The 267,767-nt window shown below is 38.8% G+C and overlaps 2 protein-coding genes and 1 long non-coding RNA gene across 8 annotated transcripts in view; 1 reads left to right on the top strand and 2 right to left on the bottom strand.

The window, feature by feature from the left end:
- Window positions 1–30,397: 30,397 nt before the first annotated feature.
- Window positions 30,398–246,857, top strand: ATP8B4 (ATPase phospholipid transporting 8B4 (putative)). 6 transcript variants are annotated; one of them, XM_045528900.1, is made up of 29 exons: window positions 30,398–30,537; window positions 39,113–39,204; window positions 43,551–43,616; window positions 62,026–62,084; window positions 86,193–86,306; window positions 88,994–89,092; window positions 97,893–97,954; window positions 123,855–123,927; window positions 133,033–133,103; window positions 137,161–137,243; window positions 145,563–145,721; window positions 152,023–152,111; window positions 154,669–154,865; window positions 161,585–161,793; window positions 164,878–164,921; window positions 178,696–178,861; window positions 181,278–181,466; window positions 187,807–187,922; window positions 190,950–191,114; window positions 192,086–192,197; window positions 193,989–194,094; window positions 202,088–202,235; window positions 205,021–205,204; window positions 205,766–205,989; window positions 223,162–223,245; window positions 226,065–226,310; window positions 239,029–239,167; window positions 242,906–243,036; window positions 244,677–246,857. In XM_045528900.1, exons 3-29 carry the CDS (start codon window positions 43,589–43,591, stop codon window positions 244,956–244,958), a joined length of 3,579 nt encoding a protein of 1,192 aa, XP_045384856.1. In that variant the 5' UTR covers window positions 30,398–30,537; window positions 39,113–39,204; window positions 43,551–43,588; the 3' UTR covers window positions 244,959–246,857. The 6 variants fall into 6 exon arrangements, with proteins under 6 accessions (XP_045384856.1, XP_045384881.1, XP_045384867.1 ...); XM_045528925.1 differs by having other exon boundaries at window positions 244,080–244,770; XM_045528909.1 differs by lacking the exon at window positions 30,398–30,537 and adding an exon at window positions 30,949–31,068.
- Window positions 172,635–173,916, bottom strand: LOC123622530 (NAD-dependent protein deacylase sirtuin-5, mitochondrial-like). The gene has a single exon (XM_045528961.1). The coding sequence runs from the start codon at window positions 173,872–173,874 to the stop codon at window positions 172,936–172,938; it is 939 nt and encodes a 312-aa protein (XP_045384917.1). The 5' UTR covers window positions 173,875–173,916; the 3' UTR covers window positions 172,635–172,935.
- A 12,534-nt stretch (window positions 246,858–259,391) lies between the features above and the next one.
- Window positions 259,392–267,767, bottom strand: part of LOC123622494 — a 21,067-nt gene continuing 12,691 nt past the window's right edge. Inside the window, exons 2-3 of the long non-coding RNA XR_006729517.1 lie at window positions 260,210–260,285; window positions 259,392–259,544 (exon numbers count right to left, since the gene is read on the bottom strand). This is a non-coding gene — a long non-coding RNA (uncharacterized LOC123622494). The remainder of the gene's footprint in view (window positions 259,545–260,209; window positions 260,286–267,767) is intronic.

Below are 267,767 nucleotides of genomic sequence, written 5' to 3'. Positions count from 1 at the left end.
GTTCAATGTTGAAAGTTCGCTAGTACTGTGGGCACAATTCAGCACAAATTTACTAAGTGGCTCTATCAGAGACTAGTACAGCACAGAACAAATTAAGCAAATGTTACTGGCATTTCTTAAAAGCCATTTTTTTCTAGAGGAAGTGTGATCCTTTCTTTTAATTTCCCTTAGTGCTCCTTTTGTGCAAAGTGAACACTCAGTACTTGCTGCTGAAGAGGGTCAGGATCTAAGCAAAGCAGCGTTTTACTTTCTTTCATGCTCTTCTGTCCTGTGCTCATCTGTCTTCGTATTCTTAAAACCACAAATAATGAAGGCTCACTCCTTCCAGACACTCTCTGCCAGGGGCTTCCCTGCATTATATTTTGGGGGCCTCAGTTCTATAAAGGTGGCACTTTCATGCTCATTTACAGACAAGAAAGGGAAGCTTAGGCGAATTGAGAAAGCTATTAATAGTAAGTCATGAATTTACTTTTGGTTTTAGAACTGGTGTCTGGTCCCAGGGACCCAACTCTTAGCTTATTCTTAGGAGCTCTCTTAGCAACCATGTTATGCTGCCCTCCTGTTCTCTAAGTTTCTGTACATGTCTTTTTTTCTTCGCAATTTAAAACACTCATACCATCCCTTTTATTAGCCCCCTCTTTTTGTCCCTGGCCATGCAACCCTTTCTCTTTTCCTGACTTTCTCATTGCTTATCCAACTCCTACTAGTGACTGCTTGCATCATTTCCCTGGGGATGAGTTGGGGGCCTTTGTCATCCCTAAGGAGAAGGCAGCAGTGTTAACCAAAGTAGGAGGTACAACAGAAACCATTCTGGGTATCTTCTTTCATGTTGAAGCTCAGAGCCAGCCCTTCCTTTTCCATCCTAGTGCCACCCTCATCCATTGATGGCTAGTCACTTCAGTGTAGCCTCCTAGACTCCTCTACTTTTTCCCCCTTAAAGAGCTACTCTCTACCCAGAGTGTGAGGTTCCCACAAAGCCCCACTTTTGTCTCTCTTATTCCGAGGATCACTTTAACCTTGTGTATCAACAATCTTTCAGTTGCAAATAAAAAAAGACCATTTTGTGAAAAATTTCAGGGCATTTTTAAAAAGCAGGGTTTGGGGAGAGGACAGGGGAGAAGAAACAAATTTGGGGAAGAAAAAATTAGCAAATGTCTATAATATAACCCTTGGAACTCTTTGTCCTAATGATTCCAGCTTTGAGTTTGGATCCACCTTTTGTTCTACCTCCAGGTTAATAGTTCTCTTAGTCTGTTTAGGCTGCTATAACAAAATACCATGAACTGGGTAGCTTATAAACAACAAAAATTTATTTCTCACAGTTCTGGAGGCTGGGAAGTCCAAGATCAAGGTGCTGGCAGACATGATGTCTAGTGAAGGCCTACTTTCTCATAGATGGTACCCTCACTCTGTATAAAGGGCAAATGACCTCCCTGGGGCCTATTCTATAAAGGCACTAATCCCATTGATGAGGGCTCTGCCCCATGATCTAATCACCTCCCCAAAGCCCACCACTTTTTAATACTATCACCTTGGGGGTTAGGATTTCCACATGAATTTTGGGAGGATATGAACATTCAAACCATAGGAATAGTCTAGCTGGAAATATTGCCATCCTGTATATCTCCACTGCTCAATTATCTTTAGTGACTCCCCTTTGCTTCTCATCCTCTTCCACCCATGGCACCTATGGATAATTATTATATTTGTACAGCATACTCAAATATACCTGGCCTAGAGCTAACCAGATGCCCTGGCTCCTGCCTGGCTCCCTTGGAGGGTGATCAGTAGCTTAGCACATTGCCTGCCCATTCTTGGCACATCTGTTGGAAAGCTCTCTGGTCTAGAAAATAAAATTCAAACTTCTGAATCTGACTCAAACTCTCAGTCACTCAATTAACAAATATTTATTGAGTTTCTATTATTAGCAGAACATCATCAAGCACTAAATATTTAAAAGTGGACCCAAACATAACACTTTGTGTATGTTGTCTGGTCTACACACTCCTAAAAATGCCCTGCACATTCCTCTTTCTATAGGCTTGTCCTTGCCACTTTCCACCCCTGAACTTTCTGCCCCTCTGAATCTCAACTCTCCTTTAAGGCAATGGTTCTTGGATTCCTGGATTTCTCAGTCTAGTAGTATTTCAAAACAAAGTTAGGGACTCAAGAAAGGTACCAACTTTTTAATTTTTCAAGTAAAAACAACCCCCACAACTGTATATTTTCATTATTATTTTAAAAAAGAATGACATTTTTGGCACTTAAAAAAAGTACACCTGAATTGTACAGTTTAAAATGGTTAAAGTGCTTATTTTTTTGTTATGTATATTTTACCATAATTTTAAAAACCCAAAAGAATAGCCCTTTTCAAGAAAGGATGAAGACAATGCTATACCAGCATATAAAAAAGATGGAAATTAGACTATTTTTGAATGCAGATGTGAGGGGCGGGAAGGGGATGGGTGTATATCTACATAATGAGTGCGATGCGCACTGTCTAGGGAATGGACACGCTTGAAGCTCTGGCTCAGGGGGTGGGGGGGCCATGGGCAATATACATAACCTAAACTTTTGTACCCCCATAATATGCTGAAATAAAAAAAATAAATAAAAGGAAACATTTACCCTCAAAAAAAAATTCAAGGCTATTTGGAGATTTTGTCTTTCTTATATAATCCAGCAAGTCCTAGCTAAAATATAAACATTGAAAATTTAACACTAAACTCATTTGAAACTGAAAAAGGTTATTTTAAAACCAAACTGCTTTATCCAAAATTTTGGTCCACAGCTTTTATTAGACTATCTATTGGGGCAAATAAAATTTAGCCATGTGAATAGGCCTCATTTTTTTTTAAAATATAATTTGGACCCAACTGTTTTTAATAAACTAGTGAGTTTATATTACAATCTCATGACTAAAATTCTAAATGAGAGCTTTAAGATCTGTGTGTGTGTGTATGTGTGTCTGTGTGTGTGTGTTGGTGTATCTATGCATATGAACATGCATTATTTTGTATGTTGTGTCTACATGGTAATTTGGCATAGTTGGTTAGAAACTCCTTAAGAAATTCTGTTCAAAATGGCTTAGATAAATGAGTCATATAAAATATATACAAATTAACCCAAATGCCTTTTAGTTCATGTGACTTAAGTAAATCTGTAATAAATAATCTGGTTTAAAGATTGTTGGTAAAATAAAAATAGAAATGTCTTCAAGATTGTAAATATACATTTTTGCTTGGGTTACTGGTCATACAGTTTTATATTTGTCTTTGCTAGATTTTTTTTTTTTTTTTTTTGAGACAGAGTCTCGCTTTGTTGCCCGGGCTAGAGTGAGTGCCATAGCATCAGCCTAGCTCACAGCAACCTCAAACTCCTGGGCTTAAGCGATCCTATTGCCTCAGCCTCCCAAGTAGCTGGGACTACAGGCATGTGCCACCATGCCCAGCTAATTTTTTTCTATATAGATTTTTAGCTGTTCAAATCATTTCTTTCTATTTTTGGTAGAGACGGGGTCTCACTCTTGCTCAGGCTGGTTTTTTTTTTTTTTTTTTTTAATATAGAGATAGGGTCTCCCTCTGTCACCCAGGCTGAAACTCTGGGCTCAAGTGATTGTTCTGCCCCAGCTTCCCGAGGAGCTGGGATTACAGATGTGAGCCATTGTACCCAGCTAATTTTAAAATTTTTTATAGAGACAGGGTCTTGCTTTTTTGCCCAGGCTTATCTCAATATCCTGGGCTCAAGTGATCCTCCCATCTTGGCCTCACCAAGTGCTGGGATTACAGGCATGAGCCATCTTTGCTAGACGTTATAAGGTGTTAGGGTTTGATACAAACGTTATAAAACTTTAAACCCAGCCTAAAACAATGATCTTTGTGCAATTCTTTGATAAATAAGACTAATTGAATATTGTTGGTTTAATGAAAACAACTGTGTATTCTGAGTTATTGGCAAAATGCCCATATATTTAACTTTAAGGTTCTTACTTAGGTGAACACCTGATATTCACAGGCTATAACAAAGAAATAATTTGAAATTATGATGAGCTTTGTCTAATAGCTCAGTTTTTATATTTAGGTTTATTAAATGTATTTAGGTTTATTAATATACATTAAAAATTATGTTATGGAAAACATGTTTCTGAAAATTATAAATTGTTCTCATCTATGAAATACTGATATGTAATATGAAGTTCAAAATTGATTAATAAAAATTAAGGTTACTGAGAGTTAAAATTCTAATTAATATATATAATTCTGGCCAGGCACAATGGCTCAGGCCTGTAATCCTAGCACTCTGGGAGGCCGAGGTGGGAGGATTGCTCAAGGCCAGGAGTTCAAGACCAGCCTGAGCAAGAGCCAGACCCCATCTCTACTAAAAATAGAAAGAAATGACCTTTACAGCTAAAAATATACATAGAAAAAAATTAGCCGGGCATGGTGGCACATGCCTGTAGTCCCAGCTACTCGGGAGGCTGAGGCAGTAGGATTGCTTAAGGCCAGGAGTTTGAGGTTGCTGTGAGCTAGGCTGACACCACGGCACTCTAGCCTGGGCAACAGAGTGAGACTCTGTCTCAAAAAAAAAAAAAAAAAAAAAAAAAAAAAAAATATATATATATATATATACACACACACCTATATATATAAAATTCTGTATACAGTGTACCAAAAATGGACTTTTAATGAAAAAATCTATAAGAAAGATCTAAAAATATGTTTTTTTAGTGAGAAAAAAGAATAATTTTATCTAACTTAAATGTTATTTAAAGGTTGTTTCAAAATATGGATTTAGGAACGAAATAAAAACAAGGTAGAGACTGGGTGCAGTGGCTCACATCTGTAATCTCAGCACTTTGGGAGGCTGAGGCAAGAGGATTGCTTCAGGAGTTTGAGACCAGCCTGGGCAACATGGGAAGAACGAATCTCTCTTAAAAAAAAAACAAACTAGCTAGGTGTGGTGGCATGCACGTATAGTCCTATAGTCCTAGCTACTTATGAGGCTATAGCGAGAGGATCACTTAAGCCCAGGAGTTTGAGGCTACAGTGAGCTATGATCATGCCAATGTATTCCAGCCTGAGTCACAGAGCAAGGCTCTCTCTAAGTGAATGAATGAATGAATGAATACATAAAACAAGATAGATAAGAACCAGTAAACAGGAAGAGAGAGTACCCTTTCATCAGGTTTAACTTCTGGATTATCTAAATGGGCTTTCCATAAGGAGAAGCAATCACACTGCAGGAGGTTTTCTTTATTTTTTTGTAACTGACCTAATAAAATAAAAATGTACTTTTTATCAAGATAATTTCCTGTGTTGTCTTTATTAGGTTTTTGATTACTTAGGAAAAGTGAGCTTTGAAAAGGTTAAGGTTTTTTAAATCCACATAACTTTCTATATATTTTTTTGAAGTCTTTTGATTATTATTCTGGTGAAATGAATGACTATTATTTCACAGTGACCTGTGATGCTATTTTGATAAAATGTTTTAAACGTTGTGACATCTTTGGCAAGCTTCCCGGGATCAAATTCTAAATTATATCTTTTTGACTTAGAATTAACTTTGGGATTTTCTGTTGGACCCCTGGACAGCCTCAAAGAATGTATTTCTCATTTTGCACAGATACTAAATAATTAGGCTTAACTGGCAAATTATATGGAAAACATTGTCAAATGAAGTGATGCTAGATCTTTTTTCAGTTACATTTATGGATATATTATGATATCAGTGTTCCAAAATTGTGTAAAAATCTTAGAAATATGTCATCAGTTATAATTCTGGATATTATGTTGTATGCCACAAAAATAACTAAATGTCCTTGTCAATTGCTGATTATTATGAACTTCCATCAGATTTTTAATAATGGCTATTCTAATTTTTTGTCATCCACGGTTATTTTTTTGAATTCTTTTCTAAAAGTATTTGCAGTCAGATTCATGGAAAAGATTTTTCTAATAACTTTTCTAATAACTAGGCTAAATAAATTTTTTTCAAAACTCTAATGAAGAAACTGATGGGTTTATGAAACTGCTAATCAAGATCAAGCAGAACAAAAACTAATTAGGTGAGATTAAATAACTGAAGAAGATAATGTTTTTATGACTTTTACTTAATATTATTTGTTCTTTATGTAAATATTTTGTTTTCCAGATTTAAGGAAATTTTCTCTTTTAAGCTATCTAAAATTTACAAGAATTTTGTTAGATATGCTTTTGTGTACAAAGATGGAAGCATTTGCTTTTTCTTCCTACTTGATTCCTCCAAAAATCAGAAACTATTCATGAGTTTTCTTAAGGCGATATGGTTATTTGCATAAGTCTAATAAAAATCTGCTCTTTCTTTATAGCAGGATACAATTGGAAACATTGGTTATGTTACCACAGCTTTGACTGAAATATCATATTTGAGTATGTGCATAGAGTGCCTGGCTTTAAGGGTTCCTAGCTTTTAGTGAGTGGAGAAAAGTTGTCACTTTTTGCCTAGCCCAGGAATCTTAAGACTATAGGTAAAAATCTAAGATCTGCCTTGGTTTGGCTTCCCAGCCTCAAGAAGTTTTTAAATCTGAGATTCCTACGTGATGAATTCACAGTGAAAAAGCTATGTTTCTAAAGAAAAGCTATAATACACCTGTCATTAGATTGTAGCTCTGTGCATTATTTTCAAGTTCTTGTTATCTGCCCATACTACAAACTAGACTGAATTCTTCTAGATTCCTCCAACCCAACTTTCTTCTATGGAATTACTAAAAATGGGATATGCTCTATTTCTGAAGTCCTATAAGCTGAAACTGGATAAATTTTAAGGAAAAGTCTTACACCTGATGTATGTGCCACACAAAAATTAAACTCAATCACCCAACATTATAACCAGAGACATGCGAGCTGCAAACCAGGATGAGAAGTTGACGTTTCCATGCTGTAGACATTGGAACAATACTCCATGTCATTATGAGACTCTTGCCCCTCTTGTTGTCTACCTTTTTCACTGGACAGACAGTGGTCATTTGATTTATTAAATTGGTTGCCTTTAAACCTAGGTCTTCATCTCAAAACCATTATGCAAACCGGGATTATCATATTACTATTAATTTTACTTTATTTTCCCATTTTAAACTTTGTATTTATTACTTGTTAAATTTTTCCAGAGGTACAACTCTTAACAGAATAATACTGGCCCAGAACTTTGAGATGATAGCAAACACTTATGAAACAGACAAAATTAAATTTAATAATGGACTCCAGGTAGACTTAGCCTGAGAGCCCTCCCTTCAAACCTCCCTTGTTGCTCAAGTGTGGATAAAAGTTTTGACACTGACTCCTAGCTGCCTATCACTCCCTCCAACATGGGACCAGACTAGTAACTGAGGCACATCAAAACCTAACGACAAGATGATTGATCAGTGATGCATTCGGAGAAAGATCTTGATTAAAAAGGGGTGATGCGTAAGTTTTCTGAATCGAAATAGAGTCACTTGTGTTAAAAAAAAAAACAACAAACAACCACAGAGGAGGGGCAAGATGGCGGACGAGAAAAGCCGCCAGCCAGAGTCTCTCTTCAAGAAAGACAGATTTTAGAAGAAAGTAAAAAAAAATAAAGAGGCAGAGAAACACAGATCAGATGAGGGTTGGAAGGAAGGGTGCTTGAAAATACAGGAGACTCCCCGGGAAGAAGTTGCAGAGAACTGGAAGGAGAAAGGCCCCCGAGGGGCTTGGAGACCAGCGACAAGGGTAGGTGAAGCGGTTAAATTTCCCCTCCGTTGCATCTCAGACTGCTGGGGGGCTCCTGAGCGCTTGGAGAGACCTGCCCACACCAGCCCAGAGACGGCCGCTGCCAGTGAGCGGTGAGTCTCTGGTGGCCAGGGCACTGGGCTTCCAGCTCCCTCAGGGCACCTCCCGGCCCGCAGACCCCAGCAGATGGGCAGGCGCCATATTGCCTATTCTCCCCTCCCCTTCCCTACAGGCGGCTGCTGAGAGACAATTTAGCCACCCCCTAGAGGCATCTGTAGGGAATGGGACCTTTCCTTTTGGGGCCCTACAGTGGACTGAGGGATACTCAGACTGGGAGCTCCCTACCTGCCAGCCCTCCCAGGTGCCGCTTGCCTGGTGACTCCAGGAGAGCGGGGCAAATCCCGAGGCTGAGAGACATGGATCCAGCTTGGGCACCCTGCGGGTGACTTGAGACCGGCACTCCCTGGCAGGGTCAGGGATTTATCTCCAGGGCCCAGGGTACAGGCCTACAGACCAGACCCCTTACACCCAGGTCTCGAATGCATTGCCCCAGGGCACAGAACAGATATTGGTGAAGGAGCCTACTGAGGTGTGTGTGCCTTCAGGGGCAGAACAGCGTGCTTGAGGAGCAGCCCTCCTCCCATGAGAGGGCTGTGCGCCCAGCTCAGGGTGTGATCCTGGGCAGGGACCCTCCCAGCCAGCATCACAGCTGGAGGAGATCCACTGGCTTGAGGTCCTGCCTGTTGGCAGAGACAAGAGAAAGAAATCAAGGGCATCCAAATGGGGGCAGAAGAGGTCAAACTATCGCTCTTTGCTGATGATATGATCTTATGTCTAGAAAACCCCAAAGATTCTGCCATAAGACTACTGGAATCGATAAACAAATTCAGCAAAGTTTCAGGTTACAAAATCAATATACAGAAATCAGTAGCATTCCTATACGCCAATAACAATCAAACTGAGAACCAAATCAAAGACTGCATAACCTTCACAATAGCAACAAAGAAAGTAAGGTACCTAGGAATATATTTAACTAAGGAGGTAAAAGACCTCTGCAGGGAGCACTGTGAAACACTGAGGAAGGAAATAGCAGAGGATGTAAACAGGTGAAAAACCATACCATGCTCATGGGTCAGCCGAATCAACATTGTTAAAATGTGTGTGCTACCCAAAGTGATATACAGATTCAATGCAATCCCTATTAAAATGCCAACATCATTTTTCACAGATCTAGAAAAAATAATTCTACACTTTGTATGGAACCAGAGAAGACCCTGTATAGCAAAAGCAACCTTAAGCAAAAAGAACAAATTGAGAGGCATAAATTTACCAGACTTCAAGCTATACTACAAGGCTATAGTAACTAAAAAAGCATGGTATTGGCACAAGAACACAGACATAGACCAATGGAACAGAACTGAGAACCCAGATATAAAACCATCCTCATATAGCCATTTAATCTTTGACAAAGCAGACAAAAACATACACTGGGGAAAAGAATCCTTATTCAATAAATGGTGCTGTGAAAACTGGATAGCCACATGTAGAAGACTGAAACAGGATCCACACCTTTCACCTCTCACAAAAATCAACTCACAGTGGATAAGAGACTTAAACCTAAGGCATGAAACTATAAGAATTCTAGAAGAAAATGTGGGAAAAACTCTTCTAGACATTGGCCTAGGGAAGAATTTATGAAGAAGACCCCAAAGGCGATCACAGCAACAACAAAAATAAATAAATGGGACCTGATCAAATTAGAAAGCTCTACATAGCCAAGGAAACTATCATGAGAGCAAACAGACAAACTACAGAATGGGAGAAAATACTCTCATGTTACACATCCAGTAAAGGGCTGATAACTAGAATCCATATAGAACTCAGGAAAATCAGCAAGAAAAAAATCAACCCTATCAGAAAGTGGACAAAGGATATGAACAGAAAGTTTTCAAAAGAAGATAGACTAATGACCAATAAACATAGGAAAAAATGCTCAACATCTCTAATCATCAGGGAAATGCAAATCAAAACCACAATGAAATATCACTTATCTCCAGTGAGAATGGACTTTATCAAAAAGTCCCAAAACAATAAATGTTGGCGTGGATGTGGAGAGATAGGAACACTCAGACACTGCTGGTGGGACTGCAACCTAGTACAACCTCTATGGAAAGTAATATGGAGATATCACAAAGAGATACAAGTAGAACTATCATTTGATCCAGCAATCCCATTACTGGGCATCTACCCAAAAGAACAAAAGACATTCTATAAAAAAGACATCTGCACTAGAATGTTTATAGCAGCACAATTCACAATTGCAAAGATGTGGAAACAACCCGTCCATCAATACATGAGTGGATTAATAAAATGTAGTGTGAACACACACCATGGAGTTGTACTCAGCCACAAAAAACAATGGTGATATAGCACCTCTTATATTATCCTGGATAGAGCTGGAACCCATTCTACTAACTGAAGTATTCCAAGAATGGAAAAACAAGCACCTCATGTACTCACCATCAAATTGATATTAACTGATCAACACTTAAGTGCATATATAGTAATAACATTCGTCAGGTGTCGGGCAGATGGGAGAGGGGAGGAGGGGATGGGTATATACACACCTAATGGGTACAGTGCGCACTGTCTGGGGAATGGACACCCTTGAAGCTCTGACTTGGTTGGGGCAAGGGCAATATACATAATCTAAACATTTGTACCCCCATAATATGTTGAAATAAAAACAAAATTAAAAGAAAGTAGGGGAAAAGGTACTAAAATATAAAGCTTTTTCCTTCCTCAAAACAAAACAAAATAAACCAACCCTAACAGGCCTGGGTGTGCTGGCTCATGCCTGTAATCCCAGCAGTTTGGGAGGCCAAGGTGGGAGGATCACTTGAGGCCAGGAATTTGAGACCAGCCTGGGCAACAGAGTGAGATACTGTCTCAATACAAGAGCAAAAAAAACAAAACCAAAAAACTCTAATAAATATAGCTGGGGAAGGCCATGAAGAGAAAGTTTCTTAGGTATAAATGCCTGATAACAAAAACTATCACAAAAGACTCTACAATAATCAAAACCTTGCACAAAAGTCATCAAAATCTTACATAAAAACAATAATACATGGACATCTGCTCAGCAACTGCCTGTCGAAGCCCGAGGTGGTGTATGAATATGAATTTTCCTCTCAGGAGTGCTTTAGCTGTATCCCACAGATTTTGATAACTTGTGTCCCCTTTATCATTTACTTTGAAGAATCTTTTGATTTCCATCTTAATTTCCTCCTTGATCCAACTACTGTTCCGCAGCAGGTTGTTTAGTTTCCATGACTTTGTGTAGAGATGAGTGTTTCTGTTGGAGTTGATTTTTAATTTTATTCCACTGTGGTCTGAGAAGATGCATAGTATAATTTCCATTTTTTAAATATTTGTTGAGACATGTTTTGTGGCCTAGGATGTGATCAATCTTAGAGAACATTCCATGAGCTGATAAGAAAAACATACATTCAGTCGTTTTTGGGTAGAATGTTCTGTAAATGTCTGTTAGGCCCATTTGTACTATAGTTCTGTTTAAGTACATTGTTTCTTTGTTTATTTTGTTCGAAGGATCTGTCCTGTTCTGTCAGGGGAGTGTTGAAATCCCTGGCTATTATGGTGCTGCAGCTTATCATTTTGTTTAGGTCAAGTAGGATTTGCTTTATGAATCTGGGCACACCTGTGTTAGGTGCATAAACATTTAGAATTGTTATGTCTTCTTGTTGAATCATTACCTTTACCATTATATAGTGACCATCTTTGTCTTTACTTTTGTTGATTTGAAGCCTATATTGTCGGATATGAGAACTGCTACACCAGTGGTGGTTTTCTATTTCCTTTATTCATTTCTTTGTCTTTTTTTCTCTTTTTAAGGATGAGTATGGACTCATGAATTTTTAAAAAATTCAATGTGTTATAATTCTTTTGTGTTACTGATCTTAGCTGGCTCCTGTATCCTTCTGCTGGTCCTCATCAGCTTTTGATCACGTTCTTATGTTCTGAAACAAAAGGTGTTTCAGGAATACCTTGTACTTCCCTGAGCCAGCCCTGGAAGCAGTACATTCTCCATGGGATCCTGCTTTTGTCTGTTTGATGATGGTGTTTAGATTTGGAGACCAGGTCACAGCTGTGCTCCTTGTACAGCAAAGTTATTGTTTCTAGGCTCTTTCAATGGACAAACCTAGGAAATAATACTTTTTAAGACCATGAATTTGTACTTAGACCTCTAATTCTCTAATCCAACACCATTTTCTTCTTCTTCCTTTATTCCTTATCTTAACAAACAAAGAAAGAAACAAACAAAAAACACAATAAAATCTCCCTTAGTGGGAAAAGTGGTTTCTAGCAACATCAACATATTTATTTATTTGGCGTTGTAAAATACACACAAAGTAGTTTCAGAATTACTACATCAATATCACTAACACCAACAAACTTACTTCACCAGGTAAAAGCCAAGGTTTTCTTGCAGCTATTATTTTTAGAATATCGCTTGAGGGTGGACTGTTGGAGTTTCACATTCAGAAATTACTTGGAATAATTGGAATAATTATTTTTCTTGTTCTGAGTAGTTATGTTGTTGATGTGACATGTACTTAGGCTGACCTGTTTCTGTTCAATTTAGAGTACCCCCGACACCTGTGGATTTAACTTTATATTTTGAAAAGGTAAATACTTACATGGTTCAAAAATAAAAGCCATATACATATATAATCAGAATAGCTATCCTTTTTCCTTTCTTTTCCACTTATTTCTATCCTTTCCCTTTAAGTAACCAATCCCCCTAGTTTCTGGTTTATCTTTTCTGTATTTCTTTTTGCAAAAATAAGCACATATGCATATATTTTCTTATTTTGCCTTCTTTTTTGTTTTAAAGGCAATTTGTAGAATTTGGGCTTTTATTCTGGGAGAGATAAAAAACTACCAAACATGTATCACTAGAATATATAGTGGTAGAATTTCTGGGTAATAGGGTATACATATCTTCAATGTCACTAATGAATACCAAATGATTTTCAAATAAAACCATATCAATATACACTCCCACCAGCAGTACATAAAAAATACTCATAGCTCCACAACTTCACCAAGACTTGACATTATCAGTTTTAAAAAATTTTGCCAGTTGGGAAGATTTAAAATGATATCTCATTGAGGTTATAGTTTTTATTTCCATGATGATTGAGATTAAGCTCTTATTCATTTTTTTCCTGTAAAATTATTTTACCTCAACTCTTCATATCCATTGACATAAGTGCTTTTTACCAAAACTAGAGCCATCTTTTGAATCACATTATATTTTCTTCTAAGTTAAGATATAGTTTTTAAAAAAATCTGTGCATGACGCTTTCACTGAAAATTGTATCCCAAGGCTCAAGTAACTTTTGGAATTTTTAAAATTCACCATATAATCACTTTTAGCATTTATAAGACTTTAAAATTGAGGAATAATTTACATGCAGTGAAATTCTGAGACCCTTAAGTGTAGAGTACTTTCATTTTTGGTCGTTTTGCCTTCTGTTTTACAAAAGGTAGCATACCATATATAATTTTTTATTTTTCAACTTTATTTAAATTTATACAAGAATATCTTAATTTTAATTTTCTCTTACATGTATTCTGCCAAATCAGTTTTGTCTGAATAGAAACATCATCGTCTTCTTGGGCACAAAGGCCCAAATTTCAAAGAAGTTTCCAATTACTGACCAAACATTTTCTGTTCTTGGCGCACCTGAACGCACCTATGATAGAAAGGGAGGAAAAAGAAAAGGTGTGGTGAGTGTGGTGATGAAGGGGGTGGGGGACTTAGCCTTGAGAGCGCATTTAGTCGCATTTAGTGAAATTTCCACTAGATGGCAGCAACACTCCAGCAATAAGGTTCCTAAGCTTTCCAGGGATGGGATCAACCCCATACTTGAAATGATGAGCTATGGAGCATGTTTAGGATAGTCGCCCACACAATGCAGAAAACTTTTTATTTATTTATTTATTTTATTATTATTTTTTTTTGAGACAGCGTCTCACTTTGTTGCCCGGGCTAGAGTGAGTGCCGTGGCGTCAGCCTAGCTCACAGCAACCTCAAACTCCTGGGCTTAAGCGATCCTACTGCCTCAGCCTCCCGAGTAGCTGGGACTACAGGCATGCGCCACCATGCCCGGCTAATTTTTGCTATATATATATTTTAGTTGGCCAGATAATTTCTTTCTGTTTTTTTAGTAGAGACGGGGTCTCGCTCTTGCTCAGGCTGGTCTCGAACTCCTGAGCTTGAGCAATCCACCCGCCTCGGCCTCCCAGAGTGCTAGGATTACAGGCGTGAGCCACTGCGCCCGGCCTACCATGCAGAAAACTTTTAAATGGATTCACACTTCAGATAATACCAACTGAACTTTTCAAATTTAATTCCAAATCCTGTTCATGCCTCAGCAATCTAATATTATACTGGGAAAAAAAGAGACGCTAATTCTGAATCAGCCTATGATTGATCTCTGATCTGATGGTCTCTCAAATCAGACAAGACGTTTAAACAGCAAATATTAAAAATAACTTTAGGATTCAATAAAATGTATTTTTGCACCCAATGTTAATTAAAATTTCTTTATGAAAAGTATTTTACCTCTTTATTTTTAGTTCAATTTTGTTTGATCCTGATTTTAAGAATAATTAACAAAAAAAGTAAATAAAAAAATAAGCAAAGCTAAAAAGTAAACTAAATATCAAGATTCATTCTAACTCATATTAGGATCTGGTAGCTATATGCAGGAATTACGGCTGTAACACAATACCCCTAATTAACCCAACAGATCTTGCAGAAAGTATTAAGTACTATTTAATATCCGTCACTGCCTTTCATGGCTCTTCTAGGCTAAAGGAACCAAGTGTCTCCCACAATATTCACTAGTGTAATATATGGAACCAACTATTTCCATAAGTGCAGAGGCGAAGAGTGATCTGATCAGCTGGGACTGGTCAGAGAGGGCTTCCAGGAGTAGGTGAGCTTTTAACAAAGGTGCTGAAGGAAATTGTAGATATGAGTGGGTGGTTGGGGAAAGGCACTGTGGATAGGAGGAAAGATATTTAGATAATTGGAAATCAAGCCATCTTATATTAAGCCATTCTGCTATGATGAAATGAAGGAAAATATGACTTAACTGTGAATGAAAAAGTCTGTTATGTTCACTGGAATTATTTCAGAATATCTTTCACTTCTCTTCCCCTCCTTTGCATCTCTATGGCTAACATCATACTGTAGGCTTTCCACACTTGGAGTCCGACTCAAGATACCAAACTGGCATCCCTGCTTCTATTCTTTCTTCCTCTGATCGGTCTCCCACACGGTTGCTAGGATTGTCTTCCTAATGAACAACCTGAACAAGTGTGTTTTACAAAAGGGTCTGAACTGGCTCACCCTGCTAAGGATCAGCTTGCAGACACCATAAGAAGAGTCTATTGACTGGACGCTGGTCTCAAGAAGCCCTTCCAGTTCTAGCATTTTATGATCACTACATGTCATTCTTTCACTGAGATAGCAAGTGTGGCTCCCATTTATCTACAGGTGAAGTTGGTGTTTCCTTTTCAGACGTGCGAGGTGGTCTATGTTTTATTTTATCCTGCATATAATTTTGCTTTATGTGTGAATTTTAAAACTATTTCATGTACATAAATATGAATAAATCATGTTTCCAAGTAGCCTCTGTATTCCTCTGGAGAGGCTGTATTTTAAATGCTCTTATTGAGACTTTATTGGAGTTTAGGACAGGTACCTTATAGTAGGTGACTCCACATAACTTTCTTTACATTGACAGCTCATATCATGGTATTTATTTTCTCCATGCTCTCTCAGGTCTTAAATATAGAGGCACTTTGAGGGCCTATTTGCTTGGACTCTCTCTAGCTCTCCGCACTCAGGACTGGAGCTCCATTGGTAGTAGGAGGATCCAGACACAGAGGAGCGAGGACTGGCAGACAGACAGCACTTGTGAAGGGATGGGGGCCGCACCTGGGGGAAGATCCAGCTGCTGGAAGTGGGGAGAGTGCAGCTAGTGGGAGCTGGGAATCAGCATGATCCAGAGGCCTGAGGACATCCGGGGATTGACATCTGTCCTGGAGGTGGAGGAATTGTCCAGTAAGAGCAGAGTCAAACCCCAGTCTTCAAGGAGTGTGCTCCAGGCAGAGACTGGTGCAAGAAGCTGGGTGTGGACAGAATGTTTCTAGAACTGGGGTACAAAACTTATTGAGCACCAATGATATGCTAGGCATTGTGCTAGACCGTGGGAATAAAGCCATAAATGAGACAGACATAGTCTCTTTTGTCAGGGAGTTTAAAGTCTTAAGGAGAAGACAGACATCATTAATAAAAAAATTACAAGTAATTAAATCGTTATAAGCATATGAAGGACAAGTACAGGATGCTGCAGAAATGTATGCCCTTTGAGACTAAATTTCTGTAAGACTTACAAGTACAGGGTCAGAAAAGGACCAGACTGGTCTCAAGATCTTGTAGGTGAGGGCCAAGTGGAACAGCCTGTGGGCAGAGGAGGCGGGAGGTGCCTAGAACCATGGAACCAAACAGAATCGCTTATGGGATCATCTCTCCCAGCTGGTGGTGTTACCTTCTCTACCAGGTGACACCCATTCTGCTTATCCAGTTTTAATTTCTATCTGCACACCAAGCAGAAAACATCCTGCTGTGCTCTCAAACTCATGAAAAAAATGTGATTTTTTAACGAAAATACTTTCTTTAGAACATAGTGGTTAATGAAGTTACTTCCCTTAATATATATATTCTAGGATAATCAGTGAATTTTCTCAAGCTAACATTTGAAGTTTTGTAGGAAGATCATTATCAGTAAGAACTACCTAATACCTGAACTATCAGTCTGATGTATCAAAGTCATTCCAAGTAGTATTTACTCATCTCTCAAACAGATGCATTTAATTACCTGACTTATTCACGCAGTTTCCTCCATATCAGGAGTTGAGTCCTGTCCATGTCTACTTTGGCTTTGAAATAAAAAAAAGTATTTACAATGCACACAGTCTTCTCGGAGGATGGAGGCAGAGGAGGTGGTGGTTGTTCGAGTATAAAAGAGCAATAAAGGGAGATAAAGGTTAAAAGTGACAGAAAAGTAAGAAAAGTGTTTTCATTTAATTATTTTTTTCTAATTTCTAGTTTGAAATCAGGATATTTACAGTTGGTGAAATTCAGTTGACTTTACAGGGTATGCTTTTCAGCTAATAGTTCATCCCTGACATTGTATCTTTAACTCCAGTACCAGCCACCAGGTGGCAAGTGATGTCTGTTAGGGTATCAAGGTGTGGCAGTGGCGCCTTGAGGGTGTCCAGGTGTGGCTACCCAACGACTGAGCAGATGGTTTGTTGAGATATATAGGGACCTGCAACGCTCTGTCCCTCGCTCACCATGCACACACACATTTGCCACATCTCAGATCGTTTCTTTAGTGCATATTCCCAGAAAGGGAAGGATTGAGTCCCAAGGTGTATACATGTAATAGGTGTTTGGTACATTACCAGGCTGCCCTCCGGAAAGGCTGTGCCAATCTACCTTTTCACTGCCAGAGTATGAGAGGGATTTCCCAGTGTGGCTTACAGATTGTAGAAGGATGAAAATGCAATGGAATCTCTCAGCCAGCGGCTAGCGAGAAACTGCGATGAGCATTACGGCGGGCAGGTTGTGCTTCATCAAAATGTTGATAGTTAAATTGGTAAGTGGGAATTTTGGTAAAAGAGTAGTTGAGCAGAGAACCTTGGAATCTTGTCACTAGGTGTGGTACGGTGGAAAGGCCATTAAAGTAGCAGCCAGGAGGCCTGCATTCTGGAATTTAATAAAGGTTGGATTCCTTCCACTCCCCTCTCTATCATGTCATCTCTGAGATGATGCCTTTCCCGGCTCCAACACTGTAGGCATCTCTAAGCGTCATGAGTGTCACTTCGGGAGGGAAGCATCGTGAGCGCTCTTAAGGAGGGGGAGATCTCAGAGGCCTTGTGGTGAAGCGTGACACACAATGAGGCTATTGCTGTACCCTGGTTGGTTGTTATCTTTTCCCAGCAATAAGCATTGTTGCCCTCAGAGACAGTGATTCCGATCTTATCCTGAGAGCATATTCACTTTGAGAGGCTTCCAATAACTGAAGCAAAATGCGTCTGGTTGTTAGTCAAGATGTTTAAATGTCACTCAGTGATTGATCACGTGTGAGTCATGATGACGCACACGATGTTCAGCATGCAAGGGACACAGAGGCTCTCCTTGGCCAGGACGGTGCAGAAAGACGTATGCATAACCAGTCATCCTGCTTTATGAGTCCTCCCAGGAAGTGCTGGCTAACAGGGAATCTAGGCATCTCCTCCGAAAATGTTGCTTTTCTAGAAGAATTTGTTCATTGATTGATAAGAGCCAGGCATCTTGGGCAGCTGCATTTGGGCAGCCAATTGGCTGGCACATAATGGGTCTTTATTGGATGAATGGAACATAAAGAGAAGTAAATGAGAAAGTATTTGTGGGAAGAGAGACATTAAGTCAATGCTAACAAGTTTCTTGATTCTGTGACTGTAATATGTTTGAGAAGCCTCTTATGCAGTGTAAGAGGCATAGTAGGGCATCAATATATCTTATAAGTGCTCTGGTGAAGTATGAACAAAAGCTTTGGGGATACAGAATTCAGAACCCTAATAAGATAATTTTTATTGGTGTTTCAGGGGTTAATCTCTGAGCTGGAAAGAAGAACTTTTATTTCTCCTGTCCAATGTTTTAATCATAATAATAAAATGATATTCATGGAGTGCTTCCATGCACAAGGCACCTATTATTTTATCTGATGCGCACAACTTGATGAGGTAGTTACCATTATCATCACCCCCATTTTACAGATGGGTAGCTGAGACACACAGGGTAACTGTGTGATGGTATTCAGCTACCAGTGGCAGAGCCGGCTTCACACACAGGCAAGTCTGACTCCAGAGCCCCACTCTCACCATCAAGCAGTGTGGCCTCTTAAGACACACAAGGTCTGTTCTGTGTTTTCAGTGCCACATCACAAAGGATAAGTCCCCTGAATGGGACATCTGGTCACTTTCAAAAAAAGAGAGAAGGGAGGAAGTGAACTCCTTTCTACTTACCAATTAAGCACCTCTCATTTAGCAGAGGAAACAATTAGGATACAATATCTTGATCACAGAAAAATCAAACAGCCCTTCCAAACCAACATTTAAGCCACATGTGCTCCAGCCTGGCCTTATGACTGTATGGGAGGTGAACTGACTGACTGGCTTTTAAATTTTCCTCCTGGAAGTTTTGACATTTTATAGATGCACAGAATGCATTTGGGAAGTGCCCATAATTTGAAGTTTCTGCACCACACTCCTCCCTTTAGTCCTTTGCCATGATAAACATGCCCAGATAGCAAGTTCACAGGACAGTGTGAGCTTTGAAGTCTTTGAAAAATCCGAAAATTATATGACGATGTTGTATATGTAATCACTGGTGAGAGCAAGCTAACATCTCCCCAAGCACCAGACACACGGCCCCTATAAATCCTGGGCTAAGAGCAGAGAGGGGTGGTCCTGTTTACTTGAACTTCAGGATGTAACGGGCATGGTTAGCGTCACAGTAATCGACACCATCAGGAGAGCCAAACGGAATTGCTGCTACTTGCGCACATTTAAATGTCATGCTTATATCAGTAGTTCAGAACGGGAAAGTATCCACACTCAAGGTTGTATTAGAAACAGCTTCACCTTTCATTGAAATGTAGATGAGAGAGTTATTAAATATCTGGGGACTGTGCAGTTTAATGTTGAGGAGATACGGTTTATCGGTGAGACGTTAGCACTCTTTCAGCACAGAAGTCGGCTCCATCTGCGTTCCCTTAACTGGACAGAAAGTTTCCCTGTTGGTTCCTGGAGGAGCCTAGGACATTTCTCTTCGTGGTGCTCTGCTCCAATAGCATCGGTATTCGGTTACCATTTTATGTATGTCAGGTTTCAATTTTGATGACCTGTGAAAATACGTGCAGGAAGTAGACTCCAATTTCTTGCTTAGGAGAAAGTGTCTGCTTATTGTGTTGCCAGGTATAGTTCTGTATGGAATTCTTGCACTTCAATGTTCAATGAGTTTGCTTCCCGCACTTACTTTAAATCTTAAAGAATGTCTGGGAGCATAGCTATGTGTGCACTGAAAAGGTTACCAACCTTGATGGACAGATGTGACATGTCAAATGCTCTGGGGGTAGCTCAAGCAGTTCCCACAAACCACAGTGATAATGATTCATGGAAACAGGGTTAAAATGACAGGTTCTCTGAAGTATGACACCACTGAGTGACGCTGGAGTGGTTAAAGATTGAGAGCAATATGGAAAAACTACTCAGAATATCGAGTGAGGTAAAGTCCAAATGATGAAATCTAGAGAATGTCCTTGATGAACTTACCAGTTGAGAATTTGTCACCCAAAATATTTAATGTAGGTGAAACTGAGCAAGTTTAGAAATGAATGATGTGTCCCACGGACATCTTAAAAGGAGAAAAGAGATAGCTTTCAGATTTTAACTAGCCAAGGACTTAAGGATTGGGGACATAAAACCTTTTACATTTCCCTCTAAGGTTAGACTTTGAGATTCTGTGTTAAGTCTCAGCTGCTCTAGACAACCCACCTGAACAGTCAGGAAACCTGAAGGAACTTGTTAATACTGTTCGGGTTTTGTTTTACTGCTGTGAGAGTGAAAATAACTTTACCCTCACATCTGATGAGTCATAGAGTGACTGTTGGGCTTGACAGTTTCTCCACTTCTGCTTTATGCTGAGCTAGCTGAGCACGGATACACAGAGCTCAAATAGACGAACCAGAAATTTTTCTACTTTCTCTCTCCCCACTTTTGTCAGTCACCAACATTCCCCTAGGCATTATGACAAGGAATAATATGACATCATGTTTGACTTTTTCTCCTCTTTCTTCCCTTCCTGTTGCCAAAGGTTGATTCTGTCTTTGGAATACTTTTTTTTTTTTTTTTTTGAGATGGTTTCATTCTGTCATTCTGTCACCCAGCTAGAGTGCAGTGGCATGATCACAGCTCACTGCAACCTCAAACTCCTGGGCTCAAATGATCCTCCTGCCTCAGCCTCCCAAATAGCTGGGACTACTCCTGAGTAGCTAACTTTTAAATTTTTTATAGAGATGGAGTCTCTCTATGTCACCCAGGCTGGTCTCGAACTCCTGGCCTCAAGTGATCCTCTTGCCTCAGCCTCCCAAAGTGCTTGATTTACAGGTGTGAGCCACTGTGCCTGGCCTGGACTACTTCTTGAATCTATACTTTGTTCTCCATTCCCATTGACACTGCCTTAATTTAGGCTGCTATTGTCACTTACCTAGGTAATTGTAAGGGCCATAATGTAAGGGCTTAACGTGTTTTTCTTCCTTATATCCCATCATCTCCTGCACCCTCTATTTGCCAGATAGACTGAGGCACAGTATTTGATGTTCCTTGCAAATATTCCTTGTTTTCTGACTTCTCTGTCTTTGCTCCTGCTGTTCCCTCTACCCGGATGGCCTTCACTCCCTGGTGCTGTGTACAAAAATCACATCCGTCCTTCAAGGCCCAGCTCTGGAAATGCTTTCTGTTCCCCAGAGTCTGCTCTGATCTTGACCCTCTTCTCTTCTCACTCGTCTTCCTTTTCCATTGCAATTTTCTTTCTGCCTTTATAAGGGCACTTTTCATTGCACAGTTTGTTGTAATTATTTGTTGTGTTTTCTTTCAAATTTAACCTTTTTATTTTTTATTTATTTTCATTTTTGACAGTCTATCCTTCTTGCATTTTTATTTTTCTCCCACAGCTTTATTGAGATATAACTGACAAATACACATTGTATATATTTGAGGTATACAATGTGATGATTTGATATATGTATACATTATGAAGCGATTACCACAATCAAGCTAATTAACACATTCATCACCTCACATAGTTAACATTTGTTCTTTTTTTGTGGTGAGAACACTTAAGGTCTATTGTCTTAGCAAATTACAAGTATACAATACAGTATTATTAACAATAGTCACCATGCTATATGCTAGATCCCCAGAACTTATTCATCTTATAGCTGAAAGTTTGTAAACTTTGACCAGCATCTCCCATTTCTCCCGACCCCAGTCCCTGGGAACCACCATTCTACTCTCTGCCTCTTTGAGTCTGACGTTTTAGATTCCACATATAAGTGAGATCATACAGTATTTGCTTTTCTGTGTCTGGCTCATTTCACATAGCATAATGTTGTCCGGGTTCTTTTTTATGGCCAAATAGTAATAGTATTCCATTGTATATGTAAAACTTCAACTTTTTAAAGTAAGAATCCCCATCTAATTAATTCTCACATCTCTAACACAAGCTTAGGATGGCTGTTCCTGTACTTTTCATTATGCAAGTCATGAAACTAGATACTAATTATTTAGTAGTAATACAGCCTATGTCTAAATATTGCCAATAAGTTATCTATTTTCAAGTCAGTCTCCTGGATACTAAACCACAGGTCAATTGCTGAATGACTGTTACAGTGTGAGGGCTATAATTAGGCACGGAACCAATGGCTTTTAGCATTACTTTTAAAAATAACCGAAAAGAGAAATAAATCTAATGAAAGTTTGACCTCATATAAACATAATCAGGTAAGATTCCAGAACAATACCTTTTTGTTTCTAATGTTGAGCAAGGATATGAGAAGGCGCAAGAGCATTAGCTGCATGATTTTACAACTTCTATTTTTTTTTAAGTACTACTAATTGTATAATAATGTTAATTATAAATACAAGTACTGTTAGTATTATTCCTAATAACATTACAAAGAGTTTGAGGAAGAGACTCTTGAAGTATACCAATGCTTAGCTATTGGTTTTAAAAATTTGATTGTACATGCATTATGTATCAACAAAAATTAAAAAAATTTGATTCTAAGATATTGAAATACTACTCCCATTTTTTAACCTAATTGTGATAAGCTAGAGTTTATATTTCTAGCACATAAGTGAAGAGTCAGACAAATCTGGTCTCTTGGGGATGAATAAATTCACACCAGCTCCTATATGGATTGAAAGGAGACATCATTATAGAGAAGCAGAGATAGTGGATTGATTAGGCACGTGGATTCTAGAACCAGTCTGCCAGCATTAAAATTCTACTTCTGCCATTTTCTAGCTTTGGAACTTTGTGAAAGTTCTTAAACATCTCTGTTTCTCCAATTTCTTATCTGTAAAAGAATTTACCTTATAGGATTATTGTAAAATGAAATGAGTTACTATATGTAAAGCATTTAGAACATAGTAAGTACTGCATAGCTATTAGACCTTCTTACCTGGCATTATTAATATAAGGAGGGTCGCTTAGACATTGTAGTCTGAGACTCTCACTTTCTAGATGAAGAAACTGAGACCCAAGAAGGTCGAGTGACTTGTATAAGATCAACCCAGTTGCTCATCAGAGCCTGGGTAATCTTATCACAGGGATCCTGGGCTCTTAAATTCTGTGCTAGGTCCACTGCTACAAGTGGGACATTGAATTGCCACCTTCAGGTATTAGAGGCCCAGACAAGGGGACAGGTGTGAGATTATAGCAAGAGGGGTGCCAATGGGGAAGTGCAGTGTATCATGGGAGCCTAAAGGAGCTCCAGATTTCTTAAGATCCTCTGAAGAAGGTTCCTAGAGGAAGTGATAATGCAGTTCAGACCTGAAAGATGTGGAAGATTTAGGCAGGTAAACAAGGCAGGGTGTAGACCTCTAGTTTTCTTTATAGCAAATGAAAATCTCCCTAGACTGTACCTTGTAATTGGCTGTTAATTAAAACTCTCTTTTGCATTTGTACTGCATTTAATAGTGTGCCCCCAAATTCATGTCTACCTAGAACCTCAGAATGTGGGCTTATTTGGAAATAGAGTCTATGCAGATGTTAAGATGATGTTATACTGGATTGGGGTGTGCCTGAAATCCAATGACTAGTGTCCTTATAAGACAGCCATATAAAGACACAGAGGTTCACACAGGGAGAATGGCATGTGTTGACAGAGGCAGAGAGTGGAGGGTGCATCTACAAGCTGAGGAACGCCAAGATTGTCGCCAACTACCCGAAGCTGGAAGAAAGGCATACAACAGAACCTCCAGAAGAAATCAACTTTGCCGACACCTTGATTTTGGACTTCTAGCCTCCAGAACTTTGAAAGAATAAATTTCCATTGTTTTAAGAAACCCAGTCTGTGGTGCTTTGCTACGGAAACCCTAGGAATCTAATACAGCGTACTTGGCATGAATTTTACTTCCCAAGATAATGAGAAGAAGATAGACGGCATTTGGTGGTGGCCATGAATGTAATGGGGGTCAGAACTTACTCACACTATTACTTACATGCCTTAAAAAGTGTGGCTACTTAACTTTTTGCAAAGGATCTGTTGTTTTTCACTAACCTACACACCTCAAAGGGTAAGTGGGGAAAAACAATTCCCAACAAATCTTAAACTGGCCAATGTACTGATCACACAGTCTTTTCCAGTTCAAATAAGCTATTTTTGATTGTTTAATCTTTTTTTAGGACTTTTGAGTGTCCCTCTCCTCCCCCTGCTACTTTCCAGGATGGCATCACAGGGGACTTATATGACTCTGTGACAGTGGAGGGAGGTGCAAGCCTTTGATAAGTGCTGGGCCCTCTGGATTCTTTATGCACGAGCAGATCTCATGGTCTTGACCCAGGCCTTGCCCTCCATCAGCTGCGAGGAGGCAGGAGCGCAGCCTCAAGCAACTGGAGCCATGTTTCTCCTCCAGTGCTCCACGCTGCTCCCAATCTTGCTGGATTTCATGCTCTGGTAGACAAGGGCACCCTTTAGAGCTGAAGAGATCAGGCCATTCGTTGAAATTTTCCAGGTGCCTCCACATATTTCTGGAGATTTGTATAGGCACTTCCCTCTTGAAGCTTAGGCGTGAAGCTAGGAAAAACCAGAATTCTTGTGTCTGCCTCCATGGTTCCCCTTCTCTCTCTGGTCTCTGCCATGACTTGACTCCACGTCTCCTCCTTCTTTTCTGGGGTGGTATTCACTCCCCTGTCCCTTGACAGACTGGATACAAGGTGAGACACTGGCTTACCAAAAGGGGAAGATCCGAAAGTAGCACCTTCCTCACCCAAGGATGCACAGGAAGCAGCTCCATCATCCACTCATCCACTGTAGGCCCCGGGCCTTGACGTGAGATGGCTCAGCATTAACGGGGGGTGTGTGTAGGACCGGAGTGATACACACCTTGCCATTGTTCATCTGGAGTTCATATTTCCCCAAAGACAGCCTTGAACAGGATCTGTTCCTCTCCACTAGATATGGGATACTCTAGAAGGCAGCATGACCCTGGAGCCACCTTGGACTGCTTTGCCTCCCCACTGCCATCCTACACCTTCACTTCCTCCCCTGGTGCAGTCTTCTAGTTCCATAGGATCAATTTCCTTACAACCAACAATCCAGCACAAGGCACAGCAACTTATCCAAGAAAGAATGCATCTGGGTTGCTTTCCACAGAGGTGGTGTGCACAAGCAGCGTTTGAGAGCTCCAGGACTTACATTCCTGCCCAACCCTTGCCTGGTCTCTGATCTACTAGGATCTAGTAATTACCTTTACTGATGTCCCAAGGTGATGACAAGCTCACTTCTGCCCTCCGCAGAATGGTCCTGAATGCTATGGGAAGTGCGTTTGTGACTCTCTCCAGCCATTTGGAATGGAAGCCCAAGTGAGAGTAGAGGGTGGCTGTTTTCTGAGGTTGGATGGAGTGTAGCTGAGGAGGGGGCATAAAGACTACCAGTGACATTTTTTCTCTTGGTCTGTTAGCTTGTAGAACTGTAATAGCAAGATCCTCCCTACTTGCCTACTCATCCTTTGGAATTTGCCTTCATATGTTTTCCTGAGGTTTCCCCCAGTACCACCATACTCACACAGAAAGGCATCCTCTCTTCTCCTATTTGGACAGGGGGCACTTTTATTAGAGTTCCTGCCACACTGTATCACAGTTTGTTGACAACTCATTTCCCTTCCACTAGAAAGGTTCTTGTTAGGGCAGAGACCAGGTCTTGATTACCTTTATCTCGGGATCCCCAATGCCTTGGAGAGGGGTTGATACAGAATTGAGGCTTAGAAATGGTAAAGAATGGGTGAAGCATCCTAGAGTTAGGTCATGATTAGGAGCCTGAACTTTTTTGATCTTGGACCTACAATTCTAAGTCAAGGGCTAGGGAGTTTTCTCACCTATTGACTTGTGGGATGGCTAAATGGGTAAAGAATGAAGAGCAGAGCTTCTTTAAAGCCTTGTGGCCTTGCTGATGATAGCCTGCTAGGGAGAAAATGGGGCTGGAGTGAGTGAGTGTTAAAAGACCCCAGGTGTCTGGCTGCTCCTGTATTTTGAAGGTTCTGAGATGACAAGGACCATCAGAGACCTGAAACTGATATAGATTAGGTCCCCATTCTTCCACTTCTCCTTTCTGGTAATGCCCCTGTTGCTGGAAGGACTTTTTACAATGTCAATCTATAAAAAAGTGGAGGCCCAAAGTCTCTTCTGGGCACTTATTATGTGCAAAGAAGACGCTGTTCTTCCCCGATAGCAAGAGATAAGTTATTTTAGGGAGTGTTTCTCTCACTGATGCCAATAGTCTATTCCAGGATCCAGTTTTGGCTCCGGAGCATTTGTCATTTGGAAATGAATTGTTAGAATGACTTTTACAACTAGGGATGCCAATTGTCTGGCTTGGGGTTAGCCTGTCTGGTTTAAAGCTGGGTCATCTAGTTCTGGAACACATGGTTCAGAATGCATTTGAAAGGGCAAATTAAATGCAAGTCACCTGGTTTTGGTGAGTGGGCTTGCACAACAACAAACTGTGTAGGTTCTATTTTTCTGCTTGTGTCTGAGTGTCTGCCCTGAAGGTGATAGTCAGGAGAGTCCTTGAGAGAAAGTGCAGATTGCTCTCAGGAAAATGTTTTCAGAGGTGAATTTTAGCACCCAGGAATTTGGGTATTTTTTTTTTAAATCATACCAGCTTAATTTTAATGTAGTGGTAGATTTATATTATTTTTAGTTTACTTTTAATTCCTGAAATTTTATTAGTAGAGTAGAAAACTCTTCTATTCCTAAATCTGGGAATAGAAATTAATGGCTTAACTTCTAAAGAAATGTTTCCTCTTGCACTCTTCTTATTCTTGTTTTGTTCTTTTTGTGAGTTAGGTGAGTAATAACTAAAACTCAACTATGAGTCCTTTCATAGAAGATGGAAAATCTCACATAGGAAGTGCTACCACCAGTAATGGGTCAGTAGTTTATGTTGGCCAATCTGAGGAAATCCATTAATACTCTCTTTCACAAAAGGTTAACCCAACAACAGGAAATTGATGGGGAAATTGTGGGGGCAGGAGTTGAGGTACCTTCTTTTGGTGAATGCCAGACCAACACACCATGGGAAGTGCTAGATAATAAATGAAACTACAAGAGGTTAGAAAACTATATTTTCTTTTTAAATATTAAACACCATGAGGGCATATGTGATTTCAAAGATTTGGTAGACCTGTTTCTGAATGGGAGGCCAGTGGGTTTCAATCACTAAAGAGAAGAGGGTGTCGTGGGCCAGGGACATTATTGAGGATGTTGACCTTTGTTAGACACTGACTGTATGACAGGTGCTGGGTTATGTGCTATTCATTTTTGTCCTATCACTGCATATGCAATTTGCACACAAACTCATACTTTTATCCATTTTTGATTTATTTAATGACTATCTCATTTAATTTTCACAAACTACTTGAGAAGACAGTTTTAAATTTCTCAATTTCACAACCAGGAAGTTAAGGCTTAAGGCAGTTTTGTAGTTCATACAGTGTTGCATGATTGACACTGAAGCAATTTCATTCTTTAGTGCATAGTACCGTGTAGACTTCAGGGCTCCTTCCAAAGAGATGTTGTTTCAGTATGTTCAAGTTGGCTTCTACGTGCCTTGGAGCAGGTGGATTGTTCAAGAATGTGTTTATAGAATCAGTAAATACTTTGTTCTGGTTTTCCTTCATTATTTATTACATATATCCAAATATATGTAGTTTTAGGCCAGAGCTACTTCTCTGTCCCTTAGTCTGACACCAAGGACTTGATTTGACACTTCAATCAGCTCAGTCTTCCTTTGTTGGCATTTAATGCAAGCAAGCAAGCAAACAGAACAAAGCCTAAAACTATTGTAATGACTAAATTCCAGGGAATGAGTTAAATCTTAGTTAATCCATTTCATTGTGATTAAATTGAGTTGACACACAGTGACTAAATCTGCTGCTATCCCATTCTCAGGGCAGAGCCTTTAGTACAGAAGCCCCCCATCTGCATGCCTCACTCCTCCCAGCAGATGGCAAGTGTCTTGAGAGCAGGAATCACATTTTGTTCATCTTTCTATGTCCCTCCAAGTGCCTAGCAGAGGACCTGCATTTGTTGAATGAAAATACGTTTGTTAAATCTGTTTCTTCCAACTGTAGATTTTAAACTTAAGGGTCAGGGCATTCCACTTGCTACCGGTGGTTAATCTGTTTACCTAAAACTGTAGTTCACAGGCTTCCTTAGCTGTCTTGGCAGTAGGACATAAAGGACATTTGTAAAAGGTAAGATTTTAAAGCAAAATAAAGCCTTTTAAAAACACAGACCTTCTAGTGTTCTGACAATGTGCATGCTGCCTAATGAGGATTAAAGATTAAGCCCTGCTCAGATACCTTTGCGTAATGGGAATAAAAGTATTTTTCTTGTACCCTAAGTCAGGAATGTAAACTACGTTTCCTGATTAGCAAGGCCTTGAAGTCTGGCAAATGGTTTTCTTCTACAGGATGGACATCCTTCCCTGCTCCCTGTCTTTCTACTCCTTACAAGGTAAAAGTAGAACTTTTTAAAAAAAATTGATATAAATATATGTAACCTAACATTTACCATTTTAACTATTTTTAAGTGTACGGTTCAGTGGCTTGAGTACATTCACAATGCTGTGAAACCATCACCACTATCCATCTCCAGAACCCTTTCTTTACCCCGGTCTGAAACTCTGTACCCATTTAACAATAGCTTCCCATTCCTCCCTGCCCCCAGCCCCTTCACCAGGGGCTCCTCCTTCTGTCTCTATGAATTTGCCCATTCTTTTTGCTGAGATTTCCCATCATCATTCATTCAATAAATATTTATTGCATGTCTAGTACAGATACTGGGAATACAACAGTAAACAATAGTCCCTATTCTCAAGGAGCTTGTATTTTAGTAGGAGGAAACAGACAACAAGCAGCAAGCTCATTTAAACTATTTTTACCAATTGAGATTATCCTATGCATAATTCTTCTGCAACTTGCTCTTTTCACTTAGCAATACATCTTGGACATCTTTCTACATCAGTCTGAAAAAGCACATCTCTTTTCTTTATAAATAGCTAATGTTTATTGAGTATCTATTATGCTCCAGGCACTGTTTTAGTTGCAACAATCCCATAAGGTAAGTACTGTAATTATCACCCTTTTACAGACAAGATACTGAGGTCTAGAGAGGTTTAGGAACTCACCCAGGGTCTCTGGCCAGTCACTGATAGAGCCAGATCTGAACACAGATGATCTGATTCTTCACTTCAATCCTATCTGCTCTTGATGGCAGCATAGTATTCCTTTGTATGAATGTACCTTATTTAGGCAGTTCCCTCTATTTTAGCCATTTTTAGTTTTCGTTTTGCATTCACAGACAATGCTATAGTGAACAAATTTACAGATCTGTTTGCAGATGTGTGTGATTATCTGTAAGGTAAATTCCTAAGAAATGGAAACATATACATTTCTATATTTCATAGGTACTACTGTGTTTATTAACAGTTTCCTTTAAAAAATATTTTACCAGTTTATACTCCTACTCAAAGTGTAGGAGAAGGTGTTGATTTCCTTATATGTTCTACGATGGAGGCAATTACCAAACATATTTGCCCATACGATAGGTTTAAAAATGATATAGTCTATACTTTTTTCATTTAAAAATGTATTTTATTTTAAATATTTTAAAGATATGATTGCTTCTTCCTTTAAGCTGTTCATGATCCTATTTATTATGTAAGAAAGCAAGCCATCATTCTTGTTTCCTGTAGTTTCTTGTTACTGTGGAACTTTGGTAGGAAAAGGCTCTCATTTCTGTCTATCTGGCTGTCTGTGAAAACCTGAGGGCCCAGTGTCAGGATGTTCCAGGAGAGCAGAGCTGACAATGCTTGGAAGATCATCTTCCTCTGGTTATAGAGACATGATTAAAACATATTTGATTTCAGTATTTAACTGGCAAATCTTATACAACTTCTGGAGAATCTCTACATGCTTTTAGGCATATTGAAAAAAAAGCCATATTCTTCCCTTTAAAAATAGACACAAATCTAAATATTTTGTTTGCATCTAATCCTGCCTTGAAAACCAAAGCCCTCTTAAAGTGATTCCAAACTGAAAAATTTAAATCCATTTCCTGTGTGCATCTGTTCTTCAGTATCTTTAGGGTTAATGTTTGCTTCCTCTGTGTTGAAATTAAGGATGTTGGGAAAGAAGTGTCATCGCCTTGCACATTAAATGTTGTTTGAGTGTGCTTAGCTTTCATCCATAAGAGAGCTGAACTCCCCTTGTGATGATTAAAAAAAACCCCATTGCTAATTCTTTCATCTCTTCGAAAATAGGTGGGAACTCCAAAGATGTTTGCTTATCTCAGTAGAGGGCTGGCAAAAGTTTGGTGAGTAGACCTGGCCGCTGGTGTCCCCTTCCGTTGTTCACTTGCATCCTTCTGAATTGATTTTCACAGAAGAAGCCAGCCTCCAGAAGTCAGCCCCTTGGGAGCTTCCTTTTGTTTCTCCAAGATTAACCAGTTCTGCCCTGGCAGCAGTAGCCAGCAACTAGAGAACAAGAGGCTCTTCAGGGCTTTTGCATTTTTCCAAAGCGTGTTTTTCTCCCTCAATTCCTCCCAGGTAGTGAAGCTGTTTTCTTGTAATAGGTTCCTATTTTTCTGATGAGATGCTGATTCTGATCACTATCTAGCAGCTTCCGGTAGTGGTAAGTGGTCAAAAGTGTTTTTCCTTTCTGGGAATTGAGCTCAGGTTTTCAAGAATGCCCCCTAGAGATCCAGTTTGTTTTCTGTGTAATTACTAGAGCTTTCAGAATAGCCTTGCTTTTCTCACTGTAATGATCATGGAATGGTCACCTGTTTGATCTTCCTGCACTGCTGGGAAGTCTCTGTTTTGGAGGAGAGGGTTAGGTCCGGGTTGAGGTGAGTAGGCAGGGAACGTTGAATGGTTAGTGAGATCAAATGGAGATTTAGCTCTGGGCTGGTTGGGACTTTCTGTTTCTTTTTTCCAGATTCCTGTTTTGTTTTGCTGTTTTCATCTAGGTGGCTATGTTTTAGCAAATATTCTTTATTATTTTCCTCTTGCTAAAAAATAAATTTGGGGGAAGTTAGTTGGGAATGGGAGATACAACATTTTCTTTTTTTTTGGTTTGAAATTCAACTTTTTATTCTGTTAGCATACCTATTAAATGACCAATGGGAGCAGGATAAATGTCCATTTCTTCTTGGTTTGTGGGTCTTTGTCACTTCCTTTGATAGTAGTTGGTTTTATTTTTTTCAGGGGGTTTGTATCTAGTGCACCTATTTAAGACACTATTTGTTCTATGACCGACTCCTGCTTTAGACACAAGCAGTTTGGACTGAGCTACCTCTGTGAGGCTTGAGGGTTATATTTTCAGTGCTGAGATTTGTCTGAACAGAAAAATTTATCCCTCTCACTGTTTTGTTGATAGGCACGACAGTGTCTCAGGTCCCTGGTTAACAATTAATTGTTTTGAAGAAAAAGGAAACTGGTGAGAAACATTAATTGGGGGCAGAAGGCTTATTAGAAAAGAGATGAGAAAATATAAGTTTTTGTATGCGATTACCAACACCTGTGCCCGCGAAGCATTCCCTTTTGCTTAGGTGTTGCTCCACGCTGGCCTTTACTACAAAATGTAAACTCAGTGTGATTTCTTTTTTATTTTTGTTTGTAAGATTTATTAAAAATTTTTTAAATTGATACATAATAATTATACATATTTATGGGGTACAGGTGATATTTTGATACATGCATACAATGTGTTAATGATCAAATCACAGTACTTGGAATATCTATTACCTCAAACACTTATCTTTTCTTTCTGCTGCGAATATTCCAAATCTTCTCTTCCAGCTATTTGGAAATATACAATCAATTATTGTTGACTATAGTCACACTACTGTGCTATTGAACACTGCAACTTATTCCTTCTATCTAACTGTATTTTTGTACCCATTCACCAACCTTTCTTTATCCCCGCTTCCCAACCTCTGGAAACCACCATTCCACTCTCTATCTTCATGAAATCAACTTTTCTAGGTTCCACATATGAGTGAGAATATGTGATATTTGTTTTTCTGTGCCTGGCTTAATTTCACTTAATATCCTCCAGTTCCATCCATTTGGCTGCGAATTTCATTCTTTTTTATGGCTGAATAATATTCTGTTGTGTACATATACCACACTTCAAAAATTAATTCATCCATTGATGGATACTTATGGAAGTTGCTTCCATATCTTGGCTGTTGTGAATAGTGCTGAAATAAACATGGGAGTGCAGATATTTCTTTGATACACTGATTTCCTTTCTTTTGGATATATACCCAGCAGTGGGATTGCTGGGTCATGTGGTAGATCTGTTTTTAGTTTTAGAGGAACCTCAGAATGAGAATGATTTTTTTTAAATCTATATTTGTCTTGTGCCTTTATGTTGTCTCATCATGTATGAATTTTTAAAAATAAAGGACCAAGTGATTTTTTTTTTTGTGCCCCTGGAGGATTATTTTGGGCACAGGAAGATTTTATTTTATTTATATGCGGCAAATTGGAAATTTTCATTGAGTAGAAAAAGACTTAACCTAACCATTTAAAAGTAAATTGGAAATTGTAGCTCTCCTTGAAATAAAACTTCTTAATGTATATCATCTAGATGCTTGTGTAGCATGGATGAAAACTAGAAGCTAGTATTTGTTTTCAGGATTTCTCATGACAAGATATCAAAGAAAATAGTAACCTTTAAGAAATTTCTAATTAAATATTAGATATCATTGACCATTGTGTTTTTGGAAACATGCTCCTTCCTTCCTTTGGGGCTGCCTTTCTTTCCTTGCTCTTTTTATTTACTCAACTAAAGTTCCTTGAGTATCTACCCTGTGCCAGGCACTGTGCTAGGTGCCTGGAGGAAGAAGGCACGGTGGGAGGGCCACAGTATTTCATTTCAATAGATCCTTGTCTGGCCTTTCTTTTGAGGTTGAGCGTCCCCTAGGGCTCTGTCCTTGTTCATTTATTGACTCATCCTCACCCTGTGTGTTCTTCTCACCTCTGTTCATTTTTGTTCTTCCTGGGTGAGATCATTCATTCCCCATGGCTTCAGTGCTTCCTTATACATTGATGATTCCGAGTCTACAAATCTGTCTTTTCTCTTTAGCGCTGAAGATATTTTCAATGATCAAGAGGCATTTCAAGCCCAAAATGTCTAAAGTGAATTTATTATTCTCAGCTCCCAAATCCTGCTCCTTCCCCTCCACCTTCTCCCCCTCTCCCTTCACTGTTGTATTTGTCATCTTAGTTAACGGCACCTCTATTCCCTCAGTGTCCCCAGGAAAAAAACCTAGAAGTCACCCCAGATTCCTCCTGTCCTGCACAGCAACACATGCAACGTTTATAGACACTGTCGATTTGATTGTGGAATTGTTTCTAGAATTCAGCTCCACTTGCCAGTTGTCACTGCATTCCCATCTCTTTCCATGCAAGGACACGCCGTAAGAGCAACCTCCCTAAAGTCTTGGACAGCATGGACTGGCATAGAGAGACATAAGGGTGCAAGGACAATGGACGAGGGGTTGGATTCTAATCATGCCATTCTACTTAGACAGCTCTCTGGCTCCCCGTGACCACAGCAAGGCTCTGTGTCACCTCATCTCTACAATGAGGATAATGGTAGTCCCTGCTCGTAGAGTTTCAGTGAGGATTAAATGAGCTGCTAATGCACAGCAAGTGCTTGGCGCAAGGCCAGGTACCCAGCGAATGGCAGTGATAATGAGGACAATGATGAAGAAGCTGCTGTCTTCCAGAATCTGGTGCTTACCGGCTTTGCCAGCCCCCCCCCATCACTCCACACGCCCTGGTGACCAGGTTGTCCCTATGATTGGGTTGCCATGACTGTCACCGCTCCTAAATCTTCCCTTCCCCTTCACAGCACTTGGTCTTTCTCATGCTGTTCCTTTGGCCTGTCCTTACCTTGTTTGATTTAGCAAATTCTTCTCTTCCTTTCAAAAGGACTCAACTCAAGAATCACCATCTATGAGGCCTTACTGACTCTGCAAAGCTGGTTTAGTGACTCCCTTCCCTCTGCCTCCGTAGTTTTCCATCCCTCCTTCTACCATAGCCCTGCACTCGCCATTCTAATGATCTTTCACGTGCCGGCCAGGTCTCATCTTCCCCAGACCGTGGGCTTTTGAAGGACAGAGAGCGCATCTCTGCCTCCCTTGTGCCCAGCCCAGGGTAGACGACAAGTAGGCACCCGAGAAGTGTTTGATGATTGCATGTCTGTAGAGGGAGGAGATGGCTCTCAAATTTGGTAGGAGATTTTCTATAATACACGTGGAGAGTTAAAACGTACCTTTTAAGAAAAGTAAAAATAACAATAGCTTTCCTTTTCTGAGTACTGACTTTGTAGCAGGAGGTATCATGCTAATTTCTTTACAGGTTGGCTGGATTTAGTTTTCCTGCTGATCCTCAGTTGCTCTGATTGTCCATGTTGACAGATGAGAAAACTGGGGCTTAGCAGAGAGGGGAACTTGCATGCGGTCAGAGGGTTAATAGGACCAAAGCTGGGCCAACTGACTCCGGCGCTCGTGGAGGAACAGGGAAGTGAGAAGGGGAAGGAGGATGACTATACTAAAGCAGGGAGGCACATCTGAAGGAGAAAGGGCAGGATGAGGAGAAGGAGGGGAAAACGCAAGAGCAGGCGAGGAAAGGAAGAGAAAGGAAAGAGAAAAGGAAAGTAGGAAAGCAAGGCAGAAAATGCACTGGGGACAAACAGAAGGAGGAAGGGAAACTGCCGGCTGGGTAATGGCTGTGTGGCTAACAGAATACAAACACACTTCAGTGTTGTTGTGATGACTCACAACAAATTACCCTGATATATGTTATACAGGAAATACAATTTATTGTTGAGGCATGGTAATTAGATATGCCTGTAATTGCTTAGCAATTTATAAGTTTGTTTGTGTTACTCATCACATTTACACACACACACATACACACACACACATGCACACGCACACGCATACACAGATTGGCTTGAATTTTTTTCACCACTTCTTTTGTACAATATCCACAGTCTGTAAGCACCATGGCTGTTGGCATCTGTCCTTTTTTTTTTTTTTTTTTTTTGAGACAGAGTCTTGCTCTGTTGCCTGGGCTAGAGTGAGTGCCGTGGCGTCAGCCTAGCTCACAGCAACCTCAAACTCCTGGGCTTAAGCTATCCTACTGCCTCAGCCTCCCAAGTAGCTGGGACTACAGGCATGCACCACCATGCCCGGCTACTTTATTTTTTCTATATTTATTTTTAGTTGGCCATATAATTTCTTTCTATTTTTAGTAGAGACGGGGTCTCGCTGTTGCTCAGGCTGGTCTTGAACTCCTGACCTCGAGCGATCCACCCGCCTCGGCCTCCCAGAGTGCTAGGATTACAGGCGTGAGCCACCGCGCCCGGCCTATCCTTTTTTTTTTTTTTTTGAGACAGAGTCTCACTTTGTTGCCCGGGCTAGAGTGAGTGCCGTGGCGTCGGCCTAGCTCACAGCAACCTCAAACTCCTGGGCTCAAGCGATCCTCCTGCCTCAGCCTCCCGAGTAGCTGGGACTACAGGCATGCGCCACCATGCCCAGCTAACTTTATATATATATAGTTTTTAGTTGTCCATATAATTTCTTTCTATTTTTAGTATAGATGGGGTCTTGCTCTTGCTCAGGCTGGTCTTGAACTCCTGAGCTCAAACAATCCACCCACCTTGGCCTCCCAGAGTGCTAGGATTACAGGCGTGAGCCACCGCGCCCGGCCTGGCATCTGTCCTTGCCACCAAATATGATTACGACACCGTTTGCAGCTCCCACCGTCACCCTCACCCTCAGAGCTGCACACATGCAGGACAGAGGCCGGGACTCATTCCTGTCCCCTCACTGGTCTCATCTCCCATGGCTGAGATTTCTCTGCTCCTCCAGGATCACCTTCCCTGGGGTCTTAGAGCTGATTTCTCTTCCCTCGTCCCACCTGCTTCTCAGGGGGCTGGCACGGGGCCTGCAGGTAAGATTCATGGGCTGGTAGGCAGGGTTGCCTGTGGATGTGACGGCAAGGTCGCCCCTACGTGGGCCCAGGGCTGGGAGGACTCGCGGAGGCATTGCTCTCCAGCCACTGGGGACCTAGGGCCAGTGAGGGCAAAGGGCCAGGACTAGGACCAGGGAAGATCGGGGTGGCCAGAGGAGGGAGGGGTTCGTTCCTTCCCCCTGTCCTCGCTTTTCGCATCTTCAGGCCCTGCTCCTGCTCAAGCAGGGGCCTTTCCAAAGCTCCCCTCAGCCCACACTGGGGCTGCCCTTCCTTTCAGGCAGCCCCCTTCCTCTCCATTCTTGGCTGGGTTAGTCCCTAGGGAGACGGTGTGTTGGGCGGGGAAGCAAGTGCCTTGGTGAGAAACGCAAAGAAACAGTCAGGAAACAGGGAGACTGAAAGGGGAGGAAAGGAGAGAGAGTAGGAGGAGAAAAGAGCAGATTGGGGAGGAGGAAAGGGGGCAGGGGGACCACACTCTATGACATGAACCGTCCATGCGTGTGTACTTAACCTCATGCAGCTGCAGCTCGGAGGAAGCCATCATTGTCTCCATTTTACAGATTCAGAGATTAGATCTCAGGAAGGATAAGTGACTTGCTCAAAGTCACACCAGATAGAAAGCAACTGAGATGGGACTTGAATCTTGTTATCCTAAAAGTCTCTCCTGTACAGTACGCTTCCTCCAAAGAGGAAGAGAAAGCAGAGTCAGAGGAAGAGGAAACCAAGTAGACCAGAGCAGAGAATGGAGGCCGGGCACCATGGCTCATGCCTGTGACCCTAGCACTCTGGGAGGCTGAGGCAGGAGGATTGCTGGAGCTCAGCAGTCTGAGGTTGCAGTGAGCTATGATGATGCTGCCTCACTCTACCTGGGGTGATAAGCGTAAGACCCTGTCTCAAAACAAACAAACAAACAAAAAAACCAAAACAAAACACGAAAAATGGAGCATAGAGGGAGAGGAGGACAGGAGGTCCACGTAAGGGGTAGGTCTGGGTTGGGCACGTTGGAGCTGTATTGGGCCCTTTGTCCCTTGGCCTATCTTGTCCCTGAGAACTCGAGAGCACCTACTGCTCAAAGGAAGCAGAGGACCTCCTGGTCAGGTGGGAACACATCACTCCCTCCCAAGACTGAGACGGGAGACAGGCAGGGAGGGGCTGGCCTGGGCAGGGCTCTGGGCCATGGGAGGGCTGCCGAGGATGTTTTCTGGGCTTCCCTCCTGGCCTCGACAGCTCCTGTCTCTTCCTCAACTGCCCTGGTCCCTTCCTTTCCCCTTTCTTTTCCAATCTCCTCCGATTCCTTCACCTTTCTGTCACTCCGCCTTGGATTTTCAGTCTTTCTCTTTGCGCTGGCTCTGCCCCCTCAGTTTACCCCATGCCCCCATCTCCCCATCCCAAGCACATCTGCTGTTTAAGTCTCCTTACCCATTCACACTTACCTCCTTTCTTTGACTGCAGAATGTCTTTAAAGGAGTTACACTCCCTGTCCTCATTTCTTCCTAACACTTATGCGGAGACTTTGACAAAGAGAGTTCCAAGGGTCGCCTCTCAGACAGCTAACACCTAATGCACACCTTCATCGTGTGCCCTGTCCCCACAGCCCACCCAGGTACTCTGAGGCTTGCAGAGTGTATTTGCCCCAGGTTCTGTAATGAATTAGTAGGAAAAGTAGGAATCCAAGATCAGGCTGTGTGACACCAAGGAACAAGCTTCCAACCACCGTGTCCTGCTGCCCTGGAGCAGCTCCCCCAGCTGTCCCCTTGGAGGCCTCGTGGTGTTTATTGTGGCCAGAGGGGGCCATTTGTCTTGTAGACTTTGGATCATAACTCAACAGCACACCAAAACCAGATCTCTCTTTCTGGAGAAGATTAATAGTAGCTCAGGAAACTGATGGTATAAAATAAGAATGACGATTGATTAATACAAAGTGTGTAATATTAACCATCAGGAGGACCAGAATGTTCACTTCAGCATGACTGGTAGAGTCTCTCCCTGAAGGCGGGCTTCTATGTGAAAGCAAATTATCCCCAGCAGGTTGCTTGGCGAGCATAGAATCGGAGCAAGGGGAATTAGCTGTAATGACTGGACTGTTGAGTGACCTCAAATCGCCTAAGCGAATCTCCATTTTAATCCTTTGCTTAAAGTGTTGTCACCTGCACCCAGGTGTACCCATGTTCACTAAGAAGAGAGAACTCCTTGCAGAATCATAACATGGACAGGGCACCTTCTTCCTCACACAGCTGCTTACGTAGCACTTCCAACTGGGATGTCTTGCTACCACGTCAATCTCAAGGTGTCTAAAACCAACCTTTTATTTTCCCTCTACCAACTGGAGTTTTCTTTTAACTTTGCCATTTCTTTCATTAGGAGAATTATTTTCTGTGACCAAGATTCAACACCTAAAGTTGAAATGTAAAAAATATAATTCTTCATGGAAGTATACTTTTCAATCTTTTTTTGAAAAATATAAACACAAAACAAGCAGAATAATTTTCAGTCTTTTAAAAAAAAAGTACTGATTGCATTTTTAAATGAATTAATATATGTATAGCTCTTAGCCATTCTGTTTTACTTCTCTCTCTTCCCATACCTCTTTCTTTAAAAAAAAAGAAAAAACAAACAAACCACTAGGACTTTGATCTGAGGAAACTACTGTTTTAATTGATCTCTTGCATAAGAAGCAGCCAAGGGTAAGGTAAGACCCATCTAGCAGCTTGCCTTTTTCCATTTCCTCTTCTTTGGGGCGATTTTGGGAAGGGGGAATGTATTCATGTCAGTATTGCTGGCTGCAATACTTGCAAAGGGTTAAATTAAATTTCAGAATCCTAAGTTCCTACTTCTTCAGCTGAACTTGACTTTAGCAAACCTTTTTCTGCTCACCTGATTTTGTTTATTCTATTTCCTTAGATCTTCATTGATTCAAAAGTTCAACAAAAGATGACTTTTTCTTCATTCCGACAGCCTTTACAAGTGGAGCAAGTGGCAGCAGGGGTATTTGGGTGAGTTGATAAACGTGCAAGAATGAGAGGACTAAATTTTAACTTGCTCAGAGTTAAACTAGAATCTGCTAGATTAGTATGAATCCTCCATAACATATGCCTGTATTGCCATTGCTACTAAAAACAGATTGGATTGGAGTAAACATGGGCTTGAATGTCACTTCTGACTTTTTTGTTGTTACTTTTTTTTTTGAGACAGAGTCTCGCTCTGTTGCCCAGGTTAGAGTGCTGTGGCATCAGCCTAGCTCACAGTAACCTCAAAGTCCTGGGCTCAAGCAATCCTCCTGCCTCAGCCTCCCGAGTAGCTGGGACTACAGGCATGTGCCACCATGCCCAGCTAATTTTTTTTCTATATATATTTTTAGTAGTCCAGATAATTTCTTTCTATTTTTTTTTTTTTTTTTCGAGACAGAGTCTCGCTTTGTTGCCCAGGCTAGAGTGAGTGCCGTGGCGTCAGCCTAGCTCACAGCAACCTCAAACTCCTGGGCTTCAGCGATCCTACTGCCTCAGCCTCCCGGGTAACTGGGACTACAGGCATGTGCCACCATGCCCGGCTAATTTTTTCTATATGTATTTTAGTTGGCCAGATAATTTCTTTCTATTTTTCTAGTAGAGATGAGGTCTCGCTCTTGCTCAGGCTGGTCTCGAACTCCTGACCTCGAGCAATCCTCCTGCCTCGGCCTCCCAGAGTGCTAGGATTACAGGTGTGAGCCACCGTGCCCAGCTCGTTGTTACTTTATGTTTTAGAAAATAAAAGCACTTATGTAAGATCATTAATAAAAAACAACTTCTGGAAATCTTACAGAAATATTGTTTAATTCATATAACAGTGGTTATATTATCACTCTGGTTAATTATGAAGGTCAGAATGTTTCCTATAAAAGCGAACATGACTAACGTTAAAAAATAGATTTATTCAGTCTTTTCAACATAAAAGGTTTCAAAGACACTTTGAAAGATGGTATTAGAGAAATTAAAAGCAATGACATACCAATATGGTTTAAAAGTAATTTTAGGAGGGATATGGTATTGCTTTATGTTTGATTGTCTAGGAACTTTTAAAATAAGAAGCGCTAGCAGGAAGATCTAAGATAAGATAGAGGCGTTTCTCTTCTCTCTAAAGAGAAACATAGATATTTTCTCTTTAGTTACCTTTATATTACACAAATATATTTAGGTCCATCTTTTGTACTGGTTATCTGTTAGTACCAAGCCCTCAAACCAATCTAGCCAAGCAGTAAAGAGAAAGAAAGGACAAGCTGGCTAGAGGCCTCTTTACTAACTTTCTGAGATGAATTTCTGTCTGCATTCTCGTTGCCCCTGTCAGGGTGTAGAGTCCCTTTTTGTCACCTTGCTTAAAGAATTGTTCTTTTCCTCTGCTCCAGGGACTCTGAGCACAAGAAAACAGAACATGTTGACTTAGTCCCCAGGGGGAGTTTTCAAGCCTTAACAAGTTGGCTTAGAACTTGCTGATGAGCCTTTACCCTCTGGCCAGATGGGGCCACCAGATACAGATGTCGTTATCACAGCAATCATCATTCTCCTTCCTGCTGCCAATTTGTATCTGTTGTTATGATTATTGTGTGAAACAAAACCAATTTTGGTTTTTTATTTATTTATTTTTTGTTTGTGACAATTTTGTGAAACAAAGAAACAACAAAGAAAGTCCTTCATGGATGAAAACTCACTTTTGTCTATGTTATTTTTCACAGGAAGGCCTTACCTTCAAAAATCCTTTTTTTTTTTTTTTTTTTGTGAGTCAGGGTTTCACTCTGTCACCCTGGTTAGAGTGCAATGTGCAATGGCATCATCATAGCTCACTGTGACCTCAAACTCCCGGGTTCAAGCGATCCTCCTGCTTCAGCCTCCCAAGTAGCTGAGACTACAGGCATGCGCCAACACACTTGGCTAATTTTTCTGTTTTTTGTAGAGATGGGGTCTTGCTTTATTGCTCAGGCTGGTCTCAAACTCCTGCCCTCAAGCAATCCTCCCACCTTGGCCTCCCGAAGTGCTAGGGTTACAGGCGTGAGCCACCACACCTAGCCCAAAAATCCCTTTTGTGCATCTTCCTTTATAGCCATAGCGCCTCTTCACTGTCCTCCTCCCCCAGGGTTTGCTCATTTCCCCTTCTTTATTCAGCTCTTCAATTTGCCTGTGACACCCTTCTATTGCTAACTAAATTTGGCTTATCCTTCGTTGTTCTTCCTAGGCTGGAAATAGGGGTCCATAGGAGGATGGGGATCAGCAAGAAAAAGGGAACAGCCCCAAAACCTGCAGCCCCCTCCCACCCAGCTGGGGAAGGCAGATCTAAGACATTTTGGCACTTGGGGCTGGGATCAACATTCTGGGAAGAGAAAATTGCTAAAAGGGAAGTGCCTTTTTGCATCTGGAAGCCCTAGCTCTGTTTCTCATAGAAATTGAGGACATTATCCATTCATCATCTTTCATTCAGCAAATGTTTATTGAGCACTATGTGCCAGGCATGCTTTAGATACCGGAGGTACAGCCACGGACCCCTTCCCAAATGGAGTTTGTGGACTGATGGGGAAACAGCCAATATAATAGGAAAACGCATTCTAGAGTGATAGGGACTCTGAAACGGGCAGTGCCACGTTCTCTGGGAGCACATAAAGGGCTATCTCTGATGTGGGGGGTCAGGGAAGGCCTCCTAGAGGAAGTGATGTGGGAGTTGATACTGGACAGAGGAGCAAGAGTTAGTCTGGCGAAGTGGGTGGAGATGGGGTTAGATGGTTACAGGCAGAGGGAAGAGAATATGTGAAGGCCCCTAAACAGAAAAGAGTCGAGCTGAATGTTTCTGGAGTGCAGGCATGGGGGGCGGGGTACAAGGAGACATGGGGGCAGTGAGGGAAAGTAATGAGGAATCAGGCTGGGAAGATGAGCAGGGGCCAGTTTGCAGCAGGCCCTAGGAATCATGTTAGAATTTGGTCTTTTTTTCTAAGGCTAATGGGAGGTGTTTGCAGGGTTTTTAGCAGGGCCATAACATGATGCCATTTTCCTTTTATAAAGATGACTGTGGCTTCAGTGTGGATGCTGGGCTATAGGCCGCCAAGGCTGGAGCCAGGGAGACCTGTTAGGAGGAAGGCAGGGAAAAGCAATCAACAGAGACAACTACTGCTGGGGTGAGGGAGTTGTGAGCAGGGGGTAGGAGGCATGGTCTCAGACAGCCTTGGTGGCAGCTGGCAGGTGTTCAGGGAGGAACAGGGGAGTTACTGGTGAGTTATATTTGAGGACCTATTCCTGCTTGCTTGCATTCATAAGTTTTAGTAACCCAGCCCCTAGAAGGCACTGGGTCCTATAAAGTGTCAGTGGCACTATTTGTCCGGCACAGCCCAGGGGGCACAACAGGAAGAAATACTGATGGCTTCAGGCTCTCTAGACTCTGAGGGATTTGTAGTGGGGCAGTGGACACGGATGCACTTCCTCTGCAACCTCTTTTCTTTTAGTAACTGCTAAGCCATAAGCATTGCTCTTCCCCTTCTCTGGTCTCCCTCCACATGACTGACCAACTTCTTCTTTATGTAGGTTTGCTGCATCCTGCCACACCACTTTGCTGAGCAGGAAGCAAACAAGTCATTTCTCTTTCTATTAATAACTGAAAGAGCCCGCATTCAGCGCCTCTGCCTACCCTGCCATGGGTTTGCAAAGGTGCCTGAGTTCATTCCCGTGGTCTGTTGGGTTCTGAATGTTTGAAGTCATTTCTTTGCCCCTTTATTTATTCATTCTAAATCTTTCTAATAGAGTTTACCATATGAAGGCAATTAGATGACATATAGGAACAAATGAAATATAATAATGACATTATTCTGGATTTTTTTGTGACTACCTGGAAAAGACCACACACATGAGAATAAATTGAGCAACACTTTTGGATTGCATTTTGTTTCTCTAGAGCTTAGCCAATAATTTCCTCTTACATGTAGTTCCCAAAATTCAGCAGTGGTTCTCAGCTCTGGCTGTGTGAAGGAGTTACCTAAGGCACTTGAATAAAAGGCAGATGCTGAGCCTTACCCTTGGGGTATTCTGATTCACAGGGTTTGGGATATATTAGAAAATTTGGCTCAATCTTAATGCCACATTGAATGGCACACTTGTGTTTACCTGGAGTTATCCCATATAACCTTCATAATACAAATAGATTATTTTTGTATAGAATTATTATCTGGTTGGATTTAAACCTGATAAATTGAATCTGTTGTTCCTTATTGTGTCAGTTACTTCCTAGTCATCTAGATTTATCTGGGAACAAAGTTAAAGGGTGTAAATTTATGGTTATTGAGCATTTTTCAAATACTAATGTTGTGTACTTCTCCTGTTTTCTTATGTAGGCCAGCTGTTGAGACCTGGTGAAAGATCAGGTGCAATAATGTTCTGCAGTAAAAAGAAATCACTTGGTAAGTATTGAGTTCTTCAGGTGACACAAAGTGATATTTTTAAAATATTATTTTTATTTTTTTATGGAGGTTTAATTTACACACAAAAAACACATAGGTCTAAGTGTTCAGTTCAATGAGCTTTGACGATTAAATACAACTGTATAACTACCAAGCGTGTGTAAAACAAGATATAAAACATTTATTTCTACCACCCCGGAAATTGTATCCCTTTTCACTCATTCTTCCTACACCTCTACAATCACCTTCTGATTTCTGTCAGATCAGTTTGACTTAGTTTTGAAATGCATATAAATGAAATCATACAGTATGTATTCTTTTGTCTTGCTGCTTTTGTTCAGGATAAGGTTTTTGACACATACCTGTATGTATGGTCGCATGTGTCAATAGTTCTTCATTTTTGATTTCAAAGCAGTGTTCCATTGTGTGAATGTGCCCACATTTAAAACAGTTCATACAGTTCAACATAATTTTGGTCATGACAGCAGGAAACACTTTTTTTTTGGTTGAGTAATCTGTCTACTGAATAGTATAAATGATCTTGCAGTTTTTATATAGCATAGTATATAGTATCCTGATCATAGAGTATTGATCCTTTCTTTTGTCTCTAGTTAATCAGTGACAGATTATTATGTAGCTTTTCCTTCAGTGGACATGTATCCAACTTATTACTATTTTTTAAAAAAATTTTTGATCAATAGACTCTTTAGAAACTAAAGGCTGGATTAGAGTTTATCTAATGTCTTGTTCCTGCTTCTAATAATGTCCCTGACAGGCGGTTAACCTACTTTTATAGGTAATTATTTCACGATGCAGTCATTTCCCTTGTTGGACATTTATTCATTGCAACATTCAGTCTCATAATGAGCTGAACCCTGCAATGTAGTTCCCACCCACAGGCCATTAGTTATGTTCTCTGGGGCAATACATTCATATTCCCAATGCCAATCAGGTGTCTAGAATTATTGTCATAATTTTTTTCTTTTTCAAGTGAAATAATTTATGTATATTAAATCACATGTATAATCTTAATAGTATAAATGTAAGATTAGGCTGGGCGCGGTGGCTCACGGCTGTAATCCTAGCACTCTGGGAGGCCGAGGCAGGAGGATTGCTCGAGGTCAGGAGTTCGAGACCAGCCTGAGCAAGAGTGAGACCCCGTCTCTACTAAAAATAGAAAGAAATGATTTGGACAGCTAAAAATATATATAGAAAAAATTAGGCAGGCATGGTGGCGCATGCCTGTAGTCCCAGCTACTCGGAAGGCTGAGGCAGAAGGATTGCTTGAGCCCAGGAGTTGGAGGTTGCTGTGAGCTAGGCTGACACCACGGCACTCTAGCCCGCGCAACAGAGCAAGACTCTGTCTCAAAACAAAACAAAGCAAAACAAAAAAACCCATAAGATTAACCAGCTTTAACATGGACAAGTTTCCAAAAGGACCTAGTGATGCATGGTTTCAATATGTTAAGAACATGATCCAAGATCCATGTCTCACTCTCTTAAAAGTATTTTATATGTGTATGTGAATGTATATATGTAAAAGTAGAAAAATTTTAATAGATAAATATAAGAAAGCAGGCTGGGTGTACTGGCTCACTCCTATAATCCTAGCACTTTGGAAGACTGAGGAGGGAGGATTGCTTGAGATCAGGAGTTTGCAAACAGCCTGAGCAAGAATGAGACCCCATCTCTACCAGAAATAGAAAAAATCAGCCAGGCATGGTGGCACATGCCTGTAGTCCCAGTTACTCAGGAGGCTGAGGCAGCAGGATCACTTGAGCTCAGGAGTGAGCTATGATGATGCCACTGCACTGTATCCCAGACAACAGAGTGAGATGCTGTCTCAAAAAACAAACAAACAAACAAACAAAAAAACAGAAGTCACTGTAATTGTGCAATCCAGAGTTAACCATTTAAGGCTGCTGTGTTGCACAATTTTAGAGGGCTCCAATTACAGTGACCTCTATTAACACATTTGTGTATCTTAATCCAAATATATATTCTCACATGAAATTATGCTGCATATTATCTTGAAACCTCCTCTTTAAACTTAATGTCATAATCATAGATAAATTTTGTCTTTAAACATTTCTCGATAACATTATTATTTACATTTTTGCCCAATTTTTATTTTGAAAATGTTGAACTTTACAGAAAAATTCAAAGAATGATACAATGATTAACCATATACTCTTTACCTTAATTCTATAATTATTACCTTTTGCCACATTTATTTCTTCTCTCTGTTTCTCTCTTTCTCTACACAAATGTATGTGTGCATGTGCACTCACACACATTTGTTTTTGTCATTGTTAAACTATCTGAAAGTTAAGTTGTAGTAGACATCATGGTGCTTATCTGCAAGTACTTCAGCACGCATATCCTAAGAACAGGACGTTCTCCTATTACACAGAACCACAACATCATCCCCACATCCAAGAAATGTAACATTGATAAAAACATACATTCCATTTTTTAATTTCCCTAATTGTCCCCCAAAACATCTCATCTCTTAGAACTGGTTTTAATTTTTGGTATAGTACCCAATCAATGTTCACACATTGAGTTTGGCTTTTAATCCCTTTATTTTCTTTTAAATTTAGAATGGTTTTTCATTATTTTGAATTTTGAAAAAGTTTAGTCCAGTCATTTTGTAGAATATTCTAGAACAGTTTAATTAATTCCTCCTGAATAAACTTGGATTAAACCTTTTTGGCACAAATACTATGTAGATAGTATTTGTTTTTTAATGGACAATGAATTAATTAACTGACAGTTTTTTAATGAGGAATGCAACTTGTTTATCTTCCTTGCACAGAATTTCATTTTACAGACAAATAGTCATTGCTAGGTAAGGAGGCTAAAAGTTTTGGCCACATAGCTGTGTCTGTACCTGCTCCCTGGCACTGTCTGGCAGAGAAAGCTGGCGGCACTCATTTCTTCTTGGACTTGTTACGATGGCCACACGACTTCAGAGGCTGGCATTTATGTCACCACCATTTGCATCATCATGATTGGAATTGATGCATCTTTAGATTACGTCAGTTCCTGTAGATCTGGTAATGGTCTGGAGAGCTTTTTTTAACCTAAGATATTCATGCATTTGTTCAGTCAGTCAACAAACATTTCGGAGCCCCTACAACATGCTAGAGCTAGATAGTGCCAAACTTGACATCACGTAGCTTTTTACATCTCAATGACATATATGTATTCTCACACAATTTTTAAGTTTATGGTAGCAATGATAACTTAAAAGCAGTTTAATATATGTCATTTCAAATGGTACGTTTGCCAGAGGAACACAGGCTAGAGTCCTCCTACTCAGCCTGGGGTTATCAGAGGGAAAAACCAAGCAGAGGTGACATTTTACTTCAATGAGATAGTTCATGTCTGCAACATGTAATAAAGGTGCACTTACATTTGTATAAACTTTCACAATATCATCAGGAAGCTTAGGCTATTGATGATGTGTATGAAAATATGACAAGCCAGTCGTGAGTGTTGTGGGAAAATAATAATTTTCTCCCAGATATGCTTTATGCTTTATTATGTCCAGATAAGTCTCACATTCTTCAGGGTGTGAAAAATTCCAGCCCATTGACTCAAATACTTAAAACATTATGATTACAGTCTGTTTTCTGTTTGTTCTTTGTAATTCGTCCTTTCTGTATAGCTTGTGTGGGAGGCCCAGAGACAAATAGTTTTAAAGCGTATATGGTCTTTTCCACAAAGCTGTCAGGAAGAACATATTCATGTGTAAAATACCTAATTCAGATCTCATTTGTTTGGTAATATGGAAAGAAAAAGAAGTAGATAATGACAGGCCTTTTATAAATTAAAGCTTTTATAAAGCTTTAACTAAAGCTGTTCTTGATTCTAAAATTGGGGTGGGGTGGGGTGGGGGATGTCATGGAGCCAGCAGGCATTACTCCTCAAGGGAAACCCTTAGTATGTTTATGGGATGTGGGGTGGGAATAACCAGACCAGGGCTGTATATGTCTCCCGTGGGCCCTAGGCATTTTTACCTTTGCGGACCCCTTTCCTCCATAAAAAAATATTAAAAATTGTATTTTACGACTGTGTCTGTATAAAGACAAATATAAGCCAGACAGGATTAATTATTATGTATCCATTATTATATTAATTTTTCTTCTGATTTTAAAATTAATGAAAATTAAAACATTTTCGCGAGCCTTTAAAAGTGTCACGGACCCTAGGCACTCTGCCTGCTATGCCTCATGGACAAGTCAGCTCTGAATTGGACACGTTTAGGAGCTAAGCGGCCTTTCAGAGAGCACTGCTGTGTGCTCTGGGGAGGAGAGAGACAGCTCTTAGTTCCTTATGCTCATTTTTGTGAACCTACGGGTAGAAAGCAGTCAAGGATGCTTATAGTGATAGTAGTGCTTTCAAGTTATTATTGCTCCTATAAGTTTAAAAATTGTGTAACAATACAGAACTGTGTGGTACTCATGTATTTTCATTGCAAACTAACATCTTCAGTTTTTTCTTGTCTAGTTTATACATACTAGGTGTATAAGATTGATTCTGGGTGGCTGTGATGCCACATGGTTCATCTAGATTAACAGCATAAGAATTTACTGGGTTTGACCAGAATGGGTGCCATGGGCGTACAAGACTCTGTTAATTTTCTGTAATTTTCCTCTGTGGACACAGTTGTGGTGTGACAGAAACAACACGAGTCAGATGTGGTAGGAGTGAACCTCCATTTACGAGGCTTCGGCACCCAAATTCTCTGAGCCTCACTTTTCTCACTTATAAAATGAGCTTAATGCTACCTCCGAAGGTTACTGTGAGGATGAACATAAAGTGAAATAAAATATGTGAAGTACTTTGTAAATTATAATAGCACTATATAAATGTACTTCATAGATATATGGTGCAGTCATTGATTTCTAGGTTTTTCTCCTAAAATTCTAGGTTTCGCAAAAGTGATTTTGTCCAGTTTTGTGGCTGACATGAGTATTATATACCCCGGTGGGGTTCCTATGTACTGAGGTAGCTTGCATGGGGGGCTGATTTCTGAGAGGACATTCTGTACGCTCTGGGACTATGAATTTCATAAGGGCCATTTATTTGTGGTGACTCTCCATACATAAATAGTTGACCAGTGTTGGTAGAAACAAAAGTGGTCAGTTGCTTTGGTTGAAGAAGATTATATACTGCTTCTCAGGCATTTTATAGTGACTTCTCTTAAAATAAATGTTTCATGATCTCTGTTTAACAAACTAACAGGCAGTAATAGGACCCAGGGATCATGGAGCCTCAATGCCAATAGTATTTTGGATTTTATTGTTTTTGGTCTCCAATGGAGGAATAAAGTCCATATTTTTGTTTTTCTGTATAATTATTTAATGCCACTAACATTGTTGTGAGTGTGTATCGATATTATTTAGCAGGCACTGTGTTTGTCCTTTGGTTGAGGGTTGGTGATAAAAAAAAAGACGAGTAAGACATGGAACCTACTCTTTCTTATAGGTGCCATACCAATGCATATAAAAGGACATGTATGTGTATTAATGTGTATGTTTCAAGAGTGTTATTTCTCCTTGAGTTTATCCCAAATGAAGCAACAACAATAAATCCAAAAGCTTTCTCAAGTAGTTTTGTAGTTATACTTGTGAAGGAATTAGTTTTTGTTTGAACTTGCTTTTTGTCTACTATAGTAATTTGTTTTTAAAATTGGATCGTGTTTTTTAAAAAATCATCTATTTTCTTGGTTTACTTGCACAAAGCCATTGAAAGGAAGTACCAAATGATACAGGCCAGTCAGTGACATACGTAAGACACTGCTATTGTCACAAAAGCCCTCTCAAGACTTTAGAGTTTTATTCTCATCTACATTTTAATAACTTACTGGTGTCCAGAGGGGAAAGAGCACAGGAAATTTTTTTGGTTCCACTCAAGATGAGGGAGAAACACCACCTAATTTTTTCCATTTCACTATATTAAAATTTTGTGCAAGAAGATGATAGAAATTATTCTAGAAATTCTGAATCTTTGCTGTTTGTCATAAATATTTCAGGGCATAAGCCTTCGATTCATAGATTCATTAGCTTTTATGATTGGGAGGGAAGGAGGAGGCAGCATTGGAGTTCTTAGTCCTAGGCGTGCTGTAGAATTTATCCTGTGTTTAAGTCACTTTGGAATAGAAGTCTTTTTCTCACTATATATTTTAAAATTTGCCTCCACAGTTATTGTGTAGACTTATAAATAGAAAGTGCAGAGGAGCAATGTCTTCTGGCTTTCAAATTTGTGTGCTGCTCTAACTTTATCCATACAGAGCAATCTGGGGTTTTATTACTCAGGATGTGGGCTAGGTTAGGCTGCTGTAACAAACCACCAGTCACAGAGCACTTCCTAGGAGAAGCCCCAGGAATGTTCCTCAGCGCCATCCTTTCTCATCTCTCTGTGGAATTGGGGGATAGTGGCTATTCTCTCCTCAAATGCTCTTCTTTCTTGGTTTCCATGGCTCTCATGAAGATTCGTCTTGCTTCTCAGCCTGCTATGCCTCTGTCTCCTTTACTGGACCCCAGTGGTGAAATTTTCCCCTGGTTCAGCTTTCTACATTTTTTTCTCCATATACTTTGTTCCTCAGAGAGCAAGAACTCCTCCTTCAGCTCGGCTTCTGTTCACCTCTGTGGAGAGGACTCTTAAATCTGTGGTGTCCATTGTGAAATCTTTCTTAAACATTATACCTTATTTTCAACTGCTGCTGCCTTTGATCTAATGCTTCCATTAATATAGCTTTAGGTGACATGGAATGGTAAAACTTGAGAATTAGAAGAATCTTCCAAGTCAGCTTGTCCAGCTTTATTTCCAACTTGACAATCTATTTCTATAGTGTTGCTGAATATTTTCCTTGAAAATTTTCTCTGACAGGTAGTTCAGGCATCTAATTTAAGATATGCCTCGTTCTCTGTTTTGAAAGTAAATTGGACTACATATTGACTAGAATTTCAAATCCTAATAAAGTTTACTTTCTGTTCTGGCTTTTGGCATAAGATGGAATAATTATTCTGCCTTCTGCATTAAAGATCATCAAATGTTTGAAGACCTTTCTCCTATTGGCATGTCCTCTTTCTCTCTCTCACTCATGTTCTCTCTACTTGCCAATCTCTCTCTGTTTCTGACTTTTTGGTTAGATACATGAAAGTTTTCTCTAATATATGATATGGTTCATAGTTTTCAGACTCTCAATATTGTACTTACAATATGAGTTCCACAAGGAAAGGGCTGCTGTCTTTCTCATTTTTGACCCTGAAACATGTAGCATGGTTTTTGTCACATTGTTCCAGAACCTGAGATGTTTGGATGAACACATCTTGGTCACAAAACTTTTGATGCCCTTGGCTTTTCCAGTGGTCTTTGTGTTGCTTACGACTGAACCCAATACTTACGATGTAGTCTGACTTGCCTGGAATAGAGTGGTACCAGATTTTGCTGATCAAGAATTCTGTTTCCATTGAGATTATATTAGTAGCTTTTGGGAATCCATGTGCACTTGTGGCCATTGAGCTTGTAGTAAAGGTTAAAAAACCATGAAAGGTTCTTGAGTCAGGTGTTGTATTTCTGTATTTGTAAAGTTGTTGTAGAGCCATTGAATTAGTTAGGATTCTCTAGAAAGACAGAACCAATGGAAGACATATATATATAGTAAGGATTTGCCTCATGTGATTATTATGCTGGACACCCAGGAGAGCCAATGGTGTAGTTCTGGTCCCAATGCCAGCAGGCTTGAGACCCAGGAAGAGCTGATGTTTTAGAGTCTGAAGGGAGGAACAAACTGATATCCCAGCTCAAAGGCAAGAGGAGTTCTCTCTTACTCAGCTTCTTTGTTCTGTTCAGGCCTTTAACTGATTGGATGAGTCCTACCTACAGTAGGGAGGGCAATTTGCTTTACTCAGTCTACCAGGTAAATATTAATCTCATCCAGAAAGACCCTTGCAGACACACCAGAATAATGTTTGACCAAATATCTGGGCAACCTGTAGCCCAGTCAAATTGACACAAACTTCACTATCACAGTCATATTTTAGTTTATCAAGATATTTTTGAAAAAAAAAAAAAAAAAAAAAAGATATTTTTGAATTTGTCTATTTCTCCTTTTAGTTTTGTCAGTTTCTTTCTTTATATATTTTGAGAGTATTTTATTGGATGCATATAAATTTAGAGTTGTATATTTCTGGAAAATTTTTTTTGTTTAGGAGTTGATGAATACTAAATTTTCCATATATAATTTCACATGTCTGATGATTGGAAGAATTCTTCACAGGCTAACTTATGGCTCTGTATTTCAAACCTCCTGTCTCCTCCACAATTCACACACTTCTGGTACCAGATGCTGGAATGTGCTCATGTTGCCATACGACCTTGGGCCCTGCACCTTTGTGTTGTAATACAACACTGGGTGGGTCTGTATGGCAGTAGGAGTATTTCTGAGAACCAGTCCTACTCTGGGGTGACAACCAACAACTTAACTCTGTAGAGAGAAGTAACTGTGAACCACATAAACACACTCCACTGAACATGAATCCATGTATTTCCAATGACTGCTTCTCTGGGCGCCAGTGCCATCTGATGTGAGGCAAAGTGTGATGGAGGGAAAGTTAGAGTGGAGGGGACAATGGTCTTAGCCCCCCATGGCTGAAATATTTTACTTTTACAAATTAAAAAATGACTATGCAGACACATTTCTAGTGCTGCTCCTTGGGATGGAATGTGCAAGCGAGGTGAGCTGAACTGCATTAGCTTCGTGGTAAGTCAGCATCTGGTGGTGATGTGAGGCCAGGAGGTAATGGGGTGGGTATAGAAAGATCAAGCAGGGCCCTGAAGTCCTTGGTGACAACTGGCTTCTCTCTCTTGAGATGAAGAACTAGTGGATGGTTTTGAGCAGAAGAGAGAGATAATACTTGCGGTGGGCAGAATACTGCCCGTCCCCCAAAGATGTCCATGTCCTAGTCCTCAGAGCCTGTGAATACACTACCTTACATGCTAAAAGGAATCTTGCATGTGTGATTGAGTGAGGGATCTTAGGATGGCAAGAATATCCTGGGTTACGCAGGTGGGCCCAAGGTAATCGCAAGGATCCTTATAAGAGGGAGGCAGGAGGGTCAGAGTCAGAGAAGGATTTGTGATGATGAAAGCAGAGGTCAGAGTGGTGTGGGCCATGAGCCAAGGAATGTGGGTAGCTTCTAGAAGCTGGAAAAGGCAAGGAACAGATTCGCCCCTAGAGCTTCTAGAAGGAACTCAGCCCTGCTGATTCATTAATTTTAGACCCCTAAAACCCATTTTCAGACTTCTGACTTTCAGAACTGTAATTATATTGTTTTAAGCCGCTAAAATTCGTGGTAATTTGTTGTAGAAATGGACAGAATTCTGAAAGGAGCATTCTGGCCGTTCTTTTGAGAATAGACTGTGGGGGTCCTGGGGTGGAGGCAGTGAGACCAGAGGGGAGGCTTTGCAGTGGCCTGGAGGAGAGGTGATGGTGGCTTGGACCAGGGTGAGGGCCGAGGAGGGGTGAGGAGTGGCAGATTCTGAATATACACCACCTCAAATAGGTAAATGAAACGAGGCTCCAATTTTTTCTTTTGGTCTTTTCACACTTAGACTGGTACCTACTAGAAGGAAGAGCTGGGATGGGACCGTGGGGGCTGTCCTCTTTCAGTGTCCATGGTTTCCCCATCCCAGGCAGCAGACTGCCTCTACCAAATTCCTTTTCATTAAATGACTGCAGCTTAGCTTGGGGAAGCTGCCTGGCAGAACAACCTACCACACTCCATAACTTGAATACAGATATGTAAATTCCCTTTAGAGGTGCCTGGGACAGGCAGGGATGCTTTCTGACCACCCATCTGGACTTGCCTTTCCTTTTCTCTGCTTTTTGTGGCAGTCTGGGTCTCTCTGCTGCTACCTTGCTGTGCAGGTATTTGTGGGCATGTCCACCCTTGGAAGATGATCACTGTCTTGTCTTTGTTTTTCCTTCACTGCCTAGAATGGAGCCTGGCTCAAAGAAGCTCAATAAATATTTCTGGAATAAATCGCTTTCTCTTTGCTCCAGCAGATTTTATTTGCCACATGGATTCATGGAGCTGAGATACAGAAACCAATATGTGCTAAAGAAACTCAATTTATAGCCTCATGCATCTTAAAATGACAAATAAGATTTGAAACACAGCTTCCTGTGTGATCCCTGAGGTACCACACAGAGAAGTGAACTCCTCAGATTTCCTTCTCACGTGTCTTTCTTTTATGCCTGAGGCTCTTTCCTCTTGTTTTGTGACAGGTGGCTTGCTTTCCCTTGGGTGGCCACAATATGTCTCACGGTGGAAAATTAAATGCCTTCCAGCTTCTAGGCTGTTGTGATCCTTGAGGCAGATACTCATTTTTTTTTCTTCTTTTTGAGTGGGGATGCTGTCAAGAGGAGAAAATGGGTACTTTCCATCTTTAAGAGAAAGCATTCTGATCTTGGCCCAGTCCATAAAAATGCAATTTTTTTATTTTTTTGCTGTAGATACTCAAATTATAAAAGAATGTAGATACAAAAGAACAGATTCTAACTGGCACATATAAGAAAAGTTTCAAAGAAAGCAGTCAGTTTTGAGCAGGAGTTTGGGAGAGTACTCTGAGCACAGACTGCCCAAAGTCTCCAAGAAGGCAGACAAGTCCTACAGGACGGCTCCACAGTGAAGCAGAGACCAACCCTGGAAGAGACAGAGTCACTGGGCCGCAGGGTTGATTGGGATGGAGTGTGTGATTTGAAGGACATTCCAGACTACTACATTTGATGAGAGAGGCCTCGTCCCCCTCTCCTTGGCTTTTAGACCCAGGCACAGAGCAATTGCAGTTTCCAGTCATTTCTGTGCAGTACCACCACCATTTCCCTATGCCCAGAATCTCTTCCCTTCTTTTACAAGGGAGGCTGTTTGGTGTTTGAATTGACTGTACTGCCTAATCTTGCTAGGCCTTTGTTTCCACATCTGTAAAGTGGGGCTAATAACAGCATGTACCCAATGGGACTGTTCTGAGGATTAAGGAAATAATGCGTGTGCAATACTTCACGAAATATCTAGCTTTTACGGGTGCTCAGTAACTGTTAGCTGTTATTATGATCATTTTTATTATCACAGTAAGTCTTAAATTTCAGTTGTAAATCTACACTTACAGAAAGCTACATACCAAGGGCTTACATAGAGATTTTTACTAATTTTTACTTGTGCTTTGTATAATCCAGTTCACATATGCTAGAAGAGGAATGAGTTGGTAAAGATTTTATATTTCTTGGTGAAGCTATAGTGAGCCATGGGAGGAATAAAGCTCCCAATAAATCAAATTTTCCAACTATCTGGACCTGATGAGCAAATTGGCTCAGCCAAGAAGAAAACAAACTGAAGGCCCTTTAGTATTTGTTTGAATCCCCTAACTCTCTTTCCAAGCCATTTTTTTTGTGAGGGCAAGCATTAAAAAAATTATGGGAAGATTTAAAAATTTTGCCTCTATTCTCTTCAGTTTTCTGCTTAAATGTCAATAAGTCCCAGAAGCCACAGATCACCATTGGGTTTCAATAGGAAACCCCGATTTGGGACACATATTTTTCAATTGTATCAGAATGTGTTCTTGGAGTCAAGTCAGGAAATCTTGGAGGCTGGGGAACTCTTTTCTTTAAAGTTCTCCCCACTCATTGTTCTTTCCTCATGTCTTTAATGAATTGCTTTGGCTTCCAACCACACAGACCAGATTGTGAAGAATGAAAGAAAATTAAGAAAGGAAAAAGCTTAAGTTATTGATTTAGCTTGAGGGAATTTTTCTGAGATTTCTGACCCAGCTCAAAAAACCCAACAACAATCCCAAACCCCAAATGACACTCCATGTTTGAAGGAATCCTTCAGCTTTTGGATCAGTACCAGCCTTGCTCAGGAAATATCAGTCTATGCCATCGGGGTTTAGGGACCCCAAATTCTCCATGGTATTTCATCATTTCATGATTTCAGGGCTCTAAAGCCAAGTGCCTGAAGGCTGTTTTCTAAAAACTACACTTGGTGAAGGATAAAATGCCCTGGACTGAATTGGAGAAAGACAGTTGTGTTTATTAATTTGGGACTCATACTTGCTGTGATCACTCATGGGTACGGTGGAAGCCTCCTGACTCTTCTCCTTACACTCGGTCTTATTAGCAGAGCTCCTGCATTCGCTGTCTAGTCTTAAATACTAAGGTGTTATGAATTGTTCACAGACAAGCTGATTAAAAAAAGAGACATAAGTGACCTATTTTCTCTTGCCTATTGAAAGTGGAAAGATAGATAATGTTTAATTTATTACATTATGATGGAGAAGAGCCCAGATTAGGAGTTGGGTGTTGCCTTCAAGGACCTGGAGTAGAATCAATGGGTGTTTGCCAATTTCCTCTGAAAATATTCAGAAAATTACTTCAAGATCCTTTGGGGAAATAATATAAGCAACTTTAAGATTGACTGTCTTACCCTGAGTGATTTATTTTTTTCACCTGTTTGCTATTTTTTAGTTTTTATAAAAAAAAGAGTTTTCTGGTATTTTTCTGTTTACAAAGCACTTTCCATACATTTCCTCATTTAATGATTATAATACAAAGTGACATTATTTTACTGAGAAGTCAAAGGCCAGGTGAGGTTATGAGTTAAAATGTTCTCATACAAATAGTTATGAAAGGATCTAGGATCTCATTGCCTCATGATCCAGCCCTATTTTTCTTATATGAGGGTTCTTTCATCAAACTCTCATTTTTATGGGCCCTAAAAATCTCTCTCCAATAGGGGAATAACCTCTTAATTGCAGTTAAAAATTTCCAGCAGGGTAGTATTATGTCCTTCCCATCTTTTAAACTTGTGTTTTAGTGATCCAATACACTTTTGGAAGTTCTGGATATATCTCCTCTTTCCAAATGGAAAGACAAGCATAAGCGGATAATAGTTTTTTTTTTTTTTTTTTAAATCTTAAACCAGAAGTGACTCTAACAAGCCATCAGCCCTATCAGATAATTATTTTGGGGGGAGGTAGGGAGCTAAAGGTTAATTATCCTGAAACTGGGTTATTCATTTTGGCAAATTTTCCCTAATATTTAATTGATTTCTAAATGACCACTTCCTAAAATAAATGAGATATCTTTATTTAGTTATCTTGGGGAATGTAACTGGAAGACATGACTCAAAGATAAGCATTCTGTGAGTGCTTCATTGATATTCTATTTGGTTGAAGAAGACATCAAATTATATTGGCTTTTATGATTTTAGAGGAGTGTAGGCTATTTCTATCATCCTATATAGAATTGGACTTTAAAGGCTTAACTGCCTACTTTTCTATATTCTGGAGCAGATTCCAAACAAGCGTCTAAGATAACCCTGCCTCTGCTGATGGCTAGTCTCTTGGATCACTGGAATGATGAAGGATGTCATCCTTCCCATCTAAGCACATGTCTTTGTTAGGCTCCTTACCTGTCACAAAATGATGCCAACAGCATTACCAACTTGACCTTCTTTTTTCTATGAGTCTTCTACTCAGCCAGCAACACAGTATAGCAGCTCTCCAGGTAATTTCCAGGAAGTTCAATCTCATGGTCATGTAGTATTTAGCACAAGTGCAGTTAAGAGAAATAATAATTAGAATGATTGCTTGAAGGACATATAGCTTATTTATTCACTTGAATATCCTAAAATACATTCCTGGATTTAATTGGATCAGCAGAGAATGAGTACAGACACTATCATTGGCCCATCTGAATTGTGCTTTGGGATGATATCCCTAGGCTTGTTACAAAACACAGCTCTGAAAAACTGATTTTATGTTCTTTATATTAAACAGTGACTTCTACATGAGGATTTCTTGGAGAAATTAATGTCTGAGCAAGAACTAGTAATAGTTGTACATTTTCTGAGACATTAGTTTATTATTACCTAACAGATTTTGTGAAATAAATGGCAACAGACAGGCATCCCCTTTTTCTGTAGAATTTGTGGCCCATGTGAAGCAGGTGTGTGGGACATTATGCCATGCATTTTTATTATCCATCTTGACTCCAGTTGATCATCACCCTTGCATCTACATTTTCTTCTATTCTACTTTTAAAATTTGGACTATTAGTTTTCCTGTTGTACATTCTAGAATAGTTGTTTTAGAGATGGTTGTGTATGTAAACACTCTTGCATGTCTGAAAATGTTTGTATTTCTCCATCACATTTGATTGATTATTTGGCTGGGTATAGAATTCTACATTTAAAAACATTTCTCCTTAAAACTGAAAAGCTTCACTCCATTGTCTTCTAGCATCCTTTTTGCTGATGAGAAATTTCATGTTGATCTGATTCTTGTGTTTTGGGATAACCATTGTTTTTCCTTCTGGAAATTTTTAGAATTTTCTGCTTGTTCTTGGGGCTCAAAATTTTATGAAGATATGTCGGTCCATTTTCATTCATTCTGATTGGCATTTGGTGGCCCTTTCACAATGAAGACTTATGTCTTACTCCAGTGCAGGGAAATTTCCTTCCATTTATTTGATTATTTTCTCCTATCCATTGTTTATGTTCCCTTCTCCTAAGTTTTCTTTTCAGGTTTTCTTCCTCTTTGTCATTTTGATATATATTTTAAGAGATTTGTTCAATCTTATCTTCCATCCTGTCCATCCTACTCTACAGTATGTCCATTAAATATTTTTAATTTCTAGGAACTCTTTCTTCTTCTCTGCTTTCTTTGCTCATATCAGCTTGTTTGTGTTTCATGGATGCCATGTTTTCTTAAATATCTTTGAGGTACTAATTAGAATTAAAAAGAAAACTCAACCCCTTTTCCCTACCTGTCTTCAGGATTATATCTTCCCCTTGGATCCCTCTTTTTTGTGCTGTTGGTTTTCCTCAGAATATCTTTATCTATGAACGACTAGATAGATTGGTGCAGTTGTGAAGGTCTTTTTCCTTGCAATGCCTCTCTTTCAAACAGAAGGGCTAGTAGGTAATCTGCCGACAGAGAGGCTTTTCTGTGAGTTAGTCCTGCAGTCTGGCGAATCCCACAACCACTTTAGGAAGACAGGCTTTACTAGGAGTAGAGTCTGCTATAGCTGCTGTGGAGGGTAAGAGCTGCTTCTATCTTAGAAGCACCAAACACCCACCTTTGGTTTTCTCCTCTTGCATGTTGGCTACTCTCTTTAGTGGGCAAAGGAGGGAAAGTGGGAGGGCCCAACTGGCTCAGTTATTATTTGATTACTCTGATGATACTCTATAAGTAAGGTGATCATATAACTAATCATCCAAACTGAGACACTTTTGAGAGTGAAAAGGGACCCCAGTAACTATTTTTCCAAGATAATAGGCATAAACTGGGACTGTCACCCTGTCTGTAAACATAGTCTCAGTCTTGTGTTTACTGACTCTGACTTTGGAGCTGCTCTGGGGCTCCACTGGGAAGATCTCTCTTCTAAGTCTTTTGGCTGGGGTTCTTCATATCTTTTTTTCCCTGTCATAATGATCCCATCTGCTTTCTATTTTATTTTCTAGGCTTTCTTCAAAATTTATAAACCTCTGCTAGCCACTATTGTTTTCCAGCACTGTTATGTTTTTATTCTTTAAAAAAAACATATTTTCTGTAATTTCAGTTAGACATGAGAAGGAAGGGAGGTAAAAGGCATACTTAGTTTGCCATCTTAAATGGGTACCCCTTTTAACTCTTTCCCTCCACTTTAAACATGCTGGCTTACTGTAGTTTAGACATCCTTATGTATCACTTTACTCTTTTTTGGAACTGGACAAACTCAGTGATAATTGTGCAGGAGTGAGCTTATACCGGTAGATCATAAGCCCCTTGGTGACTACATTCCTTTCATTCTCACATCTGGAAGTGTCCCAGGATGCTTATGAAATAGCAGGCATTAGGTCATGGAACCTCTGAGCCATTCTCAGTTGGAGTCGTTAAGGGGGATTTGTTTTTAGCTTCCTCTTTTTGCAGGATGTGACTTATTGTCAAGAGGGGTTTATATCCTCTCATGCGCTATGGTAGCACATGGAAAAAACTTAATCCCCACAAAGATAATTCAGGCCTAGCATAGTCAGGTTAAAGGTATAAAACTGTAGAGATTTAGAGCCAAAGTCAAAATTTTGCAGAGCTTAATTGAAGGGATGTAAAATCTGCTAGAATTAATCCATGAAGACTCAATTCAGAAAGGTGATAATTATTGCAGAAGCAAAGATTGTGGCTTAATAACAAGGATTTAGAAGCAAAAGGAGGACTTCCTGGCTCTAATCAGGTCTTGTGATGCAAAAGCAATTTGGACACCCAGAGAAGGATCCAAATTGACCTACCATAGAAATTACTTGGCTGCTTTGAGAAAGGGTTAGACCCAATCCTCATGCAGACTGTGGGCATGATGGTTCCTACGTGGTTCATCGAGTCAAGATTCTGGTGTTTGGAGTTGGTAAAATTAGGTACAGAGCTATAGAATTCTGCTCTCGGACGTGCCTCATTAAAGTGTGCAATTTAAAAAGTATCACCCTCTGAATGTATGTGATTTATGCTAAAGCCAATTAATATACAAATTAGCATATCTGATTTTGATTCACTGCTAAAGTTAATCTATAAATTAGATGCAGCAGGTTAACCTTTTGCCGTGCAGAAATATCCACCCCCCAATAATATTCACTATTTTCTTGCCAGCAGTTTTACTATTCCTGGGTAAGGAAAGGCTATATAAATTATTTCACTTTTTAAGCTTTTAAGTTCTCTTACCCTCCTAAGTACCATTTTGGGCTTTGGTATTTCTGCTCTTTGTTGGAAAATCAGCAAGAAAGAGAGGATGGTACTTTTTATAGCTAGTATTTGAAATGTTTCTTTCAGGTGGGTGGTTGGTTGAGAGGTTGCTTCCTGGTGGATTCTGGATTTCAGAGTTATACACATTAGGAGCAAGCCCACTCAAGTGTCATCAGCTGTTGACATTAGTCCAGTATTGTTCTTATCAGCAATTAGCTGAGCCAGACTGGAAAACAGGAGCAATCACAGGGAACTGACTTTGTTAGATAGGGAAGAAGGCAGCCACATAGGTGGATACCAAATAGACAAAACACTCTCAAATAGCAGAAACCCAACTATAACCAAAGACAGGGTGTCATTTGTCAGGAGCACTCCCTAGAGGTGACTTTCAGACTTGGGAGTTGATGGGGGCTATGTAGACATTTTGAATCCTCCTGGACTTTTGGGAAAAATTAGTTCGTACAATTCATGGTACCTGGCATAAGTAGGGACAGGTGCTAAAATACATTCCTTCTTTTCTTCTCTCCCTCTTCATCTCCCTCATCTTCCTCATCTCCTTTCTACTGCCAGCTCTTCTTCTCTTCACTTTCCTCTTGTTCTTCTCTTCTCCATCCCTAACATATGCCTCCAAATTACTTTCCACCATCCAGTCTCCTTTCTCTCTGTGGTTGTAGGTGCCTTCTGTAGGCTCAGACTCTTATCCCAGTCCCTACACCTTTACCACCTGTCACCCAGTTGCAGAACTGTGGGATTAAGGGAATCCTAGGTGAGGTGGCCATATCACTTTCCTTGATGTCCAGCATGCATATCTGGTGGCTACTTTGCTGACTTTCTTACCATAGATTTCATTATTCCATTATAAACCTTTGGTCAACTCCAGTAGGAACTCTCCAGTAAACATGGGAGCAAGAACTTGTTACCCTTACTACAAGCATGCTCTGCTGATATTTCTGGGGCACTGTCTTTTCTTACTCTCTGCAAATTTTTATTTTGGCACTGTCATAATCTTTGGTTTTTTTGTCCTTTTATATTGCTATTTGCACTGGTGTTTGCATTTGCTTTCAGAAGAGATTTTATTCTTTGGTCACTTCCAGCTAAAAGCAGATCTCAGTCTCCTGATCATGTGGCATTCCTCTAGATATGCCTGGGTTGCTTATAAATGTCACCTTTTGCTCTATGATCATAAGGTCAGTGACCTCACTGGCTACTTCTGTGTGGTTTTATTTGTCTATGTTGTATTTTGTGACTTTGTAGCAAAAGAAAAAAACATTCCTTCCCAGGGTGCATGTGACTTTCAGTGGCTCTTTCTTCTTTAGGAACTACTGGAAGTTAAGAGAAAGCGTCTTTGCTGAGCTGAAGGGACATAGAAATTGGAGACACATAATGTTTTGCTTTATGGTTGGCATCAGAAAGACAATGAAAAATATTTCAGCTTTCCATTTTGGAACTTTCCAACACTTGTTCCAACATTTAGGCTGGAAAATGCAAATGCCCTTCAAATTTGAAAGGAAAGAATTCTTGCAACCTTGACAGCCATCGAAGTAACCTAAGTGATGTTATTTTAATGAGTTATATGTTTCTGTGGGCCTGAAATTTAATTTTATACCTGATTTCTCCTTCTGTTTAGAAGTGGAACGGAGAGTGAAGGCCAATGACCGAGAATATAATGAAAAGTTCCAGTACGCGGTGAGTAAAACACACATGGCATATACATGCTGGGGTAGGTTTTACCTTAAGGACAGTGGGATTTGTGTCTTCTAAACTTTATGCCCTCTCTAAAAACTTTCTTTTTTGGCCCATTTTAATAGCAAGGGGCCATACATTTCCATAAATACAGATCTTAGTAACATTTACACACTTATTTCTCTCCTGCACTGCGTGGTTGGTATGCTTATAGGGACAGGGAGATGATAAAATATCTTCTTTCTGAAGAATTGATGCTTAGTTCATTTTGATGCCCATTGGGGTAGTAGAACACACAGGAATAACATGAAAATTGTCCTTTTTGGTCATACTTGGTGATGGAAGTAGTGATAGTAGCCAATGATCAATGAATGGCATTTGGGGATTTTCTCTAAGCAACTCAGGCTGAATGTGGAAAAGTATATGTAAGAGAAACTTCCCAGGTCCTGAATGATTCTGTTCAGGTGAGAATGATTAGTTTAAGTGTGTGGGTTTTAAGCTTGTACTGAACTTTTTTTTTAAATGAGAGTTTTCTTCGTTTACATAATAAATATTTATTATGTGTCTACTAAATGACTAGCACCGTTCTAGGAACTTGGGATACATCAGTGAATAACTTTGCTAATCATATCATGGGCCCTCATAAAGATCTGATCCTTTATGACTCAACCTAAGTTACTGCATGGAATCTTTTCTACGCACTAAGATAAATAACTTGTAGCATTGCTTCTGTAGGTGACTTGTGGCCTATAAGACCTGTTAAATGATTAAGTGTACCAGCACATTTAATGAAAGAAAATTTCAATTCAAAGAGGGGTTTGATGGCCATTGAAGCATAGAAATATGAGAGTCATGGGGGCAAATTTGGCAATGTCCATTAAGCAGTGGCCAGAGCAGAGAGAGTTTGGTCAATGGAGTTTTTTGTTCCTGGTCTCTCCCATATATGGAGATGGATGCATTGGGCTACTGTTGCTTGATACTATTAATATTCAGCAGAAGTAGCTAACAACTCCTTTTTTCTCATGCTGTGCTCGCCGTGCAAACTTGGGTTATAATTTAATTTTCAACGTAGGCTTCCCTACAGGGATTCAGTATCCTATCTCCATGACAGATTTCTCATTGTAAAACAATACATTGGCACTCTGACTGTAGACTTGTAAGCTTGGTTAAAGTAAGTCTGCTCTTGACAGAAGGAGTCTCTCTCAGGAGGCTGATAAACATGCTTCTTAGCCTGGGAGAGGGAGGGACTATAATTCCCCAAGGTGATAAATGCCACTCTGGGTGGCCTCCTGACATATGGCCCCTCTGCTCAACACCAGACTTGGCCTAACCTTTGCATCCATTCCAAAGGCAGTCCTTTAACTGTAGAGGATGACCCTTGAAAGCCTTGACCATTAAATCCCAAATCAGAGGACGAGATACGTGTATGTTTTAAGACCTTAGGGAAGAAATCCCAGTAATAACTAATCTGCTATGGGATAATTATGCACAAGCACTTGGCTACTTTTACTGTTTTCCAGTGTATAACAAGTATAACAAGTATTTTCATTCTGTAAATAGCAGCTCTGTAAGGAAAGCCTTATTTTTTGTGCGTTTTTAAAGATGGTACAGTCTTTTCTATTTACAGTTATTTTTACTTAATTTATGAGATATTTCAAACTTACAGAGAAGTATGGGGAGTATTATGACACCATTGACTCACCAGCCGGATTGAAGAGATGTTAGCGATTTGCCATGATTGCTTCAGATCTCTCTTTCTTTTAAAAATAAAAATATGGTAGTGATGCAGAGATGGTTTTCTCTTGAACTTTCACGATATTGAGCAAAAGCACACACATATGTGGCTGTGGCTGTTTTATGTTGGCTTCTTGAATAGGGGCAAGGCAGTAAGTAGAACAGTATCCTTTGGCCACAGTAGATCGAACAAGGCAGGTCTGTCTGTGAATTAAAACATACAAAGAAATAAAATAAATCCATTATGGACTGGCAAAACCAAGAATGATAACAAAAGTTGACAAAGGAAAGCTACAGAGCAGAGGAGGGCACAGTTATCCCAAATGTCATGAGCACTGTTGTGGCTCGGAGGCATGAGCAAGTTAGGCTCCGAGAAGGATCTTGGGGCCCTCACCAGACCTGGCTGTGTTGTCTTGATTTGGGAACTCCCAACAGGATGACTGGCCATTCAGTGAGCTGTGGGGCCTCTCTCAGCCTTAGTCTGTTCAGGTACAAGTTGGGGATAATCAAAGTACCTACTTCATAGAGTTGTTGTAAGGAGTAAAGTAGAATAACATGCAGTGACCCTATGAACTAGTCTATGCAGAGCTGGGATATGAACCTATGGCTATCTAATTTTAACCTTTTTTTAAACCACTTCCTAAATGGAATATCCTTTTAAGAAAGGCAGCAGCCTGGGACCTTTTCTCAGTCTTGTCCAGCTTTAAAGAATATCACCCCAAAAGGAAATGGATTTGGAGGGACCCCAAGAGATCCCAGGGAGAATGTTCATAATAACTGAAGAAGTAATGTTTCCACCAACAGCCTGGAAACAAAATGGGAATAAATTGAAACTAATAAAAAGATGTAAGGACAAATGGTGAAGTACCATCAAATGTAGTAGAATGGGTATTTTGGAATAAGATGAACAATAGTTTGAATCCTTCCTTTTTCTTTTATTGCTACCTTATGATCTCAATCTATTTATTTCTCTGAGCATAAGTTATTTCACCTATGAAATGGGGGGGAATTTTCCTCATAGGGTTATTTAGTAAAGTCTTAAATTTAATAACTTACATAAAATATTTGATAATGGTAAGACTAGCTAAATTTATTAGATGCTTATTATGTACCAGGCCCTGTGCTAAGCCTTTTCTATAGATTTTTCTCTTAATCCTAACATAGCTATGAGCAAGTACTTACAATATATTTTAGATTCCCTATGAAGAAGTGGATGAAGTAAGGTATCGGTAATAGTAATGTTAAAAAGATACTGAGAAATTAGCTAGACTTGTGTTTGCTGCAGATGTTATGCCAAGAAATGAACAAATTTGTGATACTGAAGGTGTGGAAGTTGCTGACAAATTATGCAGATGATGCAACAGCAGGGAAAGCAATGCACCTAAAACAAGAGAACTAACAATGAAATGATTGTGGGAGTAGACGGTCCCTTCTCAGATAAGCCATATCATAATGATAATAATTCAGTGAGAAAATTATTGATTACCTACCCTGTGCAAAGCATTCGATGAATTTGGGAAATTTTCCCACAATTTCAGCTTAGATATTGACCAGACACATGGTTAACGGTGATAACAATAATAAAGATAGTGACAATAATGGTAGCTTAACACATGTATTGTTTACCCTATAAAAGGCATGATTCTAAGCACTTTACTGCATTAAACTTATTTAATCTTACAGCAATTCCATGAAGTACTTTTATTATCTCACTTTTATGCATAAAAACATTGAGGGATAGAGATTTCACCTAAGTGACTTACTCAAGGCCACACAGCTGGATAATGGCTCCCATTCATGTAGCTGTGAATCCAGCTGTGTACCAGGTGCTTGGCACATACTTCAATCTTCCACAAAACCCACTGAGATGAAGGAGATGGGGCTCTATTTAGTAACTTGTCTAAGTCACACAACTAAAGGGTGGCCAAGCTGGAATTCTAATTCATATTGGTCATATTCGAAAGACTTTTTCCATGATAGCATGTTGCTCTTTTGACCAATCTTGGCAAACAAACAAACAAACAAACAAACCTCAATCTCATCCCCTTCCCTCATATACCCGCTGGTAAAGTTTTTATACTCTAAAGACAAAGGTAGATAAAGGAGACATAAAATTTTAACCATGTGGGGCTAAGAATAACCTTAAATCTTCCCCTTAGCTTTTGTAGATGAGAACTGGAGAGACAAAGATACACAAAACTCAGATAAATGGTGCATTTTCTATAAACATTAAGCCTGCCAAGCAAACTTTTCTCTTTGGGGCTGAAGGAAGATGCTTTAATACCTAGAGAACCTTCATTTTTCAGCAAACCCTAAAGCTGCAAAGGACATCAGAGGACATAGCACAGGCTTAAAAATGATCCAAAGCACTTTTGAGAGATAAAGGGCTTAGAACATAAACAAAAGACACAGTTAATGGTTCTAAGTAAAATTAATTGGTAAATTAGACATGCTATTGTGGGAACTGGAAAGTGGGAAACATAAAATTACATGAGGGATTTAGATTGCCAAGACGTGGAAAATAAAGTGGGACTGGAGAGTGAAGAGAGAGTGAACCAAGTGCTAGAATTATTATTCGCATTAGAAGGAAGTTCAAAGTTTTCTTGGTTAATAATAGGAATGAATAATAGAAGTAATGAAAATAGTTGTATTAAAATATGTTAATGTTCAAAATGTTAGAAAAATTGTGAGAGTGAGCCAGACAGCCAGACTCATCATCCCTAGTTCAAAGTCAATGGTAGAAGTAGAGACAACAGTTGTAGTTGTATTAAAACTTGTGGATGTCAAATGTCATAAAAAGCATTAGCTTAATTGTAGGTATTTTCTGACTTCGTTTAAAAATATACAATGATGGAAAACATTGGTTCCCAGTGGTTCCTGTTCTCTCTTTCTTTCACATAGGCCTAGGCACGGTCTTCATTCAATTTTCTTGAATTTCAGAAGGGAGATGAACTCATTTAAGTGTTGACAAAATTATCCTGCCTCAAACTCAGAAACTTCAGGAAAGCTGAACATTTAATAAATTTTATCTGAATGTATTTCAGGTGCAAAGGTAGATGAGAAGTTTCTAAAGAATTTTTTTTCCTGAGCTGAATTATTGATCCTTTTCAGGAAGTACACAGGCTTACATAAGTTGGTGAAGATTTAATCAGAGAGTTTTGCATGTTTATAAAGAAGGCCTTCCATCCAAAAATTATGATTCTAACACTATAATTGATTCCTAGAATCTTAAAATGCCTTGTTGTATTATGGTTATTGGATGGGATCTGTTGTTCCTCTCATGATCTTTGTCATTGGTAGAACAATGCCCATTTGGGTTTTCCAAAGTGTTCCTGCCGTGCAACAAGCCCGGCAGACAGTGCTACAGCACCGCTGCTAAGACTTCCTTCAACATAAACCCCTTTCATTTCCCTCACACCCATTTAAACAGGGCTTCGTATGTTTCCACAGTCACTTCTTTTTTCTTTTAACTCAGAATCTAAGTGGTTAAGAGTGGACTAGAAGAATATGGTCCACCATCATTCTGAGTGTGTGAGCTTAGACGGTCACTGGACCTCTTTACGCCTACATTGTAATGATGTGTCTGTGTTTCTCTGAAAAAAGAGTGGCCTCACAGTAAAATTCCATGTGCCTGTGTGTGTGGGCAAATAGATTATTCATTGTTCCCTTTTTATAGAAATAAAAATGATTTTCAAAATTCAATATTCACAAGGTACCTGTTCTGTACCCAACAACACGTATGTTTGTTGCCTTATTTACTTTCCAAAAAGGATTTGAGGCAATGTACAAAAAGCATATAAAGCTCAAAGGGATAAAAATACATGAGGAAAATGGTATGGACAAGGAATTTTTAGGGGGGTTCCAAAGTGCATGCTGGAAGGACCTGTCTGCTTAGACTAGCAGTGTGTTGAGTGTGACTGGGGTTATTAAGAAAGGGGGTCAAATTCTGCCTTCCAACTTCAAGGAGCATGTATAGTTTACTCAGGAAGAGAAGCCCGCTAGAATGAACCTCATAACAGCTAATAATGAAAAAGTGATGGAAAATTCTAATTGTGTGATGTGGCCTGTAAATGTTAGGGAAAGGAGAGCACAATGTGAGTGAAAACGTTTGAGGAAGTTTTGCCTAGGAAATGATTCCAGCTTTCTTTGCTTATTTGTACCACCAGTGTTAGCAAGCAGAGGCATGAGCAAAAGCCTGTAATTGGACCTAATTTGAGGTGAGGGTGTGTCATGGGAAATTGTAGCTCAGGTAGGTGAGACCAGACTGTTTATGAGAATTTAAATAGGAGGTAACAGGCTGTCAGGAGCTGGGGAGTCACAAAGTGAAAAGGGACTTTATTTGCCTTGCAGATTAAGTAGGCCACATACCCATACATTTCTATTAAACAGGGGACAATGAATGGAAATGCCCAGGTTTATATGGTACAGAACTTGGGTGTGGTGAGAGCTGTAGATTTAGGAATAGCTGTTGGAAAGAGATACTCCAAGCTGGTAGAAAAATGGAACTTATTAAGGAGTGATGGCTGAGATGGGAGGTGTGGGAGTGGGAAGTCACAGTTAGAGAGTGGGAGGGAAGGAGCTTAAGAAGGAGCAGAGTGGTGAGGATTGGGAACAAAGAACAGTGGGGTGGAAGTCTTGGAGAGTAGAGCCTCTCAGGAGAGATGAAGTGGTTAACCAGATCTAATGGTAGGTGCCCTTGAGCTTATGGACTAAGGAAATGCATCTTTAATCAGAAGGAAGTAACTGGAGGACATCAAGAAAGCTTTCTTAATTTTTTAAAAAAGTTGAGGTTTGGAAGTCAGAGGCCAGAAAAAAAAAAAACCTGTAAAAAAAGGGAAAAGTAGGCTCTACGCCTATTCAATTAAGAATTTGCAATAAAAAGGAGAGAAACAGTATAAAAGCTTTTAGGCTCACTGAAATTTGGAAGAGAATTTTTGAATCAGCCTTCTCACAGATTTTGGCTTTTGAGGTACGTACATAAAATCCATGGAAAGGTAAAATCCTAAATATTTTCTTGGGGAGACTCATGGGATGTCAACATGTTGGGACACATCCCAGTCCTGCTTTAATCCTCAGACTGACAGGGAAATTGGATTTCTCTTTCCTTTCTTCTCGAGCAGCAGAGTGACACTGCCAGTATGCCACGGAGCCTCACCAATAGGCCTGATAAGCAGAGCAATTTGTGCACCAGCCGAAGAGTACAGATGATGACAGGCAGTGTGACAAGTTGGAATTAGTCATGGAAAGCGGCAGTCACTTGCATTTGTTATGTGTTCCTGGTTGTTAGCTGTTGCTTTTTTGTATTGGGGCATCCCCATAGTAACAATGGCTTTTTAGCAAACATTGAAAATGACTTCTGTTTTGTGTGCTCTTATTATCTGTGTGTATTATTCTAAGTTCAATATGACAGAGGTTTTTATTTTTTCTTTGTAAATAATTTACTTGTAGGAGAAAAGATATTTATTGGACATCTCTCAAATTCGTTTTCTGGATTCAAGAGTATAAAAGCATAAATATTTTATCTTTTTGACATTTGATTTGTTTAAATAGTGTTATTCCTTGGCTGAGCATTTATCTGATTTCTTGTTTCCTTAATTTGGCTTGACTGTTTTAATCTTTTTTTTTTTTTTTTAGGCTCTGCATTCCTATTCCTAAATCTTCTAAAATAGCACATTAAAGTAATTAAAGAATCGGGTTAAACTCTAACACTCTAAGGTGTCTGTCTGTTATTTACCTTTTCTAGGTTGGAGATAATTTCAGCGTTCTCCTAAACTAATTCCCATTCCATCTGCTTTGTGAAGTAAATTTTAAGTAAAACCACACGGATTTGGCTTATGTATTTATTTTTAATGTTATTTTCTTCATTGAAATGGCACAAAACTGAAAAGCATTCAAGCAATACGTAATTAGAAGAGTGAAATTAAATAATCTTTGACAGTAGAATTTTGGAGCTCTATCATAGATTGGCTATAGTGGAATAAATTTAAGGTACGACTGAGAAGTGAAAACATGGAGTAGGAAGAAAAGTAAATACCTTGTTAAGGGAGAAGTACAAATGCAGTTTCCTTTGTTGGCAAATAGTGTATGAAAGCAATCCATAAATCAACTATGTGTATGAAATTGGGCAAAGTCAGTAACAATTGAGAGGTTAACAGAAAAACCACTAACCCCAACGGTCTCAAAGTGGTTTCTAATCTTGTTTTGTAATTTTCTTTACTGGACCAAATAGTCTAGTTCTGTGAATCATATTGCCAAAAGATGGTAACTATCATATTTTACGTTTTGTAGTTGAAAGCTTGATCAAATCACTCACATAAAAATGTAGTCTCAAATTCATGTCCAATATTGTGAAACCAGTGCTCAGATTACTGTTGCATTTTATATCTGACTCTCTATGTGGTTTCTTTTTTTTTTTGACAAATAAAAATTGTATATATTTATAGTATACAATATGATGTTTTGAAATATGTGTACATTGCAGAATGTGTACATTAATCAAGTTAATTAACATATGCATTACCTCACATACATATCATTTTTTTGTGTTGAGAACACTTAAAATCTACTCTTATAGCAATTATCAAGAGTACATGATGCAGGTTTGTTACAAAAGTAAGCTACTTAGGTTTTAAAGTTAAACTTAAGACACCTTAAAAATGATCCTAGGAGTTGGTTAGGAGCTGTATATGTGTATATAAATGTATGTGTGTTGCGTGAATGTGCATGTGTGGGTAAAATTGTTGTAAGGATGTATACGGCTTGATAAGAGTGTTCTGGCTTGAATAGCGAGAGACTGTTCTTTGAGGAGTTAAGCAGAGGACAGCAATCAGACTTACACGTGTAGATTGGTGATTTCAATCTCTAGCTGCTGATACTCTTGACTTGACGTCTCTAGTAATCCTGGTCTGTGTTTTATGTGTGTTCTTGGTTGTCAATCTTGCTGTGAATCAAGCCCACATCCTTACATGTGGCCGTTCAGGCACCATCTATTAATAGAGATGTTGTAGATGGTGACATTCTGCACCAGTTGTCTAAAAGTTCAGGAAAGAAAGGTTCTTTTATACCAAAGGGAAAACCTGACTTTGCTGGTACTGTAAGGAAATTAGCTTAAGTTCATTGTGGAATCTCCGTATGGAATTATCCTTTAAAGCTTTCCCATCCAAGTCTGTATACAGAATTCTAAGCAACTACATATCCTATCTGTGCTTATATCCCTCTAGAGGAGGGGAACTCACTACCTCCCCAAACAACATTTTCTGTATTTGGATAGTTTTGGTCATTAGACGATTTTTCCATCAATTGAGCCAAATTGATATTCCCTTGCTTTATTATCTATTGGTTTTAGCTTTTCTTTGGAGGCCAAAGCAGAGCAAACATGTCTCCTGTTTCACGTGACAGCCCTTCTGATATTTGTATTTAAAATATCAAACATGAATTCATTGAGTAGGCTAATCTCCAGTATAATCACCTGCTGTTCACTTTCTTTTCAAAGAACTTTAGCTTTTCCATGGCCTCTTAAAGTGGGTTCTCCAAAGTCAAACACAATAGTCTAGAAGCTATTTGACTATCTTGAAGTAGAGAAAGAATTATGAATGCAGTCTAAGATTGCATTATCTTTTCAGTGATTGTTGATGTCTATTAATCTAATATTAATTCCATTTTTATTGTTAGTGACAAGGACTGTGTCACATTTATTTCTGTACCTTGCTTGTCATAGGGCTTGGCACATAACAGGCACTTTGTCATTAAATTCTCCCTTTCATTATTGTATCATATGTGGACTTACTGAACATCTTCATCGATGTTTAAACCAATGGGCCAGTTAAATCAGAAGCTCTGGGGGTAGAATCAGGCATTTTTTTAAAAGCTCCCCTGGTGATTCTAATGGGTGGCCAGGATTAAGAATCACTGGTCTAAGTAATAAAAATATTGAACACAACATTGCTAAGGACATAGCCATGTGCCTTATCAGTAGAGACCTCCCTATAGGTTGCTGTTGGGCCATTAATAATTACATCTTGTTTACTTAACTAGTTCGAATTTCTGTAATGAACTGTTCTTGCCACCAGCCTGATTTTTCTTTAATTATATTGGATTATTGCTTTTTGTCTTAATAGCAGAAAGGCTTTTAAAAAAATCTTTTATAGTGCTGGTTTAGATGACTTATATGTGCATGGAAGCAGAAGGATGGAACGAATAATTGAACTTTGAAGATTCCTTTCCAAGTCATGTTTCTATGATACTTGCAAACCACTTAGTCCCATGTTCAATATTTTAAAGACTCTAGTAGACCAAATACCACAAAAATGCCATTGTACGAAGCAGGACATTTTTGAGGTTAGAAGCACAAATGGGCTGAACTTCTTTATAATGTTTTGCAGAGAGAGCATTGTTCAGACTTTTCTAGGTGAGAAAACAAGATAAAGGATTATTTGATTTTTTTCTTCTCTCCCTTGCACTCTGATATGAGAAAATGGATAAACTGCGTGTTGTGCTAAATAATGTGAAAAATCCATATTTATGCTAGTGCCTATCTTCCTTTGGCAAAAGTACTTCTCTAGGTTATGTACTGAAAATTGTTGCATTTGTTGTGAATTATGAACAATTATAGTAGCTCATGTTATTTTCTTATAAATGGAATTGCTTTCTCCCCATGTATTATTTTGTATTTTTTTCAGTTGGGCTTATCAGCCATGTATTGAGTAATTATTGAGTGTTTATCACTTTGTTAAGTTCTCTAGACACTTAAAAAAGTATAAGATGAGGCCTAGTCCCTTTAGAAGTTTGCCATCCCCTTGGGATTTTGAGATTATTTCATGTACATAAATGATATAACAGCATAAGGTATGATAAAATTAAGTATGAAAGTATTGTTAGTTTTAGAATTAACATTTTCACTATATCTGGGTAAGGAAGACAATTTTCCAGGAAGAGATACATGTATTTCTTTTCTTAAATTTGTTCATATTGGTAATAAATATGTTTTAAAAATATGAAAGAATAGTAAAATACCACATTCTATTTTTTTTTTTTTTTTGAGACAGAGTCTCACTCTGTTGCCCAGGCTAGAGTGAGTGCCGTGGCGTCAGCCTAGCTCACAGCAACCTCAAACTCCTGGGCTTAAGCGATCCTCCTGCCTCAGCCTCCCGAGTAGCTGGGACTACAGGCATGCGCCACCATGCCCGGCTAATTTTTTCTATATATATTTTTAGCTGTCCATATAACTTCTATTTTTAGTATAGATGGGGTCTTGCTCTTGCTCAGGCTGGTCTCGAACTCCTGAGCTCAGACAATCCGCCCGCCTCGGCCTCCCAGGGTGCTAGGATTACAGGCGTGAGCCACCGCGCCCGGCCACATTCTATTTATATAATGTAAAAAACGGTCTGATTTGGTTTGAAAACCTGTCAATTGTGCTTTGAATCCCTGTCTGGATTTAAGGAACCATCTGGCTACTCAAAAAGCCAAGTGCCAGTAACCTTTAAGCCAATCTAAACCTAACCTGGCTTAAGAAAATGATGAGCTCATTCAAAAGTACTTCTGGGATATTCTGGAATTGAATGTTTTAAGTATGGAAGGCAGTTAAATCTTTTTTGTTTGTTTAATTCAAATGTGAATTAGACATATGATTATTAAAAACAAATATCTAAGATATTTTGACATTAGGGATAGTTCTGAATTTATGTTTTATCAACAAAGAGTTATAAATAAACTCTTGTTCAGGGTCTATATGCTTTTGCCTCTGCAAATGATGCCTGTGCATTTTGGCCATGTACATGTTTTTTTAAACAAGAATCCCTTCTGTCCCCTCTTCCTTCTCCTCAGCCTGCCACACTCTCCCTTGCTTCCATATACCTATGGAATTTCCTCTATGGTCCTTTTGTGTGAACGAAAATAAAATCTTAAGCCCCCTAGCCGACTGAATGGATTCCCTCTTGGCCAACGGGACAGTCCCCCCTATGCCCCCAAAAAACCTTAAAGCTGAGTTGCCAGCCATGAGGAGAAGGGAGGTCAGACACTCCTAGTTATGCCCTGTCCCTTTTGGCATTATTCTTTGTAATAATAAGATAAGATAATTAACAAGACTAAGGCCACATAAGACAAAGGTTAAACAACACCTGCAGGTCATCAATTTACTTAACAGATCACACTTGAGTCTCAGTATATGTCCAGTGGCTTATTTCTGATGAACAGACGTCCTTATCTTAAACCATTCTAAGCAGCAGACAAAGCTTCATTTCTTAACCAATTACAAATCAAAGTATCTTTAAACTCACCTATAACCTGTAATCCCCTGCTTCAAGATGTCCTGCCTTTTGGGGCCAAACCAATGTATGCCTTTCATGTATTGATTTATGGTTTTATATGTAATTCCTGTCTTCCTAAAATGTATAAAACCAAACTGTGATCTGACCACAGTGAGATCACTGGCTGAAGGCTTCTTGGGTGTGGCTTTCTGGGCGATAGTCATAGATATTTGGCTCAGAATAAACCTCTTTAAATTATTTTACAGTGTTGGGTTCTTTTCCACTGACATTTGTTTTCCAACTTAATGCTTGATCTGATCTTTTTATTTGCCAGAGCTTAAATTGAAAATGCATGAAAAAAGTGTCTGATTTTTCAATGTTTTTTCTTTTTATCCAATACATTTTTCTTAGAAGATTGAAAAATCTATTCAGCTGGGTCAAAAGGGCACATTGTGTTTATATTCTAAGTCCTAGAGTGAGGCATTTCAGTGGCCCACCTATGGCATTGATTCAACTCCACGGTCTAATGGGGGAAATCAAGTACCTCTCAAGGTGCATAATCTAGAGTACATGGATGGAGCTCTTATGGATTTGTACTAATTTAACTTAATGATTTACATAGGATTCTGAAAAAAATTGCATGCAGCCTTTCCTATAGCACAGCAGTTTGTGACTATCAAAACTCTTAGAGGTTATTTAATACTCTGCTTCTTGAAGTGTGGTTCACAGGCCTCAGACCGGCATTATTGGCTTCACCTGGAGCTTGTTAGAGTTGTAGACTCTGAGGCCCCACCACAAAACTGCAGGTGTATTACTGCATTTTGACAGAACCCCCAAATGATTCATATGTATGTATGAGTTTCTGAAGCACTGGACTGATTGCCGTCTTTTTTTTTTTGAGACAGAGTGTCACTCTGTTGCCCGGGTTTGAGTGCCGTGGCGTCACCTTAGCTCACAGCAACCTCAGACTCCTGGGCTCAAGCCTCTCAAGTAGCTGGGACTACAGGCATGTGCCACCATGCTCAGATAATTTTTTCCATATATTTTTAGTTGTCCAGCTAATTTCTTTCTATTTTTTTTTTTTTTTAGTAGAGACAGGGTCTCGCTCTTGCTCAGGCTGGTCTCGAATACCTGAGCTCAAATGATACACCTGCCTCGGCCTCCCAGAGTGCTAGGATTATAGGCTTGAGCCACCGTGCCCGGCCCGACCATCTTTATTTTAGTTAGTAGTGCCCTAAAGATTTTGGCAAAAGCAAAGTGGTAGGAAGGGAAAACAGCATTTAATTACCAAGCACAGTGCTATAGACTTTACATGCAGTATCTTACAACTCTGCATGGTACATGTCATTATGCAAATTTACATGGCGAAACTAAGAATTGGAAGGATTAAGAGACTTTTCCAAGGTTACTTATTTGGTAAAATGTGGAGTCATCTTTGAGATTCAGGACTCCAAGCCTTCATGGTTTCCTAATATCAATTATCTCCTGGGACAATTGGTACTCACTCAAGTATTATTTAATTGGATTGCTGTTACACTGGGTTGAACATGACAGATTTTTTTTTGGGTGGGGGGGAATGTCTTCAAGAAGGTCTTGAAGCTCTCCTGAAACAAGGTTTGCAAGGAGGGTCTTCTTAATCTATACAGCTTAAATTTAAGGCTTGAGGATCTTTCTTGCTACATCTGTAACTTTCTTCATTTTGGCATGTCTGCCTTCCCTCCTTCCCTCCTTCCCAGTGGGGGCTCTTCTTCAGTGCTGGAATCAGAAAATTTACTAGAATGGCAAAGGATGCTGTGGGCCATGGCTTTGGCTTGGCCCATGCAGGTGCCTTCAGCCTTCCTGGTTTTCACTGTCCTTACTGAGGGCACATGCGAATCATTTTATAGTCTTAGAAGCCAGCATTGTGAAAATACCTAAAACGGGCTTGACATTTCTGTAGTTATAAATGTAAACATTAACAATTTGGTGAAGACCAGTTTCTAAAAAAGTCCTCCTCCACCTCTTCAAGTCCCTTGTCTCATTTATAGCACCACGTGGTTACCCTCAGTGGCAGGGACACAGAACACAGGCTTCTAATCCGATGAAACGCCTCCTGATTCTGTTCCTCCGCACCCACCGACTTCTCTGGCTTCTTTCTCGTAAAAACTAACATACTTGCATAAGGGTCTGGGTGAACTTTGTTTTCTAACCCTTCCTGGAGATGAAGTGAATTAGGAGGAAGAACGTGGAAGAGAAATAGGAAGGAAGTGGGGTGAGATGGCTGAGAAGGTTCAGGAACTGCCCCTAATTCATTTATTCATTCATTCATTCAGGAAACAGGAGAAAAGACCTGGTCTGCTTTGTTTCCAAGCAGCTTTGTACATTCACTGTTATTCCTAGCTGGCCTCCCTAGTGATGCTCTGCTGGATCATTAACTATTTTTTTTTTTACTTATTTATTATTATTATTTTTTTTTTGAGACAGAGTCTCACTCTGTTGCCCAGGCTAGAGTACGGTGGCATCAGACTAGCTCACAGCAACCTCAAACTCCTGGTCTCAAGCAATCCCTCTGCCTCAGCCTCCCAAGTAGCTGGGACTACAGGCATGCACCACCATGCCTGGCTAATTTTTTTTCTATACATATTTTTAGTTGTCCAGCTAATTTCTTTCTATTTTTTTTTTTTAGTAGAGATGGGGGTCTTGCTCTTGCTCAGGCTGGTCTCAAACTCCTGAGCTCAAACGATCCACCCACCTCGGCCTCCCAGAATGCTAGGATTACAGGCGTGAGCCACCGCGCCCAGCCTGGATCATTAACTACTAAATAAATAAGTCCCCGTTGTTACTTGCCCTGGAGTCTGGTAGTTAGAATTGCTCCTGTGAGAAGCAGCTCAGTTGCAAATCAGTTCAGCGACTTAGAGCATCTGTCCTGGTGAGTTTTGATGGGAGACTCACTGTGTGTTTTTTCTGCTTGTGGTGTGGCATCTCTTGTTCTGCTCAGCACTCACTCAGGCTTCTTATTGAATCTCTTTGTCAGCTTCTAAAAAAGACAACTGCCTGTTTTTGTACATTTTAGTAGGGAACTCTATTGTCAGTCTCCAAAGCAAATTTAGGGTAGTCTTTATTTAACTCAGACCATCTCAAGCATGACCTCCAAATTTGGCAAAAAATTTACCAAACCCTTTGTACATTATATGATTACAAAAAAATATAGATCGATATTTTAGTTTATTTATGAATTATTATTATTGTTATTGTGTTTTAATGATAGACAATGCTTTTAGAATCTTCTTCTCCCCAACCCCAGCCTCACCCTATGTAGAGACTTTTCCTTCCCTGTTTCCCAATTAGTCCTCTATTCTCTCTCTCTCAACACCTCTACTCCCAAATAAAAGCCACTCAACAAAGAGAAAACACAAAGCCAGGTGTTGTGGGTTTATCTGAACTTTAGATTTATCACCCAACCTTCCTTTGAAGGGGCTGGAGACCAGGAAAGGCGAGGACTGTTGCAGGAGAACGTCTCCCTGAGCGGGTTGGGGGGGTCCCAGTTGCTCCAGCATTCTGCAGGTGTGGGGCCTCAGAGTTGTGTGCTCTTCCCATCTGATTCCCAGGGGTTCAAGAGAAAATTGCATAGCTGCCCCGAGGGGGTGTTATTTATGCAGAACTCTACTGTAAAAGGTAGAGTCCTAGGAAGGATTAGACTATTTGTAATGTGTTATTATAACCCCTTGGCCCTTTGGGAAATTCTTTATGGGTGCCTTTCCTCGTTAACTGGACTTTGTTATCGTCGTAAACACTGAGGTTCTGCCTGAAATTTGGCCTAGTTCCCAGACTGCACAGCAGCGTGAACATGGTCTAATTTTTAGTCCTAATAAACAAAGCAGCTCATCTGCTCTAAGTTGTCCAAAGACGCCCTTGTAGTTGAGGAAATGTACTCGAGCAAGCCGGCCCCCACATCAACTCAAAGAAATGCCCACTCTGCTCATACAAGGTTTCTAAAGCCCAGACTGAGATGGGCCAGTGGGCCAAAGCGGAGGGCAAACCAGCTCTGGCAAAGCAGAAATCGGAGGCAAACAAATCATTAGGGACACCCATGAAAGTCCCACTTTGCTTTCTTTTCTTTTCTCCTTTGTATGCCTTCCTCTCATCTCTCTGGAGAAGGAATATACTAGGTCTCTCCTCCTCTTGCTATATAATTTTAAGGGTATTTTTGGTCCTTTTTCAAGTTAACATTTTGTTTGGAGCTATCTGAAATGTATGTGTCTAAACACCCTGGAGAAAAAAAAAATTAGCGTGATTAAATTAATCTCAGAGGGAAATTTAATTTGCTCCCCTGGTAATTGTCCAAAATTAGTTCTTTGTAGATAAATTACCATTCATAGGCCATTTACTAGCTCTAGAACAGTCTTTCAAACACTGGAACACTAAATTAAAGCCCGAGGGTGGAAAAGAGAACAAAGTTTGTGACACTGTCAGGCTGATTTGGTTTGAGGGGAGACAGAAGCCCAAAAGCTTTCCTGGCCCGTGTCGTGTCTGTTTCTGAGGTCTAGGTGGGAAATGAGCTCCTGAGACAAGCCCAGCAGTGCTCCCCCTAGATCGAAAGGGCTGGAAGTTACTGCTCTCGCTGATTGAATTAATGCAAATCCTCCCTGTGCTTCAGTTTAGACAGGTTCTGTTCCTCACCAGGGCGAAGGATGTCCCATGAGGGTCAGTGAGCCCGTTAATCAAGAGGCAGCCTAGAGACTCCTAGTTTCTGACTCATTTCCCAGGAAACAAAGACCATCTGGGAGAACACAGGATTCTGTGAGACATTGCTTTTATAGGCAACCCTCACAACTGCTGTAAACCTCAGTTTCCTCGTCTGTGAAATGGGGATGAAATCGTAACAGCTCATTGGATTTTTTGAGGACTGCCTGAGATGATGTATGTAAGTGCTCAGTGTGGTCCTTGGCATACGTAAGGAGACGATACCTGTTAGCTGGTGTCATTGTATGACACAGAGAAGCCATGATATAGAAAGTCAGTCTCCATTCTGTGCCCAAGGTTTGGTGACACATAGGTTATATGCCTTTCCTTTGACCATAACAATGTTCAGTCTGCAGTCTTCAAAGTTTTTGAGCGTGTTCTCTGCTTATAAAAAAAAAAAGTAGGCCGGGTGCAGTGGCTCACGCCTGTAATCATAGCACTCTGGGAGGCCAAAGCGGGAGGGCTGCTCGAGGTCAGGAGTTCGAGACCAGCCTGAGCAAGAGTGAGACCTGTTTCTACTAAAAATAGAAAGAAATTATCTGTACAACTAAAAATATATATAGAAAAAAAATTAGCCGGGCATGGTGGCACATGCCTGTAGTCCCAGCTACTCAGGAGGCTGAGACAGAAGGATCACTTAAGCCCAGGAGTCTGAGGTTGCTGTGAGCTAGGCTGATGCCACGGCACTCTAGCCTGGGCAACAGAGCGAGACTCTGTCTCAAAAAAAAAAAAAAAATGTAAATCAATGTATGTATATATACATACATACATATACATATATACAGATTGTCTTTTTTACTTATTTTTTTCCCATCAGATTGTCTTTATTATAGATATATGTATATACATATGTTCTGTCTTTACTATAGTTAATATATATTATATAATATATTAATATTTATGTATATATAATGTATGTATTATACTATATAATCTATGCATACATTTATTGTATATGTATTATATTATCTTTACCATAGAGAGATAGATACACATATGTACATATGTTGTCTATAGTAACCTTAACTTTAAAAATTTTATAATAGTTAAAATATACATAGAAGTTCTCATTTTTTTTTCTGATAGCCCAGAGGATTCTTTTGGGCACTCCTGGGGAGTAGGCACCCCTGGGGGACATGTACCTCCACCGATTTCATCGGGGGCGGGAGATGATCTTGATGGTGCGTTAAGCTGGAAAGTCCAGCAAGAAGGCTTCCGAAGGGAGACTTGGCAGGCAAGTTGCTCCTGCTCTACTCTGTTGTTCACTGTTTTCTTCATAGCATCGATCACTTTCTTAAATTGTGTCATTGTCTGACAGCTTATTTTTTACTTCTTCCTGCTTCCCTCCCCATAACTAAAAGGCAGACTTGCCCTATGAGAGTGGGGACTTGGTTCATGTGCATCTGTAGCCCTGGATCAATAACACAGTACCTGACACACAGGAGGCCTGTGACAAAGATCAGTTGAGTGAATGGATGAATTTGGGAGAGATGTGCCCTCTGCTCTTTCCCTCCCAATAAATGTTTTTTGCTTATGGCTAGGAACCCAAGCTCAGGAGAAAGCTAAGATGGTGCTGGTGCTGGTGGTGATGAGGAGGAGGATTGTGGTCAACATTTGTTGCCAGCTTTCTGTAAAGCCCCTTCTGTGGTTGACCTTTTCTCAGCAGCGTTCATGGTCCATTCCTCCCACCCCGACTGCCGTGGACTCTGCAGTAGGCAACATTCGACTAGTACCGAGGAGCTGCGGTTCTGCCCGGTACCAGTGAGGCAGCAGATGTCCAATCTCCAGGCCCATTTCCCCCACACATGCATTTTTTGGGATCTTTGCATAAACATGGGTGTTTCACATATTTCCTGAGTGGTGCAAATGCCTTTTGGCCACTTCCTCTTTTATGCAAATGGTTTGTGGACACAGTCTCTCTCATTTTTCTTTTTGGTTTTTATTTTGTAATTTAGAGATAATCTTTCCCTGAATAATTAAGATTATTTCTCTCTCTGGAATCTAGATTCATAACAATACTATATTTTCCCCCTTTTGTGGCAAGAAAAGCTAGGTATTCCCCCTCAAGCTCCTGAAAGTTACTTTTCATAGTTGTCATGACATTACAATGTTTCATCAAATGTGAGAAGATCTTGTGATAGTGCTGAAATTACTTATTGCAAAAGCTCGTGGGGTTTGGCCTGTGGAATTCATAGATGTAGGCGGTGTCCTTGGACAACCACTGAGCTCACTCAGGTTAAGGCAAACGTAGAAAAACAAGTAAGTTATAAAAACGTTAACTAATCTTGTGTATATTACTAATGTTCTTACCTGGTGTTTGGTTGGGAGTAAAAGAAAAAACAACTCTAACTGAATTAGACAATAAAATAAATGAATAAATCATATAACAGAAAAGTTCAGAAATAGGGCTTGCTTCAGGAGAGGCTTGGTCTAGTTTCTCTCTCTGCATTTCTCGGCCCTGCATCTTCAGCGTAGACTTTATTCTAAGCAGCCTCCCCCCTCATGGCCCCAAGATGAATTCAGAGTTTGGTTATGTGCCAATCTCTGAACTCAAAATTGTGATTAGGAGGATGGGCCATGCAGTTGGCTTAAATTAATCTGGGCCTGACCCTGGAGTTATGGATGGGAGTTGAATTCATCCAGATCTCAGGACTAAGAAATTTGGAGCATTGTCAGCTCAGGCAGAGAGGAAAATAGTCAAATGTTTATTACACCTGGCATTAACAGGACTGGATTTAGAGCCCCGAGGTTGGTTTTGATATTTTTTGTAGCTGACGTGTCTCACACACTCAGAATATTGGTTAGTTTCCATTTCTGGTTGTGGTAGCCATTAGTCATGTCCATTAGCATGTCTAGCTTTCTATCTTTTGAACACATGCTGACTCTTTTGGCCAATGGGTTGTGAGCATTTGGATTGAAGCATTAACATATGGGTGTGAGACTCTCCGGAGCTTTTTCTTTCCCTCTGGTACTGCACCTGGAAGCATTTGAGAGGGTGGCTGGTCCATCATGAATAACTGTGATGAGCAGATTCATGTTGGATGAGTAGCATGAGCAAGAAATAAACCCTTACTGTGTTAAGCCATGAAGATTTTGGAGTTGTTACTGTGGCATAGCGAGTTTATCCTACCTAGTACATTGTATTTATTAATCCACTTGGATTATTTGGGTGTTGCTCACAAAAATCCTGTATTTGTATAATTCTTTCAACTTAGCAAAAATGCTTTTATACCTATGTTCTTATCTCAATGATAGCCTTATAACTATATGAAATATATTATTAGCTCCATTTTGCCAGTGGAAGAATTGAGACAAACTCCTCAAATGCTCTGTTTGCTAATTCAGCAATGTTTGTTATTTTCCATTTGTTTTGTTTTCTTTAGCAATAGGCTTACATTGTGCATATGAGAATCTCATTATAAAAAAGAATACTTGCCATTTTATTAATATTTTATTTGATAGCCCATCTCTGAAGAATTCATCAATTTTACTTTATTCTTTCCCCACTAGCAAGTAGTCAAATACTGTTAAGGTAAAGGACCTTGGCTACTGCTGCTCATGTTGGAAGCTACAGTAAGGGAGTGGTTATCTCTACTGCTTGTCTGCATTGAGCTTTGTCAGGAGCCAAGAGAATCTTTCTTGAGGGCAACTGAAAGGGAATAAAAGGCAGTAGATAACCAGGGCTCTGGCCAAGGGGCTTTACTGGCAAGGAAGAGGTAGATATACTGAGTTTCCTTTGGTAAGAAAGGGGCAGCAGGCTTAGAATGAAGAGTGGAGGAGAAAGCAAGGGTTGATTACCCTGAAAGCAGTCAAGACATCTGCTTTGCAGTGAATTGGGGCAGCACAGTGGTGAAGATAGGCTCTGGAGCAGAGTGCTTGGATGCAAATCCCGTTCTTTCACTACTTACAAGCTGGGGAACCTGTGTATGTTACATAATCTCTTTGAACCTTGGATTTCCCTTCTACAGAATGAGAAAATAGCACCTATTTCATAACAATGTTGTGAAGATAAAATGAGCTATAAAATGTAAGTCCCTTAGAACAGTACGCATAGTAAGAGCTTGGTAAATGTCTATTATTGTTAATCTTCTTTGTCATTCCTTCTGCCACCACCATGGTCCAAACTGCCCATCGTCTCTCACCTGGACTAATTCACAGGTTTCCTCATTGCTCTTTTCACATCTATTCTATGTCTTCTCCAATTTTTTCTCTACCTACCTGGGGTAATCTTTTAAAATAAAAATCTCATCTAGTTACTTTTTTTTGCTTAAAATCTTTTAATAATTCCCCGATCACTTAAAAGACTAAGATCCTTAGTATGTATTCCAAGGAACTTTCCCCTCTTGCCCATTCATACTGACTCTGTAGTCTAGCCTCACAGTCCCTCTTCTAGATTGCCAAGTGTTCCATCTCCTGCTTACCTCAGGGTATTTGTATTAGAATATTTAGAGGAGCAGTGCTTTGTCTTCATCCCGTTGTTGCCTTCTAGGTGGAAGACTCTCTACTGGCATGACATTTCTCTTCACCCCTTTACTCACTCTGCCCCATGGGCAATGGAGCCATTTATTGATGGGTCAGCCTTGGAGGAATAATGGGCCTCAGTTCAGCTTTGCCCTTCTCCTTCTTGGAAGTGAGTTTCCCACAGGGAAAAGGTGGTTTCTCATGCTCCTCTAGGGGCAGGCTCTCTCCCACTACATGCGCAGTCTGCCCTGGGCTGGCATTGCCTATGCCTATGTGCTTAAGCCTACCTCATCATGGGGTCAATTAACCAGCCCACCTGGCTAACAAACTAACGCCATGGCTTCCAGCCTGGCTTCTGTCAATACCAGAAATGCTAAATGGATTCTCCAGGTGATACTTCTTCCTCTCCCACCTCCCCAGTTGTCATTGTCCTCACTCTCCTCCACCTTCTCCTCTTCCTCTCCTTCTGGGTGGGGATGCTTTTAGTGGTCTATGGTGGAAACATAGATCTGACAGGTTAGTGATGAAGATCTTCTGTGCTGTATTATGGAATGAGTTTAATAAAATTTGACTCTATGCCACAGCCTGGTTCAATGAAATGACTAAACATTAACGTGCCTGATTTAAGTTCTTACCAATACTCACATTCTTGGACAGGGCGGTGGAAATGGAAACATGTTTTCCTTTTGATTGAAAAACAAAGGAAAATAGATGGCTCCAGAGATTTTCCAGGAGGGGGAGCCCTTGTTCCTTGTTCCCAGTCAAAGCTGCTAGGATTTGCATCATCTGTGACTAAGTTACAACAGAGCCAGTAGAACAAACACAATCGTTGCTATATGTCAAGCTAAGCAAACAGAAAATTGTCATAGTTTCTGTTTGGCATTATCACTTTATCCCACAAAATTGGCTCTTTACCTATATGGAATTCAGTTTTGTAGGGGAATTTCTTTATAATTCCTGCCATGGTTTTGACTGTTACAGATGTTGTATCCATCATTTTAGCAAGATGCCAATTTAACCTCTATTTTAGTTTTAACTTAGAAGGAAAATAAAACACAGAATTAGGAATATGAGATCCTTTTCGTTAGCTGTTTTTTATCCCTAGTTTTCTTCTTCCCTATTATTTTCTCCAAGTCCCTTATTTAGAAAAACATGTGATTGACAGTACCCACAGCCTGCCTTCCCAGCCTGACTCTTGAGTAGTTAATACACTGTAAAACAGTTATCATCAGCTTACAGAACAGTTTTCAGCACATTCCTGTGCATCAGACCAACTAAGCTGGAAACTCTTCTCTTGACACCTCTTCTTACTTTCCCACAACTTGCAACACACAGCTGGACACGTTGATTCCTGGTAAATGTTAAAAATGGTCGTTTAGCAGATAACTGTATTTTCTTTAAATGGGTAGCAGTGATTACTAGAAGCCAGTGTAGGATCACATAAAACAAGTCACACCAAACTAATCTCATTTAAAAATATTATTCTGGGCATGTTGATTCTGAATTTCAGCAAGACCTGTAACCCCAAATTTCTCATGTTATCTTTGTGGATAATATAGAGTTAAGCTTCAGGGGAATATAGTTAGATAGATTTATAAATGTTTAAATAAAACATATTTAGTATGTTTTATGTAATACCTGAAAAGAGTGTTAACATTATAGAGAGATCTTGAGTACACTGCTATAGCTCTATTGTTTTAATTAAAAATTATTTTTGTCTTTAGCCCTGTTCTTTTTAATATATTTGTTTACAGCTTTGAAAGAATTATGTAAATGGCATGTGTCTAAAATTTTCTGATGACACAAAGCTGGGAGGAGTATTTAATACTTTAGATAGTATATTCAATATTAAAAAATGTTCTTTTTTCATTAGGCTGGTATAATAGAAATATATGAAAGATCTTGTACATCAATACTAAAAAAATAAAGTGTAAATATTTAGGAAGGGAAACCTGACTTAATAGTGATTTGTGTAAAAATGATCTAAGGATTTTAGTTGATCAAAACCCAATATGAATACATAGTGAGATATAATTCCCAAAATGCTAATGAAATCTTCATGCATGTCAATACAGTAGTTCAGAACACAAAACATTCAAGTCTGTACTGTACATGGACTGGTTGAGACAGATCTGCAATTTGTGTTTGGTTCTGGGCACCGTGTTTTAAGAGAGATGCAGAGAAGTTGGGATGGATTCAGGAGAGGCTGGCCAGGAAGAAATGTCTACAAAATGAGTCACGAAGAATGGCTGAGGGGTTTGGGAATGTCTGTATCAGAGTAGAGAAGACTTAGGGGAATCCTATGAGTGGTCCTCAAATATTTGAAGGTTATCAACATGGGAAGGCCTCAGACTTGGTCTCTGTGAGCCCAGGCATGGAACTTGGCATATGGCAAGAAGTTACAGGGAGGCAAATTTGGGTTTGTCATAATAAAGACCTTTCCAGCAATTCCCATTCTGAAATGGGGACAGGCAGCCTTCTCAGGCAGTTTCCCATCATAGGAAACCTTCAAAGACAGGGCTAGGAGCTCCTTGTCAGAGATATCTAAAGGTGTCATGCTTTGGGAAGGTGGACCAGGTGATCTCTGAACTTCTAGCCTTGCAGGTTCCAGCAAGAATCCAGTGCCTGCATACAGTAGGTACTCAAGCAATGTCTGCCTAATGAACAGATGCATTAGTGTCAAAAATTTCAGGGGTGGACTTCTGCACTTGATTTTTTTTTAGTCATGGGTGATTTTATGGCACTGACCAATAATTTTACCTGGTATCAGGACCATGTCATCTTGGGAAAAATGAAGACCTTTGGCCCACAGAGAGCTTAAATTTCCTAGATAACCAGCTTATCTCTTTTGCTCTGGCACAACTCATGCTCAGCCTTGTACGTTTAAGAGCTATTTCTGATAATGAGCAATGCCTTGCCCCACACTAAAGTGATGCTATTTCTTTTTCAGGATAATCGTATCCACACATCCAAGTACAACATTCTCACCTTCTTGCCAATTAATTTATTTGAACAGTTCCAAAGAGTGGCAAATGCCTATTTCTTTTTCCTTCTGATTTTACAGGTAACGTTTAGGTTGTATTTCTTCTTTATGTGTGTGTTAAAAGTATTCATATAATTTGAAAAAGTAAGTTAATTTACTTAGCTAAATGTTCATGATTAGGTAAAACCATCCTTATCAGATTTTTAATGTTATTATTGCTGTTTCTCTTCACAAATGTGGGAGGACTAGGAATGGGTAAAACCTAGTACATTCATCATTTTTAACACTGAGGTCATTTTAGAATGCAGCCTTGCACTTTATTTGAACCAAACCAGAGCCTAATAATTACTGTTCAGAGCCCACTCCTTTCTTTATCTCTCTCTCACGTCAACAGTGTGGGAACGGCCAGAGTCGAGGCCGAGTCTTAGCTGACTAAGACTGAGTAGGTTGTGGAACTTAATTTGGCAATTTCCATTTTCGTCTAAGAGCAATGGCACATTTTATGTATATATAAAACACATGATGTATGCTTTGTGTTATTTCACTGTAGGGTGACTATTTTTACAGTTTTGAGTGGCAAAGTGGTAGTTAATAACCTTTCTTTTTTCCTTCATCTGACTAAAATTTGGGCTTAAATGAAATTTCAGCTTTTATGGATGTTTTGGGAAGGAAAAAGGCATAAATCAAGGAAGACACATACATACTATACGGTCACATAAACAGTTCATGTTAGCCAGTTAGTATGTATTTTAGAGCAATTTAACCAGGCAAACTGGTAGGTTCAGAATGTGCTCGACTCTGTTAAATATAGGAGGTAACATGATGGATTAGTTATGTGCAGTCTCGATTAATAGCTTTGAGTGCTACTTTTCATTTAGTTGAATATTTATTTGTATTAAAAATCTTTTGATTGTAAGTGGCAGAAATGTAATTAGTTTAGACAAAAGGTGAATATATTCAGGGGTATATATTGTTTCAAGTATGCCCAGGTTCATGAGCAATAACAATTTCATCAGGATGTGGCTTCACTTTCTCTGTTTTCTTCCTAAGTGTGGCCTTACTCTTAGGTAGGCTCTCTCTATGTGGCGGTCCTGACAGCTTTAGCCGTTTCTCTTGCTAGCTCCAACTCAACTCCAATGAGAGACACAGAGAGAGAGACAGAGGAGAGAGAGAGAATGAATATGAATGAATTACTTTTTCTGTTGTTCCAGCAAAAGTCTTAGAATTAGCTCTGATTTGAGCTGTATCTTCATTCTTAAACCAATCACTGCGGCTCAAGAATTTGATGCAATAATTGGCTTGACCAAGATCGTATGCCAAAACCTGGAGCCAAGATGGAATTACATGGACTGAAAGTAGAGGGGTAGGTTAGTTTCCCAAGATGTAGGGGTATAGTTGAGGAGAACTGCTGAGCAGGGAAAACAAAAACAAAAATGAAACAATGAATGAATACTTTACTGTTTATTGAAGAAACCTTAGAATCCAAGATTTTTTTCTTTTTTATTCCCCCACAAAATTGCTTTTGGTTTCTGCAAGTAACCTTCACACCATTCCAGATTTTTGAGTTCATTTCTGATTTATGGCCAAAGGCTCTTGTTCATATAATTTTATAACCAGAAGGGACTTATGGGAGGGTTTAGTCCAACCCCCTTTCTTTCACTGATGAAAAATTAGATTCAGAGAGGTTAGGTGATGTGGAAAGCTTTCAACAAGAGTTAATGGTAAACTAGGACTAGAATCCAACTTTTCTGCCACCCAGCCCAATGTTTTTGCGGCTACATTAGAGGCTTTGAGTTTTTTTTTTAATCTGTGGAAGCTATTATATAAAATCAGTTTAGCTTAGAGTCGTTTTGATGGGACCTGATCTTTATCCATGGATCATCTGCACCCCACCCTTCCTGCCTGATGGCCCTGAAGCAGCTGCTCAGAAATAGAAAGCGGAGATTCAGCTGAATTTTTGGATGAAGTTCTTTTGGTCAATATCAAATAAAAATCTTTTGCTATTTGTTTGTTTTGCTCCAAACTGAACTCCATTTGAAAACTACCTGCCTGAGACAGTTATGTCAATTGTCATGATGTCTCTCTTAGGTGGGTGGCTTTGCAGGTATAGGCACAAGGGGATAGGCTTTGCAGTCAAAGAAAGCTATGTTCAAATTTTAGCACTGTATGTTCTTGGCGCGGTTGCCTGTTCTCTAAGATACTTCTTTCTGGGTTACCATTCATAATGTAGTATTCTGCGTTGTGAACCGGGAGTGCTATTTACATGCAATATGAACCCTACGGGATTGTGCCAAACAGTACTGGTACAGAATCAGACTCAATGAGCTTTTCTGAGGATCAAATGATGTAATAAATGGAAAGTACCTGGCACAGTGTTTGGTGCAAGTTTGATGCTCAAAGAATCTCTCTGAAATTGGTGAGAACGGGAGGTGATAAAATTGTTAAAAGTTGAGATAAGCAGCTGAGAAAGATGGGTGACATTTAACATCGTGGAAAGATCATAATCTGTGAAAGATTTCAAGGAACTTCTCAACTTGATATAAATTTATGGTTTGGTCAGGTAGTTTGAAAAGTGGTTCAGTGATACTTCTATGTGTCTTATAAACAAATGCAAACACTTAAATTGTGGAAAGTCATTCTACATTTGTACAAATAACTGAATATAACCCCATTAATTTCTGCCAAGTCTTATAAAATTAAATGACAAAATTTGAAAGATATATTTTCTGACTTCAAAAGTGCTAAACTATTTGAAATATTTGTTTCAGCTAATTCCAGAAATCTCCTCCTTGACCTGGTTTACCACCATTGTGCCTTTGGTCCTGGTGATAACTATGACAGCTGTCAAAGATGCCACAGATGACTTTGTGAGTATTTGTTCTTGAGCATTCTTGGGGTCTCAATATCAGTTCTGGCTTCTCAGAAACAGAAAATGGAAATCCATTTGAAATTTTGGATGAAGTTCTTTTGGGCAATACCATATTAACTCTTTTGTTGTTTGTTTGATGAATAATATAGGTGTAATAGGACTAGAGCCTATTTAAAAGCAAGAGGACTTCAATAACTAGATTTACTCTCTCATTTTATAGATGAGGAAACTAAAGTCCATAAAGAGATGGCAATTTACTAATGATCATAAAAAAAATTCATGAATGACCAGAATTAGAATATAATCCACATTTACCCAGGGAGGTATTATTTATCTGTTATCATATGTCTTTGTCTAAGTGTTGGGAATTGGCAATTATTAGGCACACATATTCTGCTCATTCTACCAGAGTTACAAAATCAGATAGCTTCAAAAGTCAGGGAACTAATGTAAATAAGTGAGATATAAGACAATAGAGAGTTTTGAAGTCTGCATAATCCATGGTAGGTCATTCCCATTCAAAGATTTAAAACATACTTTCTGGAAAACATTCTAAATCTAGACAAATTATATTCTCACCCTGGGTAATTGCATGTGCCCCAGCCTCACTGTCTATATGTCAGTGACTTAACCTGTTCACGTTCCTATTCCAGGCCTCTCTTCTGAGCTCATAACCATATTCTATATTGTCTATTTTTAACCTATTTGTGTTAAAGTGGGTTTCTTGTACACAGCATATATATATTTTTAAAAATATGTGGGTAATATTTTTAAAATTTATACTTGATACATAATAATTATACATATATATGGGGTACAGTGTTACGTATCAATGCATGTATACATTGTATAATGAACAAATTAGGGTAATTACCATATCCATCACTTTAAACATTTATCATTTCTTTGTAGTGATAACATCCAAAATCTTCTTTTTCAGCTATCTTGAAATATGCACTACATTATTATTTGCTATAGTCACCCTACTGTATAATAGAATACCAGGCCTTATTCTTCCTGTCCAACTGTAACTTTGTACTTGTTGACCAACCTCTCCCATTCCCACCCCCTCAACACTCCCCGGCATCTGGTAACCACCATTCTACTATCTACTTTTGTGAAATCAACTTTTTAGATTCAATATATGAACGAGATCATACAGTGTTTATCTCTGTATGCCTGGCTTATTTCACTTAACTAAATGTCCTTCAGGTTCATCCATGTTGATGCACATGACAAAATTTCATTCTGTTTAATGGCTGAATAATATTCTATTGTGTGTGTGTGTGTGTGTGTGTGTGTGTGTGTGTGTGTGTATATATATATATATATATATATATATATATATATACACTGCTTTTTCTTTATCCATTCATCTGTAGATAGGCATTTAGGGTGATCTGAAAATATCTGCCTTTTAATTGTAGCATTTAACCCATTTATGTTTAATTAGATTATCATTATGATTAGGTTTAAATCTATCATCTTGTTGTTGCTTTATATATGCCCTATCAGTTTTTGTTCTAATTTTTTGCCTACCTTCAGATTAATTGAATATTTTTTGATTCCATTTTTTCTTTATCATTTACTGTTCATTAAAATAGACAGTTTGTTTCATGGTTGTTTTAGACTTATCATAATCTACCTGGAGCAGTCTGGCTTTAGAGCACTGGCTCTTATTTATGACACCCTTCTTTGCTAACCTATGTGGGGGCAACAAAAATGAAACATAGAAAGAAACTAAATTTTTTTTTAAAAGCTGAAGATCTAATAGGGGAGATGGGACATGCACATGAATAACAATAATGAGGTAAAAATGTTATAAAAGTCATAAAAAAGTGCCTTCATTTATTGTGGGAGGAAGATACCCTTCAATGGCTGGGTTGGAAGTAAAGGTGGAATGTGTGAAAGAGACTTAGGGAAGGCTGTGTGGAGAAAGTGGAAACTCAGCCCTGTTACGAGTGGTGAGTATGGGAAAGAGAGATGGGAAGATTTGTCCGTATCAAATTGGTTCTTGTGATGTGACCTCATAGTTTTATGTATAATTTTTTGATAGATCAGCAGTTTGATGTATCATTATAAAACTGCATACACACATATGTTTGTCATCATATATCATGTTTTATAGGATATAGAGGTCATAACTCTCTTCACTCTTAATGAAATGCCTAACCTATTTTATGGTGCACAGTGTGACTATAACTTTTGAGGCTGGATTTTTTTAAAATTTCAAAACAATCTCAGGGTACAAGTGTTTTTTGTTACATGGATGGATTGTATCATGCTCAAGTCAGGGCTTTCAGTGTACCTGTCACCAGACTAGTGTACATTGTATCCTCAAAATAGATTTTTATCCTTCACCTTTCCCCACACTCCCGCTTCTTAGTTTTTCAATGTCTATTGTACCACTTTATGACCAGATGTATCCCTCGTTTAGCTCCCACTTATAAATGAGAGCATATGGTATTAATTTTTCCATTTCTAGATATTTTACTTAAGATACTTGTCTCCAGTTCCATCCAAGTTGCTGCAAAAGAGATTATTTCATTCTTTTTGATGGCTGAGTAGTACACCATGGTATCCATATATACCACATTTTCTTTATCCACCCATCAGTGGATGGGTATTTAGGTTGATATCTTTGCAGTTGTGAATTGTGCTGCAATAAACATTTGGGTTTTTATAAAATTACTTCTTTTCATTTGGTAGAAATCCAGTATTAGGATTGCTGGATCAAATGGTGGGTCTACCTTTAGTTGTTTGAGTTTACATTCCCACCAACATGTATAAATATTCCATTTTCACCACATCCATGTCCACATCTATTGTTTTTTGACTTTTTAACAATGGCCATTTTGACATGGGTAAGGTGATATTTCATTGTGGTTTTAATTTGCATTTCTTTGATAATTAGTGATGTTCTGCATTTATTCATGTTTTTTTGCCATTTGTCTATTTTCTTTTGAAAAACATCTGTTCATATCTTTTGCCTACTTTTTGATGGGATTGTTTTTTTCTTGCTGATTTGTTCCAGTTTTTTGTAGATTCTGGATATTAGCCCTTTGTCACATGTATAATTTGTGAATACTTTCTCCTATTCTATAGATTGTCTATTTACTCTGTTGATTATTTCCTTTGCTGTGCAGAAACTTTTAAATTTAAGTATCTCATTTATTTATTTTGTTGTTGCTATATTTGCTTTTGGGATCTTAGTCATAAATTCTTTGCCTAGGCCAGTGTCCAGAAGAATTTTTCCTATGTTTTCTCCTAGAATTTTTATGGTTTCAGGTCTTATGTGTAAGTCTTTAATCCATCTTGAGTTAATTTTTACATATGGTGAGAGAAAGGGATTCAGTTTCATTCTTCTGCATGTGGCTATCCAGTTTTCACAGCAGCTTTCACAGCACAACACCTTTCTCCAGTGTATGTTTTTGTCTCCTTTGTTGAAAATCAGTTGGTCATAGCTTCATGGCTTTATTTCTGGGTTCTCTATTCTGTTCCATTGGTCTGTGTATCTACTTTCATACCAGTACCATGCTGTTTTGGTTACTATTGCCTTGTAGTATAATTTAAAGTTATGAGGAATATTGGTCTGTAGTTTTTTTTTTTTTTTTTTTTTTTATCGTGTCCTTTCCTGGCTTTGGTATCAGGGTGATACTGGGTTCATAGAATGAGTTAGAGAGGATTCTCTCCTTCTGGATGTTATGGAACAGTTTCAGTAGGATAGATGCCAGTTCTTTTTTGTAGGTCTGGTAGAATTTGGCTGTGAATCTATCTGGTCTGGGGCTTTTATTTTTGGGAGAATTTTTTATTATTTTTTCAATCTTGCTACTCATTATCGATCTGTTCAGGGTTTTTGTTTATTCCTGTTTGAAGCTTGGGAGGTTATGTGTTTCCAAGAACTCATCCATTCCTCTAGATTTTCTACTTTATGTATATAGAGGTTTTCATCATAGTCACGAATGATATTTTATATATTTGTGGTATTAGTTGTGATTATCTCCTTTTTTATTTCTGTTTGAGCTTATTTAAATCCTTTCTTTTCTATTTCTCGTTAATCTAGCTAGTGGTCTATCGATTTTATTTATCTTTTCAAAGAACCAAATTTTGTTTTGTTGATCCTTTGTATTATTTTTTTTTTGTTTCCATTTCATTTAGTTCTGCTCTGAGCTTTATTACTTCTTTTTTCTGCTAGCTTTCAGTTTGGTTTATTCTTCTTTTTCTAGCTCCTTGAGATGTAACCTTAGGTTATTAATTCGTAATCTTGCTATCTTTTTGATGTAGACATTAAAGCTACGAACTTCCTTCTTAGCACTGCTTTTTCTGTATCCCAGAGATTTTGGTAGCTTATGTCATCTTTGTCATTCAATTTGAAAAATCTTTTGATTTCCATTTTAATTTTGTCATTGACTCAAGGATCACTCAGCAGCAGGTTGTTTAATTTCCATGTATTTTTGTAGTTTTGAGAGTTCCTCTTAAAATTGATTTTTAATTTTATTCCACTGTAGTCTGAGAAGATACATGGTATGATATTATTTTCTGAATTTGCTGAGACTTGTTTTGTGGCCTAACATATGATCTATCTTGGACAACATCCCATGTACTGGTGAAAATAATGTTTATTCTGCAGTTTTTGGATAGAATGTTCTATGACTGTCTGTTAGGTCCATTTGTTCTAGAGTCCTGATTAAGTCCAGTGTTTCATTTTTGATTTTCTACCTTGATCATCTGTCTAATTCTGTCAGTGGGTTGTTGAAGTCCTTGGCTATTAGGATGTTGTTTATTTCTTTGCTTAGATCTAGTACAATTTGTTTTATGAATCTGGGAGCTCCTGTGTTAGGTGTAAATATATATGGGATTGTTATATCTTCTTGATGGTCATTATATAATGACCATCTTTGTCTTTTTTTTTTGTTGCCCGGGCTAGAGTGCTGTGGCATCATCTTAGCTCACAGCAACCTCAATCAAACTCCTGGACTCGAGCAATCCTCCTGCCTCAGCCTCCCAAGTAGCTGGGACTACAGGCATGCGCCACCATGCCTGGCTAATTTTTTCTATATGTATTTTTAGCTGTCCATATAATTTCTTTCTATTTTTAGTAGAGACAGGGTCTCACTCTTGCTCAGGCTGGTCTTGAATTCCTGACCTCGAGCTATCCTCTCGCCTTGGCCTCCCAGAGTGCTAGGATTACAGGCGTGAGCCACTGTGCCTGGCCCATCTTTGTCTTTTTATACCATTGTTGATTTAAAATCTTTTTTATCTCTTATGACAATAGCTACTTTGCTCACTTTTGGTTTCCATTTGTGTATAATATTTTTTCCATCCTTTTGCTTTGAGTCTATGAAAATCTTTTTGAGTTAAATGGGTTTCTTGAGACAGCATATATTTGGGTTTTTTTTTTAAAAAAATGCATTCAATCAATCTGTATCTTTTAAGTGGAGCATTAAGATTGTTTTCACTTTGGTAGCCTTCTGTTGCTTCTCTGTTGATTCCCAATGCTTTCTTTTAGATGACTAATCTGAAGGTGAACACCCACTCCCCAGTTTCGATCCTCTCTGTGAGAGCAGCTTATACAGGCTGCTTCTAGTCTGCCATCCTGGCCCCCTCTCTCCAAGGCTGGATTTTTAACAAACACATAGGACCCATTTATGTGGATGAATAATATCACATTAAAGTGGTGAGCTTGGGATATTACTGTACTCCACCCATTCCTGTGAAGTTACCATTGCTCAAGGTACTTTGGGAGCTCCTCTTACAGAATTGTCTTTATGGTCCGTGTACAAGATACTAAAGAAAGCCAGTCTCATGACTTCATGTTCACCCAGCTTTGGAAACAAATGCTATTTCTCATCCCATTCAAAAACTTTATTAGCCAGACCTGTTTTCTGCTCTTGTATATTTCCAAACATAAGACGTCCTATTATGTCTTTTCAAAGGATATGGATCTCCATTCTCAAAGGTTAGAGGACATTCCAAAGAATGGGTTATGAGCTCCAAAGGTAATTCTAGGAAAGGAAATTTTAGCAATCATTTGAACAATGGCATCTTTGGAGTAAATGTGTGGTTTTTCTATGTTATTGGATCTTTCAGGGACATTGAACTCATTTAGATGCATGAGTTCCTTTATTTTGGCCTTAAGGGATTTATTCATTATAGTCACATTTCACAGAAGAGTAAAATGGTAGAGTAGAAAGAACATGAGCTTTGGAGAAAGACCCCCTACCCTACCATGTACTAGCAGTGTGACATGAGGCAAACCACTTAATTTCTTCGAAACTTGGCTTTTCTGTATAACATGGCCAATGATGTCAGCACTGTTGGGAGGACAGAATGAGATGATATGTGTAAAGCTCCAGGCACAGAGCCTGGCCCACAGTGCATACACAATGAATGCTAGCTCTCTGCTCCTTTCCTGTCCTGGGGCAGTTCCCCTCTAAGACTGCATATTTATTTCCAGAGTAGAAATTGTCAAGAAGAGTCATCTTGGGCCTGATACTAACATTTCTAGTCCTTTTAGACTCCATTTGCTCCAATAACCAGACCCCTTGGCAAAGTCTGAGCAGAAATGGAGATAGTCCCATCTTGAGGCCCAGAGAGTGAGCTGCTCAGCTTTCAGGGGATGAGTTCATTGGTATTTTTCCATGATGCTCAGCTAGAAAATTTAGGGGACTATTTTCAGGTTAGATACAAATGTGACTAAACACAAAGTCTCCTTTTGATTCTATTAATACTACAGTTAATGCTTGAATATGCTTTTATTTTTGTGATGATATGTGCCAGTTTAATAACTGCACATCTTGATCAGTTAGGGTCTTGGCAGGAAATAGATGTCACACTGAAATGGGGAAGATTGGAGAGTTTGATAATGACGATACCATTTAGAGAGGATGTGGGCAGGGAAAATCACCTACGTTAGCAACACGGATGGCAATACTACTTCTAGGCCTGAAGAAACAAAGGAAGGAAGCAGTTATCAGACCTGGGACCACAGTTGAGGGCTGTTTTCAGGAGCTGGGGCTATCTGTAGAGGAAGCAGCTATTGCTAACGCAGCTCGAAGAAAGCCAGGGAATAAATATCCTCCTTTCACTCCCTCTGGCCCTCAGTCTTCTGCCAGTACCACCTATTGGCCAAACCCAACCAGAAGCCAGAGGGCAAGGACCATGCGGGCCAGCTTCCCATGGCACAGGGCAGAGTGGAGAGGGAGAGGGTGTAGATATGAAGGAACAAACAGAGAACATTCGGCAACCCTACCAAATCCTGCACTCAGATAAAATAATGTTTCCATTTCTGTTGTTCTACCGGTAGGAAGAAGTATGCATGTTAGTAGGTAAGCTGACTTAATTTACTCCTCTACCAACATTATAAACTATTTTCATGTTAACAAAGGCTAAATAGCATTGTTTTCTTATTTTGACTGGCAACATCCATTAATTTTCACCTGCCATTCTGAGTAATTATATGTACTAGGCATAACATAATAGAAAGATTGGGATGGGTTTGGGAAGGATGTAGAAAAGAGAAGGGCTGGTTGAGGCATTATATATATTGTGATGTTGACACAAAATTTTGAATTTAAAAAAAGAAAAAGAACTGATGATGATTAAAGTCTATAAAATTGAAGTTTCATGTCTCCTGATACTACTCTCTATTCATCTATGCATTAGGCTAATTTGGTGAAACAACTTTGTCTCTCTTATAGCCTATTAATATTGGTATTATTGTATTATTGTACTATTGTCTCTGTATTACCTGTGTCTCTATTTTAGCCTATTGCTCTCTGATCTTGACAATTCACACAGCAAGACTTACCTGAATGGTTGCTAATTTATGAGTCTTGTAGAGTGTTCATAATATTTGGATTCTTCCAAGCATCAGATGTTTGCATTACTGGAGTATACAATAAGTAATAAGATCACTTTGGCATAAAACACAAATCCATACCAAATGTGGTTCAGGATGGCATTCTGATTTTTGTTTAAATGCTCAATATTTCATAAGAACATTGTTAACAATTAGAACTTCTGGAGAATACAAATACATGCTGTTACAAGTAACTTCTTGACCTCAAAGAAATCCATAAAACAGAATGAATGATGTTCTAATGAAGTATTGAGCACATATGTGAGAGAAATGGAAGCCCCCTTTCCTTGTTTTTTTTTTTTTTTTTTCCTGAGACAGAGTCTTGCTCTATTGCCCAGGCTAGAATGCCGTGGTGTCAGCCTAGCTCACAGCAACCTCAAACTCCTAGGCTCAAGCAATCCTTCTGCCTCAGCCTCCCGAGTAGCTGGGACTACAGGCATGCACCACCATGCCTGGCTAATTTTTTCTATATATTTGTTTAGTTGTCCAGCTAATTTCTTTCTATTTTTAGTAGAGGCAGGGTCTTGCTCTTGCTCAGGCTGGTCTCGAACTCCTGACCTCGAACGATCCTCCCACCTCGGCCTCCCAAAGTGCTAGGATTACAGGCGTGAGCTACCACGCCTGGCCCCCATTCCTTATTAAAGACATCAATATTAATGTATGGTTTTCTGTGGGACTATGTGGTACAGATCATAATATCTTCTTAGAAGCAACTAAACATGTATGGGGATTGGAAGAGCATGCTGCTAGACTTGTTCCATTGGTGATACTCAGAATGAGGTTTAGTGAGAAGAGTCTTGATTTAGATTTAGAATACAGTATCTTTGACCAATGACAATATTGACCAACAGATGAACTCAAAGTATTTCCAGTGTTCTTATTTGGGCTGTCAAAGTATGATTTAATATATTTTCTCACAAACACTTTGATTTTTCAGTTTCGTCACAAGAGTGATAATCAAGTGAATAATCGGCAGTCTGAAGTGCTCATCGATGGCAAGTAAGAGATACATTCTTTGGGTTATTCTTAAGATTTCTGGGACATAATAACAGGTCTTTATAATTAGTGGCTTTCTCTTTTAATTTGATGTATGTTTTCCTTTCCTCTTTAATTTTTTAAAAATTAAAGTGTAATTTCATTTTATCTTCATAGCTCTTTTTTTTTTTAATATTTAGCAGTTGTTTGTGCTACCCACTAAACTTCTACTTCAAGTTCCTTTGGAGTGTCTTTCAGGGAACACAGGCATATATTTGTCACTTTTCATTTCTACATCAAATGCTGTTTAGAGTCAGCACACATGCGGTGTTTTGTATGTGGTAAATATTTCATGAGTGTTTGAATTATTTAATTTGGTAATTTCTGGGGAAGACTGCTAGAGAGACTTCTGACACATTGCTGTATCAAGTGATAGTGATAAGAATTTTGTATTCAGTGGATAGCTGAATGTACCATAATACAAATTTTTCATTGGTTTTATATTCATCCATCAATAAAGAAATATTTGTGGGAACAGTACTAGAATAAAAAATGCTTTAAATACATGCATTCACACACCAAGAACAGCAAAAACACCTCCAGAAAACAGCAGAAGTAAATTTCAAGACTTCTTCCTGTTGTTTCTTATTCTCTTTCTCTCTGTCCCTTTTTCTGCTAATGATAATATGTGGCAAAATAAATTTGTAACAATGTACTTCAGTCTGGCAGTCAATATATCAGCTAGTGATTTTGAATCATTTTGATATACTTAAGAATGTAATTTTTAAAGAGAAAACCGTAAAATGAATTAATCATGTGTGAAGGAAAATGCTAAAGATACCAAAAGGGGTTAGGCAGCCTAGACAATGAATGGTAGATTCCTTTGTGTGTTCCTGGCAGAAGGTCTTGGACTTGGGGTGTTCGTGCTAGGGCAGGAGCCATGGCTTGTCCTGGAGCGGGTGAGGCATAGTCAGCTTTGAGGGAGATCCCAGAGGGGAATGGGGTGGGATAACATACCAATCGGGAAACTTGGGCCCATGTAAATGATCCCTGTGTGACTGGGCAATTAATTTTCCTTCTGGGCTTCAGGTGCCCCTTCTGTGTGCAGAAGCAAGGAAGATGGGCAGCTACATTCAGATTCAACACATATTTATTGATCAACTACCATGTGTGGGCCCCAGTGCTCCCCTATTTAACTCTCATAAAATCCCAAGGTGTGGGTAATAGTGCCCTCTGTTTGTCTTAAAGAAATTAACAGTTATGTGCCTGTCATTTTTTTTATTGTGGCAAAAAAACGTATAACAAAATTTACCTTCTTAACCATTTTTGCATGTCCAGTACAGTATTAGCATATGCATATTGTTGTGTGACAGATCTTTTTCTCTTGCAAAACCGAAACTCTGTACCCATTGAACAACTCCCCTCTTCCCTGCCTCTGGCAGCCACCATTTTACTTTCTGTTTCTAAGAGTTTGACTGCTTTAGATACCTCATATAAGTGAATCAAGCAGTATTTATTTTTTTTGTGACTGAGTGCCCCCATTTTAAAAATGAGGAGCCGGGCGAGGTGGCTCACGCCTGTAATCCTAGCCCTCTGGGAGGCTGAGGCGAGTGGATCGCTCGAGGTCAGGAGTTCGAGACCAGCCTGAGCGAGACCCCATCTCTACTAAAAATAGAAATAAAAATTATCTGGACAACTAAAAATATATAGAGAAAAAATTAGCCGGGCATGGTGGCGCATGCCTGTAGTCCCAGCCACTCAGGAGGCTGAGGCAGTAGGATTGCTTAAGCCCAGGAGTTTGAGGTTGCTGTGAGCTAGGCTGACGTCATGGCACTCACTCTAGCCTGGGCAACAAAGTGAAACTCTGTCTCAAAATAAAATAAAATAAATAAAAAAATAAAAATGAGGAGATGAAGGCCCAGAAAGGGATGACTCCCCAGGGTTCCATGGCAAGTAAAAGCCTACGTTAGAGTTCTTCTGTCCACTCATGATGCAATGTGTAAGTGTGGGCTTGGTGTTCTGATCATGTCTTCACTATTTTTTGTTTGAAGTGCTTTGTGTAGATTTATATAAATATAAACATTGTATATATATATAGTTTATATGTAATATACATAGGTAGATAAACATATATGTCTATACTTTCAGTGCCTGGAGCATTATTCGTCTATGTTCTTAGCATTGTGAAAGCTGTATTGCTGAATATTGTAAACCTAAGCCACAAAATTATTATTGAAATAAAACCCTTCCCTTCGGCTGGGTGCGGTGGCTCACGCCTGTAATCCTAGCACTCTGGGAGGTGGAGGCGGGTGGATCGTTTGAGCTCAGGAGTTTGAGACCAGCTCTGAGCAAGAGTGAGACCCCGTCTTTACTAAAAAAGAAAAAAAAAAAAGGAAAGAAATTAGATGGATAACTAAAAATATACATAGAAAAAATTAGTCGGGCATGGAGGCACATGCCTGTAGTCCCAGCCACTGGGGAGGCTGAGGCAGGTGGATTGCTTGAGCCAAGGAGTTTGAGGTTGCTATGAGCTAGGCTGACGCCACGACCCTCTAGCCTAGGCAACAGAGTGAGACACTTTGTCTCAAAAATAAATAAATAAATAAATAAAAATAAAACTCTTCCTTTTCAACTATACTCTTTTGATTTTCTTATTCTATTCTTTTCAAATCAGGATGAATCTTCTGCATCTGCAAACAGTCATAATATGTGAAAGTGCTTAAGAAATGGGTGTTGTATTTAGTCTTTGATAAAATCTTTTGATGACTTTTGTTTTAAAGCTAAGCAGGGGTGGCATGATTCCATATTGTAGGGATTAACATGACTACTGTATTGTGCACATTCTCAGCCTTAGGCTACAAAATACTGTTTGCTGACTAAGTCTGTTAACACATTACATACTTAAATGTTTTGTAAGAGAACATTTCCTCAAGTCATGCTAACTATCCTTGGCCACTAATGGAGCAACTGGGCAGGTGAGGACAAGTGAGAGGGACTCTGAAAGTTTCTGCAGAGGTCACTCAATCATACGCTCTTCAACTTGGGCATCACATTAGAATCACTTGGGGGAGTTAAAAAAAACAACGATGTTCCACCCACATCCCAGAGCAATTAAATGAGTGTGTCTTGAAGGTGAGGGCCTGATGTTTCTTGACATTTCCAAGATGAGTCTAAAGTGCAGGCAGTGTTGAGAACCTCTAACTGAAGCCCTCTCTTTACCCACATCTATCTCTCTATGCTTATATCTCTCTAATTTTAAAAGATACCCAAGAAAAAGAACTTCATTTATTATATTTTAAAATGGCAAGCATAGTTTTTCATGTAATAACTATCCTTGTAACGGAATAATTCTGTAATGCAATTTACATTTTTTTGTAGTAGGGCTCATATTTTTTAGTCAAACACTTGGCCAATCAAGAATTACTTTGCCGTGTTTTCTTTCCTTCAGAAATTCAAGTTTTGTTTTTTCCCATTTCATCTTTTATTTCTTTCCTAATTGCATGTATTGTTCTCAATGCAGAATCATTTGCTGACTCACATATGTATACAACTTCCAATTTTTGTTGTTTTATCCCATCAAAATTTCTAGTGATGTGGATTTTCAAGGTGAAAAGGAATGTAGAGACCCTCTGCTACCTAATTAGGTAGCCGCTAGCCACGTGTGGCTCCCGAGTGCCTGAAATGTGCCTGGTCCAAGTTGAGATGCGTTATAAGTGTAAAGTATACACCAGATTTTGAAAACTTTAGTACTGAAAAAAAGAATGTAAGGTATCTTATTCATGATTTTTTATATTGATTCCATTTTGAAATTACAATATTTTGTATACATTAAATTAAATAGAATATATTATTAAAACCAAGGTTACCTTTTTTTAAAGACTTTTTTTGAATGTGGCTACTGGAAAATTTAAAATTACATATTTGTGGCTGGCATTCTATTTCTTTTTCTTTCTTTCTTTCTTTGTTAGAGACAGGGTCTCACTATGTTGCCCAGGCTGGCTTCAAGTGATCCTCCCACCTCAGCCTCCTGAGTAGCTGGGATTACAGGTGCATGCCACCATGCCTGGCTTATTTCTATTGGACAACACTGCTGTCTATAATATCTTTAGTTACAGGTGAGACAACTGAGCAGAGAGGAAAATGAACTCTGTACTATGAGCCTGGCCTCCCGATGATCAGCCCAGGTTTCTCTGTTCATTATTCCAAGCTGCTAGCATCTGTGGTTTGCATCACTATTAACATGTGGAGTCAGCAGCACTTTTTCTTAATGTTTTTACTTCTCTAACATCTTTTTATTTTCTTTCTTTCTTTCTTTTTTTTTTTTTTGAGGCAGAGTCTTGCTCTGTCACCCTGGGTAGAGTGCAGTGGCATCATCATAGCTCACTGCAACCTCAAACTCCTGGGCTCAAGCGATCCTCCTGCCTCAGCCTCCTGAGTACCTGGAACTACAGGCACACGCCACAATGCCTGGCTAATGTTTCTATTTTTAGTAGAGATGGGGTCTTGCTCTTGTTCAGGTTGGTTTCGAGCTCCTGAGCTCAAGCAATCCTCCTGCCTTGGCCTCCCAGAGTGCTAGGATTACAGGTGTGAGCTACTGCGCCTGGCACCTCTGACATCTTCTGAACTTAAACTTTTGCATTAGACCAATCTGAAATCAGATGCTCCAGTGGAGTTACCCTTCTTCATTCAGTCAGGATGTTTCCCTGACTCCTCTGGATTTCAAAGGGCACTTGACCGTCAGCTTTTTGTGCAGCACATTCCACTTTATACTTTCTCAAGCGTTGGTAAATTGCCTAAATCTCCCACACTCTCACAGACCTGTTCCCATCAACCTCATTCATTTTTCTTTTGAAAACCATGTGTATTATGAGGAGCAGTAGGGGCTTTCTTTTAATACTGCAGAGTATTGTCTCTGCACCATTCAAGTCCAGTATTCCTAGATGCTACACAATTATGTGAACAAATATACTATTTCAATAGGAGTAACTTTTCTCTTTGTTTAATTGAGTTTTCCAGTTTGACTGAGTGATGACTCCCATTGGATATTAGGATTTAAAATTTTGTGTCATTTTTTCTGTAGTATATTTTTTCTATTGTAAAAGCAGCATATATTCGTTAAGAGAAATTTGGAAAATAAGAAAAAGTAGAAGGAGAAAATAACATCCATTCTTCCACTATCCAAAAGCAATTATTGTTACTATTTTTTTGTATTTTCCATGTCTTTTTTTATATGCCAAGATTTCTTATAATCATGTATATTTTTAACCTCTTACTTTACATCATATTCCATTTCCATCTTTATACACATAATTTTTCAAGGCTGCATAGCATTCCCTTGAGTGCGTGTCTCATAATTCATGTAACCATTTCACTATTGTTTGATGTTTAATCTGTTTGCAATTTTAAAATATAATTTCTTGATCTTTCTAAATTGATAGTTATCCTTTTCCATGACTGTTTTTTGTGACATTTATAAACTCACCTAGGATGATTACATAAACCCATTATTTCCTATATTAAGTAACTACAGCTTGAAGCATTATTGCTCAGTCTACTGACAACAATCTTCATCAGAGCATCCAGGACTCAAGTGTGAGCAGGGCCAGGTTGGGTGTATTGACCGAACCCTGGGAGCTTTAGTTCCATCAAATATGCGGGTTTCCTCAGGGGGTGACTGGCAGAACACTACCACCAAGTTTATCTTTTCTTAATCATAGTACAAGATGAAAAAACCCTCCAAAATGTTCTGCTTCAAAAAATATATTAGTGACACATGTAACTAATACCCAAACATCAATAATAAACACCTTACCCAGAAAGGGAGTAGGGTGGGGTTTATATGTGGCATTGCCTTCTGCTGGATTTTTTCCAAAATGTCTGTTTTGGGTAAGAGTGAATTCTTCTTCTTCTTAAATACATTCCTTTTCTATTTGAGCACCTGCAATAAAAAATACCAAAATTCGGTGAACTTAGTGTGTCTACTGCTGACACACATTTAGTATGGCTGTGTGCATCTTATGCATCTTGTAAGTGGGTGAGTTCTGTTGAGCACACAGGAAAACTGATGTAGCCTTTATTGAGTTATCTTGTCTCAGCTGTGGGCTTGCAATTGGAGTGGAGACTTCTGTGGTTAAACACAAGACAGAGGACCAACTGCCTGGGTCTTTTATCTCCAGCCCACCCAGATTACTTAGAGATTATGATGGTACCATTGGGTCTAGGAGACAGCTGTTTAGGGTCTAAGAGACCTACATATTTGAAAGGAAAATTTGAGAAAAAAAATCTTGATTCTTTTTTTAAAACAATATTATTAATAACAAAACAAACTTTTATAGGTGTGAGTAATAAATGATGCCCACAACAGTGAGTTGAAGAGCAAGCTAACAAGAGTAGTGTCAGTGCTTTTTGAACTCAGTGAAAGTGGTTTAAAAATTAATTTTTAACTCACAGTGAAATTGTTTCAAAAATGGTTTTGTCTTCAATAAATTAATTTCAGCTTCTTAAGTCTTGGATTTGTCATTTCTTGGGCAGTTTTTCTTTGTCAGCTTTGCAGGTATAAGGGTCCATTTGCCAATGTACTGATTTCTGTATGTGAGCCATGACGTTGTTATAGTTTTCATAAATGATTTTCCATTGTAATCAATTACTATATCGTGTGGATACAATTTTTAAAGGGTTGAATTTCTAAATGATGACTATTTTCCCAAATGAAGTGCATCCTGAAATAACAGGAAATTATAACACTTTCAAAACCCTGCACATGGGGTATTCAGTGGCATCTCCTAATTTCTTTTTAAAGTTTATGTAACCCAGATATTAGGAGTTCCCTTTTCTCCACTTAAAGCACCTTCAAAAAGCCCTCTCACATAAAAGCCTTAGAGAGCCAGGCAGACTTGACTGCAGAGTTTGTGGGAGAGATCACCGAGGAGGTTTATTTCCCACATACCCCTTAGCAAGGAAGGTGAAATCCCATTTAACATCTTTTTTCACCAGACTTCTCCTCCTCTGTTGCTGGCCTTTTAAATCTCTCCTTCCCCCATTCAGTTCTCAGTGTAGTTGGCTTCAATCTTCTCTCTCTCAATATCTGGGGCCCCTCAAGTTTATCTCTTCTTTATTACTCAAAGTAGTGTGATTCTTCTTCAGCTCTGAACTCAAGCCCATTGCAGCTAATCACCTGCACAGCCAAACAGCAGGCTCTTCTGTACCCGGGACCCACTCATCTTAGCTGACATGGAAGTGAAAAATACACCAAGTTCTACGTAACATTTAAGCCTCCATTCTCGCTTTTGTTAAAAAAAAAAAAAAAAGGTTTATGCATCCTTTCTTAGCTGTTATAGGGAAGAGATCCAGAATTTCTTCTGGAAAAAAACCAAACTCAAACCTAAACCGTAAAACTTTGGAGATGTTAGAACATTGACGTTAAAAATGTAAAGTCTTCTTAGGATCTTAAAGTCTGAAAACTATCAAAGTATTATAGTGAATGAATTTGGTTTTGATCACTGCTCAAAGATTGTCTATACCAAACCAAACCAATGTTTTAACAGCTTTTTTTGATTAACTACTTATCCCATGTCAACTTTTCCTCAGGACCATTTTGCTTTAGAATCCCTGAGGTAATCTCGATGGGTTAATTTCTTCCATGCATTTTAAATTGATACGGGATCTGTTTGTTGTGGGTAGAAAATCAAGAAAACTTGAAAGAGTATAAACAAAATATAGAAATCACTCTCGACTTCACTACCTGGATCAGAATAAACTATAGTTGATTTGTGGATGCATTTTATGGCTCCCTTCTTCTCCATTTTTGCCTTTTCCTCTTCTTTTTCTCTCTACTTCGCTACACAATATTCATTTTAAAAATAATTGAGATTTTACTATATCGTACTGTCCGGGTTGAATGGTGCAAAGATATGTCCACAGGAACCTGTGAATGTGACCTTATTTGGAAAAAGAGTCTTTGCAGATGTAATGAAGTTGGAGCTCTTGAGATAAGATCATCCTGGATCAGGGTGGGCCCTAGACCCAACCACAGGTGTCTTTTAAGAGAATAGAAGAGAAGAGGAGACACAGAAGAGATGGTGACTGTGCAGATGGCAGCAGAAATTGCAGTTACATAGCCCCAGACCAGAGAACGCTTCAGGCTACCAGAAGCTGGGAGAGAGGCATGGAACGGATTCTCCCTTAGAGTCTCCAGAGCTATCACAGCCTTGCTGACACCTTGATTTTGAACTTCTCGTCTCTAAAACTGCAAGAGAATAAAGTTCTGCTGTTTTAAGCCACACAGTTTGTGGTAATGTTATAGCAGCCCTAGGAAAGTATACTCACTTGTTTTTAGTTTTTGCTTGAGAGGCTCTATGTTTGTTTGTTCTTTCACTCAGTAGACATTTATTAAATGCCTACTATGTGTCTGGCAGAATGCTATATGCTGGGGATACAGAGTTAAATCAGATACAATTTCTTCCTCTAATGTAATACAATTGTACATACATGGTACATAACAGATTTATTTCTAGACTTGCCATGATACTCTCACATTTTGTTGTTTTTACTCCCAGGTAAGGCACATGAGCAAAATGATGAATTTTACCAGGAATGTGTAGCTTGCAAAAGTTCTTGTCAGTACATAGGTGTAGATAGAACAATGCCAGGTCGTGGAAAGCTTTGGTAGGATTTGGAGCCTGGCTCGCAGTGGGGCTCTGAAGCTGTCACCCAGGGGGATGTTGAGCCACCTTTAAACTTGAGAATCTTCTCAAAAACTGAGATTATTTCTTTATTCTATGTTAGGAAATATTCTAATTCTCTCTCCTTATTGATCTTTGGCAAGGATTAGATGTTCCACACTAGAAGGAAAAAGAAAAGATAGAGTCAGATAGCATAGAAAGTAAGAGAAATGATCTCTAGATTAGATTTAAAGACTAAATCTTGGGAAGTTTTGGGGCTGTGAAAAATTATATTGTCAGCAACACATGGAAAGAAGACTTTGGCAGTAGCATTGTGGAAGAGTTACTGGAGATGAGGAAGAAAGAGAACGTATAATTGAGAGTGATGCTGAACATTGTAGAAGGAAGGGAATGTGCTCTACTGATGTAGAAAGAGTAGATTTTAAAGATGTGCAGAAAGTTGATAGTATTTTCTAATAGAGAATGCAGTATGTCCTCACTTAACATCGCTGTATAGCAGGTCCTCGAATAACGTTGCTTCGTTCAAAGTCATTTCATTATAACAGTATGAGAAAAATGGGGAACACGTAGACAAATAAAAAGACTATTATTTTATAGTGATAGGTGCCAGGACAAAAGGAACCTTGTGGTTCTCCAAGTGCACACACATGGGAAGACCCTAACACAAGTTTTGGGAGGCTGGTGGCAGGGATATCATCGTCTCAGAATAACTCTTGAAAGAATTGTCCCCAGCAAAGATCAGCCATGGAAGAGCTAATTGAATGGTGGGATGAGTGGGCAGGGCAAGCAGCGGAGAACCAGGGAGGAGGCCAGGCCACAGAGGATGACGAGGCCCTCACAGGCTTATTGCAGAGGAAGGCCAAGAACATGCTGGATGAAAAGTATGGACAGATGAACTAGCATAAATCCATCCTCTCCCATCCCTCTCCCATCTCTCCAACTATGTGCTCTGGTGAGATGTGGTCGGCCAGAGTGCTGTCTTCATATGCAGACTGCTCCCTATAAACTGTTGGCAACGCAGCATTGGGAACCTCTGTTGTCTTTCAGTCCCACGAGGCAGGAGGGTGTTGGGGCAAGCCCACTAGCCTGGTTTCAGCAGGCTGGGGTCTGGTCCTGGCTCTGTCACTAATTGGCTATGTGAGTGAGGACCAAGGACCTCAGCTTTGTCTTCTATAAAACAAAGGGGTTGGTTACCAGCCATTTTCAAACCTTACTTTTTCCAATCGGCAGAACCCCTTAGGAATGAAATCTCACGTGGAAACCCAGTATGTAGAACAGATACACTATTGTTGCTCAAGATGAAATTGGGGTAGGGGACCCAGAGCAGATGTCCTCAGCTGCCCTCTCTCGCATCGTGGTAGCCTCTGAGGGGCCTCCACGAACATCACTGGACTGAATAGTGCTTTCTCCAAATGAGGTGTAAGACTGCCTGGATCTGAACCACCCCAGGTACAGATTTATGAGCTCTTTCCCAGACCTCCTGAACCAAAATTTCTGGGTCTGTGACCTAGGACTATTTTTAATAAGCACCTCATGAGATCCTCATGTACATCGAAGTTTGAGTGCCATTGGGCCAGATGTTTCAAGGTTCCTTCTTGGCCCTTAAATACTGTGACTTTGTAATCCTCTTCAGCTTTGGCATGATGGTGAGGAGCCAGAAAAGGGAAATCTGTGACTCTACAGGGCAGAAAGATTCAACAGAAAATGGCGGGTTGGAAGTGGAAGGGAGGATATGATGGTAATAGCAATAGAGGTGATAGTGGGAGAGGAGAGTCGCGTATAAGACAGCAAGTTATAAACGGATTAGGGAAAGAAGAGCAGCTTTACCATAAGATCTTCCAACAGTGAAGACGTTGTATTCCAGATGGAAGAAATTATAGCAGAAGGCGTCAGGACACAATTCAGAGCATGAGGCTGCCAGAGTCAACACCTCGACCAGAGATTTCCCCAACTCCTGCACTCATCTTTATCCTGGCACTGTATCACAGCACGTAGAGTCATAATCATCTTCTTGCCTTTCATTTATTTGTTAATATTTATTTAGTACTTACTGTGTGCCAGGCACCTGGTTAGGTTCTGGGAATGCAGGTGAACCCAGATAGACACGTTCCCTACAATCGTGGAGCTTAATGTCTGGTGGAGGAGGTAGATTTAATAGTCATGCTAAGCAGTGTTTAATTACAAATCAAGGCAAGTGCCACTGAGGGCAAGAATACGGGTCTTAGGAAAGGTTTCTTTCTGTGTGTGTGTGCAAGTAGGTAGGATTGGCAGAGGCGAGGTGAGGTGAGACGAGGCCGCTTAGGAAGGAGTTCTTTGGGGAAGCAGTATATTTGAGCAGAGAACTTAATGATGACTAGGAGTTAACTGGGCAAAGGTGGTGGTGGAACGATGGGATGGGAAGGAGAATTCCAGATAGAGGGAACAGCATGTGCAAAGGCCCTGTGGAGGGAGAGCAGGAGGATGGTGATTATGAGGGACTGAGTAGCAGAAGCCCACAGAATAAGGCTGAGAGAAGAGCAGGGGGAGACAGGGCTGGAAAAGCCATCAGAGGCCAGACCCTGCAGGGCCTTGAAGTCCACATTAGGAGTATGGGTCTTTTTCCTAAGAACAGAGAGAATATACAGAAGGATTTGTTTTTGGGAAATCTCATGCCTGTTGCATGGGGAGAAGCCAAGGCACAGGGCCCAGGGGAGATGTGGGAGAGGGTGGTTGCCCTATTGCTCTACTTGTCTGTCTGTTCTTATTACTGCACTTGAGGCTGAGACAATCTCTGTATTCCTGTCACCAGCTGAATAGTGTCCAGCACACAGCTGATACTCAACGATTATATTATGGGTGATGAGCAAAATGCATTTAAGTGAATTAAATAAATCATTTGGAGGCAAAAGCAGGATATCTTTTCGGTTCCCTCCCTTCTTCCCTGCAGCTAATGTAGGGCAAAGGGAGTTGTCCCCATATTTCGTGCTCTATGCACATTTCTGTCTGCTGTCATTGCCACTTGAGAAGGTGGAGTCCTTGGATACCAAACTCAGCTTTAATCCTAGTGTTCTGTGTTTTTGGGAGTCTCTTTGGCACTGCTGGACCTTAACGTGCATGGGACAGTGTCTGACATTTAAAGAAAGGGAAAGGATTAAGTCCATCTGGGCTTCATTTCTGAATTAGCAGAGCTCAAGATAGGACTTGAGGCGATGCTTACTGTTTCACTCGCAGCTGTCCCCGGGTTGCAGCACGGTGGACAAACAGAAATGTGGGAACCTGGGCAGCCCTAGACACTTGCGGGGAGAAGCGGAGATGGGCTTGCTGGGGTCTGCGGCAGACGCTTCCGTCACAGCAGCCCTGGCTGACGAGTCCCGTTTGCCCAGCTGGCCTCATCTGGTTACCTTGCCTCTTTCCCAGCATTTGTGTTCTGACATGCTTTCCGCTTTACACTGCTAAATTTAAGGCTTCATTTTCAAATCAAATGCTCATCTGGCTGGCTGCCTGAGAAATCACATGTGGAGTGCTGGGAGTCCAAGGCAGGGGACGGTGCCCTTGCTTCTGGAGAGCAGGTCTGGAAACCATATGAACTGTAAATAGTTTTAAAACGTACCAAAAAAAAAATTAAAGCTTTCTGCCAAAAGGGGAGAGCCGAGGTTTTTTTCTTTCTAGACTCAGTTATTAAGTATCTGTTGGAAATTACCGACCTCTATCATACAGTCTGTTTACTCTGTCAGCCCAGGTTGGACCAATCGGACTTAACCCTCCTGAGAACTCAGCTCTGCAAACACTTGCTTTATTAGAAAATGCTTTTGGGTCATAGTACCACATGGTACTATGTGGTAGGTACATTATTTTAATGGAAATTTGCCTTCTTTTACTTAATACTTCCTTTGGAAACTCGAGTAATACAAATAGGTTAATAGTTTTTTAAAATAATAGAACCTAATTCTCCAGAAAGAGCAAGACAAATAAAACATGAGAAAAGGGACATGGCTGCCTTTATTCGCAGCCAATTGGGTACCTAATGCACATAATATCATTGCCCTCAGCATATGATCTTTTGTCTTGGTTGGGCTTTCTCGTTTTCACCTGATTCTTCATTATAAAAAGTAGTTTCGAAAGACATTTTTTTTTTTTGCCTTTGTTCTCAATTTTTGTGGGTGCTGAGGCCCAGAGATGCTGTCATACTTTCCATCCTGAGACTACTGGGGATACCCTTTCATACTGTTTTGGTGAATATCTTCAGATTCTTCTTCTTTTTTCTTTCTCTGTATTCTAACTTTTGTTTTCTCTGTATGTCTTTTCTCACTCTTGTAAGAATGAACAAGAAAGAACACGGGAATTGAGATACAAAGAACGATAGGAAAACAATATTCAACAGGGACTTTATTAAATAGAGAACATTTTAGAATATTTGATGTCTAAAATGTAGGGATGAGAGTTTATGCAAACAAATATGCAAAGACCGTAGCATAAATGCTTATGCTCATAACTGGCATGCAGATCTGTTGATGTTCACTTTCAAATCTGGCACCGATAATGTCAAACTAATATAAATTCTACCCAAATGTACTTAATTATGGCCATCATCCCTGGCATGAAATCTCCTGCTTAACCAAGTTGAACATAGAGTTTTCAGGAGTGTCTCTGATGAGTAGGAAAGAAATTCAGAAGAGAGAAGATTGCTCATACACATATTGAGACATATTTTTACAGTCTATAAATTAGACCATAAGGTCTTGAAACCCCTTGATAGCTAGAAAGCAAAGAGGGCTTGGAGGAGTGCGAGGAGGCCAGCCTGTCATTGCTATGAAGCAGAAAAACTTCATCCCAGAGCTGGGTGGAGCACACAATGTAAAGTGTTTTCCAGAAAGCAATTAAAAGGGGAAATTTCTGGCAGAAAGTTTTCATCTTACTAATAGAGAAAATCAGGGTCTACTCCAGGCAAAAAAATCATCACATAGATATATCCAGGGAGTATAAAAAAAGCCTAGAGACTTTAGGATTTGAGTAATGCCAGAGATAAGTGAAGGGATTGCATTACAAGGTCTTTATCATCCCTCTTATCTCTAAAATATGAGAAATGGAACTACCATTTGATATGCTAAGCCTGGGCCTAAGGCTTTCCCACTGTTCCAGGGACTTTTAGAGCTGTGGTCAATGGGACCTGGGGCAGCAGCTGTGTGAGGACCATCACCAGAAGCCAGGTTTACCTAGGCCTGCCAGGTCTGGGGACAGTGAATTTCTTTGGGCGCTGTTGTTCATGTCCCAGGTTGGGCCAGGAGAGAGTGCAGAAGTTCCTGCTTACATTCCAATCTTGTTGGCTTGGGTTGGAAAAGCCGATAGGGCTCAGTAACAGACCCTGTCTTGTTGGGGCCTTGAATTATTGTCCCTGAACTATTAATATTAAGACCAGACATATCATAGTTGTTCTGAACCTCAGGAATCTTTAGGTCTTAGCTCCCCAAATATTGCATACCTTCTATGCACACACAATGATTAGTTGCTGGTTTCATGACTCACATTTTGTGGGAGAGAGACAAACAACTGGATAGTTTCAATGTAATGTGTGTGGTGATGGAGGTTTTCATGGGCTTCCGTGGAAGCACTGAGGAGGGGGTACTTAGCCCAGTGTGGGAGTCACAGGAGGCTCCCTGGAAGAGGTGAGTCTTTAAAACCAATCAGCTAAAAATATAAAAAAACCTAGAATGGTAAAAATGTCAACTTTTTAGAGAAAAGTATTATCCCTTGTTGTATTAGTTTGGTTTTTTTTTGTACATATACATATGTGCAGAAAAGCCCACGCAACACAGGCAGCCCCCGGGTTACAGATGACCCAACTTAGGGCATTCGATACTTAGGAAAAGCTCCCAAGGCTCCCTATAAGAGTAATTTATTTACATAATTAAATTAATAACGAGTTTCTTCCGTGCATGTAAACAAACCTGCATGGTGAGCGGGTCGTTGGCGCAGCATCTCTACACAAGCGGCTGGTCTCATTGTTTATACGGTCGCCTACGCACAGCATCACTTTCATCTTAACTCTTTTAGTTGATTCCGTGAGTCTGTGTTTACCCTTGTGACCATGCCTTCAAAGCCAAAGTCCACTGCCAGCCCAGGGAGAGCCTGCAGCAAAGACAAAGGTGATTACAGTAGAAATGAAAGCAGAAATAATTAAGTGTTCGGGGAAAGGGTAGATGCCGGCATTCATTGGGAAAGCATTAGGCTTCAGGCGCGCTCGACCATCAGAGCAATTACAAAGGATAAAGTGAGAATAATGGAACATGTGAGGCAGTGCTCCAATGAAAGCGTCAATTATTACTAAGCAGCATAGTGGATTAATTATTGAAATGAAAAGGTTATTACTGATTTGGTGAGAAGATTAAAATAAGCATAACATTCCTATTAGCCTAGTGTTGAGGCAACATTAGGTGTTAACCTTTAATATTCTTTTTTGAAATTTCTCCCATCTCCTATCTAAAGCTTTTGCATGAGTTTGTTTTTATGTTCTGTTTGTTTGAATTAAAAGAAAGAGCATAATAGTTTCTATAGCATTATTACAGTACAGGGGTTTTATTATTATTATAATTACAGTATTACACTGTATTATTATGACCACATGTGAGCCATTATAGTATTGTTATTATTATTATTACCATACATGCACTGTTCATCAGGGGTCCGTGTTACATACAAATCTGACCTAAGGACATTCTCAGGAATGTATCTCATCTGTCGTCTCAGTAACACCTATATATACAATTTGTATTCCACTTTTTTCTTTTATTCTCTGAACTGTTATTCTTTGCCCTGCAATGGTTCATCCTGTCCCTACCCTCTTTCCATACTTTGTGTTATCTCTCTTATACTTTCTTAGAGCCTTCCCAGCAGGTGTAGCCATGTGAAACTATTACATCAGCTCTAGAGCTAAAAATGCTAAGCACGGAGTATGACTGACCACATAAATAGCTACTCCATTCAAATAATCATTCAACAAATATGTATTGAGCCCCTAATATGTGCCACACACTGTCTTACATGCTAAGAATACAGAAATGAGCAAGCCAGACAAATTCCTGCCCTAAGGAACCAAACTTCTAGTGGGGAAGACAGACAATAAACAAAATATAAATAAATAATGTGATTTCAGATTATTGGCAGTGCAAAAAATAAAATAAAATAGGGTAATAGGATAGAGAGTGATGGGATGGGAGGGGGGCAGATGATTTTAAATAGGGTGGCCAGTTCTAGAAGGCCCAATGAAGAGGTGAGATTTGAGTTGAGAGGGAGCTAGCCATGCCAAGATCTTGGTAAATGAAACAACAAGTATAAAAGCCCCAAAGTGGAAATGAGCTTGACAGCAAGATGTCTACTGTGGCTAGAGAACTGTAATGAAGGGGAGTTCTGAAGGGCTGGCGAGAGCCAATTCTTGTAGGTAGTGGTGGAGAATTCGGATCTTATGTAAAATGTAATGAGAACCCATCAGAGGATTTTAAGTAGGAACATGATATGAATGACAAAAAGATGTTTCTGGGTGCTGTGTAGGTAGCAGATGGCAGAGAGGGGCAAGAGCAGGATGAGGATGACAAATTTTGTTTCCTACTGTTGTCCAGGTGAGATGATGATGCCATGGACTTGAGTGGTAGCAGGGATGGACACACAGAAAAGTAGGGTCCCTATCTATCTATCTATCTATCTATCTATCTATCTATCTATCTATCTATCTATCATCTATCTATCTATATCATTATCATCATCTGTCATCGATTTTCAAACACACACACACAAATAGAACAGTACAATGAACACTTACTTGTGTATTATCGAGCTGTAGGTAATATACCATCAACTTCCTGCTATTTTTGTATCCATCCTCATTTTTTTATTTTCTGGGGTATTTTAAAAGCAAATCCTGTATGTCATATCATGGTATCAGTTAATACTTTAGTATTTCTCTCAAACATATATTTAGCCATAACCATTACTACATCCAACAAAGCAGCAGTACTTCCTTAATATTATCTAATACCCACAGACTGAGATGTATTTTGGAGGCAGTCAGTAGGAGTGCTGTTGTATTGGCTGCATGAGAAGAGAGGAATCAGGAGTCCATAGTTCTAACCTGAGGCTCCAAGATGAAGAAAGCCAGGAAGAACATGTTGTGGTGGTCGTGGTTGTTTTCTGTTTGGGCTGGGAAACTGGAGTTCTATTAAGATATTAGTCTTTCTGTAGAGGTGTAGAATTTGCAGTTGAAGCTTAGGGGAAAGATCTGGGCCAAAGATATAAATCTGAAAGTCATCTGGCCACCTAGGGTCAGAGTCTAGACCCTACATAGTGACAGGAGGAGCTCTGGGCCACTCCAAGGTTTGAAGATGGGAAGAAGAGAAAGGGCTGGCTAAGGGTTTGAGGAGGAGTGGCTAATGGAGTAGGAGCAAAACCACATGGACGAGGTGTTCTGGATTTAAAGCAAAGAAAGCATTTGAAGAAAGAGGGAGTGGCAACTGATGAATAAAGTGAAGGCTGAGAACTGATCATTGATTTTAGTGCCATGAAGGATGAAAAGAGGTTGTTGTTAGAGGGTGGGAGACGAAATCCTGATTGGAGAAAGTGTGGGCAGTCAAGAGGTGGAGACAGTGAGTATAGAGAGTTCTTTTGAAGCCTTGAAATAAAAATCAGAAAGTACCATCCTTATAATGTATTATTTCATAATAAAAAGTCACAATACTTTAGATGTATGTGATATTTTACATTTTACAAGATGCTTTCAAATTTATCTCATCTGAAACTCACAAATGTCATGATAAATAGGTACTAAAATGTCAGGTGAGTTTATGCCATTTTAAAGACCTCAGTCTTACTAATAAAGAGATGTTCTGAGGGGCTGACAAGAGCCAGTTCTTGTAGGTCATAGTGAGGTTTCAATGTTTTGGTCAATTTCTTGCCCAAAGTCATATGGCTGACATTTTCTAATTCTATAACATGTACTTTTTCTACTATGTTACATTATTTCCTTCATAAATAAGAGGCCAATATTCTCTTCTTTAAGAGTGTAAGGATTTTACCTCTTACCCCCTCATACCCTCCCCCCTTCTTGGATTCTAATGATCTTTATATCTCTTTGTGCCCATGTGTGCCCATTATTTAGCTCCCAATTATTAGAGAGTACATGTGGTGTTTGTTTTTCCATGCCTGAGATACTTCACTTAGGATCACAGTCTCCAGTTACATCCACATTGCTGCAAAAGACATTATATTTAGTTCCTTTCTATGACTGAGTAGCACTTCATCGTATATATATACCCAGCAAACACTATTCTGATAATGGGCACACTAAAAGCCCCAACCCTAACATTATACAACATATCTACATAACAAAAACATTTATACCTCCTTGATATTTTGATATTTAAAAAATGTAAGGATTATTAAAAGTTTAATTCCAACTTCTGGTTCATTTTGAACCGAATTTTGTTTCTGCAAGTATCAAGATTATTCCTACAATGTCATTCTCAAAGGATAGAGTCTTGCTATGAAATTTTCTGTTTTTTGTATAAACAATCCAAAAAAAAAAAAACCCAATCTATTACAATCTCCTCATTTGTGAATGAGGAGAACTTTGTTTCTCCTCATAATTAGGGTGCTGAGGGTATACAACTGATGGTCCAATGTAAGAAAATATTCTGGTAATCGTGAGCAGTAAGATTTATCCTGTCCTGAGAGAAATGTGAATGACATAATGGCTGAAGCCTCAGAAAGTGGAGAGACTTCACTCTGATCATAAGTAAATCCTGATTGAAATCTCTTGGTGTGGTGTTAAGTTATGATTCTGAGAAGACAAGCCTAGAGGGACCAGAGTAATACAGTCCAGGCGTATAGTTTTCTGATGAGCTCACCGTATATGGGGAGAAATCTTGGATTATCTTGAGAAATGAATGTTAATATATCCTTTATTAGACAATCTCTCTGGTCTATCAGTTTTCTCACTGGGCTTTTGATGACAGCTATATGGCAAACAATCTAATGCTGAGGTCATTCTCTTGAAGTACAGGTATTCTTCATTATTAACTGGAAGAATATTCTTGTGCTCCAGGTATCAGAAGACAAAGATGATTTAGTTGTGGTTACTTAAGAGTCAGATTTATATTTTCCCACTAGTCTCTAGGTTTTTTGATAACCACAGTCTGTTTCAAATTCTACTTATAGGCCAAGAGCGGTCTTTAACTCATTAATGAAGGGTGATAGGAGCCACATGCCAGTGAGTAATCCACCGAGTAAGGCTTCTACCTACATGCTATCCTGTTTCTGAGGAACTTAGGATGATAAACATTACAACGTACTTTAAAGTGACATTTTAAAATTTTCTTAAAAAAGTGTTTAGGACTTAATATTACTGCAAATCTAGTAAGCAAACTCATGATCTTCCAGCAACATCCTTATATATATGCTGCAAAATCAGAAATGATATTTCCAGAACATTAGGTTCTCTGACCAGAGAAAACTAAATCACACCACTGAGAGACAAGTTTGCTTTGTCTATGTCGATATAGCTTATATTATTACTTGACGTGTTAAACAACTAATATTTTTTCTAGTTTAACAGACATTTGGTTCTCTCTTAACCTGGCCCTATATAGGAAAATTGACTGAGACTTCCACTAGAGGCAATGGAAAAATATAATATAGGCCTTTTATCCTGGAACTAAGATAGCCAGGTTTTCTTCCCCATTGGAAATTATCTTCTTTTGGGTGAGTTTTTTTTTTCTTCAAAAAGTGGAGGTTATTTACTATTGAGCTTGGTAAGATTAAGTTCTCTGATTTCTCAGAATAAGGGGTGGCCAACTTAGATGAAGAGAATGGTTGATCTACTCAGGCCAGAAAGATTGTACATCTTTTTCACATCAAAATATGTTCTTCATGTATGGAATATTTCAGGAACAGTGATTTTTCCTATAGACATTGTTCTTAGAATATTTGGATAATCAGTGGTTATCTCTAGAATATTTTTAATAGACAGGTACTAGAAATATATCTCCCAACTTTATGTACTAACTGTTGGTAAAGGGGGTGAATTGAGTGACCCAAGATTTTATAGATTTTTTTCCCCCCACAAAGTTTTAAAATTGGATGGGGGAAGCACAAAGATTCATGGCAAGCTGCTCATATTGACGTTATAGAATTGAAATTGAAACTATGGAAAGGTAAAATAGTGTAGAATTAAGAAGGAATATTGTAATTACTTGAACATGTCAATAGTGAAATTGGGAAGTGGGCTCTCAGCATAGAAGATGCTCTGCTTTGCCTCCCATACCCTGCTTCCCAGGCCTGCAGAACCTATTTTCCCAGCTACGTGGAGTGCTGCCCACATATAATCCTCCATCGTCAGCCCTCTCTGGGAATTGCCCTTGGCTGAGGAGAGCGTTTTGCTCAAGCTCACCCATCCTTCATGGGGTCATCCTATACCCAATGACTAAATGATGCCAGGGTATAAAGGCCTGGCCCCCTTGATACAATTCTGAAGACCTGTTCCAACCCCATGGCTGCCCCTGAGTTTGACTGAGGACTTTGTTGTGATGGCATCAACAGCTCAACACCTTCCTCTGCCCAACTGTGCTGCCTTCTCTCCCTCATGGTGTTAATCCCTAGAGAATTTGCCAATCAACTTCTTACACACAAATCTCCCTCTGAATTTGCTACCTAGGAATCCAACCTAGACCTAAATCGCTCTGTTTTCTCCATGGTTTGTCTAAGGTATTTCCTTTGACATTCATATGTGAAAGCAGATGTGATAATCTTTCTTGGAAATCACTTTCTTCTGAAGTCCTTGCATAATCTATTAGCCATTTATTAATGGAATCCTATTCAGAATTTATAGAAGATAGAATCTTAGGAGACTTATTTGGGGAAGTGTTTCAGTTTAGGGAAATGATGAAAGAGAATATATTTCTGCACAATATTTAGCAGGCTTATTGTTCAGGGAAAACTTAATAAGTGAATTGATCATTTTGTTTTCAAAATAGGAAGGTGAAAATGTATATTTCTGCATTCAAATAATGCACAATAGAATTTATATAAATTAAGCAGGACATCTATAAGATTGATTACCTTTTCTCAGCAATTGTTAAACTAAGTTATGCATGCTGTAGGACTACATCTTTCATAATTCCCTCTTCTTCTCACCCTCCCCCTGGCAAAATTGACGAGAGAGCATCTTCAGCAGCTGACCATGGGCCTCCCTGTGTGATTTTGCTTCAGCATAAGAGTTTTGCTAACAAGGGGGGAGAAAAAGGAGGGAAACATCTGCATTCTTCTCAATACATAGACTCCAAAGATATAAGCATTATGTTCACTCTCAATGTAATGAGATTCTGTTCACCAGAGTCTGTTGTTAGGGGATTAGGGCCAAGCTGTTATGTTTTATTCTAGTGTGGCTCTGACAGTCCTGGGGTTGAGAGGAACCAGAAACTGCTGCTGTCCATTGAGCATTTGTGTCAGGGGACCATGACTGCAAGCTGTCTTTGCATCAGCTGGTTTTAAGCACTAAAAGTGTGCGCTACTGCCATGATTGAATCCCTTTAGCTCCTTAGGGCCCATTCTCTTTCTAAATAGGCAAAATGTTATTACTGTAGAAAATAAAGCAAAAAAGAACAATACATATAGATTTATTAAGAGCATGGACTTGTAGCCAGAGAGACTTGGGTTCCAGCTCTCTGCCACTTACAGGTAACCTTGGCAAAGTTTAGTTTTCTTCTATTTCTTCTATTCTTCTCCCAGTTTGGCCTTTAAGATACCAATATATGTGGTGCCAAAATCCAAACAGTACAAAAGAGTATACAATAGAAATGAAGTCTCTCTTCCATCCCAGTTCCCTTTTTATTTTCTTTCTCTAGTGGCAAACACTGAACAGTTTCTTGTGTGTCTTTCAAGAAATTTTCTGTGCATGTAAAAACATATATATGTAGGTGTATCCTTGTTTTAAGACACTGAATCTTACTATGCATATACAGTGTTCTGCACATGTTTCTTTTAAATGTAATGATATAACTTAGAGCACATTTCATATAAGCACATATAGACCTGTCTTATTCTTTTAAGTGACTGCACTGTATTCCATTGAGTAGATGAACCCTGATTGAATAAGTGCTCCATGGTACCTCTATGTAATTCTTATTGATGATATTTTAGTGATTTCAAATTGATTTCCATTGCAAATAATTATGCAGTAAACATCCTTGTAAATTCATATTTGAGAATCTATATGATCACTTCTTTAAAGTAGAATATCTGTTTCAAAGTGTGTGGGCATTTAAATTTTTCACAGATATTGCAAAATAGGTCAAATGTGTCTATTTCTCTGAAGCTCAGTGTCCTATCCTGTAAAATGAGAGTAGAAACAATGCCAATTGTTGTGAGGATTAAATGAGATAAGATACATAAAGTGTTGCCAGATGTAGTAAATTAAAATATAAGACTCTGGTTAAATTCAAATTTCAGATAAACAATGATAATATTTTAGCAGTATTTCTCAAATATTGTATAGGACATACTAAAAAATGATTTGTTGTTTATCTGAAATTCAAATCTAACTGAGTGTCATTTGTTTTTGTTTGGCAGCCCCATGCGTGAAGGGATCAGTGCAGTCCCTGGAATGCAGTGAGCACTAAATACATTTTGGCTGCTATGATTCTTATTAGACATTCAGGAAAATGCTATCATTCAGCAAATGTTTTTAGAAGTAATGATTTTGTATTTTTTAATTTACTTATCATTCATCCAATAAATGTTTATGGAATGCCTACTATGAACTAGGCATTATTCTAAGTCCTAAAGATACAGTGGTGAACAAAACAACGTCCAAATGAACAGGGAATACTTTTGTTAAAGGACTGAGGTGTGCTTGAGACCAAAGAGAAAACCAAGCTCTGTGTAAGTAGATTGATTAGTTAATTAGGGGAGGTAAATGCTATTGACCTTTATCATCTTCTCTCTCTCGTACCCCTATACCACTTCTGTAGATTGTGAGCAAATCCCCTTTTCAGGAATCCAAGTTGCTGATGAGAGATCAGGAGCAGTAGAGCATGGAAAGGATGGCAGGAGCCTTGAAGGGCCTATTGAAGGTCCTCCCTTCTGTCCCTTCAGCTTTCGCAATGCACTTATCTTGCACAAGGCCAACACTTGATTGCTAGTCTCTGAAACCAATATTTAGTGACATAGAGAATGGTAGGTGCTACCTCACTCTCAGACTTGCATTTTCTCAAGGAGGTTTTCAGCCACGCCTAGCAGCTCTTTGTATGCTATGCCTCACTAGGAAGAAGCAGGTTCAGACCACTCTATCAAAAATCATTGGGCGCAGTTGGCTATTTCTCATCTCCTTTTCTTAGAACTCAGATTTTCTGACATTCTGAGAGTAGATATATAGTAGTGGGTGTATTTTGAAAAACTCTTTCGTTAAAGTAATTTTAGTTGCCATTCTGTAGCAGATAAACTCCATATGTTTTATAGTGCCTTTAGAATTTAAATCTTACGAATCTTTTTCCTGAATCTTGGCTTATTTAGCAATTGGCTTGTGAGTTTACTAAGATAAAGGCCATCTTATTATCTATTTTTGAAAAACCTGGTTCAAGGAAGCATAAACTAGATTATGTCCATTTCGAAAAACTCTGATGATGTTGAAAATTGAGCCATGTTTTAAAATCTTGGTATTTCTCGATTCAGTACAATTAGATGAATTAACTCATTTTCAGAACATTCATATACTGTAATTCATCTTACAAGAGAAAGAGGGCTTTCCCTGCCAAAGGTAAAAAGCCAAGTTTGAAGATGCTGAGTCTGTGGAGCTGAGTGTCATCTTCACAGCTCACAGGGCCATCCTGTATCCCCCTGGTAGAGCTATGATGCGAGATTGCTTCCAACATGAGCCCTGAGAACAGCTGCATCACACATGGTGAGCCAGGGAGTGTCTGTTTTCATTGTTTTCAGGGTAATGACGAAACCCGATCACTACATAAGCTAAAATATTAGAAGGCTAGAAATATTTTGAACATGAGCTTTAAAGTAAATCTTTCTGTCTGCCCCTCCAGTCCTGCTGGGATGTCTTTGATGTTGTGTTGTTGTCAGTGTTGGTGGTAAGGGGGTAGGGTGAGAAAAATGGTTGGATTCAAGATATAGATGATTTAAATACATTTGCAGGTTTTTATCAGTTTATGCTTGTTCACTAAGTTCGGATACTTCTGTAGCTATGAGTGTTCATTAAATGTATAACCGAGTTCCTAGTTAAGTGCAGTTGTATATATCTGGTAAAACAATAGGAAATAACGTTAGAAAGACTCCTTGGATTGTATTATACGTATTGGTTATTCTACAGGTATATACTCAAATGTGGTGTTAACCAAGACATCTCACACAGCCTGTGTTTTACCAATATCTCCAGGTCTTTCTGAAAAAACTCTAATTACATTTGTAGAATGTTACTTTCTCCTCTCTAAAATAATCTGTTTTGTACTTCTTTCTCTTACTTTTCATTCAGTTTCTGATAACATTGTTAAATCCTAAGATGACTTTCTATCATAACCTTACTTTGTAAGGGTTATGTTCTCTTCTTGTTGGGGTGCTGTCCACAAATCTGACAGGTGTGTCCTCCTGTCCATTGTGTAGATTATTGATGAAGCAGTCGGTGGTGCTAGGCTTCGGGTCAACATTCAGGGAACACTGCTTCCTGTTCCTTGTATGGTCCTTCCTAGAGCTTATAGTGTACAGGCAGGAAGAAGAAGAGTTTGGAAATGAAACTTAGTATCATCTTGACTTTTTGCTAAAGAAGATCATACTGTCAACAGAAACTTCAGAGCCATTCAGTAGCAGTGTGATTTCCATAAATGAAGCCATGATATCTTTTTCCATCCATTCACGTCTATTTTTGCTAAGATCCCGTTTGCTGAGAAATGTCCAAATGAGGTATCCCCAGAAATAAACCAGCACATAATCCATACCTGTAAAAATAAATAAAATGAGATTTAGAAGGCTTCCTAGGTTCTCCCATTGTCGTCAAACTAGATAAAGTGCAGAAAAGTATGGCATTGGAAAAATGGTTGAATTCTGGCTAGAGATGAAAATGCTGCAATTGAAAATTTTCCAGAACAACATGTACTTGGATCCGTATTAAAGAAAAATTCTTTGAGTGTTTAAGCCAAATGATCCAGCAGAGTTGATAGTGTGAGGCATATTTCACAGTTGTATAAATATTTAAAACTGTTTTCCAGCCTATAAAACAAGTAAATTAGATTATTTTTAAAAAACTGCACAATGAAATCAAGCTGCCCACCTGAACTTTTTGGGGAAACCTGCTTTACTCATCCCAGCCTTTTCTCTTGTAAAAGAATCTCTCAGAAGGAAGTGTGATGAAGGCTTCCAACTAGGAAAGCAAAGCTGGTTTACATTTCAGGGAATTTCAGAGGGGATGATTAGTATCACGGTATACTGCCACAGGTGGTCTGTTTCCAGAGGCCTGTCTGGTTTTGGGCAGCCCTGACTAACTTGTCACCAAGGGCCAGATCCAATGGACACAATAGCTATTCATCATGAACCCCTTTGAACTTGGTTAAGGGTGGTCTTGGGGCTCCATTATGTACAGGAGCTTCACAGAAAGCAGCAGCATGTTGGCTGAGTTGCGCTCTATTCTGAGCTCCTGGTACTATCCTGTTAGAATGCCACCAAACCTGTCCTTCCTTCTCAGCACTGGTTTGTAGGTGGTCTTTCTCATTCTTTTATCACCCATGTTGTTCTTGTCCTTTCCAAAATTTAAATTTTTTTTCTCTTACGTTTTAACTATTTCCCTGGACCACTTTCCCTTGCAAATATCTCATCCTTCACTTTTTGCCTCCAGTTAAAGACAGTGATGTTTCTGTATTTATTAATAAAGAGTTTGAAAAGAGTGACTGAATTGATTGAGATTTCCTAGCTGCTGTATAAAGCTGGCACCATGGGGTGGTGGAAAAAGCACTTCTCCAAGAGTTAGGCATCTTGAGTTCAGCCCAGGGGTACCACTAACTCACTGGGTATCCTTGGGCAAATCATTTAACCTCTCTGGGCCTTTGTTCCCACATTGCTCAGGTAAGGAACTTTGTTATGTAAGGCCCCTTCGAATTTAGCATCCTAGGAAAGTCCTACCTGTTTCCTCTATTATATAATGCCACATTGTGAATACATTCCCTTGACTATGCTTTTGATCCTTTTCCTTTCTTGAAAAAAATTAATCTTGTTTTTGTTCTTAGGCTGCAGAATGAAAAATGGATGAATGTCAAAGTGGGAGACATCATTAAATTAGAAAATAACCAATTTGTTGCTGTGAGTATTCAATATTGTTTAAAGAATTTATCTCAGGTTAAAATAGCGTACATGGAAGTATTTATATTTGCAAATTTAGTAAATCTGTACTAATCCAGAGTAATTAAGAAGAGAATACCAGTATGTATTAGTAAAAAGTCTCAATTATAAAATGTTTTAAAAGACATTGATTTATTACGTCAATAACTTGGTAACTCAGATAAGGCCGAGTGATTATCACCTTGTCTATTTCCTTAGGGATCTTTTAAATTAACAGGTACAAAAGATTTTAAATTAGGATGTTAATCATTTTATGTAAGTGAGTTTTTAAAGTGCTTCTGAGAACTTTAAAACACTTTGTTCTTACATATTTTGTGATTAGTACTATTAGTATTATTAATTTGTAGTTTGTTCTTACATATTTTGTGATTAGTACTTTTAATATCATGATTAGTATTGTTAATTTGCAGTATCTTTGAAGAAAACATAGGCTAGAGAAAGAGAAAAGGTGTGCTCCTTCCTGAATAATCACAAAGTGTTTATTGATTGTACTGAATTAATAACATGTTAATTAATGAGGTCTTACTTTGTATCAAATGCACTATAATTTATATTCTCAAGTTGCTTATATTACAATTTCCTTAATAAAATTCAAGGGATCAGTCCAATCACTAAAATATTTGCAACTCTCTCTAGTTCAAATTAAATTTAGGGTGATGAAAACTATCTAGATCAGAGATTAAAATTTCAAATTATTACAGTGTTTATGTCAAATATATATTAGATTATTTATGAACATTTTTGTGTGGAGTGCAATTTTGCATATAAAGTTGTATGCATCATTAAATTTGAGACATTTTACCATAAGAGAAAAATATGGCCCCAAGATCTATTTACAAGAACAACAACCCAGTTAAGACTCCTAAACATTCACTTTCGGAAAGTCTTCTTTCATTTAATGCCCCATCTGTGTATACTGAATTCTCTGGAACAGCCCATGCTAAGAAGACTACTCAGTGGACAGTCCATTCACAAAAGAGTTTACACTTCAAGTAGAGCAGTGCATATTTCTCTGGCAACCTGAATGCTTTGGAAACTAGCTGGGAACCAAAAATAAGCAAAAGGTGTTAGGGTAGCAAAAACAGATGTCTTGACGTCTACTCTAGCTTGGGCTCCTTATATGTAGGACAGTTTGCCAAGTTCTCGCAATCTATTTACATTTTTTTGACACAATTTAAATTAGCTTTTCTGGCTTACTTTTCAGCTCATTAAAGACTAGGATCAATACCCTAGAAGGGGGTGTCTGTTAGACCATGCCCTGTAGGTGGAATCAAGGCAGATACAGTGTAAGAGCACTGCATAGGGAGCTGGGTGAGAACTGAGTCATTCCTTCAGTGACAGTAAACACTTTATCTTCTTTGCCTTTGTGTCCCCATGTGTCAAGTCAAGGTGCTAGATTACTATAGGATCTAAAAGATCCCTTCCATGCTGTGATTCTTGGTCTAAGCTGACCTGGACTACAAGATTCTTGAAGACAAAGTGCATATTGATTTGCCTGGTCTTTAGTACCTAGTGCCATGTTGTATCACAGGGGGCATTCAGTAAATGTTGATGGGATAAATAGATGTCAATCTTTTATAAGAAAGAAGATAGAAAACAATGAAAAGTGGATATAAATTTTCAAAATTCAAGGTGTTTTGGATCAACGGGGTACCCGTAACCAGATATGTATGTCTTGATTAAGTAAAGTTCACATATATTCAGGATTCTTTGTTTAAATAAAAAAGGCCCCATATAACTCATTTGAGTTCTAGTTCCAATTAAAATTATTACAATTAAAGAGTTAAAGTGCTCCTAAGTGGATAACCTTAACATTTTTTTTTTTAAAGCTGATGTGTGCATTCAAAGTTTTGGGGGAACTACTTTAGCCAAATGGTGCTAGCTTATAGAGGAATTGGCATAAACTGAAATATGCCACACATTTATCATTTTATTTGGAACTGAATAGTCTAGGGGCAATGCTAGGTATATTTCTACTTCAGATATTCCATAAAAACAAAGTGCCTTGTGAGTCCTATGGATAGCTTCTAACAAGGGTGAATATCAGACTGGACTCACTTGTTTATTAACACTATAGTGTGTTCATTTATCAAATTCTTAGGGGTGAGTCCAGAAAAAGCAGGAGTCAAATCCATGTCTCAAATCTTATAACTCTATGACACCTCATGGCCAGCATATCTGTGCTCCAACTTGTCCTCTAGCCTTGATATTCTAATTTGTATTTCCCTTGGTCTTTCTTTCTAATTTATTAATGGTTATATTTTCTATTATATTAATAGTATGTATGCTTGCTTGCTATTGCAAAAGCCTCTGTGAAATGAGACACAAAAAGCAAGTACAAGTGTAAGTATCAGGTAGAAGGAAACCAGTTCCATGAGTGTATCATTAGCATTGGTTTAAAAATGAATCACACATTTACATGAGTTCCCCTGAAGTCAGTGATCCGGGTGTCCCAGTGCTGTCCAACTTTTTGCAATGAAGAAAATATTCTATATTTGTGCTGTCCAATGTGACAGCCAGTCATCCCTTGTGGCAGCTGAGCACTTGAAATGTGGCTAGTGCAACTGAGGAACTGAATTTTGAATTTTAATTAATTTAGATTTAAATAGCTACATGTGACTTGTGCCTACTGTAGTAGATAGCACAGATGTGGCCTTTTATTGTGGTTACATGATGGGGTGAGAATGCTTATTTTCTTGTCTTCTCTAGTTCCTGCTCCTTCCATTTTTATTCAGAGGGAAAGCATCAAAATAACACTCTAAATGTCTCTCACCCCCTTGCTTGTTCCTCTCTCCTAGGAGTGGTGTCTCTGATTGGTGGGTTTGGGGGCAGGTAGTGCCTCCTTCCTTCCTGTTCCCTTTGGGCTCTGTGTGCAGAGAATACATTCTGCTCTGCTGTTCCATGTCTCCAATTTTACAGGAGCCAAGTCCCATGTGGGGGCTGGGGCCGTTTAGAGTTTCCAGTGTCTATGGCTCCATGAGTCTGTCTAACAGGGGTGAAGTATAAGCAAGCCCACTTGGCCTTCAGACCTAAAGCCTGGTCTTTATCAATAAAAATATCCATTGTTCTCTGACTCCTACAACTATAGTTCTGTTGGTTTAATCTTTGGATAAGTAAGGATGGGAGTTCTCTGAATCCCCAAACTGCAGTGCCTCTTGATTAGGTAATTTTGTTCAAAGTTTTTCCAGGTCTAGCTACTCAGCACCTACAGAACCATTTTCAAGAACAAGCAAATGTTTTTATATGTGAACTGTTGTAGTCATTTAGGAGTATTAATAAACCTCCCCATTCTCTGGTATCAGCCGGCAGGGGCTGTCAGAAAGCTTCTATTTGAGGAGCAACATTTAAGGGTCTCTGAAAGAGACCCACTTAGGAGTTATTACCCTGAAGTAGATTTTTGGGAAACTGAGTCATTGAGATAATGATAATAATAACTAGCATTCATTGACTACGTGCCACATAGCAGACAATATTATAAGCATTTTGTATGAATTAACTCATTTAATCCTCACATTAGCCCAATGAGGGCAGGTCATGCACTACCGTACCGTTTTACAGATGAGAAAACAGAAGCACAGTGTTATTAAATAGCTTGCCAGTGGGAGATTCAGGAGTTAAATTCATGCAATCTGGCTCCAGAGCCCCCACTCCTGACCACCACCACCTGCTCTTCCTGACTCTGTTAGAACAGTCACCCTCATGGCCTTGAGGCTGGGCTTCCAGAGTTAGAGGATGTAGGCTTGGATGCTGGAAGTCAAGTGATCAGAGAATGTTGCAACAATTGAGATGCATAACTTCTAGCCATTCAAACTTAGTATTTGCAACTTGGTTTATGTCAGTTTATCAGTAAATTTTAAGCAAGGAAAGGAACTTGCCTGAGATTGCCGATTCACTGGCATATTCAGAAGTTACTTGTGTTTTCCACGTAAGGAACCTCCATTGCTCTGGATTTTTTTTTTTTTTTTTTTAACTCAAGAACAGTTTTGGGCTGAATTTTCAGAGCTCCTAGTTTTATTTTGTGACTGGAAAAAAAGGCAGAGTATAATTCCAATATCACAATGAGATTGACTTGCATTAGAAGAACCAAGTAAACTCCTGTTAGAAAAACACACTGCAGAGTTCTTGATACCACCAGAGCCTGGACCTTGGAATCCAATGTGCCTTTCTCCTTCACTCAGCAGCAGTGCTCTTGTTTTGTTTTGCTTTTCTTAGCTAGTGGTAGAAATAAAAACCTTACTGGACATGAGCATATTTGAACATTATTACAATTTAGCTGTTTAGCTTGTTTGAAAAAATTCTCCCTTTCCCTTCCACAAAAAAGCATTCATCTTTCAGGTTTTTGATACAGTAACATTTTTCTTTTAAAACTAAAGCATTCTTGTGGTGTAGGAATCAAAAATTTCACCTCTCAGAACTGATAGGGCCAGAAAGATTAACTTGACCTAAACTTTAGGCCTAACCAGGGGTGGGCTTTCACACTCTCTTGACCTATCAGAGCACCTCATCTACTCCTTTTCAGTGCCTAATTCTTGGACGTGCTTCCAGAAAGGCCATTTTTGTGGTTTAATTGCTGTCCTTGTTATTTTAAGTTTTATAGCTTCAAGTCAGAGTTACTTGTTTCAACCTAATTGCTATAAATAAAGTCTCTCTCTCCCCCATTCTCTCTCCTTATATATCTGGTATATATCTACTGTTGTATATGTCAGTAGAAAGTTGGGAATTTCTAGAGAAAGATTTTTAGAAAATATTTGTCTAAGCTGTATTGAACAAAAAGTTTGTTGCTAAAGTGTAGAGGAATAACACTATTTTTGACATTAAAAAAAGTAAATGGCCAATGTTTATAAGCAATTACCAATTTGTGGAGGTGAAATTTGCAGGCAAGGATTTTTTTTTCCATCTGTCTGTGAATAAGTTCTATGATATCCATTATTATTCTCCTCCCTCCTCCTCTTCATCACCATCTCCTTCTTATTTTCAAATTGATTTAATTAGCAAAACCAAAACCAATGATATATCTTGTACATATTAGTAGATAATCAACATGCATTTGTTGGATCTGAAATGCAAATTTTAAATAAAAATCTTGCCTATAACCTTATAAACTTTCATTTTTAGGATTTTATTCTGATTTTGACTCAATTCATGAGCCATTTTGCATTTTCATTCTTATTTTTGAACTGAAAAAAAAAGAAAAGATAGTATTGTTGATAATAAAGAAGAACTTTATATGTTAGAATGGCTTAAAAGATAAAAGAGATCCAAGTGTCCAAGTTTATTTTTCCGTCAGATTATGGAGCGACCATTATGGAGCGACCATTTCAATATGCTTTCACCATTGTAGTTTTGGTTTTTGCACACCAGCAAATAAAGCAAAACAAAACAAAACAAAGCAAAACACTTTCTGTTTTTCATAGTTGTATTGCAGTGATCCGTGGGCCTCCACAAGAAACAGCATACATTTTGGATTAGAATTTCTAAATTCTAGTTCCAGCTATGCAGCATGTCCATGAGTCTGATGTTAAATCTCTTAGAGTCTTGGGTTCCTCAATTCGATGTGATGACACTCTCGCCGTGACTTTGGAAAACCCACGGACTTCACATAAGTGAATTTAGTTCATCTGGCGAGTGTGGAGGAGTCTACTCCTCCCTTACTGCTGGGTGGGACATGACCTCTCCAGGTTCTTCATTTGTACAGTGGGAACAGTGTTACTTCTCACAGCCTTGTTGAGAGAATAAAATGACACAGTTATGAGAGAATGTTTTGTAAACCCTTAAAGATTGTATAGCTTTAAGGTGTTATCATCACTGGAGGTTTTGCTTTAATTTTTTAACAAACATAAATTATGCCTAATAAACATATAAGGACAACATCTTTGGCTCTGAGGACTCGAAGATGTTTAGTGGATTCTTTACATGCTTCCTCTGATGGGAATCTTTGCTTCAAGTCTCCATAAAGCGGCTGCTTGGGCTTCCTGTTGTCTATGTAGAAGCTGGGGAAGGAGTGTTGTGCTGGAAAACACTGCTTCCCTCGTGGGAGACATAGCTGAGCCCCTCCTGGCAGAGCAAGGGGAAACGGCACCAAGCTTTGATGGAAGAAAGTAAAAATAGGGGTCTGTGGAAGGTAGTTCTGGTTGGAATGAACGGCTGTTTGCCTGGCCCACCTGTGAATTCAGACAGTCACACTTTCCTATTCCTCTTCTTTACTTCTGCTAGTACCTCTGCCTGGGGGATCTGCTTTTCACTGCATCTAGAATCTTCTATGATGCCCTTCCTCAGCTACCAATCCAATGTTCTCTCTCTCTCATTTGCACTGCTTTCATAGCCTTTTGTTAATAAGACCCTTATCATAGTCTGCCTTTACTAAATTACAAAATCTTTGAAGCAAAGGGGTTTTTACTCATTTTAGTATCCCCTGTAGTTTATTCCTCAGACTTTCTGTGTTCAAATCCTGGCTCCCCTACTGACTAACTGTGTGTCCTCGAGCAAGTTATTGAAACTCTCTGGGCCTTACTTTGTTCATCTGTAAAATGGGGACAACAACAGGACCAACACTACAGGATTTCTGTGCGAGCTAAATAAAATATCGCATGTAAAGCTCTTAGGACAGTGCTGGACACACAGTAAGCCCTCACTAAATATCAGCTACTGGTAACATTAACACAGACAGCTGGAACACAAGTTTCTGGATCAACTAGGAATTGGGTTCCCTGAGATTTGCCAGAGGTGGCAGCTTAAGGAGGCCTGATCTGAGGCTTGCAGAGTCATGGGGCTGGTGGCCGTAAGATCCATATGTTGTTCCACTACTGGCCCAGCACCTCTGGCAACAGTGTGGTGAGGAGCTTAGCAGGGTTGTCCCTGCAGCTGTCTTGCCCTTTACTTTTCAGAATTGTTACTGAGTGCACCACAAAAGAGAAGGACTGCTACATGACAACGAGTACTGTGACCTCTTACTCCGCTGGTCCTGCTGGTCCCGTCCCTTCACATTCCCTCCTCAATGACAATGAATTAAACAACCTCGCAGGGAGAAGTTAGCAAAAGGGAACAGCAAGGCGCAGCAGTGGGGCAGGGAGAAGGGAGAGTGGGTGAGAGGAGGGCAGGACAGAGATAAGGGAGTGGGAAAACAGGAGGCAGTTTCAGAGGACATCAAAGAAAAAGGTGGCAATGGAGGAGACAGGAGGAGGTGAGAAAGGCCGAAGGTAGGAACGTAGGAGTCCCAGGGCCCCGGGCAGTACCAGGAGCAGGAGCAGTTAGACCAGAACCCTCTGGGGTCAGCCTGTGGGAAGTTGGGTCACTGCTCAGGAGAGCATCCAGCCACCAGGTGGCGGTGGTGGCTCAGTGGCCTGCTCTGAGCCGGCGTGGACAAGGACTCCTTCCCTTGTTTACCGCAGTGTAAGTGTCAACACAGCTGAGCACAGTATTAGACAGCATTAAATATCCGATCCTTCTTACTATGCAGTTTCCAAGAAGAGCAACCCTAGGTACAGATAGGTAGGTGTCTTCCTCTATATGCCATAACTATTTTTAATCGCAGAGATTAGGGTTAGGAAATTCTGGATTTTATTTAAAATGAGCTTTTTAAGCTCAGGGGAAAAGAAACGTAGGCCTAAAGAGCTTTAAAGCTCCATTGCTGTGGTGCCTTATGCCTTTATGCATTGGAATTTAAATGTGGGAAACGAGATCAAGGTGAATTTTCAAAAGCTTTTTTCCCTTCAAAATCAAGAGGAACAATTTCTGGCTGTCTAGTGGCACACACTTTTGACACGTTCTTTCTATGGGTTTGCTCTGTTCCCAGAGGGACAAGTCAGGAAATTTCTGCCTTGACAAGCTTCTGTTTTCATTTAGCATTGCTGAAGAGCCTTGATAACGCAAACCTGTTTATTCCTTTAGGGGCTGTCAGTGAGTTTTCTTCCTGCTTGGTTTTATCCCAATTTAGACAAAACTACACACACACACACATACACACACACACACACACACACTCACACACAGCCTGTTTTTGAGTTGGAAATTTAAAAGCTTGAGACAATGAAGTAAGTGAATTTATTCTAAATTTAACTTCTAGAGCTTGAGAACAAAGCAATTCTAACATTTTGAAAAAACAGGGTAAGAAAATTTCAGATTTGGAATGCCAATTGTTCATTCAGACATAGCTAGAGCATTGTTAGGCTAATGTCTCAAAATAAATTGCTAAAATTTAATTCTTTTTAAACATTCAAATCCTTCAGAAGGATTTAATAACAACACTTATTTTAAAATGAAATTTGAAATAAAATGGATAAACAGTTTCCCAAAATAGAAAGCTACCAGAATTCTAAAGCTGAATTGTGATAGGTGATTTCCAAAGCTCAACTGAGCAGCAGAATAGAACTATTTATCTCTGAAAAAAACTAAACTGTTCAACTTCTGAATTGTTTCCACTGTCTTTTACGACTTTTTTGGGTCTGTCTTGCTGTCTTGTTTAGCCCTGACTTTATGTTATTTCTCCCCTTTCTTATTCCCTACCATCTTTTTCTTTTTTCCTATTTATCTGTTTTATTTTGTTTTTCTTTCAATCTTTCTCTCTTTCTTTTACTTCCTTGCCTCTCTGATTATTTTTTCTATTTTGGTTTCAATTTCCTCCTACTTCCCTTCTGTCTTTTCCCCATGTCCTTTCCCTGCTGCCTGCTCTTAACTGATCATTCTAGGTAATTATAGTGGGTGCATATAAATGTTTCCAATTATTTATTGGGGAAAGTTTTATATTTTCCATTAGTAATTACCCAGGCAAGAAAACAGAATTTATATATTTCTCTCAAAAAATTAAATCAAGTGACTAGTTATTTATATGGTATTTTCTTTCCTTGCTTATGTCATGGTGGCCCTCGGGGAATATAAAGTAGGGACAGGCAAGGAGAGGGAGGGTTTTGTTCAAGGCATGTGACATGGAGGCAGAACAAGATATCACTTCTTTTACTTTGTGTCTAAGGTTCTGCTGGCTCATTAGTAGAGGACAGGTGATATAGCATAGAAGACTTTGAACCAACCTTCCCTTCTCAAGTATTCTTTTGTCATGATTTTTTAAAATAGGCTGATTTGCTTCTCCTATCAAGTAGTGAGCCACATGGTCTCTGTTATATTGAAACTGCTGAGCTTGATGGGTAAGTTATTAACATTAGAATAATTAATCAGGTTGGTTTATAATTTATTTAAAAGTAATATCTTTAGAAATAGGACTTAAACCTTATTTGTTATTTTCTTTGGACATACAGGAGTCTAAATGGCAAAATGCATTGTTAATTACTTTGCAATAATTTTGAAAACTGTCTTTTCTCTTACATTTATTTTAAAAACCTGTCTTTTCTCTTGAATTTATTTTTATTTCAGAAACAATAAGCTAAATATGTGTATGTGAATAATTTTACAGCGGGACTCCAGTGAGATTCCTTAGAAGTTTTTTTTTTCTTGTTAGTTGTAATTTCAAGTGATGTTTTTAAGGAAAATGAGAGAGCTGGAGATCAAGATTCCCTTAAGGAAGGACTGATGTTACTTTAAAAGGCAACATTTTGAAATTGTGTTAGATGAAGACATAGAGACAGAAGAGAGAAACAGAATACGATGCAGTTTTAACATTGATATTAATTTAGAACTTAGTTATATACCATATAACAGTTCTGTTTCAGAGGATTTAATTTGTCTGGCATAAAAACCTTCGCCAAATGCTTATATTTTAAAGAAATGATATATGTATGTCCTATAGATGGACTTTTTCATTTAATCTTCGTGTAGGTACTATCTAAGCCCTATTGTACAGACAATGAAACCAAGGCTTGGAAAGGCTAGGTAGTTTGCCCCAGACATCTAAAGGTGAAGCCATGACTCAGACCTGCAGTCTGACGCCAGAGCCCAGGCTTTTAACCTGTGCCCCCTAATCATTGGTATTTTGAGCTATTCAAATAGAGGTAAGCCTGTGAGATCCTACCCCTGGTTTGAGCAGAATGGTTTCAGACACAGCTAAAACAATATTGAGAGGAAAATTTATAGCAATAAAAGCATACACTAGATGAGAGAAAAAGTTGCAAATCAATAATCTAATCTTCCTTCTTAAGAACCTAGAAAATAGCAAAATAAACCCAAAGCAAGCAGATATAAGGAGGTGATAAAGGGTTAAAGTCAGTAAACTTGAAAACACAGAAAAACAATGAAGCAATGAAGAAAAGCAACAACACAGAGCTAGTTCTTTGAAAACATCAATGCAGCTGACAAACTTCTAGGAAGACTGACAAAGAAAAAAAGAGAGAAAACACAAATTAGCAACATCATGAAAGAACCAGGGGAATTCACTATAGATCCTGAAGACATCAGAAGCATAATAAATATATACTACAAAGAACTCTACATGTATAAATTTGACAACTTAGGTGAAATGGACTGCTTTCTCAAAAAACACAAACTACACACTCAATATGAAATAGATAATTTGAATAACCCTATAACTATTAAGAAAACTGAATTCAGATGTAAAACATAAAACTATAAAACTTTTAGAAAAAAGCATAGGAGAAAATCTTTGAGATCTGGGGATAGTCAAAGAGTTTTTAGACTTGATACAAAAACCATGATCTCTTAAAAAGAAAACTTGATAAACTGGACTTCATTAAAAATTTTCATTCTATAAAAGACTCTGTTAAGAGGATGCAAAGATAAGCTACAGACTGGGAGAAAATATTTACAAACCATCTATCTGAGAAAGGACTTGTGTCTTGAATATATTTTAAAAGCTCTCAAAATTCAGGAGAAAACCAAACAACCCAATTAGAAAATGACATAAACAGATATTTCACCAAAGAGGATATACAGATGACAAATAAGCACATGAAAAGATGTTCAACATTATTAGCCATTAGGAAAATTAAAATTAAAACCACAATTCAGACCTATCAGAATAGCTAAAATAAAAAATAATAACAACTCCAAATGCTGGCAAGGATGTAGAGAAACAGGATAATTCATACATTGCTGGTGGGAATATAAAATGCTACAGTTATTTTGGAAAACAGTTTGGAAGTTTCTTAAAGACTAAAACTAGACATGCAACTACAGTACAACTCAACAACTTCTCTCCTGGGCATTTATTTCTAAGAAATGAAGAATTATGTTTACACAAAAACCTGTACATGAATATTATGGCAGCTTTATTCATAACACCCCCAAATTGAAAAAAACCTAGATAGCCTTCAATAAGTGAATGGTTAAATTAACTGTGTGTGGTACATCCATATCTACTACTTAGCAATAAAAAGGAATGAACTATTGATACACGAACTACTTAGATGAATCTTTAGAGAATTATACTGAGTAGCCAATCCCAAAGGTCATATACTATATGATTCATTTATAAAACACCTTGAAAAGGCAAAATTATAGAAATGGAGAACAGATTATTGGTTGCCAGATGTTAAAATGGGGTGGGGGAGGCAGAGAAGTGGGTGTGGCTACAAAGGGCAACCTGAGGTGTCCTTGTGGTGATGGAAATGTCCTGTATCTTGACTGTGTCAATGTCAATGTCCTGGTTGTGATACTGAATTACAGTTTTGCAAGATTTTACCATTAGGAGAAACTGAGTAAAGAGTGCACAGGATCTTTCTGTATTGTTTCTTTTGCTGAAAATCACTTGGAAGTTTATCAAGATACTCAGGCAGATTCAGGAAGAATGTGGTATGACACTGAAGGCATTAATCAGGAGTCTTAAAATATTTTTTAAAGTATCAGTGAGGCCTATGTGACTATTCATCCCCTTTTAGTTTTCACATTTGAAGGTGGAAGTGAGACATTGGAGAGAATCCTGAGGAAGTAATCAAAATGATGCCGAACTTTGGTGAATGACATGATGTAGAGGAGCATTAAGAACTCAGACCATCTGACCTAGCTTGTGGACTGACCATTTCAATTATTTGGACAATTACTTTTAACGGGATGGACATATTGGTCCTTCAGCCTCTGCACCATTTATCTTAGTCTTGTCCATTAAGCCCAGCTCAATTTCTGCGTCGTCTATGAAGTGCTTCTTGACCATCTCAATCCCTACTCATCTCTGCCTCCTAGGAATTGGCAGATTTTGATTGACATTACTTTTAAACAAGCTAACTTCAATGATACATCCAACTTAGTGTTTCCTGGAGAAAGCTGTTTTACCAATGGGTATTCCTTCAATTGGATTCCTATTTTCCTACACCATTGTGAAACTCATTTATAGACAGTGGGATTGAATGCTCTCTAAGCTACTTGCTTCTTGGCTCTCTAAACTCAGTTATTTAATGGGCTGGCATGTAATTCCACACAGTGATATTTGATTTTTTACTTACCACTTGTCTCCCTCAAGAGGACAATAATCCTCTTGGGCAGCATTGAGTATCCTGGGTGACTATGGTATGTACTCAATCGATATTTATTGACTGAATGGACCCAATACTAAACATTTCCACAAAAGATAGAACTCTGACGGATGATCTTAGGTACAGTAGAAGAGAATTAGGTTGACCTCAGTGAGAAAACTGGGATGGAAAGCCCTTAAACACAAAACATGAGTGAAGGCCATAGAATGTTCAATGCTGGCCTTTTTTTGGATACCAGAGAGCCATCTATCCAATGGATGTGTGGTCCTACCTATGAGAAGTTGACCAGCTCACTTTGGCCTGCTGAGCTTGTCTGGTTGTCTATTCTAGACTTATGCGTTTCTTGGATTGATTTTCTAAGAAAAAGAAAGCTGTATTCCTTTTCCCATTTCAATTTCAGCTACTGTGAAATTAGCTGTGACCATGTCTTGCAAATAAAACCACGTAGATAGTAGACTCTGGAGTGATATTGGCCTTTATTTGGCAACTGTGTTCCTATTCCTGATGTGTTTTGTAACTCATGCGTGATGTCTGGGTAGGTTCGAATGAAATCATATTTATTATGTCCTCTGTTCTTTCAAACTGCAAAACAGATTACTGTGTTGTTATGCAGATGTGCTGTGGGTAGAATGCCAACTCGTAGGAGCCTGAGAAGCCCCACCCCTTTTGCCAGACAGTGTGAGAAGTGTGACTGACATTCAAAGGAGGGTTTCTTGGATCTCCTGAATTGGGTTTTGCATATGCTGTACCCACCCGATTGCTTTGGTAAAATGCTGCTAGGCTGGTCCATATGAAAATTCATGTCATGTCATTAATTTCCCAGGGAAACGAACCTTAAAGTCCGCCATGCACTATCAGTTACCTCAGAACTTGGAGCAGACATTAGCAGACTTGCAAGGTTTGATGGTAAGTGTTTTAAACAGACAAACAAACAAACAAACAAACAAACAAAAAAATCTCAAAACCAAAAAGTGATGTAACAAACTAATTATCTGAGATCCAATTTGTGTTTCTTTTTATTTGGTGGAAGGACATAAAATTCTCCAGGCATCAAAGCCTGTAATCTCTTCTCACGCTAAAGAGTAAAAATATTTACCAAGAGGAGGATGGCTTTATCAGTTCGTCATTCATTTCATCCTGGTTTCCTCTTCTCTAGATCTCATTCCCTTCAGTCCCATAATGCCCTCTACTTGCCTGACCTTGATCTCCCTGGACCCCTACGCAGACTTGCTGAGGTGGACTATAGGCCACACTTTTATTTCTAGCTCTAAGTCTAACCACCCAACCATTTTCTGGCTTCCTAACAAAGACCAAATACTAGACTGCAAACTTCATGAAGACAGTCATCCTGCCTCATGTATTTCTGTACCTCACATAGTGCCTGGCTGGCATAATGTCTTGAGGATAGTAGGTGTTCAGGAAGAATGTTCTGATTTATTAATCAGTTGGTCACCTGGTGCCCTTTATTTTAGACCATGGTTTTATCATCTCCATTTTCACACCATTCGACCCAGTCCCCTGCTGCTCAGCATGGTTTCCCTTGCCTGTTCTTTTCTAGCTATGTCTTGTTCTTTTCTGTTAAAGTTATACTTCTTAAGTATTCACAGAATGACCTCTAGATATTGTCCATTCTAGTGATATATGCATTGTATGATTAAGAGACCACAGACAAACACAATCTTTCAGAAGTCAAAGGGAAGTAAAGTTCCTCCACTGTACATCTTAGAGCTTATATTGCCTGTGCTTTGTGTTTGCTTGTAAACTCTGTCTGGATTCTGTTAATATTTTAATCTCAAATGAGTGTTGTTGTAACAAATGTTTACAGAAAAAGAATATTCTTCCAAATTGAGATTTAAGTGAGGGGAATAGCCAGGAAACTGAATGGTCTAAGAAATATTTTGATTAGCATAAAACAAATTACACGTTTTCTACTAAGTAAATTTTTCAATGAAATTTTACTGTTATGTGAATCCAAGAAAAGTAAATTGTGTTCATGAATCAAAATACTTGCTTAAAATACCTCATTGAATATTTATGGACTCCTAAAAGGGCAATCTAAATATAATTTACTATTACTCATTTCTTTCCTAGCAGAATTGTAATCTTATACCTCTGTCAATCTATGAGGAGGTAGAAATTCATGATTTTTAGTGTTCTTAACCACCAGAAAGCAGAAAATGATTGTTATAGTTATTTAGTTCCCTGTTTTTCATAGATGTCGGCCCAGATGGCCTATGCTATAATGCAACAAACAACCCTGAAATCTTAGTGGCATAAACACAGTAAAGGTTTCTTTATTTATTTTTATTTAGTTTTTGCTCATGTCATATTCTGATGTGGGTTGAGTGGTCTTCTCCATCTTGTAGCCATGGTACCCAGACTGAGATTTGCACAGATAGAACAGGATAAAGGTGAGATGAAAGAGACACACTGGCTTTTGACTGCTTCTTCCTCTCATATTTCATTGGCTAGCATGAGTCACCTGGCCCTGGCCTAACTGCAAAGGAGGCTGGAAAATAGAAAATATGAGTGTTGAGCTCTAAGTGTCTCTACCACTCCCTCCAAGAATTGTGACTATGTAAGTCAATGACAGGATGCATACTTATTATACTAGATGTGACCTGAATTTGCTTCACACAGAATAGGCAACTCACCAAATCCCCAAAGTATAACTGTTTTCCCAAATAAGGGCAACACAGACGTCTCTTTCCTATTATGTATACTTAAACTGTGGTCACTTTTCAGAAAACATGTAATGCCAAATTCATGAGGCTGGTACACTTCTGGGCTAAAAGCCAGGTTTCTGCCAAATTTATTTTCTCATTCTTAAATCTCGGGTTGCATTGTAATCTACCTTAAAGCTCAAGGCAACATGGAGTTTTATGGGTTTATCCTTATTAAAATGTGATTTCCTGTTTCCAAGAAAGCATCTGAAGAATGAATAGATGGATTATGGGGAAATAAATTAGATACAATCTACAAATTAGATTTCCCCTGTTAGCAAAATTTGAAGACCCACAGGGTGACGCAAGATGTGGTATAGAAAAGTCTTTGAAAGAGTCAGGACAATTAACAGACTCTAAATCCTTCCCACAATTGCGCTTGCTTTCCTGTAGCCTTCAATTGTTTCTCCCTCCACTTCTTTCCAAGCTGTAGTTTACACATTTCAATTTCAATCTCTCTGCCTCTCACACACACATTCACACATCATACACTATCCACACGTAGTTCTCTGACTGCCCTGTTTCACCATTCTCCTCTTGCCTTTCTTCCCTTTGTGCACGCTTTCTTACTGTTCTTTCCCCATCTGCTTCTTCCACTCTTTATGTTGGTTCTCTCCACCTTCAGTGTCTCTTTTTCTGTCATTCTTTATTTTTTCTGTTTTCATCACTCTCTCCACATTAATTAGTGTAAGTCTATAATAAACAGACTCCCAAGCACCTCCTCAGGACAAGATGCAAAATGAAGCATGTAGAATTATAAAAATTTTCTAGATGTATTATCAAGGTACTTTTGATCCTTTTTTTCCTACCCCCTGTTTATTGTCTTCTTTATTCACCTTTGTCCTAATGAAGTATCAATAGATTTCAGGTTTTCCTCTGGAGACTAGAAAAAGACTTCCTTGAGTCATGGGAATCAAAACCAGATATTTTGATTAAATCCTTTAGTTTAAATTGATGTATGGTATCAGCTTTGTGCACATTTGAAAATGCCCTGCCTAGCTTTGGAAAGGTGTAATAGATGAGACAGATATGTGAGGCACACCCTTTCCATACTCTATCTGTGCTAAGTGTATCTTTTAGCCTTTGACTTCTGGGCAACTGTGGGTATGGCATTATTTTTGCTGCTAGTTACTCTGTGGTTTTTCTTTTGAGACTTGCCAAACTACTTTATCTAGCACCAAGCTTCAGTTTTCTGTTCTTGTATCACAAGTTCACATCTTCCAAGTGTCTAAAGACCCGATTTTCCCACTCCTATCCCTAAAGAAGTCCCCACTGGGGACTCCAAATTGGGAACATGTAGGGTCAAAACTGAGATGGTTTGGACATCAGATGTCTCTTGTAAGTCACTTCGCCTCTCTACTTTTGCATCTATACCCAAGGACAGTGTTTTACTGGTGGCCTCCTTAGGCATTGCATAAGTTTATCTCTTTCATTCATTCATGCACTCACCCATTCATTCATTCAGAAAATGTATATTTAACACAATGCCAAAAGATTTGCTACTCCTGGGAATACAGTGGTCAGTAAGTCATACCCAGGCATTGCATTCATAGAACATATATACCAGGGAGAAAAAAACACTTGAACTAGGGCTTATCTCCAAAGGAGCCTTCAAGAAGGTAAAGGTCCTAAAATTCTTAGGCCCTAAACATGATGTTTATACCTGGCACTGTGCTAATTAATTGCACACATCATCTTATTAAATCCTTACAGATCTTGAAGGAAGAGATTATTGTTAGTGCCAATTTATCAATAAGGAATCTGAGACCCAGATAAATTGAATAACTTTCCCAATGTCATATGGCTACTAAGTGGAGGAGTCAGAATATGAACACTGGATTGCTAGCAAACCTATTCTACAAAGGACAAAAAACTCCAGGTTCTAAACTATAAGCAGAAAAACTGGATTGGAGAGTTAGAGAAATTTAGCACAACAGCTTAGCTCCTGGTCAGGGTAAGAAATAAATTTTAAAAATATTTTAAACCTAAAGGTGCAAAACTAATTACCAGAGATCAAGTCCACTCAGGATTAGGATGATGTCATCATATTTTTAAAAAGTAGCAAAGTTCTCAGTGATTTTCAATGTCAGGATCCCTGATAAGAATTTATAGGAGAGTTGGCCAAACATAGAGACACATACATATAAGAGAGTTGGGTTTAGGTAGGTAAATCCATTTATTTGAAAAGTTCTCATATAAATATTTTTATACATTTCAAACTCAGAAAAAATGATATGTAATCTGTTGAATTTTATAAGAAAAGATATATAACTTGATCTAATATTTTAACAAATATAAAAGTAAATTGTGCCTTGATTTTCATGTTAAAGTCTTATGGGAATTGAAAAGCTTTTACAAATAAGTAACTGGAAATATTTGTCAATTATTATTATATAAACTAGACATTCTTATGCCTTGGGGAAAGCCCCGGATGTAAATTGTCCAAATGCGTTTAAGAAGCTTTTGCATATTGTTACTGACTGGACTGAGATCTGTTTTTTGCAATTCATGACAAGTTTACATATTTTGTATGACTGTTAATACTGAATTCTTAACCAGGGAAAGGTTGACTCTTTATTCAGGAATCCTTGTGTATTTTGTGGTTCTTTCTAAAGAATAGCATGTGTGTAATTAAAATACAGAAAAAATAAGCTTTTCTTTTTGGTTAAAAAACAAAAAACAACTTGCTTAGCATCTTGTGACTTTTTTTTTAACTTACCAGATAGCTTTCCCATTCCCCTGGACAGGAGCACAGCTCAACAGCACAGCTAACGCATGAGACACGGATTCCATGTAGACATGTGAAGCATAATTTCCCTCCTCACTGCCGTGCTGACATGGCCATTATGGTGGTAATGAGGGGTGGCTGAGGCTTGATGGTTGAAGAATAATGAGGTTTTAGAAAATAGGAAGGTGATACTCTTCTTTCTAAGAAAAAAATAAATATTCGTCACAATCATCAGGAAAACAGTACTGGGCAATCTCCTACATTCCAAGAAGCTCTTGGCTAGAGAAATTCTTGAACAGCAATAGTGATGTCTTATTCAATGGATAATTTGGTCTTGTGGAAGAGTTGAAGGGCATATAATTAAGAAATATTGCTAATAATAATACACATAAAGAAATGAAGTCAACTTCTCTGGAAAATCATAGGAAACTGGGCACTGAGTTCCATTTTTATGATAAACTATGTATTTCCACTTTGACATAAATACTTTAGTTTGAGAAGTCTATCAAGTTGGTAATTAGACAACAATTCAGTTCACTAAATTTAGAATGCTGAGAAAGGTCAAGAATAAGATCTTGTAGCTTTTGTTCAGTATGGGCCTAGGGTATTTATTTCTGTGTGATTGTAATATGGATGAATTGCTATCCACTTTCATGTCTTTTTTCTTTAGAGGGGCAAACACATGTGACCAGCTAGTTTGATTGTATTTATACTCTGTTGTTGACATGATTTTTTTTCCTAGTTGCGCTATTTCTCATTAAAGATGACTTTGTGCTCTAAACATGTATTCAGTAAATGACTGTGTGAGAAATAGTGCTATTTTCCCTAAACCGTCTCCTCATCAGTTGTCAAACCAACTGTTTACTGCCTCTTTCTCTTCTCTAATACAACCAGCAACAGGAGGAAGAGAGTTTTGCCCTAGTCCTTATTATGCCTTATGGCTAGGATCTATTTTTGATTGCATCCATTGTCCTTTAATGCCCCCACCCTTTGTCAGTGTTCTCAAATCTATGTGCCTCCCATTAGACGACTTAGGCCAATGTAAGCCCCTCACTGTGGCTTGGCTGTTTGGTCTTCTAACCCCCTTTATCATTACTATCATAGAAATATACCCACTTTTCCCCCTTCATCTTAGATCTGCTCTAATACCCATCTCACTCCTAACCTCTCTCTTGAAACCATGTGAAATGTTTTTGTGTCCATCTGTTCAACAAATCTTTATTAAGATTCTATTATGTAGATAGTATAACTGGTTATGAGAATACAGAGGTGAATACAGTACTCCCTTCAAAGGAAACTGTTCACCCTTTTTGGAAAAAGGTAGAAAAGAAATTCGGAAGCTCGTGTTTTACGCTAACAAGGCTAAGAAAGGGAAGCTGAGCATATCTGATGATTTAAAAAATGTAGTTTGGCTTTGTTCCTGCCATTTTGTTTTGACTGGGTCCTGTATTTAGTGCTTACATCACTGGGACCACACTATTTGAGAAAGGCTGAATTGGAGCTTGGCCTCCAAGAACCCAGCAGAACCCCTTGGCCTTGCTGCCTGTTCCTGTCTAGAACCACACCCTTGGTATGAGGCCAGAAGTGGATAAGCCTTGGGGCCAGGGAGGAGGGAGCCAACATGTTCAAGGCTGTATTTGCCTCCATGTCAGTCTTTGCTTGCGACAATAAAAATGATCAAATGAGCCTGTTTTTTATATTTCTATTGGCAGGGATTGTGTATCATGTTGTTTTTGCCCAAAGCACATTTTTTTTTTTCTTTAAGTGGCCAAGTTTGAAGCCTGAGAAATTGAGGCTTGAGTCAAGAAACTGGAATAAACTTTAAAGGTTGCTGTAAACCTGTTATTCTAATGTAGGTTTTGCTGGTGATACCCAACTCAAAAGTTCCACAATTCAGGTACAAAATTATTGGTCAAGAAGAAAAGATACTGAATGCTGGGAATTTACAAAAAGTCTCCTCATCCACATTGCAGTTGTCTAAACAACTTGAGCCAGTTTAAATCAGTTTTAATTTACTTTTTAGTATCAGTGATAGGCAGTAATGGAGCTAACCAGAATTCAGCCACTTCCCTTAGTAAGGTTATTTGTCTTATCCAAATCCTCCTGTCAGTACTCTCTAATTTAGCAGTGGATGTCTGGGAAGCTGCCAGTGAGTGCCCAAGTGGGGAATCTTTAGGCAGTACTTTTGTTATACTGGGGAAAGGCAGATGGACGTTGGAAAAGCAGTCCTGCATTCCTTTCAGGATTTTGTTTTTTCTTTTTTAGTGGAAGATTTGTTAAAGTTAGTAATCTGGTTGGTCTGGAGTGATGAGCCTGCCTGCTATTCCCTATGTCTAAGAGGTTTAATTTTTTTAATCATTCTTTTTTTTTTTTTTTTAGAGGCAGGGTCTCAATATGTTGCCCAGGCTGGTCTCAAACTCCTGGTCTCAAACAATCCTCCCACCTTGACATCCTGAAATGCTGGGATTACAGGCATGAGCGATGTGCCTGGCCCTATATCTAAGAGTTTGAAATGGAAAACATAGCATCCTAGGAAAGAGGGGAACCCATGTAAGAAGCATCTTTAAGTTCAGAAGGCAGCTTAGAGAGTAGGTGGAGTCAGCATAATACAGAGGTTCTCTAGGCTCATCTGATTGCCTTTACCTTTAACCAACGAGGAAGATATGCTCCCCTTTTTATTTTCCGAATGCTACATTTTATGTTCCAACTGCCCTTTGGCTTCTGATTAAATAAATGTATTTTGATTGTTTTTGAGAGAGAGAAACTTGTAGGTACTAATCTCACCCCTGATTCTGGTTTGAACCCGGATTGGATCTACCCACAGCCTCCTTTTTCATACCTTCCCTCTCTCTTTTTCTTACTCTCTGCCCTCTCTCTTTCCTTCTCTCCCTCTTTTCTGTTCACTTTCATGTCTTTGTACTCATTACTTCTAAAAATTTAACCTCACCTGTTTGCAATGGAAATGTATATTAATCTAATAATTATGTTTTGTGACAGGGTCCGTAAAAGATTATTTCTGGTTTCGTTTTTTTATCTAGAGAACCCCCATCCTGAATGTATATTTTCTGATTGAAATAATGGAACGAATTGATTCATTGATGTGGAATGGCCTGCCCTTGGTTTGGAATGGGCTTGGAATTAAAGAAACTAGAAACATCTTCTGGCCAGTTTTGGGCAAGTTATATGGTGCCTTTGAGAGTCCCCAGAACTCTGAATCTAATCAAGATAAGAAGCATGGAACAGCTGAAAGGAATCACACGCATTCTCAGACACATGTGGCAAACCAGGCCCAGGTTTCTCTGGGGTAGAATAAAGTGAGGCCTCTGAAATCCCGATTATGAGCTCAGGAAGATGATTAACTTTTGTTGTGAATTGAGAAGTATGCCGTCTTAACCTGCGTGAAAGTTCACATTCAGTTAAAAGATGAAATAAGAGAAACTTTTAGGAGAGTCCCTGCTTTATGGTTTAGAAAATTATTTGTTCTGAATTAGAAGTAAAGATAAGCAATTTTTTTTAAAGGAAAAACTATCTCAGGTCCCTTGAGGTTTCTATGCTTGTTTGGCTAGTACAGAAAGCTACGTTTCAAAATATCTGATGGATTTCCATCTTTGTTCCTCCCAATTGATTGTTCTAGCACAACCCCATGCATGCAACGCCATGCTATCGAAGAGAGAAGGAAACGTACTGTATAGTAGAAGCTGGTGTTAAAATAGTACTATGGGATTCTAAAGAGAGTTTGGGGAGAGTCATAAAGAGGTTTGTTTTATTTTCCAGGCGTTGTTGTCTGTGAGGCACCTAACAACAAGTTAGATAAATTCGTGGGAGTCCTCTCGTGGAAGGACAGCAAGCACCCCCTCAACAATGAGAAGATAATCCTGAGAGGCTGCGTCCTGAGGAACACCAGCTGGTGTTTTGGAATGGTTATTTTTGCAGGTACAGCTTGTGTGGCACGGGGCCAGATCTATGTGAAGAAGCCCTTCCTGCAATATGCAACGGCGCAATCTAAGGTTCTCAAGTTCCAATGAGCACAGTGCCTTTTTGCCACACAAAGCACTGCTCTGGAGTTGCCTTCAGAGTGCAGGACACCAGGGGAAGACACCATTGCTCTGAAAATAGTCCGGGGTGGCCCCACTGTATGAGAAACCATTGACAGCTTGAACTTATTTTTAAGGATGCTGGGGCCTTCATGGCACAGATTACACAGTGGGTGGTGGATACCTATTGCTTAATTTCTCTTTATTTACCCCGTGCCAATCATCTCTGTCATGTTATGTATTAATCAACCTGCCTTTAAAGCGGATAAGAGTATGAAAGCAAACCCCTCTCTGTGCTGTTAATTTTGTAGTTTGTGAAGGTCAAGCAGCCCTTTTGGAAAAGCCTTCTGGAAGATCTTGCAATCATTTCTGTTTATATCCCGTAGCTGCTTCTACTGTTTGTAAACAGGAGAGAGGGTTCTGGAAAGACTGTGCATGATGGGGGTGAGGTGCCTCCCACTCCTCTTGCCTGCCATATTTTCTTTCTCTGCTTTATCTCTGTAGGTCCAGGTGGCTTTCTCTTACTAAGGAAGCTGACAGTAGCACCGTTTCGTAAAGCCACTCAAATTGTACCATTGCTTCCATTGCCAGCCCTTGATTTTAAAAATCCTGTTTATTGTGACACCAAATTAATATGTATTTTGGGCACATTGACTATATGTGCAATCAAAATCAGAATTTTTTCCTTAGCTGACTTTCCTCAATAACAACAAAATGTTCATTAAAGACTGAAAAGAGTTCCGAACCTAGAAAAGTCGTCCCAATTCTTAAATGCTCTCAGCTGTGGGTGTTAGCGAGGCTCTTGCTGCTTGGGGCATTGCCATTGCAAGGACTTGGGAAATCCCTAGAAATGAGGCAGAATAAGTACTTTTATCTGGGGATGAGTCTGGTTTCATGATTCTCTCATCAGACGCTTTCCTTTTTCAGTCAGGAAAATAAACTTATGATTATATATTTCCTTATTTGCATCTTCTTTGGACACAGAAAGAGAACTAGGCTTGTCTGTAAACCTCCCTTTACCTTCCTGCTTAAAGATGGGGAAACTTCTTGAGGGTCTTCTGATGGGAAATACCCTCTTGATTTGCTCCTGGTCATCATAGAAATGGGGGTGCCTCGTCCTAGGGATGGGCTGTAGCCCAACATTTTGTTTGCATTTGTAAGATCTTGTTTGCAATGACTAATTCAGGACTGCAGTTCAGCTACAGCATGTCATGCTAGGACAGCTGTTGTGAGCCCGTGAGGAGCCAAGTTCTCCTTCGTAAGGTTGTCTCTCTGGGAAAATTCTCTTACGTACAAGGAAGTGGGGTGGTGAGTTGAGCAGGTCACCCTCCAAGGGAGTGTAACAGTTCATGGAATTTGGATCAGGCAGATCTGGGTTCAGATTTGTTTACCAGCTGTAGGACTATAAGCCTTGGTTACTTAAACTTCCTAAGCTTTAGTTTCTGCTGCTGTAACTTGGGGATAATAACGAGTACATTAGAGTCATTGTAAAGGCTCAGTGAGATAATGCACATGGAGGAGAATGTTTAACACATGTTATTTTACTTCCTTTTCTTGCTTCTTCCTCCTTTCAAATTCAATTCAGAGCACACTGCCTGCTCCGTAGGCTGAGGGTTGAGGGAGATTTTCTGCTCTCTGGAACTTGGCCGTGGGGAAAGGGAAACACCCTCTTCTTTTGTACTATAGCCTGGACGTTCACTGGCAGGGGACCTTTATCAGGAGGATATTTTGTAAAGCAGAGCATACCCGCCTTGACTTTAGTCTGGCCACAAATGTTAATAGAAAGCTTAACTAGAATAATGGCCAGCAGAAGAATTAGTGATCGGTTTCATCAGTGTCAGAGTTGAACAGATGAGTGTCTTAGACTGCTGAGTCTTGAGTCATTTGGTGGGAGAACTAGTTACAGATGAGCACCTAGATCTTATGAAAAATATCCCAAATGAATTATTAACTATTCTGGCTGTATTATTACTCTAGTTATACCTACCACTAAGAATTGTGCAAGGAATATATTTAATAATTGACACAGATATGGCTTATTTTACAAACCTATAATTTATGAAGGTCTAATATACATTAACAGCGAGGTCTGGTAAATGACTTCTTTTCTGCTCAAGAGAAGAGATGAAATCTTGTTTCTGAGAGCAAGAATCTCATTCACTTACAGAGTCTATAGCAGTCGGCACCCTCTTGGTGCACAGTAGGTTTCTGTGCTGGATGTCTTCCATTTGCTCCAGGTCTCCCCTCAACCTTTCCACCCCCTCGCTCTACCCCTGGAGTCTTACTTGTTTGGTTTATTCTATCTGATAGGTTTCCTTGAATTTTGGCTTTTGGTGGGGCCCTGTCTTGGGGGTTCCTGGGGAGAGATCAAAAGGAGAAAGAAGATTAAGGTCAAGGTATTCACTCCCCCAGGCTACATTCCTGTGTGGTCACTTCAGGCTGGCTGGATCCCTCATTATGAGGCTGCAAACTCTACACACCTATTTCTCTTAGGATCCAGTAACCACTCCCTCCCCTCATCCCTTTTGGCTTAGGTAGAGAAGCAGCTTGATTGCTTCTGCTAATTGCACTGACCTTTTGCTTCCCCTGTAACCCCACCCACAGTTTTATAAAGAGTTTCTTTATAAATAAACCCTCCTCCAATTATGTTTGTTCAATGTGTCATTTGTTTCCTGGTAGGACCTTGAATGAGCACAGTCTTAAATATATATTGGTTGACTATATATTCAGATAGTTTTAAAAATAGTAGTTAAGAACAAGAACTTTAGAGTTAGATTGAGGTTCAGATTCTGGCTCTGACATTTACTAGATGAGAATCTCAGGCAAGTTCAACTCTTTAAGCCTCATTTTTATTATTAGTGAATTGAGGATAATAGTACCTAATGCATTAGCTTGTTATAAGCATTAGCTGATATAATAGATTAAAAGCACATATGCAGGCCGGGCGTGGTGGCTCATGCCTGTAATCCTAGCACTCTGGGAGACCGAGGTGGGTGGATCGCTTGAGGTCAGGAGTTTGAGACCAGCCTGAGCAAGAGTGAGACCCTGTCTCTACCAAAAATAGAAAGAAATGATTTGGACAGCTAAAAATCTATATAGAAAAAATTAGCCGGGCATGGTGGCGCATGCCTGTAGTCCCAGCTACTCGGGAGGCTGAGGTAGTAGGATCGCTTAAGCCCAGGAGTTTGAGGTTGCTGTGAGCTAGGCTGATGCCACAGCACTCACTCTAGCCCGGGCGACAAAGCGAGACTCTGTCTCAAAAAAAAAAAAAAAAAAAAGCACATATGCACATTGCCTAAAACATAGCAGATGTTCAATAAATTAATTTACTAAAAATTAATTAAGTGGCTACTATATGCTTGGCATTTGCTACTTATTGGTGATTAAGAATATGAACAAGAACAAATGCAGTACTTTCATTCATGTGGTTCTCAGCATGGTAGGATGCTAGGAGAGAGAGAGAGAGTCAGAGACAGAGACAGAGAGAGAGAGAAAGAGAGAGAGAGACACCAATGTCAAACCAGACGGCATATGCTGAGCCAAAGTCCTGTGGTAGGAGTGAGGAGAGTGAGGTCACAAAAGAAGGCTAGTGTGGGGCATGGAGAGCACAGAGGATGGAGATATATCTGTGACTGGAGACATGAATAGGGGCTGGACCATGCAGGTGGACCTTGTGGTCTGTATCCAGAATTTTGGTCTTTAGCCTAAGAGCTTGGGGAGGCCATTGAGAGTTTTTAAATAGGTGGAGTATGTATGTGTTAAATTTGAAAGGTTCACTCTTGCCTGTGGTGTTTATAATGTTTGTAAATGGACAGCAGGTTCTGGAAGGAGTGCATGATTGGGGTAGGGGAGGAGGAAAATAGTCCTGGGGGCACAGTGGATGCAGGGAGACAAAATTATTAGGCATTCACAGTTGAGAGATGATGGCACTTTGGATTAGGGTGGGGATTATGAAAACAGAGAGAAATGCCGAAAATTTTTAGGAAGTTGAATTGACAAGCTTTGATGACCAGATTTGAGGATGAGGATGAGAGAGGTATCCACTATGACTCTTAGGTTTCTCCCAACCTTCACAACTGGATGGATGGCAGCGCCATTTGCTGAGACAAGAATTTTGGAGGAAGATCACAACCTAGACTGGACAAGGGCCATTTGAGGGACATTAGAAAGATCCAGGTGGAGATATCATGTAGGCAACTAAATACATAGATTTAAATATTGGATTTAGAGCTCAGAGGAGCAGTATGAGGTGGATATATACATTTGGTCTCTGACCATTAAAGCTAGTGGTCTTAAAGCTATGGTCTTCGGTGACATTGCCCAGGGAAGGTGGATTGAGTCAAAAGAGAAGGTGAGCTATGTCTGAGTCTAAGGAATTGCAATATTTAATGGCTGGATAGAGGGGTAAGCATTACGGAAGACAGAGAAGGGACTACCAAAGAGGTAGGAGGAAAAGCAGGAGAACATTGTAACACAGAAGCCAATGAAAGAGTGTGTTTCAAAAGGATGGAATAGTCAACAGTGTCAATGGCTGCTGAGAGGCTAAGAAGGCATGGAGGATATTAATGATAACACCCAGTCTGTTCTGGTGTAGTGACTGGTCCAGAAACTAGGTTGAGTAATGAGTGAGAGATGAGGAAACAGGGGCGTTGAATATAGAAAATTCTTTAAAGATCTTGGACTATGAGGGGAAGTAGAGATGTGTATATAAACATGTGTGGATATATTTTATTTATTTACTTACTTACTTACTTATTTATTTATTTATTTATTTATTTATTTATTTATTTATTTATTTATTTATTTAGAGACAGAGTCTCTCTCTGTTGCCCAGGCTAGAGTGAGTGCCGTGGCGTCAGCCTAGCTCACAGCAACCTCAAACTCCTGGGCTTAAGCAATCCTTCTGCCTCAGCCTCCCGAGTAGCTGGGACTACAGGCATGCACCACCATGCCCAGCTAATTTTTTCTATATATATATATTTTTTTAGTTGGACAGATAATTTCTTTCTATTTTTAGTAGAGACAGGGTCTCACTCTTGCTCAGTGCTAGTTTCGAACTCCTGACGTTGAGCGATCCACCCACCTCGGCCTCCCAGAGTGCTAGGATTACAAGCGTGAGCCACCGCGCCCGGCCAATATGTGGATATATTTAAGCAATTACTTAACAACTCCTAAAGTGGATTGTTTGTTAGTATGTGTGTATTTGTATGTCTAAGAGATGTAAATTTTAGCATCAAACTGGTCTGTGAATATTTCAGTTTTTACCAATCACATACTTTATTTGGTCTTTGTGATCTTACTATAAAAGAAATATTTTCCACACTCAATGTCCATATGATTTTAATAAACAATTCTGAGAAAATGTGGGTGGTCTTTACACAGCAGTAGCTAGGAACAGGACTCTGGGGGACAGTTCACAACTCAAGACAATGAATTGTTACAGGTCCCCCAATCTTTGCTTCTATTTGTCTTTTAAGTAAAGGAAAGTCTTCTAAGGTTGTGCATATCCCTCCCTGACCTCTAGAGGGGTATATGATTTCACATGTGCCTCTTTTTTCTCCTTTCATTTCCTCTTTACTGCTATATTATGTGGCCACATGGATTGATGATCATGGGAAGACTATGTGGAAAGGGAACACTGGAGAAATTAGTTTTAATTAAAACTTGATTGCTTCTATTTAGCATTTTCTTGGTCTACAAGTAATTTCCTTAGCAATGTATTTTTATATTCTGCTTTGTTAATCATTTAATAACTTACTTCTAAAGCAGTTATAATATTCTTAGAATTCCTTGAACAAGCACTGTTATATCATGCGATAATGTGTTACCTGAAATAAATTTAACACACGATTAAAGACAATTCTTGCCCTTAAAAAAGTACATATTATTTATATAATATGCAATACACAGTAAACGTTTAAATTACTTGCTAATGTGTTTTTTGGAGTTATTCTAGCGTCTTCATTAAAGGGACCACAGATCTTTTTGGGAAACAGATCTATAATTGGATTTCTTAAGGCATAATAGGTCACCCATTTTTGACCTTGGTGTTCGGAATTGTTTATGTACAATTTTGTCTTTGTAAAGAGAAAATATGAAACATATTTTTTCTTTCAGAAACATTTGATATGAGTAGAAATTGATAATACTAATACATAATCTAATAATTTCAAAGTTGTTATTTACTTTTTTTTTTGCAGGTCCTGACACTAAACTAATGCAGAACAGCGGTAAGACAAAGTTTAAAAGGACAAGCATTGACAGACTGATGAATACTCTAGTGTTGTGGGTAAGTATGAAATTAGGCAATATCACTAGTCATTGGTATCTTAATATATTTCTCGTATTTTGCTGGGAATTCTTTCGGAAGCCTACATTCTCCTTGCGGAGTTTGTGTTTGAGGATTTTGCTCTAGGGCTCAGTTACACTGCCCTTTGCTTTCTAGATTATGGTGATTTCCCAACCAGTGGTGAGATTATCATGAGAGGTAGGTTAGTGTTTGTGGAGATCTTCACCATCTTACAAAGTCCCCATAGTCCAAGGATTGTTTTTTCAAAAACAAAACATAGTTTTTAGTGGTTATCACGTTCACCTGATAAAACATAGTTTTATAGGCAGTTTTGTGTTTTTGTTGTCTTACCTTTGTTGAAGTCCTCTCTATACAGCTTATGGATAGGGTTTGCTTCATGTGTGTGTGACTTATATAGCCACACAGGGCCATGATCAGAAGAGCCTGGTAGTTGGTTTATGAATCTGCTTTTGCTGTCTAGAAATTCTTAGTAATTTTTGAACAAGGGGTCCTACATTTTTACTTTGCACTGAACCCTGAAAATTATGTAGCTGGCTCTACTCACAAATCCTCTGAGGCCCAAGTCACAAGTCTCCTCCTTCATAGAGGCTTCTAAATCTCCTAAGCCCATGGTTATCTTTCCGCTACAATTTTTTTTCACTTTTGAATTTTTTTGAAATGATCTTCTCTACCACCGTTACCAAAAACATTCAGGTATTCCTCCCATTCCATCCTTTTGTCAGTTCATCTTGTGTTACCTCATACTGTTGATCTGATTGCTGTCTGGTTCTTTGCGTAATATTCCTTTGTCTCTGCGTGTAGGTGGTAAGTTTGAAGACAGTGACTTTAAATATAAGGACTGTGACTTTGAACCATGTTTCCCCATGCACCTCATCACAGAATCACAATCATAAAGAAGCTCAATATACATTTGCTTAACTAATATGTAATAGTTGGACTCAGAATAAGGAAAGAAGGAAAATAACACTTGCTGGGCACAGAATATTGGCCAGGCTCTGTGTTTTACTTTCCATACCACCTGCAGGCCTAGGCTTTCCTCCGCTATACCAGTCCCTTTGGTACAGAGTCCATGAGGCCAAGGGGATATGCCCATAAAGAGCTTGTGCCATTCCTAGAGTTCCTAGTGTAAGTACCCCTGGTCCCACTCCCAGGGCTGGCGTGGCGATTGTATGTCTACCCACCACAGAGTAAAGTTACTGATTGTTAAGCAGGGACTGGCCCAGCTTTTTATATTTGAGGATAGGATAATCCATTGGGGACTTAGAAGTCAAATCCATCCTTAAATTAGGACATATAATGCCATATCACCAATTTTAATGCTCTTAAAGTAATTCAGTTCAATTAATTTGTAGTGTCAGACATTAAGAGCAAAGAGGATACTATCATATGGGTGCTGAATTGGTAAGATTTGGGGGATTCAGAGTTCTACTTTGCTCTAATACATGGTTTTCTAATATACTTTAAGTCAGGCTTTTCCTGTCTTTGTTTTCTTATGTGCCTGTTTTATTCAAGAGAGAATAAAGAAGAAAGAAGTCTTAGAACTTCTGAATATTCTTTCTTGGAAGAAAAAGGAAATAGAGGGAAACGTATTCCTGTTCTCTAGCCCCATTCCTCCCTCAACAATGGCTGGTCTCAGAGTGTGACACTTAACAGAACAATGTCGCCATAACATCTTGGTCAACTCAGGTCTTACCATTCACTGAGTTTGTGACCTTCCTTTCCAAGGCTGGGATTATGGACTCATGACAGGTTGACCTTGTTGTCTGTCTAGTTGTTACACCTACAAAATATGTGTTTTTCTAATGCTCAGACTAATAACAATCTAAGGGTCTGCTAACAGTTTTCAGGTTGCTTCCCACTTTTTTTTTAATCTCAAAAAGAAAGTATATATGTCATAAACTGCTTCAATTAATCCTTATATTTCTTGCTGACCTCAAATAAGGAATTTGCAGCCATATCTATAGCCACGAGACTGAGCTAGTCTGAAACAGTTATCACTGATCTTTTCTTCCTTTTGCTTTTATGCCTTAGGTGACCATATAGCCTATCATCCAAACATTATACCTTCAAGGATGACAAGAAAATTATTAATATTATACCTGGACAATAGTTGTAAACTGAGGCTGTCTAGGACAAATCAGGGCATATGGTTTTCTTTAATTAAGCCACTTAAATATGTGTACTTAACACAAATTGAGGATGTGAAGTTAGCTGTGTGACCATAGACAAGTTATATCATCTTTTCATGTTTCTGTTTCATTGTGTTTTGTTTTTAATCTGTAAAGTAGGGGTAATAATTGCTCTTGTCTCAGAAAGGCCATGGGAGAATTAAGTGAGAAAATATATGTAAAATATTTAGCTAAGTTCCCAAAATAGAAATGTTAAATTTTATTCACATGATTAATGGTAAGAAGAGGTTTGCATAACTTGCTTTTCAAATGACAATTTCTTGGAGTTAGAAGTGTAATTAGATCATGTTGATATAACTAGTTTTGGGTTCAAGTTAACCTTAACCAGACTTCAATTCTTATTTCAGATTTTTGGGTTTCTGGTATGTTTGGGAATTATTCTTGCAATAGGAAATTCAATCTGGGAGAATAAAGTTGGAGACCAATTCAGAACTTTCCTCTTTTGGAATGAAGGAGAGAAGAACTTTGTGTTCTCAGGATTCTTAACATTCTGGTCATATATTATTATTCTCAATACAGTTGTACCCATCTCATTATATGTAAGGTAAGATGAGAGTTTATACTTTTGTTTGTTTTAAAATTACAACAAGTGAGATAGCTGTCTTGTTCTGACTGCTTATGATCTGCTACATCTGTTATAAATGAGGCAACTAAGCTGTTTAATCTGTTTAACTTTTATGTTTTCAAATTACGATAAATGCATTTGATTTTCTTCTTGATTTGATTCAGTTTCTTAGAAATGTTTTTCTTTGGATGGCTGGGTGCAGTGGCTCACGCCTATAATCCTAGCACTTTGGGAGGGCAAGGCAGGAGGATCCCTTGAGCTCAGGAGTTCGAGACCAGCCTGAGCAAGAGCGAGACCCCATCTCTACTAAAAATAAAAAAATTAGCCAGATGTCATGGCACGTGCCTGTAGTCCTAGCTACTTGGGTGTCTGAGGCAGGAGGACCACTTGAACCCAGGAGTGTGAGGTTGCAGTGAGCTATGATGACACCACTGGACTCTACCTGGGGCGACCAAGTGAGACTCTGTTTCAAAAAAAAAAAAAAAGAAATGTTTTTATTTGGAATATATAAACTACAATATAATCTCATGCAACCTGATCAATTAGAATTGGGTTGATTTTGGGTAAGAAAAGGAAGAACATTTGGAGAGATCTACAGAGATGGTGCCTCTGTGCCAACTAGTCTGGCTCTGGATACCTGGATTCAGGTCTTATTCTACCACTTACTAGCTCCATAACCTTGGGCAAGATACTTCTTCACCTTCTAGTGCCTTAGTGCCCTCATTTTAAAAATGGAGAAAAGAATAGTTCTAATTCATAGGATTGTATGAGGAGTGAATAAATACCTATAAAGCTCTTAGAAGAATACCTGGCACTTAGTAAAAGCTTAGTGAATATTAGTTCATTTGTTTATAGTTATTACTACTACTAATATTATTAGTAACTATAAATAAGTACATAAAGAAGTTGAAATATAGTAGGTGATACTTGTCCATTCTTAGATAAGAAGTATTATTCATAATTTCCACTACAACTTGATCTGTCATTTCTAAATTTGAGCCCACAATCTAGAGCTAAAGTGGTCTCTTTTTCTGTCTCTCTCTACACACATATACACCTCTATTTATATACATTATATATGTATGTATGTGTATGTGTATGTGTGTGTGTTTGGTAAGGTTTAGAAGTTGGTCATAGGGTCTGTATCTGAGACATTCTTGATCCTAATCTTACCAAGACTGAACCAGACAGTCCCTAAGACACTGGAGCCAAGATGAGACTTGGTTGTTTGACACGTCTCATCAGCAGCACTTTGACAATACACAAAATCACCAGCTCTAAATCCCCACTAATTTTTATGGGCCTCTTTTTCTCTTTTTCCAAAAACCTAGCTATGATGAAGCAAGGGATGTTTAATGCACAAAATCCACCCTTGTTTTGGCTAGCAGTCAGGAAACTGAAATGTCAAGTTGTGGGAAATTGAGTTGAAGTAGTGGCATGTGGCCACAGCACCACAAATTGCTCTGGGCCCTCTGGAGCCGTGATCAGAGTGGGTTCTATTTAAACTGTATCCTACTGGCTCATCTTTGCTTCTGAGGCCCTCTCATGCTTGTGTGCAATTACAAAGTCTGTAGTGAATCCTGCTGTTTTCCAGAAGAGCTATGGTCAGCTTTTATAGCTTTCCTTTTATGTCCTAAATGAAAAATAAATGTGCATAGTGGCTTACCATCTGCACATGTGCAGTTCCGGATGTCCTCATGAAGGAAGTATATGCTGCATACATTCTTTCTTTGAAGTGTATTGGAATTTTCATTTAATGATTTGAAAGATTCATTTTTGTTAGAGACCAAATCTAGATTCCCAGGTTAGCAATAGCATCCCTTTTACTACTAATGTGCAGTGGAAAACAGAAAACCTATTTGTAATAGTCCAAACCCAGTTTCTGGTATTGGCACTGCCACTAATAGCTGCGTGACCTTGGAGAAAGTACTTGACTTCTCTGTGCCTTAATGTGCCTGTCAAATATGTGCTGCTCTATAAAATGAGGGGATTAAAAGAATTGATTTTTGAGTTCCTTTCTGCTCCAAATAATACCATCTTACCTTTAGATAGCATTTTATATGTGTGTGTGTATATATGTATCGGTGTGTCTGTGTGTGTGTTTGATATCAGCACTAAACTACTTGTTCATAATTTTTAAAATTCCTGATGTTCTATAATATACCATAAAATATGATGCCTTGGAAAATTCTATGGGTGTCTTTCTTTTAGCATTTTATATGAAGTAATTTTACACACTTTATCTCACTTATGTTTCCCAACAATGTTATGAAGTAGTTATTGCTGAACTTCTTTCACAAATGAGATGATTTGCTCAGGATCATGGAGCTAATTAGGGGCAGAACCAAGGTCCAAACCCAAATCTTCTGAGAGTTGGCCCGATGTTTTTCCTCTGTCCCTAAGCTGTGTATAATTTATTACTCAGTGAAGAAGTCAAGGGGAAAAAAAAGAGGCTCGAGTTCTGTAGTTGTTGTTAAGACATAGTATTGATGAAGATAAATGCAGGCTTTTCTCTTGCCAAATAAGGACAGTGATTCTGACCTTAACTCAAGGGAAAAAGCATTCCAAGGAATTTCACGTTGCTCAGTTTTAAAGACTGAGACATAGAAAAAAAGAACTCTCAGTTATTTCTGTTTGGAGTGATGAAGGCCTTCTACAAAAGCTTCCATTAGGTTTCTGGATAGGTATGAAGAATAAATTAGTGCCATATATCACTTGAGGATAGACGTGCAGAATTTACTTTGAATGGTTGACAATTCCAGGTGAGCAAAGGACATTTATTTTGGTAGGATATTTCCATACTGTCAATTTGTTTATCTGTTTTGTTAAGATGTGCCCAGTTACAGTTTTTTTTTTTTTTAAATACATCATCTTAAGAAATGTAGCCATTGTTCTCCCAAGGAATTAGCTTTTGAATGTTCTTTCCAAAGCAATAGGAATTCATTTCCATGTTGCTTGTTTTGCCTCAGAATGGGTGGAATCGGAATTGCAAGCCGTGCTCTCTGAGCCATCAGGCAGAAAACACCAAGCGGTCTGATTATGCTAACTCTGAACATTTGTCTCCTTTTCTCTGCTATTATAAAAGAAAGGGCTGAATGTTCCACTGGGACTTTTCTAAATTCTCTTTTCCCAAACAAAAAGAATATCCATCTTCTCTATACACTATTTTAAGCTCTAGGAATTTGAATGAATTTAGACTCCTTCCACTGGCTTGTACTATAACATGGAAGAATCAAATTCTGTTCCATTCATTTTGCTTTGTGTTTACAGGGAGTTGCTAGACTCTCAAATAAATGAAAGCTTCAAGTGATTAACCTCATAATGCCATTCTTAAGGCCAGGTCTGCACTGGCTTTATCAAATTCCTAAATCCTAATCTTGGCTCTGTGGCTAATTATTTGTGTAACCTTGAGTTAGTCACTTAACCTAAGTCTTAATGTCCTTATTGGTGAAATTAGGGTCAAGAGGGCTGAAATTCATGCATTCAACAGTGACTGACTGCCTCTGATGGGCAAGATACTGCCCTTGGCCCATTATAAGTGCTAATGCTTTTTGAGTGAAAGGAATAAAGAAAACCAAAGCTGAATCAGACCAGCTAGGAAGGAACGTACAAAGATGTATGAGGGGATACGGAAGAGTAAACCATACATGAAATATATAAATACATGCAGAGTATGACTTATTTATGTTTATACCATATGACTCTACATAGTCATAGTGTGATTTTAGTTTGGGAGGAAAAAAAAGTGCTATCATTCAAATAGTTAGAAAATGAACTGGCACCATACCACTTTTGGGGTGGGAAATATAGATATGTCATGTACTTTTAGAACTTGGAGCATAGAATTTAATATTCAGACAGAACTTGGGTGTCATCTAGTCCACCTTTCTCAATTTACAGATGAGAAAACCAAGGCTTAATTTCCACTAAGATCAGAAATAAGCTATGAATCCCTGCTACTATCACTGCTATTCTCTACTGTTCTGGATAACCTTGTTAATGTGCAAAGACATGAAACTGAAACTGAAATAAATCTGTTTGAAAGGAAGAACGCAGACAATGATGTGGTTATAAATCTAGAAAATCCACAAAAATAATCTGTAAAACTCTTAGTAAGATAATTTAGTTAAGTGTATGATTGGGTAATATTTAAAAAAATTAAAACCTTTCCTTTAGGCCAAAACCAGTTTAAAAATGTATCCCATCAGTAAAAAGATACATAGTCAGCCCTTCCTATCTGTGTATATATAGAATCAACCAATTGCAGATCGAAAATATTTGGGAAAAAAAAGATGATTGTGTCTGTACTGAACATGTGCAGACTTTTTTCTCGTCATCATCCCCTAAACCTGTGATCACCGACCCCGCAGGCTGCTGCCCAGCACTGGTCTGCTGCACACCAGGAACTGGGCCACAGAGCAAGAAGCCAGCGACAGGCCCCCCCTGCACTCACAGCCACTCCCCATAGCCCGCATCACCACCTGAGCCCCATCCCCGTCAGATCAGCGGTGGCATCAGACCCTCATAGGAGGGCGAACCCCACTGCAAACTGTACATGTGAGGCATCCAGGTTGCGCACTCCCCATGAGAATCTAACACTTTCCCCCCAATACAGTACAGCTATTTACATAGCATTTGCATTGTATTAGGTATTATAAGTAATCTGGAGATGATTTAAGGTATACGGAAGGATATGGGTATATTATAGGCAAATATTATGCTGTTTTATGTAAGGGACTTGAGCATTCTCAGATTTCGGTATCCAAGGGGTGTCCCAGAACCAGTCCCCCACAGAGATCAAGGGATGACTGTAATAGCCAGGAAGAAAGATTTCTTCAAGCTACAGTGTGGACCTAGGTGAAAAATAAAGCAAAACAAACAAAAAAAACCACACTAAAATTCTTTACTGATAGAGGTACTTTTAAAAATTGAATTCCTGAAAAGATTGAACCTCTTTGAAGTTGTATTTAAATTTATAAAATATTAGTTCTTTTCAAAAATTAAGAGTTTAACATAGACCTAATGAAAATACTAAATAAATTTTATAGGAAGGCTAATACATTGATTCCAATGTTTAATTAGGTGAATGCATTAATCCTATCAGGAAGAATAAGTAAGTGAGTGATTACAATAATAGGATTACAGCTAAGAAATTTTGAAAAGGAAGAGAATAAAGGTGCTTTTATCTCTTCTAGATATTGCCAGGTTTTTCGAAAGCTACAATAATAAAAACAAGAGATGCATTAAGTGACATATCAATGAACAAAACTGAAACCTGTAAATCAGATTCCAGTGAGTAAAATAATTTATATGCAACACAGGAAGAATCCCAGCTTAATTGGGAAAGGATTCATTGTTCAACAAATGGTGATAAAAACACTTCCTGTTTGAAAAAAATTGAAGTTAGCTCCTCATATGTACATCATACTTCCAAAAATTCCAATTTGGATAAGGAATTAAATGTGGAAAAAAAATAAAAACTAGAAGAAAAATATACGTGTCAATCTTGGCATAGGGAAGGCCTATCCAAAACAGAAGCTATAAACAGAAACTATAAACTATAAAACTACCAAAACACAAACTATAATGTAAACTCTTGATAAATTTGATCAATTTGCAAAGACACAAATTCTTCCTGTCAAAAAACTGGTAACAAAATTGAAAGACAATCAGCCATGCCAGTGGTGTGCACGTGTAGCTCCAGCTACTCAGGAGACTAAGGTGGGAGGAGTGCTTGAGCCTAGGAGTTTGAGGTCAACGTGGACAACATAGCAAGACCCTGTATTTGAAATGAAAAAAACACAAAAAAATTAAAAGACAAATGATAAATTGAGTAAAAAATATTTGCATTGTTTTTTGACAAACAGAATAGGAATAATAAAATAGGCAGATAAAATTAGATAATTCCAAGAAGAAATGTAACTGGTTAATAAAATTTGACAAAAGTGTTCAACTCACTGATAAAGAAAAGAAATGCAGTAAACAGTAATGAGATGTTTTTTGAATTGGAATATAGTAACAGATAATTCTCAATAATAGGATGGCAGAAGCTTATTTTATAATCCTTTTAGAAATAAAAAAGCATCATGCATGACATTGAACACTGAAAGAGTTCATACCATTAGCCACAGAAATTCTGTTTCTGGAGTTAGCAAGTCATAAATAACCACTAGAATGTGAAACAACACTCTTTTCCTGGTAAATGGGCAGAGTAGTATGACAACACACCTCTATAGTTTGGTTAGTGCTTTGTGGAGATATTATTTTTATCTCTTGGCAAAGTGAAGCCACATCAAACGACATATGGAGAGAAAGTCCTCAACAACATATTTCTTTAGGTCAGACATCTGACAAACATCTTTAGTAACAATTTAGTTCCCTCTGTGATATAGGAGGAGATGCAAATCAATGTGACACACGAGAAATCTCCATGGGGCCTGTTTAATGTAGAGAATCATGGAACATTCCCTAAAGCTTTATGCTAAGCTAGCCTATTGTTTTATGGGCCACAGGAAATGACTTATAAAGATTTATGAACACTGTTGAGATGCTTCTGAAGATCACTAGAACCTAGGGAGACAGCATTCACATTTTCTTCTAAACCCTGAAGACTTTGGCAGACCTCTTATTTTGGCAAAGGTTTGTATGTTTTGAAATTGACGGAGCGTTTCCTTTTTTTCCATTTTAACGGATAACAGTGTGGAAGTAATTCGTCTGGGACACAGCTATTTTATAAACTGGGACCGGAAGATGTATTGCTCTGGGAAAGCAACACCTGCTGAGGCTCGGACGACCACGCTCAATGAGGAACTGGGCCAGATTGAATACATTTTCTCTGACAAAACGGGTACCCTAACTCAAAACATTATGACTTTTAAAAGATGTTCCATTAATGGGAGAATCTATGGTAAGAGAAACAGTTCATTTTTCTTAATGATATTGTTATCATGCCTTAAATAAATAAGCAACACCATTTAAAAAAAAAATAAAAAACCCAAACCGTTACTGACTTTCTTATTAATATGGGTACCCCTGGCATCTACCAGTGCTTGGCACACAATAAACACTCATTAAATATTTATTGGATGACTGTTGAATAATTTAGATGAAACCTGGGATTTGTTGCCATTCATGGATGGAGAAGGAGGTTAGATGTGACACTCTGCCAAGTTCCTTTCCGTGTCCCAGATGTGCGATTCTGCTGTGTGGTGGTCCACAGAACCATCTCCCAGAGAGGGCAAGTTCTTGGCAGCCTGACTTATCTTGGTAAAAGCAGTATTTTATACTTGCTTCCTATCAGCAATGAGATTGCTGTCAGTGCATGTATTTTTGAGAATTTACTATTCATTCTTTGAGAATCCACACTTTTACAGGGCTACCTTGAGTGGCCAGACAAGCTATTTCGTAATATCCAGTTATTGCTTGCATGCTTTTGTCAGGATACGTGCTCTGTATTTGAGTTTTCAAGTATTCTACTTATATCTGATTCTTGTCGCCCCGACATTGGCCAGTTAGCAGACAGTCCCTTCTGCTGAGCACGGAGGCTCTGTAGAACCTTCTGCCAGGTTACCCTGGTCTCTCAATCTGCTTTCATGGGGCTCTGAGTGTCTGGTTTCTCAATACTACAATCTCAGGAAGTAAGAGAGGGAAACCTTTCCTTTGTTCCCTCATGGGAAACTTCACACATTGCCAAGCATTTTAAAGCAAGATTGGATCAAAACTAAGAACTACAAGAAGTCGATGTTTACACCCTCCTGCCTTTTGACCTCCCTCTGTTACCTCCACCCCCACGAGCCATGGTCACTATGGTTTCCTCAGCTCTCCTTTACCCCTAGCTTCCTCTCCTGCTGCCTCTGGTCATGGGCAAGATGATTCCCAACCTGGACTGCCACAAGCCCTTGGTTTCATTATGCATTTTTTATATCAATATCATAGTGACTGGTAAATAACATAGAACCTTTCCTTAAATAATTTTCTTTTGCCATTATTTTTTTCCTGAAAATACTACTTTAATCCAAAGAGTGATTTAAATGGAAAACTTTTAGAACATTGAAAATATTTTGAATTTTGGGGACCTTCTGGATTCTTTTGCCACATATTAATCTAATAATATCATCACTTCTAGGAAGCAATCATCAGACATGTGGACCAAGATTCATTTGTAGAGATGTTTAGCACAGGTCTATTTTTAGAGAAAGCCCTTGACTTGCACAAGGTATCTATCCTGAGATTTTTGCAAATCTCCAGATTTACAAATCCCATGATAGCTTGTAATTTGCCTCATAAAATGCAGAAAAGTAACAGAAAAATTTAAATAATCCCTTTAGGCCCTTAACTTATATGATGTTATAACTTATAACGCATTTATAATGCCATTAAAATAAATTCTTACTAAAACACTCACAGAATGTTTCAAAATCACTTTTTCTTGTTTTTATATAAAGTAGGCTTATTTATATCATAGATTCAGGCCTTGTGAGAATCTGACATTCCACTTCGATTTATCTAAATCTTCTATTTTCTGTCTCAGAGCTGTCACCTGGAGTCTAAGAGACTAATTTTTCTTCACTTTCATCACTAGCTCTGTAAATGGGCTTTTTGGGGGGTGAAGGTGGTGGTGGTGAGGGGGACCATTTAACAGAAAGACACATTTTTTTTCTTTTTTTCATCATTTTATTACAATGACTACATATTGAATAATGACTAGAGCATAATGTGATTTTGAGCTTTAAATTCTAGGTGCTTGGCCAGGTTCATTCACTACTCAGGGACTCCTCTCACGCAGCAGCTGCACAACATTCCAGATGCAGAACTGTGCCCCAGAGAAACAGCAAATAGCTGCTCATGCAGTGCTTGGTGGTCATGGAATTGTGTAGTGGAGAGAAAGAAACTTGAATTCAAAAACCCATCATGGTGATTTTTTAGTTTTAGTTTAGTCATGTCACTTTGAAAGTTCCCTTATTTATAAAACAGATATGAAAATCTCTACCTTGCAAGTTTGTTATAAGGATTAGTGATAATGTGAAGTGTCTGGCACAGCATTGATGCAAGTATAGCTTATTATTACAAGAAATATAATCCTGGAAAATAGTATTAACCAAGCAAAAATTGGAAAAATCTTAAATGCCCTACAATAGGGGAAAGCTAAAATAAATTGTGTTGTATCTATTATCATGGGCTGTTATATGACTATTCAAAATAAGATTCGCAAAGAACCTTTAATGATAGGAAAAATTATACTTTACATGGTTAAAAAATAGCAGGAATAAGAAATTTATGAACTGTATGATTAATATATATGTGTGCACACACACAGGCATCAAAAAATCCCTCTGTAGATACTGGTTATCTCTGAATGATGAGACTATTAGTGATTTTTGTTTTCAACTGTAAATGTCCTATATTTTCCAATATATCTAAAATAAAAATAAGCACATATCAGCTTCATGCTAAGAAAAAAGTTATTTTAAAATTTCGGGCACATCCGTGGTTATGTTCTCTCTGTGCAGAGATTTGAGATTAACATGTTAATTTGACCTTGATATTACACAGATGTATCTGGTCTGAAACAAGAGAGACAAAGATGTACTCACCAAGCTCCAGCATTGATGAGAATTGGTATGGCTAGGATATCATTTTGGATTTCCCAATAGTGTTGCTAATGTAGAAGAAAAAATTAGCCTCTTGAAAGCATCATAGATGATGTAACAACAGAATGATGAAATTTACAGAAGAACATGCTTGCTAGCTTCATATATTGTTTTAATGTTTACTACACTTTAGTCTTGGAACAAATATGAGTATTTATCTGCATTAATTGCCATGTTTAGGGTTACAGTTTGAAAACACTCCTAAAAACATTCTTATGTTTGAATTCATAATGCCATCTAGTGATGGTACTTTAATAAATATTAAGTATACCCCTTAAACTACATGCCTAAATCTAGTTTCAATTTCACTTACTTTTAATTCTCAATTTTTGTTTTGGCAGGTGAGGTACACGATGACCTGGATCAGGAGACAGAAATAACTAAGGTGTGAAAGTGATAAAATTTCATTCTTAATTTCAAATTGTGCATGATTTTTAAAAATGATAAGCTCCTAGAGACCTGATTCTACTATGACCAGATGAGATACTTAAAGTATAACATTAAAAAAATAGATTCATATGGTTCAAAATTCCTTCTCATCCAGGTCCCCCAACCACAGAGTTCCTTCTATGTTTTTATTGTTTAGAGATATATATGCATATGCAAGCAAATATATTTCTCCATTTTCGTACATAGGTGGTAATGCAATTTACATGCTGTTTTTCAACTTTCTTTTTCAACAATATATCTTGGAGATCTTTCTAGAGCAGTTAAAAAAGTACTTCCTTATTCTTTTTAAGGCTGAATGGTATTTTTTTATATTGATGTTCCATAATTTATGTAAGGAGACACTAATGGATATTTAGGATGCTTTCAATATTTTGCTAGTAAAGAAAAAGCAGCACAAATAACTGGATACATATGTTATTTCACGTGTTACAGAATATAGAATCCATTTCTAGAAATTAAATTGGTAAATCAAAAGGTATGTGCGTTTGTAATTTGGTAAATATTGAAAATTGCCCTTTTAAGAATTTATAACAGGTTTTCGTGCCACAAACAAGTTATCCCTGTCTGCTTTCTCCCACCCTTACCAACACAATGTCAGATCAAGGCTTTTAATCTTTGGCAAGACTATGTGAAAAATGGTACATAATTATGGTTCTCATTTTAATTTTTCTTATTATGAGTGAGGTTGGGCATCTTTTCATGTGTTTAAGAGTTTATTGTATTTTCTGTGAACCTCTAATTCATCATTTCTTACCCATTTTTTTTCTATTGGATTGCTAATTAAAAAAATTAATTTGTAGTCACTCTTTATGTGTTAGGGAAAATAGGTCTTTGTGAAATGAGTTTCAAGTCTTTTTTTTTCCCAATTTGTCATTTGTCCTATGATTTTTTTTCTGCTATTTTGCCATGCAAAAATACTTTGGTTTTTTTGTAGTTGAGTTTATTACTTTTTTCCCTATACTGCTTAGTTAGTGTCTTAGATATAAAGCACATCATTATTGCAGAGTTAATGTTTTACATTAAATCTTAGATTCATTTGGATTTTATCCTGGTGTACGATGTAAACTCTAAGTCCAACTTTATTTTTCTCCAGATGGCTACTGAGTTTACCCCTTTATTAAAAAGTTCCTTTTCTTTTTCACTGATTTGAGATGTTACCTTTATAACACACTAAACTCTTGTGTGTACTGGATCTATTACTGAACTTTCAATTTGTTCAATTTTCTTTCTATGCATATGTCAGTACCATACTGTTTTAATTATTGAGGCTTTAACATCTGGTAGGACGAGTTGCATCCCAGTGCTTTTTTCCTTAGGATTTCTCTTAGTTGTTTTGCTCATTTAACTTTCCTCATGAATTTTAGAATCAGATAGTCTTTGGTATTTTTGTTAGAATGGTGTTAAATTTATTGATTATTTTAGGAAGAGTTAATATCCTTATGACGTTGAATCTTTTTATCCAAGAACACAGCATGTTTTTCAAGATATTTAAGTCATCTTTTATGCCCCCTCAAGCATTTTCAGGTTTTTTTTCATATATACCTTGCTTTTTTTTTTTTTTTTGGTTAATTTTATTCCTAAGTATGCTATTTATCTTTTTGGTGGTCGTTTCTAACTGGGATCTTTCTATTATGCCTCTTAACAGGAAAGCAATAATTGTTTTTTGTTAATTTTGTATACCACTATCTTACAAGATCATCTCTGTTTATAATAATTTTTAGTCATATTTTTCTGGGTTTCCCAAGTATATAACAATATCAGCTGCAATTAGAGACAGCTTTACCCCTGTCATTCCAAATTTTTACTTTCAATTTCCTAATTACATTGGTTAGTACTTCTAGAATAATATAAAATAATATGGTCATTATTTACATTTTTATTGCTGACATTAGTGCATATGCTTCTAGTATTGTCCCATTAAACACAATGAAGATTTTGGATGGGTAAAGACATACTTTTGGAATATTCATGTATTCCATATATATAAATTTATTATTTCCATATTGTGTATTTATTTAAAGTCCAATTTGGATACTGAATTTAGTCAAATGCCCTTTGTCACCTATAAGGATAACAAAATGTTTTTTCTTCCATTAATATATTAATATGATGAATCATATTAACAGATTTACTGTCATCCATGTTTTCCTGGAATAAATGTCACTGGTTATATTAAACTCTTTTTCAGTATACTGCTAGATTCTGTCTACTAATGCTTTCTTTAGATATGTACATTAATTCTTGTAAGAGACTTGGGTCTGCAATGTTCTTTTTTGGGGTAATGTTGTTTTGCTGCCAATGTTATAGGTACTTTAGGAACAGAATAAGGAATCTTTCCTTCTTTTTCTATTCTGTGAGGCAGTTTATATAACCTCAAAATAATACGTGCCTTAATGTTTTCATAAAATTCCCCTAATGTGTTAGCTCTTTGATATGTTCGCTATATTCTTCTTGATAGTAATTACCCGTTTAGAATTTCTATCTCTTCTGGAATAGTTTGGAAAATCACATTTTCTTAGAATATCGTCCAGTTCAACCAGATTTTCAAATTTATTTGCAACGAGTTGAGCAAAGAAGTCTCTTATAATTCTTTTTAATGTTCTCTTTATCTGTGGTTATTTCTTTTTATTATTTCTTATCTTTTGTTTGTCTTTTTCTTTTCCTATCTTGATTATGCAAGTAAATAGTTAGGTTGTTCCTTTCCCCGACAAAAAAGTACAGCTGTTGGATTTACTTATTTTTTCCTGTGCTTTAATCAATAAGTTCTGCTTCTTTATTAATGCCTTCTTTTTACATTCCTTAAATTTCTTTTGTTTTTTTCTTTACTTCGTACTTGGATGCTAATTTATTTTTATTTTTTCCTTTTTAAAAAAATACAAATATTTAAGGTTATTAATTTATTCCCTGAACATGAACATTGCTTTAGTTTTGTCACATAGATTTGGGCATGTAGTTTATTAAAGTACCTTTATTTTATTTTTATATTATTATTTTAGCCTTATTTCTGCCCTCTCAATGAGTTCAGATTGAACCACTGAGTTTGAACCATAAGTTTTTAAGGAAGAATTAAAAAATTTCCAGGTGGTAAGGGCTTTTTTCTCACTAACTTTATTGTACTTTTAATAAAAGAACATATATGTATTAGTTCTACTTTTTAGAATTTATTGAGGTTTTTCTTTGAGGCTTTATAAGGTTACTTGTCAATGTTCCAGGATCTTTAAAAAGAAAGTATATGTATTCTCTGTTTTTAAGGTATAAATTAGCTATATATCATTTTCTAATAGCTCTACCTTGTTAATTATATTATTTGGGACTTCTATTTAATTATTTCTCTTTTATTGATATTGACTATTTGGATTGAAGAGGCTAAAGAATTCTGATAATTTTTTCTTTCTATAGCTCTTATATATCCTGAAGTCTTTGTTTTATTGAGCTATTTTTTGGTGCCTTGATAGTCATAGGGGGTATATTTCTATTATGAATTACAAAATTTAACATTAAAATTGTTCTTTGACTCATTTAATTCTTCTTGGTCTGAATTGAACCTTATTTGATATTAAGATCATGACTCTTGCTTTCTTTTCATTCGTGTTTGCCCACCTTTTATTTTCAATGTTCCTGAATTACTTTGTTTTTGGTGTTTCTCCTGTGTACTGCATAGGAGTGGATTTTGCTTTGAGTTCCAATCTTTTAATAAGTAAGTTTGGCCCATATAATTGGGCTATATTTTGTCTTGGTTCTCTTATAGTATTTTAGGTTATTACTTTTTGTCTTTATAAGTTTTGATAATTTTTTCCCTATATGAACTGTTTATTTTACTATGTATGTGTATGTGTGCATTCCTTTTAGTATTTAGGGAAATATTTTATTGTTTTTCTGCTGTATACTTTCAAGAGTTTGCATAACACTCTTAATTTTTTTCCTTAAGATGGTGTCTATCAATTTCCTAATATGAACAATGATGAAATTATATTTCTCCTTTCCTTCACATTTTCCTAATATTTTTCTTAATGATACTTTTAATATTAAAAATATATATACATAAATTTCTATTTTTGGTTTGAAGCTTTAAATGACATCTTCTGGCCTTCAAATATTAAAATGAGGAAATCAGCATCTTCTGCCATTTTTAATTAGCTATCTTTTCTACATAGTCAAAGTATGTCCTATTTATATTTTGTCATCCTATTCTCTCCATTTCTTTTAGACTCACTCCTTCAGTTAAAGCTATTTGGTGTTCACCACTAACTAAGTCTCTTTATCATAATTTTTCCAGTTATTTTTTATTGGCTGAAGTACACACTGTAGTTTCAAGAATGGTTCATAAGAAATATTTGTTCAGAACTATCTGTTGATTTTATACGAATGACAGTTTGACTGACTATGATATCTTTGGGCCATAGTTTCTTCCCTGGAGGGTTTTACACACACACACACACACACACACACACACACACACACACACACATATATATATATAATTTGTTTATTTATTTAAATATATTTAAAATTTTTAATGTAGTTATGTTTAAAATTTATTACATGAACAAACAATCTGTGATTAAATAAGTTTCTATGACTCTGGGACCAACACAAGCAATTGAATGTCTTGTATATAGGTCTTTTCATATACTTGGGTATAGCATAAAATAATATTATTTTATAGTCTCCAAGACAAAGCATATATCAAACTTATTTTCCCATCAGATGTTTTTGCAAAGACATTAGCACAGGACTAGTGCTCGAGTCATAAACTTTTAAAAGTACATTTTGTGCGTTCCAGAAGTCAGTGAAATTAACAGGGATCTTGTTTACTATTGAATCTTTTCCCACTATTTTGTTCTCTTTTTTATTGGACCCTATTTCTTTCATTTTGTTTTTATTTTTTACCCTCAACAAATTTTTAAGTGTGGAGTACTGTTAATTATAAACACACAGCAGATCTCTAGAATTTTTTCATCTTGCATGACTGAAATTCCAACCAATTGAATGCACAGCAAATCCCCATATTCCCGTTCCCCCAGTCTCTGACAGTTTCTGTGAGTTTAACTACTTCATTAGATACCTCATATAAGTGGAATCATTCAGTATTTGTCCTTTTGTGTATTTCACTTAACATACTGTCAAGAGTCATCCATGTTGTACCATGAGACAAGATTTTCTTCTTTTTAATGGCTGAATAATATTCCATTGTATGTATATGTCACATTTTCTTTCTGCATTCATCTGTTCATGAACATTTAGGTTCTTTTTACCTTTTGGCTATTGTGAATAATGCTTCAATGAACATGGAAGTGCAAAGATTTCTTTAAGATCCTGATTTCAATTCTTTTGGGTATATACCAAGAAAGAGAATTGCTGGGTCACATGATAGTTCTATTTTTAATTTTTTGAGGAACTTCAATACTGTTTTCCATAATGACTACACCATTTTGCATTCTTACCACACAGTATACCAGAATTCCAATCTTTGCACATTCTGGACACAGTACTTGTTATTTTCTTTTCTTCTTCTTTTTTTTAATAATGGTTATCCTAACATGTGTGAGATGATACCCCGTTGTGGTTTTAATTTGCATTTCCTGGATGACTAGTGATATTGAGCATCTTTTCACATATATGTTGGCCATTTGTATGTCTTCTTTGGAGAAATGTCTATTAGAGTACTTTGCCTATTATAAGTTGAACTATCTGTGTTTCCCTCCCTTTCTGTACCTCCCTTCTTCCTTCCTTCGTCCCTCCCTCCCTCCCTCCCTTCCTTCCTTCCTTCCTTCCTTCCTTTCTTCCTTCCTTCCTTCCTTCCATTTCTATGAGTTGTAGGAATTCTTTACATATTTGGGCTATTAACCCCTTATCAGATATATGATTTGCAAATATTTCTTCCCATTCCGTAGGTTGCCTTTTCACTCCATTGATTGTTTCCTTTGCTGTGCAGAGACACTTTAATTTGAAGTAGTTCCACTTATTTATTTTTTCTTTTGTTGGCTGTTCTTTTGTTGTCATATCCAAGAAATAATTGCCAAGGCCAATGTTATGAAGATTTTCCCTTGTTTTATTATAGGAGTTTTATAATTTCAGGGCTTATGTATGTTTAAGTCTTTGATGCATTTTAAGTTGATATTTGTGTATTGTGTTAGATAAGGGCCCTATTTTATTCTTTTTCTTGTGGATATCCAGTTTTCCTAACTCTGTTGAAGAGACTGTCCTTTCCCTGTTGTGTAGTCTTGGCACCCTGTGGAAGTTCATTTGACTGTTTATGTGTGTGTTTATTTCTGGGTTCTCTATTCTGTTCCTTTGGTCTATATGTCTGCTTTTGATACCACTACCATACTGCTTTGACACTGTAGTCTGAAATCAGGAAATGTGAGGACTCCAGTTTTGTTCTTCCTCAAGATAGTTTTGGCTATTTGGAGTGCTTCATGATTCCATATGAATTTTAGGATTGTTTTCTACTCATGTAAAAAAAAAATGCCATTAGGATTTTGATAGGGATTGCATTGAATTTATAGATCACTTTGGGTAATATGAGCATTTTAGCAATATTAAGTCTTCCAATCCATGACCATGGGATATATTTTCATTTATTTATATCTTCTTTAATTCCTTTTATCAGTGTCTTTTTGGTTTTCAGTGTACAAGTGTTTTGAGAGCCCGCACCCAAATTGGGATTTCAGTCCCAGAGCAGCTAGCAACCCTGCACTGACGGGAAATGAAGGGGAGCTGGACTTGGGTATTTACAGTGTACTTCTCATGGGATACTACTTCTTTTACCTATTGGATGGCCTAAGGCCTAGTTGTCTGACGATGACAAGGGGGCCCCTCACATGGGAAACTTATTTATACTGGCAGACCCCCCTGTGGCTTTTGTCTCACCTGGGTCTAGTTTATGCCGGCCTGACAATCGTTTTGGTGCTGGGATCCCCGTGTTGTGTTCTTCCCAATGTTCCAGGGAAAACCTGGCCTAGGGTAGCCCTTAGCTCTTCAGATGGAAGGCACAAAGTCAATACACCACCAAAATAGGAAACAACAGGTTCAAAGATTTTTGCTTATAGTGCATAAGGAGTTAGGAGGGCAGTCTTCCATCCCCTCAGATCATGTAAGGCAGAATGAAGAGTCAGGCAGACAGAGAAAAATCTGTATGTTTATTAGCAGTATATATAAGGGAATAGGGTGTGGGTCACTTTAAGTTAGCAGGCAAATGCCTGAGTAGTCTTTTTAAAGGAAGCAGTGGGAAAGTCAGGAGCCCAGTCTGCTACGTGGGAGAAGATAACTCCAAATTCTAATCTTTGACCACTGGCTTAATCCATTTGGGTGTGATATAGAACTGGAGAGTATGTCAAGGTGACTGAGCCCTACTTCTGCTATGATAAAGTTAAACTTGTATTCACAATGGATGCTGAAGCAACATAAAATTATAAGAATTCACTACAAGTCTTTCACCTTCTTTGTTAAGTTTATTTCTTAGTATTTTATTCTTTTTGATGCTAATTTAAATAAGATTCTTTTCTTTTCTTTTCTTTTTTTTTTAGGTAGAGAGTGACTTTATTTTCCACTAAAACTTGTTTAAAAATCAGAATTGAATAGCAGGGTTTTACCCTTTTATTTCTATCTTTGCCCAACTAGCAAAAATAGAATCAGGATAATTATATTTTTTAGGCAATTTAATGATAAAATTTGTTCCCACCCAATAACCAATCAACTGCATCAAAGGTTTCTTATGTTTCAGTTCACACGAGGTAACAGGAATTCACTTCACAGTTCTCTGATTTCTAAACGCATGTGTTCTTGCTACTGCTAAGTCCTCATCGTCTACCAACCGGCTGGATTCCACCCAGGGAATCAGGATATTTTTAGATTGCCCAATATTTCACTCACTATCCGCAAGACCATTTCTCCTCTGCTTGTGGTCTAGCTCTTAGATATACTATAATTTCTCCTTCCTAGAACACTCAGGAAACAGTTTCATTTTCATGACGGGCAAGGGCTTCAGGAAGAGTCGTACCACAGGGTCCCTGGAAATGAAACCTGAATCTGTTCGTGGCTGGGGTGGTCTCCGTGTTAAACTCGGCCACGGGCACTCCCCTGGCAGACACCTGGGGGGCAAACATGGTGGCCGGGTACACCACAGAAGAAGTGCCCACTACTAGACATAAGTCACAGAGGGCGAGCTCTCTGTCAGCCTCCTCTAGAATGGCAGGATCTAGGTTTTCTCCAAACCACATGACGTGAGGTCGCAGCAAGCCCCCACACCCAGCCTCTTCACATCGGGGAAGTCTCTCAACTGGGATACTGGCATCTTGAGTTTCAGGTTCTGGAGCACCTTTTCCTGATAACGCTGGACAAATTGGACTCCTGTAATTCTCAGCCACAATTCCGCACAAGGTGCATCGAGTTTTAAATAAGCTACCATGGATTTCCAGAAGGTTCTTGGTGCCAACCTGTCGGTGCAGCTCATCTATGTTCTGGGTGATGACCATGACCTGTCGGCCCTGTCTGCTCAGCCGGGCCTCGCACTTGGCGATGGCGAGGTGCCCGGCGTTGGGCTCCTTGCTCTGCATGACCTCGCGCCGGTAGTGGTAGAACTCCCACACCCGGGACGGGTTGTGGGCAAAGGCCTGTGGGGTCGCCAGGTCCTGAGCCTGCCATTTTCTCCAGTAACCTCCGGCTCCTCTGAACGTCGGAACTCCGCTTTCGGCACTAACACCGGCTCCTGAAATGATGACTATATGCTTTGCCTTTGAAAAAAGCTTGCGAAAATGAAAATCTGCCGTACTTGAATTTGGACGAGTCATTGTCAGGCAAATCTGGGTGTGTGTGGGGGCTGGAGGCTTCAGGCCACAGCACAGCTGGGAAAACAGTTGGCTCGGGACAATCTGGAGAGGTCGCATCAGATTTTCTTTGTAGTTTTAATTCTTGAGGTGGGCTTTGCCGGCCGGTGACCGCGGGGCAAGATTATTTTCTTAATTTTCTTTTTGAATTGCCTGTTGGTATTGTAGAGAAATGCAAACGATTTTTATATGCTGCAACTTCACTTAAATTTTTTTTATCCTGCAATTTTATTGAATTCATTTATTAGTTTTAACAGTTTTTTTTAAATGAAGCATCTGGGTTATACAAGATAGGATAATTTTACTTCTTCCTTTCCAATTTAGATGCGATTTCTTTCTCTCTCTCTCTCTCTCTCTTTTTTTTTTTTGGTATAATTCCTTTGGTTAGGACTTGTAGTGTTGTGTTAAATAGAAGTGATATGAGTGGGCATCCTTGCATTGTTCCTGGTTTTAGAGGAAAAGCTTTCAGTTTTTCACCATTGAGTATATTAGCTGTGGGATTTTATATAGGAACTTTATTTATGGTGAGTATTTTCTTTCTATTCCTTTTTTGGTGAGAATTTTTATCATGAAGTGGTGTTGAATTTTGTCAAATGCTTTTTATGCGTCTATTGAGATGATCCTGTGATTTCATTCTTTTTTCTGTTAATGTGGTGTTTCACATTGATTTATTTTAGTATTCTGAACCATCCTTGCATCCCAGGAATAAATCCCACTTAGTTGTGGTGTATGATCCTTTTAATATGATGATGGATTCAATTTGCTAGTCTTTTGTTGAAGATTTTTACAACTATGTTTGTCAGGTATATCAACTTGTAGTTTTCTTTTCTTGTGGTGTCTTTGTCTGGCTTTGTTGTCAGGGTAATACTGGCTTCATAAATGAGTTTGGAGGTATTCCCTTCTCTTCAATTTTTTTTTTGAAAGAGTTTGAGTAGGATTGGCATTAATTCTACCTTAAATGTTTGGTAGAATATAGCAGTGAAGCCATCTGGTCTTTGGCTTTTCTTTGTTGGGAGGTTTTAGATTATTGATTCATTCTCCATACTAACTATAGGTCTGTTTAGACTTTCTATTTCTTCATGCTTTAGTTTTAGTAGGTTGTATTTTTCTAAGAATTTAACCATTTGTCTAGTTTTTCCAGTTTGTTGGTGTATAATTTTTCATAGTAGTCTCTTATGATCCTTTTAATTTCTGTGTCATCAGTTATAATGTTTCTTCTTTCCTTTCTGATTTTATTTGAGTCTTCTCCTGTTTTTCTTAGTTTAGTTAAGGGTTTGTTGATTTTGCTTATCTTTTTAAAAAACTAACTCTTAATATTTTTTTCCTATTGTTTTTCTATTTTATTTATTTCTGCTCTAATCTTTGTAATTTCTTTCTGGAACTTTGGGCTTGGTTTGTTATTCTTTCTCTAGTTCCTTAAGATATAAAGTTAGGTGTTTATTGAGATATTTCTTCTTTTAAATATATGCAATTTATGTCTATGAATTTCCCTCTTAGTACTGTTTTTGCCACATCCCATGAGGTTTTGTATGTTGTATTTTCATTTTCATTTGTCTCAAATTATTTCTTCATTTTCTTTTTAATTTATTCTTTGAACCAGTAGTGGTTCAAAAGTGTTTAATTTCCACATTTTTGTGAAGCTTCCACTTTTACTTCTGCTATTGATTTTTACTTTCATTCTATTGTGGTCAGAAAAGATACTTGGTGTAATTTCAACCTTTTTAAATTTGTTGAGATTTCTGTTGTGACCTAACATGTGATTGATCCTTGAGAAAAATCTGTGTGCACTTGAGATAAATGTGCATTTTGCTCTTGTGAGTGGGATGTTTTGTGTATGTTTGCTTAGTCCATTTCGTTTATAGAGTTGTTTGAGTCCTCTCTTTCCTTATTGATCTTCTGTCTGAATGGTCTATTCAGTACTGAAAATGAAGTATTGACATATCCTACTATTACTGTAATGCTGTCTAATTCTCCCTTCAGTTCTGTCAATGTTTGCTTCATTGGATGATCTGATGTTGGATGCATATATATTTATAATTGCTATATCTTCCTGGTAGAATGACCTTTTTATGTAATGTCCTTCATTGTCTCTTGTAGTAGTTTTTGATTAAAGTTACTTACCCACAGTAATTATAAAATTCTAACATCAGCACAGAGACCTGGAAAGTGATAACATCTACGAAACAAGAAAAAGATGCTCTGGAAAGAACACAGGAACAAAAGAAAAAAGCTCCTGGAAATTAAAAAAATATTATAACAGACAAAATATTCAATAGAAGCGTTAGAAGATTAAGAGACTCTTCCAGAAAGTAGAATGAAAGGAAATAGTCAGAACATCAGAGAATAAAGATAAAATAAAGGGCCAACTGTCAGATCCAAAATTTAGCTAAGATGATTTCCAAGAAAAAGAAAAGAAGAAACAAAGAGAATAAAATTATAAAAGAAATAGCATAAGAGAATTTCCTTGAGTCTTCTAACTGAAAGAGCCCTCTGAGGCACTCAAAAACAATAAATGAAATAAGACCAACCCTTGTAAAATTATAGGACACTAAGGATAAAGAGAGGAGCTTAAAGATTTTAGAGGAGAGAACTAGGCCACTTGCCAAAGAATGAGTCAACACTGGCTTATCATCAGCAACACTGGATGCTAGAGGACAGTGGAGTGATCCTTCCAAATAGTTCTAAACCTAAAATTCTATATCATGCCAAACCACGAGACAAGTGTGAGGGCAGAATAAAGACATTTTCAAGCAGAAAGGCTCACGACTTTTACCTCCTGTGATCTTTTTCTTATGAAGTAAGTTGATATACTCCAGCAAAACAAAGGAATCAACTAAGAAAGGGGCTGCCATGGGATGAGGGAACAGTGACAACAACCCAGGAGAGTAATTAATGAACTCCCAGGAGGCAGCTGAGTAGCAGACCTGACAAGCAGTCAGTGCTGAGTGGCCTAGAGCATGAAGACTCACATAGTAAAATGCCCTTCTTGCCTCTGCTGGGAACTATATTTGAAAGACAGACTTACATACACACAATTTATTGATTTTGACCTTTTGGAATCAATCCTTAGACCAGTGAAAAGGATTTAGGTTTGGCTACAGAACAGAATGGAAATGTTTTAAACCTCTACAGTGAAATAGAAAAAATACAAATGATAGGTTGGAGGAGGAAGCAAGGAGGAAGACAAGAGGAGGTGAGGGGTGGGTAATAACCTCATCTTACCAGTTAGGGGGTGTTTATAATTGATGAACTAAAAACAAAACAAAACTAAACTAAACAGAAAAGGCTTCCATATGTTACTTAAATTTACAGAAGTAAGCAGTAGGGAAATTAAAACTATGGATATATCTATGCTGTTAGAAGCGGAAAGGGAAAGTGGAGAAATAGAATAAATGAACTAAATCGTCATCTAATTGCAGAAGAAAGTTTGTAGATAAGGCCTAATACTTATAAATCCAGAAATGATGGTATAAATGCATAATTTAGAGTTCTGGAGGTAACTATCTAATGTACCTTCTGAAGCAGTTTGAGAGTGGTTTTCTCTGGGGAGTGGGGCTGGGGCTGTGGTGTGGAGGTGGGGGTGAAGGCATTATTCGATAAGCTTTAGTGTACTATTTGATTTTATAACCATCTCCATGTATTGCTTTGATTGGAAATATTATAAGTACTTAAAAAAAACAAAACTAGTATACTGTAAACACCGGATAAAGGGTAGCCATTATTAAATTAGTGAGTGGGCAGGGAAATAATAAAGAATTAGATTAGAGAGTTCTTATGATAAAGTATTCAAAGCATGAATTTTTGGCTAAGTCTGAGTACTGGCTCTGCCACTTCCTATTGGGTGGCCTCGGCAACATTCAGATTCTCATCTGTAAAGTGGGGATAATAATAGTATTTACTACTACACATGGTTAGGGAGATTATATAATATGTAATGATTTATATAAAACTATTAGCATGGTGTCTGGACCATTGTAAATACAATAACAAATATTTCTTAGTTTTATTCAGTATTATTAATTTTAGAACAAATCTGGTTTCAAGGAACAAGGGACCTACACTCGGCTCCAATTTTACTGCAGATATTAACAAACTCTGTGACTTGGAATGGATCACTTAAATTACCCACAGCATCGTTTCTCTTTTAAAAAGTAGTTATAATAGCATCTGCTCTTTTAACTTTAGAATCAACTGCAAAAACTAATGGAGTATTTAGGAATAAAAATTCTAGCTGATAAACTCTTATGTGCAAGTGTTCAGAGTAGAAACTTCTGTAGTTTCATTCATGAAATAGATACAAGTTCACAGTCCCTTGTCCAAAACTTAGGGGCCAGAAGATTTAGAAATTCAGAATCTTCTGGTTGTAGAAAGATACTATGGTGTATCTGCCATTATATTACGCAATATCTCCAGTGAGATCTGAGAAAGTATCCTATAATCAAACACTATTAATTCATAAGTATTAAATAGACTTTTAAAAAGTCTATAGTTAGGCACATACCATCCCAGGTCAGATATTGCTGCCAAAATGAGTTCAAGCCAGGTCAGGTTTTGCCATCAAGTAGACTTTGAAAAAAATTTTCAGTTTTCTGGGCTTTTTTTGTCTTTTGTATTTGCAGTGAGCATTTGAGGATCTGTACAGCCATCAGAGATTTTTCTTCCCCATATATTTTTGGGAAGTTCACTGCCTTGGTGCATGGCTCTGAAATGAGAAGATTATATTTAACAGTAATGATGAAATAGCCATTTTAGTGCCAGACATTTGAGGCTGCAAAATAACACAAGCACTAAAAGTACTTGGAGGAAGTATTTTTGAATTTTAAAAGATGATTGTTGGAATGAGGTCTATAATTTGTTGTTGTTGTTGTTGTTCTCCTACAGAAAAAAGAGCCTGTGGCCTTCTCGGTCAAATCCGAAGCAGATAGAACATTTCAGTTCTTTGACCACCATCTGATGGAGTCCATTAAACTGGGTGATCCCAAAGTGCATGAGTTCCTTAGGTTACTTGCTCTCTGCCATACTGTAATGTCGGAAGAGAATAGTGCAGGTAAGTGAAAAGTGTGTCTGAGTGGTGGGCCTTGTGTTTTGTTTTTGTTTTTTAATGTCAAAACTGATATTAAGTTTGAAGGATTTTCAAATTAAAGGTAGAGCATTGCATAAAGAGTTTACCTGTCACTAGATTTTCTTACTATTTGTTTATCCCAAATGTTTTTGAAAAAATGTGGCGAGACGTAAAAAGAAAAAAAATAGGGACAAGGAAAAGATGAGGACTCAAGTGTGGCAGTTAAAGGGATAAAATATTTCTTATGATTAGGCACCGCATTTGACTGTGAGCTTCAGGGCAAATAAGGAAATACAGTTGAGTCACTTAGCTCTCACTATTAGCACGCACATCTAATAGATGCAGGTGACTATCAGTTATATGCTTACAATGAATTTTCCAGGTAAGGGAGATAAATTGACATTGATATTAGAATAGTTTTATTTAGCCTCCATTACGAACAAGTCCTCATACTTGAAAGGTGGTTGTTTGGAACTCAAGGTTCATCGTATAGAGCAAAACCAGCTGGGACATTTTAAATTTTGAAGCTGTGAGGCAGGTAGATAGTGGTGCAGTGAATCAGCTTCTTCCTCCCAGTGAGCCCAATGTATTCCCTTTGTAAGTTTTCTTTTTTTCCTGCTACCAACTTTCAAGTTAAAATTACTGTCCAAGTAACATCAACTCAAAAGTGAAATGTATTACATATAGACATATGTGTGTGTGTTTATTCATATATAGGTGCATATATACAATTGTATCTCTCTGTCTCTCTTTATATATACCTACAATTGGCCTTCCGTATCTGCAGGGATTGGTTCCAGGACCCTCCCTCCCTCCCCCAGGATGCCAAAATCCATGGATGCTCAAGTCCCTTAGTTGTCCCACCATATCTGCCGAGTTCTGAATCTGCGGATTCAACCAATCACGGATGGAAAGTGCCTCGTTAGTTGAATCTGCAGATGTGGAACCTACAGATAAAGAGAGATGAATGTGTGCATATATATGTCTTTTTTGTTCTTTCTCTATTGGGAGTACATTCAAGCCATAATTTTGTCCTTGATCATTCTTGACTAACCCATTCTTCAGATTTTAATCACCATGGGGACTCACGTAATTGTATCTATGAGCTTAACTGATCTTTATAATACTAATGCCAATAATAATTTATTTTCTTTTCCTCTGGAGATATGTCTTTAAGTAAGTTTCTTTTATCTCTGCCTTTGAGTTTATTTCATTTCTCAAACTCTATTTCTTTACAAAAATCAATCTGTTTTTATTTTAATGCTATGATAGTCTCTTAGACCTCTTTGAGGATATTAATTATACACTAATTTGAAATTTTCTTTTGTTCCTTCTGTTTCTTTTTTTTTTTTTTTGAGTATTCTTCTGTTATTTTGAGTTCCGTGACTAACTTTCATGTTGTTCTCAAACGTTTGATGATTTGTGGTTGCCTGCTTTTATTTGTGTTTGAAAATCCCTGTTTGGTGAATGTAGATTCTAATTATGGTGGCCTGTCTACTTGGGAACAGAACATGTAGCCTGTCTCCTGGTTGTGGGGTTCTACCCTCTTGGAATTCATATGATACCTGGTGTTGCTTTCTTGTGTTTCCAGACCTAGAGCTAGAACTCCCATCTGAGAGAGAGTTGTATGTAAGGTTCTGGCCTGGAAGAAAATTATCAATCAATGAATTCCTTCCCTTCTTTCTCTTTCTTTTATCCTTATGGAATTTTGAAGCTACTTCAGGCTCTGCTCAGCTTTGTTCTCCAGCCCTAGCACTTGAATTTTGGAGGCTTCCTTAGGCAGATCGTACACTTTGTATAGAAGAACATTTTCAAGGTTTTATCCAGGGGGCAAATGTCGCTGCATACAGTTTCTTGTATGCATTCTCAGAAAGTGGTCATTAGTGGCAGACTGCAGTGCAATTCGGAGTACCTGCTCCATCACTCTTTGGTTGTGTGATCTTGCCAAAATCATGTAACCTCTTTCAGTCATAGCTTCCACCAGTATAAAATGAAAATAATAATTTTAATAATCCCTACCTCAAAGGCTTGCCCTGAGGATTATGCAAATTAATATATATCAAAATGTTTTAGTTTGTAAAACATTCATAGCACCTCTCTAGTCAGTGAAAATACAAAGGTGTGGTCTCGGATCTAAGAAACATTCAGCACAATGGAAAGGCAGACTCAGAAACGGATATTTTCCTATGAGATGCCAAGGGCTACAGTGGAGTCCTATGGCATCCCAGAGGACAGGTGCCTGGTTAGCTATTGGTAAGTAGAAAAGGTCTGAGGATAGGAAGGACTTTTAGAGCCTGATGCTTGAGTTGTGTGTTAAGGAATGAATTGGGGTTGGTATTGGAATTCTATGAATATTAGTTATTACTCTCAGTATTGATACATTTGTTTCTTTTCTTTTTAGGACAGCTGATTTACCAAGTTCAATCACCTGATGAAGGGGCTCTAGTGACTGCTGCTAGAAATTTCGGGTTCATTTTTAAGTCTCGGACCCCGGAGACCATAACAATAGAAGAATTGGGAACACTAGTTACTTATCAATTGCTTGCCTTTTTGGATTTCAACAATATAAGAAAAAGGATGTCTGTCATAGGTATGGTTGGTAGCTGAGATTATATTTGATCTTTTGATAGCCCTATAGTTATATTGATGCTTTTCAAGGATTATTTTACTCTTGGCTATGTGCTGAGAGTTGTGATATTTTTGTAACTTTATGAATTCCTGTGTCCCTCACCTTAGACTCAACACTGTAGTAATATATAAATACTATTTAAGGAGTGCTTATTATATGCCCAGAACTGTTCTAAATACTTTACAGGAGTATTTACAATAATGTTATAACAATAAAAAGTACCAAAAAGTTAAATTAAATTAAAAAATAGAAATCACAAAAATGCTCTATGTAAATTAACTGATTTAATTGTCACAACAATCCTAGTAGGGGAGGAACTATTATTTTTACGCCCATTTGACAGATAATAAAACTGAGACACAGAGGGGGTTGAGTAACTTGCCCAAGTTCACATAGCTTGAAGTAGAATAGCTGGGATTCAAACCCAGGAAGTCTGACCACATAGCCTATTCACTTCATCACTACACAATACTGGCTCAGGATGAAGTTCTGAATTGCTTGGCACATACTAGTTGTTGTAGTTGTGAACATCATCATTGGCTTCCTCATAATCATCCATTTTCTTTGTTCATCTCTATTGCTGGAGAGGATCACCTGATAATTGCATTTAACACCACAACAAGTCCGTTTTTCCTAACTCCGTGCTAACCCTCAGGGCTGCTCCACTGTCCCTCTCATTCTTATTTTGCTCCTTTTTCCAATCCTCACAATAGATGTTTTAAACCTTTCAGTTTCCTCAAGTTCTCGACACTGCCAAGCTAATTTCATTTCCTATTTTTCTAGGAAAATAAAAGCCCTCAGGGATTCACACCGTTAACTTACTCCTTCCCTATGGTCCACCTTCATCCTCAGGCTACATCTTTGCTATTCTCTCTCCTGCACTGAGAACAATTGCTCTCATTCCTCTTCAAAGCTGAAGACTCTACCAGCCTCATTCCCTGTCCCTCTTGGCTTGCTCCCTTCTCTCTCACTTGTGCCTTGAATTTCTCCATTGTCACCAGTTCCTTCCATCAGCCCGTAACTCTATTATCATCCTGTTTCCTTAAAGATATTGTTCATATCCTGATGTCCACCGATCTTGCCACCGTATTTTCTGCTTCCCATTACAGATGAATTTCTCAAGGTCAGTTTTTTGCCCCTTACCTTCTTTACTCTTTTTAGCCCATTAGGATTAGGCTCTTGCTTTCACTATTCAAGAAGGAATGCTTTTCCAGAAGTTTCCTACTGCCTTGTAGCTGCCCAATCCAATGACCATTCCTTATCTATCTATCATCTATCTTTTTAAAAAAATAATAATATTTGAGACCGATGACCTTCTTTTCTTGGCACTCCTGTTGCAGCCTCCCTGACCTCCCTGGCTGCTCGTTCTATTCTTGTCTTCTCAAGCTCCTTTGCTGACAACTTTCCTTCATCCCATGCTTCCATATTGATGTCCTTTTCTCTTCTTACTTCCTCTGTTCTTCTTGGATGATCTTGATCACTCATGTGGTGTTAGCTATAGCCCATATTCTGTACCTTCCTATGTAGTTTTTCAGCTTCAATCTCTCTCTGAGGTCCAAACACATGTCTTCAGCCTTCTCCTAGATCCTGTTACTGGATTGTCCTGTAGTTATCTGAAGTTTTATGTCAAATAAGAAACTTTCTTTCTCACAACTATTGTTCTTCCTATAGTCTATATTAAAATAGAGTTACCTTTTACAATATGACTGTTGGTGAACTAAACACTTTATAATGAATTCTTTTATTGAATTGTTGCAATAGCATGTTATCCCCACTTAGGATGTAGGAAATTAAACTCAAAGATTTTAAGCCCCTTTTTAATCATAAATGCCTTTTGTTCTTTTCTCTTAATTCCCAGTACCACTGCCTTCATTAAGGGTCTTGTCACTGTTTGCTTTTACTATTGCAATATCTTTGAAACTGTTCCCCCTTAAAATAATCTTCTATGCTGACACCACGGTATTTTTTTCTAAAACATAGGCCTGATCTTGCCACCACCTACTTAAAAAAAAAATTAGTGGCTTCCCAAAATTTAGAGAATAAAGTCCTTAGTAATGACATGCAAGATTATTTGCAATCTGATCTCAATCAAGTTTTCCTCTACTTTCCAAAACTTTGAGCTGCAGCCTCAGTAGACCTCACCATTCCCAGCTACGTTGTGCACTTTTATACCCTTTGCACATGCTGGTTCCCCTGTCTAGGGCACTCCTTTTCCCCACTTCTCTTCTTTGAAAACTCCTACTCATCTGGCAATGTCCAAATCAAATGTCACCTATTCACTCAATTTTTTCATATTTCCTTTGTGTTCCCCAGAGCACCTTGTTCATAACACCAGTGTGATACCAGTCCTACTGCGACTGTCCCAGTCAGTAGACTGTGTATTACCTGAGGGCAGGTGCTATGCCTTAGTCTTCTTAAACTGCCCAGGGCCAAGCACAGAGCCCGGTTTTCCGTAAATGTTTGTTAAATAAAATTCAACCCACATTTTATAACTTATAAATATCCTGCTCATCATAGTGAATCAATTTCCTACTGTAGAAAACATGTGTATACACATAATGGTGGGGTTTTTGGTCTCTAACTACTGGAAATTAGCCCTGAGAGATTGGTCTTCGCAGGTAAAAACTGAACAACATCTGAGAATGTTTACTTTTATTTCTTATGACAATGGGATGTAGTCAGTCATCAAGGCCACTGAGAAGCACATATGCCACTCTAGGTGTGGCCTAATGTATCAGTAGAAGCGATCTATTTATAGCCTCAGGGGAGGTGTTATTGATGCTGGTTTGGCCCCGAATTGGTTTCTTTTTGCTCTGAGAGTGTTGACAACAATCTAAGATTGCTACACAGGGAGACATTTGGCTTTTCCTCGGCACCGGTCACCGTTACAGGCTGTGGAGAACTCACAGCATAACCGCAAACATCACATGTTTGCCTTAATGGATCCCATATGAAGAAAGGTAATGCTCCACCACAGCTTTTATGGAGGTTTGCTGGCTTTATTTTGGTTCTGCTTGGTTTTTAATCATGAGGAATTTGAGAGGGAGTCCACTAGGGTAGAAAAGTCTCTCTTTAATAACAAGGCAAGAAACCATCCTAGTCTCATGGTTGTCACATGGGTTGGTCTGTGGGGACGATACCTTGACGTGAAGGCTCAGACCTTTGCGACTCTTTCTGCTCCTCCTTCTCCTCCTTTTTTTTTTTTTTGTTTTCTTCTTCTTGTCTCTTCTTCTGTCTTTTCCTTCACCTTCTCCTCCTTCTTCTTCCTTTTTTCTTTTGTTGGGGCAAAAGCTATCATTCATTGAATCATCAGTGTATCATTTCAATACCAGTAGTACTTTCATTCTGGGGCAAGAGCCCTGATTTAAGTCAGAGGTATCTAAATAAAAATTGATAGCTACAAATAGTTTGTCAGAGGGTATAGAATCTACCATATTAGCAAACATATAAATCTCATAGTTTTGGAAAGACCAATTCTACCAATTTTGTAAATAAAAATAGATAAAACTCAAAGATAGTTATCAACAGAGGCAAGTGGCAGATAATCATTAAAGAAGTATAAATTACAGTTAGCTCCTTGAAAAGCCCTTATAAGATCTTTAGATAAAAGTTGCTCAACTCCAAACTTTTTAGACATTGTCAAAGTACAAATCACACTGCCATGTGACAAGCATTTCTCTGTGTGGCTGTATGAGCAGCTGAGATATGACAAAGTAGAATTATTTGTCATCTTTCACACTGCTGCCATTGCAGCTACTTGGAAGCCATTTCTGACCTTTTTCTTTCCTTTATGTCACAAAGGCATAGCTGTTGCTTTCGATGAATTTTATACAATTATAATTCATCTTAATTAAGCAAATATTTATTGTCTAGTACGTTCCAGGGACTTGAAACTAAGGGAACATGTGAAACACTGAAAGATATTCTGTGTGGCTGCATCCAGGAGAATATAGTGAAGCAGGGTAGAAAACAGACTGGAAAGGGTAGATCTTGAGGAGCTCTCTGTGTGCGTATTAAGGAGTCCAAACTTGATCTAAGGGCAGAGAGAAGCTATTGAAGGATTCTAAGCAGCAGTGTGAAGATGACTTTGGCTGGAATGTACAGAAGAATTTGGAAGGAAGCAGGACTGGAATGAATAAAACCAGTTAGGTTAATGTGATTATCTGGTCAAGAGAGAAGTGATAGGGAGAGAAATTCATGGCTTTGATTAGATGTATGGGTGGTAGAGGGGGAAGAACTATGAGTGATGCCCAGATTTCTGGTTTGGGAGACTGAGTGGATGGTGAAGCTGATTATTGAGGCAGGGAATATAGGAGGAGCAGCTAATTACTGGAGGAAGGTAATGCATCCAGTGCAAGTCTGATGTGCCTGGGCATATCCAAGAGATGTTTAGTTGGTAGTTATATGTACAGGTCAGGAGGGAGTGCGGGAGATGGATTGGGTAGGAGATGTGCATTTGAGAGCAGTCAATCTGTTGATGGAACCTGAAGCCATAGAAAGGAATGCAGTTGCCCAGGGAGAGTATGAAGGATGGAAGGAGAAAAAGACCCTTAGTAAATCTCTGAAGAACACCAATATTTAAAAGACAAGCAACAGGAGAAGATTTTGTAACCTAAAAACTATGACCTTTGTCTAGGCTCTGGCCATATGGTATCTTGACCATTGAAAACTGTTATGTTCTTTTAAATTTATTTCAAAAAGTATAACTTCTGAAATGACTGAGAAGGCTTTGAATAGAAATGGCCAGAAGCCACAGATGAAAAGAGATATAAAATTCGCTGAGCTGCTAAAGGAAATGTTTAGTGAGTAAACTTAACCAGGATTCCACTAAATTGGATATGCACAAATTTAAAGGGATGGATGCCGGGTTAAGAGAAAGGTTCAGGGATGAAAAGTATTTATTTAATCAGAAAATTTTACAGCTGGAAAGGACTTCTGAGTTAGATTTGTCAAACATCTCCTTTTTACTTGTAGAAACAGAGATGTAGAGACAGTAAGGGACTTGCACAAATCTCAATGAGTTTTTTTTTTTTCCCTCAATGTGGGCAATTAGAGGTAGAGTACAAGAAAAACTTAATGAGTTCTAGCAATTAGGAAAGCTGAACAAGGGCCTTAAAGCAGAAGATAAGACCTAGACAAGGCTTGGTACCAAAAAGTTTCCAGGGTGCATTAGATCTGCGCAAGCCAGAAGGAAACTAGAGTAGATTAAGTATTGACTAAGGGTAGTTAAAGGTTGGAGGGGAAAGTAACTTATTGTATTTTGGTATTTATAGTTTTTGAAATTAAGCTCTAAATTTTGAATCCCATTAAATTAATAGTAGTAAATATTTATGTTCATCTGTTTTGAGGCATTCTATTTTTAGATAAAAGGTATAATTGAGTGGAAAGCACTGAAATGATGAAGCCTGTGAGGGCTAGAGTGTTCAGACCATAAAGTTGTGACCCAGGCAGTTGTTCCTGGGAAGAAATACATGGCTATGTCATTCATTCATTCATTCATTCATTCATTCAACAAATAATTATTAAATGCCTACTTCATGTCAAGGTATAAAACCAAACCTACAAAGTTAGGGCAAGTGTTTTGTGGTTTGAAAGAAAGATTCATCTGATAGCAATATGACTGGAGATGAGGGGAGCCTAGTAAGGGGTGTCATTCCCAAATCTAGGGGCAGGCTGAAAACGTAGTCCTACTAATACAGACTTCCAGTGGGAAGAAGGTGGAAACTTTATTTTTTAAAAGCCCTCTGTGAGTCGTGCTTGCAGCTAGGATTGTGACCCAAGAATGAACCACCAAGGATGAATGGGCTTTTGCAAAGAGTAAAGGGGTAAAGAATGTGCCAGCAAGGGCCAGGAACAAATGCACAAACCATGATTTTGAATGGCTAGAATTCTATAAAGAGGTGATTTGGTGTAATACTGATAATGATTTGAATAGTAGGTCTTGAATTTCACACCAGGAGATGGGCGAACAAAACTCTTAATTCTGCTCAATATGGAGACTTAATTTAAGTGTATCAACCCTTCAGACGTAGCAGGCAAGGAAAATAGGAAGGTCATATGCATCAGAATAAAAACACGTGAGAAATCAAAGTGTTTCAGTAGATGGAGTATTTCTAAATTAATAAAATGGGAAGAAAGCCAAGCGACTTGGTAGTGACCCGCTAACCAAAGACACTATGTTTTACTACTGGCTGAAACATTATGCCCATTTCCAAATTCCCTGACTGGAGCCTTGGGAGAGTCTAATGTTGTTGGATTATATTGATTATAATCTGCTTTTCGAAACATTTTTTTTTTTCAGTTCGAAACCCAGAAGGACAGATCAAGCTTTATTGCAAAGGAGCAGATACTATTCTGTTTGAGAAACTGCATCCTTCCAATGGAGACCTTCTGTCTCTGACATCAGACCATCTCAGTGTAAGTGCCTCTGTCTTAAAATTAGCACAGTGGCCCTTTTGCCATCTCCTAGGGTTAGGTCTTATTTTAAAAATATCGGCTAAATGATCTGACTACTGAAATAGAAAGCATCTGGAGAGCGGTTCCACAGGAAACTGTGCCAACGAATGTCTGAAAACTGGCACATGGACCCTCCCCCTGCCCTGCTGGGCGGCCAGGCGGTCTCCTCACAGGTGCAGTAACACACAGCAGCCGAGAAGTAGCCACAGCGTGTGGCCTCCTGAACTCCAGCCAGCCCAAGGCTCGGGGTGCTTTAGGGACCACCTATGAAACCTGCTCTAAGTCCCCTGCAGCTCAGGATGCTCCTCTTGGGAGACTGGACTAGTCCTGGGAAGAGGAGGTGGAGAGCTGCTTTTGCTTGGGTTTTGATGTGTTTGGTACCAATGGAATCTCTCACAATTACTTCCAGGGAGTAGTTTAGGGTTGTGTTTATATGGTAAGAGGAAAATAGTTCCTGGAGCCAACTTTCTCCTCTAAGGGTCTTTTTATTCAGGTCATAATTCAGGTCCCCGAGGCACCAAATGCGTACCATTCTGAGACCAGCATAATTTCTTTCCAAAAGCTTTCTGAAGGAAGCAGGAGGGATTTTGGGCACACTTTTTTTTTTTCAAGAAAGTAAGAGCCTGTGAATTAATATGAACATTACTTGGTTTAAATCTGAGATTCAAGTCTCTCTAACATTCATTTGAGGTTCCATTTAACTCCATGTGAACTTTAAGGACATCTGGTCAAAAACTCATTTTCTCATTGGTTTCTTTCCTTTGAAAAATTATTTAGGATTCATGTTTTTTGTCAGGTCCTATATTTAATACAAAACATTCCTCGAATCTTTAAAAAACAAACAAATAAACTAAAAAAAAAAAAAAACCTCTGCTTGACTTCAAGTTTAAAAAAATGATGGTTTAGTAATATTGGTTACACACATAGCTATTGTTTTTGTCTTTTCAATAGAGCATTCTTGATTTTCTTTTAATCTTTTCCAGAAGGCCAGCATGGTCTTTTTAATTTTTTTTTTTTATGAAAACAGCACTGGAATCATAATTATCTGATTTTTGCCATTATTCAAACACCCAGCCTCTGGATTTTTATATGTTCTTCTTTCATACTAAAATATGGGAAACTCAATTTTGGTCTTTTTATATTTCTAGGCCAAATAAATTTTTTTTCAGGTAATATCAACTTAACTAGCTCTTTGCTTCATTCACTTTATTCATTTTGGCTTCTAGATTCTGAGGTTTTAACTTTGTATTTAATTATTGATTTTGAATTGTTTAATGATAGGAAAAGACCTTGCTCAAATGCTCGTTTAGGATTAAACTTGGGTTTCATGCACTAATAAAATAACTTAAATCATCTGTGCCCTTTTGTAATGTCATCTTACAGTTGATTCACTGTTGTATAGAACAGAGAGGAAGACACTGGTAATACCCAATGGGGTTGCAAGTTAAAAGCATCAAAGTGTGCAAATTAAGAGGACAAAGATCATTACAAGGCAATAACTAGATTTTCAGATCAATAGGGGACTCAGTGGTGGTCTGGAAAGGCAGGGCTTGTAAAATGTGATTGCAATATCCCAAGTGCTACCAACTGCCTACTAGATACATTTGGGTAACTTTCTCATGGTCTCTCTGGGCTAAACCACACCATTGCAGTATGCACTGACTTTTCTATTTATCTAATTAGTGTATGTCATGGTTTAACCTGTGCCTGCTCGTAAACCTGTATCTGTATCATGAGCCAAAACACAGCAGAGAAGACATGCTCAATGGCAATGCCCAAAGGAGCAGAAATGGCTATAAAAACGCTTTGCTTGCAGCATAGATGCCCATAAAATGACCACAGGAGACACAGGGGAAGTGGGAGTTTTTTAGCTTTCCCCTAAAGCAATCTACATGTGTTTCTAGTTATTGTGGCTGTGTGAGACACTTAGCAATTACCAATCTCTTATCCCCCCACCCCCATTAGGATAAAGCACCAAAGGTATCCTTTGAGACTGCTAGTTTACTGAGACACTAAAGAAAAAGTATGTTTCCCCAGTTTGACTAATTATTAAATACTAACTCCATGGAATACAATGTCCAAAAAATAATAATTTTTTAAAAACTGACCTGACTTGATGATGATGTCTTTAAAATTTCAAACCAATTTTTTAGCATTAAAATAAAACATTCATATAGCAAAACAAAAAGTTTCACAAAAGAGTGGAGAATGGAAAGTAAAAGTCAGCTTCCACTTTTAGTCCTGCTTCCCAGAGGTAACCACTTATATTTGCTTCTCTTCCTTTCCCTCCCCTTTCCCCCTACGGGTTATTATTATAACCTTAAGTAATGTGCTTAAGCTTTTATCATCTGACTATTTAACATCTATTTATTCAGTTATTATTTACTCTTAGCCTTTCATTATGGAAATTTTCAAGCACATACAAAAGTGGAGCTCAATTAATTTTAGCGGTGGATATATTACTAAGGGAATGGACAAGACTTTGGTGGGGTGTCACGCGGCAGCTCCTTGGGACGGGCTCCCGCCTTTGATTTGAGAACTATGGCTCCCCTGAGGATCCTTTTCTCCTCACTGGAAGCCCAGGCCCATAAAACACACTGGGATCCTCTCAGGGCCAGAAATCCTTCCAGATTGGAAGCAACAATATTTGTTGCTTTAAATGAATATCTCAAGTCATGGGCCGCACTGATCACCTCCCAACTGGGACACTTCAGCAGGCATTTCAGCTGTCTTTAGGGGGAAACCTAGCTCCCCTGAATGTTCTAACCTCATAGAAATAAAATACAAAATATAAACATTGATCTCCTATGTTTGAGGAGATAAAAAAGTGGAAGTCAGGATAGCCAAGCAGTGCTCTTGGACAAAATGAATTTGAGTGAAAAACTTCTTACCTAATGTTGTTGTTATTGCTGTGTGTGTGTGTTTTTTGTTTGTTTGTTTGTTTGTTTTGTTTTTTGCTGGTTCCTAAGTCTACATCTTCTCTGGCAGGAATTTGCAGGAGAAGGTCTTCGAACCTTGGCTATCGCATACAGAGATCTGGATGACAAGTACTTTAAAGAGTGGTATAAAATGCTTGAAGATGCAAATACTGCCACAGACAAGAGGGATGAACGGATAGCTGGGCTGTATGAAGAAATTGAAAAAGATTTGATGGTATGAGTTTAGAAGCATGATGGTTTGTGTTTACAGAAAGGATAGTATGTGTTTAGAGATCTAGCACAGGAATAAGCCATTGGCTAAATCATCTTGCACACAGCAGATGTTACTCTTTTAAACATTGAATCATGTTTTATTTGTTGGCTTTGGGTTTGCCATGTATGGTCTTATAGAGCCTAGAGGTTTATTTCTATTAGTAGCTTAGGCAATTGGAAGTCCCCTAAGAGTAGAAAACAGTAGGCTCCCTATTCTTGGTTAATCTCTTCTGCATCCTTGATGTTATGGTTTTTTTTTTTTTTTTTTTTTTTTTTTCTCTCTCTGCTTTATGACTTAACTTTTCAGAGCAGGGAAACTTGCTGTGAAGAACGGGCTATAGCCCTAAACCATCCTAAACCCGTGCAATTCTGATGACATCTGTGCTATCCAGAGCGTGCTCTAGCCTAGGAACCATTCTTCCCTGGGGCACTGGAGGCTAGGAAGCTCAGCCATTGCGAGGTACTAGGGAGCATGCTTTTTTCATCTTTGGATGAAAAATCACACAAGAAACTTCACTTTTTAGTTTATGGCATCTGCTGGTTTGTTAATGTAGGAGATTACTAGTTTTTTGTGATCAGCTTCCTTTTTGTGAAAGCTTTCCATTGGACTCCTCCATAGTTGATATTAAATGGGGAAGCAGCTGGGAAGTTAAGTCCTTAGAGGCTCAAATGGCTTCTGATCATTTATGCTAACAGGTTATCTAAGCCTATCAGTCTCCCATGTAAATTCTAACTCCCAGAATCTCTGCTATTAAGTTGGCTTGATCTGAGAATTTCCCAACCCACATTTGTACATAATAGGATGCTTGCTATATCAATCTACTGTCTTCAATTCTTGTTCTTTGACCTCCAAACTCTGTGATTGAAAGGCACAGGTGGTATGGATCGTGTTTGCATGTGCTAACATAACCTATTCTCTATTTTCCGATAAAGCTACTAGGTGCCACTGCTATAGAAGATAAGTTGCAAGAGGGTGTTACTGAAACAATTACAAGTTTATCACTAGCCAATATTAAGATCTGGGTCCTAACAGGAGACAAACAAGGTAATTTGAAAATGCATGATGATGATGTTTTGCAAAAGCGGGAGATGACTTCTATGATAAAATTTTAATTAACCAGAAAGCTTAGTTAATTAGATATTTGTCCAGAAAAAATTGAAATAGAAAAAAAGAAAGTTAATATATTGCAAAAATCTACTACTTAAACACAAACAAAACCAAACTAACAAAATACCTTTCATAATATATCCTGGGGTTAGTTGAGTTTCAGTCCAATTGTCTCTGGAATATAATGTTACATCTGTAGGCAACAATGATATTAAAAATGTTTAACAATTGGTTTTTATGAGCACTGTACCCAGTCAGGACAGATACTGGCACAGAGCTGAAGAAGGGTATTAGAGACCTCAGTTACTCCCTTAGTTGCTTGATGGTAGGGAGTTTGGGGGGAATCTTAGGGGAGGGATCAGGGTGATGAGCAGGCTTTGGAGAGTCTAAGGGAAGCAGCTGTTTATCAATTGTTTATAGACATATTTTGGTTTTTTCAACAACCACCACAGCTGTACCAGTGCAACCTGGCTGAATTCCAGGACTGCCTATGCAATGGTGGCAGTGAGCATGGACCCACTTTCAGGCAAGACAAAATGCCAAGTCATCAAAGAGTCATTATGTTCAAAATACTGTTTCCTAAGAAAGAAAAAGGGATCAATATATTTTGGATCTATTGTTAACAGTAATAGTTAAAACAAAAATGATTTTATGCTTGCCTATCAGGAAACTGAAAATATTCAATCAACTGGCACACACCTATTTTTAAAATTCTATCTACTTGTTGGGTATTTTTTTTAGAGAATTAGGGGATTTGTAGATGTGATAAATCAATTCTCTATGTCTTCATTTAAATCACTGATCACAAAAAATAAACAGTAGAGAGTGGAGCCCTCAGGTATATTATTAGAGACTCCCTAGAGTTTGATGTTGATCAGTAGGTACAGCTGCTCAGTTATTACAAATATCCATGAGTTTATTATAATTTAACTTCAATTTCTGTGGTTTATACAAAGAATATGTTGAGATTTTGAAAATTGCCTTCCTGGATTTAGGACATAATTAATGATTCCATAGAATTAGCTAGAATCTAATGATTCTATAGAGTTAGGTAGAATCAAATGACCCTATTAAAAGATGGAAAGAGTTACCTAATTATCCCAGGCTCCATTTCTATAAAATTAGAGGAAAAACTGCACAACATCATCCAATTCTCCAGTTGTTTAGTAGAGCAGTTGCGGGTGGTTTTCGAGATAATAGTCAAATTTCAAGTTTCTATCCATTTAATGGGAAAACGACAGTGTTGTATGTGGGAGAACTATACAAATTTTATACAAGCATTTTTGTTGTTCAGCTGAACATATTATGAGTTTTTTCTTCAATTTCTCTACCATAAAATACTAGTTTAGTATTTTAGTCTCCAAAGGCAGTATTTGAGACTTCTGGCCCAAAGTTTTACATTTGTATATGTCACTTTATCACAAGATCTTAGGGTATTTTCATGAGTACTAATTTGGAAATCAAAAAATTTTTAAAAATCTAGATAAGAAGGCTGAGGATTCAGGGATGTTGCTACTTCTCCACGGGTTTAGCAAGTGGAGAATTTGATCATGGAATCCAGGTCTTTGAATTTCTTTCTGTGTTGCTTGTATTTTATCAACAATCTTGCTCTCTCTGACATTAAGGGGGCCTATAGGCTATAAAGCTGTGGCCCCAAAACTGTTATGAAAAAATATATTTATGTTATTAAGTAATATCTTAACTGAGATGGGTTTTATTTTACAACAGAAACTGCTATAAACATTGGTTATGCCTGCAACATGCTGACTGATGACATGAATGATGTGTTCGTAATAGCAGGCAATACTGCAGTAGAAGTGAGAGAAGAACTCAGGTAAGTGTTGAAGGAAGGAAGAAAGGAAGGAAGGGTGGGAGGGAAGAAAAGATCAGATAGATAAGAAAGTAAAAGGTATGCTATAGTTTTCTGTGGTTCTAACTTAGTACAGAGCTCTTTCTGCATGTTTCCTAAACTACCATTCATTTTGGTGACAAACTAAGAAAAGTTTGATGTCAATGGTGAATCATTGCCTTCAGGTTTCCAGCATTTCTTGAGTATTTTTAGAAAAGAATTTCAAATCATTTACATTGAGTTCCTTTAAAATTGTGCATTGGTTAGTACCTGTTAGCTCTCAGGTGGTGATGAGTGATCAGCATCACTGAGGGCACTTGTTAAAAATACCAATTCCCCAGCTTCAACCTGACCCACAAATGAAGAATCTCTAAGGACTGGAGCATGGCAATTTGTATTTAATAAGCACCTAAATGAAACTTGCGATCAGATAAGTTTGGAAAACAAAAAGTAGAGTCGAGTCTTTCAGCATTAAACAAAGTAGGTATTTTGACATAGTTACTACTGAACCCAGATATATACTGCTTTTGAGAAATAAAATACTTCAAAATTTGTGTAACTACTAAATAGTACCAGAAAATATGTAATTGCTGAAATTAGAGGTAACAGTGGACAGACATTAAATTTTGAGAAATAGTATTTCTTAATATCTACCAATTTATTTTATCTCTTTTTTTGTTACTTCAGTTGGGTAAGAACATTGAAAAATCTGCATTATTTTGGCAGAACTTTTAAAAATGCTGTCCTATAGCAATTTTTGGCTGCTGCTGTTTGTGGTAGCTTCTCTAAGCTCAACCCTCTTTGGGTCTGGCCAAGCAGATGAATGACTTAGAGGAAAATTGCTTGCTGCTTGCTCCACTCTAGAGGGGGCTAACCTTCCTCAACACACAACAGAGCACTGTGGCTTCCTTAATATGTCTCCATCGTTAAATTTTGTTCCCGAACCTTGAAAAGAAAGGAAGTCTTAAACAGCAACATCACCAACTGATAGTATTTGCAGAACAAATCTCCCAACTCTGTCTTCTCTAGAGTAGAAACTGCTATATCATGCTGGTGAGAGTTTATGACTGGAGACTGTATACGTCTTTGCCAAATAAAAATTGAGAAATCTAATTAATTGTTGCTGATATCATTTAATGATTATTTATATAATTTTAATGATAGACTCTATTGGGGAAATAATAATTTGTTTAATAATCAATGAAAATGTTTTATTTTTAGAAAATTTTTTTCTTTAAATGACCTTTGGTTTTGGGGGAATTTGACTGTTGCTGAAAGAATATAGATGCAAGCAGATTTAGATTTTAATGAGCCTATTGCTAAATGTTTTGAGACGGTGCCTGGAACAGTACTGTAAGCAGTATACACGTATTACCTCATCTCATTCTCGAGCAACCCAATGGTAGGCATTCCCGTTCCTGCTCCAGACTAGGAAGCTGAAGTACATAGAGGGTACGTAATCTGCCTGAACTAGTCCATGGTTCAGCTGCATTTGAATCCAGGCAGCTTGGCCCCCACAGCCTGTGCATCTGATCACTTGCCATGTATTTCCCCAAGCGCACCTTAGATGTATTCTTACTTCCTTTAAATAATTAATCTAAAAAATATAGTTGTTGAGGCATCTCACTGCTTCACTCAAGGGAATGATCAGATACCAGATTAGCAACTACAGTCAAAATAAATTTCTAGGGGACAGCAGACGTTAGAAAAAGAGCATGGATTTCCCATCAGCTGGATTCAAGTTAGAATCTCAGCTTCAGGCTCACTGGCTGGCTGGGGAGACTTTTAATGGATGTAACCTCTCTCTGCTTGGTTTCCCCATTTGTAAAATGGGGATGCAAATATCTACCGTATAGATTGTTTTATTTGAAGGATGAAATGAGAGAAAAACTGAAAGCTTTATGACTGTTCTATGAGCTTCCTTCTTGCCTTCCTCATTTCCCTCTCTACTTCCTCCCTTTCCCTACCTTTGTCCCTTCAGCCATTGATCCCAGTCTTCCCGTGAACAAGGACTACTTTTATTAATATTTCCCCAATAAGGGCAAAGAGTCTTGGACAGTGGGGGAGGAAAAAGTGGGACGAAATTGACAGCTTTTTGGAGGTAGAATGAATAGGGCTTCGAATCTGATTGGACATGAAGAGAAGTAAAAGGAGACTTTGTCATTGCTAGCTTGTCTGACTTTCACAGCCCAAAATACACTCAGGCGTGCAAGGACAGAAACTCATTACATAGTTTCTAAAACTGAACTTGAACTCTTTTCTGCCTGATGACAGAGCAATTAAACCAGGCACTTTCGGTTAAATTTAGCTGAAGTCTTCGGAGATGCACAGTTGCCTCACCTGTCACTGCTCATCAGCGTCTACCCTGCTGGCATCAAGCACTTCCCACGTCTGTGTCCCCGTCTGCTCTCTGCTGTCTTTTGGTTGTTGGCTTTCCCTCTCTTCTGACTTCCACACTCTAGTGGGAAACATGGAAAGTGTGGCTGCTCTTCCTCACCTCTCTGTGTCCGAGAAGATGTGTGTTCTCATGCAGCCACTTCAGTTCCCGACATCCCTTTACTCTGCTTTCCTTCGTGTCACTGAACCTCTGTGGAAAGTGGCAACTATTCCATACCCAGATCCCTGAGATACCCGAGGATTCCAAGACCCACAGTGTTCTTGCAGCCACTGCCAATCCAGCTGCAGGTCGGGACCCAGGCTGCTTTTAGCCACTCACCAGTGGCTAAGCCCCTCTTCAAAGCCTCTCTTCCCTAGGCTAGGATGGGAGATGGAGAATTGGTAGTTTCTTTCTACTCTGCTCCTTTTGGCAACATTTTATGCCTCAATTCCTTTAAGGATTAGTTTTTTGAGACTTGAAGAAACTTTTTTCTTTCTTTTCAAAAAGCCCAATTAGTGAAATTCTGGATGGCTAGAATTCAGAATGATGACACTGCTAGGAGTTTCAAGAGTCTATTTTGATGCTCAAAAAGCAAGAATTTGATTCTTCTTTTCCCCTCTCTGTATTTGGCTCTGTCAGATCCCCCTGAGGCAAGGCGCATTTCTAAGTAAATAGAGAGAGGTCACCTGTGGTCCAGGTGGTGGTTGGAGAAGGGGTGGTTGAGTTAGTATCTCAAGATTTTATCTAGCTAAATTTGGTTGACTAAATAGATGACATAATGATCATTATGTGGACGGAATCTGAAGAAATATGAATTATTTACATACTGTTTTGGGGAGTTTACATTGGTGGAAACTCTTCAGAGGGCAAATTAGCAATATATTTCAAAATTACATATATGTGTACTTTTGACTCAATGATTTTTACTTCTAGAAATTTCCTCTAAGTAAATAAGTGAACAAATGTATGAATTTGTACATAAGGAAATATTTACTGCTGCATTAATTATAATAATAGAAATTACAAATAGTTCGAATACCCAGCCATGAGGGATTTTTGTTAAATATTATGATATATATATGCAATGGAATATTATGCAGTCGTTAAAAACAATTATATATTTATTGACATTGGAAAATGTCCATGATATTTTTAAGTGAAAAATGAGATTGCAAAACATCATGCATCGTATGATCCCTTTCTTTCTGAAATAAAGTATATATGTGTATATATGTATAAAACACCACCTCCCTACCTACCAAGCTCTTTGAAACATGTACAGTGCTTCCCTCTCTGGGTGATAGAATTATGGATCATGTTTACTTTCTTCTTTATGGCTCTTTGTATTATCTGAAGTTGTAGTGGTGTTCATGTAATGCTTTTACAACTAGGAAAAAAGCTGAAAAATTATCTTCATTTTTTAATGGAAAGAAAAAATATTCAGAAGGAAAAAAATAATTTCCAGCTGGACTCAATATTTCAAAACCCTTGAGGCCACCTTGCTCAACTGACTGGCAGATAATCTTTATTTCAACCTTGACTTGCAGGTAACTCCATTCTTAAAGTCTCAGATAGAGAGGCAATGTATGATAGAAAATTCTATGTAAGTGGAATCAATATGTTTATAGGATACATTTCCTTAATATTAGGATTGGGTGGAAAAAGAGCATTCAAGAAAAGTTATTGCTTGAAGGTGCTCTCTATTCTCTTAATCTCTACCACTTACATCTAAATTCATAACTTTGGGGATGAAATATTGAAATCATAAATTTGTACCATTCCATTTTCTTATGTTATGCTCTTGAGTTCAGTGGGAGTTCATGGAAAAAAATGTGCATCAAAAGGATAGGACCTGAGTGATAGCAGCTATTGGAAGGGAATAACCTAAATGCTTATATTTAAATCTATCAAATGTGTTTAGATTATTACATAAACATGGACATGTAATTTTCATGCATATCATGCAGATGGCTTATTTCAAACTTAGTGTCATGAAACCATGTTAGACACTTTGAATCCTGGGTTAATTTTGCTGCCATACCTGCTTTTGTGTTACGTGCATGCCCAGAAAGCCACAATTAAACCCTGCTATGGTTTCTGAGATTACTGCATTGATTACATTTCACTGAGGAGATTACTGCATTGATTACATTTCACTGATACATATCTCTTCTGCCCAGAGGAAAACAGACTAAGAATGTAATTTTGCTTGGTCTGACAAGAGAACTCATTCCATATTTCATTTTGGTAGCATTAATGACATGTTTTATTGTTAGAAAAATTCATGTCCTCTAACTAAACCATGAAGTCACTCCACTGGTTCTGAGAAATATCCCAGTGATATACCTAGGAATTGCTGTTTCCTCTTTAATCAATAAAATATGCATTGGTAGTTTCTGAACACCTACTTGGTGAAAAGTTATTTGTTTGAGTGAGCAGGGTTCTCAGATGCAAATAGCTCAGGGCCAGTCACATGATCTGGGCCATCTCTAAGACATCAGGGAGTGGTGGGGCCTTTGGTGAAGGGAAACATCGTGGTGGCCATAAAATCAGGGATTCTTTACAATACTGTGCAGGACAAAAAAAATGCATCTTGGTCCTAATTCCTAACTTCTAGTCACCCAGGCAAAATGTTTTAGTAGATTAAATTTTTCTCATAAATCATAAAATTTAGCACTTAAGTAATCTTGGAGATCTTCTATTACACGCAGGTGAGCTGTTCAAGTTTTCATAGCTGATATCTATTTTGACAGGTCGAGGCACTAGTCAAACTGATTAACTGGTCACATTTCCCTAATTTCTAATTATGAAACTAGTTCAGGGGTTGAATGTCTTAAAGGTCTCTTAAATGGTTAGGAATGGAGCTGGGGCTTGAAATCACAATTTCAGGTACTCTCTCCCTTTCTCTACTGTTGACAGGGTAGTGCTGTCCCTTAACCATCCCTCTGGCATTATGTCTTAGTCCAGCCTAGAGGCAGCCTGTGGCTGACTGTGTGTGTCGATCAGTTTGGTGTGGTGGACCAAGAGCTAGGAATTTGGCTCTATCACTGACTAATCAAGTGGCTAGAGGTCAGGTAACTCAACTGTGGGCATATGAAATGTCAACCTTGCGCCTAAACCCAGGTCTTGAGGTTCCAAGCCCAAAGCTCTAGCTTTTGTATCGAAGTCCAAATTGTCTTCTTTTAAACATGGTGCTGTGGTTTCCGTCCATCTCCTAACAGATCCTTTCAATGTTTGAATACAGAGTGCCCTAAGAGGACTGACTGAATGACGCTTTTTCCCACCCTCTCTTTTCTTCTTTGTAGGTTGCATGCAAGCCAGCGCGGGCCTAACTGTGCTTTGCTGTGCTTGTGGTGGCATGGGGCTGTGAATGCCACAGTCGCCTCAACTATTAATGCATTTCTGCGTGCCAACATTGTAACGAACTGCCTTCATTACACAGCCTGGAGAAAACAGGCCCTCTTTTGTTTTCGCATTTGTTATTTGTAGTCTGTGGTTAAGCATGATGTGTTATGCCTGCAAAAATGTATAGTTCATAGTCATCGAAGGGACTCATGTGTAGCTTTTTCCTCCTCCTAATAAATTGTTTTTGTGAGAACCAGCTGGTGTTTGAAGAGCTATGTTCCAGGAAGCAAAAGAAATGACAGCTCTAGAGCATGGGCAAAGGTCTGAAAACGTGAGAGCCCAATCTGGCGAGGAGACGTTGGCCGCAGCAGAGAGAATGCAATGGGAATCTCAGCAGAGGCGGAAAAACTGTCCCTTTCTGCCTGGAAAAGGGTTCATGTGAGATGTTAGGAAGACAGTTTAGGGGGGAAAAAAAATCCTAAGTAAATAGAATTTCAGCCAATACTTTTATGAACTTCACCCTTCTTTGGAATGTTTTCATTCTCTGGGGGAAAAACAGAGATTGAGTCATTTATACAGCCAGTGAGAACTTTACTGAAAAGGAAACCTTGGGAGATGTTTTCCCTGTGGTGCTTTCTTAAGACCCAATTTATGAGCTCTGCAACATTGTCCGAGAAATGTCCATTTTTAAGGAACTTGTCCCCCTTGCTTTCTTCATTATATGAAACTGTAAATTTTCATGACTGTGGGGAGGATTCCCTGACATGGTTATCTGATGGAAAAGTCTGATCCTCCCGCTTATAAAAATGATTTCTCATGTCTGCTTTGCCTCCCTCTCCCCACTGTGATGCCCTAAATTTCACACGTAGCACTCCGACTTTATAAATCTTTTACTTTGATTCTGCAAACTGATTGCTAAATGTATGATATCATCCTTGGAGCCATATGACCTCTGGGTTCCTATTAAATAAATGCAGCATGTGATTTCGGTCCTGGACAGCAGAAGGGGATGTTGAGCCAGAGGATAAGGTGTTTTTTTTTTTTTCTTCTTGTTTTTTGACTTAGTATGTAAACAACTAATGTTACATTTTCAAATAATTAGAAAGCTGAGGGCTAAAATGGTTGTTTTGGTACAGCGGACATGCTCTCCTTTCAGAGGAGCCTTAGCATAAAACCATTTTAGTAGATGTTTTCTACACAGGACGAGCCTTTAGAGGACCATTTCATTTTGCCATAAGCCAAAACATTCACTTTCTTGTCTGTCACTTCCTCCGCATTTTCTCCTGGGCACTTGTAAATGCAAGTCGCGGGTAGTCTCTGCTTGTGGTTGAGGCTTCTGTAGTCATGTCAGCTTGCCCAATGTTACTTCAAAGCCTGTTACCCAAGCGTTCTTGGAGAGGAAATTTCCCTTCCATTAAAGACATCATCTCTCCATTTTGAAGAGAACAGTAAAATGCCACTTCTAAGGGTGCTCTGTCACCATATGATCTTCCTCTTGAACGGCAGAGATGCGTGGGATATGGGCAAGGTTGTTTTACAGCTACTGCTAATTAGATCTAGCACATTTGGAGGGGGTTTCCATTTGGACTGACCCTCTACACTTTGGTGTCTGTAGTTGCTTTCCCAGAAGATTTATTCTATTGTTTGATGTGATGAGTACAATTTTTGCTTAAAATGGTCTATCATAATGACTATGCCAATTCAGTAAATACCATCATTTGTTTTTATTGTCAGATTTTTAAAAAAACGTATTTCTCAGAGGACTGTTTTAAGCTAGATCATATCACATGGTACCTCCAATTGTTGAATTTATTTTATATATAGATGCCCTGGAATTCCTAGAAGATTTCATCAGTTGTCTTTAGTCTTTCACTTTCCATTATTTAAAAATATTGCATGCCAGATTGTGGTTCTTAAGTCCTTGAAGCTCAGACAACCTTACGTACCAAATCTGTCAACTATCCCCTAGTTCAAACCCAACTCAAGATGGTGGTTTAGCTTTTAGGTAATTTGAAACGTTTAAGATGATTCTGTTTTCATTATGTTTACCCTCCTGCATCCTGGACTTGGAAATTTGCTATGGTATTCCCATCACAAAGAATTATCCAGTTTGCTTACTGAAACTGGATCTTATGCCATAGTCTGTCTGAACAGTGATGAAATGAATTTACCTCTAGGGCAGTCTCTTGTTAGAGTTAATAGGTATGCTCTGTATAGTTTGTTATGATTTGCTTTTCCCCCCCTCTCTCTTTTAAGGAAAGCAAAGGAAATTTTGTTTGGACAAAATAGAAGTTTTTCCAATGGCCATGCAGTTTGTGAAAAAAAGCAGCAGCTGGAGCTGGACTCGGTTGTAGAAGAAACAGTCACAGGAGATTATGCCTTAATCATAAATGGCCACAGTTTGGTGAGTTTGCTTAAGGCTTTTGTCCTTTCTTTTCTTCGCCCAGTAATCGTCTCTTTTGTGCAATCATAATGAGACCTCCTGTTGTGTTTTCCAAACAAATGACACTATTAGACACAGGGCATATGCAATGGTTTTCTGTTTGCAAAGGGGAACTTCTAATATATATTTCATATATTATTGTGAGAACCACCACAGTGAAGGGGAGGCTCCGAAGAAATACTGAATTTTTGGACTATCAGTCTTATCTAAATGACTGTATACCACTTAGCAGTATTATATAAGTGCTTTTCTAAAGGGAAGTGTCACATCTCACAGTTATTTAATTAAAATAATGCAACTGGAAGGATGTATTGTAATTATTGCTCTTGCTAATGTTTGTGATTTGCAGAGCACAACCTGACCTTCATATAATTACTATACCAAATTATTGCCATTAAGATACCCCTGGTGGTTTTTGTAAATAGCAGCATTTTACGGGACTGCCAAACAATTTGCTTTGATTAGGAAATCTGGTTCTTGTCGTAATAGAATAAACTTGCATTGTACTTTTAATGTAGTTCAGGTTCCAAATCTTGAACAAGTATCAAAATGCTCTTCTGAGTTTCTAATTTAGAATACAAAAGCTCCAATTGCACTCCAGTGAAAATATCACTTACATGCACAAACAGCTAATCTCACATCTTTCTCTGTCTTTGATGATCATTTTTCACTTTGGAGTTTGGAAAATAAATGTATCTTCTTGTAGACAATTTCTTAGAGGACAAAAGGAGTTGGATATGAGATATCGTGTTTTCCCCCTTGTGATCAGCTGTCTGTTAGCTCTTAGTGCTTAGAGCATTATCCAGCTGGACTCCAGACGTAATGATGTGTTGCCTTCTACACCATGGAAAGTTACAGAGCTCAGTTGCAGGCCAAGCTCAGCTGAAAGTTTGTCCACATGACACGAACTTCTCCCTTGCACAGATGAACAGCAACTGAAAATTATAAGCCTGTTGGCTGGGGCTTGGTGCTGGTGGCCTCCAAGCTGAATTGCCCAGGGGCCACAATATGGAAAGGGTCCCTAGTGAGTTGTGCTTTGACTTCCTCTGAGGCTCAAAGAAGCCAGTGTGTGGTGGAGTTAGAGTACTCAGGGGATAGTTTATACTATTCTCTCTCCATCTCTAAATGTGTTGAGAGAAGGAGCTAAGATAGATGCTCTTCAAGAACCCCTTCGGCTTCAAAGCCCGAAGCTTATGAAACCATGAAATGTCATTTTTCATTTAAGGAGAATTGACCATGTTTTTGCTAGTATGGTCAGAAGCTTTCTTTGTTTTTGTTTTTAAAATCATGATTCCAATTTGCTCAAATCCTGATGCTTTGCAGAATGTAATCAGGCACCTTTCTTTTCCCCTCAGAGTCTGAGCCTAGTTTTTTACTTGTTGATAATAAAAAAGAAAGAAAGAAAAGGGGACCATTCTGGGCAAGAGAGCCAGTTACATACTTTCTCTTTCAGAAAAGGTGGTATTTGAGGATGCTAACTCACAATTTCCCCTAGGAATTATAGGCTTAGACATGAGAATTTTCTACACCAGAGTTATGTTTGGATGTTCATTTACCTATCCATCCGTTCATATCATTAGCATTTATTATGAATGCCCAGGTCACAGTGCTAGAGTCTGAGGATCAGGATGTCAATAGAACATGGTCCTTGTTTTAAGGATTGCTGTCTGCTGGGTGAGATAATCACAGAGTAGTGTGATAAATACTATTGAAGAGGAATGAACACAATGCTTTGAGAGCATAGAAGGAGACACATTTAGTTGTGGGAAAATCTGAGAAGACTTCTTGGAGGAAGTGATGTTTTCAAGTAGAGGTGACAACAAGTATAAAGGCACAGAGGCCAGAAAGAACCTATGAAATCATGGGAAACAAGCAATTTGGCATGATAGGAGTCAAGTGTAGACTTAAAGGTGAAAAAGAATGTAGGGGCCAGAGTGTGATGGGCTATGAATGTCTTGCAACAGGTTTACTCAAAGACACTAATGACTCAAAGTTTAAGTGGATTCCTGTTTCCTGTTAATGTGTTTACCAAAGAATGTACAGTGAAACATTTGCTAGAAAACATTTGCACAGTTAATGAGAAGGGACTATACTCTCTTTTTCACTAATTTCTTGGCATATCTAAAGGTGCTTATGTATTTGGATAGCCTCAAGGGTAGAGGAGTTGGAGAAGCCTGTCTGAGACACAGGTTGCATTCTACCCTGTTGCACAGGCCTCTCTTGGCTTCAATCCCTATGCTCTTTCAGGGCTAATCTCCAGATCATCTGCTTCTCATCTTGCCCGCACAACCACAACAACAAACACTAACTGTACAAAACAGCAATGCAAAGGAAACAAAAAGCCTCTCACTTAGAACAAACAAATCACCGTCATTTGTAGTTCATTCTAAACTTGGTGAGATGGTTGATAGGTTCTGTCTTTTGCTTTCACTAATTTTTGTGGTTTCTAGAACTTTTCCAGCATTTAACTCTCCCTCTCCAGGGCAGCACAATAAAGTGTCAAGGAGGACCCACAAAGGGCAGTGTCTTTTCTTTTAATTTTAAAATTCCTCGGCACTTAATGGGAGTTCAATACCCATTGCTTTAGTTTTTGTTGCTTGTGTAACCCTGAATCAACAATGACTGGAGGTGAATGAAGTGCTTGAGAAAAGAAGTCAGTTGAGAAACAAGACATTTGCTTCTCAAATTACGACTCTCATCGGTTGTTTCCTGTTCTTTTTCTGGATTTTTTTCTTTAATAATACAGGCCCATGCACTGGAGAGTGATGTCAAGAATGATCTCCTAGAACTCGCCTGCATGTGTAAGACGGTGATTTGCTGCAGAGTCACACCACTCCAGAAAGCCCAAGTAGTAGAGCTGGTGAAGAAGCACAGAAATGCTGTCACTTTGGCCATTGGTGATGGAGCCAATGACGTCAGCATGATTAAAAGTAAGAGGATACTCGTTCACTGGGGCATGCTGCATACATGGAATCCTCAGTGCCAGCATCTGGCAATGTGTAATCTCTAGATTGCATTAAAATTTAATTTTACCAGTCATTTTAAATGGATGATACTTTCTGGGTCCAATGCTTCCACCCTTATTAGCATTCATAACAACATCTCTTTGTCTTTAATTAAATCATTTGTGTATTTTTAGGATAGAAAAGGGCATTGGTCACCTTATACTGTTTGGGGAAGTAAATAGCCGTAGCATAGAGGAAAGAACAACAGACCCTTATTTGTCATGTGACTTTAACCCCAAATTGGCCACTTAAGTTGTAAAACCTTGTGTAATTTACTGAACTTTTCTGAGCCTGATTTTCTCTTTTGCAAAACTAGGATATATACCTAACTATCATGAGTGTTTCATGAGATAATATATGTGAAAAATTATGATTGGAATGACTGTAATTTTCTATAAATAAATGACATAAAAGCAGAATGACAGGTTCCCCAAAGAGCTTGTGTCCTTGTTTTGGGAATGAAAGTGTTCCTTTTTTCCTTTGTAGGTGCTCACATTGGCGTTGGCATCAGCGGCCAGGAAGGTCTGCAAGCAGTCTTAGCCAGTGACTATTCATTTGCACAGTTTAGATATCTCCAAAGACTTCTCCTTGTTCATGGAAGGTGGTCCTATTTCCGAATGTGCAAATTCTTGTGCTATTTCTTCTATAAGAATTTTGCATTTACACTTGTGCACTTCTGGTTTGGTTTCTTCTGTGGTTTCTCAGCCCAGGTTGGTAAAAAACATGTTTCTTTCTTTTATAAGATGCCCTGAATTACAAATGACTCTTCTTCACAGCTCTTTACTAATAAATAGCATTTTTACATGTCTGATATAGTGACAGTATTGCAATTATATAATTGATAGTTGACCCCAAGAAGAGTACATATTTAGCTCAAATTTAAGTTATGTCTTTTCTTATTTCCATAAAAACCAATGAATACTTCTTCCTGTGCATCTTTTTAGTTGTTATTGAAATGTTTTGGTGTGATGACAGGTAAGCTTGATGTAGAGTTTTAATTCAGAACAGAAATCTGAGAAACACTAACAAGAAATGTTGAGGAAGAAAGAAATTACTGGGAAGATGGTCACTTACCCAACACATAATGTATATGGCCTGAGAGTAAATGTGTTTTAAATCAAGGAGAAATAATTGATACTCTGACATGAAAGCTATTTTGACAGCAATACATCAGCTAAAAATTGATCTGTAGATAATATGGAGCAAGGAAGAAAAATTAGCAAATTCATAAATTAGGATTCTATTTTTATATCTATTAATATCCATTTTATAGGACAGTTATTTAACCCCATATCTTGGATATCAGAAAAGTTTTGACTCTAGGTATCAACTGCGAAATGTAAAACCTATAGCATTTAAACATACTTATGAACAAAAAATTTTTACTAAAAACTTCAATGTAGATATGGCATTAACATTTTGAGCAACAATAACAAAAGAAAAAGATTTTCCTTGAGAATGAAATGGTAACCATAACTCTTATAGAGATTTCTTCAATTGCTCTTCCCTCTTTTTGGATTTAATCAATTTGAGACTTTGGATTTAATGATACTCATGAAGCTAATTTTTTCAATCATTTTATTTCAAATAGATTGAGTATGAATTAAATCTTGGCATTTTATATTCTCTTAAATGTGCTAAGGGAGGGCACGGTGGCTCACACATATAATTCTAGCCCTTTGGCAGCCAAAGGTGGGACAATTGCTTAAGGCCAGGAGTTCGAGACCAGCCTGAGCAACACAGCAAGACTCTGTCTCCACAAAAAAAATAGAAAAATTAATCAGGCACGGTGGTGCGCACCTACAGTCCCAGCTACTGGGGAGGCTGAGGCAGGAGGCTCCCTTGAGCCCTGGAGTTTGAGGTTGCTGTGAGCTATTATGACGCCACTGCACTCTAGCCCAGGAGACAGAGAGAGACCCTGGCTTAAAAAAAAAAAAGAAAAGAAAAGAAAGGAAAAAAACTGCTGAGGGAGATTAGTGAATCCTTTTGGTAATGAAAATGTGTCTTGAACATTTTCCCCTAAAATGAGGCACACTGTACCCATTCCTAATTTTCTCTTTTTAGGATAACATGCCCAGAACTAAAAGCAGACTATGTTGATATTTTTGCCCTTGTTGGTACTCTCATGACAATTGAAGTAAAGCAGAGTCTTGATTTGAGCTACTCAGAAATAGAAGTTATCTTAGTGCCACTTCAGAGCAGGCATGGGGGTGGGGATAGTTACCTGCTCATAATTCCACCTTTGTCCAACAAAGACAGGCACAGGAATGTGGCTTGTGCCTTCCTACTCTGGTGACTTACCCTCCACATAAGATCAAAGCAAGACTATTTGCTCAGGGGTGTTTCTGGGAGATCTGATTTTCATATTTCAAAGGTTTAAGGCTGAAGAGTCACACAATTATGAAGGGATAGTGTAACCCTCATTTATACCTCTTAGGACACAGAGGAGTAGTTAATGACTTATATTTACAGACACATCAAGCTTGCGTGGGAAGGTTTACTGCCAAGTTGTCTTTGCTAGAACTGTGAAGTTGAAACTAATGTTCAGTGACTTCTAACCTCTACATTTAGATTATTTTCTGCTTTGCTTTTAGAATCTGATAAAATTGGTTAGAGTCAAATGTTAAGCAACTATATTTTTAATCCTTTCACCAGTATTTACATTTTAAAAGAGAACAGCAAGGGAGAACAATAATTGCTCCAAAGACGTGAGTATCTGTTGGTTGAACCCCGCTGCAAGTCACATCACCTGTCTCTGATTAGCGTTCTAAACTGTTTGATTTAACATAGCATGTTTCTTTTCTGTGTTCCTTTCTTCCTCTTCTTTGTTTTTTACACTGAAAACTCTAGTTCATTGCACAATCTTCATTTTGAATCCATGGCAGTCCTCACTGACCAACTGTATTCTTTCCTACACTGGTGAATTGGGCTGGACCAGTGGTTCTCAAGCCTCAGCGTGCCTGGGAATCACCTGCAGGATTGTTAAGGCTCAGCTCACTGGGCCCTGGACCTGGCGTTTCTGACTTAGTGGGTCTGAGGTAGAGGCTAAGAATTTGCATCTCTAACAAGTTCCCTGGAGTTGCTGATGTTGTGGGTCGGGGACTATACTTTGAGAACCTCTGGGCTGGAAAGTCTGGAAGAATATCCCAAGTTCTGCTTTCTTGAACCCGGAGCCCAGAGTGAAATCCAAGCTTCTGACTTTTTGCTTTGTCAACACTGGACCCTATTCATCTTCTGCAAGGCAGAGGGGCCAGTTAAGCAAACAGCTGATCCTCTTAAATTGAATTTTTCCAGAGGGTTTAAAATCCTCTCAGCCCTCTGCAAGCCACCGTCCCTGAGGTGTATTGTACCTGTATATACTAAGATAGGGCCAGGAGGAAAAGGGATGTCTGTTTCAGGGTAGAGGGTTGCCTCAGCCGGTCTGTTATGATCTTATCTGGCTTAACCATTCGCTCCTGGAGGAAAGGAAGTGCATCTAAACCGTCTGTACATCTGTAATGAAATCTTGAATGGTGCCTGGTGTAGAGAAGGCACGGTTGTTGGGTGTTTCTAAAGCCCTTTCTCCAGTCTGAGGCGAATGCCGCAAGGAGAGTCATTCCCACCTGCCCACAGTCACTCTCACACAATTGCCACTTACTCTACCTGCCCCAAGGGCCATCCCTGCAGGCTGTAGGTCTGGTCTGTGTAAATGTGTGCAGCCTGGCCAATACTGTGGCAAAGGAGCTCAGTCTTAAGATCTAAATGTGGTTATGACATTCAGAAGGCTGAATGATGTTTTTTCAGATGTATTAATATTAATGTTAATATGATATGATAGTTAATCGGGCCACAAGTGATACATGTCTTAATTATTTTTATATCACTTCATTCTAGGAAAGACATAAAGTGGATTTCCCAGGTTTTTGCCTGGCTCTTGGCTGATTTATATAGGGCAGGGCATATCTTCTTTAGGCAGAGGAGCAAACACCACATAAGACCAGTTGGGCTTCTGAGTAGGAGTCCTGGACTCCTAGGTATTTTGCCCCAGTTTCTATGATGATCTGATCAAATGGGGACCCAAGCTTATACTGGAGAGGGTCCTTTGGTGTCACTATTTAAGGCTTTCATTCATTTAATAAACATTCACTAAGCCCTTCCTATGTGTCATGCTGAGATGCCTCCTGGGACTGAAATCCTGGGTTAGGGAAGGGATAGCTGAGAGATGTGTTCTTGGCAGGCATAGCAGAGTGTGATCTCACAAATTTTTATTAGCTATTCATGTTGTGGGGGATTTAAGGTTCTATTTCCAGGCTTGTCAGAGAAGTAGACAGGCTTGTCAAGAGGGTGGCAAGTGGTAATTGATTGTCATCTGTCGGAGAGAAGAGTGCAGCCAGTCAGTGACAGTACCCACATAATGGCATCAATACTGTGGTGTCAGCTTCTTTGTAGAATCATAGTATTGTTGACAGCAACGAATAGGGATTAAAAACAAACTGTAGCTATAGCTATAAAAAGCACTTCCTATGTTTCAGGCATTGTTTAAATGTTTTACCTGTATTAGCTCAATACTTACAATAACTGTATCAAATAGGTTTTATAATCATGTTCTATATCAGCTTTGGAAAAAATAATTTAAAAAATTTTAATTGTGGTAAAAACTACACAATATAAAATTTACCAACTTAACCATTTTTAAGTGCACAGTTCAATAGTGTTAAGTATATTCACATTGTTGTGCAATAGATCTCCAGAAATTTTTCGTTCTTCACGACTGAAACTTCATATCCACTGAACGACAACTCCCCATTTCTACCTCACTGCCTCGGTTCCTGGAAACCGTCATCCTACTTTCTATTTCTATGAGTTTTGCTACTTGAGATACCTCATATAAGTGGAATTATATGGTATTTGTCCTTCTGTGACTGGTTTATTTCACTTAGCATAATGTCCTCAATGTTCATCCATGCCGTAGCATGTGACATGATTTCCCTTCTTTTCAAGGCTGAATAACATTCTGTTGTATGTATATACAACATTTTGTTTATCCAGTCATCCATCAGTGAACATTTGGGTTACTGTCACCTCTTGGTCTACATCAGCTTTTTGCTTGATATTTTCCAAACAATAATATTTGGGAATTCCACTCTTCAATAAATTATATTTTCTCCCGTGCCCACTTCCCTATCTTCTCTCCCAAAGCTTGAAACTTCACAATAGTCTATTAAAAGCTCTGACAAGTCCACATGTAAAGAAACTCTACCATATTTAACTGATTCCAAGATGCATACGTATTTTTTCATATTTGATAGAAATTGAGATGTGTCTTTACAATCAAAAGTATATCACGATAGCCCTTGGTCTGGATGGAAGTCACTTTTTCCAAGAGAACACTTGTGTGGCTTCTGCCAGTCCCCTGTGGGCGCTGCCAACCTAAGATCCCTTTCTCTTGTCAGGGATTTTTTGAATTCAGATTGCAAATTCCAGTGAATACCAGCTTGTAGTTCAAGTTTTCAGAAGCGATATTTTGTCTTTCCCTTTGGTTGGTGCAAGGCTAGCATAGGCAAGTTTCCTTCGTACAGTCCCTTTCTGCACGAAGATTTCTTTCTCCCTTACTCTCACACTGAGGATTTAGCCCTTTGTTGCTTTAGCTTTATGGAAATATTAGGTTCCCAATTTGGTCTAATCTTGGCATCAATAATGGTATTTCTTACAATCAGTGGTATTTTGGAGTCAATGAGATTTGGTATTATTACTTAAACTCGTTTGGCTTGGAGCTACGTTTTTTCCCACTTTGGGAAATTCTGGAATAGATGTTTCTACAGTAACCATTTCAAAGCCTGACATTGCCTTGCTATTTATCCTAGTTCCAATGTTTCGAAAGCAGCAATAAGTACAAAGGACAGAATTATGCTAAGAACACTGTCCCCATAGGAATTAGGCTATTTATGTTTCTCACTTTCAAAACTTCTATTTTCTTAATTTCTTGTCCAAGAGACAAAATAGCCCTGTTTTGTATCCCACAGTAGGGGTTTACATTTAAACTCCTGCAAAGTCTTTCCTACTATCCTCAATTTTTTTCAGATTAATAAAAATATTTATATGTGAATATATCTCAGCTTTTATACAACTGAGACCATATTCTTTTGTATCTTTCTTATTAAAAAGACACAGCTTATCACATTTAAGAAACCCCTCTTGATTTCATTCTTCAAAAATGTTATTTTCCTTAATGACATCCTGAAATAGGATTTATTATAAATTATTTAACTATTCTGATTTTTGGATATTTATGATGTTATCATTTTTAATTTAATAATTCCTTCCTCCCCATCTGTGAGTCACATGACATCATCAAATTGCTAGTAGGAATATTTTCTTGCCATCTTGGGAATAGAAGACAAAATAATGAATAGGACAAGTCCTTACCCACCTAGAACTAGTCATCTTATTGGGAAATAAATAAATAAATAAACAAGCCTAATAGAAATTTATAATTAAACATAATATGAGAGCATGGGGAAAGGAGAAATGAGTGAGGATCTGGGATGACTTCGGGGGCTCAATTAGTCTGCAAGTGAGTAAATGAATATTTTCAAAATTAAGTGGAGATCTGGAGGCCTGAGAGTCTAGCTAACTGCAGCGATTCAGGGGCTGGTTGGTGTGAAGGTGTGAGACTGTAGCGTAAAAGGAGGAAAATCCCTCTCCTTATACACTTTCCAACTGACTTGCAGTTAGCTGAAATCTCCTTCTAATTTCTAAAATTCTGTTTAACACCAACTCATTCAGAAATACCTTTTAAAAACCGAATGGCATTGAAGGGGGATCGTACTAAGCAGTACTGTGTACAGCCAGAAGCCTGTTCTAGAACAGGTGTCTCACCACTATCAGGATGGAGGCTCCGGTGTTTCTCAGCCCCACGCCACGTGTGAGTGGCCTGGCGTGTTAGTGGTACTGAAAACTGGCTACGAGGTCGATTCGGGTGTGGAATTGGGATTGGCAGGGATCACTGTGTCTTTTCCATTCCCTGTTTTTCACTGGAAGGGCCTGATTAGCAACAGGTTTAAACTGAAAAATGTTTTGGCTTTTCTTCTTAGCCCTGTTTTTCTAAGCAAAATATGCCGTAAACGAGGCAAGTGAAAAGAAAACAATATATTTCGGGGAACACTGTTCTACAGAGAATGAGAATTTTTGAATGGGGGCTATTTTCACAGTCATGCTCCCTCCCCACCCCCACCCCATCAAGATAATATTACTGGTTTTGGCCTCCAAAGCCCCGTGTTGGGTGATGAGGCTTTCTTAGCCCCTAAAGCCCATTAGATAGCTGCTCACTTCTAGTCTTTTAAGTAAAGTCGGCCATCTGAGGTTTTCCTACCCCCTGCCATTGCTCTCCTAAATTGCTTCAATAGAGTTGAAAGCTCCATGGTGAAATGGAGCCAGTAATAAAAACTCCAGGGTCGGGCAGATGCAGTAACAGCAGGCATCTCTTTAGAGGTCATTCCTGGGGAGGCCTAATCTTCAGTCATTTTCTCTGTCCAATCCTGGCAAAAGTGAGACTCACATACATTCTGCAACAAAGGACCTATAGTTTTTGAATGCTCAGTCATTTAACACTAATAAACTGAGTGCCGATTTAGGGCCAGGTGCTCTGATGGCCTCCAGGGACACCAGAGTGAATGGCAGGGGGCAGGGGGGAAGCAGACCCTGCCCTCAGAGAACTTACGGTGCGGGAACCATTTTATTTTCGTAAATGTGAAACTAATGTGGAATAGCTTTATAGTCACCTTTCTGTTATTTCTCTACCAAGAGTGTTTTTGAAGTAAATTTGTCATCGATGAGCCATGTCTTGGGGCCAACCTTGTCAAATCCCAGCATGACTCATGAGCACCTAAATATTCTTCCCTGCACCTCTCAACAGACTGCTCTGAAATAATCCATTCTGCAGCTGAAAACATCCGACCAAATGTAAACAGACTGCGTTTTTTTCAGACACGATGTTGACTTTCAAAAACACCAGTTTAATTACTTAATGAACCGACATGTGCTATTTCTTTACTACGTTGGCCTGTCTTTAGGGCCTGGTGAATTTTTTCCAGGCTGTTGTTCTCTGAAGATAGCTCCTGTAGATTCCATCCGGTAGGTGGGCTGGGGCGGATGTGCAGGCTCATCCAGCTGTGGGGTGTGAGGCTCCAAGAGGGCCCTGGGGGGGGCACCATTCACGGCCTGTGGGACAGTGGCATACAGGGCCTCTCGGATGGGTGGTGATGGGGTGCAGGCTGGGCTGTGCTTGGTTTAGGGAATTTCCTCTGGCCAACTTCAGTACCTCTCCTCTGTCATGATTGCTGTGGGACACACGGAGACTGAATCTGCCTGGGAGGGACCAGACTCCTTCTGTTTACTGTGCGGGGTAGACTTTCCTGGGAGAAACAGTGAGGACAAAGAACAAAAAGTGCATATCTTGTCAAAACCTAGAACCTTTGCTCTGGCAGGGAATTACAGAGATATCGAGCCCGGTCCCTTATTTTACAGGGCAGGAGCCTGAGTGCCCCAAGGGCTGAGGACTAGCGGTGGGCATGGCTGGGACTGGAACTCAAGGCTGCTGAGTCCTCTCCAGTGCTCGGCCTACTCTGCTTGATAAGTGGCCGTCGATTTGTCATAAACTTGGAATAGCTAGTGGCTAGGTCCTTTTATTTCATTTTTAAGCTGTCTTCCCTCAACGCCTGATCAGCAAATGTTTGCTTCATTTGGAATCTAAAGGAGAAACCTCCAGAGACAGCCTGCTATGACTAAGCTGAGGAGACAGAGCTAATGTCTTGGGGGTGTCTCCCACTGCTTAGACATGTAGGAAGGACAGGTCTATCCCTAGACAAACTGTTTTCTAGAATCATCTGGAAGCTTTGAGGCCACCTTCTTCTGGCAAACACTTCAACTGAACTGCCACTAAGAGAGAAATTATTAATAAATATAATCTGTCCTAATAAGATTTCTAACCAAATTTCTGGACCAGAGGGGTTTGGAAAAGGAGATTAAATCACTAAACTGAATCATGAATCCTTTATGAGGACATGTTTTATCCCAATCTATTACTGAAACCTGCGTGATTTTGATGGAGTTCACCATGGATTTGTGTTCATTATTTATACCTGTAACTTATTTTAAAAGCATCCTATCTCCTCAGGATTTTTCATAAAGTTGAGCTGTCCCCTACCAGGGATAGAGCCAGAAAACAATTGGTTGAGGCCCTACTTAGAAAATTAACGCTTGAAACGACGCAACTACTGGCACTGTGTACTTGTGTGATGATATTATCTGATGACAATTTATCATTGTCAGTGAGATATGGAGCTGTGTATTTTTTTTTTTAATTCTGCTGTGATATGGAAGCAATTATCTTGTCAAGGCTGGAAAAACTTTAGTTCTGTCAAACAATATAAGAAAACTCACAGTGAAAAGTTTGGAAAGTGACGTGAAAGAGTGCGACTAATCTCTAGGCTTTGATGACTTCGTGGGTTTGGTTACCTGCGATCCTGTCTCCACCTGGCTCCTCTCCCCCTCGCCTTCCAGATGTGCTCCGTGGAAAACCCAGGGTGGGGCGGGCGCTCAGGCTCGGGTCGTTCCTCCTGGGTGCTGCTGGTGGGTTTCTGCTAATTACGCAAATCGGTAACAGATGTGCCGAGGCCGAGCCCCTCATAGTTGTTCCGCAATGTGTTTTCTTTAAATGACAAACGTTTTTTAAGAACAATAAAAAAGGTCATTATAGAGCTTTCCTCTGGAACACACAGCAAAAGGGGATACACGTCTCCAAAGAGGGAGTTAGCTCATCTTTTATTTGAACAAGGCGCTAGGGCCTCGTGTCAGGGTGGAAAGCTTAGTAGGTGCTCATGGTGTGGGTGCAGAAAGATTTCTCATGCAGAGATTAGGATATATGAAAGTAAAAATGTTTATTTTATCATTTTAGAGGAGAGGGAGAGAATGAGAGAGTGAGAGTGAGAGAGAGAGAGAGAGGAAAGAGAGGGAGAGAGCAGGGAGGTGGCGTGGCATCCCAAGGAAAGACAAGGGGATGGAGTGCCAGCAGCGAGGGCAGGTGACTTGCTGATTTTAAGGGGGATGAAGAGAAACAGTGATGACTGTCAGTTGATAACAGAGGCGGCAGCAGGATGTCAAAGTCCAAGAGTTGGTTTCTCCCCCTTTCCTCGGAGATGGGATTGTCGCAGGAGATGTGACTCTGCCCTCAAGACGGTTGAGGCTGTGGCTCGTTCTCCTGCTGTTTACTCAGGAACACTGTGAAAGCAGATTCTCAAAAAACAATTCTGAAAGAGAGAGATTTACATCTCTCTTCCATCCATTCAGGTCTTTTCAGGTGTGCAGAGCAGAACTCCTGCAGGATGCCTGGGGTACGGCAGCTTGATCTTTAGCTGGTCCTGGGGAACCGGTGGGATTAGGTATTTCCTGTTCTTTCAGCAAGGCTGCCCCATGCACAAGGCCAATGGTCTCGGAGCGAAAAGCCCCTCTGTAGCTGTTTAAGAACCTTATTCAGGTTTATTTGAATGTGTTATTCTATAAGTCATAGATTTTGTGTTCCCCAAACTGTTTGTAGATTGTAATTTGTAGCTGGAGTATTTTTACTCTGTATAAAATGGTTGGTCAGGGTGATAAATTGCTCCCACAAAGAAGGGAGCAAGGAGAAGCTTTCCTTAAATAGGAAAACAGTGAGGTTGGAAAAATGAACTCTCCTCCCCCGTTTTTTCCCTTTTCTGTGAAAAGACACGTATAGGGTTCTAAGCAGACTAGTGGCATCTTCTAGGAGCATGGCTGTTCTCTCTTATTCAGAACATTGGCGATGAGGAACAGAAATTTTGGAAGTAGAAGTGGCCTGGTTGCCCCTAGGAGTATGGGGAGCCCTAGGACAAATATTTTTTGTGGGACCCTTGTTTACATAAACAATTTGTGTCATCCAAAACCAGAGTGTCGGCCCAGAGACTCTAAAAGAATCATCGCCTTGCCCCCTCCTCAGGCATCTGGTCAGCCCATGTGTCTGTAGGGGCAGGGGCTGGGGCAGAGGTGGGAGAGGGAGAAACAGGCACAGGGTCGATGGGTCCTCATCTGGGCTCGTGTTCCCCTCTCAGCCTGTCCCAGTCACCAGAGAGGGGGGCCTTATACATTTCCCAAGGGGATCTGAGGACTGTAAGAAGTGGGGCATTTACTAGGATAACTATTTGAGTAATCGGAGATCTCTTGCAAGGGGAAGAAACCTGTTGCAGAAGAAATACTGCTTGTGGCTTTAATTTCTATGAAAGCCCCTGAAGCCTAAAGTGTGCTAAGCCAATGCCCATAACTGGGACAGGTCGTTTCTAAGGTGAATGACTCAGGTTAAGACGTTTTGGTAAAGCCCGAGACAAAACCAGAATTAGAGTGAATAGTGATTTATATAATTAAGTATTCATGAGGAAAATGCTTGATTATATCAAGGTATTCATTTTTCTTTAAATCTTGTTCTAATTTTCTATTGTTCTTGTGAATACAGTAGTTTATTATAGAAATAAATGCCTATAGTTAGTTCTTTCAATAAAGAATGATATCTTCATACAAAATGTAATTAGTGGGAAATGTGCCTTTTATCTACCCATTAAATAGATCATCTGAAGCTTGAATCCTTGCATGCTCCTCCCTCCCTCCTTTCTTCCTCCTATAATATGGTGCTCACCTATCGAGGTACTATACTGGCATCTACCTCGTCTCATTGAATACCCACAGCCTCCCTGTAATCCCCGTTTCATAGCCAAGGAAACTAAGAGCCTAATGGTGAGACTGAATATCTTACCAAGTCCACATGTTTTGTTTGCCGACTCCAAAGCCCTTACCCTTAAATCACCAGCTTCCTTTTATGGAGTACTTATCACATGCTGGGCACCGTCAGGCTCTTGGGCCCCATAGATGAGGAAGTCATATAACCTGCTCTCAAGGAGCTCACAGTCCACTGTGGTGGGGCTAGGAACCAGTACATAAATAATCATAAATTGATAACTATGAAGCAGTGAGCTGTAGGGTGACATGACACTATTAATGAGTGGCCTGAAACCCAACCCTGGAGGTTGGGAGTGGGCAGGGCTCAGGAAGCTTTCCTGGAAGACCTTCCCCCTAACCTCCGCAGGCTGACCCTTCAAGGATCAATCCCAGTGAAGCAGATGAGAAGTAAGAGGATGGGCACCCCAGCAGAGAGGACAACAGGAGAGTCCCAGAGTGGAGAATGGCTTGGGCAGGAACACAAGCCATCAGACATGTTTGGGGAGTGATTTGATGTGGGGTGTTAGAGAGGGAGAAATCTCAGATTTCTGACTTGGATACTGGGGTAGATGTGGTCAGAAACTGATATAGCAAACACAAGAGGTGGGCCTGGTTAAGGGGATGTGAGGATGAGCTCAGGTCTCAGTAAGTGTCAGGACTCTGTGGCACATCTGCAGGGGCATGCCTAGTAGGAGTTTAAATACATAACATTTATAAAAGTTGTAAGATAATTAATTCAAATATTTATACAGTACCTACCATTGGCTAGATACTGCTCTAGGCATTAGAATTATAGTTGTGAATAGGTCTCTGTTTTCATGGAGATAATATTCTAGTGGGATAAAGACAGATAATACAGAAGTAAATCAGTATAACAGTTTTAGAATTGTTATTTAGAAAGGACTGAGTAATGTGAAGGTCTCATTGAGAGGGTCACATTGGAGCTGTGACCCGAGTGTTTGGGAGGAACCTTCCATATGAATACCTTGAGTTAAAGTATTCCAGGCAGAGGGCACAGCAAGTACAAATGTCCTGAGGCAGAAATGAGCCTGGAAAGTTGGAGAAGGACGATCAGTGAAGCTGCAGCTCAGTGAGTGAGGGCAGAGTGCGGTGAGAAGTTGGAGAGGCAGGCGGCAGGCACAGGATGAGGGAGGGCTTCTAGGTCATGTTGAGGAGAGAGTCTGGATTTATTCCAAGTAAAGTGGGAAGATATTGGAGGGTTTTAACCTGGGTAAATGATAATGTTATCATTTTAAATGACAAAAAAGCATATAAAATTGTATTTAGTGTATGCTTTCAACTACATAAAGCAAAGTGAGGAAAAAAGCCTTCAAGGCCACTTGCCAAATGATACCACTGATTGAGCAAGGAGGTTTCATGCAGTGGTCAGTGATGTGGACAGTAAGGTCCATCGGCTTTAACTTGGTTCTGACACTTGCTTGGCCAGCAGTTCTCAAACTTTGTGACCTCAGGACCTTATCTATCAATATTTATCATCTTAGAAATAAAAGTGAAGAAAAATATTTAAATGCTCTTTTATTAATTTGTTAAAAAATAATAAACCCATGACATCTTTACAAAAATAACATATTTTTAAGAAAAATGGCTATATGGTTCAAAACAAAAACAGTTCATGAGAGGAGTGCCATTTTTTCATACTTTTAGAAAACCATTTGGCATAATGGAAGAGAGCTGGCTTCTCATGTCATCTCTTGCATTTAGTCATCTGTGATAGCGTAAGTCTTACACTCATGAGAGAATGAGGTAAAAGTACAAATAAGTACTTAGTATTATTGTGAAAATAGTTTTGACATTGTGGATCCCTAAAAGGTCCCTGCACCACACTTAGAAAATCTTTGTATTCGAGGTATGATATTGGGCAATCTCCTAACCTTGATAGGCCTTAGTTTCCCCATTTGTAAACTGGGGACAGTTAATAGTACCTGTCTCACAGGGTTGTTACAATTTAGTGAGCTAATATATGTAAAGCACTTAAAATGGCACAGCGTAGCTGTTTAGTAAATGTCAGCTATTCTTTCTTTTTGTGATTGCGATTCTGAGTGGCAGCAAACGCTCTTCCAAGAAATTGCAGAAACTCACTGAAACTTTACTCCAGCTGATTTTCCCTTCCTGCCCTCTCTGCACCGGTTGTGAAATGAGGCTTCAAATCTCAGTGCCAGTTGACGAATGCTGCAGTCAAGTAATTGTAGGTGTTAATGCCAGCCAGTGTGTGATGAGGGCACTTTACACAGACTGTCAGCTACTCACAATTTAGTATGCCATAATTTCTCAGAGTCTTTCTTTTTTTCTTGTACCTGAAGTCATCTTTTCTCAGTGAGTGGAAGTTGGGTGGTAGATGAGATGGAGGGTGGAGTGATTTGGTAGCACCAGGCTCCACCCAGGGCCACAAGGCCTGAGTTTAGCTGCTTTCTCCCCGTCTTTTATTTTCCACACTGCAGTCATGAAATGGTTTGATATAGTAGAGGAATGAGAGTTAGATGCCATCATCAAAGGGTCATATTGGATTTATGTCAGCTGCTCTGCTTTATTATTATTTTTTAAAAATGGGACTGAGTGTAATTCTCAATCTTGGCTTCACGTTGGAATTACCCAGGAAAATTTGAAAACTACTAACACCTAGACCCCACTCCCACAGGTACTGATTTAATGGGCCTGGGCATCAGGATTTTGTAAGTCCTCCTAGTCTCCAAAGTCTCACCAGGCTGAGACTCTGAAAGAAGGTCACATGTTTACCTTTTATTATTATTTGTAAAATATAATAAATCTACAAGAAGTACATAGTCCATAAATGTCAGCTTAACAAATCATTGTAAAAGGAAACACCCAAGTACTGTGATCCAGCGCAAGAGAATAGGACATTGCCAAACACCCCAGAGCTCCTCTCGCTTTCTCCTGTCATACCTCTTTTCCAACCTGCTAGAGGTAACCACTACCCTGACATTTTATAGTCACTTTTTTGCTTTGTTTTATAATTTTGCCATATGAGTAGTAATCCCCAAACAACATGGAACAGGTTTGTATGCTTTTAAACTTTAGTTAAATGGAGTTATGCTTTTGTGTTTGGCTTCTCTTGCTCAGTATTATATGTATTTTTTATTCAATTGTGTTTTTGGATATAGCTATAGTTCCTTGCTTTTCATTATTCTATAGTATTCCATTATATCAATATACTACAATGTGTTTCTCCATTCCTGATGGATGTTTTAGTTGTTTTTGGTTTTGGACTATTATGACCAATGCTGCTATGAGTATTTTTTATATGTATCTGGGTGTACAAAGGCAAACATTTGTGAACAAATATGTCTAGAAGTAGAGTTGGACACATTCACTCATCAGAAGGAAGAAACAGAGGCTGAGCTACAGTTTTGGTGGACTCCTGGGGTAGAAAGGAGTTGGAATCTGGGACCCAGTTACAACTGCTCTGGGCCGGTGTGCCGCAGGGTTCCACTGTTTGGGGCCATGTACCCAGGGAGTGTTGATGATCTACAGAGGCCACTGAGAGGCGAGGCTGTGCTTTTGGTAGTTTCCTGGGCTGAAAGGACAAGGTTCAGTGTCCACCAAGGGGAGAGATCCTGATGAAACCCTTTCTACTCTGGGTTGGAATCAAGGGCAGCCTCCCAACCGTAGGGTCACAGACTCTACTCTAGCAGGACAGTTGGCTGGCCAGGAAAATATCAGGCCTTCATCGTGTCCTCAGCAGCTGGTAGAAGGTAATAAACATAGTCTCTGGAGAAAGATAACATCATCCTAGGCCTTGAGGTAGGTGTCAAGTTCTAGTTCTCTCCTTGATCTTGATAGGTAATTCCCCACTATCTTTTTAGTTCACTGATGCTTTGATGAAGATGCTTTTTTTTGTTATCTTCAGTGAGAACTTTGGTATGGATCAATTGTTATAGCACATGCCCCCCATCCTGCATGAGTACCATAAATTCAGGATTGTTCCAGATACTTTTGCTAAGGTATGCGGCGGGTTTCCAGGGAGGGCCAGCAAGCTTTTCCAATCTATTGTCATGTTGCCTAGCATTCTGGGCTACTGGCCTGACCTTCTGCAGATGCTCTCTTGCCACATTGAGTCCATTATCCTTCTGGTGGCTGTTGCTGTCTTGTACCATTTTGCTCCCAGCATGGACATGGGCTGTGGCATATTAGAGCTGGCCCATACTGGTCACAAGAGCTGACTTAAATTTTCAGGAATCTTGTGAGCCAGTGGTTAAATTTAGCCATTGTTAAAAATTGAATTATATAAACTTATAATTTAAATTATATTAAAGACAAAAAACTCAAATTTAATTACTTCCTAATTATTTTACTATGTTTTACTATTGATGCTCTTGATGTTATTTATATTGGGTTTGTACAGTAGAAATATTATATAATGATGTGCTATCACATATCTCTTCTCAAATCCACATTTGGTGACATCACGGCTTGAAATCAGTCATGGAGGAATATTTACACCATGGAAATCGGCAAATGTTGCAAATCAGGGCGTTTTTTTTTTAAGAGCCAGTTGTTAAACATTTATCAGTGTATCACTGGACATAGTCCCCCTTTTCAAATCCTTACAGCAGAGTTCAAACCAGGTGATGAAACTGATAGGACTCAGAGAATAACAAAAGGGAATTACCATGCAGAGAACATAAAATTAGTTATTAGAAATGGTTATTCTGAGTCATAAGCTTATGCCTCTTTTCCACTTCCACCATTGCCTCCAGTCTAGTCTTGGCACAGTGTCCAGAGTGATACTGTTAAAATGTAAATCAGATCAGGTTGCTCCTTTGCTTAAAATCCTCTGATGTCTTCTCATTTCACTTAGGGAATAACCCATAGTTAACTACATGGATTCTCTAGCTTACATCTTGACCTCCATTATTCTCCCCATAGGTCACTCTGCTCCACCCAACCAGCCACCTTGCTGTTCTCTGAGCATACCAAGCGCTTTCTTGCCTTAGGGATGTTTCGTGGGATCTACTTGCAGTATAGAATGCTCCTGTCCCAGAAAGCCGCATATCGATCCCTTCTTTCCTTCAGCTCTTATCTCAAATGTCACATCTCAGTGAGAGCTTCTGCAATCACCTTATTACAATTATAGCCCTCCCCATTCTGTATCCACTTTCCTCCGTAGCATTTAATACCTTCTAACTAACTTACTCACTCACTCCTCCCCCTCTTTATAAAATTTATTCTTGAATATTGTCTGTCCCCCTTTTCTGCCATTAGAACATAAATTTCGTGAGGAATTTTTATGATTGATTATGGTGAATTATTATTGCCTAGAACCTAGTACCTGGCACATAGCAGTTTCTCAATAAATATTGAATGAATGAATGAGTGAATGATAGAGTGGTAGAACGGGCATTGGTTAGGAGCTGGAGAAATAGGTTTTGAATTTTACCCTTGCCTGTAATAAGTGATGTAACTGAAAGTTTCTGCTTCAACACCTCTGTGTACTCACCAGCAATAATGTCTGTTCCACATGCCTCATTGACTTTTAGTGAGGCTCATGCAAGGAAGTCTTGTGTAACTTATTCTACATAGGTGTGTGGGGATGTTTTTATTGTCTTGCTTGTTTATACCCAGTATAGTGAGCATCTGGCTTCACGCCCACCTTTCTTCAAACCACTCCCAAGAAAAAGCTCTCCATTTGAACACAGGATAGAAATAGGCTCATTTCTGTACTTCCTTCTGAATATTTTAGCGAACCCTTTGGTTATCACTTAGATCAGATAACTGGACTAATTATAAACCACTGAAAAGCTGGAGAACAAAATAGCAACCCACCACGAGGGTCCAGGGCATCATATGACCCAGCACTGTGTTAGGTGTGCCGCATGTATTATTTTATGGTACTGCCACACGGCTGGAGGGCATGGCATCACTTTGGAGGTAAAGAAATTGACGTTTAGAAAGATCTAGTATCCCATTAAGGCAGCGTAACTGATAAGAGGCAGAGTGTAGGGGAGAACTCACATTTGTCTGACTGTAAAATCTAACTCCTACCTACCTCAGAAAATCTGGTTATTTAACCCAAGAACCTAAAAGTAAATATTCTCACTCACTGCTGTGGATGGTATTTCTCACTGATATGTTATTTCTTTCAGACTGTTTATGACCAGTGGTTCATCACCCTTTTCAACATTGTTTACACATCACTACCTGTATTAGCCATGGGGATTTTTGACCAGGTATGTATTTTTCTCCATCTTTGTAACTAAGTTTCTCTGTTATGCCTTTTAGTTGCTTCTAGCTTCTAAGTAGAAGACACAATTCATGGAAAGAACCCTAGAAGTGCAGTTGTTTTAATAGGTGCTGCATAGATCACAAACCCTTCCAGAGCCACTCCTCACCCCTGTGCCCCAGCTTCCCCAAAAGAGTTTTCTGATCAAAGTTTGGCTACTGTTCTTGTAGAGATTCACACCCCACATTGTTGCTCTAAAGGCTCTGAGAAGTTGTGCAGGAAGTGGTCTCTTTAATTTCATTTTAGCCCAGCATTTCCCAAAACTACTTTTTTTTTTTCATATAGCACCTCATATTTTAATTTGCCTCAGCACTAGTGTCTGTGGTTCACACACTGGGAAACACTGCATTAGCCTCTGAGAGTTTGTAGAGAACCACGCAGTGGTAGAACATTATGGAACTAGATTGGAGTACAGAGGGCTAGCATCTGCAGTGAGACTTTCTTGGCCAGCACAGCCCCAGAACAGGAACTCCAGGCCAGCAGAGCAGCCTGCTGATGGGGGAGAACACAAAGCCCCACAGCCATGGGGAGAAAGAGCACAGACTTCTTTTGTCCAGTATCAACATGCTTGAGAGGGGAGAAGGGAGAAAATCAATTACAAAAATGGTGGATCCTTGGCATATTCAGAGCCTTGGAGCTACTTCCTGGAAGGGGGAAAAAGTCTGGCTACTAATGGGGAAGTGAAAGACTAGCCAGCTGAGTTTCCATGACACAATTAGAGTGTATTATTTTTAAAAGTTTTTTTTTCTTTTTTTGGGAAGTATTTTTAAGGAGGCCAGATTTTCTCCAAGCTGCTGTTAGACCATTTGTTAGGCCTCATTTTCTGGCCCAAAGCCATCTTTTGCAAAATATAAATCTTCACTTATGAGCTCACGCCACTCTCCCATTCTGCTGACTTTGTAGTCAGTTGTAAGACTCACTTCTCATATGTAAAAAGGGCAGTTTGTAAAAGGCATATTTTGTGGAATTCTACGAAAAGTAATGAACTTCTGAAGACCTTAGATGTAAAGGATTAAGCATATTCATTTCCAAGTGCCTATGTTTACAAGCGTTTCTTTTCTTGGTGCTTTGTAGCTGCCCAGAATTTGGAATAAAATAATAAAAATAAAGCAGTTTCTGACAAAAGATGGTTATTGTGCAATTCAAAAAAATATAATAAGGCTTCTTATTGCCATCGAGTTGAGTGTCTTTTCCTTTCCTTTCCTGCTTTGTCACCTTTGGCCCTTAAACTGACCACAGGACCATGGAATGCTATGCTAAATGGGTCTCAGCAGTCATCTATGGATCTGCTCATTTTTTAAGGAGGAAACCAAGCACTAAAGCCACACAGCCAATAAGTGACAGAACTAAGCCTAGAACCAGTCCACTTAACTTTGAGTGATACACTATTACTATTATTATCATTATTTTATTTATTATTTATAGAAGCATCTGTTATTTATTACTTATGATATGACAAGAATTCTACTAAATACTCTACATGCTCTTTTAATCATGACAATGGTTCCATGAGGGAGGTATTACTGTCTGCTATTCTGGAGATGAGGAAACTGAGGCTCAGTTGGGTTAAGTAACAGGCCTAAGACTATACACTAGTTAGACCTGTTACCAGGGATTGAACTCATGACTGTCTGGTTTCAAAGCCCATAACCCCAGTCACAAGACTTGGGGAAGAAACATCTGATAGCATCCCAAAGCAGGACTTCCTAATGAGAATGTACTAGTGCTCTTCATGAGACCCTGTTTGGGGAGACCTGGGCCATCCCACAAGCAAGAAGGGCACCCTTATCTCCCCCAAGAGTCCACTGCCTGTGTTGCTTCCATTTTCGCTGATGCTCTTCCAATGATACTCCTCTGATGATGTCTCCAGTGGTTGATTCTTGCCATCCTTTTTGGGTTTTGGCATTTGGCTTTTTGCTCATGGTGTCGTTATCAGTATTATTTTGGAGCTGGCTGGAAATGCACCATCTCAGGCCCTCAGATTTATTGAACCATCCTCTGCTCCCTGGGTGATTTGTGTGTGCATTAAGTTTGAAAGGCATGGCTTAAATTTCTCCCAGGACCTGGCTAGTGCCATACATGCTGCCTTCTCATTCTGTGTAAACTCCTTTTTTTTTTCCTATCTAAATTCTTTGTCCTGAATACCTGGAAACTGCTGTTGAATCCTCACTGCGTGGAACACTCAGATCCTAAATTCTCAGTCTCAGCTCTGTTCCTACCTGGAATGTCTCCCCCACCCCTTCTTCCCTTCCTCCTACTCACCCCCAAAGTCAGGACCTCTGATTTGCTAATCCTGACTCCACAGCTCTTTGCAGCCATCTCCTTATCACTACCTTTTACTGCCTTGGCAATGGACTCCTGGGACCCATTGGCTGCACATGATATGCTAGAATTCTGGGAGTGAGAATGCTTCTGAGGAGTCTTCAGCCTTAATAGCCTGCAGGAGTATGTAGGAAAGAAGCTTCAATTTGAAGCCAAATATCTAGGTTCAAGTCATGTCCTGGTTCTGCTACTTAAGAATTCATGTGTGACCTCTCATGAATCTCTCTTGGAGACTCAAGTTCCTTCTCTGTAATAGAGGGATCATTTTATTATCCTCTGGGTTATTGTGGGAATGAAAACAAGATAATGTCCTGTTCTAGCCTAGTGAGTAGTGCATATTAGGACACACTTAAACAGTCATTTGCTATTTCTGAAGATAGGGAATACAGGACCTCTCTGACACTTTCTCAACTCTCCTCCATTGACATTACACTATGTTTACAGGATGTGAGTGACCAGAACAGCATGGACTGTCCCCAGCTCTATGAACCTGGACAACTGAATCTACTTTTTAACAAGCGTAAATTTTTCATCTGCATGTTGCATGGAATCTATACCTCATTAGCCCTTTTCTTCATCCCCTTTGGGGCCTTTTACAATGTGGCTGGAGAAGATGGGCAACACATTGCTGACTACCAGTCTTTTGCAGTTACCATGGCCACATCTTTGGTCATTGTGGTCAGTGTGCAGGTAACCCTCTTGGTGAAAGAACCTTAATTTGATAAGTTGACAGGTTTACAACTTTTAAAATTTCATTTCTTTGTTGGCTGATTTTGTCTACATGTTGGGAGAAAAAAAATTCTAAATGAATACTGAGGTTTTCTTTTTAACTACACATTTTGAGAAGAAAACAGGAAGCTTTAACATAAATTATCAGATGTGGGGGATTAGCATTAGGGGTCTATAACCTCCATGTTAGTAGAAACTTCACAGTTTATCACTTCTTTGGGTTGGGCATTATATGTAAAGAGAAATGATTACACTGCTACTTCCTTCTTGTGTTTGAAGAAGAAAAATTTTCTAATGATAACAGAGAGAAACTTTCCCACCATGCTTTCTTTAAGACTTAAAAACTTCTAGGTTTTAAAGTGAGGTCTAAAGTTCATTTGGCAATGCATTTCTGTAGAATTATTCAAGAGGTTCAATGCTATTATCTGTGGCATATCCAAATCTCAAATTCAGAGAAGCTCTTCTGGTGGGAATGATTTTTGATGCTCCATTGACCTTCCTCCATTGGCATCTTGAGTTGTGTTTCTATTTCATTTTAATGCAAATGTTCAAAACTATTACATACTGAGTTAGAGTTCACAGAAAATTTTCATCTCATTAGATGCAGAAAAAGCATTTGACAAAATTCAGCATCCTTTTATGATAAAAACTTAACAAAATAGGCATAGATGGAACATATCTTAAAATTATAAAAAACACATATGCAAAACCCACAGCCAACACTATAGTGAGTGGGGAAAAGTTGAAAGCATTCCGACTCAGAACTGGAATAAGACAAGGGTGCCCACTGTCACCACTTCTATTCAACATAGTGCTGGAAGTCCTAGCCAGAGTAATCAGGCAAGAGAAGGAAATTAAGGGTATTCAAATGGGGAAAGAGGAGGTAAAACTGTCACTCTTTGCTGATGATATGATCTTATATATAGAAAACCTCAAAGATTCCACCAAGAGACTCCTAGAATTGATAAATAAATTCAGCAAAATCTCAGGTTACAAAATCAATGTACAAAAATCTGTAGCATTCCTATACACCAACAACAGTCAAGCTGAAAATCAAATCAAGGACTCAACAACTTTTACAATAACTCCAAAGAAAATAAAATACCTAGGAATATATTTAACCAAGGAGGTAAAAGATTTCTACAAAGAGAGCTATGAATTACTGAGGAAGGAAATAGCAGATGATGTGAACAAATGGAAAAACATATCATACTCAGGGATTGGCAGAATCAGCATTGTTAAAATGTCCATACTACCCAAAGTGATTTACAGATTCAACACAGTCCCCATCAAAATACCAATGTCATTTTTCACAGATCAGAAAAAATAATTCTGCCCTTCTTTTGGAACCAGAAAAGAGCCCAAATAGCCAAAGCAACCTTAAGCAAAAGGAAAAAGTCTGGAGATATCACTTTACTGGACTTTATACTACAAGGCCATAGTAACTGAAACAGCATGGTACTGGCACAAAAATAGAGGCATAAACCAATGGAAAAGAACAGAGAACCCAGATATAAAACCATTTCCATATAGCCATCTGATCTTTGACAAAGCAGACAAAAACATACACTGGAGAAAAGAATCCTTATTCAGTAAATGGTGTTGGGAAAATTGGTAGCCACATGTAGAAGATTGAAACAGGATCCATATCTCTCACCACTCAAAAAATTAAATCAAGAGGGATAACAGACTTTCATCTGTGACTTGAAACCATAAGAATTCTAGAAGAAAATGTTGGAAAAACTTTTCTAGATATTGTCTTAGGCAAAGAATTTATGAAGAAGACCCTAAGGGCAATCACAGCAACAACAAAAATGAATAAATGTGACTTGATTAAATTAAGAAGCTTCTGCACAGCCAAGGAAACAATCACTAGAGCAAACAGACAACCTACAGAATGGGAGAAAATATTTGCATGCTATACATCTTGATAAAGGGCTAATAACTAAAATCTATAAAGAACTCAAGCAAATCAGCAAGAAAAAAAATGAAACTATTAAAGTGGGCAAAAGACATGAACAGAAGCTTTTCAAAAGAAGATAGGCTAATGGCCAATAAGCATATGAAAAAATGCTCCATGTCATTAATCATCAGAGAAATGGAAATCAAAACCACAATGAGACATCACCTAGCCCCAGTGAGAATGGCTTTTATCAAAAAGTCCCAAAACAATAGATGCTGGCGTGGATGCAGAGAGAAAGGAACAGTTATACACTGTTGGTGGGACTAGTACAATCTCTATAGAAAATAGCATGGATATTCCTCAAAGAACTAAAAGTAGACCTACCATTTTATCCAGCAATCCCACTACTGGGTATTTACCCAAAGGAAAAAAAGTCATTTTATCAAGAAGACACTTGCACTGGAATGTTTATTGCAGCACAATTCACAATCGCAAAGATGTGGAATCAATCCAAGTGCCCATCAACTTATGAGTGGATTAATAAAATGTGGTATATATAGACCATGGAGTACTAGTCAGCCATAAAAAAATTGAATTAATACCCTTTGCAACAATCTGGTGGAACTGCAGACCATTCTCCTAAGTGTAGTATCTCAAGAATGGAGAAACAAATACCACATGTACTTATTATTAAATTGGAATTAACTGATCTGCACTCATGTGCACAGATGGAAATAACACTCAATGGAAATAAAGCAGGTGGGAGGGGGCAAAAGGGGATTGGTGAAATCATACCTAATGGGTACAGTGTATACTATCTGGGTGATGGGCACACTTAAAACTTTCAGTCAAGCAGTACAAAAGCAATCCATGTAACCAAAACATTTGTACCCTGTAACATTCTGAAATAAAAAAGGAAAATAAAAAAGAAACTTTTCATCTGTTCAAATTTATAGCTCTGGGTAGGTACAGCAAACAATGTGACCTTTTTTTTAATTTTGCCTTTTGATTACTGAGAACACTGTTAAGACTTAGGTGATCTCACTGGATGTGGTGAGGTGTGCCTGTAGTCCTAGCTACTCAGGAGGCTGAGGTGGGAAGATTGCTTGAGCCCAGGAGTTTGAATCCATCCTGGAAAGTATACCAAGGCCTCGTTTCTTTAAAAAAATTGAAAAAAGAATTAAGTGATCTCCTCCTTGTCACAAGGGTCCATCCATTTCTAATCCTCTGGATTCTCCTTCCAGAAGGAAGAGGACAGTGGTGGACTGTATAAGGATGACTTTAGTGTTAACAGCTGATTTATCTCCAGGTCAAGCCAATTACATGGTGGTCCAAGAGATGATGATTTGAAATGTAGTAACTGAGATAAAAGGCCAATATCTGAAGGAAAAAGCAAATGAAAAACATTCTTTAAGCCATTCTTAACAGTTATCTACTATATAAGCAAGGGTAGTAAATTACCTGGAAGATTCATTGTAGATATGACATATGACAAGCATTAAATGTTTTTAGTGAAACTAAGCTTCACAGTTAGTGCAACAATTTTTGGTTAACTTAATCTTTTGAATTAAAAAAAAAGCCTGTTGGTATTCCTGTATCTCTTTTTCCTTTTGATTGTCCATAATTTGTTTTCTTATATGGTATTACAGTAGTGTTGAAAGTAACTGTCAGCCCCTCACTCAGGATGTTTTGGGTGGGGCTATCCAAATCTATTTGCTTCAGACTTTGGCAGCCATTGGCCATTGGGCCAAAATCCATTCTCTGTCTTCCATCTTCTCAAGGGCAGCAGTGGACCTACCCACCCCTCCAATCTCATTACTCACAACACTCCAGCCACATTGGCCTTCTCTCGGCTCCTAAAATTCACCAATCTCTCGCCTATTTTATGCCTTTGCTCTTTTCTGCCTGGAATATTCCTCCCTCTGTTTCCCTCAGATGTCATTCTTCAAAGAGGCCTCCCTTGGTCCTCTCATTTAAGTTAGGCCCTCTTATTCTCTCTGGCAGAATAGAACTCAGTTCTTTTACCTCATAGCTGTCATCTCCATTTGTAATTACATATTTAGTTGTGCATTCCCTCATTTAATTTCTTTCTACCTCCTAGATTGTAAGCTTCATGAAGGCAATGGAAATCTCTATTTTAGTCATCCCTGTATACCCAGGGCCTAGCATATCACCTGGAATATAACAGACCACAATGGATATTTCATGAGTATTGAATAAATGAGGGAGATATTGAGAGGAAATTCTCCCTGTACTGATCCTGCCATAAAAAGAGAGTTCCACTGGGTGTGTCAAATCACCAGGGAGAATCATCATAATTGATTTGTGTTTACAGATTGCATCTCCAGTTTTCAAATGTGTTCATAGGAAATTCCCAACCAGTCTGAGAGACAGTCCCCCTGTGCTGAGTCCAGCAGAACCACCCAGCTGTGAAATATGGTCTGGGGAAACCCACAAGTGAGAGACTTTAGAGGCCTTCAAAAACAGGGCACTGTGGGGAGAGCCAAGTACACCTGGCCTCAGAAGCTAGGACTACCTCAGTCCCCATACCTCCTGTCCCCAGGCAGAAGTAGGCCATAAATGCACCTGTGGTGCCTCTGCTCTAAAAAAACAAAATCCTTTTCATTACCTTTATTTTTATTATAAAAGGAATTATTGCAGGAAATTTAGGAAAAGTATAAAAGTGCAGAGAAAAATTAAAATTCACACATAATTCCAAAGCAGGGTTAACATGATGAAAATAGACATTATATAATTTTATATTTTATTTTTTCCCTTAACTTTATATCATAAGCATTTATCTTATTCCTAAAATATTCTTTTAAATATTCCTTTTAATGGCTGTGGTATTCCAGCATATGAATTTGCCATAATTTATTCAACCAGGTGGCTGTTAATGTTACCATTACCATCTTACCTTACCATGGTACATTTGTCAAAACTATGAAATTGGCATTGGTACAATACTATTAACTCAGCAACAGACTTGATTCAGGTTTCTCTAGTTTTTCCGTTAATATCCTTTTTATTCTTCCAGGATCCTCTCTAGGATCCCACATTGAATTTAATAGCCATGTCTCTTTAGTCTCCTTCAGTCTCTGACAGTCTTTCCTTGTCTTTCATGACAGAGACACTTTTGAAGAGTAGTGGTCAGGTATTTTGTAGAATGCGCCTCAGTCTGATGTTTTTTCTTAGGAATAGACTGAGGTTGTGGATTATGTGGAAGAATCACAAAGAGGTGACGTGCGCTTCTTCTCTCATCCTATCAAGGAGCACATGATATCAACATGTGCTTATTATACAGGTGATGCTAACCTTGGTTACTTGGTAACAATGGTGTTTTCTAGGTTTCTCCACTGCAAACTGACAGTTTCCCTTTCCATATTTTATTCCTTAAAAGTGAGTCACTACGTCCAACCCACATTCAAGGAAAGGAGGATTAAGCTCCACCCCCTAGAGGGAGGTGTATCAAAGAATTGGTGGTTGTATGCTAAAATCATAACAGGTAAAATTTTAAATAAAATTGATATAACAAACTGGGGCCCAGAAAGTATAAGTGATTTGCCCAAGATCACACAGTGATTGCATTGCAGGCTTAGCACTGGGATCCAACAGTCTGATTTCCCAAGTCAATATTCTTTAACAAAGGCTTTTGTGAGTGTTTTATTAAAGATTTGTAGGTATACACCCATCCTCTCCCCCCACCCCCCACATCTGTTCGACGCCCAATTGGTGTTATTCCCAAATGTCCACTTAGGTGATGATCAGGGAAACCAATTTGCTGGTGAGTACATGTGGTGCTTATTTTTCCACTCTTGGGATACTTCACTTAATAGAATGGGTTCCAATTCTCTCCAGGAGAACAAGAGAGATTCTATATCACTGTTATTTCTTATAGCTGAGTAATACTCCATGGTATACATATACCACATTTTACCAATCCATTCATGTATTGATGGCCATTTGGGTTGTTTCCACATCTTTGCAATTCTTTTTGTTTTCCTGTTTCACTACTGCAGATGGCATTTTTTTTTTTTTTTTTTTTTTTGGTGCTTTTCCTGTGTTTCCTTTTTTTTTTTTTTTTAATTTAAAATTGTGTGTTCTCATATTATTAAGTTAGCCAAGTACTTTCCAAGGGAATCTTAAAATTCAGTGTTTATTTTATATACCATAAGTCATTTCCACTGCAAAAATTGTGAGCACACATCACGGAATAAATGTTAAAATAAAAAAAAAAGATTTGAGGCAAGCATTTCCTACAGCATGATTATTACTGGGATGCAGGGTAATTTGGCAGAGTTGGGAAGCAGTGTAATGTAATGATCATCATCGTAATCCAGACACAAAAGTCATGTACTTTAAAAGAGGAGGTGCTGGATCTCACCCCGTGGTGCCTGGGATCTCTCTGCCATGTTACAGAGTTGAAGTCCTCTCCACCTTATCCACATACTCCTATCCCACACGTTTCTCACCTATCTGATTTCTCTCTGCCCTCACTCCCAACCCCACTCCCACCATTAATTCTGAGTGCTAGAGCGCCTGAAACAGCCAGGAGACTGAGAATAACTTTCTAGGGGGAGAATGAGGTAAGAAATATCCAAGCTACAGACGGTGGCCCAGAAACAGAATGGGTGAGCATGGACACCAGATTTCCTGTATCTGGAATGCTTTGCTTGCCACTGTACTCCAGACTGAAACTACAGTGCTAGACAACAGTAAATACTTATTGAATGAATTTAGGGGCAGAGTAATATAAGGAGAGAAGTTAAAATTGAGCAAAGAAGGTGAGAAGAATTTGGTTGAGATATCCAGCTATCCCTACTGTCCTAGTTACGTGCCTGTCTTAACCGAAATCACCAGAGCAGGCTATCATCATCACCATCAGTGGTATTATGCATTATACTTACTCTTTACAATGTCACTCTGCAGTAGGCATTATTGTCCCCTTCTATGGATAAAGCTCAGAGAGGTTAAATGACTTGCCTGAAGTAACACAGCATGTCCCAGAGCCAGGACTGGAACCCAGGTCCATCTAATTCCAACGTGGTCTGGGATAAAATCTTTTATTCTACAGAGAGAGACTGGCTAAAATTACAATTTTCAGAAAATATGAGAACAAAGCTGACACTGAACATATACTGACACCTGGTATCTGATAACAGATACTGCCTCAGATACTGGGATAATCCCATTATCTCATTTAATTTTCTTCATGGTCTTATGAAATGTAGATACTGTTACTACAATTGAGAAAATAGACTTGGCAAGAAGGTTTAGTTATAGTCCAAGTTGTCCAAAAAGTGGCAGGTCAGGATTTGAACACAGGTCTTTCGGCTCCAGATCCCTAGCTCCAAAGCCGTATGAACCTCTCTTCATTATAAAGATAAGTAGAAGCTGTGGGCCTTCCCAAACACATAGCAGCCACAGGGAACTCATGGTCCCCACTTCTCCATTCCATGTGGGGATACCTAGGACATCAGTATCATCCTTGGATAACATCAGAGAGAAACTCTCTTAATAGATTATAAACACATAGATACTTCTTTCAATAGAAAAATTTTCACTTGAGTAATACATAGAATCCCAGTTCCTTTAATTTTAGTCTAACTCTTTGAGAAAGAACACCACTGAATTTTATTTCTAGGAGCCCTGAAAATGTCTGTTTTGCTATAGAATTCTCAGACTGGAATAGGTAAATGTTTGTGACCTTGAAAGCTTAGCAATTTTGGCTTCAATCAGAAACTGCTGTCTTTGATATATGGAATAATAATTTTCAGGAATTCTGTGACTAAGCTTACTCTGACAGCAGCATTAATATCCTTTCCTCACTGTCTAAGTTTGACTTTTCATTGTGGTAACAGCCTCTGTGAAATTTCCATAAAAGTCTATAATCATAGTTGTAAATCTTATGTTCTGTTGATGATATAGGCCAAACTTAAGTAGTCTCTATTTAAAAAAATCTTTTTTTTTAGTCATTTGAATTATAAGATGCTCTTTTTAGCATTTAATACAACATAAAAGTGTTTAAAATGAATCATCTTCCTTTCCTTCCCTTCTTTAACTATTATTATGATTCCCATAGCTTAAATCCTTCCACATTTTTTCTTTGCTTTCAGATACACATATATACATACAAGGGGGATCATAATTATGTATATTATTCCATAATACATTTTTTTCATTTAACTAGATATTCTGGACAGCTCTCCAAATCAATACATTCAGATATATCTTAATAGCTGTACAAGATTTCATAATATGAATATATAATAATTTATCAGTCCTCTATTGATATGCATACAAGATATTTCTGTGTGTTTTTGTTATTGAAGAAATGCTACAATGCCTATACTAGTACATACATTTTATGTACTGTCAGATAAATTCCTAGAAATGAAATTCCTGGGGCCAGAACTCTTAATTTTTACCAATTAGGATGAAGAATGGTATTTTGTTGTTTCCACTGCTGTGTCAGTAAGTATGGACACGTTAAATTTTCATAAATATTGCCATATTACTTTCCAGAAAAGATAGTGGTTACAAGCAACAGATAATTTTTAAATTTAAGCAAAAAAGGTTTATTAAAAGCTATTAGGTAGCTTTAGAATCTTCAGTAGGGCAAACAGATCAGGGAGAGCCACAGCTAGGCATAATGCCATTGGGAGCAACACCCAACCACATGCTGCAATGTTGTAATGAGAACACTGCTATTATCACCTCTTACAGCTTGGCTCTGATCACACTGGGGACTGGATGTCAGAAGATCAGCCACAGACTTCCAGAAGAACCGTCACTTTTGCCATCATGCTTGTCAAATGCTGAGAAAAGTGTATTAAAGTTTACCACTGTGATTATGATTCTTATCAAGTTCTCATTGTGTTCCAAAGAGATTTTTACCTTACATAATTCAAGGCTATATTATTTGCCACATAATGGCAAATAATTTGTTCTTTGCTGCTTTTATCTTTTTTCACGACAATAAATTCTTGGCTGGGTGTGGTGGCTCACGCCTGTAATCCTAGCACTCTGGGAGGCCGAGGTGGAAGGAATGCTTGAGCTCAGAAGTTTGAGACCAGCCTAAGCAAGAGCGAGACCCTGTCTCTACTAAAAATAGAAAGAAATTAGCCAAACAACTAAAAATAGAAAAAATTAGCCAGGCATGATTGCATGTGCCTGTAGTCCCAGCTACCTGGGAGGCTGAGGCAGGAGGATCACTTGAGCCCAGGAGTTTGAGGTTGTTGTGAGCTAGGCTGACACCACGGCACTCTAGCCCAGGCAACAGAGTGAGACTCTGTCTCAAAATAAATAAATAAATAAATAAAATTCTTATTTAAGTTTCATTTTTAAATATTATTAATAGTTTGCTTCTCTTGCTTTTTTAGTTTGCATTTGCCTGATATTTAATCTGGGCCAGTCTCTTCATTTCCATTTCTTGCTTGTCTCATTCTATTAGTTTTTCTCCTTTGATAAGGGAATTTAAGCTACTCATTTTTATGGTAATGACATGTATTTTTATCTTGCTCCTTTCATATTATTTTATGATTACTACATTTCTACATTTTTATTTCCACTTTTCCCTCTTTCATACTTGGATGCATTAATTGTGGTTTTAAAATATCCCATTTTTCATGAATAATTTACAAGTTTTACTAATATATTCCTATTTTACTAGTGATTTTTCCCTATTTTCCTAGTGATTTAAATAGACATTTCCACATTAATATACTAAAATTATATAACTGTATTCTTCACTAAATGTTTCACTATCCTGTTCTAAACCCATCCTCATCCATCTTCCATCTCCAATAAATAATTTTGGAAATGTTTTTATTTTGCTTATCTCTCCCTGTCCCTACTCCCATCCTCAACTCTCACATGTTAATAATTTAGAATTTTAGTTCCAGGATGTTATTAAATGCTCCTTTAACATATGTTTTGACTGTTCCAAAATTCTTTCTAAATTAATACTGCAGCTCATACATTATTACTCATTTGGAACTAACTATAAACTTACAAGAATCATTGCTCATCACCATTTTTATACATTGTCTTCTTCTATTTTGAGATCTTTGTTCTGATTCAACTTTTATTTCATTGCAGTAATATCCTTGAGTAATTTTTTCAGAAAGGGTATTTAGATATTATACCTTTGAGTTCAAAGCTTTTGTTCTTTATCTTTACATTTAATGATATACTGGATGGACAGAAGATTCTTGAGTTAGAGGCTTTTTCTTTACAAACTTTGTTGTTGTTTTACTATATCCCAGTTTCACTGGGGCACTTTGACGTGGGCACCTTAAATCACTGATGTTAAGCTGATTCTCTTTCCTTCTCTATCTAGAAGCTTATGTTCTTTATCCTTTACAAATGTATCTTCTTTCATTAATTTGGTTAGGTTTTAAAGAGCCCTCTCAATCTGAAAATCTATCACAGAGCAGTTTTCTTCTGTAATTTCTTGGACTATTACTTCTCTGTTCTTTTTTTCTCTTTCTAAAATGCTATTATTTGGGTTTTTTTATTTTAATAGATTTATGAGATAGCAGTGATTTTTTTTAACATGGATGAATTGTATAATGCTGAAGTCAGGGCTTTCAGTGTATCTGTCACCAGTATAATGTACATTGTACTTGATAAGATTTTTATCCCTTACCTCCCTCTCACCCTCTCCCCTTCTTAATTTTCAATGTCCATTATGCCATTTTATGACCATATATACTCCTAGTTTAAGTCTTACTTATAGACGAGAACATGTGGTATTTGTTTTTCCATTCCTAAGATGCTTTACTTAGGACTATGGTTTTTAGTTCCATTCAAGTTGCTGCAAAATACATTATTTAATTACTTTTATGGCTGAGTAATACTCCGTGGTGTGTTTGTGTGTGTGTATGTCTGTGTGTGTATCTAACCACATTTTCTTTACCCACTCATCAATTGATAGGAACTTAGGTTAATTCCATATCTTTGCAATTGCAAATTGTATTGTGATAAACATTTGGGTGCAGATATCTTTTATATAAAATGACTTCTTTTCTTTTGGGCACATACCCAGTAGTGGGAGTGTTGGATTGAACATTAGGGCTACTTTTAGTTCTTTGAGGAGTCTCCGTACTATTTTTCATAGAGGTTGTACTAATTTGCAGTCCTATAAACAGTATATAAGCATTTATTTTTCTCTGCATCCATGCTAGCATCTATTCTTTTTTTACTTTTTAATACTAGCCATTCTGACACGGGTAAGATGGTATCTCATTGTGATTTTAAATTGCCTTTCCTGATGATTAGTAATGTTAAGCATTTTTTTTTTATGTTTGTTGGTCATTTGTTTACCTTCTTTTAAAAAGAATCTGTTCATGTCTTTCACTCACTTTTTGATGGGGTTATTTGTTTTTTTCTTGCTGATTCGTTTGAGTTCTTTATAGCTTCTAGATATTAGCCCTTTGTCAGATGTGTAGTTTGTGAATATTTTCTTCCATTCTGTAGATTATCTATTTACTCTGATTATTTCCTTTGATGTACAGAAACGTTTTAGTTTAAATAAGTTCCATTTATTTATTTTTGTTGCTGCTTTGCTTGTGGGGTCTCGGTCAAAAATTCTTTGCCCAGGCCAATGTCCAGAAGAATTTTCCTGTTTTCTTTTAGACTTTTAAAGGTTTCAAGTCTTACATTTACATATCTAACCCTGCTTGAGTTAATTTTTGTATATGGTAACAGATAGGGATCCAGTTTCATTCTTCTGCATATGGCTATCCAGTTTTCCCAGTACCGTTTATGGAATAGAGAGCATCCTTTCCCCAGTGCATGTTTTTGTCTGCTTTGTCAACATCAGTTGGTTGTAGATATATGGCTTTACTTCTGGGTTCTCTATTCTGTTCCCTTGATCTATGTGTCTACCTTTATAACAGTATCATGCTGTTTTGTTTACTATAGCCTTATAGCATAGTTTGAAGTCATACAATGAGATGACTCCAAATTTGTTCCTTTTACTTGTGATAAATTTGGCTATTCGGGCTCTTTTTTGGTTCCATAGGAAGTTTAGCATTATTTTTTCTAGATCTGTGAAAATGGTGTTGGTATTTTGATGGGATTGCATTGAATCAGTAAATTACTTTGGGCAGTATGGACATTTTATGAATGTTGATTCAACCAATGCATAAGCATGAGATGTTTCTCCATTTGTTTGTCTCATTTATGATTTCTTTAATCAGTGTTTTATAGCTCTTATAGAGATCTTTCACCTCTTAGATATTTATTAAAATACCTAGGTAAGTATATTCCTAGGTATTTGATTTTCTTTGCAGCTATTGTGAATGGTATTACATTGTTGATTTGGCTCTTAGCTTGACCATTATTTGTATATAGAAATACTAATGATTTGGGTACATTATTTTATAACCTGAGACTTTACTGATTTTTTTCTTGAGTCACAGTCTCACTCTGTTGCCCAGGCTAGAGTGCCATGGCATCAGTCTAGCTCACAGCAACCTCATATGCCTGAGCTCAAGGGATCTTCCTGCCTCAGCCTCCTGAGTAGCTGGGACCACAGGCATGCATGGCCATGTCTGGCTATTGATGTTATTTATCAATTCTAGGAGTCTTTTGGTGGAGTCAAATCAGTCCCCTGTGTGAGCACAGAATGTGGGGGTGCCTGTGGTTGGCCTGGCAACTAGGCAGGTGTAACCTTCCTGTTACACAGCAGTTCTGGGGAAACATCACTCAGTAAAATGATGCTATTTTAATCCTCAAAGAGCTCCCCTTTGCATTTGATTTTATTTGCAGATAGCCTTGGACACCAGTTACTGGACTGTCATTAATCACGTCTTCATCTGGGGGAGCATTGCCATGTATTTCTCTATTTTATTTACAATGCACAGTAATGGTATCTTTGGCATCTTCCCAAACCAGTTTCCATTTGTTGGTAAGTAAGTCCATCTGTCTAGTGGGGCCTAGTGTCATGCTGCCATTTCTTTGTCTTTAACTTATTTTTTTGTGTTGAATGGAGCTGTGGATGACCAATGATCCTTTCTCCAGAAGTGATTAAGCTAGGCATCTGAAGGCTACCAGGCCTGAAAGCGGCTCTAAAAGATTAGTTTCTGCTGTTTCTACCAGGTACAAAAGAATCACTGTCATAGTGATTTACAGATTCTCAACAGCCCAGATGCAATAGGCTGTCCTTTTACAAACAAGAGGCACAGTACATACATTGGGGCTACCTGAAAACCTATGAAATGTTCACATATGGTAGAGAAGGGAAAGAAATACTAGTCTTTCCCTTTTATGCTACATTATCACCAAAATCTCTGCCGAAATTCACCTGTAGAATTATTTGCATTTAGATGAGAAAAAAATAATGTATAATTTAGAGCCTTCTAAAAATTCCCGGGCATTAATTCATAGGTGGCATGAGGAGTAGACTTTGTAGTTAGACAGCCAGGGTTCAAATGCCAGCTCCAGCACTTAACAAGCTTTGTGACTATGGGCAAATTTTTCTTCTTTCCATGTGAGAATATATAGGAATAAACAAACTCTTTCTTCTATACTCTCACTCAACAATCAAGCAAAAGACTTCTGTTACCTCTGGTCACCAAGAAGTGGGAATTTCTTCCCACCAACAACCAATCAATTCTGCAGTGGACACCAACTGAATATCCTCTGATTCAGTTCCAACATTATCTACCTGGAGATAGTGTCAGATCCCACAAGTTGAGGGCTCAGTCCCACAAGATTGCCCCCCACTTCCAATGGCAATCGTAAGCCCCAAGATATTTTACCTATAATTCTGACCAACCGGCTATAAATTGGGAACCCCCTCTTTGGGTTCAATTAATTGGCTACAGTGGTTCACAGAACTCAGAGAAACACTAACTTATTTTTACCAGTGTATCATAAAGGATATTCCAAAGGGTACTGATGAAGAGAGGCATAGGGTGATGTACAGGGGAAAGGGTACAGAGCTTCCTTGCCATTTCTGGGCATGTTAGCCTTCAGAAACTTCCACATGTTCAGCTATTCACAAGCTCTCCAAAACCTGTTCTTTGGGTTGTTAGGTGTGGCTGATTAAATTATTAGCCATTTGTGATCAACTTAACCTTCAGCCTCTCTCCCCTCCCCAGGAGGCTGTGGGATGGGGCTGAAAGTTCTAACCCTCTAATCCTGCCTTGGTCTTTCTGATGACCAGCCCCCATCCTGAAGCTATCTAGGGACTGCCAGCCATCAGTCAACTCATTAGCATACACAAACATTTATCAATTTGAAGAATCCAAGGATTTTTAAGCATTGTGTGCTAGGAAACAGGAGGAAGACCAAATATATTAATATATTTCACAATATCACACTATGCCTTAATGTCTTCACTTATAAACTGAAGATATTAATAGTTCCTATTTTCATTAAAAAATTTATAAGGATTAAATGAAATAATACATATAAAATACTTAGCATGTATTCTGGTACATAGTACTTTTTCAATAAATGTTAACTGTGATGACAGTGATTATTATTATTCAAGCAAATGTGGCTTGATTACTGGTTGGGGATATTGTAGAGGAATATGAACATCAGTTGGGTAGCAAAGGATGCCCTAAAATCCCTTAAAACCTTGAGATTCTATTTTTCTACAGAGTATACATCTGGTCTCTGTATGGAGTATATTACCATTGTACTCAACATTTCAAAATGATTCCCAGCAAAAGTCAATGAGCTGTGCACAAGAGGGCTATTGATATATTTTCTCAGAGGTTCTGAAATTTCTAGTGTGTGTGAAATAAGTTGGTAACAGTGATGTTTCTGAGTTCATCTCAACAAACTGGAAAGGAGAGATGCACAGTGAAAACCTTCTTGAGATCAATCAGGCAAGATTGAGATTTGCATTCACTATTTAGGGAACTCAGTCTAGAAGAACAATTCTTAGAGAACTGATTCATGTAGAAAGCAAAATAGGACCACAAGGACCAAAATAGGACTTTAAGGTTAGTAAAGTTACAGATTTACATTGATGCAAATGTACCTGATATTGTAATTCCATTTAAATGCACACATATACTTAAGAATATTGTTCTTCAACTATTGCCTTTTCCTATATGTGCATGAAAATCTTTAAATTGTATTACTGTTACTTAACATGTACTGTTAATACTTCGTTTACCAAAAGATTCCAACCATGCAGAGACATGTTGATTATGAATAAGAATAAGCATATTAGGAAAGAAACACACTGAAACTATTTTTAAGTTTTTAAATTTTATTTTATTTTTGGTTGCCAATTCTGAAAGTTCAGTGCATTGATCAGAAGACTTCCAGTCCTAACAGAGCATTCTAACATGCATAATAAGACTGGAATGCCTCAGCTGGAGAAAGTAGTTTGTGTGGGGACCACTCTCTCCAGCTAAGCACATGCCATTCCAGGAATTAATTACTAACCTCTAGTGAGATTTTCAAAAGTTAGATCAACATTGGGGTTTCAGAAAAATTTTTTTTTCCCTTAGTAGCTAGCAGCAAACAGGAGTGTGGTTTTAAAGTGAAGCATGTTTTTTCCAGCCATGCCTGGGGATACTGAGCTTAAAGGAGCTCAAAGAGACAATTTATTCAGTCAAGTTTGTTTCTGCCCATGGCTGAAGGCAACTGGAGTCAGCTGCTCTTTGGTGGGCAGATTCTACTCTCCAAAGCCAGGAAAAGCAGACATACCAATCCGAAGCCAAGCCCTCATATCCAGAGCCCATTTGAATGGTGTTAACACTTTAGCACTGGGAGAGGGGACCTGGATAATTAGAGGTATCATGATAAATACCTGGAAACTGAACAGGGACAAAAGTTTTATTTTGGTGACATAAGTGGGGTTGGCATCTTTCTGTGGAATTTATCTGTCTGCCTCACTGAGTCTTATAACCTTGTTTAAACAAACATTGAGGTATGTGAGGTGTGAATATAGAGTAAGGAAACTGGCTTCAGGCTTGGAGATGAGTTTCACTGTCCTATTGCCCTAGCATGTTGGACGGCTGCATCATCAGTCTGCTGGTGAACGAGATGCTCTTTCCACAAATCGGGAGCTTCCCTTGATTTCTTGAAGCTTTGAGTACCTCATAACCAAGGGAACATCAAAGAGAAAATTAGTCCCTTTAAGGCATGTTTTCTGGGGCCATTCCCTGGAATTTAAAAGGTTGGCCCTGCAGTAAAGTGTATCTTTTATGACATACCCAGTCAATGAGGCCATTATTTGAGATTGTACCTGCATCCAGAACATTTATTGTATAGTTTTGATATGATTAGTTTTTATTTAAGAGTCCATAAAGGTAAGTGTGCCTTTAAAAAATAATGGTTGCTTGGTAGCCAGGGAACCTTGAGGCTGGAGGTGAGAACTGTGCTTCATGAGTGCAGCTGGACTAAGTCTGGGTCAGAGAATGCTTGGCTCAGGCTGGGAATCTCCCAGTGAGTGACCAGGCCGCTAAGCAGCTCCCAAGGGCGATCTCACCACTTTTGCCTTCTCCTCATCACCATTGAACATACTATTAGTATATCCTGGGAAGACATGTAGTGGTTCTCCTTGGGTAGTCCAAACCTCATGATTTCAAGAAAGACCTCATAGGAACAGACAAAAAGCCTATTAATTAATAATTCAGTTCTATTTATAACCACAGTGTATATTTTTCTCTAATGATAGGAAATGCACGGCATTCCTTGACCCAGAAGTGCATCTGGCTTGTTATTCTCTTAACGACAGTGGCTTCGGTTATGCCAGTGGTGGCATTCAGATTTCTGAAGGTGGATTTATACCCAACCTTGACCGATCAGGTATGTCGCAGTGCTGATGAGTACTTGGAAGCCGGTTGTTTGCTCTTGGAACGGTGTCCTTCTCTGCCTGACTGGAAGCTCAGGGAGGGGCTTATGAAGTTCCCACAGGCAAACACCCATAGGTGCATGGGATCACATCAGAGCAGATGGCACTGCCCACATCTTGAATGTACTAGTCCTGAGTGCCAACAACGAGAGGCGTCTAGACTAGATGCAGGTGGGGAGTCATAAATTGCAAATTAAGGTGGGTATTTTAAAAAGCTGATTTTTTAAAGTAAGAAGCCCACTGGTATCATTTTGGACCATTGTTCCAAGGGAAAGGTAGCTATAGGGAAAGTTATTGACTTGAGGGCAAGAAGAGGGTAAAGTAAAAGAGAGACAAACAAGGTATGATTCAAAGGGCCTCAACATTTTTGTAGAAATATAGTAGCAGATTCAGAAACATGGGGGCAATGCAATGTGATGGATGGGTTAGAAAATATAAAGTTAGAAGGAAAATAGGAAGAACAAATTATAGAAATACCTAAGCTGGGAAATTAATAGAACATATTTCAGTACTTCACTGGAAGAGGCAGGGAAGCAGGACAGTGTCAGGTTAGGTCAGAACTCAGATTAAAAAGAGAAAAGTAGAAAGAGGAGATATATATTTGTAGCCGTGTCATGAGAAGGGGTTAAATGTTGCTGGGGTGAGTGGGACCAGGCCAGTGCTGCTGAGGGGAACTGAGGTAGAGATTTTTTTACCATGATGACCCTCCCATTATGAGGCCAAAGTATGAAAAGAGTCCTTCTGAAAAGATTCATGGAGTCCCTTGTCATTATCTGTCCTCTCTCTTCAGCTCTGTGAACTCATTTTGATAGAAGCCCAGAAAATTATGGATGGGCTGAAGGAAGAGGGTGCTCATTTTTCCTGTATTAAGTTCAGTTGTGATTTTCTGCTTAACAGCTTCCTCCTGACACAAAAGTCAGAATCCAAGTGATTTGCCAAATCAGAGGATAAGGTTGCTCGCACCAAACCTAAGGTTTTTCTCTCCTCAACTTTACAGGGAAATGAAAAAATTGTTGGAAAACCACCTAGATGATGTTGAACATTTCAAAAGGCCATAAAAAAAAAACTCCAAATAAATCAAAACCCTGAAAGTCTCATGATACCTTGACCTACAACAAAAGTTGAAAATTTCTGATTCTCATTTTCTAAATTTTCTCTTAGTCCAGCTACTGATGACTGTTGGATCCAGAGAGCCTCTAAAAGAGAGGGGAAAGGCTGTTTTGGGAGAATGAGACTACAAATTGTTATGCTGGCTTTGGGTGGTGCATGTTAGAAAATTTTTTTGTACAAAAACAGTATGCTTCCATATATTTAAGATGTATGAGATGGGGACAATCATGAAATTGGTCTGGATATTTCTTATTTACTTCATAGTCTCTTGGTAGGAATAAAAACTGACTAGTGCCCAGTGGGATCTTTTGGGTAGAGGATTTCTTAGGTTTTTATGTTTAAAACTTCCTTTTGTAATGAAGGTGAGTATTTTGTTATTGTTGATGTTGTTTTTACTGAAAAGGCTTTCACTTTACAAAGTAGCCCACTGCCTGGAGTCTATCATTTGGATGTGTCATCTCACCCTGGGTCTGTCCCTCTCCAGATCCGCCGATGGCAGAAGGCTCAAAAGAAGGTAAGACCTCCAAGTAGCCGAAGGCTTCGGACCCGCAGGTCAAGCTCAAGAAGATCTGGATATGCTTTTGCTCACCAAGAGGGCTACGGAGAGCTTATCACATCTGGAAAAAATATGCGAGCTAAAAATCCACCCCCAACATCAGGGTTAGAAAAGACACTTTATAATAGCACTAGCTGGATTGAAAATTTATGTAAGAAAACCACAGACACAGTGAGCAGCTTTAGCCAGGATAAAACAGCGAAACTGTGAGTCAAGATGAATTTGAACCGTATAGTTATCTTTTCACTTCAGGTGGAGCTGAAATTCAGCTGGCTCTGGAGTTTGGGATCTGAGGCTAGAGGCAGGGCAGATTGCCTCACTTTATTTAAATCTGTGCCAGACAGCTGCCAGTGCCCATCAAGTAGGGGTGTGCTCTACAGGAAACTAAGCCAGATGGCCACTGTCTAATTTGTGATTTGGTGGACAAAGCCCTCACAGTACAAGCACAGGTTTTTTAAATCAACCTAGATATCAATTGGCCTGAACTTCAGAGTCTTCTTTACGAAGAAAAACTTATAAATCTGCATATACATTGAATGGATATCAGGTAGATAAAAGGGTGCATTCCAAAGGTATGCAAGCTGAAAAGCATGCTTGTTGACAGATAAACATGTGTATGTAAGAGCAGCCTTTCCCTGGCACACTTTCAAGATTTAAAGTGTGGACTATGGTACTTTGAGGCTAAGGGTTGTGTGTCACTCTTTAGTCTTGTTGTCTACCTGTCTATGCAACCAGGACCACAAATCACTTTCACGCCTGAGGAACAGAAAAGCATGTTGTGTTCCTCATTTTCCTACCAGTCTAGGGACAAAGTAGACTGAGCATCTTTACAGCAGGGTAGGCTGGTAATTTGGTCAAATTTATTCAAAAAGCTCTGACTGTCCCATGAAAGCACATGTTCATGAAATGTCAAAGGGGCTCTCTACTAAGTATTCTCAATACTTTTCAATGGCTTTTATAACAACTTCAGTAGTAATTTGCTGAGCATCATCCCGACCATTAATGGAATCAGCGCATTGAAATTTCATACTTTGATAGTATTCTATACAGTCTATGGGCAAAGACTTTCAACATTTCCAATTTTAAAAACTTCAGAATGGAAACCAAACAAATTAATAAACAATCTTTTAAATTACTATTTAAATACTCAGGTTTAGGCCATTTAGAGTTAGTTAGCTGCTTTTGATACTCAGCTGTCATGTTTACAATTCAAACATATATGTAGATGAGGTTGATTTTTTAGAGATGTTCCAGCCCAAGTTTTCACTCCACATGTGAGTCACCAGTGTACTTCCTATAAAACAATTTAGGCAGATTTATGTTCAAACCCCAGTTCTGTTACTTCTTACCTCTATAACCCTGGGCAGGTAATGTGTCTTCTGAGACTCAGTTTCTTCCTCTGTAAAATGAGGCTATACTAACTACCTCATGTGGTTGTTTGATGATTGTCAAAACACAGATTCTCAAATCATTAAACACATTATTCTCATATGAATAGATGAGTTAAGTTCCAGTTAATTCAACCTGAGAATAATAGAAGAATTTAAAGAGGATGTGAAGAACTAGAATTTAAGTAATCAGTGGGGAAGGCTTTGAAGAAATGAGATTGCTAAGTAATATATAAAACTGGTTAGTGTCCTATAAACTTGGAGGTAAATTTCTCTACTAGAAAGCAAAAATAAAGTATCATGCCTTAATGGTTTACTACAAATCAAGCTCCAACTCTACAGAGTCCTTAATCTGGTCCCTATTAAATTATTGGTCAAAGTTACATTTCCCAAGAGAATCAGATGACCCTTGAGTGGGCTTGATGCATATTGGGTGATGTGACATTTATAGGTCACAATGTTTTTTTTTTTCCTTTGCCTTAATTTCCAAGTCTGGATAATTTTTCCTAAGTGGGATCAAATGAGAAAATGTGTGTAAAGTACAGTGCTTTAACCATAATAACTGCTTATAGATGTTCCTTTTTCCCCTACACAGCTGCCTAGACTTACCCAGATGTTAGTTTTCAATGTCTAATTTGTCATTAGTTTCACTTTGTTTGCTCAGTTTTTGTAACATTTTTGAAAGATTTGAAAACTTTCAGTAAATGTTTTGGCACTATTAGTGCTTGATGTTTTGTCTCTTCTTTATGGGAAATTCATAGGGGAGATTTTTGTTACATTAGTCCACTGATTTTTTTTTTTTTCTCCTTTACATGCCCTGGGAAAATGTACATCATTCTTAGGATCAGAGTCAAGAACCAATAGGGTTTATGTGTAAGAGATAAGAAAGATAAGAAACGGTCCAATTTTTCCAATTAATTTTAAATTAAATAAGGCTGTTTATAAACACATAATGTGGATGACTGTGAGAGAAACATATTATCAGCTTACTTTGGCCCCATGAGATCCTAGTAAACTCACATACCCATTGTGAAATCATTCGATTATAAGAGGGATTATTTTGAACCTGAAGATAAAAAGTCTGAGGGGTGGGTGGTGACAGTGGGGTGATGAGGAATAATAAACTTTTAATTTTATATAGATGTTATCCAATTATTTGGAAAGAAAAAAGACCTTTCTTCCCCCTAGATTCAGGACTTAAGTTGATGATCTTGTGTTTTTAAAGTATCAGCCCATGTTTTGAGCTGTTACAGGCAATTGCAAATCATGTTTCCCTGACTTAGGTCTGCTATCTTTGTCTCTCATCTATCTTCAAGCATATATACCTATGAAGGAAAGAAAGAAAGAGAAGAAATGACAGAGATAAAGCAAGAGAGAAATAAAGGAATGAAAGGGAGGAAGGAGGAAGAGAGAAAAGAGTTTCTAGTTTTATGTCTCTTGTGATGATGTGACTCTCTGAAAAATAAATTTAATCCCTCAAAGAAAAAAAATTAGATTGTATTTGAGACATGAATAACAAAACCTCCTTCACATTTTATATGAGATCAAGAAAATCTTACTGGAAAGGGGGCCAGGAGCTCTGGCTTCTGGTCACAGTGATGCTGCTGATTTGTGAGCTGGGCCATGCCCCCTGACTTCTCCAGGTCCTAGTGTGCCCATCCATCACTGTAGAAACTGGACAGTACAGTCTCAAAGACCCTTTCTCATTTGCCTGCTCTGTGAGCTGTGCTTGCCAGTGTTGTCCACTGTGTATTTGCAATTGTCTTTGTTGAAAAAGGGAGATAGAGAGAGAGAGAGACAGACAGACAGACAGAGAGAGAGAGAGAGGAGAGTTGAACTGAATGCTGTCTCAAGGGCACGGCCTCGTACTGCTTTGTATTTCTTGAGAATAGACCCTGATGTATTGCTGTCTCCAGCTCTCTCTCAGCTCACCACATCAGGTGCTCAACTAAACCCTGAAACTCTATAGTGGTACTTTACCTGGGTCAGTCGAACACACTCAATCTTGCTAATAATTCACTAAGATATTGCAACACCCTCCTTTCCTCTCCACCATTTTAAATATCAAAAATATATAGACATGGCCGGGCGCGGTGGCTCACGCCTGTAATCCTAGCTCTGGGAGGCCGAGGCAGGTGGATCGCTCGAGGTCAGGAGTTCGAGACCAGCCTGAGCAAGAGTGAGACCCCGTCTCTACTAAAAATAGAAAGAAATTATCTGGCCAACTAAAAACATATATACAAAAAAAATTAGCCAGGCATGGTGGCTCATGCCTGTAGTCCCAGCTACTCGGGAGGCTGAGGCAGTAGGATCGCTTAAGCCCAGGGGTCTGAGGTTGCTGTGAGCTAGGCTGACGCCACGGCACTCACTCTAGCCCGGGCAACAAAGTGAGACTCTGTCTCAAAAAAAAAAAAAAAAAAAAAAAAAAAAAAAAAAAAATATATATATATATATATATATATAGACACAAAGGTAAGATACTCATGCCCAGTAAGAAGAAGACCATGTTAAAGTCCTCCCTGACCTTGTCCTTGGGCTTAAAGGAGATTCTTTGGCCTCAGCTCCCTAAGGATTCATGATGAAACAACAGAGTTTAAGAGATTTTCTTTTCATAGCTATAGAGCACTTTGCAGTTTATGTATCACTCTTACACAAACTATATTCTTTGAGCCTTACAACAACCCTGTGAGGTGGTTAAGGCATCCATATTAAACCCATTTTTAGGAAGAGGAAATTGAGGCATAGAGAGGTTAAGTGCTTTGCCCAATAACACACAAAAAGTAGAAGACCTAGAACTTACTAGGATCTGACACCAAATCAATCCAGAGCTTCTACCTACATAGGAAGGTAAGACATAGAATGTGTAAATAATCTGTCCTCTTTCCAAAACATTCATTAGACATCTCAAGTGTGCAGACTTAGGGAAAGAGTACAAACAAATGTAAAAATGTTTTGAAATGTTTCCTTCGGGTGCTCTCTTTGCCTCTCAGTGCAAATAAGAAAAATTTCCTCCCTTTCTTCCTTTCCTTTAGCATTGTGTGAGGTTAAATAGGTGGGGAGGGCAGACAAAGGAAATAAACATGTCTCATACTATTTTTAAAAACCCACTAGGAAATACAACAAATCAGAAAGGCTGTACTTCTGATTTTTATGGTAAGAAATTGGATTACTCAGTGTGTGCACTTAATGCCTCAAGATTGATCTGATCTAATTATCTCAGTTACATGACTCAGAATTATTATTTTAAATTACAAAGAGTAGGCACAAAGTTAATGGTGGAAGAATCCAGAAATGATGACTAACAGACTTCATAATGGGATTTTTCAGGTCAGGGGTCAGATAATCATATGAGGTTACAATTTTCCAATTTTTACATTAACATCTGGTCTTAAATGTCTGCAGTTTGCGCTACTGCGTCACATTTCATTCCTCGGTAAGAAATCATAAACTTTTGCAACTCTCTAGCCTAAGTCTTTTGCCGAACTGCCTGGAAGCCAGACCTAAACGACCCATGTATTTCAAAATGCTTATTGCAAAAGATTTGGAGGGCTTTGCTGGGCTAATCTGTAGGTTTGGGGCTATGATTTAACCGAGAAAGGGCCCTATCTGTCCTTAAATTTCAAAACTTTCTGGCATATTTATTCCTGTAACTGGTGCAGAATGCAAATCAGCTTGGAGCTGCGTACATAAATGTCCAGAGTTCAAGAAATAATGATCTGTTGGCCAGAAATCTCTGGCTATTTCAATTCAGATTCCCGTAAGGTTTATAAGGGCAAGTTTAAATTTTTAATAAACTGCAGCCCTAGGCTTATACAGAGAACTCTTATTGGACCAGTATGCATGGAGAAATGATGGTAAACTTAATTTGGAAATAAAGTCATGATCAAGGAGAAATCTAGTCATTTGCCCTTTGTCACACGTTTCTATACTCGCTGCCGCCTTCTTGGTAAATGTGAGCAGTGAATAGGACGTTTCTCTGATGGTTGATGATCGTCCTTCTGGTCCCTTTTCTGACTATCTCTCATCAGTATGCAACACTATATAGATATATAAGTACAAGATGATGCACACATTGGACGTAAATTATACTGATTCCAGAACATCCTCAGAAAAAATTTTGAATAAAATTTCTCTTACTGACTTTCTTGAGATGATGTCACTTTCATTAAATGACTGTTTAAAAAGAATAAATTAATTTGGGATCATGATTAGGTGATGGGGGAGATTTTAAGCTTATTTAACAACCAGTTCGACAGGGACACTGATTAATAAGAATGGACATAGGCCATTAATGACTGGTCCTGTACCACTGCTAATGGCAGCTGGCACTCAGCCCTATTCAGATCACATTCTATTAATAAGTCACATATGAGATAATGCATATTTCTCTTTATAAGGTGCCTATTTGGTCTGAACTACATAAAAATAATAAAATTTTTAAAGCCGATTAATCTATAAGATACTATAGGGCAAGTCAGAATATTTTCTTGGTATTGCATTGCTATACTAGCTAATAGTTTATGTTTTCTGAAACTATGAGATGATGTGTTTTGAACAGGAATAGTTTCTAATTGCATAATATTAATAAAAAAAATCTTTAGGTATTGTGAATGTTTTTTTGCCTGAATGAATTGCTGACATTGATTTAAATATTTTTACAAATATTTACAAATATTTTTATAAATAAAATATTTATAAATAATTATGGTTTAGGAATTTGGGAGCTTAGTTAAATTTTTAGTGGTAGTAATGATCACTGAAATTATCTTTTTTTTTTTTTTTTTTGAAACAGAGTCTCACTTTGTTGCCTGGGCTAGAGTGCGTGCCGTGGCGTCAGCCTAGCTCACAGCAACCTCAAACTCCTGGGCTTAAGCGATCCTACTGCCTCAGCCTCCCGAGTAGCTGGGACTACAGGCATGCACCACCATGTCCGGCTAATTTTTTCTATATATATTTTTTAGTTGTCCAGATAATTTATTTCTATTTTTATTAGAGACGGGGTCTCGCTCAGGCTGGTCTCGAACTCTTGACCTCGAGCGATCCACTCGCCTCGGCCTCCCAGAGGGCTAGGATTACAGGCGTGAGCCACCGCGCCCAGCCTGAAATTATCTTTTTGATCGACAGGCAGGACTTTGTTTTATGGTTCCCTTTCTTCAAGTTCTAATGTAGGGTTTACATATGCCTTACATCTAGTAGACATCTCAGATGAAATGTGCTAACAAATTTGGCATTACTGGGCTAAGCACTGAGTGTGGGGAGGCTGTGGTACAAGACAAATAAAGGTTTTTTTCCCCTTGCCCTTGGGGAAGTTCTAATCTAGTATTTCTCAACCATGCATTATATACATACTACAGTTCATGGAATCTAAGATGCTATCCTTTAAAAGATGCACCATTAATTCACATACTACTTGAAAATAAGAAAAATATTGCCACTTAGAGTTATAAAGATGCCATTGGATGTGACATTTATTCCTAATTCCTATTCCTAAAATTCATATTGACTAAGGATTCTTTTCCCCAGTGTATGTTTTTGTCTGCTTTGTCAAAGATTAGATGGCTATACAAGGATGGTTTTATATCTGGGTTCTCAGTTCTGTTCCATTGGTCTATGTCTCTGTTCTTGTGCCAGTAACACGCTCTTTTAGTTTCGACAGTTATTAGGGGATAGTGAGTATTTTTATTTTTTAGAAAAAAAATAAAGAAACACAATGAGCTCTTTTGCAGGCCAAGGGATAGCAGAACCTAGAGAAGCAGGAAAAGAGGTGTTCTCCCAGGGAACATTTTAGAGGGCCTCTTCAGGCCAAGAAGAGTGAGGCTGCTGCTACCCTTATCCTGGGCAGATGTGCTCTCCTAGAAGTACACCAAGAGGATAAATAACAACCAGGACAGCTCCCAGGATCTCAAAGGGCTTGCCCGATGCTGAGAGAGCATCACTTCCTTCTTAGAACCAAGCCTATGGAGTCCCCGGGATTTAATTGGTATTATTCTGGCAAATGAACTTGATTAGTTTACATGTATCTTACTTTCTGCTTATATTTAAGCTGGAAATAAGATACATGTAAACTAATCCTCACAAAAATAATGAGACCTACTGATGGATTCACTTATTAATTTTATATAGAGTAAGGCGGAGCAGTGTGGTGATAAAGGGTCTGGGCTCTGGGGGTTAGCCTGGGTTCAGTTCCACCGCCTCAGGACAAGTTCCTCAACCATCACTTCAAATTTTACTTTCCTTACACATTATACTGAAATAGTAATTATCTTACCTACCAGGGATGGGTCCTGTGAGGATTACATGAGATAATGTTTGTTGCAAAACACTTGCCCTATACCTGGCTCATAAGAAAAGCTAAATAAATACAAGCTGTTGTTACTAGAAAAGCAACCACAGGTTTATACCCCAGAGGACTGCATTTCCTTGCCTGGGAAGAGATTTAACAGGTCTTTGGTTTTAAAGTGTTGGCCCAAGGAGGCTAGATAGAGCTGGATTTTTGGAGATAAGGAGGGACTCTGGGTATTAAAGAGAAGCCCCAGTCACTGAATGCTGGAAAGATCTGAATTTCTCAAACCTGAGGGTGAAGGGGTAGTGCATTCTGCTAAACAGTAGATACCCTAATTCCACTCATCCCCACACAAGTACCCCTAGTGGCAGGACATCTGGATGCCTGGGGAGTGATCAGCAAGTGCCAAGGCCTTCAGAGCAATGGCCTTGTCCCCAGCAGCTTGGTCTCTGGCCAGCAGAGAGCTGGGAGGGAGACTGGGCCCTGATATGGAAAGCCAGACATCAACAATGGCAACATGGGGGCCTGAAAATAATGACCGCTATTAGGGACTAAAGACTAAGCCCTCCCCTGTTTCTTGGGACCAGATAAGACCTGAGATTCTTATAGGTTCCAAGGGGATGAGGTGGAGACACTAGAGGCCCACAGCCAGTCTAACTTGATATGGAAAGGTAAAAAAAAGTGACACTTCTTATATCTCAGTTCTGTACAGCAAACCCACACCCACTGTATAATTCTTTGACTTGATATTTTATACAATAGTCATGATCATCAGTTCATTCTGAGTAGGAGTGCTAATGAGGTATGTGTGTCTGTCTAGTCCATGCTGCATATATATTAATAGCTTTTGTGCACTCTGCCCTCCATCCCCCCACCTTCACCACCAGTTCTTCCTCCCTTTCCCCAACACCATGGTGGTGTTTCCTAATCCATCCACCCACTAGACTGAAATCAAGGATAGCAGGTCTAGGCCCTCAAAGGCTGTTCTATTCTGGATATCCATTCTTATTAACTCCCATTTACCATGTACCTGCACTTTCTACCTGACCCTCTGGTAAGTGGCCTGGGACTTTCTCCAAAATAGCATATAGATAAGCCAGAGGCATTCAGTAGACTTGTTGCTGGGAGGCCTCACCACAAAATGAAGAAGATGAGTAGAGTACCTTTTCCACATCCTCATCCTGGGTGGCTCTACAGTTTGTGTTTCTCTGAGTATCAGTGATGACTGAGACAGGGTTGTAAGATGGGTGATTTGTTTTGGATCTTCTCCTTCACTCTAATCTGCAGTCTTCTCACCACCTAACACTCCCTTCCCCACCCAGGTTACTCTTCTAAGTCTGCCTCAGTTACCTGATATAACCCTTTAAAAGTGCTCTGGATGATGCTCTTGCATTCTCACAGGGGACTGTACTTGATGCAGGAATCCCCTTCAAAATAAGCCTACAGATGGCATTCAGTCTCTGCTCAAATGTTCCCAATGATGCAGGGCTCATGAGCTCAAGGCAGCCAACTCCCTTACTGGACAGCCCCAGTGTGGAGGAAAATCCTCCTTCTCTTGATCAGAGGTCTGTTTCCCCATCATTACTACCCATTGCCTGCTTCTGCCCTTGGAGAAGAGACTGACTAAGCCTCTCCCATGTGACAGCTTCTCAAATATTTGAAAACAGTTGTTCCATCCTTGTTATTATCCCTTCTTTGAGTTAAATAATAGCTTTTATTGTATCGACACCTGTAGTCTTTAAATTAGTTGTAGTCTAGATACTGTGAGCTGGAATAGTTCCTGACTTCAAAAATGCTTTGATCTTCCATGGGAACCTTGTCTAGATATGGGAACGAGTACCTTTGAGGTTTAAAAAATATGGAAAAATAGAAACTGAGGAAAAAGTGGTAGGGAGAGAATAATTTCCAAAGAAAGGCAAAGTGATGTCCAAATAGTCAAGGGAATTTCTCTAATACCACTGCTTAGTGTGGAATAGTCTTGAGTGTCCTTGGCATAAAAGAGTTAATTAACAAAAGCCAGCAACAAAACAAAAAATATTACCATGGTAAAAGGAGAGACTTGAGGATGGTGAAGAATTATGAAAGGGGAATAGTTAGGAGAAAGCAATGGGAAAGACTGAGTTGTAGGAAAAAAGTGAGAGCATCTACACTATGTATAGTCTGACCTCCTGTGTAAAGGAGGGAAAGTGGAAGGGAGGGGCATGACTATCACTTAGGAAGTCCATTGTTTACCTGTGGGACTGTTTAGCAAAGACACCTTCTCTCAGCCCATTTCCCCACCTGGAAAATGGGGATTGCCTAACATTCCTTGAAGGATTGTGAGGATTATTAAGTGCTAGGTGTTGTGCTAAGCCTCACAGGTATTATCTCATTCAATCCTCACAACAACCCAGTGAGGTCAGTACCATTATTTTCCCCATTTTCAAGTGAGACAACTAAACCCCAGAGAGGATAAGTAACCTGCTCAGAGACATATAATGGAGGAGCAAGGACTCAGCCCCTCCCCACCCACCCCGAGTCTGGTTCTCTTGTGGCTTGTGCTCTTAACCCAATGCCATCTCTCACAGACACTTAGGTCACGGACTCAGTCTGTGTAGTTCTTGGAAGCTTAGTTTTTGGTCACAAATGTGTACACTTCCTATTAAGGCTCTCCTTTTTATTTGATTCCCTGAGATATCCAACACTCTTCAGGATTTCTTAGCTTTTTCTTTTTTTCTTTTCCTCAACTTCTAACTTATGAGTCAGTATAAAGAAGAAGAAGTTATTTTCTTTAAAAATTCCCTTATTTGCTTTTGTTGCTACAGTACAAAGTCAATACCTGCCTTGAGCTAACACCAGGCAAGTGTCCATTTTCCATGGAGCTCTGCTTTGAACTGATTATATATTTACAGACACACATGCTGGAATCAATCACAGTAAATTCTACTAATCAGGTTGCTCTTCCTCCATATTACCTTGAAAATTATTCAGCATTCATACTATATTTTTATGGCCACTAAAGTATTCTTTAGCTGAGTCTGCCAGAAGGGGATGCTCCAAATTTTTGAGTCAGGTACCAGAGCCCTAAAGAGTTGAAATATTTTGTCACTTCTGGTTGTTAGTTTCCAGTTTTTGATGTAGATCACTGGCAGACAAAACTGCCATCTTAAATCTCTCTCAATATGCTAGATTTTTGTTTTAAATGTGACCATAGATGGTTTGAATGGATGCATAGTCTGCCAGAAAGTTGATTTGATCCTGAAGGTCCTTTTATCATATGGAGAATCACCCATAACAATATACTTATGCATACCAAGAAATTAGTCTCACTAACCTGGATTATTACAAAATATTTACTATAACATTGCTTCATGTTCCTCTACTCTATTCCTCTGGCCACCACTTTTTGAGTTGGCACTGATGTTTTTTGCCTGCTTTATTTCTCCACACAATCAAATCAGAAATATGGTGATGTTTAGCAAGTCACAAAAGTAAGTTCTTTATTCTATGACTCCGCCAGGTCCACTTAACTAAGGATGGCCCCCTCTCAACCCACAACCTATGTGTCCTTGTAACTGCATGTGTGTTGATTAGAAGTTAAGATACATCCACTAACCTCAGTGAAGTGGTTGTCTCTATCTCTGCTTCTACAACTTCTCATACATTCCTCTGTAATCACACTTATTATAACTGTGCTAATTATATATTTACAAGTCTGCCTGCCCCTCCAGGGAAAGAAATCCTATAAGAAAGGGGCCATGTCTTATCTGTCTTTGAATTTCCAGCACATTGCACAGTTCCTGGCAGATAATTTATTGTTACAATATTTGTTAAATGAATGGATGGTCATGATTCAGACTTGTTGAAATAAAAGTTCTGTTCTGCACAAAACATTGACGTGGTATTTTTGGCAACATTAGACCTGGAAAACAAATCTTCTGTTTAACCAAGGAGGCATGAATATTGTGTGCTGACCACATCCTGGGGATAACTTCTATAGTTTCATTGCTTTAATTATTCTTCTGGGTCAATATCTGGCATGCAATAAAACCCCACAGGAGTTGCTGAGCCCTTAAAAATAACTCATGGACTGACTTATGCAGGGAAAATCTATTTTAAATGCACTGAAGTCTTTTGGGCTTCAGGAAATGCTTCCTCTCTGAGTAATAAAGCATTTTGCCTTGGATCTGACTTATTATTATTATTATTCTTTTTTATTTCAGCATATTATGGGGGTACAAATGTTTAGGTTACATATATTGTGTTTGCCCCACCCAAGTCAGAGCTTCAAGCGTGATGGACCGGACTTTTTATATTTACATTTCTCCAGCCTTTGTTATCTTATCTTGTTTATACTTTGTCATTGCTTATTTTATCTATTCATGTTGCAAGCTGCTTTGAATCCTTTGGGAAATGAGGTGAGATATGACTAAGTTTAAAAAAAAACACTGCTATGACATAAGCAGATAATTGAGATTCAGATTGGAGACTTTTGGGAAAGGTGGTTGGGAGTTGTCTTTCTCTTTTCCGCTGGTCCGCTCTATGATCATGGGCAGGTCACTTAACTCACTTTTGCTTCTGTTAGTTGATGTAGATAGTAGGGAATCATTCCTTCAAAAATGATGATTGGAAAGTTGTTTTTCTTTGTTTGTTCATTTGCTTTTTCCAGAATATAACTGAGTCATGGTACTAAAATGAACTCACAGTCATGTATCCTCAATAGTTCTTTCCGGCCCTTAAAGAATTGGTAGGGTTTTATTCTGCAAGTTCTTAGGGCCTGGCTGCTCATGAGGACATTCTTGCTACTTCTTGGCAAATCAATTAATGAAGCAATAGGCTGCATATCTGGCATTAGCAGGAAATACAGGAGCAGCATCAAACACAGTCTAGACCCCCAAGGGATTCTGAGTCATCAAGGAACAGAGCCTGGCACATGGCATATGTGAGCAGTGAAATGGCCCTGTACTTGGAACATCTGGGTTCACAGCCAGGCCATGGGATCTTGAGCATTTTACCTAATTTTTCCAGACTGCACTTCCTTACTTGTCAAATAGTGCTGCGTAGTCAGAAATAAATAGGAGAATGAACATCAGAGAAGCCTATAGTTTGCTAAGTATCAGGTGTACATGTTATAATAAAGAAATATTGTTTATATTTGATACAAAATGATATACTGGAAAGGACTTTGGAGGCATACAGATATGAATTCATATGTCTTTACTAGCTATCTGGTTTGGGGCGAGGTACTTGACATTTATGAGTTTGAGTTTGCTAATCTGTATAATGGGTATATTAATACTAACATCATAGAGCTCCTGGGACCATTGGTGGCAATGTATGGAAAACATAAAGCCACAATGGTGGCAATGTATGGCTGGCACGTAGTATGCAATAAACAAGTAGAAACTTTCATTTCACTATTACTGTAGCATAGCAATAGAAATATTATAGTATATAATTTGGCACTAGATTGTTTGCCTACAGCCTGTGGGTAGTGTTGGAGTTTAGAGAAGAGGTATGTCAGCTGTATTTGAAGTCTTCTTAAAACGGCCTTGTGGAAGAGGTATGATTTAAGACAGGCCCGAAAAGGTAATCTTTGCTTAGGTGGAATGAACAGTAGAGTTTACCCAAATTAGTCCTCTGGACATAGACAGTATAGCTCAGTCACGATCATACTTGCAGTCTTCTTGGACCTTCTATAACACCTAGCTTGGGAGTTATTTACATATTTATCTGCCTTCCTGTGAGCCCTTGGAGGGAAGAGAACACACCTTTTTCATCTTTATATTTCTTAAGAGTAGTAGCTTTCAATTCCATGAATATAAAGTGAAGAGCTTTTAAGAATATCCATGCTGGGGCCTCACACTAGACCTATGAAACTGAAATCTCAGGCCTGGATATTGGTAATTTTTCAAACACTGTAGATGTTCCTAACATGAATCCAGGTTGAGAACCATTGCCTTAAAATCCCAACCACACATGAATAGATGTGTGTTCAACTGTTGAGATGGTTGTGTGGAATGAAATATTTCAGAAAACACACTAGACTAGGATTAGGAGTTGCAAATTTTAGCTCCAGCTCTACCCTGACTGCTTTGTAAGCTGGTCAAGTTCTTCAGCCTTCCTGGCTTTGGTGTCCTTATCAGCAATATACGGGGGTTGCATTCTATATCTCCTCAAGCCCTGGTGGTCTTTTATGTCGCCAAGATGTTGTCCCACCTCCTTCTCTAGTTTGGGAAGCCAGGCCTGGTGATGGAACAGTGTGGGTGCTTTCCCTCCTTTCCTCACAACACACTTCTCTCCTCTCCATTCCACCCCCACCTAGCTATGCATCAGAGGAGCTCCTTAAAAACATCTGAAAAACTGTTTTCCTCTTTTCCTGAGAAATGCTATGACATTGTCAATCTGTGTTTATTTTATTTCTAATAAAGGAAGTGTGCCCTTTTTATTGGAAACACCTTGTGGAAGGGAGCAAAGGCCACTCCCTGCAGTCTGGCAGCTGAGAGCAGAGCAGCTGGCTGCACCCAACGTGTCCCCAAAACCTAGACAGACACGGCCCTAAATGCTTACTATATGTAAACCTATAAGTTTCCTGTGTACACAGTGCAGATTGGGGCCCAGGTGCTGGACAAGGTAACTCAAACCACATACCTACAGAGAGATCAAGGTGAATGTGGTTCCACTAGAAGCAAAAAGTAAGCAAGTGTCACCCTCTCATCTTGGTCATAAACCTTCTCTCTTGGACCATTCATTGGCCAAACGTATAAAATAACAACAAAAGCCAGTCCTGAAAATCACTGTGAACATCAACTAGGCTAACTCATGCTCCTTAAAAGCCAGTCATCTTTTTCCCCTCGATAAACAACAGAGGAGACTAGAAATTAGAAGTAAAGTAGTATAACAGGTGAGGAATTTTAATTGGCACCCCAGCATCTCTGTCTGAGCTTAGGGCCGGGAGGTGGAGCATGGACACCTCCTGCTCCTGGTCTTCGAGCTCTTTCCTGGACTTTTAGGTGAGCTTCAAAGAGCTGCATTAGATGTAGCTGGGACTCAGGTTCGCTGGCCCTATTTTTGTGAGAGTCTTGAGGAGGTGTCCTTGGCCTGTGGGTAGGTGGTGGCAGCAGTTATGGTGAGGAAAAAAACATCCTGCAAGAACAAAATCAGCATTCCTAGAATCCTCTAGAAAACAGTCCCCTACAATGCTGCCCTTCTGGTGATTTTGTAAATAATACATCCTGTAACAGACCTCAACTGAACTTCAATTCAATATGATGCTATGGAAGAAGTTCAGGACCTAAAACTAGAATGAAGTCACATCCTTCCTACTCTAATTAATTGCTTCATTTAACATTCTCAGAACCTCAGCTTCCTCATCTGCAAAACAGAAAGAATGGTAACCACACGGAGGGCTTTCTGCAAGAATTAGCTTACATATTTTCATAGTTAAATGAATAGGCTCTGAAGCCAGGTTGTCTGTGTTCAAACCTCACTCTATCACATTCCAACTCTGTGGTCTTGGGCAAATTAATTCTTCTCTCCCTACTTCAGTTTCCTTGTCTGTAATGGTGATAATAATAGGAGTGACTTCATGAGGCTGTTGTGAGGATTCAATGAGTTAATACTTGTAAAAGCTCCTGGAATAGTAGCTGGTACAGAGTAAGCACTCAATAAAAGGAAGAGTTAACATTAATTGTGCATTACATCCCTTAGCACAGTGGCATGTGCTACCAAGCACACCACACATGTTCAATGATTACTGGTTATTATGACTACTAGGACTTCCACTCAGCCGAGGAAAGAAATGTCCTCACCTTTCATTTATTTCCTTCCTCTAGACCTCCTGGTATGAATCAGATGTGAGTAGTCCCCAGAGGCGTCATCCTGGCCCTGAGGGAGGAAGGGAGGAGCTGTGAAGCCAAGAGAATGAGAGGCTAGCAGTCCAGGCCCCATGGGAGAGCCCAGGCCCAGGATCAACTGACCTTTCCACAGGAAGAGGAGAAACCACAGCAGCCCTCACTTTCCCTGGGCTCTCCCTGAGTCATGCTAAGTCATGTTCTTGGGTACTGCCCCATGGAGAAAGATGTTTCTGCAGAAGCCAGGAGTGTGTGGTTAGGGTCCCAGGCTCTGTGCCCATACCAGATGCTTTGATGGGGTTGCCTAGACCAAGAAGGGGGGAGTAGGGCATTCTGACTTCTAACGGGGACTGCAAATTCCTGAGGTAATCACTGAAGAAGCTGGGTACCTACCTCGAAGATGAATGTCCTCTTCTGGGGTCAGAGGGTAGGCTACTAAGCAGTCTCTGGTTCTTTATCATAATTGCTCTTTAGCATAATTACTATTCTTTTCTCTAAAATTAGTTTATGCCTTATTCCCACAGAGAAATTACTTTGATGCACATTCAGTTATTCTATAAATATCAGAAGGCCCACAATACGCCAGGCACAGTGCTAGGGAATACTATCAAAGAGGATTTCACGAAATTCTAGCTAGTTACTATGTAATATTTTAAGTGTGTAATATAAGTAGGTTCAAAGTATGATGGGGGCATAATGGATAGGAGATGACACAAAGCTTCAGGAAATGATATTGAGGTTGAGCTGTTGGTTTCCAGAAACAGACCCACCTGAGTTAAAATTACACTTCTACTACTTACTCTGTATCTTGGAGAAGGCTTCTTAACCTTGCTGAGCCTTGGTTTCTCTACATGTAAAAATGAGGATAATGGCCCCTTCTTTAAGGGTTCTGTGTGTGGTCTGAGTGATATAATACATATAGAGCAGTGTGCCAGGAACATAATTAACAAACAGTGGCCATTTTTATTAGTGAAAATCTGTATATGCCTAAAAATTCCATGTGGACATTTTTCCAAGATTATGGCATATTTGGAATTTACTACTGAAGTTTTCATTGCAAGGATGGTTGCATTTGAGCCTAAAATCCTGCAGTGAGGGCCACTGAAGACTGTCAGGGTTGCCTGATTTACACTAAAATTCCGAGTATTCAAGGGTGAGTTCAAGAAGTGGACCCATGCACACATCTGGTCAAATAGAGTCAATGAGTGAAGCTTTTACTAGGGGGCTCACACATTGCCTCTTCTGCCCATGCCTCCTACCCTTACAGGTAGTCATATGGGGCCATCTGCATTGGTTAGTTGCATCCCAAAGTTAGAGGGAAGAGGAGCAAGGGACAGAGCTCCAAGTCCCCTTGAGTTCACAAACTATGTTATTTCTTCTGTGAAAGCCTCTACACCCTCTGTGGATGAAGATGTCCTTTATCTTCCTCTGACACTTCCCCAAATTGTTCAACAAGTGTCTATTGAGCACCAACTTGTGCTGGGCACATGAATCACATGTGCTCGCCATCCTCAATCATTTCCATGAAAAATGAGCAAGACGGCTGCAGCACCCCAAAGAGAACAGTAACTTTGAGCCATTCAGTAAAGAGTTCCATAAAGTATCCACGGTTCCTTCCACTCTTGCCATCTTCCATCAGTTTTGTGGGACTTTGTTTCCACTTCTATTCTTTGAGATCCTTTCCTTCCCTCTCTTGATCCAGACTACGCCACAGGACATCTTTGAGAGGCCTGATACTGGCTAGCCAAGGAGAGGCTTGAAAGTGGCTTGGCTGGAGCCAAGACTAAGTGGGATTTACCCATCACTCATCTTCCCCTTTTCCCCTAGGGTTATTTAATTTTGAATTCTCTTATGACTCTTAGTTTATTATTTTATGTTCACTGTATTGTTGTGATTCAGAGACTGTTGTCAAGTTTTTTCCATGATGAGTCCCCAGCTAGAACACACACTCTTTGTGGTCTGGGGCTCTGTCTTTTCATTCTTTCACGGTCCTGATTTCTTTTAAGGGTGTCATCAAAACAAGTTTCAAATAACAACTCCCTAAAATAGAGCCAAAGGATATTTGAGACCTGCTTGGCTGGAGTACTACCAAGAGAATGTAGTTGGAGCACAGAAACTTCATGGATAGTCCCGAAATTGCCACTATTCAAAGTTGGCCTAGAATACGATAGGCTCAGGTCAGCCTTCTCCTACCTCTCCACTTATCTCACCTCACATTCCCCTAGCTCTTTATTGCAAGACTCACTGGCTCTTTTCAAGTACTTCAAAGATGCAACTTTGCACATACTGTTCCCTCTGTCTGGAATGCTTCTCTCCTCACCAACCTCCCAGCTCACTTTTACCAAGTTAACTCCCACTCATCTTTGAGAGCTTACTTCAGTTACCACTTTCTCAGGGAGTTTTCCCTGACCTCCCTAACTAGATAAAATTCTTCTATTTCTAATATTCTTATAGCTCCTTTACCTCCTCTTCAGGAAACTTAATATTTAACACATTTAATTGTGTAATTGACCTGTGTTAATATCCCTCTCTAGATGATAAGGCCCATGAAGGTAGGGCTTGTGTCTATTTTTATCCATCACTGCATCCTTAGTACCTAGCATACAATAGGTACTCAATAAATCTTTTAAATGAATGATTTGAAATGAATGTTGACATTTAAATCAATCCATAATAATTTACTGAGTATCTGCTATGGGGGCATGTGCTGAAGCTTACTGAGAATAAGGAGAAAGGAAAAATGTTATGAGTTATAAAGGTGCTGACAGCAGAAATGATGTTGAAGAGTTGGGATTTCAGAGTACACTAAGGAGCAGGCCAAGAGACTACGGAAATCAAATTATGTTATAAAGCAAGGCATACAGAACAGAAGGGGCTTCACTAACTAGGATGAGGGAATGCAGGTGGGCCTGGTAAGATGAACCAATGTGTTGCAATGTCAACTTTGTGGCCCAGTTTAGTAAGAGTTTATCAGTTATCTATTGCTGTGTAACAAATTAGCCCAAGATTTAGTGCTTTAAGAAAGTTATTATCTTATAGTTTCTGTGGGCGTGGCTCAGTTGGGTCCTTTGCTCTGGGTCTGTCACAAGGCTGAGTGCAATGGACTGAATGCCTTTGTTCCACCAAAATTCATTTATTTTATTTGATTTATATCAGAATATTCCGGGGCTACAAATGTTTTGGTTAGATGGATTGCTTTTGTACTGTTTGAGTCAAAGTTAGAACTGTGCCCATCACTCAGATAGTGTACCTTGTACCCGTCAGGTATGATTTTACCCACCCCCTCCTTCCCCATCCCGCCTGCATGATTCCTGTTGAGTTTTACTTCCATCTGTGCACATGAGTACTGATCGGTTAGTTCCAATTTAACAGCGAGTACATAGGGTGTTTCTTTTTCCATTCTTGTGATACTTCATTAGAAGGATTATCTCCAGTTCCATCCAGATTTTTGCAAAAGGTATTAGTTCATTATTTATGGCCAAGTAGTACTCCATGGGGTACATATACAACACTTAATTAATCCACTCATGAATTGATGGGCACTTGGGTTGATTCCACATCTTTGCAATCATGAATTGTGCTGTAATAAACATTCTAGTGCAAGCGTTTTCTTAATAAAATGACTTTTTTCCTTTGGGTAAATACCCAGTAGTGGGATTGCTGGATAAAATGATGGATCTACTTTTAGTTCTTTGAGGAATATCCATACTATTTTCCATAGAGGTTGCACCAGTTTGCAGTCCCACCAACAGTGTATAAGTGTTCCTTCTCTCTGCATCCATGCCAGCATCTATTGTTTTGGGACTTTTTGACAAAAGCCATTCTCACTGGAGTTAGGTGATATCTCATTGTGGTTTTGATTTGCATTTCTCTGTTGATTAATGACACTGAGCATTTTTTCATATGCTTATTGGCCATTAGTCTATCTTCTTCTGAAAAGCTTCTGTTCATGTCTTTTGCCCACTTTTTAAAGGGTTTTTTTGATTTTTTTTCTTGATGATTTGCTTGAGTTCTTTGTAGATTCTTGTTATTAGTCCTTTATCTAATGCATAGCATGTGAATATTTTCTCCCATTATGTTGGTTGTCTATGTGCTATGTTGATTGTTTCCTTGGCTATGCAGAAGATTTTTAATTTAATCAAGTCCCATTTATTTATTTTTGTTGTTTCTGTGATTGCCCTTGGGATCTTCTTCATAAATTGTTTGCTTAAGAAGATACCTAGAAGAGTTTTTCCAACATTTTGTTCTAGAATTCTTATGGTTTCATGTCCTAGATTTAAGTCTGTTATTCACCCTGAATTAATTTTTGTGAATGGTGAGAGATATGGATCCTTTTTCTATCTTCTACATGTGGCTATCCAATTTTCCCAACACTATTTATTGAATAGGGATACTTTCCCCCAGTGTATACTGCTGTCTACTTTGTCAAAGATCAGATGGCAATACATGGATGGTTTTACATCTAGGTTCTTTGTTCTATTCCATTGGTCTATGACTGTATTTTTGTTCCAGTATATGCTGTTTTGGTTACTATAGACTTGTATAGCTTGAAGTCTGGTAAAGTGATGCCTCCAGATTTGTTCCTTCTGCTTAAGAGTGCTTTGCTATTTGGGCCCTTTTTTGGTGCCAAATAAAGACTAGAGTTATTTTTTCTAGATCTGTGAAAAATAACATTGGTATTTTGATGGGGACTGAGCTGAATCTGTAAATCACTTTGGGTAGTATGGACATTTTAACAATGTTGATTCTGCTGATCCATGAGCATGATATGTTTTTCCATTTTTTTTTTACATCATCTGCTATTTCCTTTGTCAGTGATTTATAGTTCTCTCTGTAGACATCTTTCTTTTTTTTTCAGCATATTTTTTGGGTACAAATGTTTAGGTTACATATATTGCCCTTGCCCCACCCGAGTCAGAGATTCAATCATGTCCATCCCCCAGATGGTGTGCATCACACCCATTAGGTGTGTATATACCCATCTCCTCCTCCCCACTCCCATCTACCTGACACCCCATGAATGTTATTATTATATGTGCACTTAAGTGTTGATCAGTTAAAATCAATTTGATGGTGAGTACATGTGGTGCTTGTTTTTCCATTCTTGTGATACTTCACTTAGTAGAATGGGTTCCATCTCTATCCAGGATAATACAAGAGGTGCTATATCATCATTGTGTTTTGTGGCTGAATCGAACTCCATGGTATACATATACCACATTTTATTAGTCCACTCATGTATTTATGGGTACTTGGGTTGTTTCCACATCTTTGCAATTGTGAATTGTGCTGCTATAAACATTTTAGTGCAGATGTCTTTTTTATAGAAAGAGATCTTTCACCTCCTTGGTTAAATGTATTCCTAGGTATTTTATTTTCTTTGTAGTTATTGTGAATGGTATTGAGTCTTTGATTTGATTCTCAGCTTTACTGTTGTTGGTATGTAGGAACACTGCTGATTTGTGTACATTGATTTTGTAGCCCAAGACTGTGCTGAATTTATTTATCAGTTCCAGGATACTCTTGGCAGAATCTTTGGGGTTTTATAGATATAATATATCATCAGCAAAGAGAACTAATTTGACCTCCTCTTTCTCCACTGGAACGCCCTTAATTTCCTTCTCTTGCCTGATTTCTCTGGCTAGGAATTCCAGCACTATGTTGAATAGAAGTGGTGACCATGGGCATCCTTTTCTTGTTCCAGTTCTGACTGGGAATGATTTTAAGCTTAATCACAAATGAAAGAGGAGATATTACAACTTATATCACAAAAATGCAAAATATCATCTGTTAATAGTATAAAAATCTCTATGCACATAAACTTGAAAGCATTGAGAAAATGGAAAAAATTCCTGGAAACACACAATCTTAAATCAGGAAGAAACAGAAGTCCTGAACAGACCAATTATGAGCAATGAAATTGAAGCAGCAATAAAAATCTTCCAACAACAACAACAACAACAACAACAACAACAAAAGCCTTGGACCAGATGGTTTCACAGCTGAATTTTATCAGACCTACAAAGAAGAATTGGTACCCATACTGCAGAAAATATTTTATAACATCAAGAAGGACAGAATACTCCCCACCTCATTCTATGAAGCCAGTATCACCTTGATACCAAAGCCAGGAAAGGACCACAACAAAAAAAGAAAAGTATAGATTAATTTCCCTTATGAATATAGATGCAAAAATCCTCAATAAAATTCTAGCAAACCAAATTCAGTAGCACATCAAAAAAAAAAAAAATAATAATGCACCATGATCAAGTGGGCTTCATCCCAGGGATGCAAGGATGGTTCCACATGCATATCCATAAATGTGATTTACCACATAAACAGAAGGAAAATAAAGACCATGTGATCATCTCAATAGATGCAGAAAAAGCATTTGACAAAATTCAGCACCCTTTTATTATAAAAACTCTTAATAAAATAGGCATAGATGGAACATACTTCAAACTTATAAAAGCCACATAGGACAAACCCACACCCAACATCATACTGAATGGGAAAAAGTTGAAAGCATTCCCCCAAAATTTATATGTTGAAATTCTAACCTTAAGTTGATGATATTAGGAGGTGGGGCCTTTGGGAGGTGATCAGGTCATTAGGACAACATCCTCATGAATGGGCTTTGTTCCTTTATAAAAGAGACCCCAGAGAGCTAACTAGTCCTTTCCACCATGTGAAGACACAGCAAGAAGGTTCTATCTATGAACCAGAGAGTGAGCCCTTATCAGACACTGAATTTTCTATCATCTCAATCTTGGATTTCCCAGGCCCTAGAACTATGAGAAATAAATTTCTATTTTTTTTACAAGCTACCCAATTTACAGTATTTGTTAGTATATAGTCTGAATGGACTAAGACATTGGGGTTATTGTCTCATCTGAAGACCTGACTGGAGAAGTATCCACTTCTAAACTCACAGAGTTATTAGCAGGATTCAGTTCCTGTGGGCTGTTGGATTGCAGGTTTCAATTCCTTATCGCCTGAGGACCAGATGACTCTTTGATTCCTTGGTGTGTGGGCCTCTTCATAGGATAGTTCACAACATGGCAGCTGTCTTAATCAGAGTGAGCAAATGATTGGGCAAAAGAGAGTGTGAGGGAGTGAGAGCAAAACACGAGTCACAGCCTTTGTAACCTAATCTTGGAAGTCGCCTCTATTATTTTCACCATATTCTGTTAGAAGCAAGTCACTAGATCCAGACCACACTCACGTTGAGGGGATTATACAGGAGACAGAGATCACCGGGGGCCATTTCAGATGTTGCTCACCGTACTATGTGATTGTCATTTAAAACTGAAAAGAAGAGTACAATTTTTATGTTTATACTTCAAGGGTTTTGAAATGTGTTTTTGTTAATTAGCAGGCATAAACGACAAAGTTAACTGAGAGAACATGCCTGGGGCTCTTGCACATTGTATAAATGCAAGTGGAAGGGAAACTGCTGTGATAAAGCATTACTTTTCACTGGCTTGAATCTCAGCTTAGGAAGTCCCTCTGACAC

Source organism: Lemur catta, chromosome 1 (assembly GCF_020740605.2).
Source record: "Lemur catta isolate mLemCat1 chromosome 1, mLemCat1.pri, whole genome shotgun sequence".
NCBI classification, from domain to species: Eukaryota; Metazoa; Chordata; class Mammalia; order Primates; family Lemuridae; genus Lemur; species Lemur catta.
The sequence above is the reverse complement of the archived record's forward strand: the minus strand, read 5'-3'. Positions and strand labels throughout refer to the sequence as shown.

Excerpts from the sequence above, each read along its gene's own strand:
- LOC123622530 (XM_045528961.1), bottom strand. The coding sequence starts at position 173,874 with ATGCGACCTCTCCAGATTGTCCCGAGCCAACTGTTTTCCCAGCTGTGC.
- ATP8B4 (XM_045528900.1), top strand. The coding sequence starts at position 43,589 with ATGTTCTGCAGTAAAAAGAAATCACTTG. Across the intron at positions 164,922-178,695 it reads AGGAGACAGAAATAACTAAG|AAAAAAGAGCCTGTGGCCTT; the intron begins GTGTGAAAGTGA and ends GTTCTCCTACAG. Across the intron at positions 223,246-226,064 it reads CCATGGGGATTTTTGACCAG|GATGTGAGTGACCAGAACAG; the intron begins GTATGTATTTTT and ends CTATGTTTACAG.